Source organism: Camarhynchus parvulus, chromosome 1 (genome assembly GCF_901933205.1).
Source record: "Camarhynchus parvulus chromosome 1, STF_HiC, whole genome shotgun sequence".
Taxonomy (NCBI): Eukaryota; Metazoa; Chordata; class Aves; order Passeriformes; family Thraupidae; genus Camarhynchus; species Camarhynchus parvulus.
Genome location: NC_044571.1, coordinates 32,660,074 through 32,948,431, shown reverse-complemented (window position 1 = coordinate 32,948,431; position 288,358 = coordinate 32,660,074). Strand labels below are relative to the sequence as shown.

At 38.3% G+C, this 288,358-nt stretch overlaps 1 protein-coding gene across 1 annotated transcript; it reads right to left on the bottom strand.

Annotated features, from left to right (window-relative positions):
* Positions 1 to 108,723: 108,723 nt before the first annotated feature.
* On the bottom strand, positions 108,724 to 262,529 carry LOC115903085 (gamma-aminobutyric acid receptor subunit gamma-3-like). Its single transcript, XM_030947277.1, has 6 exons — positions 262,477 to 262,529; positions 241,792 to 242,012; positions 239,397 to 239,479; positions 151,094 to 151,231; positions 114,614 to 114,766; positions 108,724 to 108,790 (listed from the first exon to the last, which is right to left on the bottom strand). The coding sequence occupies exons 2-6, from the start codon at positions 241,944 to 241,946 to the stop codon at positions 108,747 to 108,749; spliced, it is 573 nt and encodes a 190-aa protein (XP_030803137.1). The 5' UTR covers positions 241,947 to 242,012; positions 262,477 to 262,529; the 3' UTR covers positions 108,724 to 108,746.
* Between the last annotated feature and the right edge of the window lie 25,829 nt (positions 262,530 to 288,358).

Sequence of the window (288,358 nt, the reverse complement as noted above, 5' to 3'; positions counted from 1 at the left end):
TTCTTTCTTTCTTCCTTTCTTTCTTTCTTTCTTCCTTCCTTCCTTCCTTCCTTCCTTCCTTCCTTCCTTCCTTCCTTCCTTCCTTCCTTCCTTCCTTCCTTCCTTCCTTCCTTCCTTCCTTCCTTCCTTCCTTCCTTCCTTCCTTCCTTCCTTCCTTCCTTCCTTCCTTCCTTCCTTCCTTCCTTCCTTCCTTCCTTCCTTCCTTCCTTCCTTCCTTCCTTCCTTCCTTCCTTCCTTCCTTCCTTCCTTCCTTCCTTCCTTCCTTCCTTCCTTCCTTCCTTCCTTCCTTCCTTCCTTCCTTCCTTCCTTCCTTCCTTCCTTCCTTCCTTCCTTCCTTCCCTCCTTCCTTCCTTCCTTCCCTCCTTCCCTCCTTCCCTCCTCCTCCCTCCTTCCCTCCTTCCCTCCTTCCCTCCTTCCTTCCTTCCTTCCTTCCTTCCTTCCTTCCTTCCTTCCTTCCTTCCTTCCTTCCTTCCTTCCTTCCTTCCTTCCTTCCTTCCTTCCTTCCTTCCTTCCTTCCTTCCTTCCTTCCTTCCTTCCTTCCTTCCTTCCTTCCTTCCTTCCTTCCTTCCTTCCTTCCTTCCTTCCTTCCTTCCTTCCTTCCTTCCTTCCGCCACTTCCTTCCGCCACTTCCTTCCGCCACTTCCTTCCGCCACTTCCTTCCGCCACTTCCTTCCTTCCTTCCTTCCTTCCTTCCTTCCTTCCTTCCTTCCTTCCTTCCTTCCTTCCTTCCTTCCTTCCTTCCTTCCTTCCTTCCTTCCTTCCTTCCTTCCTTCCTTCCTTCCTTCCTTCCTTCCTTCCTTCCTTCCTTCCTTCCTTCCTTCCTTCCTTCCTTCCTTCCTTCCTTCCTTCCTTTCTTCCTTTCTTTCTTCCTCCCTTCCTCCCTCCCTTCCTCCCTCCCTCCCTCCTTTCCTTTCCTTTCCTTTCCTTTCCTTTCCTTTCCTTTCCTTTCCTTTCCTTTCCTTTCCTTTCCTTTCCTTTCCTTTCCTTTCCTTTCCTTTCCTTTCCTTTCCTTTCCTTTCCTTTCCTTTCCTTTCCTTTCCTTTCCTTTCCTTTCCTTTCCTTTCCTTTCCTTTCCTTTCCTTTCCTTTTCCTTTCCTTTTCCTTTCCTTTTCCTTTCCTTTTCCTTTCCTTTTCCTTTCCTTTTCCTTTCCTTTTCCTTTCCTTTTCCTTTCCTTTTCCTTTCCTTTTCCTTTCCTTTTCCTTTCCTTTTCCTTTCCTTTCCTTTTCCTTCTTTCTCCCTCTTTCTCCCTTTCCCTCCTTCTTTCTTTTTTTCTCTCTCTTTCTCTGCTCTTGTTATTTTTTGTGCACTTTTGGAAGCTACTTTGAGTCATTCTGATACCTTCTCTTTGATTATTTTTGCATTGACAAATTTTCTGATGTATCAGAATTTTCAAATGCATCTCTGGAGACGTTGCTCATGGATTCATATTTTAGAAACTGATTCATTAAAGAATGTAAAAAGCATATTTTCTTGGCATACCTTGAGCAAAGCCTGTTACAGAAACCATTGATAGGCGTGATAAAAGGAGTATTTACCTTCATTTTAACTTGGACGTGCTTGAGAAGACGATTTTTGCCATTTCTGTGCATGCTACTCTATGGTCAGACAACCTGGTTGTGTCTGATTTGTAACAGAGGGTGGTATTAATAATGAATGGTGTTAAAAACTAAAAGTTAGTTCTGACACAGATTTATCAAGAGTTATAGTAGGAAGATAGGGCATACTATATATATATATAGTATGTATGTATTGATATACTAAAGTCATGTGTCAGGTGTTTCGAAAAAAGCCTTCAGTGGAAGGTTAAATATTTGAGAAGCCTACAGTGAATCATTCATTGCTAACTTGTGAAGTGGCAACATTAGGACGCTGTGGTTGAAGAACAGCTAAATGACAGTGATTAACAAAGATAACTCAACTCCATGCTATTGATAATAGATGGGTGCTTAGACAAAATGGGCAAAAATTATGTCTCTCTAAAATGATCAAGCTGATTTAATCTTGGGGAGTTTTTCTTTATAGTAAGGCTGAGGGATCTTGACAGATCATGCAGCAGGTGAGGAGGAGTCATGCAGAAGGATGGTCCTGTAATTCAGACAGCTTCAATGAGAAGCACTTAAACATTCTTAGACAGACTTGTGTACAGGTTAATAATCGATAAGAGCTTCTCATTAACTAATTACAATTATAGAAATAACTACATTATTATTGTGACTTCTCAAGGAGATGGCATGCTCTACTTCTGTGCCAAAGCTCCCCTAACTGGTGTGTGACACTTGGTCTGAAATGAGTACCTTCTCTGAAGATCTGGACTGGTGTGCAGGCCTTGTTCTGGCCTTTGAACTCCAAAGGCAGGGATTTTCTTTAAGGACAACTATAGTTTTGTTAAAACATCTAAAAAAATGTTTTAAATAGTTAATTTTAGAAACTTTTTTTCAACTAAATTAGGCTTCTTTGATTATAAAATTAAATAGATAATTGTGTTAGGGGAAGAATAATATTAGTAGCCAAAGAAAAATACATATTTTGATTTAGCTATACAGTAAAAAATATAACACATTATGTAAGGTTTTAATCTTCCTTCTGGTAGGTGTTTTGCAGTGGACCCTTACTCCCTCCTAGCACCCTCTCATTAAAAAAATCCCTCCATATTCACGGATGCTCAGCATTACTTTTGACCAAAGGGAGAGATCAAGGGCAGGCAGACAAAATCCATCCATCCATTCATCCGTCCATCCATCCATCCATCCGTCCGTCCGTCCGTCCGTCCGTCCATCCATCCATACATCACATGTCATATGTTGTGAACTAAGAATTATCACCTCAATTTTGTTTGGATTGTACAAGTAGGTTAGGCCAATTATTCTCCAATAATTATTATTTGTCTTTATTAAATAAACCCAGGAACGTTGTCCTGAAGCAGGATGTCCTTCAATGCAATCTGCTTTGACATAAGGCATTTGTTTAGTTTTTTGGGGAGCAAACATCTCACAATGGATTTTTGCTTTCTGGAAGAGTCAAAAGGTATCCACCTGTTTTTATTCTTTTAATGCCCTATCATGTGACAAATCCTCTTCCCTTCTGGTCGCTCCTCTTGGAAAACTATGAGTGGCCAAGTAACCTGGTTCCTTTAAATCCCTCTTCAGGCATACAAATTTGCATAACATTGTCCATGGTTGCGTAATTCGTGATGAGCTGCATCTGGATAGACGCTGTACTCCAAAATGGATTTAGATTAAACATATAATGTACAGTTTAGAATGTAGTGCTCACCTCTATTCATGGCTTTTAGGGCAAATGAGTTTGTCTCCTATACAGGCATTTTTTTCTATAATGACATTAGCACTTTGAGCATGTTTAAATGCAACTGAGACACTAAAACAACCTGTGTTGGCAGAGTGCAACACACTCTGGTTTACTTAAGGTATAAATCTATTATTTTCATATTTACAACAGTAAAAATATGTTCTATGTTTAGATACTGTTTAGATTTTGGATGGCTGAACTCACCCCTTGCCAGTGAGGTGAGCTGAAGAGACAATCTCTTTTTAAGTTGACAGTAATATACTTGTTGGTTTGTGTAAATTTACTTCACCCATCCCAGTGGTTCTAATGAAAATATATTACTGGATTATCTTTATTATTTACAGAAAAATCTGAATTTATATAATTCCTGTAAACCTTGTAAGTGCCAGCCTGCACTGTGCTCCCCTAGAGGAGCTGGCTAGATTCCCTGGTGCTGGGTGTGAGATGGGCATCATGAGATGATCTCAACCTGCTCATGGTCATTTCGCACCCATCTGTTTCTTGTGCCAGTGCCATCTTATTGTCTTCCTTATATGTCATTCTGTCTCTCTGATAAGCTTTCACCATTGTTCCTTCTGGCCTAAACTTCATCAAATCACGTCAATAATGTTTCTTACATCCTCTTCGATAACTTAGCCTTCATTTTCCTACTGTCTTAACATCTTCTTCTGTACCTTTTCCAATGTCAGTTTATATTTTCTAATCATAGCTGACAAGAAATGTATTTCATGAATTGTGTAGCCAGCACTGCAATAGCACTCATTTTTCCCTTACTCCTCAAACATCTTAAGACATATTTTCTCTTTATTATATGTAACCTTGCATTGATTGCACATAATAATGTGTTAGAGACTAGACTTTACAGAACTCTGTCTCTGACTCTCTTTCTACTACAGCCAATCTTTCTGTCAGAGATGGGACGAGGAGGTGTGAAACTCTCTTATATTTTGCAATATTTGTCACAGAATCACAGAGCAGGTAAGGTTGGAAGAGAACACAAGGAGCCATCTGGTCCAGCCTTCCCAGCTCAAGCAGGGTTGTCCTAGAGAACATGGCACAGGATTGCATCCAGACGGTTCCTGAATATCTTTATGTCTCTCTTGTGCTGGGGAGCCCAGAATTGGACACAGCACTCCAAATGTGACTTCACCAGAGCTGAGTAAAGAGGTAGAATCATCTCTCTTGACCTGCTGCCAATGATGTTCCTGGTGTTCCCCAAGACACCATTGGCATTCTTGGCCCCAAGGACACACTGCTGGCTCATGGACAGACTGTTGCCCACAAATTAGTAAGGAATGAATGATTAAGAAGAACTGCAACATATAGTTCCCTTGGAAAACATAAAGTTGTGGTGATAAAAGTAATAAAAAAATCTGTTCAGAAAAATGCATCTTAATATCTACCAAAAATCTCCCAGACGCTTGAAAGAAACTTGAATAATAATTGTAGGGAAAATGGGGAAAAGAGGGTGCAGTAAAAATGGTATAATGATCACTTGCTAATTTTGGTTAGTTATCCCATTGGCTTATTGACCCTTTGCATATTCCTCTGTGTTAATCACCATGCATTGTATGTCATAATAGCTAAGAAGACCACAATTTTCCTATGTTGCTGTTTTAGTAGGCTTTACCGGGTAATGTCTGAACTCTTTGAAAACCAGAAAAATCTTTCTGACAGAGGAGTTTTACATATATTTTTTTCTTGCCTGGTCAATTGTGTGTAGCCTTAGGAAGATAACACTACCTTAGCGAGTTGTATTATGACTTACACTTACAAGAAATATTATCTTCCATGTGGAGATTATCTGAGGTTCTGAGTGAAATTGATGGACAATGAAAAAAGTGTATCAGTCTTTCAATAAGACTATTTTGCTTTGATAGTTGGGGCTTTTCATTCAAAATTGTGCTGAATAACTGCAGTTTATTGTGCCCTGGAGACTCATTAAGGTTGTTTCAGTAGACACTGGTGTAAATCTGATATTTAAATCTACCCTCGACTTTAGAATAGTATTCTAATTTATTCAAAGTCCACAGTTTCCAGCTGTGTGCAGTTTGTAAGCTGGAAAATTCATAGTGTAAATATATTCAGCAAAAAGTATTTCATAATGGACTTTTCAAAAATGCTGTAATCCGGTAACAATAACTCCTTTTGAATGGTGAATCAATATGCAGATGGAACTTTGCACTAGGAGTGTATCTTTTTGTGTCTGTGAATTGAGAAACTTTAGTGAGAATATGTGCGCACTGCAAAGTTTTTCTAGGCCAAATTTGTCTTCTTCAAAAAGAATGGAAAACTTCGCCTTGATCCTGTGGCAGAAATTATAAACACAGAATAAGCAAGATTATACTTACAAAGCAGAAAGTTTCAAACTGTAAACCCTGTGATAATACATCTGCAACCTCTGACCCAGCGCTCTGCTCTGGTAACTTCCTCGCTCAAGCAGGACTTGCTGAGGGCTTGGCAGTGGTCTGAGGAGAGACTCAGCAAGGAAAAGTTGTTTTCTGGCTAACACTGAGAAGACAGTTCATGAGTTAAGGACTGGGCCTGCAAAGTAACCATTTATTGAATCCAGTGGTTTAGATGGATGCTGTTTGTGACTTTAGTGATTTAGTTTTCAGACATACCAATCTCTCCATCTCAAGGTATTTTCTGTAGTGTCTGCTGACCTGCTTGCTTAGTTTAACCTACATCTGTGTTAATATGGGACACTCAAATTCCCAGACCAGCTTAACATATGTGCACATGCCACATTAGAATGAGTGAATATCTGCACTCTGAGAATGCACCTTCCCTGAGTTTAAATCTAAAATGTCTTTAGTATTGATGGAAGAAAGCACTTTTGTGTTTTGTCACTTTTCTTGAATGCTTTTCTCTAGAGCTCTAGACAAGCCACTCTCTATGATCTTTTTCAGCTTGAGAAATTCTGCAAGGTTAATTTAAAAAATGATCCCACAAAGTTATTTTCTGGAATTCACACACACACTTCAATAACAACTGGACTTTCATTAACAACTGAAATAAATATGCTGATTTTTTTTTTGCATAAATCATCACCTTTTTTAATAAATAGTTGAAGAATGGAAGAAGAATGGAATGGTTGTGTTATCAGTAGAGACAAAAGGTGTGATGTGTCCCTCACTTTGTACCGAAACTACAGCATTAGTAATTAATAGTAATGCATGAAAAATACATACTGGTTTTAGAAATCAAAAGAACATAATGGTGCAAATGTTCCTAACTGAGGAATGTGATAATTGCTGTGATAGTTGTACTAATAACTTAATGCATTGGTAAGTTCCTACCAAATTTTCCCCCTTATTAGTTCTATGTGAAATATGAACACTTTTCTTCCCAAAATAAAGCCAAAAGATTCTAAATATGTTCTTTTGAAAAAAGAATTACACATTAAACTGGCCTGGAGGTAAAAAAATCTCAATAACCATCCTTGTTAATAAAGGGCTTTCTCTATATGAAGTGTTTCAGAAGAGTCATGCTATAGGCCAGACACGGATCATCTTTTATCCATAGCGTTGCCAAGCAACATTTCCTCGCATTCTTAAAATTAAAATTATTTCTCTTTCATTTTGCAGAGCAATAGGGTTGAAAGGCAGGGGGTACCTAAGGCCTTCAAGCAAAAAAAAAGGAGCTGGAACTTTGTGTGGTTACTTATTGAGCAACACATGAGCATTCCTGTTCTGCACAAAGATTCATTTACAGTGGCCAGGGCTGTAATGTGTGAGCAGGTGTGTATATCAGATGGAGCACACCAGTGTTTCAAATTACAAAATATGTTTTTGGGGGTTTTTGAGGGTTGTTTTTGGTTTGGTTTTTTTTTTTTTGTAATCATCAAATTTTTCTGTGCTAGAAGTTATCTATCATGTATCTCATGCTGAAAAGGGATTTACAGTGCTGACAACAAGTGACTAACAAAGCAAAGACATGAACAGCTGAACAAGAGCAGACAAAAACTCCTTCTCATCATCATAAGACACCAGCTGCAGTCCAGAGGATTGGCTCCTCCACAGCTACAGGAAAAAATCAACTAATGAAGTCCCTGGATGAGGGATGTACACACTTACTCCACTAGAACTTGAAGAGAGACATTTTCTTGTCTTGAGAGGATTACAGGTTTCGACAGGAGTTTGAGGGATTTGGGAGAGGTGGCATTAATATTTAGATGCTGCAAGTTGATCTCTTATGCATTTCTAGAGGCAAAAAACTGTAAAGAGATCCCAGAAATCCCCCAAATGCAGGGGTCAAGTTCAGCTATGGACTGAGACACTGAGTTTCAGGAACTGTAGTTGTCTGCAATTAACACAGATGCCTAAGCTCCTAGGATGGAGACAGTACAATGGGTCTACTCTAGCGACATATCCACCTCATCCTTAAAGGATGGTGCCGATGACAATGTTTTATCACCTGAACAGACATCTGAACAGACATCTTTAGGCATCTCTGTCTTTACTGTGGCCTTGTTATAGACAACTACATGAAGGTACAGATCACCACTGATGATAATGAGAACTTAGATGTTCGGCACACAGGTTGATATTTATGTCAGGATACCCGATGCTGTCTGGAACTTAGGCTTAATGCTCCCGACATGTGATAATTTACTTGTCTAAATATTGGCACCTACTTCTGTTTCAGCTCTTTGGAGGTATCCATCTGGCTGCTACATACCAACATACAGCTCTACGCCCACAGCTCTGCCACTTCCACAAACCTCACCTTCACATTTTGGACTCTGCATGATATCTCATGTGAAGCTGGATGTCTCTGTTCAGGCAGAGGTCTCCATGGCATTCAGTGCCTTGCTCCACCTGTATCCTTGCACCCATTCCCTAAGGGTCCAACCAATGCAATTCTAAAGCAAATTGTTGGATTCATCTCATCATGCCCAGAGGTTTCAGGTGTAGAAGAAGATTTCAGCTTCCAGACAGAGCTTTCTAGGACCATTTCAGACATCCAGTATTATCTGAAATTTCTGCTAATTTCTTCAGCTAGGTATAATGCAGGACCTACAGAAGGATAAATCTTGAAACAAGGTGAGATAATTTGGTAGATTTGAAATGGTAATAGGAAATGGTAACAGGAATAGGTATTGGTAATGGAAATGGTAATACTTTTTAGGTAACTGAATTTCATCCCAGATGTCTATATCTAGGCTGTCCACGTCATACTTCTTTTATACTCTGTAGAGGGAAACAGGCCCGTAGAGACATGATAAAAATATCAAATCCACATATAAATGTCTGCTCCACAAAGCTCAGATGTTGACATGCATTGTAATTGTCTAAAGGAAGGCAAAATTAAGGTGGCTGCAGTTTCCCACTCAGATTCACCTTAACTGTAAGGCAAGGATGTTACTAGGAAGTAAGGTTACATCTGCATTCTGTTTTCTGAGGAAGCACTGCTTAAGAAAAAAGACATACAAAGTGCATATTTATAACACCAATACCTACAACTTATTCAAACCTAGGTGTACTTTCATGTAAAGGTTTTTTAAAATGCAAAACATAGACTAAGAGCTTGCACAGGATGTTTCTAAATGCAGCTCTAGACCTATTTACTTTGATAAAGAGGAAAAAAGATGTCTGAAGAGATGATAATGTAAGAATCACCTATGGTTTTCATCACTATATAAATGTTACTGTTGAGCCAACTATGCACTGGAGAGGTTAATCACCTCTAAAACAGTGAGCTAATAAAGCTTAATAGTCTAAGATAGAGTGACATTTCTTATACTGACATTATGCCACTGTGTTGCCAGCACTGTTGGTAAAGGTGAAGATTATTCCTGATCTCATTCCTCTAAAGTTTATTTCTGTGGTGATGTTTAAGCAAGCGTCATTAGTGAGGCATGAGGTGAGAACAGTGTGAAGCAGTGTATTTTTACACAGTAGATGGCAGGATTTCTGGGTATGAAGGGATTGTCTTGCCTGAATGTTATATAATCATAGAATCTCCCAAGATTAAAAGGACACAAAAGAATCTTTAAATACAATTTCCTGCTCCTAGCAGGGCTGCCTAGAAGTAAACCATGCTAGTAAAAGCATCATCCAGACACTCTGACCTCTGGCGCTGTGACCACTTCCCTGTGGATCCTGTTGCCATGACAGACTACTCGAAAATTTTCTTACAAACAACACAGCCATATCTGAGATGGTTTTCCTCAGCAATTTTTCAGTTCTGTCTGTTTTCTGCAGAGCCACATAGAAAGCAATCTGAGCTTAACCCCTTTTCATTTGTGAACCTAAGCAGAACATTTCTATCCTGTCAGAAACTGTTAGATATAGAAGGGACTTCCATGACCTTCTCTGATTACAAGCTGGAGACCCTTATTGCATTTTGTTTCCCATCTAGCTGAGTGAGAGGAAAATTACAGATACAACCCAGCAGGGAATAAGATCCCAAAAGGGAAAAACAGTTGGAAAGGAGTGTTGGTGTGATAAAAGTTGAGAAACACCACTACAGTGCAGCTAATACAGTGCCCAGTAAAATTAGTATTTCTAAGAAAACCTCCATCCACTAAGAAAAAGAAAAATCTCTTTACATTGTTTTTTGTTCTCTGAAAAGAAGACCAATGAATGAGATGGTTTCTCTTACAATTATTTTGAAATATGTTCTCAGTCTGATTTATGATCTGCACCACATTCTTTGACTTGGGCTGGAACTCTGAGTCTTAATTAATGCCAGTACAACTTGTTTAGAAACATCCTGGAGCCAGCAAGCTCCCTTATATTTCATTTAAATATTCTTTCTTTTGCTCATTGTCCTATCTTGTCTTCATGACTTTAGGAAACATTTGGGTGCCCAGTAGAGATAATAAATTGTATGACATTTGCAAATGCCAGTTTAATAAACATCTCTGGAGATCCTGGGTATTATCATTGGCTTGCCTTAACATGAGAAGAATGAAAAGCAGCTGCTCTTTACCAATTACAGCCTATGAACAGAAATAAACTGATGGACAGCAGATATACTATTGTCCTGGCTGTCAGGTAATACAGCTTACCTAGATAGACAGTTTCCTTTTCCACCAAAATTACTGTAGGTAAATCTTACAGAGGTCATCTTTCTTCTCCAATTACTTCCAAGTACTGTAAGTTGTTTCCCTTGGCTTTTGTAAATCTCAATTTTCAATACTAGCATCTTGTTTGCAGTTAGGGTTTTTTTGTTGTTTATTTTCATTTAAAAAATGAAGCAGCAAGTTTTTTTCCCCCTAAACCTATTTTTCCTTGTTTTTTCTCATATCTCTCTGATGCATCAGAGCAAGATTTGACTTCTCCACCCCAGGCTTCTCAGGCTCTAAGAACAAGACTTAGCCTCTCTGTTTACATTAATTCCATTCCTTGGACTGCAAAGCTGATTCTAACTTCCCATAGTAAAACACAACAGACTGAAAAATCAAAGCTGTTCATCAGAATAAACACCATGTTGTACTATTTCTATTAGACAATATTGCAAATGAAAGACCTTTTACAGGACAGTTGCCTCTGAATGCCCAGAGAGGAAAGAGGAAGTGTTGAAATGCTGAGGGAAAAGCAATTTCCAGGGCTTCCTTCTGATGGAAATACTACAGTGTTGCTGGCTATGCTGGAAGAGGAATGTGAGAGGTAGCTTAAACTTTTGCAGTTTAACATTCAGGAATGTCTGCCAGTTGGTAGAGAAATAACCGTGAATGAAACACAGAGAGTGGAAATGTGAACAATCATGAAGGAACCTGACACTTGGTACAAGGGAGTAACAGAAATCGTAAGAACTAACACTGAAAAGCAAGCAAATTTAGGGAGATAATGCTTAAAAAATGGTCCAATAAAAGAAAGGATTATCTCAGATACTGCTCCCTTTCATGCTGCCACAGAAAAATTATTCTAATGAAGTCTCTGGTATCCTTTAAAAGCAAAAAAATTAACTATTATTATTATAATTCACTGAGAGAGAAATGGAGCAAAAAGGTTATGTGACCCAGCACAGCAGCAGAGGACATTGGCTGGGGGGATGGGACTATAACTTTTAATACTCGGGTTCCCAACCTTCTTATGTCTGAAAAACAAAACTGGGAGATTTTAAAAGAGGGTTGGAGATAGTCATAGGTATTTCCTAACAACTAAGTTAGAATGCCTACTCATGTTCTTTTTGCATAATTTCCTGCTGACAGCTGTGTTTCTGTTTAACCTGACACTCTTTTTGAGAATATATCAGTTACATAATGAAGAACAAAGAAGCAAGAGGAAGACACAGACCTTGCTTTTGCTCTTTTGCTAATCATAGTCTGTTAACTTCACAAAACTTCATCATACCATTCAGCTTCCCAGGTGAGACTGGATCTTGGAACAAGCAAGTTCAATGCTATTGATGTCAATGGCTTCGCAGACAAAAACCCTGTTGTGCTATTCCCCCTGTGTCTAGAATAATTTTTTTCAGGAGAAAATGTGTTGATAGGAATCAGGATAAATTTTATTACAATGGCTGTGGGTAAACACAGAAATTACACTTGTTAAAAAAGTAAAAACAATTGTCATATCATGTTAATTATACCAAACATTTTGTCTTTGAAAATGTCCGGCACTCCACTTCAGTGGTACAAACCAAATTTTGGGAAATAACCATCTTTTACAGGAGCCTGCTGTGAGTATACTGAGTCCAAATAGTAAATTCAGGGGGAGAATGCAAAATCTGTATTTTAGACTCCTGACTGTGATCTACAAACTGCCTCCCTAAAAACTCTTTTTGCTTTTATTTATCATCTAAGTTAGATGATGCAGGTTGTTTTTGGTTGGTTGGTTGGGTGGTTTAATTTGTTGCTTGTTTTTTGTTTTTTTAATATTTTCTTTATTTGACTGCACAGTTATTTTTCATTCTGTCTGTTAAGTGGGGTGTCCTGTTTCCATCATGTTCTAGACTTTGGGATTCTCTTGTGATATTCATTGATGAAAAGACAAAGCAGGAACACAGAGCACTGTAAGTTTTCCATAGTAGAAAAATCCATCAGTTCATGGAGATCAGAAATGTCTGGAATAGATAAAGTCTAAGCAGACTAATTTACATGTATGTTTTGTAGAATTTTGCCTCATTTCTCTTTAGAAAAGCAAACAACTTTATTTTGCCTCTGGAATGAATGTAATGATTATGCTCAAGAGTTGAAAAGACCGGGTGATTAAAATGCATCCAATTTCAATGTTGGTGGTTTTTTGTTTTGGTTTGGTTTGGGTTTTTTCGTTTGTTTGGTTGGGTTTTTTGTTGTTGTTTGTTTGTTTGGGTTTTTTGTGAAGAGCTGCATCTTACAGAGTTGGAATTGAAGAATCTGTCTGTAAAATAGGTTCAAGTGCTTTTTAACTTAAAAGGAGGAAAACCTCTGCAAATGACATCCCCCTGGAATTCAAAGAGGGAATAAGTCCTGGGAGTGTCCCTGGTACCCTCCCAAGAACATTACCTTTTGCATCCAGAAAACTCCCCAGAGTGGCAAGAAAAAGCATAATCATGGCTTATAAGAGTAACTGTTTGAGGTTTAAAACCCATGAAGCTTTAGAGTTTGCAATGGTTGGATAACACACACACTCCTGTAGGCACTGGGGAATATGGTGCACAACAGCCCAAGCTGGATGTGCACTGAATCAGATTTTACCTCCCCTTTTGGTTTTAGCATCTTGTGGATATAAATGCACCATTTAATTTTGGACCTGAGTAAAGAATTAATGATATGCCCTTTATGTGAGCTGCTAGCTCAAACAAAAATCTGCAGTAACACAGAGATACAGCTGTCAGATTAGAACCAGCTCCAGGCCTCATTCCATATCCCTGAAAGTCTTTTATTTGTGAAAAGCAGTAGGCAGGGTAGAGGTTGCTCATTTTGGTCCCCTCCCATCTTTTCAAGGCACAGTTTGAGCCATTAATGGATACAGGTCCTCAGTAGAAATAACCAAATGTCTCTACCCAACAGGACTTATGTATTCCTCTCCCCATCATCAGTGTCAGGATTCTTGGAAGAAACCTATAATCATTATTTTATAGCTCTTTATAAGCACCTTTTTTCATATCACCTTCACAGCCACCTAAATTTGCATTGAATTCCTATTCTACAGAAGAAAGACAGGCTACAGTTCAATGATACCTTGATCTTCTAGGTCCCATTTCATTTTCCTGCAACTTCCTCTTCACATCTCCCACAGAAAGCACTAATATTTCAAATACTGTTTTAGTATACTGTACTGTAATATGTTATGAGCTCAGATAAGAGGTATTAGCTCTTTGAATTTTTCTGTCTTGTGGAGAGGATCAGGGGACTTGCTTTGGCACTCTGGCACTTGTCAGCTTTTTAGGATTATTGGCATCAACACCCAGATTAGTAGTCCACACCTTTTGCCACAGACCATTTCATGTACTGCTCCTGTCAGAAAGTATTGTAATGCACAATACCCAGTCTTTTGCTCCTACTTTGCCTTTCTCCTTCCTTTTTTGACAAGGCACACAGTTTTCTATGTCTTCTGCCAGCCCACCACATTCCTCCCCCTTTCTGTGCTGTCATGTCTTCGCATTTCCCTTCTGCTCTACTCCTCTGCTCACTTTCCATGGTCATCTTTGTTCACTTCCCTGTCTCCCATCACTCCTTGTCTGCTATACCTTCCTATTTACTAAAAGAGGGATTTTGTGGGAAAGCTGAAATAGCTGTAGGCTTAGATATTTCCTTAAGTGATGCCTTGATACTGTGAGCCTACTGTTTGCCAACATTTGCAGTTTTCCAAGTCCCACAAACTGCCCCACTCCATACCCCCTAAATTCCCATATACGTTGAAGATTGTTTTTACGTATACACACTCTTATTTTTCACCCTTTTCTTTTTGGAATACAGTTTCATGTATTCAAATGTCTTCTTAACCAAAAGCAAGAAACATGCAAATTAAAAAACCAGTAGATTCTCATTTGATCACTTAGTAATAGGAGCAGGACATTAAGACAATGCCCACTATTACAAAAATTATAATATTTGGAAATCTGGCAATGTAGTTAAAGCATTGAGAAATGTAGCTATTTTTTCTTTTTTATTTTTTTTTATTTTCTTGTGAAAGTGGGATGAATATAATTGAAATATATATTTTAAATAAAGAGAAATCTAATCTGAGACATAAGGCTTAGCTCTGATTTCCCTGTGTGGATCTTGAAAGTGTCTTGAATAAATATTCCTGTGTAACCTGCTTTAGGTGACCCTGCCTTGGCAAAGGGGTTGGACTCTTCAGAGGTCCCTTCCAACCCCAACAATTTTGAGATCTGTGATTCTTGGAATATGAATTAACCACTGCTCCATTGCTATGTTAATGTGACATGCAGATAGAGCACTTCTTTGTGACATGGCAACACTTCTGTACAATCTCATATAATAATATTTTTTCTTATGAAAGCGACTTTGATGTTTGGATGCTATTTTTGTAACTATTCATCAGCTTTTCTTCATACTGATTACACTTAATACATACCAAAATTGTTTCCAGGCAAGTACTAATTAAAGCTATCTTTATGGACAAATAGGAGAGCAGAAAGAAAACCAGTCTGAGTATAGAGTTTTGCCTTTAACTCTTTCATACACATCTGGGAAATGTCTTCAGGGTTTAATGAGGAAAATTTGATAGCACTTGTCTATATTGCTTTGTTGTTGGAAGCACATTAATATGAACTGGTTCTTTTCTTATGATAGAATCAATATATGCTTTGCCATATCATTTGTTCACCATTTTACTTGTATAGTTTTTCCAGAACTTGTTTAGTTTATGCCTTTCAGCCTTTGAAGGGTACACATAAATATCACTGAATCATAGAACCACAAAATAAGCTGAAGGGACCCATCAGGATCATCAAGTCTAACTCCTGGCCCTGTACAGGACACCTCAATAGTCACACCATGTGCCTGAGAATATTGTCCAAATACCTCTTGAATTCTGTCAGGCTTGGTGCCCTGACCACCTCCCTGGGAGAGCTTGTTCCAGTGGCCAACCACCCTCTGGGTGAAAAATTTTACCTAATATTCTTCAACCTAAACTTCTCCTGACTCAGTTTTGTGTTGTTTCCTCAGGCCCTGTCTCTGGTCATGAGGGTGAAGAGATTGGTCCCTGCCTCTCCGCTTCCCCTCAGGAGGATGCTGAAGACCACAATGAGGTCTCCCCTCAGTCTCCTCTGGGCTGAACAGACCAAATGACCTCAGATACTCCTCACACAGCTTCTCCTCAAGGCCCTTCACCATGATAATGTCCCTCCTTTGAAACCTCTCTAATAGCTTAATGTCTTTTTAAAACGGTAGCACTCAAAACTGCACACAATATTCAAGGTGAGGCTGCCCCAGTGCAGAGCAGAGGGGACAATCCCCTCCTTTGCCCAGCTGGCCATGCTGTGCCTGATGCCCCTGGGACATGGGTGGCCTCCCTGGCTGCCAGGGCACTGCCGACTGATATTCAACCTGCCATCAACCAGGATCCCCAGGTACCTTTGCACCTGTTCTCCACCCCAGGTGCAGAATCCTGCATTTTCCCTTCTTGAACTTCATATGGTTGGTGATTGTCCATCTCTCTAATTTCTTGAGGTCTCTCTGCAGGGCCTCTCTGCCCTGGAGGGAGTCAACAACTGCTCCTGACAATTCAGTGTCCTCATCAATGAGCATGTCCTTAGGTCACGCTCAGTTCAACAGGTCTTAGACACGGGATATCTTGAATTAGGTAGGTGTAAAAGGATACCAAATGAGGGGTACTATTTGTCTCTTGTTTGTGATTCTGAGTGACATGAAATTCATATTGGCAATGGCTTTGCTACAAAGCTATGTTAGTGTGAGAAAAGTGATTTCAGCCATGGGAGCAGCCAGGTTTACACTGTGTATGTGTCTTCTTGATGCAATGGCTGCATTGATATGCATAAATTGCCTTGGACAATCAAATTTGCCTGAACAGGCCAGTCCCACAAGACTTGGACAGCCTAGAGATTTTTCAAGACACATTGTTACGGCTGACTCTGATTCTGTCTGCCTTTTATACTGTTGCTTGTGCTCAGATCAGTAAATAACTGGCAGTGGGCAGGTTGTTAATGCAAGTTTACAGGGAACCTTGAAATGAGACACCTGAATTTAAATGCTGCCAGTGTTTTAAGACTTGTGGGTATTTGCTAGAGATAAAATGGAAATACATGGAAAATATAAAACCTTTGCAATTACCCATTCTTCAGTGGAAAACAGTATTTATTTTGGTCTTTAGATCAGCCATAGGGCTAAACCCAAAATGAAGAAAAATCTTAAAAGAGCTTAGCCTTGACACAGAGTCTTTGAATCATGTTAAGGGTATACATGTGTTTAAGGATTTTATTACAATGAAATGACAGCATGTGGTAGGGTTGGACCAATATTTCTCCAGGCTACAAGTGTAAGACTCACCTTGTCAAGGACATAATATAAAAATGAAACCTTAACAAGTCTTTCTAAACAAATGAGATTAAACTGTTAAGTGGAAACAGAAACTAGTTGTATTTTGTATGTGCCAATGTGTTATGATCTGAGAGAAATATAAGAACATGCTAGGACTGTGTAAGGTAATATGAAACAGGCCATGGACATTGAATAATTTATTTAACTTAGAAAAAATGATGAAAGAATGGATGGTTCTAATTTAATTATATTTTTTGTTTGATGTGCCAATTATTGGTCCATGTAATTGAAGAAATAAACAATCAGCTGAAAGCCTTTAACATACTCAACATTACTCATATATCTGCCTTTTTGCTTTTTCCTCTACTATAGATAATGAATCTTTGGACTTTCTTTGGACAGACATATTCAGTGAAAAGAAATCGTTAAGATTTCTTTAATTTTTAGCCTGAAGTTCACATTCTCTTTCCAACAAAAATGAGTTAACTGAAGATATGTATGATTGTCTAATTAATAGCTTATTCTCTTCTTCATCCAATAAATTTGTCTTTTCTATTTGGGTCTATGTGAACAACTCTTATCTAAATGTTAATTTGTTTGGTTTGACGCAATTATCTGGAGAAAAATCAAAATAAATATAATCAATACATCTGATTCTGGCAATAGGCATGGGGCTAAATCCTTGAAGATATACAGAACTCTTGAATAATCCCCTTTTGCCAATATACTCTTTTTCTCAGATAAAATCACACTAACTCAGCCAAGATCTTGACACTTATGAAGTCTCTCAGCTCTTAAAAATAGGGCTTTGGTGAGATAAAATTTGTATGCAGAGCTTGTGCTGCCTCTGTGTACATAAACATATCTGTCTGGTAGGTTAAAAAGCTTGTGTTACTTTAATGTTTTTATTGTCTGGAGTTCAGATTGTCATGAGGACTTGTATAGAAACAGCCCTAGAGTAAGCCATATTATTTATTAACCAGACCTTAAAGTAAAACATCAAATACTACTCTGATGAGGCCAATGAAATTACAGCAGAAGAGTACTGGGATCCCCTTCTCTTTTATTATGTGTCTTTATATAGTCTATCAAATTTTCAGTGGCAAAACAAATAATTTACATTATTTCAGATGCAAATGCCTTAATTTGCATGTGTGACTGTAAATCTGAAGGCAGTTTATTTGCATCTTGACAGTTAACCTCATCTTTAAACAGTTTACTGAACTGTGTCTCCTGCAGAACTATGTCAGTATTTGCTGCCTTCTGAATATGTAGATGTTCTGTACATGTCCTGTAGTTGCTGAATAGATGGACACTGAATCATGGCAAATGAGTTATGTGAAATTGCAAAACCTCAGTACACACAACTCACTTAAACAGAAGAGGTCATTGAATCTTTTGTTGAGGTGATTATGGATTTCTGAGTGGGCACTGATTTAAATATTTGCCTCATTTGCTATAAAGATTATGAATTTACATAAATTGTAGCTGGTATCTCTTTGCTTACCTTTTGTACATTCTTTTTTAAAAGCTTCTCTATATTAACCATCAGTTATTTCAGAAAATAATTGCACCATCATTACACCCATATTAACACAAAACCTCAGTAAGAGAGCTCTGATGGCCTGCTGTCTTTGCCAATTGTGTTCACAGGCATTGTGGCTTTCAATATTTTTGAGATGTTTAAAAACAATACAGGCCAATATCTGTTTATCATTAAGTAACTGAGATGGCTGAAACAAATTTTTTAGTCCTTTTTAAAGTCATAGACGGCTGTAGGGTAAACAACCTGTAAATTCCTAGGTGCCCTGTTCTAACCAGGACAGGATTCATTTTTGTAGCAGCCAGGAGGAGGCATGGCCAGGACCCAGAGGTTATTCTATAACACCTCCTGTCATTTCCTGGAGATGGGAGAAGGGGTCCCCTCTAGGCTGGGGTAGTGTGGTGACAGTCTGATGTTGTATGCCTGTCTGCATGGAATAGTGGTGATTGCTAGAATATGGATTATTTGCCTCTCCTGCACACTTTTGCCATTAATATTGCTGCTAAATTTTCTTACCTCATTGCTCATTCCCGTTAACTATTCTAATCTCAACCTGTGACCTTTACCTTTTGTACCTCCAGTTTTCCTCTCAGGCCACCTGCAAGGGAAGGGAGAGGGAGATAAGAGAGTGAGCAAACAGGGAGTGTTTGGAGTAGTTTCAGTGGGAACACTAAATTGAAGAATACAATTCCTAAACAGAAACAATAAATTAAAAGGAAGACTCAGAACCTACAAGAGTAAACTACCTCATTTCTTTCCTATAATGTGCCACTTATCTTCAGCTGAGATGTTGAGAGGAATAATAATGAAACTAGTAAAAAAAAAGGCAATTTTGTTTGCAGGGTGTATTATCCTATTTTTCTTGCTGGCTTTCTGCAAAACAAGATTTTGCCAGTGAAAGAGCCACAGCAATTTGTCCTCTGACATTTCCTATTCTGGTCTCTCCTGGTCCTTAAGTACTAAAGCACTGTGCACATAGCTTTTAAAAAAGATATCATTTGACGCCTTTTATTGATGAATTTTCTTAAGTCTATTCCAAAAACTCTAGTGGAAACATGACTCTAAACTAGGTTGAATTAGGTTGATAGTTTAAATAAATCAGTATGAAGATGATTTATTTTTTAACTTTACATTTACCAGTGCAAAATTAATTATAATATTAGATTAAATATTTTAAAGTCGATTATAGGAATAATAATTTGGGAAATGACCTTTATTAGCTTAAAGCTACAACTCTAATGTATTTTGTCTCCAGATTATCCTTACATGAATGATTGCTTAATTCAATAATTTTCTGCATTAGTATGCCTGTCTGCTACCAGCCTGAATTCTGTGCAGGTTGCTTATATTTTCAAAAGAGTAATTATATTATTGATACCATTGTGAATAATCAAATGGCCCTACATTGTATACAGCACTTAATGGAAACAGATGCTATTCAAGCTAGCAAAAACGCTGAGACCTACAAGAGTGCACTGAGAGATAGAAAGCTGAATAGTTTATCCCTGCAAAGGAAAGGCTATTACCTTGAGAAATTACATCTCTGCTTCCACTCTCTCTACTGATGCAGCTCCTATTAAAATCAAAGGAAAGCGTCCTGTTGGCTTCAGTTAGAGCAGACTGGAGCTTTGTAATACCTGTGAGTCTCTGAAATAGAATAAATCTTCCTCTCTCATTACTTTAGTGCTGGCTGATTTGTAAGTCCTGAGCTGTACTGTCATATTCCATGTCATGCAATCCAAAATATCACCAAAGCACTTGTACTAGGTCCAAGCTAGTATCCAAGCTCAGCATCTCAAGAGAAGTTTGTGGTATGGGCAACATGCCAGATGGGGACACAGTGGATGGGACAAGATTTATGGTGCTTTTTAGTGTAATTCAAGGCACAACTTCCAAGAACTGGAGGCAGGAGACAGAATGAACCAAGGTAGGTCTAAGTAGCAAGTCCATTTTTGGTGAAATTAAAGAGATTAATCAAAATAAAAATAAGAACCAGATTGAGGATGAATTGTTGTTGATGAATGAGGGAAAAAAAAAAGAATTTGTTAGTATGTGTTCATATAAAGTAGTTCCAAGTTCCAATATCACACTTTAAATACACATTATAAGTTCAATCAGTTCCAGCTGGACTAAATCCATTTATTCTCACGTTTGCAAACCTAAACTGATGAGTAGTTTTTTGTTGAGCCATGTACTAAAAAGGAAACATGTTTAAGACAATAAGACTCACAGATTGCATAGAAGAAAAATAGAATATTGCAAGTTATTGATAGTTATCCAGAATAAGAAATAGCAAAATGAATCATTTTGGGGAGGAGTAATGATTACTACTCTCTAACCCATTGCAAAAACATGAAGCTAATTCAACACTGAATTTTAATTTCTTGAGAAAAGATAAGTGGAGTGGGAAATATAAATTATTCACTCAAATTTCTACATGCATATTCTTTCTGCACTGCATTCTTAGCTACTCTACAGTGTTTACTCTAAAAGGTGGAGTCTATTACATCTTCCTAAATGTCCCTCAAAACACCAACAGAACAGAAGGTTTCAACAAATTTGTCTATCCTGCTGGAAATACGTTTGATAAGAATAAATAGAAAGAACCAGGAACAGAGGAGATTGCCTCCTTTTGCAATGGGCAGAGAGTTAGAATCAATAAGAGGGAAAAAGTATTCACTGACAAAGTGGTCAGACATCAGAACAGGCTGACCAGGGAAGTGCTGGAATCACCATCCCTGGAAGTGTTCCAGAAGTGTGTGGATGTGTCACTTGAACAGATGTTTTAGAGTTAAACGTGGTGGTGCTGGGTTAGCAGTCAGACTCAATGATCTTAAAGGTCTTTTCCAAACTTAATGATTCTACAATTCCATGACAGAAGACTTTTTACTGTAAATTTTCTTTGTACTCAATTTTTAAAAAATTCATTATTTGAGGCAATGGAGCAATTTAATAAATTAGAATTCTTGTAAGAATAAGAGCTTCTTGGGCTTGAAACTTGACATATAGCAAATTTCAGAGATGTCTAATGTTGAATTCCCTTGTTTCTTCTGTATTTTCTACCAGGTAATATGAGTAACCTGAAGGTGCTCGATGCTCTTGTCTAGAGAACCTGAACATACAGACTTGGTATTTAGGTTGCCATAAATAAGTGGGAGGTTATATAAAAAAAACTTGATTATTTTGGCTCTCATTCTTAACTTTTCTGTGAAGGTAGCCCTTCACATTTTAATGCTATTGTTCACATTGTTTGTATTAAGATAAAATACATCAAAACTTAGAAAACAGGACTTGTGAGTCACTGCATCTGTTTTCTGATTTTTATATTCATTTTATGAACTTTATAAGTCTATAAATTGGAAACAATCTCTACAACAAAACAACAACAAAAGAACAAATGGATCACTCTTGTGGAAGTTTGTTAAGAAATAGGAGTGAATGCATAGTGTAGTCAATCAGAAAAATTATGCTAATTACTGTAAAGAGAACAGCTGTTCATACTCTTTAGATTATTAACACCTTCCAGCACGGAAGCATCCCATGCAATGCTAATCTTCCATGTGCAAACCACTGCTGCTCCTCCATAGAGAAGTGGATAATATATTCTTCTCTCTGACAGAACAATAGGTGAGAAACAGCAGGCAGAACAGAAGTTTTATGACTTTCAAGATTTTGTTAATGTCATTGGTGCTGCAAACTGTAAAATACATATGCTACCAGTAGAAAACCAATGTGTTTCTTATATAGCAAAAATCACATCCAGCCTTTTATACATAAATAAGCTACTAGATTGGGCCAGTTGTTACTTTTTTTCTCTTCGACTTTTTCTGGATAAAAATGGTAAACCCAAAATTATTTCTGAAGTGGCTTTGTGAAAATGTCGATTTTTTGCTTTATAAATCAAATTCATAACCAAATTATTATGGTGCTCACTCATTTTCTAGATTATCATTTCAGAATATTGATACCTTAAATGTTGTGTTCATGTTATAGAACAGGATAAAAAAATATATTATCATTCCCTACCAAGGAAAACTGCCCGTGATCTGGAAAAAGGCGGAACAGTGTTTTATCTACAAAAAATATGACTTGAATTGTAAAAAGATCGCACTCTAAATCCCTGTAATGTAGGATTTGAAAATAGAGTGAGAAGTCCAAGAAAAAAATACAAGCAAGTTACACAATTAGAAATTTCATGGGGTCTCTGATCTACTACACTTAGAGTTTAATTAAAGTGAATTGAGACACTTAAGAGTAGTAAAAGCCATGAAAATAAAGAGCAAACAAACCTGAAAACATCTAAACATCAAACCTGAAAACTGTGAAGGAAATGGGCTTGTCACATTATAAAGCTACCCCTTAGTGCTCCGTTGTGCTCTTCCTGTGAATGAATCACCAGACTAGCGAGGCACTCTGGGTCCCTGCTTTGGCAAAGCTGGGGGCAGGCACCTGCTGTTTTTGCTGATAACCAGCAAGATTAAGGGATTGTGACCCTCACAGGTTGTGTCCCCCATTCCCCTTCACTCCTTGCACTAAAAAGAATGTCCAAAATGGAGGTTTACCACATATTTCTCATATAGGCAAGTCCTACCTAATACCGTCCTGTCACATTGCTCTCTATCTGCTGTTCTCCCCCCTGCCCTCTTAGAGAACTGTTCAGGTACCTGTGTTATCCTCTATCATTTTGTTTGTCATGGGGCACCCCAAGAGCAGCTGTGCCAACAAAAATCAGGAGCAATATCTCTTGAAAATACTATGACTTTCTGAACAGATTGTTTTTCATTTATTTGCATTGGTCACAAACTCCCCCAGCTTCTCTGATACTTCTGGTCAGCCTACAGCTAAGGAACATCCTTGACAGGGTGAGTCACTCGATGAATCAGCTCTGCCCCACTTTGAAGCATTGAGGTGTATTTTGCATCACTCCAGCTGAGGTTTGAGGTCAAAGAACTGCCAAACCACAAATTATCCCCTCCCCGTATCAAGCATTCATGTACAGAGGGACACCATGATGTGTACCTATCTATCTTTTTTCTCCCTAGTTAGTACTCAGGCTTTGTTGTCTCAGAGAGATATTAAGTGCAACAGGCTATTTGCTTGTGTGCATAATAAGCTGTTCCACAGCTCATCTCAAGCAGGAAGCCACCTTACTTCACTGTTCACAGGAAACCAGGAAATGAAAAAGGATTTATTTCCTGATACCTTATTTTCTGAGATCTGGAAAAAAAAAGTCTTTACATTCTCTGTGGCATAATACAGGTATCAGACATAGACATGCTGATAGTTGGCAGCAGCATACTTGGGTTTGCAGATCTTTAAAGACACTTTTCATAGAGTACAAGAACTCTTGATCCCACTTGTAAGAAATCAGACAAGGAAGGCTCAGCCTGGCTAAGTCAAGACCTGCTCATCAGACTTAAGGCGGAGAAGGAAATGCTCAGGCAGGGGCACCAGGGACACACATCCTGGGAAGAGAATGAGCATGCTGCCTCTTTGTGTAGAAACGGAATCAGGAAGGCCAAGACACATCTGGAGCTAAACTTGGGAAGGATGTCAAGAATAACAGCTATGTCAGCCAGAAAGAGAAGGACAAAGAACGTGAACCCCTCTGCAATGAGCACCACTGGCAAACTGGTAACAATAGAGAAGGCTGAGGTACTCAACTCTTTTGCCTCAGTCTTCAATGGCAATCTCTCCTCCACGCCTCTCAAGTGGATGGACTGTGAGGCAGGGACTGGGAGAGGAAAGTCCCTCTCTCTGTAATACAAGATCATGTGCATGATGATGAGAAGAACCTGATTGTGTTTAAGTCTATGAGACATGGCAAGCTGCATCCCAGAGTCCTGAGGGAATTGGATGATGTAATTGCCAAACCGCTCTCCATGACATTTGAAGAGTTATGTCAGTCAGGTGAAGTCCCAGGGGACTGGAAACAGGCAAACACTACACCTATTTTAAAAAAGAGTAGAAAGGAGGGCCCTGGGAGCTACTGACCTGTCAGCCTCACCTCTGTGCCTTGGAAGGTCATGGAACAGACCCTCCAAGGAAAAGGAGCATGGAGAACAGGGAGATAATTCAAGACAACCAGCACAGCATCATCAAGAGACAGTCTTGTCTGACCAACCTAGTGATCTTCTATGATGAAGCGACTGAAACAGTGGGCCAGGCAATGGCTGTATGTCATGTACCTGTACTTTTGCAAGGCCTTTGACATGATGCCCTACAACAGCCTATTCTGTAAATTGGAAAGATATGGATTTGATGGGTGGACTGTTTAGTGGATGAGGAATTGTTTGGATGGTCACATCCAGAGGATAATGGTCGATGGCTCAATGTGTAGATGGGGATGGATGACAAGAGGTGTCCCTTTAGGGGCCTGTGCTGGGACCAGTACTGTTTAATATCTTCATCAATGACATAGGTAAAGGAACTGAGGGTACCCTCAGCTAATCTGCAGATGACACCAAGTTGAGGGGTGAGGCTGACACACCTGAAGGACAGGATGCCATCTAAAGGGACCTGTACAACCTTGGAGTGGGTCCATAGGAAAGTCATGAGGTTTAAAAACTTCAACTGTGGAGTTCTACACATGGGTTGGAAAAGCCATCAGTATCAACACAGGCTGGGGGATGAGCAAATCAGGAGCATCCCTGCCAAGAAAGACTTGGGGATGTTTTGTGGATGAGAGGCTGGACATGATCCAGCCACCTGCACTCACAGCCCAGAAAGCCAAACATGTCCTGGGCTGCATCCACAGCAGCATAGCCAGCAGGGTGAGGGAGGGGATTCTTCCCCTCTGCTCTGCCCTGGTGAGACCCCACCTGTAGTGCTGCATCCAGCTCTGGGGTCCTGAGCACAAGAAAGAAATAGAACTTTTGAAGCAAGTCCAGAGAAGGGCCACAAGAATGATTAGAGGAATGGAGGAATTTCCTTATGAAGAAAGGCTGAGAGAATTGGTGTTGTTCAGCCTGGAGAAGAGGAGACTTCACTGTGACCTTGTTGCATCCTTTCAGTACCTGAAAGGGGCTTATAAGAAAGATAGGGACAAACTTAGATAAGATAAAAGGAAGATATTTTTTACTGTGAGGATGCTGGAACATAGGAGCAGGTTGCCCAGTGAGGTGGCAGATACACCATCCCTGGAAATATTCAAGGCCTGGCTGGACAGGGGCTCTGAGAAACCTGACCTAATAGAAGGTGCCCCTGCTTATTGCAGGGAGGTTGTTCTGGGTGACCTCTTAAAAGTCCCTTCAAACCCAAATGGTTCTATGATTCTACAATTCTGGGCTGACTTTACCAAGCCAAGCTCCACTTCTGGGACATCCAAATCAACCCTAATATATATTTCCTGATATAAGGACCCAATCTGATAGACATTATTTTCACTGTTTCTTAAGTGTTTCTAGTGTAGATCCCTGAGCTTGCTCCCTGCGGATTCCTTTCAGACTATGGGTGCTTTTAGAGTAAATTAGTTCTGGAAAATAGAAGTGTTTAATTTAGGATGAAGTGAACCACAGAAGCAGTTCCACAGACTGTTCTCCACAGAGGAGAAAAGAGTAATTCACTGAGATGCAATGTCTGTATTGTATTAGATCAATACCATCTTTTGCATTTAACTTACAGTTTGCTTTGTTCTAATTTAGTTGAATATTAAAACACAGTGCAAGTGCATGAACTTGTAACTCTATTTTAGCAACATCCTGTGCATTAAAAGCATCTTTAATGAATAAAAACTTTCACCAAGGTAAAATTTTGTTAAGTAGTATCTTAAAATCCCCAGTCAATTTTTTTTATATATCCAAAGTGAAATTAGAAATCCTGCCTCCTCTGGTTTTACTTAAGGACAATTCTATGTTAGAAACCTCTGCAAGGTTTATTTTGTTCTAGACATCTGAAGTTCTCTTAGAAATAGTTTTAAATTAACCCAGTCTTAGGACCTTGCTTGGATATTAAAAATCTTCAAAATTCCATTTGCTTTCCTAGCTTCTGTGCCAAGGATTATGTGGTGCCTGATTTTCGAGTGTAGCTCTTCCTAGCAATTACTGTTTTAACTGAAGTGTAAAATTAGGCATCTCTAAAATTTGTATTTATTGATTACAGGAGTGAAAAGGAAAAGGGACAGATAGCTCTTGAAGAAATATTCATCTGTAAATATAATATATATATATGTGATGTGTGAACGAAATAATGTTTACTGTAGGGCAGTACACATCAGAAGGACAAAATAGTGTAATGCTTCTCATATTTCACATTTAGGATTTGGTGCAGAGAAAGCAGTTAAAATAGAAATGATTTTTGATACACACTTTGATACACACTAGGAATGTCTTTAACCGACACTAAATCTAGAAGCATATGAGGGATCTTTTCTACATACAGGAAAACACTATGGATAAGGCACCAATATAATTCAAGATTTTCCTTATAATTTAATCTATGGGGTTTTTGACATTTTTAGGTAAGTATCCAGATGCTTTCTAACAGATATGTATATATATATATTTCACTTTTAATGGTGGAAAATTGGCACATTTAATAGAAAAAAAATCTATATAAAAGTAAAAGGTTATATTTAAGGAAGCTATGTTATTATGTTATATACAACTTTCCTTTTTTGTGTTATCACTCAAGTAACAAATTGTACATATTTGATGTAAATGTTCGCATTTACATCACCCCAAAACAAAGGAAACATCCTAGCCTTCCATTCTTTTTTGTGAACTTTTGTTCTAGTGAAAACTTTCTTATTAAATGTTGTGGTTTGCATCTCAGGTGGTGGCTATACCAGAAGATTTGAACTGAAACAAAATCTTGACAAGAAATCTTGTGCAATAGAAGATGTGGGGAGCTCTGAATCAACATTTTGTCCATTTCCTTATCCAGCAGGAGCTGAAAAAAATATTCCCAGGTTAGCAAATGTTGGTATGTATTGCTTTTGTAACTCTACATTTTCTTTTACTTTTGTTTAGCTTGGGTTTCCCATTTATGTATATGGAGCCTGTTTTTCTGATGTGTATGATAACATTCTGTTATTCCATGGGAAATTGGCTAAATGTCTTGAGAAGCCTGGGATGGTTTCCAATATTTGATATAATTAGGAGCATCTCAAGTTATGGTGGTTTTTCACATCAGTGAAAAACAGGAAAAACATTTGCTTTTAGTGCTTATTTAATAACCAACTCTGGTAAATAGTGATGGAGCTTTTAAAATTATTTTCCCTTTCTTTTTTTTTTTTTTTTTTTTTTGCACTGCTCTTTTTTTTTTCTGTATTTTTCTCTGCTGCACAAGGACGTTGTAGATTTTCCTGAAGGAGACTGCCACAAACTAGCTTGAAAATGTCTTTCATAAAAATAATGTAATCTTCTGTCTGTGATTTCATTGGATTTGGATAATTTCTGGAGAAACTGGTCATCTACTTGAAGGAAGCGATCACTTTCACAGCACAACTAATGCTTCATTTACTTTGCTGATTCACAGAAGGTTCAAGCTAATCAGAAGAAGTGATTCATGAGGTATAGCTGAGAAAAGACATAATCTTCTATGGGAATATTAATTGCCATTTTGTAGCTTTTGCTCTTGTGTTTAAAACCTACAGGAGAAACTGATATCTCCCTGCAAACTTGCAGGATTCTGGGGGACACATAAGGAATAACTGTAAAGTTTTTGTGCCTAACTTCCTGCTTCATGGTTCTTCAGTCAGGCCAAAGCTAAATGTTACTATCCTCCCTTGACAAGTGAGAACGCAGAGTGACAGTCACTGTTGGTTTTGTATGAGGGATGACCTCTAATTCCTCAATCTAACACTATCCCCTTTGCTTCTTGTAGGAGGTCAGGAACCAGAAAGCCTCCTGCCTTCACTGAAGCCAACTTTAGGCAGAGCATTTATTGAAAGGTTCCATACATCCATATACCACATGTGCATTGACTCTGCATTCCACCTTCCAGGATAATTTACAGAGGCATAAAGGATGTGAAGGGTTTTTCCAGACCTTGGCAAAGACCACATCACATCCAGTCTTGACCCTGGGAGTTCTGAATGTGTCTGCAAACCTGAGGGAGCCCACCTGGCTACTCATTTTGCTATGCAGAGCTGCTTTTGAAGCAAGACTATGTAGGTTCATGGAAGATAGATTAGCTAAATCTCCTTGTTCACACAGAGCAGTCAAACAGGACTCTAGGGTAAAGCTTTTTCTTGTCTAGTTAATCAGATTCTGCTGCTCTAGCTAAGAGCATGAAGGAGCAAATTTCATCTGTATCCAGGCTAGGTCTGGATGTCTGGGTGACTACCTGGGTAGAAAACTGTTTGGATTGTCAGTGGTTAATGTGTTGTGGCCTGTGTGGATGTCCATGGTGAGTACTGCAGAGGTCTGTCCTGTTTTATGTCTTTACGATGTCTTGACAGAGGTGGTAGAATGCATTCCAGTCCAGTTTGCAGGTGACACAAAGTTGGGGTAACATCTGATAAGCTCAAGGGTAGGGCTGTCTTCTTGGTTGGAGGAAGGTGCCAGCAGAAACCTCATAAAACTAAGCAAGGACAAATGCCAAGAACACAGTTGGATCCGGTGTTCATTTTTTGCCTCCCCCAAATATGAAAGAGAAGGGTTAGCGGAGAACTCCAAGCATCATGGGGCTGGAGTTCTTGCCCCACATGGAGAGCTGATCCTATTCAGACTGGAGAAGGCATGGTTTCGGGAATATTTAACAGCTCCCCCAGCACCTACAAGGAGTCATTAAGGAGCTGGAACCACAATTCTCAAAGTGGTGCAAGGCAGAACAGCCATGGGCATAAGTTGAAACAAAATAAGAGAAAGTTCTTCCTGAGAGTACAGTCAGGCAGTGGAGAGGTTCCTCCAATAGGCTGAATGGTGACCTGTCCTGGAAGACCCAGTTGTGCTAAGTCCTTAGCTACCTGGTCTGATCTCACAGCTGACTGTGTTTTGGTAGGATTTAAACTACTTGGCATCCCAATGCCTCTTCCAACCTGAATTTTCCTATCAGTGTTATGACCTTTGTTCAGCAGCTTCCATTTCTGGGCTGTTTTTTAGCTGAGATTTCCTAGGCTGAAGCCTTTCCAGAATGTTTATAAAGGAATCAGTTTTGATTCAGGTTGTTTCTCACTATCCTTCTCTGTGAAAAAAAAAAAAAAGCCTCTTCTGTCATTGGATGAAGAAGAAAATGAGAAAGTAAAATCACTTGACTGTTAGGATTTGCAACATAGATTCCTACATCTGGATTTCTTGTCTGTGCTCACACTGTAACTGATAGAGAGAAATGTCATTTTTGGAATGACATTAATCTCATCTGAAGGCAGATGTCTAAAATACATTTTCTGAATCATGCATAAGTAATTTTTCTCCACTGGCTATATTGGGACTTCAGGTGAATAGCTGAGTTGTAGCTGCCTGTAATATAGTTGCCCACAGATTTAAATGAGATCATTCCTAACTAAAATGCCAGCAACTACCCACCACCCTTCCTATCTGCTCTGTGCACTGAGAGTTGTATGAAGGTGGAGACCAGCTACCTCCTGAGATCCTTTGTCTTTGAAGGTGGGTGCATCTGAAGCCCTGTGGGAATAATTCAAGGGTAGCATGAATCTGTGGGCAAAAATGGCTTTTTCCATTGTGCAGAAACCACAAAGGGTTGACAGAACTTCAGAAAAGGTTTGGTCTTGATAACAGAAATAATGATTCTTGTGTGTTTGTCTTCATGATGTGAATCTGTTAGAAATAGTCTAGCCTTTCTCCTGTTTTATATTCAGTAGATGACAGCACAAATATGAGGAAATTGGCATTGCAATTATGTACCTTAATCCTACCAGCTGAATGATAAACCCAAATTACTCCTGCTTGCCAAAGGATAAGGAGCTGGTAGCTGATCTACCTCACAGTTGAATGCATTGGGTTTGTGTGGAGCTCCTCTGAGTACTTTTGGTATATGAAAGAATTGTATGCCAGGGACCAGGGCTGCAAAGTTTCAGGAGGGGGAGAGGAAAGCAGTTTTAAGACTGAGGCCTGAATTAGCCTTTATATCTCTTATACACAGATACACACACCTGCAGGATACCTGGGTCATGGGAATTAAACATGTTATCAGTGTCTGATGGTTCTGGTGATTAATGTGCAGAGACCTCTCACATCTCAAAGCACCAGCACATTAATCTGATCCATTTAGGCAAGTGATGTCAGTTGTATAGAGTAATATTTTACAGAAGCCTAAATTTTGCAATTTTAGGACTGTGTTAATTTACTACCTAAGTACAGCAAGTTTAGAACAAAATTCATTTTGAATTTCTAAAAACTGTACAAGTTCCATTTCTGGTTAGAAGCTTTTCATAACTAGATTCAATCCTATAAGTCAGAGAAAAAATTCAATACTTTTGGTCATGTTCCCATTCAGTCAATGGTAAAATCATAATTTTGCTCTTTATGTTCCTTTCAGCAAGTAATGTATGACTCATGAATTTCCATTTTATTCCTTGATAATATTTTTCTGTCATTTCCTCCCCTCTCCCTGCTGTGTGGTTTTCTGTGAATGGTTTGTTCATTTCAAACCACAGCATTTGAAATCATTCTTGTCAAAGATACAAAGAGGATTTCCTCTTCCTAATTGACTGAGCATGTGAAAATCAGTATGATGTGTACCTGAGATGAAAAAATTATTAAAGATGTCAGGAGGTAAGCAAGGAATTTGGAACAGGTAGACATTGAACAAATTTAAACCTTTTTCTTTTCATGGTCAAAGTAAGATCACTAACAAAATTTCTGGCTCATTATTGATAGAACTTCAGTGTAATTTTTCATAAGATTCAATGAATTAATTATACATGAACATAATAAAAATAGAAGGCATAATTCTGATTCTGTTGATAAGGAAGATTTTTGTCATTGATTTCAATGAAATCAGGGTTTTACATGAGGTCTTTAAAACTTTCAAAATGCAAGCAAAGGAGCACCCATGCGGCACACATAGGAGGGAAAAATATCCTGTGGGTTGAATTAATTTAGTGGGTGTGTGTGTATAATTAAGGGTGCTGAATCTTGCAAAAGTAAATTATTTATTCACACAGTTTTGCGTAGGTAGAATTGGATTCTGAAGAAATATTTCAAACTGTTGTTTGTAAAGTGAAGATTGTGGAGCCCTGAACAGAGCTTGTTTTGATGCTTCTAATACAAGACACAAACTTTCATGGATTTGAGGAATGGAATGAAAATAATTAGCAGACGAAAGGTAATTAAATCTAAGGAGCAAAAGATGTAAAATGCAGTTACTGTGTCAAGTTCTCAAAAGCTGCACACAACTGGGATGTGTGTGCTGTTCCTTAAACTGCAAATATCAAAATAAATAATTGGCCTTGTGATCACAATGGCAAGTATCTGAAAAAGGCACAATTCTGCTTAGATTGAATGATATTGAAAATATATAGAAATTGCTTCTCAATATTTAAACAAGATGGCAGGGTTGCTTAAAAAGGTTGTATCTGAAAAGGAAACAAACTGAGAAGCTCATTTTGGGGAAACTTCCTGCTAGCAGAAAGTTTATTCATGCTAGAATAAAGGTTCTTCCTTCTCTATAGTGTCTTCCTAACTCAGCTTTCAATCATGTATTGAAGGGGAACACTTTAGATCAAAACCAGCAAAAAAGACACATTTCTCATATTTTAATTTGATTACAATTCTTAAAGTGCTGAAGAACTCTTTGTATAGGATAAGGGCTAATGATTTTAAACTAAAAGAGGTTGATTTAGATTAGTTTCCCAGAAAAGTGGTAGATGCTTCATTCCTGGAAACATCAAGGTCAGATTGGATAGGGCTCTGAGCAACCTGATCTAGTGAAAGATGTCCCTATTCTTTGCAGAGGGGTTGTACTAGATGACTTTGGAAGGTTTGCTCTACACCAAGCTTTTCTATGTTTCTATGAATTCCTGGCCTCAGAGCAGTGGGTTCTAAACTTAAGGTGGATTCAAAGATCAATAGAAAAACTTTAGGTGTAAGAGTCCATTGTGAGTAGTTCTGATTCAGCTAAAATAACTACAGATGGTGAGCCTGTTCTTGAAAAATATCTCTACTCTTTCTAAATATATAAAAATATATTGTTCTTTCCTTCTACTCTTCACTATGTGTTTGATACTGGACTAGACAGAACTTCAGTCTGACCCCACACAGCTCCTGCTGTGGTTAATCTCTTTGTGCTCTGCGTTGTTTCCTTTCCTCTTAGATTGAAAAAATGGAATGGTTTAGATTTTGGCTAATCCTGGGGATGTTTACAGTGTATCTTCCATGGGTTTTCCAGCAGACTTGTTCAAGTCTAATAGGAATTCCACCAGAACAAAAAAATTGATCTCTGAGCTGAATGATTTTATTCAGCAGATAACAACAATTACCTAAGTTTAAAGCCATGATTACTACTAATTTGGTACACAAGGAAAAAAAGGTCTCTACTTTCTATTGTTCTATGTAAAAACTAGTGTTTGCCACTACCTAGTATTTGCCTGTTCTGTACAGAGAAGAGCTCTAGACGTTCTTGAGTGCTAGGCTGGCACTGTGGGTGACCACAGGAAGGGGTGAGAGTTTCAGCATTTTCTTTCCATTACAACAGTCACTACAGAATAATGAAATAATTGTCTCTGCTTACACCTAGCTTCAGACTGCTGAAAGTAACAATAAAGTTGTACTGCACTTTTATCCAAATTTGAGATGATGCTAAACCAAGAATTTTCTTCAGCAGAACTGGAGTCCTGAGTTTTCGCCTCTTCTTTTTAAAGGAAGTCCCCACAGATTTTCTGTCACATTCCTCAATGAATTTATCTGATCCCTTTATCTGCCAACAGCAAATACCTCTGTAGAGACCAGCCAAGTCAAAATATTCGTCTGAACTTTTTAGCACAGGGCTAAGCACTGTTCTCTAAAAGACAAAATTAGATTCCTCATGGTCAGGTGTAAGTATCAAGGATGACGGAAATTCTTGTGCTTTGACACTAGATAGGCGTCTTCTGAACTAATCGCTCTAATATTTATTTCCCTTCCAGCTGATGAAGAGCAACAGGCAACTTTAATGCCTGATTAAGCTACTGTTTTAGGTAAGTCCAGGTCAGCAGCACAGTTTTTTCCTTTGACTAGGAGAAACTGGTCATCATAGCTCCCATATAGTTGCTTTAATGTGGTCAGATGAATTCAGTACCTTCCAGAAACAATTTCTGCCCTCCTTTCCACCTGTGGCCCAACAAGCAGAGCCATCTAACTTGCTTTGGAAAAGCCAGGTGGCTTTATGAAGCAAGCAGATGCAGTGATCCAAAAGCTTTGTCTTTTCATCAATTCAAAACAAAGACATGGCAGTAAAGGCACAAACACAGCCTTATATTGATGAAAATCACATCCATCCCAGCAGTGATAATCCCAGCTTTTTTTCCCTACCAAAACCGGAAAAAAAAAAAAGCTGGGAAAATTTGTTCATATATTGAAGCCTGTAACTGTTTCTTTCCCCATGAGATAAGTGATACTTTTTAATTAAAAGTTACGTGTTATTTTTGTACTTCTTCACTAGTAATTGATTCAATTTTTAAACAAAATTAATATTTTCAGAGAATCAAACTATGCAGTTATCCTGTGATTTTAGTACTGTATCTGCACCGAAAAATACAGTAATTATTAGAAGTTTCCCTTTTAGGGTGAATAAAAAGATTGACATGGGTAGGAAACCCATTAATTTGTTAATTTAAATACACACCCCCTCCCCAGCTGCCTGATTAATTTTGTCTGTAGTGTTCTGGACCTCCTGGAGTCAGAAGTAAAGGATCAGTGGGTAGAGGAGGTACAAGTGACTCCCATACCATTGTTTTTAGTATTTCACAAAATCCATCCATTCAAATGTAACAACAAACATAAAAATTTACTCAGCACAAGCAGAGCTCCAGCAGCACTGGGTTTCCTCCTCCTAACCCATGCCTACCAGGTCAGAGCAGGACACAGAGAAGCTGTTGGGCATTTCCAAATCCCACTGTATGCATTTGCAGCCATTTATGCTGATAGATAAGAAGAAATTAAATTTCCTCTGGATAAACACATATTTCATGGAAGCTGGAAATAATAGGCATAATTGGTGTTGTGAGCTTAAAGAACCCATTGTTCTACCTGTAACAAGGGCTTTTTGAACATCTTTTGCCTAGCAACCACAACGCTCTCAACTCCACACTGCTCTCTGAAAAGTCCCAGGGTGCATTCCTGTTTTTTCCTGATCCTTTTTATCACTAATCCAGCCAGCAGCATGGCAAAGGGCAGGTTTAACATCCTTTTCAAAATAAACCATTGATACCCTAAAATTAACTACTGAAGCTGCCTCTGCCAAGTAAAGGTAAAGAGATGAAAGACTGAGAGGAGGAACATGAGACAGAGTTGTGTCTTTGATCTTCTTTATGCACTCACATCAATTGCACGTGGATCAAGAGCACCACAATAACTGCACTGGCATATCCAGTTTGCCTACTGCAGTGTACCAGGACACCTTGTGGAGTCTGGTTTTCCTAGAGCAGTCCCCTCAAAGTCTGTGAGAGAACAAGACATTAGAAGAGAAACCATTACCCTGACATTCCTGTCTCTCTCTGTGAGGAGACACGCTCTGCTGACACCCTAAATACTATGAACAGCCAGAGGAAAACGTCTTCTTTATAGCACCAAAGACCATGTTGCTACGTGCAGTGTGTTTATTCCTCTGCAATTCTTCCCATCAGCCTTTGGAGATTGGGGGCCTTTGCTTTGTACCATTGAAGACTCACTATTTACCCCACCACACTACGTGCTGCTCATCAATGACATTTGCCACAGGGAGATGGCTCTGTGCCACCTTTTGCCACAAAATACCTGTCTAACGTCTCAGATATAGAGTGAGTAATAATTTGTACATTTGTGCTTTCAGAACTCCTCACCTAGTTCTTATTCAGCTGGCTTTCTCTGCGTTCTCCCAAGCAGCTGCTGTGTTCTCCATCTGCCTGCCTTCGTGCTGCTCCTTGCTGCTGCACTTGGCTTTGCTGATTCTCTCCTAAGATCTCTCATCCACGATCCCTGACTCCCCCTGAGCTGGCTGCAACTTCCAGCTACTGCTGTGGTTGTCCTGCAATGAGTTCTGTGAGGGGTGCCTGCTTCATCTGGAGGGATTCTCTCAAAAGAATAATTGTTTACCTCAAAACAGGCAAATGCCATTTTTCAGGCAGCAATCTCTCTAGGCATTAATATTTATCCAGGCTTTGGCACCATGTCAACAAGCTGTGTTGCTTGGTAGTATTTTCTCATTGTTTTGTAAAGCTAAATGGTTGAGCACTATCAGTTATCACTGAAATTTTTCATTTTAGATCAAGTGAAATTGGGAAGTTATAAATATTCCAAGTGCCATTTTCATTCCCCTTCAGTTGGACCATTAAATAGAAAAATGAATTATTTGCACCATCCTACTGAAGAAAATATTTTTTATTCTCCCTGCATTATCACCTGACACAAATAACATTTCCTTACTATTCTATATTTGGCCATGACATTATTTATGCACAGCTGGGGGAAAAAAAGTCACCTTCTTAATTATAAATATCTGCAAATATTAAAGGAAAGTTGGAAGAGAATAATTAAAAGCTCAAACAAGAAAAATTAGTGAGAAAAGCGGTGCTGCTTCTTTTAATGCAATACAAAGGCCTTGGTTTGGTAAGTAACTAATACACAATGAAGTATATTTTTCCCTCAAAGATACCACAGAAATAACTGCAAGTATTCAACTGGAACATGCAAAGGTTTGATAATGTGAACCATGGGGAATGAGAAGATAAGGTAAAACAATTCATAGCTCTTGTTCAGCAGTAGAAAGAGGAGCTGAAAAGGAGAGCAAAGAGGACTTATCTGGAGGATGTATATTAGGGCTTCCTGATATTCCTATGCTTGAAAAAAAAATGCAGACATAACTGTATAGCTGCAGCTCGTATGCAAGATGATAAAAGAAAAAAGGACTTATTTGGAAAGAACACTTGTCCCCCTTAAATGCCCTAAAATCTGAATTCCAAAGTCCCTTACATAGACAAAGATTAATTACATTAGATATTCTTATGTCTGAGACTGCAAAAATGACATTTGGGGGTTTAAACTTGTTTATGCATTTATAAATACCTAGTTTTCATTGTAGTGTTTTCAGGAATGGGCCTGAAGTCAATTTTAGTCATCTGTTTTACATTTCACATGGAAACAGCAAAGAAAAAAACTATCATGAAGTAGGAAAATATGTTTTTGAGAACACAGAAGTGGGCGCAGGGACTCCAAGGCAAAAAAAACCACCTGAAATTAATTCTGCAGTATTTTGCTTATGATCATATAGTCATAGAATGGCTTGGGTAGGAAGGGACCTTAAAGACCATCTAGTTCCAACTCTCCTACCATGGGCAAGGATCCATTCATGAGACCAGCTTGCTCAGGGTCCTGTCCAACCTGGCCTTGAATAACTCCAAGAAGGAAGTATCCCCAGCCTCTCTCAGCAACCTTCTCCAGTGCTTCACCACCCTCTAAGTAAAGAATTTCTTCCTAATATCTAAATTAAACCTAACTTCTTTCAGTTTAAAACTATTGCCCTATGTCTTGTCACTATCTGCCTGTCCAAAAAGTCCCTCTCCAGCCTTTTTCTGAAAACATCTCAAGGTACCTGCAGTCTTCTCCAAGCTGAACAACCCCAGCTCTCAGTCTGTCTTTTTAGGAGAGGTGCTCCCACCCTCTGACCATCTTCCTGGTCCTCCTCTGAACTTGCACTAACAGACCCACAGTATTTCAGGACGGGTCTCATGAGAATGGAGGGGGAGAATCCCTTGATTGCTAGCCTCTCCTCTTTTGACTGACTATAATTCCCAAAGAAAATTTTCCTTTAAACAGGAGAATAAAATGACACATTTTCATTGTCTAAATAAAATATGTGATATGTTACAGCATTATACATCCAGAGAAGGAGACTCCAGCGAACATTCTGCACTAACACCCAGGTGTCTGTCCTCCAGAAATTTCACTAGACAAATGTGGAATGTGCAGGGTAGGCTGAAGGGCATCCTCTCTGAACATATGCTGTGAGGACATTATATGAATTGGAGAGCAGCTGAAATAGGAGTTCATGTAAAACAGAAATCAGGAAGGCTGGCTTGTGTACAGCAGTGGGGGCATCTTAATTGCTAATTTAAAACAGGGCCAGATCTGCTCAGCCTGTGATGACTTAACATTTGACTGAGTTGTTATTGACTGCTGCTACTCACACCAGGGTCCCCATCATCATCAGAATGTCCTTTGCAGAGCTGCCCCTTATCCCTTAGTCACTCAGCCAGACTTCAGCCTAGATGGAGCATTTTGGAATTGACCCTGTTGCATTTCAGAACATTTTTAAGGGTTTTTTTCCAATTTTCAGGATCATTGCTGATCTCACCAAAGACTCTAGGCAATTTTGACTCTTAGAATTTGATTCAGTACTTCTTTCAGGGAAGGGAAATGTTTCTATTATCTTTAGAAAGAATGTAATCAGTTTCTTTATAACCAGTTTATCTCAGAGAAAGTTGACCAGGTCAGTTGACACTGTCAGAATAAATTTCCTTTAGCAAAATAATTGAGTTTTTCTACAAAATGCAGCTTGGAACAATAGCATCATTTATAGAGGGAAAGTTATTCTGGTGGACTGCTTAGCTCAGAATTAGTTCCTATCTTTCCCTTTGTTTTTTTTTTTTTTTGTGTTATACTCTTTGCTGATTAATTTAGTGGGTTTTGATATTTTATACATTTGCATTTACAGTCAGTATTTAATTGATTTTGCCATTAAAAATTCATAAAATTCTAAAGTTATTGATCAGTATAACATTTTTATAACAAATTAATTATAAATAAAGTATTACTAATAATTATTAATCAGATTGTGAACCATATGACACAAGCTGTGCTTTTTTCTGTTCTCTGTGTGTGCTCACGACAGTGGAATGTGGCAGTGCTTTGATATTTCTAGTCCAGCTACTTTAGGAACGAGTTGCATAGAGCTTTTGATACAAGTGTACATCTGAATACATTTTTCTTTCTCTACAGCTGGGACATTTATCTTAGCCTCACAGAGGGAAAACTTCAGATATGTCTGGTAAAATTCCAGGGCTGAATGAAATGATCAGCCTGTAAAACTGACCTCAAATCACAACCTGAATGTCACACAAAAGTTTTAGGGAGTGGAATTTCAATGTAACAAGCTATTTTTTAAAGGACTTAGGATTTTTAAATCCCTTTTGTTACTTCTGAGTTCTTCGTCTTGGCAATACTGCAGAGTGGAATTTTCCCATGAGAAATTCTACCTCTGTCAAATGGATTGAAGAAAAATTTTTAAAAGTTGTACTTAAAATCAGTGATGATAAGTGTTCTGAGCAGAAAGCCATAAACTTAAGCAAAATAAAAATAATAGAAAAATTCCCATTATACTTTCTAATTCATTTTTTTGTCACATTACATTGTTCCTTATTTCAGATCTACTGCTGTGATTTATAAAGTCATTTAAATGTGCCAAATACTAAAGTTTCCACTGTTTCTTAGTTGTTTTTCACTACCTTATCTGATAGGTGTCACTGAGGAAACAGGGACTTTCTCTTTGCACAGATTATTTGGAGAAATTCCCAAAAGACTGTTCAAAGGAAGAGCTTGGGGTGCAAACAGTTTGGCAAAGAGTGAAAGAGCCAAAGTCACAGTGTCAGCGTGTCCAGACTCTGGAAGTCCAAGCTCCTGTAAACATACCTTTCTCTCAGTTAACACCATGCAATTCTCAAAGCACACATGTATCTTTGCTCCCTGCAGTGTCCTTCTGATCTCTTCTTGTGTGATGAATGATGGCTAGACAAGGGTATGACACAATAGGTTCAGGAACTACATCTTCCAGGACAATTATTTTTAGGTGCCAAGGAAAGACATTCAGGACTCTGCAGTCACCTATGTTTCTATTTATAATCAGCACCTTTCTTCAGCCAAGCACTCCAGTTTAAAAGTCAATTGATGGTTGACACCACATAAAAATTTCCTCACCAGATCATTGCATCCTTAAAAGAGTGCATAATTTGTGTTTAGACAAGGGATCCAGTTAAATCATTTCTCCATCCAGGATTAGACTAGTCCTAGACTAGACTAGTCCTAAAATACCATCTAGCTGCAGCAACAGGATGTTAATCCTTTAAAAGCAATCACCTGTTTTGTGTACATTTTACACCCTTGCTTTTGTTACCCAGATAATTCCTCCATACAATAATAGCTAAGGGAAAAGTATATCAGGGCTGTGTTTACCTCTGTGCTTATGCAGAATTCCCCCTGAGACCCCTTTGCTTTTTGTACTAGAGCCACCCTTTATATTTTGCTGGGCCAGCACCAGGAAAACAGTAAGGACAGCGTCTGCTACAGTATGTTCACTGGTTTTAAAATCAGATTCAAGGCTGAGAGAAGCTGGATTTGGAATGTAGCAAAGGATTGCATTGTTCTCTGCTCTCTACATTCCTTCAAAGCTGAAGAAGCATTTATCTTGCTTCTCTACTTTGCAAACTGCTTTGGACAGCATCAAGTTCCTCTGGAGTCTGTCAAGCCCTCCTACCCTTTCATTAATTTTTGTGTTCATGATCTCTTGAAGGAGGCTTCACATACCCCTGAACAAGCAATAAGAGGTTATCTAGACCTCTGCAGAATTAATTTACTTTCCTTGCTGCTTTTTCCCCCCTTACTTCCCCCATTTATAATTACATTAATTATGGGAATGTAAAAGTATTCTGTCTCTTTGACATTAATTACCTGGGAGTGAGAATTAATGAACTTTGTAAAATGTTCAGTATTACATATTCATAAATGGCTAAGAATCCACATGGGTCACCACAATAGTGGTGGAAATTAAGTAATGACCACAGAAAACTTTCCTAGTAGTAGTCAAAAGGAAAAAACAAATAAGCAAGCCACTAAAAAACTCCCAAGAAAATAAAAAAGAAACATATTGATGTACAAAAAGCTATGCAAAATGACTTTGTAGATGAATTTTTTGTACACTGTAGTCAGTTCCCACCAGAATAGATAGCCCGTGAAGCTTTTTTTGGTTTGATTTGGGTTTTTTGTTATTTTAATGAAGCTTAATTTGTTAAAAATTTGCTCAGGTTTCTCACCAAGCTCTGAGTCTTTTTTTTCATATTTTCATTTCTATACAAAAGAGAAAATCTACCACTAAGCCAAACAACAGTAGCATGGCAAATCTCTCAGGGTTTGCACAGTTGTTTGGCCAGAGAGAAGACATTGAGACTACTGTAACTGGCTTATTATGACCAGAGCTGCAAACAGATAGATGCAATATTAGCAAAGTTGAAAAAAAAAAATAGTGCTGTAAGCATTAATATGACCAAGAATGCTGTGTAATTTCCCTAATTCTACCCTGTGTAGTCTACACTGCTCCTGGTGGGATGAAGTCTTCCAGTAGGGAGTCAGAAAACATTACAGGGGCCATTTTTTCCTGCATCTGCTTCTCACTTGCCAGTGGGGCACAGAGGAGAAGGTCAGAGCAGCACAGAACTGAAGACACTTGTAAACAGACCCTTGTAAAGACAGTGTGCAAACTCTCTAAATTCCAGCAACCACACATCAAGGGATTACTTCTCCATGGAAAGGTGATTGTGCTGGGACATGCTGAATGCCCTAGCACTGCCAGCCTGTGCAAGATACAGTCACACTGCATAGTGTATCCCATGGTGTGGATTAATTAGCTGGTGGTTTTAGTTGGTACTGAAGTAACCAGAAGTGTGTCAGAAGCCCAGACAACTGGGCTTCTATAGTTACAGTGAAACAGCATAGGGAAAGCGTCAATAAAAGTTCTGCAGGATCAGAAATGCAGCTTTTAAATAAAAATCTGAGTTCAATCTGAAATTCTCTGTAGCTATATTTTGAGACAAGACTTAATATGCAAAAATAGACTATGGATGTTATTAAAGCTATTCTCTAATTATATCAGGTAGCAAACCTAAATCCAGTTTTGATGACTACTATATCATCAGAAGGGAAATGTAGGATGACCTAGAATTCAACCACTTTGTGATTAGTAGTTTACTCTCAGCTGCATTTAAAATCCCTTTTAATATTGAGTGATTTATGTAGCTACTTCACAGTCTTCATTTGTTTCATGACAGCCATGCAATGTATTAGGGTAGTTTCGTTGCTCAGAGTTTTTAGATTTCGCAGAGGAAAAAAGGTCACAAGTAAATTGATGCCAAAGATGGAAAGTGAATCATGAATTTGGACCCTCAGACACACAAACTCCCAAGAAAACTGACTTTTTCTGCCTATAGTCATGTGGAGACACATATAGGGGCTTTAATACAATTGTACATGCATGTGGCCTTCCACAGGCTTGTGTTTTATGCTTGCAGATGGCTATGGACATAACTGTTTCCAGGACTAAAAATGTAATTCTTAGTGGACTCTATTCAAGTGCTAGCTCACTACATTACCACTGTCCTTCAGGTTCCTATGAAAGACTTTTCTACCTATATCTTCCTCTGCAAAGTACCTTGTAGTTAATGACTTATATTTCTGAAATTCTCCTTTTGGATGACTCATTCTGTAATTGATAGACATTTTTCATATTAAAAGTTCAGTAAAATTATGCTTGAACTTAAACATTGTTAGGTTGAAGTGTATGGTTTGGTTTAGCTGTACAGGTCAAGTACTCCAATGTGATTACTGAAAGTGCAAATGAGTCACTACTTGCTCTCCTATTGCTCATCACTGATTCCAGAATAACACTAGTTCTTTGTTGTGGGAAGGAAAAAAAGGGCTTTGAATTAACTTCTACACAAATGAAACTTTGATCTCAATTATATGCATGTGGCAGCAAGGATGAACATTAATTATGCACTGGAAGTTTTTGCCAGATTAGGCCTAGGATCTTTCCTAGGAGTACAAATCTACTTTTCTGTAATGGGTGGAGGCTTATTTGGTCCAAGCTTTCTAAAATGTCGAGTACCTCTATTTTTAACAGCCAACGTTAGCTAACACAAAGGAGCTCTATTTTAGATAGATTGTGCAAGGAACATATTTTTGAATATACACATCAAAATCAGTTTATTTCTTTCACACTGGGTGCCTAGAAATATCTTGAAACTTTTAAAAATTGATAGATACGTGCTTTTATTTTTCCAGCACTTAAGCAAAAAAAAGAAACAATTATAAACAGTCTAAAACAAAACTCAACACACAAGATTTTTTGTTTCTTCCCTAGTCTAAAAATGCTTATAGAGGTAAAGAATTTTCTCAAACAAAACAAAAATCTTTACATAGTCCATTTAAAAATCCGATTTTCAGTATTTGACCAAACTTCCTTCACCCAGGGCTACCGTTATGGCCATCTAGCAAATAGCATACTAAAGACATGATCAGCAAAACTATCAGTGTATTAGCAGAACAGACTATATGGAAGACATAGCTACAAGTGCAACCATTGCCTGTGCAGGTTAACCCAACCCATTCAAAATTCAACTCTTACAACCTAGAGACAAGAATCTTGACAATTTCTTCAGGTGATGATTTCTCTGGTTCACATTGGAGCAAAGAAAACACTGTAGGAAACCAACTCCTGAAAGCATATTTAAAATGTAACTTTAGTTACACATTGAAGAATAAGAATATTAGAAACGTAAATTGAAATCACTTTGAAAGAGAACATGTTTTTATTTATTGTTTTGTACTGAAGAATTATTCCTTGAATGTGTATCAGCAAAAAAACAACCAACCAATCAAGCAACCAAAAAACCCCAAAAAATAAAAACCCAAACCTTTGTAGCTTCATAAATCCTAGAATGCTGAGGTAACATACCAGAAATAGAAATAGCAAGGGCTTGATTTTTGACTCCAGTCCAATATATTCTTCCATAAAAAGTAACTTTAGGTAGAAAAACACACATTTGTAAACCTCTGGACTTGTGACCCAATTTAGTTAGCCTTGAGCTGCACTGATTTTTATGTCATTCCAGATCTGTTTTCTTAAAGAAGACCAATAATATACTCAAGAAGCAATGTGAACCTACAGAATACACTTCTCAAAGACAATAGCTTGTTTGGGAGTTTTCCCTGTGAAGATTTTGTGTGTTTTATGAGTTTATATCTGGCAGTTTAATAACTGTCCCATGTAAAAAAAAAATCATGGTGACTTTTAATTCATGACAGTAAAGAAGACCACCAGAGGGCACTTACTCAGTGAGATGTTATTTTTTTCTAAATTTAAGCCATAGTGAATTCCCACATCACCTATTCTGACCTGTAGTGTATCACAGGATATTCATCATTTACAGATTGACCTTCCAGTCACCATTACTTGAATGTATAAGCGTTTATGTGTACCTTTGCACAGTTCATAAGAATTCATATGGCAGGTGTTTTTCCTCATTTCAGCCCAGCATCTGTCTGATCAAGTCTGTCTCAGCATGATAAAACAGGCGAGTGCATATCATGTAGGCGGTGCAGGTACAGATGGCAGGGGAACGAAGATGGCAAGACACTGTGGTGCTGGAAGATGTTCCTTACAAATGACTGAACCAATCTCTAAGAAATCTCAACCCTCTCATACTCCATTTTCCTGTATCAATTGTGATGCAACTTGACAACTTAAAATTAATTAGGTGCACATAATAGTACTGTAAAGAAAAGAGTAATGGAGTGGGTCCAGCAGAGGACAATGAGGACGATAATTAGACTGGGGCCTGCTTCTTGTGAGCAAAGGTGAGGGAGTTGGGCCTGTTCAGCCTTGAGAAGAGATGACTGAGAGGTGACCTCATCAATGTGTATAAATTTAGGGGTGGGGGGGAATACCAAGAAGAGGGAGCCAGGCACTTCATGGTGGTGCCAGTCACCAGGACACAAGGCAAGGGGCAGAAGCTGATGCACAGGAAGGTCCACCTGAGTATGAGGAAGAACTTCTTCACTGTGTGGGTGACCAAGCACTGAAACAGATTGCCCAGAGAGGGTTTGGAGTCTCCCTCACTGGAGATATGCAAGAACTGTCTGGGCACAATCTATGCCATGTGCTCTAGGGTGTTCCTGTGTGAGCAGGAGGTTGGACCAGATGTCCCACTGTGGTCCCTCCCAACCTGCCCCATCCTGTGATTTTGTAATGAAAAGGACATTTCTGAGACCACAAGAGGCCTGAAATTTATCTTGTATAACCACCATACCCTGCCCTAATACACTACTAATTAAGCAATGAAGAAAGTGAAGATTGTATGCTTTGATTGACTTTTTCAGCTACTTTCACTCTTATTGTGTTTACTCAAAATAATTAAATAGCTGTATAAGACCACAGAACTGTGTCTTTATGCTCAAATGAACAAAGAGAAGCAACAATTGTTTAACTTGGCAACTATTGTGTGGCAATGATGAATGTGGAAACAAAGATGCCAGAAACAGGCACAAAAATGGAAGCTCTTTTTCCATCTATTTGCCTCTTCATTTAAAAGAGGTGGATATGGAAGCATAGCATCAACAGATGTTAACTGGATTGTCTTGAATAGGAACAGTATTACTTCATTCATGTGAGGGTTGCACCTTTGCTGCTCATGCAATATGGAGAGTATTAGCATCCCATCCTTGCAGAGTGGGGTTCCTGTGGGTTGTGCTGTGTACAAATGCATGAGGCTGGTTGCCTGTGCCAGGTTAGTCACGCAGCTGAGACAGAGGGATTGTTAGGGCTCACCCTACTTAGTCTCTGCACACAATGGGAATACCTAAAGCTCTCTGTAGCATGAACTGATATTCTCTGAGCTATCTAGGAAGGAGCCAGATTGAATCCAGATGCTGTGTACAGATTCTAGCTTGAGACAATCCATCTTGCTGACATGGATCCTGCACAACACCCTGTGATCTCTGTGTCAAAGCTCACTTGTGTCTGGCCAGCTTGGGGCAGACCCAGGCAGAGAAGCTGTGTCTGCCTGTGCTGTCCACATGTATATATATCCATCCTTCCACAAATATGAGAGAGAATATAAATGTATTGCCCTCTTACAGTAAAATGCATCCCTAGAGAGCACAGTTGAATGGGATGGTGGTACTGAGTACGACTGACTCCACTGAGTCTCCCTCAGGCCTTAGTTGTTTTCATAATTGCCTTTGGAAAGCAGCTGACAACCAAGGAGTGCATATCTGAGGGACACCACTTATTTATATCACTTGTCATCCCTCTTTTACCCTCAGAGACCTCTTCATTCATTATCTTCAGTCTTGCCTAGCACACAGCTTTGGAACCTCATCAATCCCAAAGACATGTTGTCCATAAACTGACAAAACAAAACCACTCAAGTAAAGACTGAGTTTAAAAAAATCTGCCTGCTGTGTAGCCCTAAATGCAAATATGAAATAACTGCAAAGATGAGCAACCTTTTATGCTCTCACCAGTGATACTCCAAAAATGTTTTTTTGCTCTCCTTGTGGGAGCACACAACAGTCCTGTGAGTCTAGTGGGGACCTGATACTTGTGTTAGCTGCAAAGGAAGGATTTCTGGATGAATTTTACAAAAGTTAAAGCACAGTTCTTCTTCAAACATAATTTTTTACTTTCACAAGTTTTAAGGTTTAAATAATGTCTTTTACAGTTTCAATTTCCTAATGCAAATATTCACCCAGATTTTGATTTTTGCCAGAAATTCAGAGGAGGATGAGGCTTAGAGGAGGGACTTGGTTGCCCAAACGTAGACATACATCTAGCATGACTTGAGATGCCCTTGGATATCTTGGACATCTAAGCTGGCAAATAATCCACAGGTCTGAACTCTTCTGGAGCAACAGTTCTAGAATATCTGAGAGCACATCAACTTGTATGATGTGTAACATTCACCTTCTTGCTGTCAGCATAAACCTTTGGATTCTCTAGATAATACCACAGGTAGTCAGTACTGATATCAGTATATGTATTCTAGATAGTTAAATCGATTGTGTTTGGGTTTTGGTGGGGGGTTTTGTTCTTTTGTTTGTTTGTTTCTTTTAATCATATAGAATATGCTTTTCTATGTTATTTTTGAATGCACATGTGATGGTGGAATTACGGGTGCCTTAAATCACTGCCTAGACTGTCTCCATGGTTAATTGTTACTTCCAAAGTGAGACTTAGGGTAGCACATCATTGCCTGTTTCAGAAGTCACATATGATGTTTGTCTTCATAGCTCCCTTGTATCCATTATTAGTTGTTCCTGTGTGTAGCTTTATCCCATAGCTAATCTCAGAGCAGGTTTTTGTTGCATGCACAATGTGCTGGAGAACTAGAAACTATCTAAAAATACTAGAACTAGTATTTTTATCTAGTGATGAAAGAAAAATCACCAAAAATTCTCCAGTCTATGTTATTGCACAGCAGTGGCCACATCAGCTACCCTGTACATATGAAGAAAAATCATAACCAGGCTATCAGAACACAGAAGTTCAGTTCACAGCCTGGAGATGGTGTGAAAAAGAAGATTGACTAAATCATTGGTGCTTTACTGCCCAAAAGTTCAGGAAGAAACAATCCTTCCTCCTTATCTTCCAAATGAACCAACCTATCAAATTATGAATAGATGAACATAAGATATAGGGGGAAAAGGCAAAATACAAATGAAGAATAAAGATTTTGGGAAAGTGAATTAGCTCAGAAGGAAGAGAGCAAGTTAAGCATCTGACTACTGCTCAATAGAAATGGAAATACATTAGCAAATGACAGATAAAAGGTCAAAGTTTTCAGGGTCTTTTTTTGCAACAGTCTTCATTGAAAAGATTAATTTTAGTCAGGTGGCTAGCTTAAAGCCACAAGCTAGATAACCCAAAAATTTACCATATATCATCTGAGTGACAGAAGGTCTTTCAAAACATAACTTAAGGCAGACATGGGACCACTTTTCAAGAAATTAGTTATAAAGAAAAAGGGAATAAAGTTTTCTCTGTATTTTATGAAGAAAAGGACAAAAAATCAAAAGTCTGTCAAGACTGGTATAAGGATAGCTGAACCTGCCTTGGGGAGTGATGGGGAATGGATTATCTAACTGCTTTCCAGTCCCATAGTGTGTGAACTACAGCTCTGTGTCTGTATCTATATCTATATTAAGTAAAACCAATATTTTATTTATTGTTGATGGTTCAATTCTTAAGTACCTTCATTTAAAAGCAAGTTTTTCAAGCATAGATAATTGACATATCTATGAAACATGCATATCTTCTTTTTTTTTATCTGTCTTAGAGAGTAAGTATATGAATTGAGGAATTGAGTAAGTCATCATTCCCTCATCTTATCTCAGCTGGACATGAGCAGAATCAGTGCAAGAACCTGAGTCAGGTCCTTAGAAAGGCTTCAATTATTTTGGATTGATTTCATTTTAAGGTATTACAGTCACACAGTGATTAATGGATCTAGTCATGGTACAATTTTTCAGTAGAGTTGTCACAGACAGTCCATTTTAAAAGGATTTTGTTGCTGATCGACCAAGAAAGAAATTAGTTATAACTGTTGACATTTCTACATATATTTGCCCACCAAAGCTTCCTACTGAAACAGAACAGTGTTACCAGACCTTTTGGGTATTTGGGACTGCATTCTTGCCCTCACACATTCCATTATGCCTCACTGATGTCAAAATGGGAACTTGAATTCACAATGTTTATATGTGCAGTTACTGAATATTAGGTATGGGAATTTTTCAGGATCTCCTGCTGGAGCACCACATGCGGCATTGGGAAGTTGACTGGCAGAGAAAGGGGTCTCTGCAGTCACTGAGACATGCTCTGGCCATTCCCACAGATAGTTCATTCCTGAAGCAGCACAAGCAGACAAAACCTTAATCATATTTAAAATTTTCAGGAATTGTTATTCAGTTTGTACTGATTCTCGGGATTGTCCTCACCCAAGTGCCCCCTTGGCCTTGTTGAACTCCATGAGATTTTTCACCTTGTGAATCCCCTGGAGGACTCAAGCCTGGTTTGTTCAGTATCTGTTTCAATGGTGGCTGCTCCACATAACTGGTATGCCAGTCAGTGGGAGAAGAAAAGGATGTTTGAGTAGCATGTGTGTTATTTGCTTGCAGCTTCTAATTACTCAAGAAAGCCTAAGATAGGAAAAGGATTGAAACTAAATCTTTGTTCTTTCAATTTCGAGTTAGCCTAAGTGGGGCTTATTTGCTGAACTCTTGACTTCTGAGAATGTAGCTGGTTATTTAGACTCTAAAGAAAAAACAGAAAGGGTATCTAAGAAGGTAATTTTTCTTATTTATCTTAGATTCCTCTCCTGTGTTGCAGTGATTTTCTATGTGAAAGTATCCACAGCTTAATATTGTGGGATGGCAGATGGCTGACCTTGAAAGCTAAAATTCTTGAGCCAGGCACACACAGTACCTGCTCATTTTTACTGATTTTTTTGTCGTTTTTTAGCCACAGCCTCAACTCCACAGTCTTGGTTTGACTTTTCCCCCCTTTTTATTTTTTATTTTTCTTCCAGTCCTTAAATATGTTTCCTATTCTAATATTCTCCCAAGATCTGCATTAACCTGGAATATCAGTTGGGTAAGTTCTGCGTGATAGTAGAAATAGCATTCCAGATGAATCATATCTGACATACATTAAAATGATGCAGAAACATATAACTAAATTATGACTAATACAGGAATGACACACTGTCTGACAACTCAGGCAAGCCTAAGTCACTATCTATAAATGGAGATGCTAGAGTCAGCTGAAAAGCAGTTAACTCTTTCAACCTGAAACAACAAAACCCATCTTGGTCTTTTTCAAGCTGGATATAGCACACTGTGGGGGTATGGTTGCCCTGGGTGTAGACTAGGAGAAGCATGGGCTCTTGGCCAGTGAGTACTGTAGGTACCTGCCTGCAGCACCAACTCAGCCTCTCCAAGGTGCCCACGGTACCCTGATCCCTGCCAAACATGGAGAAATTCTCAGGCTTTAATGTGGAGGCTGAACTGTGAGGTTCATAAATTCTTACTGGCCCTGCAAGGAGCAGGGCCATGGTGCTGTAGTGCTGTGCTAATTAGCCTTATCTGAATTAATTAACAGACTCATAAACTGAACTCAGTCAAGTGGTGCTTTTGCCTGCAAGTCCTGGAAGATGCTCATTCAGAACCATTCTGGGGTCTTTGCACAGAACACCATTAAGCCTTACAATAACATCCTTCAAGAGGCAGCAACCTGGTGCCAGTCTCTAACTTCCTTCAGTGCCACCAGAGCAATCTGCACTCAGGCAGCACAGTCCTGCAGAGTAGTGTGGTCACAGGCAATGGTGCCATGAGGATCAGGTGGGTCAGGAAGCATGGCAGTGCCAGCAGGAGCTGTTGGTACCGGGACAGCACCGGCACAGGCGCGGTGACTGAGGAGTGCCCGCAGCACAGCTGCCCCCAGCACCTGGCAGCACTGGAGACAAAAGCTGTGACTCTGCCCTTCTCTTTTATGCTGTGTGTTGATCTTGCTTGGCTCCAAAGGAAGCAGTTTTAGTGGCAGCAATGAGGTCTGCACTCTCTCAACTATTTTTAGCCCCTGAAAGTAAGAAATTAGTCTTTTCAAATATAGTCACAGAAGAGCTTTTCTTATAAAACTTGTAACTAAAAAGGAAAAAGATTAAGGATAGCATTAAGGTAAAAGCTGAACTTAATACCTTGTATCATCAAAGCCTTAACCATTTTCATTTTCTTCCTTTCCTCTGCTACCAGTAGGACTTTTCCAGGTTTTTAGTGGTAGTTGTGCTGTGGAATGAAGCAGAACAAAACCACTTTTCAAAACCCTGCACCATTTTCATGCCTGTTTGATGTTGTCTCTAGCTTTTGTGCTGTCTGTGCTGTGACTCTGGTCCCATTGCTTCTGTTGGAGTGGTAGTCCAAGAACACTTGCAAATCTTGGAGCTGAACCTGCAGCTCTCGAAGATGCTTTGCAGCTAAACACAGTTCCCTGTAGCCATGGACAAAGCAGCATGAGGAGGAGGAGTATTATCCCAGAGTTACTCAGAAAAAATGTTTATAGCAAAAAATGTAGATTTTCATTGTTCTCCCAAGCCAGTTCAGTCACCAAAATTTGCTGTGCTGTGGACTAAACTTTTTGAGATGACTTTGAAGTTTCTGCTCAAGAAATGAGGGACATCTTTGGATGCAATTGTATTAAATTGCAGAGAAATTTAATATGATGAGAAAGCATTCAAATAGGCATTGAATGTTCAGTTTGACAAGCAGCAGTCAGATTGGTTCAATTATAATCAAAGTTTGCAATGTGTTCTCTGAAGCACCACAGTGGTGCATGTGACTTTGGAAATTTATATTTGCTCTTTGGCGAGTAATTTTCTTCTTTATTTTCTGAAAATCAATGTTCATACCACCTCTCAGGGGGCACATCTTCACAGGGCAAGGACAGATGATGTTTTAATGGGTTCTGTGCAGCAAGTGTGGCAGAGCTTATTATTATTTTCTCTCAGGGTGCATTGGAAAGTAACACTTAATAAAAAGGACCCCAGGATGTCAACATCAAGTGGTACCTTTTTATTAAATACAAAGCATCTGTGGTTTACACAAATTGGGAAAAATGAAGCTCTCTCTTATAGTTTGTCTATTCCTTTTGAATCCATCACAGAAGACATTGCTTAAGGTCCTAAATACAGACAGACATTCAGATCCATCATGGGTGCCTGATGCAGTGCAGCATGTAATCTTCAAGTGCCAGGTATTCAGGACTCATGTAAAACAGGAGTATTGAGTGTGCTTGAATAAAACAGCCCTATCTGGGACTATATGCACTTTCTGTAGGAATTCAGGGATTTTTTTTTTTTTTTTTTTGATAAATGAGATCCACAGTCTCACTGGCATCTAACACATAGCCAAGATTTTTTAACATAAAGATAAATTAAGCTTTATGTTACATTCCAGCTCCAGACACCTAAAAAATGTAGGTGAACTTAGAGCATTCACCTTTTGAGTAAGATCTTTAATCTCTGCAGACAGCGGGGATAGAGATAATGCATGTGGAGAGCTGTTCAGTTCAGAAATGTGTCTTTAAATTTAGTGAGGCCAACAGGTCTCTGTAGTTCAATGAAGTGCGATTTTCTTCTAAGCTGAAATTAGTTGCTCACTTACAGATGTCCAGTGCCACTCTGGACAGCTCCGAGGCATCCTGCCTTTTCTCTAGATAATATTCCAGGATGTGTGTGACACTCATCAGTCCTGGGTCACACCTGCCTTTCAGCTCTCTCAGGTGCTCACCCCAGAGTACCAAATGTAGGCAAACATCTCAAGCTTCCTGTTGGCTACCACGATTGCTTACACAGCCAGGGCATAAATAATCTGCAAACTATTAGATAGTCAACTAACATCTTTTTAGGAACTATGGGAAATTCCACTGGGTCTCCAAATGTTGTCCCAAAGGCTCCACTCCTTCACCACCACCCACACACAGAGATTTTTCAGAGGCTGTAAGGTATACATACAGCACTAGTTTTCTATGCTTTATCAGCTGTATGATCCTGGTTCATGTGCTGTAGGATGACATGGTGGAAATCTAAATCTAGGGGTCTGAATTTCAATCTGAATCCCACCTGAAGTTGTGTTGGGCTTTTTGTATGTTTGTAGTTGTTGTTTGTATGTTTGTTTGTTTCAAAAGCTGGCTGACAGGAGTGCCAGTGCTGATCTTTTCTGAACAGAAGTGCTTCCTCCTCCCTTCTGTTTGGCTGCCATCTCTGATCCTCCCTATCCAGGTTCTGGAAGACAAAGTTTTCTATTTTGAAGAATTGAAGTGCTGTTCTCCCTGTTCTCCGTGTTCTGCTGATGCAGAGAGCTACTGCCAGAGGCTGCAGTAAAAAGCAAATTTTAGTTTCCACTGCTACAGACCTTGGATAGGTTGTACAGAGTGTACATCAGAGTACAGCACATGCTGACACTTCATGTGGGAGGCAGTAGTTGGTGGCTTGGGTTTTCCTCCCTCTTGAAGTATGATGACAGCTGGGAGCTGAGGAACCTGCTGGCTCTGCAGGTATTTTCTATGACTATACAAAATTCTCTGCTATAATGGTGATGTGGTCCATTGAATGTGTGACTTGGTGAGCTTCCACCTTATCCAGCTAATCCTCTAGAAGAGATCAGAAGGGTAGCTTGGAGCTGTTGTTTCAGTGTCTTTGCAGGCTCAGCTGAAAAAAAAAAAAAGGTGTTTGAAAGTATTCGAAGGATTTGGAGCACATTTTGAAACCTAATTTTCAAAATGAAGACTAGACTGCAGTGCAATCAATTCAGCCCAGGGGTGAGATATGCAACTGAGAGTTATTAAAAACTGCACTGTTTCAATTGATTGCAGGACATATTAGGACATTTTATAAACCTGTAAGTGTCTTCAGCAGTTTCAGACACTTTGTGAAGAGAAAAAGTTCTGCTTGGAACCACCAGCTCAGTAAGCCTGAAATACTTAATTCAAAGCATCTCAGACTCAGCATAGTTCCCATGATTTTTGTCCATGCCAGAGCTAAAGGTGCTCTGAGCATCAGGGTCAATGTCTCAGCACCCCACAAACATATCTGCTGTGGGCAGGAGAATGCTGAAATACCCTGCAACTGCTCTCATAAATCAATGTTACAGCTATTCTTAAGCAAACTGACAGGAATGTCATATTCAACACAGAACAGTTGCTGGCTCTGGGGAATTTATGCTTCATTTTAAATTTTTATAAAAAGTTGAGTTTAATCTGATTTGAATTAAGATCATATGCTGAAAATGTTCTTGTGCACTGAAACTTCTTTTTTATTGGCTGTTCTGTGACAAGAAATCGTAATGGGAAAGGGCATTCTGATTACAATTGAAATTAATGGTACCTCTGCTTTTACCAAGCCATGTCTGCAGTTACCAAGCTCTTAGAACCAGTGCGCATTCACTCGTTCAGACTGGGTAATCCCCTCCTGTTCATCCTATTAAGTCCTCCAGAGTGAGCCACAGGTAAAGTAATTAGCTCCTTTCCAATGGCACATCTAAAACCATGTATTGGAGAAATAGTGACCGAATATGCTTTTCATTAATTTTATTAAAAGTAATAAATAAGCATGAATCAATTCAAACAGGATACTTAAGCCTTCTCTAAGTACTTTCCAATCACTTAAAACTTCATAGGTACAGATACCAAATTATAGTCAAAATGAAATCATGTAAAAATTTATCAGAACCACTAGCAGTAAATCCTCAGATTAGTTAAAACCATCAAATGAACACTGCAAATAATCACTCCTAAAACCTAAATCAGGAATTTCAGGGAGATAACCATTCATTGAGTTCCAAAACATGATGTAGCCCAGCCATGGCATAAATCCTTAACTGGGTAAATATTCTAGCTTAAAAAGAAGACAGCATAAATCTAAAGTACAATCTCAGGAGTCAATTAATGCTTTTTTTTCTTGGAAGTTCACCACCAAATATACATGCTAATCAGCTTGCTCTTTCTCTCTTCCAGGGATTATAAATGTTACAACATGTTTTGATGAGCACATATTTCAGTGGTTTTGTCACAGATCCACCACTGAAAAAAACCCTAGGAAAATCACAATGTTTGTTTGGAAGGAAGGGTGTTCTAGTTTAGTATGGAAATATTCTCTGGTGCTTTCCTATGCTGCTACTGAATTTACATTATTTTTAATTATGGAATAAATACAACCAAGGATATAAGCAAGCCCAGAAGTTAGGGAGCAGCCTTTTCCTCCTCCTTCCATTGCTGTAACCACTGGACACAGATCTTTTTTGTCTATCAATGGGAATTCCCAAAATTCCATCATTTTTTGCTTGTTCAACAGCCACGTACCAATAGGTGGTGTCAGAGGGGCTCCTTCACCAAACTCCCGTTTGCTAGTGAAAGGGAGTGATGTGAATTACTCCATGGACTGGGAATTTTCAACTTTTCTGCTTTAAGAGGTGCATAACTGTGGAGGTGGGGCAAACACCACCTGCACATTCAGCTCAGGAACATTGCGGAGTGGGTTTTCAGCTCTGGGTTTTTAAAGGCACCACTGCTCTGGAGGCCCAAGCTCTGCAGTGCAGCAAAAATTTCTGACTTTTTCCAGGATGTAGAATTTAGCTGCAGATTTTGCCCTCAGTAACTTTAAAACATCAAAGTCTTTTACTGAATGTGGCTCAAGGTGGTTATAAATGAAAAGTTTACCAAAACTCTCAAAATTGTGATGACCATAGAAAGCTGTATAAGCAATACTTGAACTCTTGAATTTATAAATTTATGAATTTAAATGAAATGAATTTATATTTTAAGTGAAAAATAATTTTAAAGAAACAAAAGCTGCTCTAGGATAGGTTTTTTTCATGTCCTGGTGCACCACTCCAAACAAATTTTTCTCTCTGTAATGTTTCTCTCACCAAGACTTCTGTTGAAACTGCCCAAGACCCGCAGTCCTTGAAAGAAATACTTGGACTGAGAACAGAATGACTGGGTTCAGGTGGAAAATTTACATTGAACTGCTGTCACAAGAGAAGAATGCTCTAAATGCAAAGTGTGCCATCTTTGTGAATAATACCAGCAAAGGAAATAAACCTTAGTCCTACTATACCAACCTAGATGAATGACATCTGGCATTCTACAGATGTCAATTTAAACACACCTGATGGTTTGTTCCTGACATTTAAAAAAGAATTAGCAATCATAAGGCAAAGAAGATCATTTAGCATTTACCTGAAAGGTTAAGATGTATCTTAAATGTGAACTGCAAGTACTTATCTCAGAAAGATTTTTGATGGAAAGTGACTGGGAAAAAGTAGCAGACCGAGGCAGACCTTTCTGACTGCAAACATTACTTAATTTCACTAGACTTTCATGTCAGGCTTGATTCTAGTACTTATCCAATCACAGCTCTGAGTTGTCACTGCCGGAGTGCTGTTCTCAAACCACAGTTGTCTGAAGCAGAAGACAGATGGGGCAGATACCTCTGCAATGATGAGAGAAGTGGAAATGCTTTGCCAAAAACCAGCTTCTTCCCTGTCATGTGAGCTGGAGCATGTGCTAGCACAGATGGACAGAGTAGCAGCTGGAATGCCTTCAACTTCCCCAGAAGATGCTCTTTAACTACCAAATGTTGTGTAACAGTTCCTAGGTTTTAGCTGGTAGAGTGGTGCACCAGGACCTGACAGAAATCCACACTAGAGCTTCTTCAGGTAACCTCTCAGCTGTGTTATCCCTGCCATGATCTGCCCCTGAAGTGAAGCCCCATCTCACTGGATGCTTATGGATCCCCAAAGCAGCTGCAGCCCCCCGTGGCAGACACTTACTGAGCTGCTGCTCCTTATTCTTCTGTCAAAAAGGGCTACATGCAGAAGATGTTCCTACTCCTGGGCTTGCTTTAGGTGTAAGGACGTGGTGTTAATCCTTCTGGGTGGTATTTGATGCCTTGGAGGCAAATCTCCCAGATGCTAACTACAGCCATGTAATTTCTTTCTTGGGCCATTCTGCAACAGAGGCTTAGTAGTGATGCAGCTACCAGCTGAACCAAGATGCAGATTCAACAGCCAGGATTACCACAGCCTGTAAAATGAACATACTCTTTTTTCCTAGCTATGAGGCAAAGCAGTTTATATCTGTCAGATTTAACTGAGAGACTGGTGAAACCTGTTAGAAGAGCAATGATTCTGGGTGCCATCAGAATAAAAAGCAGGAATTTTGAGCAGTTTTACTGCAATGTTTAATGAACAGATTGTCCTAGGATTTAAAATGTTATTAATTAAGGACCTCAATTGCCATTAAACACTGTTTGCTTTGTTATTATAACCATTGCCTGTAAATGGTGTCATTGCTAAGAGTCATGTTCCATGCCACACTGAGTCAGAATATTTAGGATTAGAAATAAAACTAAGGAGTTCAACCTCCTCCACTGGTTAGAAAGAAAACACAGTTATTATTGTAACAATGGCAGCAACAAGAAAGGACTGCTAGTCAGGGTGGTTTTAAAAGTTTTTTTTCTGCAAGAAAAAATATTATGAAGACATTAATAGCTATTAGAAACTTTCATAATTCAATTTTATAGTAACACTTGGAGAGTTTTCTGCAGAAGGAGAGGTAGAAAATGTCAATTTGCTATTGCTCAGTGATTTTAAGCCACAGTTCCCTTACAACAAAATTTAGTTCTTAGCTGCACAAGTATAAGGAAGCATCTAGCCTTTAAATTGTATTTAAGTGAGTGTCCTCTGGAGATAAAACAGAAAGGAAGCTATAAAATCCAATCTTGATAATGGATTGCTAGACCAGTTGTTCTCCAACAAATTTTGAGGCCCCCATGATGTTGGCTATCTTTTGGACAGTTACTACCTGATTGCTATTTGGAGGTATACATATTTTCTCATACCAGAGCAGGTTTAAAGAAGTTAATAGCAGAAGTTGATTAACAGAAGTTAATAACATAAGTTGATTAACACTCACATTTGCACTGAAGTTGGAAATAATTTTAAACATTAGGAACATATCCTGCATTTGCGTATATCAGTCAAAGGTAAGAGAAGACAATGATATGGCTGAAGGAGTGAGTGTTGGCTAATATATAAGCCAAAGTAGTTAGATCCTACCAGAGCTGTGCAGAGATTCATCTTAAAAAGCATCAGGTGGCCAGGAGACGTATAAATTATTGCTGATCTGCAAACCTAGCATGTGGAGTTCCTGTGTCTCAAACCTATAATAGTTGTCTGTTCCTTGTGAACAGATCACAACAACCAGAACCCATGCAGTGCCTGCATTATTTCACTGATATAGTGTAATACTAAAAAAAATTGAGTGAATTTCTTTTTTATTTACCTTGAGAGGAACTCATGAAAAGTTTCCACACTAGAAGTCTTTGGGAAACACAATGAAGGCTCTAGCTCAGAATAAAATGTCAAGAGATGAGGCAGCAAATTTAAAAAAAAAAATTAAAAATTGCAAACTCTTCATGACATTCACCCAAGAGCTCTCAAAATGTTGAATATCTGAACTGGTGCACAACTTTAAGTTTACAATTGTTTCTGTATTACAACACCAGGCTGCTGTGGGACCACTTTTGGACAGGATTCCAGTTAGGTGGAATGAAATACTGATCAATAAGCCTATATGAGGAGGAAATTATATGTACTAATTACTTGGGAAAAATCACATAAATTTTGTATAGGCAAGTCCCATCTAACAGAGCTACTACATTGTGCTGAAAATGAAGAAGATGGACAAAATCTGTTTGCTGTGTATATATGATTTTACAAAAGAATTTGGACCAGATTCCTTTTTAAAAGCTCTTAAAGTTATCATAAAATAAGGGAACATGCCCTCATATTGATAAAGGGGAATAAATGCTCTGGATTCAAACGTAAGGAAGTAATCAGTTACAAAAGCTGTTCAGGGTGAAAAAAGTTAAGGGTAAAGCTAGTTAAAAAGATAATAAAAAGTGGCAGAAGACTCTAATGATATGGCATGGATGATAAAATAGCAGGTGAAAATCAGTACACATAAAAAATGATCAAAGCTTCCAGGAGAGCTGCTGTGTAGGCAGTAACTTAAATAGATACAGACTGCTCAGCCTGAAAGAGAGACAACTGACAAGAGGTATATGGTGCAGGTCTATAAAATATTCACTGGCATGGGTTGGGGGTATGGGAAACAATTCCAGTGTAAGAACTATATAGCCTTCAAGCAAGCCAGCAGGAGCCAAGCTCAGGAGTGAAGAGGAAGTGACTCTCCAGGTAAATGCATGGTTAGACCAAGGATTACAGTGAAGTGCTGAAGGTACTAGCTTATAGTTCTGTAATGAGTTATCAAATGAAATTATGGGAGAAGATCGCACAGAATGAGCTGAGATACAAAGACCCCACAATTCCTTGGGATGGTTCCTGCGCCACAGACTCCTGCAGGGTTGGAAGGCTGCCAGGAGTGAGAGGAGGGAGCCAAGCAGCAGTAAGTAGGCATTGTCCCATCTCAGGAGGTGCTGACCAGCCTGCATCATGCCAGGCAATGTGCATCAGTAATGAGTGATTAGAAGGTGTATATAATACCAATATATGGAGATGCAGATAAGTAGCTACAATGACATATTAATATGTTCAGATAATTTCAGAATTGCAAGCTGTTCTACCTTTACATCAGCCTTTGGTCTATTTGCAGTTTTTTGACCTCTGAATTTGTTTCCAGTGAGTCTAATACGGTAAAGAACCCTGTGTTTCTCAGACTGGCTTGAAATTCAGAATATGGTTTTATGTTTATATGTTTAATAGTTGACACAAGCTGGAATGAAGAGTGTTCATTTGAAATTAACAAAAATCAAGAGCCTTTGCTGAGTTAAAGACAGGCTGTTGTTTCCCTATAGATAATCACATTCAGAAAACCCTTGGTAAAGGCATTGTAAAGTTTGAAGATATTTCTCAGACATTACATTTTTATTAGATTTTGTCAATTCATTTTATTCATCAGAGACAAGAAATAAAATGTTTCTCCAATTGGTTGCTCCTATTCGCAAAAAAATAGTAACCTGTAAAGTATATAATGGAAATCTCTTTTTGCCTAGTTCTATCTGAGAGGAGAATCTTTGGGATTATCTATTAAAATCTTTGTTCCCCAATAGTACATCTTCTACTGGATTAGTTTCCAGTGATACCAAGAATGACATTTGCATTGTTTATCTGGTGAAAACACAGACCTAAGACTAAGAGATTTTCTGACCCAGGTTTTCATAGACATTCAGACTAAGTCTTCTGATGATTAAGGATATGGTAAAAGTTGCAGCAGCTCCCTGTTGTGACTGCCTGAATCCTCCTAACACTCATTTCCACAAAACAATTATTTTCACAGACTTTCTCCTCTCATCTTTAAATTTGGTAGAATCATTCAGCACATGTTTTAAATGTGTGTTCAGCTTGCTTTCACATACTTTTTTTGTGTTGCTATTGGTTATATTTCAGCTGCCTTTCACCATTTCTCTCTTTCCGTCACCAAAATGGTACCTTGTTATGTCCTTATCTAACAGTCTCTTCTAGCTCTTGAAATACTCATCATACACTCATGTGGTTTACCATTTTCTCCTTTTACCTAACTATTCTGACACCCTTTTGGCCAGTCATATTTAGACTTTTAAGATCTGTTTTCCGAATCAATGCTTTGCCTGTAAATGCAGCTAAAATTAGAATTTCATTCCTACTATAAAATGATGGCTCAACAAGAAGAAGAGGAAGTGCTAGAATTACAAATAAACACTACAGTATTTAATTAATCTACTACTCAGTTCCTGATGATTTTAAAAGAGCTAAACTAGTCTGGCACTGAATAACATATGTTCAACCACTGCACCCAGGCTCCAAAGACATTGCAGCTGCACTGTGAAAAATATAGTATGTGGGCTCTCCCCAGATGCAAATATAATGTAAATGCAAATTTATACAAATAGAGGCTATGTGCAGACTTCTGTGTGCAATCTTCTTTCCTCCAATTTCAATCAATGTGATTCTGTTGGATGAAAACCGTGAACAGAGGCGCCATTAAACAGAGAAAAGAGGGTCACCAGCATTTCTGACCTCCACAGCACCAACAAAGACAAAATGTGATGGCAGTAATTCTGGATGCCACAGGATTGCTGACTGCAGAGCCTTATGCCTCACAATAATCCTGAGATATACATCATCCCTTTGCAGCCTGAAGGAATTCCAGCTGCTCCAGCCACTAAGTCAGATTCATCAGGATCCCAATTTCAATGCCCCTATGCAAAAGGCATGGGGAATAAACAATATGGGGAATAAACAAGAGGAGTTATAGATGTGTAAGTCTGCAGGGCTGTGATCTTATTGGCATCATGGAGATGTGGTGGGATGGCTCCTATGACTGCAGAGCTGGAATAGAAGGATACAGGCTCTTTAGGAAGGACAGGTGGGAGACAAGAGAAGAGGGTGTCAGCCCCTGTGTCAGTGACCAGTGGGAATCCATGGAGCTCTGCCTGCAGATGATGGGGAAGACAAAAACTTATGGGTCAGGATTAAAGAGAGGGCAGGGACAGGTGACATTGCACTGGGGGTCTGCTACAGGCCACCAAACAAAGAAGACTGAGCAAATGAGGCCCTCTACAAACAGATGTGAGCAGCCTCATGTTCACAAGCTCTGATCCGTGTGGGGGACTTCCATGACACCAGTATCTGTAGGACAGACAACACAACATGGCATAAGCAATGCAGAAGTTTCATGGACTGTGTTGCTGATAACTTCCTTCTCTAAATGAGAGAAGAGACAATGAGAAGAGGTGCTGGAACTTGTGGTGTGGAATGTGAACTTCAAGCACAGCCTTGGCTTTAATGGCCATGAAATTGTGGAGCTCAAGATCCTTAGGGAAGCAAGGATGGTGCACAACAAGCCCACTAACCTGGACTTCAGAAGAGCAGATTTTGATCTCTTCAGAAAGCTGTTTGGTAGAGTGTTGTGGGATAAAGCCCTGGAGAGAAGAAAGGCCCAAGAAAGCTGGCTAATATTCAAGGATCACCTCCTCCAAGATCAGGAGCAATGCATCCCAACAAAGAGGTAGTCAGACAAAAGCTGGATGCAGAGCTGAATAAGGAGCTCCTGGAGAAACTCAAACACAAAAAGGAGGGCTACATGAGGTGGAAAAAAGGACAGGTATCCTGTGAGAAATAGAGATATTGTCCAAGCATCCAGGAATCAGGATAAGAAAGCCAAAGTACTGATAGAATTAAATCTGGCCAGGAATGTCAGAGGCAACAAGAAAGGCTTCTGTATTTACACTAGTAATAAAAGGAGAACTAGGCAAAATGTTGGCCCTTTCTGGAAGGAAATGGTGGACCTGACTCCCTGGGAAAGCTGAGAAGAAAACTGAGGTAATCAATGACTTTTTTTGCTTTCATCTTTGCTAACACGCATTCCCATTACTCAAGTTGCAGAGGGCAAAGGCAGGGACTGGGAGCATGAAGAACTCCCTGCTGTAGGAGAAGGTCTGGTCTGAGGCCATCTGAGGAGTGAGAAGATTCACATGTCCATTGGACCTGATGAGACGTACCTGTAGGTCTTGAGGGAACTAGCTGAGGAATGACTAAGCCATTATCCATCATATTTGACAAGTCATGGCAGCCTAGTGAAGTCCCCATGACTGGTTAAAGGGGAAACATAAGCCCCATTTTTTAAAAGGGAAGGAAGGAAGACCTGGGGAGCTACAGGCCAGTCAGTTTCACATTGGTGCCTGGCAATATCATGGAGCAGATCCTCAGCAGAGTTCTATGCTGAGGCAAACGGAAAATAAGATAGTGATTTGTGACAGCCAACATGGCTTCATTACATGCAAATGATGCCTGGTAGATTTGGTGGCCTCTGACAGAGTTACAGTGTTGGTGGAGAGCTGAAGAGCAACTGGTGTTATCTGCCTGGACTTTTGCAAAGCATTTGACACTGTTCAGCATAAAATTCTTGTCTCTAAACTGAGGAGACACATATTTGACAGATGAAGCACTCTGTGGGTAAGGAATTGGATGGATGGTCACCCTCAAAGAGCTGCTGTCAATGGCTAGATGTCCACGTGGAGAGCATTGACAAGTGATGTTCCTCTGGGCTTGGTATTGGGTACAATACCTTGGGTACAATACAATACCTTGAACACCTTTGTTGGTAACATGGACAACGGAACTGAGTGCAACCACAGCCTCACTGATCTCCAGACCCACTGGATGGATGGGATGCCGTGCAGATGGACTTGAATAGGTTTGGCAGGTGGGCCCTCATGGGGTTTAGTGAGAGCCAAGCGCAAGGTCCTGCATGTGCAATCACAGGTGCAAATACATCCTGGGCAGAGAGGGGACTGAGAACAACCCTGAGTAGAAGGCCCTGTGGTTGTTGGTGGACAAGAAGCTCAATATGAACCAGCAGTGTGCACTCACAGCCCAGAACGCCAACTGTGTCCTGGTTTGAGTCAAAAGCTGAGAGACCAGCAAAGCAAGGGAGGTGATCCTGCCCCTCTGCTCTCCTCTTGTGAGATGACGCCTGCAGTACTGTGTCCAGCTCTGGAGACTCCAAGATAGCGAGTTAAAGTCAGTCCAGAGGAGGGACACAAAAATAATCACAGGGCTGAAACATCTCTCCTCTGAAGATAGGCTGAAGTTGGGGCTCTGGGGTTCTGGGGAGATCTTATAGCACCTTCCAGTACCAAAAGGGGGGCTGCAAGAAGTCTGGAGAGGGATTTTGGCGAGGACAGATAATGATAAAACAAGGGGGAATGGTTTCCAAAGGTTTCGATTATGTATTAGGTTGAGATGATATATTAGGAAGAAATTATTTATTTGAGAGTGGTGAGGCAATGGAACAGTTTGCCAAGAGAAGTTATGGGTGCCCCATCTCTGGAAATGCTCAAGATGAGGTTGGATGGGGCTTTGAGCAACTTGATTTAGTGGAAAGTGGCCCTCCCATGATAGGTGGATTGGAACTAGATAATCTTTAAGGCACCTTCCAACCCAAATAATTCTGTGATTCTGTGAACATTCAGTCATGTATGATAAGACCTCTGGTACCTGGTTTTAAACTACCTCATTTTCCCCTTCTGACTTCTGTCTGATCAGATCTGTTAGCTAAGCACCTCATAACATTCTGTGAGTAAATTTTACATCTGTAAAGAATTACTGATTTCCCAGACACCTACTGGTTTCAACAGCTGGCCTCTATCAACTATATTGCATAGATGTGTGATCAGTGTCATTGTGATGAAAGTTGTAGTGTGACATGAAATGTCTCATAATGTGCAGATAAACCAGATTGGAAAGTGCATGAATTCTAACAGCATTAATAAAATAGGACAAAATTATTTGCTATTGACTGTTTTATTGATCATTTCTGCTCCAGTGATTTAGCTATAGAGTACACCAGAAGCTAATTATTTTCTTGTAGCACTTACAATGCTAATGACATATGGACTGCTTGCAAGAAAATTGGTTTTACAGACTGAAGTGATAGCACAATCGACAGGCACCAGTCCATTTAACTACCAGTTCCACAGAACATCACATTAACTTTAGTAAAAGTACGTGTACGTGCTTTTTGCTTTTTTTTCCCCCTATAAGCTGTTTTATGCTAAGACAATAACCTTGAAGTGTGAGTAATATGCTGGAGATTGTCCCACTGAGTACTGAAGAATTTTAAACTGCCTCAATTTGATTTTTGTCTTCATAGTCCTGGTTTTTCTGTTTCATATCCTTAAAAGACACATGTTTCTGAGAGGCTTCTTAGAAAAATACTCTTAAGGAAAAAAAACCCCAAACTTTAAACACACCTTAATTGAACAATATTGCAATATTTTTACAATTTGACTAAAAATTAGAAAGGTAAAATGGCATATGCTTTTCTGGGTTACCTGTGTTTGTCTTCTAGTGATCACCTCCCTGCTTGGACATCTCCTGTGTTTTAAAGAACAGTTAAAAACTCCAACTAGCTGGTTCTCAGCATTGCTGTAGTGTTTTCCCTAAACACTTGTCAAAACTGAGAAAGACTTTGTAATGCAGGTATTCAATAGTGTGACCATCCAAGGCAAGGATCTTATGGCTGCTCTACCTTTTCATAGGATTGAGGAATAAAAATGAAGAAATCTCAGCAAAGCCAAGGAAGTCTATTTTTTTTCCTCCATGGGTATATTAATTTCGGTTGCAAAACATGAGATTCCTTAAAGGGAGGATCTGACAGTCCTTATCATAAGAAAACACTTCACATCACCTTTCAGAAATCAGGATGTCACTAGGATTTCTGAATCTGGATAAAAGCTTCCTGCAATCAACACCTGCTCAGAGAAATCTCTTCTGGAAGGAAGCTAACAGAAAGGATGTCTTCACTATTTTGTTATCTCATAGACAGAAAAACAGATTTTGTGTATAGACTTACTTAGGATGTCTAGTCTGCTCTGCCAGGGGGAGTGTTAATAGTGCAACCAAATCCAAAAAACAAAGTCAATGAACGAAAAAAAACAAAAAAAAGCCCTGACATTAACTGCACAATAGCAAAATTATTGCTTTGAGCCTTTGGGGTTGAAAAGTGGCTGACCTTAATCATTCAGCCAAGAAACAGAAGGGGAAGGTGTAACATAAATTTAAAGAAAATAAAAATATCAATGGGCAATTTAGGATCAACTGAGCCTTGTTAAGACCCTCAAACCATCTGCAACAGCTTCTATATACAAGGAATGTTTTAAAATACTACATAATTATAGCAATATCCTCATTGTCTCTTGCTTAGAGGAAACAAAAAAAAATTACTGTTGGCAACAAGAAGAGGTGGCAGGTAGGTCTCATGGCAGAGTGACATCTCTGGAATATTTTTACTACTTCAAGCAACACAGTGTCAAAACAGCAAAATCATACTATTCTACCCCAAGAGCCAGTTGAGTGCTGCAATTTCCTGAGAACATAGCAGTCATGACAATAGGTTGCTCACTGCACATTTTGTCTCACAAAGTTTCTGTGATTAACTGTGTGGCACATCACGCTTTGATTCAGCCTTTTCAGGTAATGGAGATGTTCACTACACAACGTATATGGTGCTGTGAACACCATACCTTTGGCACCTCCCTAAAGCAGCCCTGCCACAGGGGAAGGCAGCTCACAAGGGAATTGTGCATCTCTGGGCATTTCACAGAACAAGTGAATTGAGTGGGCTAACTGTTTTGTCTCTCTTAACATACACTGAGGAAGCTTTCTATTTGGTTTCTGTGTTTTGGTGCAAGACATTCATACTGGAGGAAGGAGAGGGACCATGTATTGTTTCTTTAAGCTATAATAGAAGCATATAAAAGCTATTAAGAGGCAAAGTAAGCTGAAATGTTAAGACAGAGAGAGACAGACTGCAAACTCTGATTTAGGTAGATTCCTTAATTAGAAAAAAAATCTATGTTGATAAAGGTTTTTTGTCTCATTTTCCCATTAAAAATGTTGTATTATGGGAAGAGGCTTTTATCTCTGATTCCTCAGCCTGAGAAAGTGCTGAAATACTATTCAAGGTTGTGTTCAATATTTTTAAAAGAACAGGAAAAAAATCTTTCAGACCAATCTGCATCAGAACACCAGTGCATCCCTCTGAGGTATTTCTAGCTGTGAAAGACAACATATATTGTTATCATATTCATCTTTGGAAAAGACAGAATTCCTTTGTTATAAATTTAAAATTAGGTCATGCTGCAGATATTTCTAATGAACCACTTCTACCCACTCACATGACAGCACCTTCTAAGTCTATCAGTAGCTAAAGAACAGATGCCTCCTTTATATGTCCCTGTACAGCTGATTTAAATTAAACAATTAAGGGACAATTTTATGCAGCTTACAGAATGTTTTGTTGGTGAAAGAATAAATATTGCAATCACCATTTCAGACTGATGGTTTTTCCCAAGAAGACATTCATTTCCATCACTAAGGATCTGCATTGCAAAACTGCCTCAAGCTTTGTTTGACTGGCAACTTCAGTGGCTGGATCAAGAGCAAGGGGAAGAGAAAATTGTTGCAGGGAGAAAGCATGATTCTTGGGGGGTTTGAATTCCTGGACACTCGAAGACAAACTTAACTGCAGGAAAGAACTGTTCTTTCCAGGAGTTTGTGCTCAGCTTAATCACCCAAGTGCTACTGAGCTGGGGACTTCCGTGGTAGTGCAGGAGCAGTTGTGCAACAAACAAGCTTCCTTTCGATTCCATTCTGTCTTGGGGAGCACTGGAAATGAGAAGAATTGCATGAATTTCAGCTGGCTCCTGTCAGGGCTTGCTTGGTCCCCACCACACTGCCTGCCAGGCGGCAGGCAAGAGCCTGCTCCTCCTGGAAACCTCAGTGCTCTGTGCTGTCAGACAGGCAAATCCTCTTCTGGGAACAGCCTTTCACACTTGGCTTTTTGGTGCCTAGTCCTCATTGGAAAACCTATTACAGATAACAACAACAACAACAATAATAAGGAATTGGGAAAAAACTTACAGTCTGTTACCACTGGTTTTATCAAGCCCTTGATGTTGAGTCATACTCTCAATCATGGCATGCATTATTCATTTTGAACAGTTAATCTCTGAAGGCTACTGCCATTATCATCACAATTTTGGGGAGCTCTCTGTTCAAACCATTCTTGGACTAAATGAACTGTCCATAGAACTCAAACTGTGCTTGGTAGTATACCTGTTTTTTTTTTCCTTAAATGTCAAGTGGAGCTTTCCTGGAAGCTTGTGTTCTTTCAGCATCTGTCAAAAGATTAGACTGCTATCAGCTTAGATTTTTATCACTGAGGTTGATTATGTTGTGAAAATTTCAGCATCTGACTGCATGCTGCTTTTTAATAATTTGTACCACTTCAGTATCATGCACTTATATATGGTGAATTTCAGAAACTAATACACTTGTGGATGTTCCAGGCAAGCAGAATTTATACAAACTTGGAACAGGGCATTTCTGGTGAATATGGACATTTGCAATGGGAGATTTATCTAACTTTCTCTCACTGCCTTTCAAGTATCCTTGTTAGCATTTCTATTTTTGGAAGTATAAAATTGATTGGGGATATACTTATATATTGCATCATTAGGTGATAAATCTGATTCAAATACTGCTCAGTCATTCAAAAGATGACAATAAACATTATTCATTCAAGCAGTCCACTCTAGCAAACTCTACCAAATATTTCAGATTCTACTCCACTACAGTAAAATGAAGCACAATAATTTCAACTACTGTAATTGTTCTCCCTGGGATTTTTTTTGTGGGTATGAGAATAGCAGGCTGTCAATCTTACTACAGTTGGCAAAAGACGATTTCTGTTAGTGAATTTTTACATATTTGATGCCATGCCAGGATAGGATAAGTCATATCTCTCACAAAAAAACAAAATATAAGAATTTTAAAGTTCAAGAAGCATATTAAGAAATATAATATGAACATTAGCAACTCACTGTGGACCAGATTTTTATAGGTCTATGTGTTACGTTCTGAATATACAAATGTTGCATTTGCTTTCATGTCAGCGCCTTAAAACAGAAGACAAGCAACTGGTGGGAATTAATCAATATTAGCCACAGCATAACTAAGACCATTTAGAACAAATCTTGTGGGAAAAAAAAAAAACAAAATAGCTTTTCTTTTTCATTTTGCCCTAAAAATTTCATTATTACCCTTGTTGTAACATATTATAGATGCATGATAAAAATGCTGAAAACCTCTTATCTGGTGTCAGAGATTCCAATGGATATAGAATCAAGTTTTTATCTCTGAATCAATCAAGGGAGAACTTAGCAGTGTATGGATATTCTTACTCACTATTTCCTTTCCCCATTGAATTCTTTTTTTCTTTCAGACATATGAAGAATAATGTTATTTTTTTTTCTCATGAAGGTGAGGGAGAATAGGAGAAGGTGTGAGTGATAGTCTTTGTAGTTTGGGGAAATTCTGGAGCATATTTTGGAGCATTAATGACTCTAAATCAGCAAGAGCTCAGTATCACCTATAAATAATTAAAGCCACATCCCATCATTAGATCACTGGGTCTGACTTCTGAGTAGCACAGGCACTACACCTGAGAGACTTGAGAGGGGGGCCACTGCAAACCTCATGAAGTTCAACAAGGCCAAGTGCAAAGTCCTGCATGTGGCTGAGGACAAACCCAAGGACAAGGACAGGCTGGGCAGAGGATGGACTGAGAGCAGCCCTGAGGAGGAAGACTTGAAGCGTTGCTTAATGAGAAGCTTAGCATGATCCATCACTGCACTCAATGCCCAGAAAGTCAGCTGGGTCTGGGCTGCATTAAAAGCAACTTAGGATAACCCTGCTTGAGAAGGGAGGCTGAACCAGATAACCCACTGGGGTCCCTTCCAGCCCTACCCATTCTGTGATTCCATTATTTCCCTCTGAATTGTAGAGCTGGTATTCAGCTAAACCAAAGTTTCATCAGGCCTTCAAAAGATACTTTAAAAGAGGAAGACAGTGCTACCTCTCTCTTTGAAAGTTTTGTTCTGTATCTTCAACTTGAAGCTTTACACATCTACACCACTTCAGTTGGGTTTTTACATTTTTACTTCTTTCAGTCCTTTTTGCCCTGCTGTGTTTCAATGCACCAAGCAAAGATTTACCCCTTCTGTGATAGGATCTAGGGAGCAACTGCTTGGGCAGGGTGTGGGACTAGATGATCTCCAGATCCAGATACCTTCCAAACTCAGGCATTCTCTTATTCTGTGAAGTACTTCCATGTGGTAGGACTGGAAAAGGTTTTGTGGACCACAAAGTGAAACTCTACCAGCTCAGCCACAGTCACACAGATCTACAATCTGATCTCTGAGTCTTTCTTACAACTCAGGTGAATGTTTTTGGAGAGAGTCCATTGACTATAAACTTAGAATGGTGAGACAGTTACATGGCCAGTTGGAGATTATTTGCCACTGTACTTGACATTCATCTGCAAGGGAAAAGCTCACCCATGACTGCTGTTTGCTGAGCTCACTGCCATGGGACAGGCAGGGGTAGCAGCAGTTCTTCAAATAACTCTGGGAATGTGGAGCCACTTTTCATATGCTATGCCAAAGTGAATGCTTGGCTTACTAAATGCAACTTTTGATTGTTTGCAAGCTCACAGGACTAGGTGAGATTTTAGCATATGAGTTGTTCTCCAACAATTATACTGACCTGCAATTTCCTTTTTCCTAAATAAGAGAAGACTAAAGGTCAGTAGCAATATTTTTTCAATGAAAGTGTATATAGGGCCAGAGCAAGGGAGAAATGAAGGAACACTGAAAGGGAAAAAAGGAGTTAACATTTCATCTTTGGTTGAACTGTGAAATTTCTCTCTCCTTCAAAAATACAGGAGAAAATGGAAATAGGCAATAAAAATGTAAACCAGTCTAAATTAAAATAAATAAAGTTCCTGTCATCCTGCTTTTTGCTCAATATGACATGAGAGAATTCATATTTCTGTCTTAAGAGTCACAGATGTTTCTAAATCTCAGCAGGTTATTACTCACACAGTAAGTCAGCAAACATAAATGTGCAGAATATGATGGAGCATTATTTGCCACTTATTCATGCTAGCTTGAATAAGTGGCAAATAGGAACATCGGGAACATCACTTTGTTTCTGAGCTTATTCCTTGGACTCATCAGTCAAGAAGAATTAAAAAATGACTAAAATTTAAGTAATAAGTACAAGAAAAAAAATAGGTTTTTTATAGAAATTAGCTTGGTGTACATGCAGTTTTCAAAACCAACTGTATCCAAAACTGGTGGGCAAAGATACTTCTTCCCACAGAAGAGCTGAGCAGGAAAACACTATCAGAGTTAAATCTCACTGGTGTTTGACCTGTATGGCACCCATGTACGGTAGAGTTAATTCCTCTTAGCTATGTGTTAATTGTAAACATATAGATCTGAGATCCTTGATGCCCAATGGAGTGAAATCGGCACACTCTGAGGCACAAATGTCCAGAGCAGGTCTGGAGACACACATTTGGGTTCAAAGATTCACCCCTGAGCAATTCAGGCTTTCCTCCCTGTCTCATGTAGGAACTTAAGGTGACCAGATTAGAGACTTCAGATGATTCTCAGCCAAAACAATGTCACTCCTATTTTCCTTCAGAATTTATAGGATAGAAATTCCAGGATAAAACTTTTGCCTCCTATTATGCAATCTGACTGGAATAATGAAATAAAGTATTTGAGCGATGACAAGATGTAATTTAATGACTAATTACACAACTGCATGCACCTCCAGAAACTACATGGATTCCCATGAATTTACTTACTTTAATTTTGTAAGAACATAGACTTTTGTATAAGATGCTAATATGCTAGCTCCTGGGATGAAATTTTATTGTTCATTTTCAATTCATTCTCATGGACCAGAAAAACCCTACAGACTGCTTTTGCAGAACTGTTATCCAGCTGGTGTTATAACACAGCATAGCAAAACATAACAATGTGACACAACATATAACATAACATAACATAACATAACATAACATAACATAACATAACATAACATAACATAACATAACATAACATAACATAAAACACGGCATAACACAACATAACATAACCCAGCTCTTAGTACCTTTCAGCTATGCAACTCATAGTTTATTTGACCTGAAATTCTGCACTCTGAGGGAAAAAAAATTAATTGCAGTTGGAAGCCCAGGTAATACCCTACTTGAAGTGTGATAGGCTGGGACCAGAATAACAAATCCCCTTTGAATTTGAAATATGCCTTGTAAGCTAAAGGATAGACTATCACATTCTGTGGCACCGCAGGTATATAACAGAAGGAAATAAGTGTGTATTAATGCAGACATATGACAAAAATAGGAAAAATATTAAGGAAAAAACCCAGCTTACAAAGTACGTCCATTCCAAGCAGTTTGAAGCTTCTCAGAGTACCTAAAATGATTATCAAAAACCACCTCTGCAATATATGAAAATTATCTGCTATTGTGATTTCCCCACTTAAAATATTTCTGAATCAAAGAACACTGCAAGTAAGTCTAACAGAATGAGTGAAGAGAGCTGTATGATTCTTAAAATTCCTGCTGATCACAAAATCCCATATATTCTTTGTGCAGCAGTCTCTCTCTCCATGATGTACATCTTTCTTGGGAGAGAGTCAAGATGCAGATACCTGAACCATGACTCATGGACTTTGGCTCACGGGTTTGAAAGCTTTTGGGGATAGCAAAATAGACCCTGAGAACTGAAGGGCTAAACACAAAACTGCATTTGGGCCACTGCCAGTGCTTGTCATGGAAGCTTTTAATAAAAGACCAGGCCCATAAATCTCACCAAAGGACAGAAAAAATCACCTTTATCCAGCTGATCTAAGTTATTTCAAGTGGTTTCTTAAAGTAAATGAGGGAAGGGAAAATGGGAACCATGAGCACATAACCAATGCTTGGGTAACTCTTCAGCATGCACACATTTGCCAAAGTGATAAATCTGGGTAGCAAGCAGTGGAGCAGTCAGCAGCTGAGACAAAGACAGCCTGTCCTCTAATAGAAAAGCTCCACTGGATACATACACTTCTGTGCAGAAAAATGCAGTGATTTTTAGAACTCCTAAACAAAACTTCACCAAATTTCCTTAGGCTCTTGGCTACCTGCTGTACATCAAGCCTCCTGCAGATTCTGCTTCTTTCATTTCAAAGGATCAAGAAATTCACAGTGGCCACAGGCTTTTCATTCCTGTCAACTTGTAAAAATTTTCCAGTTCTTTCTCAGAGTCTAGTGATGGCCTTTTGACTCCACTAGCTGCTTTTCCTGCTTTACCTGCACTCATCTTCTGTTCAGTTTTCACTAGCAAATACCACTTCCTTAGTTTAGCCATCTTTGCATACAGTAATTATTCCTCGTGCCAACTACAGTTAAACAATTATGAAACTTTCCTGCAGTGGTGACAGAAATATTAGATGGAGAACTAATGTTCATCAGTAGTGAAACCTGAGCTCTGTTTAGTGTGCTCTTCTGGGGGACAGGCAATTAATCTCTCTGGACTCCAGGTAATGAGAAGACTTCTTGAGGTCATTTGAGCCTGTATCTGAAGTACAGACATGACCAGTAGGGAATCAAGAAAGTTACTCTCGTGATTGACAAGCTGTGCTATGCCTGACTTTTCCCTCAATCACCAGTAAGCCTGGCTCTGAATTTGTAGTGAGCTCCTGAAAGTGGAAAATCCCCATGAAATTCAGTGGTCAGTGTGCCCCACACAGTTTTAATCAGTCCTTGCCTCCTTCCACAGTCAATTGAGACACATTCAGAGGGCAGTTCCTCACAAACTTAAATAAGGAAACTTCACCTTGCAGGCATCAGCTCTCTGCACTGATTACAAAGAGGCTCTGAGCACCATAACAAGAGGTCAACTAGTTCTTAGATGGGTGAAATTAAGTATCAATATGAAATATTATCAGTGGAGATAAGAGATAAGAGGTAGTGCTTCATACTATGTAAATAAACACAGCAACAGGTTCTGCTAGAAAAAGTTTACAATTTCAAGGACATGGTTGAAGTAGTCAGTAATACAAATGGGTCTGAGTTGATATCAGAAAAATGGTTTGTGATTACAAAAATCCTGGGCTAGTGTCTTTCTAAGGTTATGCATTATCTTAATTACATGCAACACCGAAGATCATTTTTTCTTAGGAAATTTAAACACTTAATCTATTTGACATTCACATCAAACACATTTCAATGGCCAGATGCTTGGTGATACACACTTAGGGGAACATGCAGTTCTGAAAGTATAGAACTTTAAAGCAACTACATTCTGCAACACATCTTGGCCTTGTAATTTTTGCACAAGAGGAGAAAAAACCTAATCTCACCAGGACATCCACTCATGCACCCCTGTTGCCTCTCTAGCAGCCCTCAGACTGCAAATATGATTTAGAAACTGATTAGAAAAGCTGAGCAATATACTGGAGATGTTTGGAAAGAATTATTCTTTGGTATATCTAGAAATTAACAATTATTTCTTTGTCAATTTATGATAATTTATTCAGAAGAATCAGACATCTCTGTATAAAAAAAGGTGATAGGAATTACTGGTTTTAAAAACTAAAGAATTCAGAGTTAGGCCAGAATATCATGAGAAAAACAACTAATTCCAGTATAATTAGCTACTATGGAGAGTTAATTGCTATGTTATAATAATATTATTTCCATTATTCTATGTTTCAAAAAGGAAATTACAAAATATACAGCACAGTATTGCTGTGTTTCATAAATACATTCAGAAATTTTAAAGTATCAAAATTGAGATGGTTTTGTTGAAATTCCATTCACTGTTACAAATGCTATTTTCAAATAGATGAATATTCCATCTCACACATAACAGAAATAACAGAAAGAAACTTAAATTTGGAAGAAGGGAATTGCATTTTGAAAGTAATAGCCCAAAGTTTCTTATGGATCTAGAATGCAGACCTATGCCTTAACCCAAATTTTGACACAGAAAATATCTGTTTTTCTTGAGCACAGTAAAAAGCTTAATTCTGAAATGTGCACTCTTTTTTTTTTCACATGTTCATATCCTTTTGAAAATAACTCTCTGTTCCGAAGGTAAGAGATTTATTTTTCGTTCATAAAATTATTAATGCTAAATATAATATTTAAGCTTTCTGGAACCTACACATACTACACATACAGATTAGGGTTTCCTCACAACAATTCTCCTGTAGCCAGCATAAAAACTGACAAAAAGAAAACAGATTAAAAACCAGCCTCTGATACAATAATAAATAAAATATACTCTAAGGAGGAATAAACATTGGATATGCTTTTGCAAGGAGGACACAAAATAGAGGAGGAAGACAGCAAAAATAAAATGCAGGTCCTAATTTTAGTAGTTGACATATGGCATTGTTATAGCAGTTCTGTAAGTTCTGTTTAACAAAGGGTAAATTCACACAATCACAAGCCTTGAGTTATTACATATTCACAACATATCATTTCTCATCTGATATGGATGCTGTCCTGACACTGAAAATGTCATCACCTACACAAAGCAGCACAACACACTCATATGGAGCACTGTGAGCAAACCTTAAGTGTGCATACTCCTATGAAGAATTGTTGATTTTTAAAATTTTTTTCTTGGTCTAAATTTTTATAAAGTATCAGTCATAGTGTTGTGCTTATGTCTGTACAAAGCAACCAGGAGCACATGGTGAAGTGACCTGGTCTGACCTAATGGTTGTGTGTCCACCTAAATGATGTGTCAGGCTCTTGTTACAGGCAATGGAGGGAAATGAGTGCTCCTGCACTGTCACTGCTCTCCTTCTCAAGCAGATGTGTAAACAAGGCAGACACACCCCACCCCAGCAGGGCCCTTTTTCATATCACTAGCTCTAATGTGATGTGAGGGTGACTGGCTTAGAGATGTTGTCACTGTGGACATTCTGCAATTACCCCATCTTTGAAGTCAGAGCTATAACAAGTACTAACAAATACAGGAGAAGAAGCAACTCATGAACCTAAAAGGGTGTTTTGGAAAATGGATTTGTAAAATTGAAGAAATAAAAATGTACTAATAATGGTGATGACAATAGTTATTTTTATGAGCCTGGATCTTCCCAGGCATTTAAATGCCTGGGAAGATCCAAGCTCATAAAAATCCCCATTGTTGTTGACACTCAAGATAAAAATTGGAGTTTAAAGCAAGATGATCAGAGATTCCCCACCAAGGGTACAATGTGGAGCAGGCATCTATCTTGAAAAGTCTGAAATATCCTCACACTAAACGGCTGAGATGCATTTGAACTCCTGCTCTCTCTGGAGTGCAGGTACTTGACTGAGACCTTGGACAAAAGTGATTTTGTCAGTCTACTTGGGATCAGACCTCTGTACCTCAGTTAAGTCCTTGCCTACACATCTCTTTGAGCCAAGTTTGCTCGCCTCTTTGACGTCTTGATGGCAAGAATGCTGTGCTTTTGCCTACTTATGTGTTTTAAGACACTGATGGAAATATTTGCAAGGAAGGTGAGACACAACAGATGGATATTTCACAGCAGAGAAGAAGTGATACAAAAAGAGCAAAACCCCTCACTTGACAGAGATTGTTCTTATACTGCTTCTGCTTCTCATTGCAGACCTATTATGTTTAAAAAATAATGCAAGGAAAAGAGAGTTAAAACTGTGGGGGGAAAAATTGTAGCTCAAACTGTAGATGTCATAACTGAGAGTGGAATATCTGTGACTTCATGCATTAAATATTAATAGAAAATGAAAAATGCCTTCTGGAAAATTAAGTGACCTTAGAGGTAAAGTCGCGAGATGTCTATCTAATAGTTGCATTAGCACTTCATACTTTTACAGAAATAGACTTTATAGTCATGTAGCTCTTGGAAGAATATTTATTCTATATCTGCTTTATTTTTATTGAATAGATTTTTTTTTCGTAGAACAAGCAGAAGAGCAATATGATAAGATCTAGATAAACCAACCAGAAATATCTACATATTTTAACAGCAATGGAGAAAATTCCAGCTTCTTATATTTTATGCCTCATCCTTGTTAAGCTGCAGATTTCATTTACTCTCCACACAATGTTTTTCTTTTAATCTATAGACACTGACTGGATCAACCAAAGCATAGAAACTATGCTTTTAATAGGAAGTTCAATGGAACAAGATATAAGCATATAGTCACTCAGATGACTTTTTACAGTGTGCTTGTGTTTTTTTAAGATTCTCCAAAAAATTACAGTTTCAGAGTGTCTGGTGTAGCTGCCCAAATGTTGCTTTTGGAAAGGTCTTTGCATGAGATTTCACTGTAATTTCTTACAGAGGGGAGAAAGGGTCACATATTTGCTGTAATATCTTTATGGTCTAATCTGGGATGGGAGAGTTAGGGGTGGCATGAACTGGATCATTGTGTGTAAACACTTAAGACTAGAGAAAAAAAGCAACCAAGACTTGGTGAATTAAACCTGGGCTGTCATGGTTTTATATACTCCAGATTCAGTGGGGGATGGTGGGTCTAGTTCTGTTGATGTATATTTTCAAAGCTTTTGTATATAAGTAAATGCATGTGGTTTTGGTATTGATTTTGGAATGGGGCTCTGCACTGAGAGTTACAAATGCATGAGATGGTAATGGGGATTCATGTATCTCACACAGCTGGCAGCACTGCTGTTCCCATACCTGTGCCATACCACCTGCTGAAGGTTCACTATGCCCTGCATCTCTCTCTCTCTCTCTTCTCCCCACGCCCACGTCTCCAGGTGGTGCTGCCTCCATAAGGACCTTGCTTACAAAGGTAAAGGAAAGAGGAGTTTGCACTCATCCTTGTCGTCGGTTGGACACAAGGTTTTCGGGGTGAAGGAAGAGACGAAATGGGCTCCATGATCAGAAGGCTTGATTTATTATGTTATGATATATATATATATTATACTATACTAAAAAGAAAAGAAAAGAAGAGTTTCCAGAAGCTGCTAACTACCTAAGAATAGAAAGTAAAGAATGAACAACAAACCAGCTCTCTCTGACTGTGTCCGAGAGATCTCAGTTCTGGATTGGTCACCCACTCCAAACATCCAAACTGGGCCAATCCAGGCAGACCTGCCACATTCCACAGCAGCAGATAACCTATTGTTTATGTCTGGTTGCTGAACTTCTCAGCTTCAGCAGGAAAATCCTAAGAGAGGATTTTTCATAAAAGAAATGTCTGTGACACATCCTCACTCCCTTCTCTGGTCACAGCATTCCTCTTTCTTTCAAACAAAGCACCAGCAAGGAACAGCTGTGCATATAGAGCCCCAGCAAAAGTCAGTATTGGGGATGACATCCCCAGAGCAAGAGGACTTTCACTGGGAAGCAACCTCCTGGGAACAAATCCCAAAAACATTTTGTGATCAGACTGTATGGTATAGAAAAAGCAAAGTGAAGAGACCTTGGGTCCTCACCTGTGAATCTCTGTACTCACACTGATCCTCCATCCAAGGTGAAATAATAGTTTTACCTCAGGATGCTTTTCTTTGAAGTGTGTCTCACAAATGCTTTTGGCAGGATTGCTCATCATGATTATTCAGCATGTCATCCCAATCTTAGGTACCACAGGGAATGCATGAAATCTCAGGAGCTCACTGTGAATATATCTTTGCCTTCTAATTACACCTGCGAAAGTGAATAGCAAACTGTTCTAACTATGTCTTTGACTGGCTCAACTCAGTTTATCAGGACAGTGAAGCAGAACTATTGGATAGAAAGCCTAAACATCACTAGTTCCTTGACTGTCTGCTACAGGTTGTTATGTTAAGGATTTAGTACCGTGGTTTTTGCAGCAAAAAAATATCACTGTCCCTCAAAATGGGTCTGTCACAGGCACCTGTGCATGTTGCCAAAGAAGTGCTTGCAATTGTACCTTTTTCTTCTGCCAAATTATTGAGTATATAAATGCATAAATATATACATAGATATGACACTAGTCTGTCTTTTTAAAGACAGCAACAGTTCTAGTCGTTTATATGATACAATCAAGGGTCCAACAGATATAAAATGAAACTGTTACAAGTAGCTTCCAGTCAGAGAGGACTGAGCAGAATTATGATTACCTCTTTTGTTTTAGGAGGAATCCTTTTCAATTATTTGCAGCACAGATTGGCACTTATTTACATTGCAATGACAATCCACTGTGAGCTCCTTTTTAATATATTTATTGTAGCTCTGGGCTTGGTTTTCTCCATTACTGCTTTTCTAAACAGTAATTTCCAGTTTTCTATCTCTGCCAATTATTTTTTTCTCCATAAATATGCTACTTTACATTTATCTATTTAAAGTCTCATTTATTTTTATCTTCCTCTGCTGGCTTGTCAAATACTCTGCAACACTGCTATGCACTCTTTTGGATGGACATCAGCAATTCACAGCCATTATCATTAAACAAACTCCTTGTATCTTTCACCTTTTTTATTTTCTCTTCTGTTTATTTCCGTTGTATTATTTGCTTGGATTACAATTCCTCATCACATTCATAATGACTAAGTATTTAACTGCTGTTTCACTGCCAAGATCAACCAAGGCCAGCATTTTAATACATCTGAAAGTCACCGATAAGGGCCCTGAAACAGACATGAGATGCCAAGCTGGATTTGGATCTTTAGCTTCTCAAAGTGTAATGTTGTACAGAACTGATGTTTGATTGCAGTCCTCACTTTTTGAGACTGATTAAATATCTTACTCAAAACGAAAAAGAAAACCTCGTTTTAAAAAAGTTTCTGCGAGTTTCAAGGCAATTTTTTAATTTTCTATTTATGTCTCCTTATTTTGAGATTTCAGGCACAGAACTGTTGGGAAAACTGGTTTTGACCCAAAAGAAAAAAAAATACTTAGCATTGATCAATTTAGATTTTGTTACAGTTTAATTTTCAGGCTGTAGTTCAGAAAGGGGAGGAATTACCATGCCTCATGTTACAGATTGTATAGAAATTGGAAGATCACAACCATCATGAGGAACATGACATGTTGCCAATTCAGAATGGTCTGGGTTCTCCCTATCCATTAATATGCCTATTTTAGACCTGTCAAAACATTAAATTGTTATTAAGGAAATGTCAGATACATTAAATAAGTGATTCATAACCAGACTACAGCTTTGTGATTTTCTCTTCATTTCCAGATGTATGCACTACTATCAGATTAATGGGTTCAGCTATTAATAATTTGGAAAAATTGTAACAGGAAAAAGAAAATAAAATTACAAACGTTAAAAGCAGCTATTATTCTATATCTCAGAATCTGTCAAGTTTTTCTGTCTGTTTGTAAGACTTTTCTTGGTTAAAACCATATTCCTGGTGCCAAGGAATTACTTCAACAAAGTGAACCCAAATAAAATGCTGAATTTCAGAAAATAAAAAAAGGGCCTAAGGAAAAACTCCCAGAATGGTTTCTGGAAAAGACTGACCAAAGGCCCATGCATTGAAAACTGTATTTTGAGGAAAGTTTCTTGCAGATATTGAGGAGAGGAACTCTTTTCCCACAGCTGCTGTAGAGCTTACAGCTGTCTGTCAGACCATTATACAGGGAACATGCTGGTACTGAATGTGTTTCCTCATGCTTGGGCCATTGACAACGTGCTGGAAAGTGTCAGAAATCCCCGTGTGCCTGAAGGAGGAAAGAGAAGACACAGGGTACTGTGACCTCTCCCAATTTCTGCCTGGGCTTGCAGCAGGTGAAGAAAGCAGAAAGAGCATGGGAGGACAGTGGTGACTGAGGCAAAAAATGCAGCATGGGTTTCTCCACCAGACAAAGCCTCTTTGCAGTTGTACTTCCTCCTGCTTCTCCTCTCTGCCTCTGCTCAGGTGGCTCTCTGCTCTGCTCCTCCTCTAATGACTCAGTTTCCTGTGGCCAGGCAAAGGGGCCATTGCAGGGGTCCATGAGGTGCCCTAAGTGCTGTCAAGAGGAGGCAGGAGCCCCATGGCCAATGGGTTCAGGTCTTGTCATCCCCTAAGCAGAGCTTTACAAAGCAGTCCCTTGGTAACTGCTAAGTGGAAAAGAAATATTTGGCAACACAGGCAAACAAGGGAAAAAAAATCTGATGGCCTGGAGCTGAAAGGACACGTATCCAGAAAGCAAGTACAAAAAACTTCAGAGGATAATTATCCACAGACTCAGATGATAACAGTTCCATTGAACTGGATTATTCACACTATATTTAAATACAGATTTAGATTAATCTTCCACAGAGTAATGGTCTGCTCTGATTCTGTAATTTTATTTGTGAAGTTCAGGAAATTAATCTGTCCTTACTACATTATTGTGAGCTTAGTAGGTTAAATTTTATTTGAGTTTTTTTCCTACCCCTCAGGTACTTGGTCTCAAGGTCTTCCATCAATTTCTTGCAATTAGACCTAGACTTTACTACCCTGTATAAATAAATGCCATCAAAAAATTCTGTCACCCAGCTATGCATGTCTTTGACAAGCTCATAAAACAAGTTAGAATAGAATAGTCAGTGCCATACTTTGAGGAGCTTGAACACACTTTTCCCCTCCCCGTTGAAAAAAGAGTGTGGGCATAGTTCATTCAATTAAACAAGAGTTTTTCTCCTTTCTGATGGGAATTTAATCTTTGTTTAGAGGTAGGGGAAGGTCTGTTCTGCATCAGGCTTGTCAGGGAGTGATCTCTGTTTATGAGAGAGCAGTGGGGGATAGAACCTCCAGTCAGGACCATCATTACCCCAGGGCTGCTTGTGCCTCCCTTCTGGGAAGTGAGAGCAAGCCTCTTTGCCCTGCCCCCTGGCCATGGCATCAGATGGGATGGAACGGTGAGAGATCTTCCCACACAGCTCCAGGCTCCACTCTCTCTGGCCACTGCAAAAACTTAACCTTGTCCTTGGGTGAAACTAGGGCACAGGGATACCATTTCTCCAAGGCTGCAGGACTTGTTAGTGTTTGTCTGGACTCTTGCAGGAGCCAAAGGAATTGCTCTAGACCAGAGCAGGGTCACACTCTCCTAAGGACAGTCCTTGTTGACTCCCTTGACACATTCATGCACATGTACACAGACACACAGGTCCGGCTTTGGGTTCCTTCCAAGCCAAACCTCTCTATGATTTTATTGATTGTTCAGTTTACAGTGAGCAAAGGAGGAGAAACTGGAGGAGATTTCCGTGTACCTGGAAAATTCCCATGTTTTAAGGATAAGTAAGGCTCTGCTGAGCAGTGCATTTCGCCCTGAGGAAGGCTGAGTTCTTTGCTGCCAGCAGCAAACCTGATTTATTCAGTAATAACATTTCCCAGGGTAGAAATGGTGACTGTAAGACAATTCTTTCATATCAGGAGAAATATCATATTTGCCTTGTAATTTTTAATTCTAGTGGATCCCAGTACTTGAATGCAATCAGTTATGCAAGGAGAGCTGGTAAATTTTGATAGAAATAGACATATCTCTGTACAGAAGGAGAAAGTCATGAGATTCCTTTAAGCTAAAGGAAAGTAGATAGAGGAGTAACACAGAACATAGCAGGGAACTTCCTACTGGCTTAATATGCATGGCATGTCATTAAATACCTCACTCCTTAGTCAGCCAATAATACAGATGAAGTACTATGGAGTCCCTTTAGGATTGTGCCATTATTCTAGAGCCTTTCTGGAAAAAAAATATTATTGGGTCACGTTGCAAGAACAAAATGGGCAATACATATTTTAATTTTTTAGCTTTAGGTCAAGTAAGCAAAAAATATTCGAAAACTTTCTGTACTAACTCACTGACTCATTTTGCCACCCAACACTCACGTCAGTGCTAGGGCATTGTGTGGACATATGTGTTCATATGTGTGCTGGTTTTGGCTGGGGTAGAGTTAACTTTCTTCACAGTGGCTGGTATAGGGCTGTGTTTTGGATTTTTGCTGAACAGAGGGTTAATAACAAAGAGATGTTTTTGTTATTGCTGAGCAGGGCCTACACAGAGCCAGGGCCTTTTCTGCTTTTCCTACCCCCAGGGTGACAAGGAAGTTGGATGTGCATGGGAGATAGGAATAAGACACAGATGGACAAGTGACCAAACTGACCAAAAGCATATTCTGTACCATACAACATCATTCCCAGTATATAAACTGGGGGGGAAAGGATGAAGGGGGCAGGGGGCTGGTGTTTAGAATGAGGGTGCTTGTCTTCCCAAGTACGCATTACATGGGATGAGATCCTGCTCTCCTGAGGTGGCTGAACACCTGCCTGCCCATGGGAAGCAGTGAATTAATTCCTTGTTTTGCTTTGATTCTGTGCATAGCTTTTGCTTTCCCTAATAAACTGTCTTTATCTCAAATCACTAATTTTCTATCTTTTACCCTTCCAATTCTCCCCCTGATCCTGCTGGTGGGGGACAAGTTCCCAGATCACATGGTCATGCTTTCTCCAGTAGAGCTAGTTGTCACAAATTGCTATAGTTCTGCATTTCTAGTTGTAGTGGCACTCAAAAACAAAGGCAAGTATTTTAGAAAATTGGATGAAAGAGAAGCTAAGAACAAGGACTTGAAACAATGCAGCATTTACATAATGTATGCCAGAAACTTTTCCTTTATTAAAAAATGCTTTCCAGATAAATAACAGGCGCTCAAGACAGCCATTATTTTCCTCTGCAATCATCCTTTCATGTAATCTATAAAAGTATTCTCACAGGAATAATTACAAAGTATTCTGATGACTACTATTAACAATCAACTGAATTGCATTTCAGAATAGTTCCTCTCAGATTGTGACCATTTAAAAACTATTGTCAACATATGCCCAGAAGTTTGGAGAGGAAATACACTGAGTCTGCAAGGGAAGCACCAAAAAGGAAAGACTGAGCCAGATAATAGACTACTTGGAGGACAAGGAATTGGCAGGATGCTTGCATTTAAAAACTTGCAGTCAAATGTTCAGTGTCCAAGTGGAGACCAGCGGTGCCCTCAGGGGTAGGTTTTGGGACCAGCTCTGTTTAAAATCTTCGTCAGTGACATCAGTAGGGGGACTGAGTGCACCATCAGCAAGTCTGCTGGCAGCACCAAGCTGTGAGGTGTGATCAGCACATGGAAAGGGAGGGATGCCATCTAGAGAGACCTGGACAGGCTTGACAGGTCATCCCTGCTCTAGTAGAAAGGTGTCCCTGTCTATGGCAGGGGGGTTGAGACTAGATGGTCTTGAAGATTTTTTCCAATCCAAACCTGTCTATGGTTCTATGAGAATTAAAAACAGAGTTGCAAAGCTACATTTGTGAACAAAAGGATGAACAAAATGATAGAATTCAGGCTCATGGGGAAGTTTATAATTTTCCAAGCTTTATGAGAATAATCCTTGCAAAACCTCCTTAGAAGGAAAAAATAAGGTAGACTTTTCCAAACTACTTTTAAATTCTGGAAAAAGATAGAATAGTAGTTTAGGATAGAACAATAGTTTAAGTGACCTTGTTTAAGGTTATCAGCAATGATTATTTTGGGTTGCATTACAAAGCATTTAATACTGGATAGTTTTGCTAACCTCTGTCCTAGACTGTGAAAATATTGCTGTCAAAATCAATGCGTGGTTCTTCCTTTTGTTTTTTTTCCTGAATCTTTTCTTTTAGGAGTATTTTCATACCTGGAGACTGGCAGGAAGCAGAAGTGTAGAAGAAAGTCAGTTATTCATTGAAGCAGAGATATCTTATTTTGAACTATCATTTTATAGGCCCTTGAAAGAGATTTTAAAGAAAAACAACACAGATATAAAGTTTAATAAGAAGTCGAAAACCAAAGGTAAAACACTTAATCTCAACTTAAATAGCTTTTTATTGATAACCGATTTTTCAGGACAGGCAATGCAGTGGGTTAATTTATTTGTACTTAAATAAAGCACTTTGTCTGACAGTCACAGAAAATCCTTGATGGCAACAAAAGAAAATCCAAGGTTAGCAAAGTTGAATAAAACAGAATTATTGGGACAAAGGAAAGAAAAAGAAAAAGCAACTGAAAAAGGCTGTTTCTTAAGAATCAGACTTGAAATCGTCCCTGCTGTAGATGATAATATTTGACTTCTGGCAGGACCAGCCATCCATTTACAAGGAAGAGGAAGCCCCTGCCTGCATGGGCATAGGCTGCCAATTCCATTGATACTCTTTCCCACCTCTTTTCACGCTGCTTTGAGATTATTTTTTGTGCTATTTTTGAACACATTGTACCCACATGAACTCAGAATGCCCTCTGATTGGCTACCTATTTCTTTTGGAACAGGAGCTAATAATATGTATAAGTATATATGTATAATATATATGTATACATGTCAGAAATCTTCATATGACTGCATGAGGAGAAGAAGGACAGAAGGTTGTGCCCTGATCTCTTCCTGCTCCAGCTTGCACCAGGTAAAGAAAGCAGAATGGGCATAGGGGGACAGTGGAGTTTGAAGGAAAAAAACAAAAACTTCTGTAAAAGCCTGACATACAAACCACTTAGTTTGACTGATGGTCCACAGATTAATTTTTTATGTGTGAATAGTAGTGGGACAAAACCAGCTTTTTCCTAGCTGTGAGTCAGAAATCTTATCCCAAGCTCTCGGGGGCAGGGAAAATTAGCTTCCCAGGGTATCCCTGTGCACAGAGCCTCTGGCTCCTGTCCGGCACCCACAGTAAGGAAAAAGGGACATTAATGAGCCCTCCATGTCCTGAACCTTCTCTGGTAGAGCCTTTGAAGGGGTCTCTGGAGGGTAGAGCAAGCAGATTCCTCATGTGCTGGAGCAGTGCTGGCAGGAGGAAGATCGTGGTTCTGGTAGGAACACAACATCCTGCTCTTTCAGGGATGTGCTCTGGGAAAGGGGCAGGCATCTGCACACTGCTGGCTCTCATCCTGCAGATCCTCCTCAGTGGACCCTCTCTGAAGTTCCTGAGGCTCATGGGACTTATGCCTGGAGCTGAGGCAAAACTGTAATTTCCTTCACATTTTGACTGTTGAACATCTGTTTGCCTGTCTGGAGCAAACATCACAACTCCCATACACCTCTCATGGCCTGGGATGGTGTTCCGCCTCTCAGGGGCTTGCTCTGTCCCCAGCTTGCTGGCTGATGCTGGATTGCACACACACAACCTGCCCAGTCAAACCATCCCATGCAGTCCTCACCTCGCTTGTCATTGAGAAGTCAAAAAGACTGATCTCCATTAGAAATCAAATGAAATTTAATTATCAACAAAATGGATCATTCGGGTCTCAAATTAACCTGGCCATGTGAGATATTTTTGCAGACATCCCACCTTGGCACTCTAAAACATATTGAAATTCTTTAGCCAATCTCTTTTTTTTTCCTCCACTCTTCACACATTGCCTTGAATTGTGAGTAATAGAATTTCATACCATTAGACCAAAAGATTGAGTGGTCTTTAGTGAATTGGGAGTGGGCACTAGAAGAAAATACCCAATCAGTGATACTCTGTAATCAGCTTCTGGGAATATAAAGGAGAAAATGGCTAATTCAAGATGGATCATGTCTGACTTCGGAGATGGATGAGGGTGACGTGTTTGGTTGTAGTAAGTGTGATAATGATCAAGAATGTGTCTCCCTGTCCTGTGGCTTATCCCAATAAAGACTGTCCTCTGACACAAGTGACACTTCTGTGGCTACTTTACAATTGCCTCCTGCTAAAATATCCAAAGATTCTTCAGCCTTTTGACCACATTTCAGCAGGTAAGTAGTTAATTTTGATCCATGAACCATTAACCAGAAAATTTGCAACAGCTCTAGAGGCAATTATAGATGAAAAATGAAAGGCAAAATGACTGTTCATTTTAAACAATTTTGATACACTAAGGCTAACATTTCTCAGAATTACTTGCAATGTTGCTCAAATTTACATCACAATAAAGGTTTAAAATTCAGCTTGTCTAAGAAGCTGGACTGCTATTTTTACAGGTGTTTCTTTGGTATTAATTTCCATGTTATCCAAGCACTTTAGAGGAAGAGTTACGTGTGCTGTGAGATTGTTTGAAATGTGTCTCAAGATACTTATAGTGGCGTCTGTTCTCAGCATTGGACATTTCTGTTTAAATAAACGACAGAGCAAAACCCACGCAGCTCAAGTCTGAAAATAATTTACATCTAAAAGCTGTCTACTAGTTCCCCCATATAAATTACTTTTCTTTTTGTTCTTTTTTTTTTGCAAATTAATGTTATTATGTGTACAGATTGTTTAGGCCTAAAGGAACTACCAGATTTAACTTCTTGTTTAAGATTTCACCTTATTCTTTTTATTGCAGTCTGTGGTTAACATGAGAAAAGAAATGTGTGATGTTATCCCACTTCTTTAGCACTCAGAAGTAACAAAAGCAAGTTTCATCTGTGCTACTTAGAAGAGCCTTGTTACCATATTTCCTCACAGTTTTTATTGTACTGTTTCTCACAGTGCTTCTGAGATAAGGAAATAGCACTGTTTTCATTTTGCACGAGGGATTAAAGCAATTTGCTAAATATGCAGGTTTGCAACATCACAGCCATAATTCCACAAATAATTGAGTAATACAAAGGTCCAAAAGTGTGGTTCTGGAAGTACTATTCATGCAGTGACTTGGCTTACAAGGCCCTTTTATGATAGTTAGGAAAGGTTTTTGCATCTGAGCTGGTCTCCATGACACATGGGCTAGCCTACAAGAAAAGCCAGCGCCTTGGACTTTGTTATTTGGGGCCAAAGGCCACCCCATGGAACTGGAATACTGCAACTGAAACCTTTTTCTGTGCCCAAATCACTAGCTTCTCTTGCTGGTCTCAGTCAAATGCTCTAAATAGATCTTTTCTGAGGCTTAGAATATGCCACAGAATAACATGGCTCATTGCAGCTTTAACTTCAGTGGACTCAGGCATCCCCTATGTTCTGTATCATGTTTGTCAGTGATGTGGGCTCTCTGGGCACTGAATCTTGCTCTGGTTGTCTTGTTTCTATTTATATGAGGTGACAGAAGAAGGTATTTCTAGGGCATTTCATTGCAGTGTGAATGTCTGGGGCTAGATTCAGTTGCTCATACACATGTAGCTAATGCCATTTGAGACTCTCTGGGTTATCCAGGGTTTTTTTGGGTCTCACAATGTGACACAGGTCCTGCTGGAGACCTGTGCCTATCTGGAGGCAGCTGGAGGCAAGACCCATATTGGTACAGGGTGGTTACAAGTCAGCAAAGGATTTCTATGTTATTCCTGTGCAAAAGAGTAAAAACTTTAAAAGAGGCTTGTTCTTACTTATTTAGCACTGAAGGAAGTTAAATTCTCAACTAGATTTAGCCATCTGAAAGTGAGATCAATCTCACCCTGGATATGAGAGGTTTTATTGTAAAGTTAGGTTAACATTAACACTTTTTAAAAAATATCAGATAATTTGTTCTTCAAATGCTTCCTGCTCTAGGAATACTGAAGCACATAGATGTTTTGTAAGTCAGTTTCAGTATTCACAGCTATGAAAAACTAAGAGTTTAAAATTAACAAAAACCTCTCGAGGCTTACTGATCAGCAATATATGTAATTTTGCTGTGTTATTAGCTGTAATATGATTTTAGATGTAACATGCATACTTTTTACATATATTGTCCTTTCTGTGTTCGCATATTAAAACAGCAGGATTATAAAATATGTGACTAAATGTGTGATAATTTATGCAGTATTAAAAGCCCTTACATACTCATTAATATGTGAAATATTTCAATAATTTAAATGTTCTGTGGGATTAATGATGGGGCTAGAATAATTCTTCTAGTCTTAATGCAACATTTAAATAACACATAGTCCCAGAACTAGGATGCAACAAAGTAAAAACACCTTTCAGTTTAGTCAGAAAAATTGGTCCAATACTTTACAGAATAATGAAATTCCAATATTGAGTAACAAATCTGAAATTATCAAAGAGAAAGGAGATGCACTCTCAACACTATTACAACACTTGACACTGAAACATTCTCACTGAAATGCAAATGTATTGTTTTGAAAAATGTTCCCAAGCACTGAAGTACATACAATTTTTGTAGGGTTTATGCGAGAAGTAACCACTGTGTCTTCAAGTACATTATTTTCAAATGAATTCTGAAATTACTGAAGTGTTTGATTTGTATTTACCTACCATTTATAGAGCATGAGCTGAAAAACAACCGTGAAAATGCTCCATATAGCTCTAACAATCTGCTTTAAGTTTGACTTGTAGAACCTAAGCAGAAGGGCAGGAGTCCTGGGTGTTTTGTTGCCTCAGCCAACAAGCATATGATTGATGCTGCTACCTACCTGTCAGCTGACAGAAACAAGTACTTACACTCACTCACCTGAGTCCATCAGGTTAATTTCATGTAGTAATTGGACAAATTAGGAGAGGAGAGGAGAGGAGAGGAGAGGAGAGGAGAGGAGAGGAGAGGAGAGGAGACGAGAATTCACTCCATCCAGAAAACAGCATAACTATTTTTTATTTTTAATCTTTTAGGAGCACTACTTCAGCAAGGAGTGTTACTGTTTTCCAAAGAAAGGGATATAGCTCCTATTGTGTTTATTCCAGAGGACTGTAAATATAAGTGTTATGGTCTTCTCACATTATGAAAAAGGGGGAAACAAAAGTAGAAAACACCCCTACTGAAGCTGGCTGAGAAACAGTTACACTGGAGCTGGAAAAAAGGCCACCCTTTGGACAAGCAGGCTTTAAAAGGATAAATGAAAACACCAAGTTGCCTCTGGTGAGTCACACTGAACCAGCATTTAAACAACAACATCCATTGTCTGTTTCATACAAATTTCTGCAGCAATTATGTCCAGACAGAAGTGCAGCCATACACCCTGTTATCCTGGTAACAATGGACACATCCCCATTTGTGAACAGAGGCCAGACTCTGTCAAAGGACTGCTGGATGGTCTGTGAGAGAAGTATGAAAACCCATTCCAGCTAGGATTCATACTCATATGGCTCTGCCAGCTTGAAACTATTCTTCAGATTGTGCCAAGTACAGCATGAAACGCAAGTCAGAAAGGGAGGGTAGCTTACCTCTTGCTGCTGACCATGTGGATGTGAGAATCTATATGCTTTGGGGGTGTGCATGATGGTCACTTTGCCTCCATTCTTCTTTGGCAAGCATTTCCTTATCTGAGAGTATATGCACAGCACATGGACATACTCTGTTATCCATTGAGAATATCTTCCTGGAAAGTGGTCAGTTATTCAATGAGAGGGAAGGGTCTCTATGGGATTTCAGAAATACACACAGTTTAACCCAAAAGGACATCATTATGTTGTGGCAATAAGATCTTTCCTGCCATTGCAGTAACACCAGTCAGAAAAGCAAGACTTCAATGGCATGAATGAAGAATAAAGGCAAGAGGGATGCTGCTGCATATCCAAACACAAGGTTCTCAGCATATTTCTCCTAGTGTTTGTGTGATAGACAGATGATATATTAGTGAGATATTTAACATACTGCGCCATAGCCTTCTGTGTCTGTATTTTCAGCAATTACTTTAATATGGGCAGATATTTGGCAGGAACACTTCTGAATGACTGTATACCTCACGTTAGTCTTGATAGATGGAAAAAATTTGTGGCAGCATTTAGCAGAGCACAATATAAAATGATTAATGATGGAACTCCCAGGTGACAGTACAAAAATGGCAGAAACTGTGAAGTTGTTCCCCTGAGATTTCATATGTACTTCAGTATGCTGTATAATATGTAACTCTTCACCCTACTAGAGTGTTCCTCATGCAGAAGAGCTCATTACAAGTTCATTACAAATAACATCAAAAGCACAAGACTGTGTGTTCTCCAGATTAAAAGTATTTCCTGTTCCACATCACCTTGTTTTCCTAATTGCAATTGTCTTTTCATTCTCACACTGTGTAGAAATGGCTTGAGATCATCTAGAACACAATGGGAAAATGAGTTGGGGCACTTCATTGCTGTGCTACATAAAACTGACTGTGACTTTTCAAGACCACTGTGCTTTATACTTCTTTATATAGGTACCTTTGCGTATGGAACTGCTGCATGTTATGGTGAAATCTAGAAATATTTGAGCCAATTTTTTTCAGACAGCTTGAACTGGAAAGAGCCTAGAGCCCCCTGCAAAATGAGTGATCTCATGTACCACTCCATATTATCGGAGCAAGAAGTCTCCTTGTCCTTGTTCTAGTGCAGCAGCCTGCACAGTGACACCACAGAGCACAAAGTTCTCAATAAATATAGCAGATACTGTAGCCATATTTGTGTTGGTGTTTTCCCTTGAAGGAACAGAGACACACATTCAGCTCTGTTCCTTGTAACTGCACTATTTCTTACACATCTTTCTTATTCTATTGTTCTATGTTCCTCAGTGAAGCATCCATGTTTCTGCTGTTTGAGAGATAGCAGAGGATTAATCTTCCAGAACTGTAAATGTTTATGTCTGGGCTAGACTTCCTTTAGATTCCCTTTACAGTTGCTGAAAAATAAGTTAATTCTTTTTGAGTATGGTTTATATGATTGGAATTTCAGATGTCTTCTTTAAAATAAATTGAGCTTATCAGAAGTATCTGTGCCTCTCCATCAACTATAAAGAGAATTTAGATTACTAATTCCAGTGACAGAGTCTACAATATTTATAGCTATATTTGGACAGATGAACTTTGCTTTCTGTCATCATTTTTTTCCACTGATATTTGATCTGGCTGGGCTCTTGCACTGCAGAAATAGTGATTTATTTTTGCTGGACAGCCACCTGCAGTAAAAGTAACTCAAGCAGCACATTACTTGGAGGAGTCCTTTCTTTTTTTGTTCTCATGGATCTCTTCTTATGGAAAGAGTTTAGGGATTTCTTTTTTTGATGCAGGAGTGCTGAAGTGACAATGATACATCTGGGTATATTGAATAGGGAGCAAACCATGAAAATATAGATTACCTCCTAGAACTATTTGTATCTTGGATAGTCAACACTTTTAAACCTGCAGGTCCCTCTTTCTGCCTGGAGTGTATTGCTGTCTCCGTGCCACATGGCAGGGATGGGAGAAATGCAGTCCCAGCTGCCTGCACAGAACTGCAGCTGGCAGCAATCTTCTGTCCTGAGTGATGATGTGAGAAGTCTGACAGCTCCTCATGGATCACCCACGTGCCTACTGCCTGTAGTTTGAATTCTTCCTGGCTTTTGTATTTCTGGGAGTGCTGTCTCATGTAAGCAACTCTAAGTTGCATTCCAGTACCAAACATAGGTGCAGTGCAGATGAGTCCATGCTGGGAATTCAGCTCTCCTGAGGGTATAGCCTACATCAGCCTCTTTGCTCAGGGGTTGCCTTTCAGTGCCTCGTCTGAGATGCAGTGCCATGTGATGAGGTCCTACTGCCAAAAGCCCTCTGCCCTGTTATTTCCTATAGCTCTGGAGTGAACCATGTGTATCAACTCCTTCCTAGCAGCAGCTGCATGGCAGATGGTATTGAGATTTAATTTGCACAAAGCTAAGTGTTTCTGTTTTGGTAGGTTTCTCCATAGATGTGTGAAGATAATACTTTGTACTGAGATGATCTTTGTATGACCATCAGTTTCAATCTGGCTTTGCTTCTGCGCACATGCAGAACTAATGAGTTCAGTGCCTCTATTAAGCAAATGTATGTACACACATAACACAGACAGAGTGGCAACCTTTGAGCCAAAAGTACTCAGTAGAAATGTTCTCACTCACTCAAGGCCTTAACCTTATGCTAAGCATTCTGTATTCACCTATCCTTACCATTTCCCACTTGTGAATGGCTGGTTTTGTATGTGGCCAAAGGGGAAGATTTGTACAAGAACTTTGTAGAGTTGTAGAGTGTAAATGTACATGTCTTGTACATTTTTGGATATAACTGCATATTTTATGCAAAACATAAGCAGATAGAGGTAATTTTATTTGTGAATGCAACATATTAAAAGAGGATAAAATATATATTTGGTGTCCACCAGTTGCTGAAATGACTTTAGAAAATCTAGTACACCCTGCATTACAGTAAGGGCTAGAAATTTAATTAAATTCTTGTGAAGGGAGTTGTTTGCTTGTTTTTTCATGCACTGAAGTATCTTCACACATTATAGATTCAATGAACTGCACCTAGATCTTCTGTAACAGTGAACCTGTTACTCAATCATGCGTTTTCATGTTCAAGGTTAACACTTTTGCCTGTTTGAAGCTGGGATTTGTGTAGAGATGTAGTTTGTACATTGCCCACTAAAAGCCACTAGGGTTTTTCCTTCTTGCAACATAACATGGAGTTAGTACAATTTACCAATTTGCAAGGGAAAAATAAGATAGGGATGGTATCAGAATCTTATTTTAGGACACTGCATAATAAAGTTATTTTTTAATTTGACAAAACTGGGGCAGCAATATACATTAAAAATTCAATGTCATAAATGGCATGTTCAAACTGGAACTTTGCAGTCATAAAAAATCTGTTTCTCAAGATGGCATTGAGAGGTTTCACTAGCAAAACACAATATGATTCCCTACATGTCTTATGTACTATATACAAAGACAAATTGTTCAGAGAATAAACAATAGCAGCAATGCCAAAGCAGATATATGTTGGTTTTAGTTATGTCATTGTTCACTGTGTATCTAGTTGAATATTTATGAAAGAGGTAACTGGTGAAAAAATCCTTTTACAGAATTATAGAAATGTTGATCAGAATTTGGGAGGGTTTCTGAGGTCATGGAGTTAAACCTTATGCTGGAAGGGGACCACCACGAGCACTAGACCAGGATCTATCCAGCCAGATGTGTAAAGCCTCTTTGGCAGAAGCACCCTGAGCCCTCCCAGGCAGCCCCTTTCTTGCAGTACTGTAATGTGGAAAATCAATTCCTCATCTCCAGCCTAAGCATTCCAAGGTCAAGCACCCTGCTACCTTACAGCAATGCTGAGAGGAGGTTGAGAGTTTGGCTTTAATGTCTTTGTTTCTGTGTTTCAAGTAGTTGCAGTTTGCAAGTAGAACATCCCTTAGTCTCAGCTCCAAATGAATTCTATTCCTCTGCTTCTCACAGTTCATCTGCTCTGGGCCTTTGATCATCTTAGCAGCTGTCTAATAGGTTCCCTCTGGTTTTTCAGCATCCTTCTTGACCTTGTGGGTAGGGAGGACATGCCAAAACCTGTTGTTACTGTCCTGTAGTAACCAGAGCTGAGCATGGGGCAGTAATGAATTCCTTTGATCTGCGAGACAGAGCCATAACATAACTCATCACAGAGATGTGTGAGCTGTGCTCATTACCTTGCATTCAGCCTGGCCATTGCAGCACTTCTCACTGGCTCCTTGTGCTGCTCTGCTGGCTCATTACCAGCCTGCTTTGATGTGTGGCATCTGTCTGCTCTCCTACAGAGTGTGATGCTTTTTCTTACTGAACTCCAGTTTAGCCCTCAGCAGAAGTGCCAGGAGTGGACAGTGGCATGATTTATACTTCACTGGATGTGGAGATATTCAGTTGTCGATTGCACAGTCAATGTATAATAACGACAGCATGCATGTGGTATTAATCCTGTGAGTCCTTGGCTGATTCTCAGATAGATTCCCTGTATAATCAGTTAAGAAGCATTGCAACTTTCATTTACACTTCAGCTAGCCTGGATAGCGGGAAACAGGGGAATCAATGGGAATTTTTCATTTAACTTTTATAGTTGTCATTGCTTTGAGTGGACAGTTCTATCAAAAATAATGGTCAAAGCATTTGAACTGATATTGACCAACTTTTCTCTGGTAGAAAGTGCATGAATGTCATTAAAACAAGAGTATTTCATAGTAAAAAATACTGGAAACAGAATCTCTGGGGGTTAGGGAGGGGTAAGGTTTTGGCTGAATATGAACTTTGTTGATTCAATTTTTAATGGGTTTTGTGGTGTCTTGACCTACAGTTAAATGCATTAAAATCTACTATTTTCTGATAAAATCTATCCTTCATTAATGTATTCATGATTGCTTTCAGTGAGGATTCCTTTTGGATGAACTGTCACAGCCTCCACTCCTGTGTGTTTTACGGTCCCTTTCAAGCATTTCAGGTGACCATGACACTGAGCTGTACAGGACTCAGGGCTGTTTTCCCTCCTGGTCATTGCACATGCAGGACCATGGTACCAGTGCCCTGGCTGCTGTGAGGATACCTAACAGCAATGCTCAGACCTATCTGACCCAAAAAGTGCTGTTTATGTGTGGAGGGAAAGAACGGATGTTACAGGTAGAAGACCCCACACAGGATAGCAAGGACATCTTTGTTTACCTAGGAAGAGTGAAAGTTTGGGTTTTTTTTTTTGCTTTGCCTTATTTTTGTCATTTGATGGACTTTTGCTTCTACCTGCCAACAGGCAAGACACCAGGAGACTGCACCTCATCAATGAGTGTCTTTTTGGCTCTGCTATGATCCGTGACACTGTTAGACTAAGACTTTCTCTGTAAATATATTCCATCTTCCCACAACCTAGAATCTAAAGCCACTATGGTACATAAAAATGTATGTTTATGGCATGCACTGCTTGCTCAAGACTACAGAATGGACTAATGAAACGCCTGTTGGCCCAGAATTTCCTTAGATGAAAACTTTCTTTCTTTAAAGGCCAGTTCTGTTGCACTTTACAAGAATATAAGTTATTAAAAAAAAAAACAACTATGCAAATCAATAAAAAAAAAAACCAAAACCCCAAACCTGGAACACATTGCTGTATGAGAAATTTCAACATATACCAATTTTTTTGAATAACTAACACAGGTGCTTTCCATTTATAAACCAACTTTTAAAATGTGAGTTTTTTTACTATGGCAATTAAGTGACAGTGGTCTTCTAATATCAGTCAGTAGGAAAACGTCTACTCTGTTTCTTTCTTATTCTCTGGATAGCTCCCTGATGTTCAGCTTTGCTCATTTTCCATTTCACAAACCGAGTTTACTTTAACTAAAACTGCCAAGCAGTAATTCAGTTCTTAACTAGATTTGTGGTGGTGAGACAGAGGGTGACATAAAAAGGCAGAACTTATTGGCACAATTCATCATCATACTCTATTACACGCTTGCGCCTACCAGGCAGGAAATGTTATTAAATTGAGGGATGTGTCAGAGGCTCCAGAATTTGGCAGGATGAGCACCTTAAACCTCTGGAATGGCCAGTGTGCTTAACTCACATTCAGGCTCCCTGGAAGAATATAGCTGATGTTGCAGGATAAGTTCTGCAAAGGAGAAGAGCTGGCGTTTTCTTCACACTGTGACAATGGCAAGAGGAAACAACTAACGTACAGAAAACAGTCATGGCAACAATTATGCTTGCTAGTTGTCCAGGGGAGTGAGGCACAACCATATCTACCTGGTTACTGCATTTTGCTAACTGTAATAACAAGGGTCAGATGCTGTTGGGGAAGTACAGAATCTATGTTTATTTTTGAGTTGACAGGTCAGGTAAGTATTTAGCTGTTGTATTAGTACACAAATGGGGATAAAGCATTGCATGTCAAACTAATAAGAGAAAACAAGAAAAAAGATTTCTTAGTGAAAGTTTAATTGAATACTCTGGGTGTAATTGGTTTTTGTGAAATAAAATGTCGTTTGGAAAAACATGCCTTAGTGCTAGGAACATACAGAAAGTATAAATATAACAAGTTCAGATAGGGAATCTGTGGGATCATGAGAGATCTGGGAAATTTGTGCATTATCTTAGGCATTATCTGTGGCCCAGCTGTCAGCTCCAGTGTTAATGTAGAGTGGAATCCTAAAATGAAGTAGGCATTTCACAGTTGGAGTAGGTTGAGACTGACAATTCCATGGTCATGAATGTACAGAGGCAGGAATTAAATTACATTCAAAGAGCACAAATCAAGAAGACAGTCTTACTTAACAATGGGTGGCTGCTGAAAAATAAGTATTGTAAAAAGACAGAGTATCGTTTCACCAGTAAATTTCACTGAGTACTGAAAACATTGGGATTGGGAAAGTTTTGAAGCCAAATTTTATCACAATTTTAAAATTGTAGACTCTTTACATTCAAGCAGTTTATGAAAAAGACATAGCCTATTTCTTGATTTCTCTTTGAATTTTGTAGCATATTCTTCACAGTTTAAATTAGTCTCATGGATAAACTGCAGTCTCAAATATTTTTTGCAATTTAGTCAGCTCATGCTTACTGTTGAAAATATTTTTTAAAGACTCATTTGAAATTACTTTCAAGAACACCCTACACCCTATTATAAAGGTAACACACCATGCCTTTTCTCTTGAGGAAATTTTCAGAAATCTATATCTATTTTGTTGAGCTCTCGAGTTCCATAAGAAAAATACAACCATCAAACATGCACGCCATACTTGCATTTTCTGATAATGTGTATTTATTTGTATCCAGAAATACAAATGCTGGGATCAAAATACGAATATAAATAGTATTCTAGACGCACGGCCCTACTCCTTAACACAAAGTAAACAGGAATGGATGTGATCAAGAAGGGAAAGTCATTGTCTGAAGACTTGAGGAGATGAAGCACATGGGTGTTTGACTTTTCTGATTAGGTCAGTCTGGGGGATCACTGGGATGGCTATCTAACTTAGAATGACATACTGGTACTAGTGCTACCTGTATTATTCAAGGCACATTGGGCACATAATTGTACTTTCATTTCACTATGACATCACAAGCTGCACTGCTAGCAACGAAATCACACACCCCTAACAAAAAACTTAGGAAGGAAGGATAATTAGAAATCTAAAATTTTGTCTGTGTTCTATAAGAAAATTCAATTTGGCACATAGTTGGCAGTATTCATTTGATTACTAAAATTACACTCACTTAAAAAAAAAAATCATGTGTTGTCATGGTGGAAAAAATGTTTTGAGAGCAGTATACTGAGAGTTTAGACCAGGATTATGTGGGGGTTTGGTGATGGCCTGTGGTAGCCACAGGTTGGTCCATGATTTAAGGTTGGTATTGCAAGTGATTGTGGATGACAAAAAAGTCACAGGACTCCTGAATGACTGGAAAAGAGAATAAGGGAGTGTGGTACTGTAATCTCTGCACCAGCTTTCCCACTGTTGTTCAGAAGAAGTGTTTTGTGGGAGCTTATTCTGTGGTTTTTTTTTTTTTTTCTCTGCAGCACTCTGTCTGGCAGTGCTGTACTTCCCTGGGCTGCCTGTGTAATACTGTCAAATGCAATTATTTTACCAGCTTTCTATGAGTTCCACAGTTGCTTTCATTTTAAGGATCCCATGAGCTCTATAAGCATGGAATAGACTCTGTAGCATGCTCTATTTCACATTTGTCAGTAGTTTTAAAAATATGTCATCAGTATTGTTCTCTTCATCCATTTTATATTAATGTGCAATTTTAAAATTTTAGCATTTGCCTGTTTTGGCCCTCACTTTAAGTATGTAAATCACAAATCTCACATAAAGTACTTATGTTACAAATCTACACTCCACAAGTTTTGAATCCAAACAATGGATAATCAACTCTTACAGAATATCATCCAATGATCTTCCTGATTGCTGATTTGAACTTAAACCCCTCTTCTGATCAATGGTCTTAATTAATGTGGAAAGTTTTGGCTCAGACCTAGCAGGTCTGGTTTTTTTTAAACCTGTAATCCTAATACTGTCTCAGTAACAAGCCATCACCAGCTTCACTGTGGATATTTCATTCTTTGTATTTTAGAATATATAGTGTCAGTACAGCTTCCTGTCTCCCAAGCACTGCTGAAAGAAGTTATAGCAACTTTAAAGAGTATTAAGGGCTGTATCAAACACTAAAGGGAGCACCTGCATTCCCCTATAAGAAGCTCCACAGGCTGCCTTAGACCTCCAAGTCAAGTTATTGGGTGCTCCAATGACACCAGAGGCTGTTGTGTCTCCTATGACAAGAGCCATTCCTTGCCCAGATAAAAGAATACCCAGCAAGTTACTGGCTGGTATCAGTGCCCGCTTTGCCTTGTTCAGTCCTTGAGAAAGCTTTCCCCTAGACTTATGAATAAACACAACCACGTCTTCTGCTTGTCCTTTATAAACAGCAAATAATTAGAAGATCAAAATGAATGTTTCGATAGAAAGAAGAGAATTCTCAGGTGTCCATCTCTGAGGCACTGAATTTCAAAATTAATTTTATTCTCTAATTTCACATATTTTTTAGGAAAACCCTTGAGGAGTCCAGATGCATACAGACACCAGCTTGAGGACCCAAGACAAAAGAAGAAAAGCAAAAGAAAGTAAAGTGTGTAGAAAGCAATATATCATCACAGATGTTGGATATCTCACTTGAGGAATCTCAGCAGTAACTAACCAAGTGCTTGAAGTCAGTCACGATCCAAAGTCATTTAAAGAAAGAGCTGCTACGTAAACTAGATGGTCAGAACAATATTTATCCCAGTTCAGGACTTAGTCCTAGCTAGACAGGGTTGTAGGCCATCATATCTCTTTAAATTATCCACCAAATGTTCAGTGTAAAAAAAATTACTGTTTAACTTCTCAAAGCAATTCAGTTCAAGCTGAGTTTTTTTTTGTTGTTGAAACATAATTTCACTTTTGGTATAAAATATAGGTTTGGTTTTAGTATCTAAACCAAGCCTGTAAACCAAGTATCTAAACTAAGCCTAAATTATGAGGAAAGAACTCCTCCTAGATCCCAGGGGAAAAAGGTAATACTATTAAGGCCACTGAGTCTGGAAGAAAGGCCTTCATTTTTTCACATGTATACTAGAACCCTTCAAGAACAGAGTGTGATGAACCATACAAAGGTGGTGGGCACACAAGCATAGAATAAGACTAATAACACTATACTTTATCTCAGTAGGCAAGTGTAAGTTGAGCTAATTTTATGCTTGTGGAGGGAGGAAAAATCCAAAATTAACTGAGAGAAAAAGCCAAAAAACCTCTAAAAGAAAAAGAACCTCACCTTTCATCTGTGGAAGTACATTCTCAATCCATAGTCTGGTTTTTGCATATTTTAAACAGTCTTCTGGAAAGAGATCTGGATGAGCCTTGAGTTTAAGCTCTGCATCTCTTGGTGGAATGAAATTGCTGAGTGAAAAAGGAAGGATTCTGGTAAACTGCTGAAGTTCCACTGCAGCCTTTTGCTATATAGGAAATAAGAGACCTACAGACTGTTTAGGAAAATCAGGAAAATGCAGAGAAATGCTCAGTCTGTAGGTTGAAGACATTTAGAATATTGATCACACACTGTGGTGCTCAGGAAGAACTCCAGGAAGGTCACTGGTCCCACCTTCTAACTTTCAGATGAGAAATATGTTAAGGAATATCCTTTCATATTAATAAATGATAAAGGCACTGACATAAGAGGCACAAGAATTTCACTGTGAGCAAGAAGAAGATACCTTGAAAAAAAATCATCTGCTTGTGTAGATATCTAATATTATGAGATATGGCTTGCCTTTTCTTACTGCATTGTACGGAAACCAGGAAAGAGCAGCCAATGGAAAAAGTACAATTTGTTATGGACAGCTTTTACAAGTTTCAGTGGGCACTTTGTTTTACAGTTTAGAAGGTGACACCAACCCTCCAGGTGGTGAGGCTAATGAAATAGTCCCTGGAGGTGTTTAAAAAAAGACTGGATGTGGCACTTAGTGCTAGGTTTTAGTTGATGAGGTGGTGTTAGGTCATAGGCTGGGCTTGATGATTTACAAGATCTTTTCCAACCTATTTGATTCTGTGACTCTGTGAAATCTGTCCGTCTTAAAATATTGAATTTCTCTTCCCACAAGTCAGCAGTTCCAGAGCTACCTGGCATCCAGCCATGTAGGAGAGTCATTTTATTAGATATATGGTGAAATTTTGTATAAAAAGGAGGTAAACAGCCTTCCCTTCATGAAATGACCTAGTAAGAAGATAATTAATGGTGATAAATTCAAGAAATAACGTGAGATGCTAGACACCAAGACACATTAGAGCTGCAGAAGTGTTTAAGATAGCTATCTGTCTGAGTTATTTGGCAGTATGCCTGCAGTTCCAGAAATAATTTCCTATCAGTTAAAGGCTTATGTGTCACTGCTGTTCCAGCTGACGAATGTGCAAACCTCCAGGTGGATGATTTGGAATTAGCTGTGGGTTAAACTGAATAAGAGGACTGCAACAGATAAAAGCTGCACAGCAATAAAAATTAATTTCTTTTTCTTCTTTTAGCTTCACTACTCATCACTGTCTCTGTGAAGACAGTTCTGGCTTTAGTAATTTTTATCATTTTTATTGGTATGCACAAAATAGCAATACACAGTTGAGAGTTGATTAAGGAGAACATGAGAAAGAGAAGGTTATCAAAATGCCTGAGGTGTTTTAAACTACACCCCTATTTTTTAGTTTAGAAAGTTATATTAAGATTGTGTGGCAGTTCAGTTCCACATTACTGCTGGACATTGAGAGAGCAAAAACCGGCTACAAGTTTTTATACCTTTATTCTTGGAAGTGTGGCTGTAAAAAAGGAGCTGTCAATATGCTAAGCATCAGAGCCAGGAAAATGGAGAAGATTGAATTAAGCAGACCAATATTTTTTGCACATTCTTAGTTGCCTTGAAAATGCTGCCCACAATAAAGACAAATTATGCCCAAGAACTCTTAATTGAAGGGGAGAATAAGAGGACTGACTTTAAATAGTGCCGGGAAACAAAGGTGATTATTTAAAAAACTCTCACAATCCCTTCTGCAACTTTGATAAGGAACAAATGTAATGTGAAGATACTTGGTTTTGAGGTTTTACATAGCCAAATGTGTTCATTTCACTGCTCATTTGGTTTTTCCTTCCTCTGTTCTCTTCCTTGGAAGGGTAAAAAGAAGTAGTTGAATAAATGCAAGTCTCTAACATGAAATTATATGATAAGAACATGTTCTAGAATGCTAAAATACAGTTCTTACATTTCTCGTGGGACAGCACGCCAAAACGTTAACTTTTGCCAATTTGCAAAAGAAGCAAAAGAATATGTGAAGGTGAATGAGGATTTTCTTACTCCTACAGAAGGATATGGCACATAGATGTGTGCAGACCACAACGTCATTTTGAATGGTGCAGATCATAGAAAGCCTGTCTTCCCTGATCTCTAAGGTTTCTCAGTGGCTGCCAAAGCACAGAGCAGTAAAACAGTGAGAGTAAGCCAAGTTACTGGGAACAAGCAGAGGAGTGCATTCAGGAACCTGCCAGCCTGCATCCACTTGCCTTCCATAAAAAATCAATTTTTGATAACCCCAGAGCAGAAAAAATTACACAGTAGAATATGTCTTCTGCTCTCACTGTAAGAGCAGAAGGCAGTAGTGTCTGAAGCTTCTTTCTTGATTTAGGACAGTGGAAAAATTGGAATTATTTGCTTCCATCTTCTCTTTATGAAAAAGTCAGAAAAATTGGCAATATGAATGGACTTAGCAGAATCAGTCTTCCAAAGAAGGATCTGTTGGGATTGTCAGCTTTCAGCAGGGCTCATGAGCAGCCATGAGCAGAAGTGCAAGAAAATCATATGCTCATCCTCTAACATGGGAATGTTCCACTTCTCAGAAAGCACACACAGCATGGAACTATTAAATAAACATCACTTTACCTGTTCAAGATCTAATGGTGGAAGGCACCTGATTGTGCATCATTTGTCTCAATAATCACTGAAATCAATTGATTGTGCAGAGGGTTTGCAGGATCACCCCCCCTAAAGGAAAATGGTTTCCATTCTAGGAATATTTCTACTATTCTTGCAAAATATGGCTGAAGGTGACTATTAGAGTAGAATAATTAATAATTAGAGATCAGGATATCCAACTCAAATTTAATCACCTTCTTGCATTACTTAAAATATCACTGTCATCCTCAAATTAAGTCTATACCTCCAAGTGCAGGACACAGGTTTACAGAGCAGTTAATTTGCTAATTAGAGTTAGCAAAATTTCCAACATGTATTTTGAAATCAGAAGGTTATCATTGGTTTAGAAGACATCAGATTGGGCAGATCTTTCTAAAAATAAGGCTTTGATTCTGCCTCAAAATATTTCTTTTCTGTGCTTCTAATTTGAATGTTTTCAGTCCTTACAGAAGTAATTCCCCTCCACGACCTAAACACAACTATGTTTCAGATATTTGAGACAAGTTAAAAACAGAAGAAAGATTTTGAGAAATTAAAATTAACTTTTGGGTTAGTTTTTTTCCCCCTATTAAAACTCAGTGGAAGAACACAGCAACAGCAATGAGAGACAGTGATGTTTCAAAGAACATGACAGCATTTCTGTTCCTTTAGAAGTACTGTTGCATTAGCTTTTGCTTGTTTGCAGGGTTTTTCTTTTGAGGAAAAAGGAACTCCTTTCAAGTCACATCCACTATTCATTTTTTCAGCAACTACTGCCTGGAAGAGACACACATTTTTTGAGTTCATAAAAAAATTATCTCCAAAAGAGAAAAGAAATAGAATTGTTGTTTTAATTATCTTTTAACTTCAATCTTTTGTAACAATTTGTCATGCAAAGGGTAGTGAAAAGCTATTGCTATTTAATTCTGGATGTGTTTTGTTTGCTTAATAACAATTATGTAGACAGCCTGTAAAAGACATCACTTAGCTCAATACTGTAAAAGTAGTTTTTGAAAAAGTGGGTAGTTTAGAATTCAATGGTCAATACCTTGAAAAATACAAAATTGTTTTTTAGTGTAAAATATAGGTGAAAAATTTGGAAAAGAATGAAAAGAACCTCTTTCTACATGTGGCAGCTATTTCATGTTTAATCCAAGTGTCACAATTGAGTTCCTGTAATGCACTATTCAAGCCACAAATGTTCAGTCTTTAGCTCAGGCACAGGGAACAACTACTGCGAGTAAATATTGCAGTGTTTAATGTTATGAAAAGAAAAAAAAATCCTTTGGCACACATTTTTCAATTTTATAATACAACTTTGAGAGAAAAAATAAGAATGCATGAAAATACTTTTTTAACAGACTGAAATCTGAAGAAAGTCACATATTCCTGGTGCTATTATAATTTTTACTCATGGGCTATGCACTGTGAACTGCTACAATGACACAAACAAGAGGAATCTTGTCCTGCTTCAAGTATAGTACTTTAGAAATCAATGACCATCCTGTGTTTAATGAGTCGTAGAAAACACAGTTAAAAGCTTGAAAAACTGTAGAAGTTATGCCTACAGCTGCCTCACAGATAGGCAAGTCTTATTTATATCCAAATTATAGCTTTCTTCTCTGTCTGCCTTTTCACCTCTAAGTTAAAACCAATATGTGTGGGTAAGTGGCTAATTCAATGAATCTCAGACCTCTGCAGAAAGTCATGTCCACGTTTTGATCCTACCAGACATTTCTTAGTGTCTCTTGGTGGTTATTTCATATCAAGGAGATCATCAGTTTCCCAAAACCTGTGGTGTCAAGCAAATTTAAATACAAAAGAGCATTTTCATCAGCTTTGGCTTATTTTCTAGTGCCAGTGTACATTTCTCTGAGCCTTAGGGATATGGCAGCATTTTGAAGAAAGTATGAGAATGAAAAATAAAAATTACTTATTTAAACTTTGCCTGAATTGTGAATAGCTCCTATGGTAAGGGACAATAGTAGAGATTTTAATATACAATAATTATTCATAAACATCGCTTACACTACAAATTCAGCTGAACTTTGTAAGAACCTTTTTCTTAAAACAAATAGCAGTTAGGAGAGAACTCTTCCATGTTTTTCTTTTTCAAGAAATTACATGTTAAAATTCTTCATCAGGCTCTGTGATGGTAAAAGTTAATGTGGTCTTTTTAACTGGAGATGAAACTGACTGTGTCCTTCACTTTTTCTGCACTTTCAGCATCCGTCCGCAGTGAGAAAACACAGCAGTCTTCACTGCTACAGGCAACATTTAAAGATAGAGGTATCCAACCCAGTAGACCAGGTTAAACAGCAGAAAGGATGTAGGAAAAAAGACCCTAGAATAAGAGTCCAGTTCTAAGATGTCTATGTGAATCCGTCCTCTCCTCCATGAGCCTGATTTACACTCTTCATAACAACAGAAAAAGCTCTGACAGTCTTTACCATCCAGACATTCATAGACACATGCATCTTCAAAATCTTGCCAATACATGGCATTGTTCAACGTGATGACTGTAGTTGGTGGTCTCATATCAAGTACAGAATAATTCTGAGGAGAGAAAAAAAATTGTAACAGTTTGACAAGTTCCCCTGGATGGTGCAGATCAAAATTAATAACCACAGCAGAAAGCAATCATTTTTTCACACTTAGGAATTCACTTATCTGTCAGAAGATAATTTGCAAGTTGTTTTAAACACTTGCAGCTACTACATTCAAGATGGATTCTCAAAAATAAGGAAGCTATCCCCCCTCTCCATTTGATTATACAATGTCCTCCACTTCACACAGGTGCATTCACCGCCTCTTAACTTTACTATGATTTATAAGAACCTATATGGTCAGCAATAGATAGTGATCATTTCAGTACAGGATTTCAAAATGCCACCCTGAGGCATGTTCCCTTAGTGCTTATCACACTAACCATGCTCAGAAATAGGAACTTTGATGTCATGCATCCTCACAGCAGCATTCATGCTTATGGACCTTTCCTTCTTCAATGTACTCCCTATTTACACTTTGTCAGCTTTTCTGTCACATCATTTGCTTGGCATGCAAGATGCCTTCTCACAAGAGTTTCCCCTCTCATTAAACCACCCATTCCATGTGTCACCTCCTCCACTGACATCACTAGAAAAGGTCCCATCAGCTTTGCTGCCTCTCTGTACTGTCCTGACAAAGCAGACACAGCCCTGGCAGCCTGGTTTATCTACCTGAGGCCCTTCCTCTCCCTGGCACTGTGCCGAGCCTTAGCTTTGCCTGCAAGAATGTGCTGGCTGTGCCAGGAACAAGCTGGTCACAGCTGCTTGCATTTAGGAAAATGCTCTGGGCTCTTGCTTCCATACTATACAAACCACTCAACATTTCCTGCTGAAGGTGTTAGGGAGGTATCTGAAAACTTTCCTCCTGGATGTGAGAAACACTGGTGATATGATTGATGTGCCTCAGTGGAAATGTTTCCTTTTTATATTGACTTAATTTGCTTTCTACAAATCTTTTGGTTTGGCATGCTGTAGTATTACCCATCTCATTAAAAATGCTGGTCCCTGAGCTAAGAACTTGATGTGGCATCCCTCTACTTAGATGTTGGCACTGCCAACACAGACAACTACACCTGAACAACTGCCCTATGGAATCCAGTCAATTACTTCTAGACACAATTCATTTTATCGTAAGTAAATGCTAAAATGTCTCAGGTGCATTCTGTTGTGAACTGCAAGCAGAAGGCAGTTAAGAAGCAGATTATTGCAAATCTATTTGTTGTGAATGACTTTATCTCTGAGATTAGATGACAGAAATTACACCCTCATGGTCTTCTGTCTCTTTTGTAAAGTTTTGTGTGGCTTGTTTCAGAGACTTAAATGTGTTGCCATGTGAATAAGGTGTAAGATTATTGTACAAGCAATCCTTTTTGACTCTAGTGCTATGGAAAGAAAAGACTATGACTAGAGTATACACAGCATTCTGCTATACCACTGTGTCATATATTGAACATTTATTGCAGGTCTTTATGAACATTTCCAACACAGGGACTGAAATTTTCCATGCCTGTCTAAAATATTTATGTTAAAAAAAAAAAGACTCAGAAAGGTTTTGGTGAGTGATGATAAAAAAAGTGCTCTGCCTCTGCAAAGGAAACTTCCTCATCTCTGGGGTACTTTGTTGTTTTGTTATATCAACTATCTGCTCAGGACAGAAGATAAAATAATTGCCCTAATAATTCAGAGAGATTAACCTGGTTGTTTTAATCTCTGTCACGTAGGAGTTATCCTGAAGTGACAAGATACGAGGGGAAGGTGGATGGTCCCCCCATGTTCTATGTGTCCAGCTGAGCTGGGGTTGGGAGGAGAGTAGCGCAAACACCGTCATAGTCCCACCCACGAGGTCTGCCAGGGCAAGGCACTTCTCCAGGGCCTTGGACAAGGCAGTTTAGGTGCAGTGTTAAACATGCTTAATAATATTGTTTCTGACAAGGTATATGTGAGTTTTCTGGGAGGGAAATAAAAGGCTTGGGATTACCTGAACATGGATTTACTAAGATTAATAAATTTCACCTTTTAAGTGTCATCACTACAAAGCTGAAAAAGACAAAATGATATCTTGAGAGCCAGAGACATTGCTTATTTAAGCTCTAATTTGAAGGTTTCTTTGTATAGACAAAGGTCCTCAGTATAGACAAAGGTGCTCAGTAACTTAAGCTGAAAAAAAAACCGATGAGTAAAATACCTGAAAAGACTGAGTAAAAAACTTGAAAATGCTGCAGATGCTTTCCAAGCAGATCAGAATGACTAGTTCTACATAAAGGTTTTTAAACCCTAATGTCATTTTAATTATCTTTCCCTATAGCTTTTAATTGGAAAAAGGAAAATGCTGCTACCCATTCAGCATGCTCTGTTAACTTCATCTTCCAGAAAAGTCTGTCCAGTGAGTGACAGCAGTAGAAAGTGGATAGATATGATGCTTGCTGTAAACCACTAATTGCCAATAAGCCGACTTTCTAAGTTATATGTGGTCTTAAAATACATCAGAGAACTCATGTTTAAAAAAAAAAGTGTATATTATTATTTGTAAAACGATAGGCTAATAACATAGATATGGCAGTTGTAAATAAGAAACTTCATCATATCCAACCTAAGAAATGCAAACCCCAGTGTTTGAGTTCTGGCTCTGTCCTTATCTGATGGCAGACCATTCAACCAGCTGGTAAACTGGCTTCAGGCTTGCTGAATGCTTTATATTTGCATACACTACAGCAGGTATTCATACAACTTAGAGACACAATTTTGTGCTCTGTTTCAACTTTATTGCTACTGCACATATTCCTTTTTGTAGATAGAGTACAACTACCTGTGTTCAACTTGTGTGCCTAAATTATTCGAAAATCCACCTGAAAGCTTAATAAATGTTTTGCATATGCATAAATGAGCTTTCTTTTTTCTGTGAAACTTAGTTAAAACTCTATAGAAGTTTATGACATAACTTGTGCTTATTACTTTCTCATAAAATGTAGTGAGAAACTTCTGTATTATATAAAGCAGACACACAAAATTTCTGAGGTAAAAATAACACATAATATTCTATACTTGACCCTTCTCCCTCTCATATCACTTGATAAGTCCTTATAGAAAGAGGCAGCTATGTTCCTCTGCCACAGCTGAAAACAAACTGACCTTTTAACAAAAAAGCAAACCAATATTTTTAGTGAAGTCAGGGTAAAGCATAACATAGCAATACAGCTCTCTCAGGAATTAGCGCAAGTAAATGTCAACCATCTATTTGTGCCCCCAGTTCTCTCACTGAATAAAGTAACTTACTTACCATTACATGACCAAAACTTACATCAGGTAGCTTAAATAAAGATAACAAAAGAATTATTCAGAAGAAAACATACTTAGTGCTTCACATGCATTCTATATTCAATATATTCCTTGGACCAAGCCCTAAATGCATAAAATGCTCCATGCAGTGTGCTCTATATCTTCAGCATAATATTCTGTACACTTGAAAATGGCATGAAACTTCAACAGAATGCACATCTGGTTTTCATAAACTTAAAATCTTTATTCAACCCATTAAATTTATTTATTGATCAAACAATAGGTAAGTGAGCATTTTTTCTGGTGGTAATGTAAATCCCATCAATGTTGCATTCTTTCTCACACCTTCATTCATATGTCTGGAATTACATCCTACTAACAAAGATACTCATGACTTCTTAATTCAGTCTTTCTATAGGATGGTAATTTTAGTTTGATCACTAGCAAGTTCATTTTGGTCTCAAACTTTTCTTTTGGTACCAATCTTTTGCTTTTGTGAGCAATGCATTTTTGTAAGAAGCTATTTTAGGTTTAATGGAGTTGTCATTGACTTAGTCTGTGGCTTTCTAGACTTTCTCTAATCCCATATTTGTTTCAGCTTTTCCTTCATTAGTTCTTCATTCAATCATTTTCTATAGCTCTTCATTCAATCCCTTTTTACATCATGACCTATTATTCCCTAAATTTAGGCTTCTCTCTCCTCAATTTCCTTCTTCTCATTTTTCCTATTTGGCTTTGATTTCTGATTTCAAATGTCCTTATTTCCTCCATTACACACAATGGCATCTAACATCTCCAACTACTGATCATGAACAAATAATATTTATCGCTTGATCTTGAGTGGTCAACCCCCTTCCATATGTTTACACTGAGATTTTTTTCTCTATTTAACTGCCCCCTCTCATTCTCATAGTCACTTATGTAGTAGACCAGGCAATTCTTCCTGCAAGATTGTTTTTGTTGATTCTAAATAGATAGCTTTTATTTTTTTCTGAGTGTTACACTTAGAAGTTGGTTTTTGGCCAAAAATCAGCCATGCCTAAAACCTTTTTAAGTGACCTCCATTTTTGTCCTTAGGAACCTGCACCGTTGTGCACAGGGCTTAAACCAAATGCTGGTTCCCAGCAGAGACAATTAAATTCTGCTCATAAATATTTCTAGACCTGTTAAGCCATGAAATAGCAATGCATTTGAATATACATTGATGTGCATTTATTTGTATAACAAGCTATGCAATCTGTTTCAGTGGGAGACTTCATCAACTACCAGCTCAGTAATTGGAGGACAAAGGATGTGTAAGCAGGGTTGCTGCTCCATGGTGAGCAGGCTGCTTCTATTAGGAACAGACCTTAACCAGCAGGCACGTAACTGCTCCTACTGCTACTGTGGGTGACTTTTCCATCAGCTTTCAGGGCTGATCACACCACTGGGAAAATCTTGGAGGAGTGAAGTGCCATGGGATTACAGGCTACCATTAAATGATTATCTGCTCTCTGAGCTGCACGTGAAAAGAAATTTAAATGCTCCCATCTTACCGACTTTTTCTTCTTAGTACAGTTTGGTTTCCTGCAACTTGAGTAGTAGTTTAGGGTGGCATACTCCATCAGAGCAGCAAATACAAATAGAAAGCATACAGTCACAAACAAATCCATGGCAGTGACATAGGACACACGGGGCAATGACTTTCTTGCAATGGTACTCAAAGTCGTCATGGTCAATACTGTGGTGATGCCTGCAGAGAGAAACTTGAGTTAATTGTGTGCTACATCACTTCATATCACAGAAGAATCTTTGGAAATAAACATACAAAACAGAAATCCAGAGTGTACCCAAGTAATTAATTAATTTGTTAGTAGTAAGAAATAATGGAAAATAGTATCAGTAGGGACGTTATTTTGTAAACACAGATTTGCTCTGTTGTTTATTTTCATCTTTGCAAAAGTGGCATTCCTATGTGCCTCAATACGCTTTTCTTCACCTCTTCCTTTGTCCGATCCCAGTAAGGCTGAAGATGGGGGTGAGGGAGAGGGAGAGAATGAAGAAATTTTTGAAGAGAAGTATGAAGCAGAAAAGATACTAAACCCAGAAAAATAAAATCAAGAAAGTTAGTAATCAGTGCAGGAAAGATGTTCTATTCCACAGCAGTAGTGCTCTCAGGAAAAATCTTATGATCAAAAAAGAGGTGGGGGGAGAAAAAAAAATTCTGCTAAGATCTGACCATGAATTCTGAAAGTATGTCTTCACACCACTGCTTCCTTGGGAGTCCTCCAGTGCCATTTTCCTTCTGAGTAAGGGAAGTCAATGTTACTTACTCAGTCATAGTAAGACTCATACAAACTTCAGATGCAACATTAACAGAGCTAGCCTTTTTAATTCATACAAAGCATCACTTCTGAGACTGATTTAGTAACAGTGAACAAAATGGGATTAGTGTGAAATACCCAAAATGATAAAACCAGTGCTAAAATGAAATCTATGTCATGTAAGTTATTTGATTCCTAGTAATTCATACAATTTCTCTTCATTCCTGAGGAATAGCAGTCTTTTCATTCCCAACTTGTTATGAACTGCATGTCTTCTGATAGTAAAAAATCCAACTTCTTATTGGCTAGGGAAAAAAAATAAAGCTTTCCCACAAGTAAGTCTCACGAGAGAACCTTCTCAACAAACAGCATAGCCATAAGGTAATCTTTCTTTTTTTAATAGTTAAAATGATGTTTCACAATGGTTCATAGCGTTTGAAATGGCAAGGAATTATGGAAGTTATGCCTTATAGTTAAATAACTTCTCACTAAAAGCACTCTGGAGAGAAAGAAGTATCTGTGGATTACTTTTGACTACTTTCTCTTTATGAAAGATTGTCCATCTCTGACTTGTGAAGTTTGATATAAGCTACAGTGATTCACAAGAACAACCTTTTCCATTCAAGATAACAGGAAGTCTGCTGGGGTGCGGGAATCCAAAGCCCAGGCTAGCTCAGCACCAGCCAGCAGTCTGGCTTGACAGCAGCTGTGGCAGAGGGCATGGCTCCGGGACACAGACTGGCTCCAGCGAGCTGCTGCCTAAGGACGACCTCCCCACGTCAGAGGTGAGGAGGCTTCGCCCTTGGCCTAAGGCTAGAAGCCACTCCAGCTAAGCACCAAGAAATAAAGAAGTCCGACAGCTGTCCGCAGCAGGGAAGGGTTTTATTAGGAGAGGGTTATGGCTGCAGGCAACTGCTGAAGAGGGTGAGGACTACACAAGGTTTTAAGGGGTCCCAGAGGGGAGGCGTCACCCACCCCTGGGCAAAAGAGCATACAGAAAACCATGACTGACTTAACAGAACAACAAATGGGGGACGAGCTGGGGAGGGGAAAAAACTTCTGGTCTAATCACTCTCTGCTCTGAGTAGAAGGTTCTAGGGAAAAGGTGTGGGCAGAGAGTGACGGACATGGCAGTTACTAGGGAAACCTAGGAGGGGTTCGGGAGAAACTATGACAACAGATTGACATAAAAATGGATACAGGAGTGGTGGGAGTTGCCTAGACAACCGGTGATTGACAGATAACTGTGAGGGGAAAGGCGGGAAGGAAGCCGTAGGCAGAACCATTATAATAACAGAACAGGGGGAGACCGAATCTACCAACTGAATATAACATTAACATCAAAATACAGCTTGAATAATAAACTTACACAGATCATAACTAAGAACAGAAAAGTGGTCACACTGCAACAGAAGTCCATGGAAAAGCCAGAAGGCAAATTATTGCCTGTGTCTCAACCTTGAATAGTAATGATTAATCAAATTCCCTATATACCTATTACCCAGAAATAAAAAAACAGAAAGTTTCTGATAAAAATAACAAGTCAATAACCAAGATGAAAGCAATGCTGATAGGAAGTGTAAAGTGTGGACTTTGTGTGCACCTTGGACATCTAAAAGCCATTTCCTGAAATCTATGCCACCTCCCAGTATAAGCAGATAGGGTTGGCATGATCCAGCAACCTCTTCAGACCCCTCAACATCAATTCTGTACCCAGCTGATGCTTTAAAAAAGCTGCAAAGACTGTGTTTAGCCATTTATCACAGCAGCCAACAGCAGAGCTGCCCAAGTGCAGAAGGTGTGAACTGGCTGGCTTTGATTTGACCCTTACTAACTACAGGTCAATCACTTGCTGTATGGACTTGATCCGGGCCTTAGGAGTCACTCATTTCAGAAGAACCACATCCAGACCATGATATACCCTACAATATAAAATCAAGTTCTTCACTTCCTAATCCACGTTTAGACTTCTGACACAAAAGTGTCATTTTCTGAGCCACATGTACATGCTTTCAGGCATTTTACTATCTTAAAAAATTCCTCAAAACCTATAGAGTTCTCCCAGTACAAATACACAGAGTCCCATTTACTGAGACTCAAATGTAAGTTTTTGTTTCCCACGCATCATGTGATAGGACAGATTTTATTAAAATAAACCTGTATCCTACTCCATGCCTTAAGCCTGAATGTGAAACAGCAGCTCAGATCATGCTTGCAACTGCTTTATTGCTCACAATTTAAACAAGCACTGAGTTTTGGAAATGATGAAAATTCTATCTAGTGTATCAATTTTACATCTAGCAAACAGGCACAAATTTTAAAATGTTAAATGAGTTTATGGAGATACATACAGAGAGGAAAGAGAAAGAAGGTGCACCAGATGATACAGTTTTGTATTTCTGTACATTTACAAATCAGAATATATATATATGTGTGTTTATATATGTATGTATGTATATATGAATTAAATTCAGCACCATTATTTCCAAATATAATATGTAGTTTCCCTACCCTTAGTTCATTTCATCTCTCGTGCTAAGGAAATTCAGTTTGTTGAGTGGTTTCAAATGCATATGTCTTGCCAGATGAAATTGTGAAGTCTCTCACTTTGTGGAGTCCCGTATGGCAAAGTGAGCTTTGCATCTCTTATTAAAATTCACAGGGCTCATGAACTATCTATTTCAACCAAATTTTAGTATCAGCTAAGGACAGCTCTGAGGTAACCTGACTTCAAAATTTTCAGGTAGAAATGGTATGTGTAAGCTTACAAGTTGCTGTGTAAATACCATTTTGGGATGCTATATTCTTGCAGTAAATCCCTTACCAAAGATGCTATTTGATATAAAAAATTACTGACTGGAAGATCAAATCATGCAGATAAACATAATGCATGAAAGCATTCATTGGTCTAACAGTTATTTAAAATTATTACTGCTTGAAATCTGCTTACTGGACAGGCATATGCAAAGTGAGGTGGCAGGAGTTTCAGTGTTAGAAAATTTGGTCAGCAAGGCTAATTTTTTATTTTATTGAGGTTATGTTGGTGGGACACTAAAGGAAATGTCTTCTGCTTTCATGCATGCTATCACTTGTCCATAAAGTTGGTTCTCCATCTTTCTGGTCTGGCCCCTGTTTTGAGTACTTTCTTGGTTTTCTAGTGAATGAGGTAAAGATGAAATGGCAAGGAAAGCAATGTTAATTTTTTATTAAATATCATCTGTATCTTTTTTAGCATCAACACATTTCTGGCCTTGATACCCACAGTATCTTTTTAAACTGCAGTTCAATCCTGCTCTGTAGGAACTGCCTGGTCCTATTACATATTATATCCATTTTGAAAAGTACAGGGAAACTGAATGAAAGCTTCAGCTTAACAGAAAATAACCTGTTATTTTTCAGATCATAACTTCAGGGAAAAGTTGCCTCTTGACTTAGAACATTTTGAGATAATTTTGATTACTAGATACAAGCAGAAGCTGCAGAGAGACATTTCTTTCTCTTTGAATGAAGAGCAGAATAACTAAGGATCAAAAAACACAGTTCTCATCCAGCACTCAAATTTTACTTCCATTTTCCCACTGACTCTTTAGGTGGCCTGGAGTTAATCTTGTTGCCAGTCTGGGCCTTAGTACCTCAAAGTACATGTAAAAAGGGGATTAAAAAAGTTTTTAGAGAATACTTTAATGTCTCTGGACATCACTGCTGAAAGAATACTTACGGTCCCAAACCCAAAATATTTTTTCTCCCAGCACGGAAATGTATTAGCTGGCATTATTCAGAAAGGAATAAAACCTGTCCTTCAAGTAACTGTGAGTAGTTGACAATAACTTTGGAAATTATTCATTAATTTCAGAGAGATAAATATTTCCCTGGTGCTAGTCCTTTATATTAATGCAGATATACTTGGAGAAGGTTTGTTGCACAGAGTCTCTACAATTAATTTCAACTAATTAGTAGGACAATTTCAGCAGTTTGCCTTGTGCTGCATTACTCACAATTTTACCATGTGCCACTGTCTAGATGTTGATGTGTGCTGTTGCTCAGACAGATTTATAAGTTGCATTATACATGCAGGTCAACAACACAACGGGAGCATCTGCTTACTGCATCCTGGGAGTCAACAGGCCATTGTCAATTTGGGAGCAACAGGCTTCTGTGCACAAAAGAAGTGACCCATATATACTTGGCTTTACTTTTAGAAAAGTCATATTTTAGCCTATGAAATTAAATTCTCAGTCAGAGTTTTAGGAGTGAGTCATGACATCCATAGAGTAGAAGCTTGAAACAAATCATTTTTATGTTCTTACTCCACATTAATGACTTCAGTATCTGAATACATTTTTTCTCTGAACTTCCTGCTGGCTGAGGGGTGAGGTGGAGAGTCACACACTAGTGCTTAGTGATCTAAAATACTTCTGTATCTAATTATTTGGAAAAATGAGCTTTGTGGTGTGGGGAACCACCCTTAGGTACAGGATAGGAAAAATGCTTATGGCAAATCAATAACACAAAGTGTTAGATGTCTTTTGTCTATTTTTTCTTCTGCATTAAGAAGGATAATTCAGTTGGATGCTATGTGATTCTCCCCATGCATGGGGTTTCAGCCTCCCTTTTAAAAAAAGACGGAGAACAGTCAATCTTTCCTTATCTCCCCTGAGTCACCTAATTTAAGAAGAAAAGAGTTCAATTTAAGAATTCAGCAGAGAGTTATACTTAAGACCTATTGCTCAATTTTCTGGCTGTCAGAGGCAAGTCTACCCAGCCAGGAACAGGCAGTTGTAAGCTGCTCTGTCCTCACCTATGTATGGTCTTTTAGCTGTTCTGGAGGTGTTACTGGATAACAGAATAACTGTGAGTCTTTGTGTCCATCCTGTTGTTGGAGCTGTGGTGTACTGGCCCTTTGGCACTCACATGGAGGGAATGAGGACTGAATATTCCTTTCCTGTAAAATAACCTCAGAAAAATGGACCTACATAGTAACAAACTCCAGCAGGAGGATGCAATGAATCACTGGGGATGGCTGAAAATAGACATGCAAACTTTGACACGGGCTCCCCTTTTTACCTAGACTGGTAGTTTTCTGAATCATTTCATATTGGCAGACCTGGAAAAATCACAATCTGACCTAAGAAATTGTTTCTCCTTTGGTTCTGATGTTTACATATAATTGGCTGTTACATACCCCTATACCCTTGATGCTGTCAAAACCTGCAGGTCAGATGTTAAAAAAAATATCTAAGTCAACAATTCTAAGTGTACACTAAAGCACACTGCCAAAATACACATGCTGGTCCTGACAAAAATGAGTTTCTGGAAAACCTAAACCAGCATAAATATTCACAATCTATGAAAAATATCAATACACCCAGTGTGAAGCTTAACTTCAAGCATGCAAGCTAAAACACTTTGCTTGAGTTAATACTATTATATCCCACAGTTTTCTGTATATATAAGACATAATTGCCAGTGGGGGAGAGTTACAGAAGGGAAGGAAGCCAGCAGTGCAATTAATTAAGTCTTCAAAAATGTCACTAAAATATCATGGTGAGGACAAGGAGACAGACATTAATTCAAGAATTTTATGCAAAATAGGTGGCAGTGTCATCCAAAGGGTCATATTAGTTTACTTTTAATTATCCTGTTACAGGAAAAAAACCCAGTGGTCTCAGTAATAAGTAGATCTGGTTCTGCAAGACACAGTAGTGATAATCCAAAGGGTATACCTAGTGGTCTCTTTGAAAGGAAGCTGACATTTTCAAATAGTAGTGCAGGAACATCAGAAAAGGGAATTATTAACAACTTACCTAATGCTGTTCTTGCTGGTGTGGCATCTTTTTTGATCCAAAAGGATACCCAGGAAAGAACAACTGTTAATATACAGGGAATGTATGTTTGTATAGTGAAGTATCCCATTCTTCTACTTAAGTCGAAGTATATAGTCATGACTACATAATCACCTGCAATAATAGCACAAAAAAGAAATTCACATTGTAATGGGAAACAGATAGCTGTTCACTGACCTGCTAATATATTAACTTTCATAAAAACTGCATATGAAATATTTTTTAGAGTTTCAACAGCATCTGCACAGTAATTCTCCTGTGAAATGTAAGTAAATCTTGTCATTCTAATATCCTTAAATTTTAGGTCTCTGTGGAAATTATGTATTTGACAGGCAGAGTTTCTCAGCAATCACTCTGGATGAGTAAAGTTTTGAAAGGCAATTTGGATTTCCAGACATGGTATTTCTGGATATCGTCATGGCCATGAATGTGAAGGTACTGTCATTCACCAGATTCTGCAATCACTACACACAAAATCCTTCCTTCTGCAGGCTGTGTGTTCTGTTCCCTAATTTCAGGTTTGAGTGACTTCTGCTATCTTCTTTTGAGATATGAATCTGAAAATAGGATCTTTTTGGCAAATGTAACATGCACATGTGTATGCCTTTACAGAAGTCATTAACAGACACTAGAACTCAATGCTGGCATTTCAAAACAGTTGTGGCCATCTGTGGTATTTTCAGAAGGTCAGTCTGAACACAAGGTTTATTATTTTGTTGTATAGTAAAAATCATACATTCAAGAAATCAGTAAGAAGGTTAGTTTATCCCACAGTACATGATTTTTTCCCTGTATCTCTTCTGCTAATCCTTGTGATTCCACAGGGGATAATAATCTGTCCCTCCTCTCTCCTCAGTAGAGGCTACTGACCTTATCACCTCTGCCCTGCTAACAGCTCTCTCAGCCTTAGAGATGTTCACTTCAGTCTGAGACAGTCATGGTGAATAGCTGAACTGGGACTGATTTCTGTACTTCACTTGAAGTAGGTTGCTTCCATTTCAGATGTAAAGGAGAGCTTATATGCCAGAGAATTTCTATGTGGTTTTGTCAGACTACATCAGGTTTGGCCTAATAAATTTTATGGCTTCTTGTTACAAACCTTAACTTTCTAGAGTATGATATTTGCAGAAGGCATCATTTGCAATAGTTAAGTAACTCTGTCTTCTTCCAGCAAACCATCAGAAGAATGAAGAAATTGGAAATATATAAAGATTAATTCCCCGAGGAATGTACATACAACTCGCCCAAGCAGAAGCACAATGGGTTTATTAGTTGAGGCAAATTAAAGCTTAATCATCCAGTAACAGAGGAAATATAAACAAATACATTTCTTACAGTGGATAATTTGACTACAGCTAAATATTATATAAAAAATAAATTAACTCAGTAAGACTAACTTTCATCTAAAGCATCTCTGAATCCACCGTAAAAGCAATGAATTGCCATAAGTTAGAAACTTAAAGGTAAGTAAAAATCTGATGGTGGGAATTTGGGAATGTGTGAAAAGGAAAAGTTCCTATATTTAAAGTACATCCATTTGAGATAGATACATTTGGAAGAGGTTGACAAGCCTGTGAATGTTTCCATAATGCCTCTGTTAGACGAAAGCAAACATTTTCACAAGAATTGTGCCAGTGAAAACTGTGTGACCCCAAGAAACTGGAAAGTCATTTCAGAAGCTGTCCTTAAAGGGCTCACTCTGGATACAACTAGGAGATATTGCAGTGCATCATGACATTGTGAGCCTTGTGGCCAAGGGTTATTGTCATTCCACTAATCCCCAGCAGTCTTCTCTATGCAGGGAATGGCACCAGGGAATTGATGTGGGTTAGCAACCACAGCTTCTAACTGGTTGGCTCACTGTTTGGCTGGTTTGCCTGACTGAAGAACGACTTACACCACAGCAATGAAATAATTTCATAGAAACAGGTGTAAAGAGTCAGGTGGAGTGTAAACCAGCACTTCTACTGACATGAACAAACTGAAAAGCAGGGAAGAAATGTTAATGAGTCAAACATTGTCTACCAAGGTAGAAGAATGAGCAAAAAATGAAATCAAAGACTCTACAGGAAATGTGTCAAGCCTTTCCATTTCCTTTACTTAGTTCCTGTATCTAGAGCTGTGTGCTTATGGATAAGCTGCCTGAGAATAGGATAAAGTCAAGCACAATGTGCAGACCTCCACTGTGTATAACAATATATGATACACACAATTCCAGTACCCACACAGGTCACTGCTCCTCTCAGTAGTGTGGTCATGATACCCAGCCCAGCAACCAGGAGTAGGAGTAGATACTGCACTGTAAGATACTGGGAAAGTAATAAAGAGTCTCTGCTTCCAAGGCCTTTGATGAAAATAAACCTGATAAACATGAGAGTGGGAGAAAATTATGGCACATTAAATGACGTAGAGAGTCCATCATCACAATTAGTCATTAACTGATTTAGTGTCTTTCAGGCAGGATTAATTTCCTGTGATTTTAGACATATAGAAGGCAAATTCTGCAGATAACCTGCACACTGTGGCCTCCTTTCTACACTTAATGAAAAGAAATTGGTACTTTCAGTATATGGTTTGTCTTATCTGCTTTAGAAGCACATTTTAGAAGGTGAATGTATTCAAAACATTTCCATTTCTCTCCTGTAATTAAAAAACAAGAGCGTAGGGCTGAGATGTGGACAAAATCATTGTAGACACTTGCAGATTACACAAGGAATTGACCACATCCCTTGTTTCCATAGTGAGAGCCAAGCTGGGCTACTCCTGTGAGGATGCCAAAGTTATTTTATTTAAATATAATAACCTTGATATTTTAAAGGGTATTTTAGTTATTTTAGTTATTTTCTTTCTTTTCCCAGTCAAAATTGATGCCTTCATCCTTTAGGATACACACAACTCCTCTGCTTGTTCCTCTGTTTCCCTCCCTCCCTCCCTTCCTTCCCCCAGCTGAAAGCACCAGTGTTTCTCTCGGAGGCAAGCATACTTCTGTACAACATATACTGAATGAATTTCTTTAATAGCTATGGTAAATTAAAATGTTCAGCTAAATTACCACTTCATTTCTATCCTCAGCCAAGTAAACTTCTGTTGAGATTACTGGATTCTCATTACATTCAAGAGCCACATTACATAAAAGAGTACGTGTTGTGGTTACTCTCCCTATTGCACTACTCCAAACTGCATGCAGGTACTCCTGCTGATGATTATATTATTCTTCACATTATTCCTTCCAGAAGTAAACATCCTCTATGTATTTGAAAGCATTGCATGCACATTAAAGAAAAGTAGCCAAGGTATGTGTATTTTTTTCTCTATAGACACAAATAATCTGTGCAAAGAAACTCTCTTCTGAAAGACTCCTCTTTTCTGGGATACAATTCATTCTGTACATCCTGCAGTTATGCACAACCCAGAGGAGAGAAAACTTTCAAGATCTCTGCTCAGTGCCTCCTTGTACCTTTGGAAGCCCTCAGAGCTCCCACCTGCTGTTACTGCCACTGCTGGAAGGGCAGCTGGGGGTCATTGTGTGACAAAGTTCCGCAGTGCAGGAAAGATGGGAAAAATCTCCTTCCAAACTGCATGTCATTGAATCAGTGCACTTGGTTTGAAAGTAATCACACAGTGGTTGCCTAGCAAAGGACCACTGGAATACCTAATACCAATAAACTCCATTTTTAAACCCAGAGAGGAATTCTACCTTTTAATGACTTAAATAATATTCCCAGGTAGGCAAACTTACTTTGAACGAAATGAACAACCATCAATTCATTGAAATATTGAAAATTATCTGAGGCAAAATAGAGCGGGATCAGTTTTCTATAAAGGGAGCAAAACGTGCACCTTTAGGCAGCAAATCTGGAGTAATCGAAATAGTGTAGCAACGCTTCCCATGAAACCAAGATAACTGCTAGCTGTTACCCATAGGACTTATATTAGCCTAAGTTTCTAGTTTGAAAGTAGGACACTGTTTAGAACAATAATGATTTCCCATGTAATAACTGCTGTGGATTTTAATGAACAGTATTAGACTATAGCAAACTTTTTTTTACTTTTGAAGACTAAGGATCTGTTGGCCTGAATTGCTAGAATTTTGCCTATGTTGCACCGAGAATGGCTCCCTTGAAGGTAAAATGTTTGAGCAGAATGCAACTGGTTATTTTATTAAAAATAAATAAATTTAAAAGTATAAGAAATTATATACTGTAAATAATTTGTTTATTCAAACTATACTATACCATCTTATGTCCCATTTTCATTCGTCCTTCCATTATACTCTGAGGCTGACAATTAACTTAGAAAAAAGATAAAATTATTAACTTTACAAAGACTGAAGGTACAATGCATACACAAAGCAGATTCAGCATGTGAATGATGGTTATGTGCCAATTGTCCATCACTGGAACTGCAGAATAATGAGGAGTGGCAGAGTTTATCCATGTTACTGCAAGAGTTTGATTTCAGAAATAAAGCCTAGTCATTAAAATGAGGAGTCACACTGTGGGCCACAAGTACTACTTAGTTGATCAGCAAGACCACAGAGACTGAATCATATTCCTCATTATCTTAATAAAACAAATTTACTTAATAGCAAGCAAACTAACTTTCCAATCTTCAGTGGTTTTTACATTTTATTTTTTCATTTGGAAGCCAAGAGAAGACCTTATTTAATCTTGCCATTAACTATTCATGTCACCCTGAACCTGTTTTCTGATCTTTGCTTCCCAAAGCTCCATTTTTTATTTTCGACTGGATTTCTCTTCTTTCTTAGTAAGTTTAAAGTTTTCCAATCAGTATGTACAGAAGTTTCTGCAAAATGTTCACCAGAGAGGTTTGTTGGAAGAGATGAATGTGGAATTGGAAGCAAAACTATTGTGGCAGTGCTGGTGCCAGCTGGAAATGTGCAAGTTTCAGGTTCAAGACATGACTCCGGATTCTGCACTGGCTGGAAAGAATATCTCAGTTCAATGTCAGGCAGAAACACAGGCAGTGTTACAAAACCCAACCCTGCCTAATTTAGATAATGGGGATTGTTCAGCTTGGAAAAGAGAAGACTTCAGAAGACCTAACTGCAGCCTTCCAATATCTGAAGGGAGCCTACAAGAAAAATGGAGACTCCTTTCAAGAGCATGTAGTGACAGAACAAGTGGGAATGTACTCAAAATGAAAGAGAGCACTATTAGATTAGATATTAGAAAAAATTCTTTACTGTGAAGGTGATGAGGCACTGAAGCAGGTTGCCCAGTGAAGTTGTGGGTGCCCTGTCCCTGGAAGAGCTCAAGGCCAGGTTGGATGGAGCTCTGATCAGCCTGGTCTGGTGCAAGTCGTCCCTGCCCATGGCAATGAGGCTGGAACAAGAGGATCTTCAACACCTCTTACAACAAGCCATTCTGTTATTCTACATCTCTATGATTCAAAATCAGATAGAAGAGTCATTTGAGCTAGCTCTTTTCACATCCCAGGCCTTCATCCCACCTCAGAGATACACCTTGTGGAGGGTCAAGTTATCTCCTTACTAGAACTACCAAGAAGAAAAGAAAGATGGATTGTGATTACTTCAGTTACACTGCCTACAATTAATACTGCATCAGCCGGTCTGTCTTCAGAGCTGGTATCCCATCCTGACATGAGTTTATCTCCAGCCAGGTATAGAGCAAGTTTCAACTTTGGAAGATAAAAAAACTCTACAAAATGGTAGAAGAAAGAGCTTAATGTACTCATAGGTGGTTATGACTCCAAAACGAGCTACTATTAAGACAAAAAAGACATGGGTGAGAACAGGATTTTGCAGTTCTTATGCAGAAAAATATACATCAAATGAGAGTCATGAAAGTATCATTAAAAATACCTTTATCTTCTTCAGCATCATTATAAATAATAAAGATATGCTGAAGACTTATTGCAGGCTTATTCTGACTCCTCCAAAATGGGTTGGTCAACAAAGAGTTTTCCTTGGTGGGAAAAATTTTTGCTCCACAGTAGGGTAGAACAAATGCTTCCAAGACAAAAGGAAGAATAAAATGATCAAGGCCATGCTGTCACTTAAGGGTTAGTCTTAGATTCCCCCATGCTGCTTTGGCATTTAGTTATTCCAGTGACACCTGGATATTGTGCTTGGATGGGAGCTTGTGTACAGCAGAGAAAGATATTTACTCCTTATCTCAAGTAAGTGTTCTTGGAGTGGTAAAAGGCACTGCTACACTAATACATTTCTGCTTCAGCTGCACATTTAACCCCACAAAAAATGTGTACTGGGCTTCAGAGGTGTCATTTTTACATATATTGCCATAGCAGCAATGTGACTAGATGTCTAGTCATAGGCATGGATCTTAGGCCCTAGATCAAAAAAGCTTTCTTTGTCTCTAAGATCTCTGGTTTTGAGTTCATAATTGCCTTTGGCATTATCATGATGTGTCTGAGTGTGTGTGTGCATGTACTAGAGCAGTGTAGCCTAGATTTGGCTTTCAGCTCTTACATTTGAAAAGCAAATTTTCCAGAAATATATTCATACCGTGATGCCAAATCATTGCTAAAGTTTCCCATTATCATAGAAGAATACACAGTGGAAAAACAACCTCAAGACACCAACTAACCCTAATACCACTGCTTGTGCCTGTAGAAATCATGTTCAGTTATAAGTATACACATATGTATTAGCATGCAAAATAAAAATCAAATATTGTTAGATTAGAATGTGAAAAACAAAGACCAGATTCCAGGCTGTCTCAAGGAAAAAGAATTTTTAAAGTCAAGGTAGACCTTCCTAACCTGGCAGAACCACAGGATATTATGTTGGGTTTATTGCCTTGTGTAACATCAAGAATACAATAACAAGAAACATGTTTTTACTTGAGGCTATCAACTTTTTTATCACCATAAAATAATCTAATTTCTTCTGTTTGTTCTTCCTTCCTGAACCTTCATTTTCTTTGATGCAAATAGCACTTTCAAAATAGTTTTGTAAAGTGACAGTTTTGTTAAATGAATTTAAAAGCCTGTCTTTAAAAGTTAGTAACTATATTTTCAGCACATAAAGTTATTACATCCTCCGATTTTGGCATTTATTATTGAATCGGGAAAATAACTGGATTTGTTCAAAGTTCTAACTTCTTTATATTGATTTTTTCCCCACAATCATTGGAATACATATGTTTTATACTGGAACATCTCATGAAGTACTGAAATTAAATAAGCAAAAGACCCAATTTCTTAAGACTTAAATTAATTGTGTTCCAGAGTCATTTCAAACCTATTAGTCAGTATTTCTTGTGCCCTAAACAATTCTTTATATGCCATTGACAGCTGAAACTGCCAGTTTCAAAGGCAGTTGCTTTTCATTCCACTGCAATCATTGCACTCTCCATATCCCATATTTTCTGTTAAGGGATGGGATTTCTGTATGGGATACTTTGAATGTACTCAGGAGATGAACCAAGTTCCATGAATACAACTGACCTCCAGATTAAATTAAAACAACAGAAGGTTTGAAAAAAAATACTACTATTTTAGCATTTGGTGACATTATCAAGACTCTTTTATTTGCATAAATAAAATTTACATGTTTATATATTATGTAAGCTGTCCTGCCAAATACAGCTATTCTGTCTTTGCAGTCATAACTACTGTATATAAAGCTCTCCTCCCACTAAGCCATGTGGAGCTGTAGCATGTTATTCATCTATGAGGTGTTATGAGCTCCAGAATTGCTCTCAGGATGTTCAGGCCTATTAACTTTAGATATAATGACATTTTCATTTTGCAACATGAAGTATCATTTCATCTATTCTTTGAAACATGGAACCACTGAAAACAAAGGAATTTTAATTTGGCTGTTGTAAGGTATAAGTAATATCGTAAAATCCTTCAAAAAATGCAGTTTCATCCAGCCACATAATGGGAATAAAAATGTATAATATCACAAGCAGACTCTGATCCATGATTACCAGTCCAGTTCAATTTTTGCTTTATCAGTAGAAAAGTTACACACATAATCTCTATTTAAATTAATGTATCAATCTGAGACAAAATCAATATACAAATGCAGCACAGCATGGCATGATCCATTACTCACTATTCCTAAGAAGTCTTGCTATTTTCCATACATAGGTTTTCTTTTGTGTTTGAAGAATAGAAGCGAACAATAGCAGATGAAGTAAAAACAACAATAAATTACCATAGCTGCCAATGTCAGTGAAAGTAGATGAAGGATCAGAGTGAAAATGAATGTCTTTTATGTAGGAATCTTTTCCTGAGAGGGTTTATTGATGAGCTGTGCAATGCTTTTTGAACAGAATATTTTTCCACATTCCACAGAGCATCAAATACTGTAGCACATCTGAGGATACACAACATTAATGACTCTAGCTTTCACTTTGCTCTTAAAAAGCACTGAGAACCCCCAGTTTCATGACATCTGTCAATGCCAATCACTTCTCATTTATTTCTATTATTGAAATTCTTACTCCCAAGAGCTGTTGTTTGTGGGAGGAGGCCCATTTGTATTGCAGTTTGTTACACAGTCCCATAAGACTGGATTTGGTGGGTTTGTAATTCCCAAATGAGTTGAAATAGTTTTTAATTAGCCATCAAAAAATCCCATGTGAACATTTTCAAATAAAATGTTATCTTTTTCTTCCTCAGAATTTATTTTTACATTTGAAATAAAGAAAAACCCTGAACGAAAACCCGTTTTGCTTCACTTGATATTCTTTTTGCTTAAGAAAAATGTTCATGAGTTTAGCCTTATTCACAATCATTGTGACTGATTTATATTACTGTGACATCTTTTATATAATCATGGAATGGAGTAGCCTGTTTCTTTCTATCTGTCCTGACATCTACTCCACCTCAACTGTCCCTAACATGCTCTTGTGGATAGCTTTAAGCAGTATCTCACTGTTGGAAGCCCTTCCCTGCTGGCCATGCCGTGTTCTGAAGGAGACTATACTGATTATTTGGCTACATTTTCTGAATGGCATGAGCTTCTTCTGAAGAAAGCACGGCTGCAAACCCCAAAGTTATTGATAAAGTGGAACATCTTTTAGAAAGGTGTCCTATCTTTATTTTAAGAAATTCCAGCAGTAGAATTGCACTGCAAGCCTTGAAGTTCTTTCAATGCCTTGTTATTCTCACTGGGAAAAACAGGCAAGTCTGTTTTAACTGAGTGAGATTTTTAACTGAGACTTAGTCTGCAGTCATCTAGCATCAATTCAGACCCTGAGCCTTAGCATATCCTTACTAGACTGCTGAAGCATTTTTAGCCAGTTTTGTTTTTCTCATGCAAGCATTTAGGGATAACAATCTATTACCCTTTATCCATCAATATAAACACTTAGGGTCTCTTGACAAGAGGAATTATTTCCAGTCTCTGATAAGCCTTCTGTCTCTTTCATGGACTCCACAAATTTTCAAAATAATTCTTGAAGTGCAGGCATCAGAATTAGATCTTAATTTAATAGCAGTTGCATTAATATAACATATACAATATATGCTATATATAACAATATATTAACATTCTTCTTCTAGAAAATGATCCTTCTCTGAGTACATATGCAAAACCTGAGCTTGGTACTTTGGCTATACCTTCAAACAAGGAGTATATTTTGAAATAACTATTAATTCACAAGAACTATTACATAGCCTTTAGACCCGCAGCATCCAGAATGGCAGGTCCAATTCTGGAAAAGCAAAATCATTAGGCTTCAATCCTAAGTATCTGCTTCCAACCTGAATAAAGTTCTGAAGTACAGAAATACATATTGTCACTTTCATCCAGGCTGCAGAACTACCTGACTTGTACTATTGGCTACTATCGACCATTCTCCCCAGCTTTGTGCCACTTATAAGCTTAGCAAGTCTCAATGCTATTATTGCTTCTCTGTCATGAAAAGAAGCGTTAAGTAGCATCATGCCAAAAGATGTAGTATCTTAACAGAAAGTCCTGTTAAATAATGTTTTTTCTAGTTATGAAATAAATCTTTCCAAGTAGCCAAAATCTGGTAATTTATATGTGACACTGATTATCTTATCATTGTAGCTTCTTAATCAAAATGTCATACTGTGTGGGGGGATAGAATGTAAGAAAATAAAGATAGTGCAGAAGGTAATCTGGCCCCTGAGGAGTTGCAGCTGTACTAATCACCAAAGATTAGAAACAGGCCTGCTCTTAACAGGCCACAGCTGTGTCCAATGAGGTTGAGTGCTATAAAAAGAGTGGGTTAGCTGGTTGAGAAGGAAAGTGGAGTTTGTTGGTTGTGCTGTGAGGAGTCAGTGCTGTGAGGAGCTGCCTGTGAGAAATCACCAAGAAGGTATGGAACTTTTGCAATAAGATCACAACAATGCTGCATTGTGTGAGACATCTTACAAATGTATGTTATATCACTAGAAATATATAAGCTTAGAAGATGACACTGAGCTAGTTTGATAGGAGTTATTTTCTATGAATGAATGTTTATTGGTTATAATTATATTACCCCCTACATTTGTACGGCTCTGTTCTAGGATCAGCTGTTCTAGAACTTTGCTGAAGACCAATGCCAAGATTAAAAACCAGTAAATATCTTGTTAATTTTATTTAGATTTCTGAAACTTTTGGAAGGGGGGAATAATTATTTGCCCTCAAACCCTCCAGCCTTTGTCAGCTCTTTATTACTATCAAGTTATCAAAGGATATGTTAAGCAAAGAATGAATTAATGAAGAGATTGTGTTGGGAAAGTGACTGGTAACATCAGAACAGAACAGGATTGTTTTGGCTGGAAGGGATCTACAACAATCCAATTCCCTGACTACTTCAGGACTGAGCAGAAGTTAAAGCCTGTTTTTAAGGCTATTTTCTGAATAACGGCTAAACACTGACAGGCTTGGGGCACCAAACCACGTCTTTAGGAGGTCTGTTCCAGTGTTTATCACCCTCTCAGTAAAGAAAAGCTTGCTAATGTCCAATCTGAGCTTCCCCTGGCACAACTTTAAACCACTCCCATGTGTCCTATCACTAAACACAAGGAAGAAGAGCTCAACATGTCCCTCTCCACTTCCTGTCTTCAGAAAGTTGCTGAGAGCAATGAAATCACCCCCTTTGTCTCCTTCCCTCCAAACTAGACAAATCCAAGTCCCCATCTGGTCCTCACAAGACATGACTTCCAGCCCTGTCACCAGCTTTTCATGCCCTTCTCTGGATGCATTCAAGGACTTTCATATCTCTGTTACATTGCAATATTTGCTTTCACAACAAGTATTGATTACTTGCATTAAAAGAAAAGGAAGAGTTGGTTTATCTTTTATACTCTAACTTTCCAACTCACATCAAATTCCTGCATGCTGGAGACAATGCCATTTTAGTTAAGAAGTAGTAAAGGCAAAGGTTGAGAGTTTCCAAGGAATGCCAGTATGTGCAGAAGGAGCTTTCCAGCAGTCTTTCATATTAAACCACTGGTAATGGTATTTCTCACTTCACATTATAGCTAGATATGGGTTCTTTCTTACAAAGACATTTGGCGATCTGTAACAGATGCAAGCTTGTGTTCTGTGTGCTGCCTTATCTGATAGAATAAAGAAAAATATTGATCTGTATGCAGTCACTTATTCACTTCCAAGTCATTTGATGGCTGGAGAAAGATAATGCTACTTCTGACTGTTATTTTAGCTCCTTCTTTGCCTACTCAAGGCTTTCTTACTGGATTACTATCATTCTTTCTTGCATTCCAAGCAATAACTTTGTCTTCAAGTTTCCTTGATATCACCTTTTCAAATATATATTCATAATCAGGCCATGAGTATTGCCCTTATTAATTTCCTCAGTTTGCACCTCTGGTATAATGTAATGTTGGTTTTTATTTTCCCTTCCCATTCCCTAGTGCCTTTGTTCCCATGTGCTATCAATAAATTAATTTTGTGATTAAAAAAATGCTCCCTTTTTTCTGATTTCTGCTAGTCTTTTTTCTTTCTTGTACTGTTCTGGATTGTCTAGTCATTCCGCCTGCTACTTCTGAGCTCCTATGTGAGGAATAAAAACGCCAGCCTAAATCTCATCCAAATCCATCTACCTCTCATCTGTTGATCTCTATTTATGAATAATATTTTTCATTTCTGAACTCTGTGCTCAAACTTTCATTTGCTTTCATCAGAAGTTTTCTTTTAGTTCAACTGGAAATAAACTTGGCCTTAACCTGCCAATAATGTTAACTTAAAATTGTTAAAGTCACAAAATCAGCCCAAACCTCTTGATATCCCTCCCCTTGCTGTCTCCAGGGAATTGCTGTGTATATTAATTATTTCTCTTTATCCAATATTCTGCAGGAAATAAGTAAATTACAGATCAGTAACATGCACTGATTTTTAAGGGAGTCCTGCCAAATTAAATACTGTCAGAAAAACTACCAATGCTTTCTGTGTGGCAAAAGAAGAAATAGAGCAGTTTTCCCTAAATACCATTCAGTAACTCTTTTAAATAGGTCTCTTCACACTTGGGCAAGAGCCCACATCCTTTTACATCATTTCTGCGTGACCTGAAAAAGGACAAGTGACCACGAAGAACTGCAGAGAGGAGAAAGGACACCTAAAAAGGACTTCTAAAGAAAGGCATGAGCATGGTAAATGGTTCAGTGACACAAAGGTGATGTTTGAGTCACAATTCACAGTTGTAGAATAGAGCAACTGTAGTGAAGGATGATACCAATGTACATTGATGCCAGAAGTTAATTAGTTTTGCCAAACAAAACCAAAAGGTATTCTGTGTAGCAAAGCTGGACCAAACTTTGGCTTTCTTTTTCAACTCTGCTAACTTTTTAAAGAGCATATGGTAATGTCTTAGATTCTTACTTCATAGGTTCCAGTTTTCCTCAACTCAATTCATGCAATTACCTTAAAATGTATGAGTTTTGGAAGGGAGTGGAGTGGCCTTATTGTACTTCAATGGATGAATCACCACTAGATGCTTATTTACATGGGCCTGGTTGAAGAGGACTATGCATCAGGTATGTGCAAATTAAAAGAGAACCTAAGATAACTCTGGCTGTGACACTACAAAGTTGGAAAATTCAGAAACTTGAACCAACTGTTGGTAAGATGAGAGCGATTTGAGAATGGCTAAATATGCCATTTATTTTTTTTAACTATTTAATGCCTGTGCTGCTGTGGTGGTTGAAGTTCCAGTCAGCAGACAGAAGCAAAGACCAGAGCGTATGATTTAAAGATACTTTTTCTTTTCCCAAATCATGGAATGACAGAGTGGTTTGGATTGGAAGCAACCTGAAAGGCCATCTAGTTCCAGCCCTCCTGCCATGGGCAGGGACACCTTCCATTAGAACAAAGCCCATTCAACATGGCCTTTAACACTTCCAGGGATAGGGCATTCACAACTTCTTTTGGTAACCTGTTCCAGTGCTGACCATCCTCACAGTAAAGATTTTCTTCCTTATATCTAATCTAAACCTGCCCTCTTTAAATTTAAACCCACTCCCCGCTTGTCCTATCTCTACATGCCCTTGTAAAAAGTTCTCCAGCTTTCTTGTAGACCCTTTAGGTACTGGAAAGTGCTGTAAGATCTCTCTGGTGGCTTCTCTTCTTCATGCTGAACAACCTCAGCTCTCTCCACCTGTCTTTACAGAAGAGATGCTCCAGTCCTCTCATCAGCCCCACCGACTGCGTTGAAATCCTTCTTCCTCTCCTAAATGCAATGAGTCTTCCCTCTTGAGTCTGCAGAGTCATGAAGTGGTTCTGAAAGAGCATCTTTCTGTAAGGGCACCCTAACCTGTGCCTGTTGCTGGTCCTTGCCCCAGCAAGCATCCATTCTTCTGCATGTGGGGCTGTGTGTCCACTGCAGACTGTCCTTGGAACCAGCTGTCTAACTCCTTCTCAGCCTCCCTGATGTTACACAGCTCTGCTGCCTGTCCCTGCCCCAGAATGGTCCAGGCTCTACCCACAGAGTGAGTTACACACTGCTGCCCCTCCCCTCAGTAGCTCTGTGTGGGTGGAGGCATTGGCCAACACGGGGATAGATGAGGCAGACCCTTTGGGGTGGCCCCTGCCCTGTCTCCTGGCCCCACTCACACCTCATCAGCCACTCTTCTGTGAGTTGCCAGCTCCTGGCCAGTCTCAGGGATTCCCTGGGGTTTCCTTGGCTCAGGAAATCCCTCTCTATGCCAAGATCCCCTGCTCCACTGCAGAACATGCCTGCTCCAGAGCTGCTCACCTCAGGGAGTCGGGGAAAGATCGCATTTTAATGCATATTTGGTTGAAAGCACCAAGTGTCGTTCATCCATGTGAAAGGACTGTGTTAAAAATTTGAAGATCTCCACTGGTGGAATGGCTATGGAAAGGCTGGAGGCTGGCAGCTCATAATATTGTGTATCTCTGGTTGCACTGCTTGTTTTCAGCATGAACAGCCTTCCTTGCTGTGCCTCGCAGGCCTCGGACCTGTAACCATGCCCTGCCTACCCTGCCCTCATTAAACAACTGGATATGAACTCCAGCCTGGTGAACATTTTGTGTTGATGATAGCTTAAATATTTGGTAGCACTTTCAAAAGCTCTTCACTCCGCTGTGAATCAGATTTCTAAGTCGCTTATGGCATGTATTTACCAGGTAATTGGATGAACATGAGGGAGGCTTTAAGCTCTGCATGTTCTGGCACCAGCCCACACTGTTGCCATGGGAAGGCCTTGTTAACACTGATGGGTTTCCAGTCTCAGTGGGATCACTTTGGGATCACTGCTGCTGGGCATCTGCAGTATGCAGGTTCCCCACGACTCCGTCTGCTCCACAGGTTGACCAACAGACACTTTTGAGAGTTTTCTTCCATAAACACTAGTTTTAAATATGTAAACAGAATCTGTTAGCACTGGTAATCTTAAAGCAAGGACTACAGGACTTAGATTCCATATTTCACTCAAGTTACATCTTCTGAAGAAAAGCGTGGGAATGTTTCAATTTTTGGCGTATTTAGGACTGCAAAAATGAAGTGTTTGAAGTGGTACCTGAGGGCCAGCCAAAAAATTCCATTTACAGTGTTAATTTAAGCCTCTGATTTATATTTTTTTTCACAGACAGCAGTCTCTGCCCTGAGCTTTACTTCCATAGATGAATCTGAATGCAACATAGGGAGAAAATACCGCATGCACAAAATGGTAACAGCATAGAAATAACTAGCTGGGGAAGATATGATTCACACTTGTGAGAAGTAAACTCAGGAATTTAAAGGTTAGGGTCCCATTTAAATAACTAATATGCCTTTGAAACCTGACCACACACACAACAGCCTTTAACTACCTACTTTGCCTAAGAGCTATCTAGCAACTCTCTACTTTGAGAAAGAAGCATAAATGAGTTTTTCATATATCTTCCTGTCCTGGTTTTGACCAGGAGAAGTTAATGTTTGCAGTAGCTATGGTGACACAGCTGTGGATGTATCTAAGAGGTTATTTCTTACTGATTTAGGTCATTTCCCAGGGTGGGGGAAAACAGGGCAAGGAAGGGATGGCACCGGAAAAGGCAGGACAGGACAGGTGTGGACTCTCCCTTCTTTCAGAGGAGATGGGTGCTCTTTTCTGGTTGGGAAAAACGTGCTGGAAGGAGCAGTGGGGTGGTACCATCTGCAGTGACGTTGCATTGTGTCAGACTCGGTGAGCATTCTGCACATAAATCACTCTATTTTGCACATTTCTGTTATTAATATTGTTGTTGTTACTGCCCCTTATCTCAGTGCTTTCTCAGTAAATTGTTTTTATTTTAACCCACAACCTTTAGCTTTTTTTATCTCCCACTGGACAGGGGAGGGGAGTGAAAGGGAGCGCTTCTCCTGATCCATCACCCTCCTCAACAACAGTTCTATTTTAGAAACCAGCAGACTGGAGAATGAAGTACATTATTTGTACAAGTTGCTCACAGTTCTCAGCAAGACAATTAGCATTCATGATGCTTTGTATGTATCAACCTGAGGGGAAGAGTCAGCTCAAGGAGGAAGAGGAGTCTCAAATTTCACCCTGGGAAGGCAAAACCAAGTAACCAAGTGTTATGGCTGAATCTGTGTTGGCAGCACCTCCTTACTGAGCACTAGTTCTTGACATTTCAGTGATTTGCAACATATGAAATATTTAAGAAGGGCACTAGATTAGGCCAGGGTAGAGATTGGAACTGCATAAATAGATGCTCAAGCAGAGTGTGTATACAAGGAGTAAAGTTCCTGTGTACACTTGCTCCAATAAACATCATTTTGAGGAAAAAACTAAAACTGGCTCAGGACCAAACACTGGGTCTATCCTTTTTTCCCTTCCCTTCTTTTTGTATTTTTAACTCTACTTGGGTAAAAGGCTACTACGCTAAGCCCCTATGTAATTTAGCCCCTGAAATTAGGTTTCTCTGGCACTGTCAATAAGCTATGGGAAACACTGAGTCTTTTTACAGAAGTAAAATGTTACTGAGTTGCTAATTGACAGGTGTGACCTCCTTAAACTTTCATGAAATGAATAGGAGACACTGCTAAAACTGAAGTGCCTGGAAGAGCCTGAAAGAGCACTTGTGATGCAAGTAGGTTGCTTTTCCATTAATATTTAAGTGTCTTTTAGGACAAGGACCACAATATTGATACATAACAAACTGAAAATGGCAGTTCACCTATGAGCATCACCTCAAGTTTTATTATGTGTAGCTGCCTTTGGTTAGCATTTCCCTGAGATTTTTGGGATGCATGGGTCATCTGTGAGAGAAGAGAATTTTTTTTTCAAAAATACTGCTGTCTTGGAGAACTCTTTATTTGCAGAAATTTCAGAAATATTACTTTAAAAAGCAGAAGAGATTTACACCCTTGGTAGATTTCTTAGTACATTTTTTAACTTGATTTAATTTAAGATGTTATTTTTGACAAGTTTGAAATACAAGAATTGCTTTGTCTACTTTGGAAAAGGCACAATTAAATAACCACAATAAAGAAAAAAAAATCCCAAACCGAATCTCTTCTTATTCCGAAAATATCTCCAAAACAGTTCAATTATGAAACATCTAACCACTTCATTCTTCATTTTCTCCTTGAATCAACCTTCTATCTCATTTATTTCAGTTGGAGCTACCTACCCTCAGGCAGTCATCATTCTGTTTCATTATTTCTTTATTATGATTATTTTCCTACTTTGAGCAATGAGAGAGATACAATTTTGCTCCAACTCAACCTATCAGACACTTTTTTTTCACCTCTATCGCATTCCCTCTTAGCTTATGAATTACTTTGGAAATTATCACTTCAAAAGTTTTCTCTACATTGAACTTTAATGTTAGAAAAAGCAATTTGTTCTTTAAAATAATCATTAAACACAGTTTCTTGATTAAGCAAATGGGACCAATGAATAATGTTGTCACTTAAACACCAGGCAGGGCAATCTATACTCTAACAAGATAACATACATGTCTCCATCAGAAATGGCAAACATAATTAGTTCCCATGAGCACATGAAAATATATTCCTATTCTGGTAGTATCTTTTATGATATCCATGAATTACTAATTTTAAATGGTTTTAATCAAGGCCTGGACTATTTCATGCAGTAGACAATATTATAAAAAAATTCTTATGCAATTCCATAGACATGAAAATATATAAACTTAAAAGATAACTATTAGGACTGAAGCAATATATGAAGTTAGCAGCTGAAAACTGTAAAATTATAATTTGGTTAAGCTTGGTGTATATATACTGGTTCTTGCCCTCCCACCCTCTCAACCTTGAAAGTAATGAACTTCAGCAATAACTAATAATCTCAGTTCATGATTAGATGTCTATTCCATCTTTGAATGGATTTCTACATACCCCCATAATAATCCAGATTTTAGGAAACAAAAATGGTGAGTTGGAAGCCAGGAGAGCTGGGATGATTCCTTACTACAGACAACAAGGCAGTCCTGGATCTGGAGCATCTAATTCGTGCACCTTCTAATCTATCTGCAACATTTCTCATGTAGTGAAAGACTCAGTAACTTTGAGCAAAAACAGCTATAAATCTAAATCCGACATGATGCCTTTTCAGTTGCTGGCTGTTAGTCTTTTCCCTTGGAAATTTTTTCTTGAAGAAAACTATCATTCCCTTATCAGGTTCTGGCTGTGATTGGAAAGGGTAACTCTTTACATGAGTTTATGTTAAAACCAGCAGACTACAATGTTAAGAGCCGAAACCTTCTTTTTTGTTCCCTGTGTTCTGCAAGGGTCTTTTAGTGCAAAGCAGTATGTTTTTAATGCAGATTGCTGTGATTTTCCCTGCAGGAACCTAGCAAGTTGCACAAAGCTTGATGCTCTGCCAGCAGGGTATATTACATTTTCAGCAGCTCCTTCCAGATAAGTGAATGGAAAAAAACAAAATGGTCAAAGCTTTGTGGTTGTTGCATTTAGGAGGTTGTTTGTTCATTTCATTTCTTGATTTTCATCCAATGTTTTGCTAGATTCAATAGCCTCTATTGAATCTCTCCACTTCCTGACTGAAAAAAGGTTCCCCTGAATATTTTCTCTCCTTGCTTTATTTGCAGATCATCCTCCAGCCTTACTGATACTTGAGCTCAGTGACTGAGATCATTTAGCACCTAATTCCAGAAACTGAAAAAAAAACAGGTATTTTGCCATGAATTCATAAATGCATTGTTGACAGTGGAGGACTGAGAGCCTTGGACTCCCTTCCAGGCTCTGAACAGCAATATAATCTTTTCACCAAGCTTAATATATTCTGCCTCCTTCTAGAGCCTTTCCTTGTTCACAGGTCCAAGTTTCTAGCTGTTTGTGCAAATGGCTCCAGCACTAGTTCACCAGCTTCTCATCCTATTCCCAACCACTCGTTCCTGTTGTTTCCCTTCTTACCTGTGTCCAGTCTTTCCTACGCTGCATAGCTTCATTTCCTATGACAGAAGTTTTCTTACCCAGCCTTGCACAAACTCCTCTCTTTTTCATTTATCTCCTTTCATGACCTGCTTGCCTCTCCCTGGATATTAGTGCTCTTGTCCAACCAGTCCCAGGCCTCTGAGCTGAGCTTCCAGTTTCTCATCACTTCCCAGCTCTGTCTTCTCTTCAAGATTGTTTAATTATTTTATTAATGAACCATGAACAATAATAAGGCAAAATCACCAAATGAGGCACCAAATGAGGTTAATTCAGTCTCGAGAAGAACATGACCTGGAAGAGAGAAGGGCTTCTTTCTGTCTGGATTTACAGGACACTTTTACATTTCTCCTTCAGCATGATCTCCTGACCAGAGGGAGCCTGGACTAGGCCTACAAAGTCTTCAAATATAGAATAAGATAAGGCATTTTGCCTGGCAAGCTGTTGGTCTGGACTTACTAACCCTGAGGAGCAAGCTCTTCCTTGCATGCCTTGACTCACATGGTGGCCTCACACGGCTGGAGCAAGAACACTTTAAACTCAACTAGCCCTCTTCCTCAAAATTGTATATTTCAATGCAAAGCTATTTCCACAATTCAGTATTATTTCAATCTTTCTTGGTTTACCTATGGACTTCCATTGGTCCTGGCCTCAGAAAAGAAGCAATGGAGCATTAAAGAGAGTTCTTAACTGACCGAAACTGCTCAGAATTTAGGTACTAAAATGGATGGGCAGGAGACTGGATTGTAGTTTTACAAATGTTGGGCAGGCCTGTTTATGATTTATATTGTTGGATTACATAGTTAAAGAAAAGAGAATAGAGGACTATGTATCTTCTTGACACTTACCATTAAGTCAGTATTTCATGGAAATGTTTCCAGGTGCTTAAGCATTTGCACTATGAGATTATATCAACTATTAATGATGTTTGGGTGGCTGGACATGTTTGATTAATAAAGCTGCTGCTTTTTATTATTAATGCTGGGAGTCATCAGAGATCCTGTAATACTAATGACTGAGGCTGCATTTACATGGAATTGCAGAGGGAGAAAACTGTGTTTTATCATAGAGAAAAATAGTTCATGCTTAATTACACAGACACTATGATAAAGAGGTTTCTTCCTCCCCCCCCTTTTCTTTAGGCTTATTTATTTAGAACTAAACACAAATCTGAAGTTTTTGTATTGCAGCTGAAAAACTAAACCGTTTCCCTCTCTTTTCTTCCTTCAGTTGTGCAGATAATTTCATGTTCCCTTTCTGCAGTAAAAAAATTGCACAAATACACCTACTGTAGGAAATCAGTACTTTTAAATCCTATATAATTAGAATCTTCTCTTGCCATTTAATTAAGTCATGTAAACTTTGGTAAAATAATCTCAAATATTTCATAATGAGTGGCTGTTATTTTTACATCGCACTTAAACTGATGGAAGTTACCACACTAAATTCAAGGGAAGTCCAAACATCTAATCTGTTTATTTTTGGTTTCTTGATTCTGGTGCACTATAACATACACCTAACTCACAGATCACATTCCAGGGAGGTCCCTACAAGAGTTGTGAACACAGAAGACAATCTACCTCCTGAGTAGTTTACCAAACTACTGATTTGACAATATGAAAAGTTAGTAGTGTCAGAAGAAAAAAAAAGACAAAACCAAGAAAAAACCCAGCCAACCAAAAATAAAGAGGAGAACAGAAAACCTTTAAAAGTTCAGTTTTGTTTGGTTTTCTTTTTTTTCCTTTGGTAGAATGTGATTTAAATACCCAGTGTTATTTAACTGGAGGTTTCATAATATGAAGTGGTGGGGAACAGGGTAGGCAAGGGGAAAAATAAAGGACCCTGAGGAAAGCAAATCAAGTTGAAATATTGCAACTTTTATCTATTGTCAAACTGCGAATATTTTGAGTCAGTTCTGATTTGGCAGTAAACCCATGATCACAGTCCCCCAACAGAAGAGGCCTAGGGACCAGTAAGGTAAATAAGTCAAAGAGAGAGCCTTTCATGATGCATAATAACACCCTGAACCTTAACTGCCCACTAGGATGTCTTCTGATTGCTTTCAGGAAAAGTCTGGTACAAAAAATGATCACTAAAGCTAGAGCCAGTTTCCAGCTTTGTTGAATACTTGTATTTATGGGCAAGTCATTTCACCTTTGCTTCTCACTTTGTTGAACACTGAATCACCCTGTGCAAAATTTACTTTGTTCTGCTTTTGTGTCCCTTTTCCTTTTACAGCAGAAAGTCTCTCTAAGGTAGAGGGAATCAGGCTTATTGAATTTCTTTGTCCATGCCCATAGATTCTTTAGAGTTAATACAATCCTGTAATTTTGCATTTCCTCTAGTGCAAAATCCACTGAGCTGTTTTTCTTAACATAGAAAAATCTGTGAATCTAAAATATGCCCAAGATATTCTATGTGCTGTGGTTTGATAAATCATTATATTAACAGCTTTCTGTACTGTAGAATCAACCCAAGGCAGAGGGAAAAAAGCAGAAGAGAGACAGCCTTGAGACTGTGACTTCAAAACAGAAACAGTCTGATAGACTTCAGAGTTACTACAGGTGAATGTGCCACTGCCAGAGTGACACCCTTTATTTCCTGCACTGCATGAACATCTCATGAAACCATTAGCAACATCATTCATGCTTGCAGCTGAAGTGTTGATAGAAGTGTTTGGAGTTTCATGGTGGCCCATGTATGACCCAAGAGAGTATGATGGTCCAATGCACATGGATGCTGCACAGAGCAGGGAATTCTGTGGAGGTGGGAGTCAGTCTAGACAGAAAGGAAGTGAAATGCTACACTGCAATATAAGGGCCACCAGAAGAGGAAATTCAGGCAGGAAAATGTAATGATTTGCGAAGATCCATGCTGATCTTAAACCTTTATCTGTTGTAGCAGACAGACAAGGGGAATCTATTACCAGGTATGGAAAGAGATCTGTGTTTCTGAGTTTGAAGCTGGACTACCATAACTCTGCTGACTGCAGAGTAGGAGCAGACTATACCTGGAGAGACAACAGTCGCCTATATGATTAAAAAAGTGACATCAGTTATTCCTGTGATTCTTGGTTGGCATTTTCATGTGGATGATGGACATAAAGGGGAGGGTAGTCTGTTGAACCTGCTATTCCTGAAATGCTGAACACTAAGGTAATTTTTGATTGAACAACGATTAATTTTTGACTCGATTCCTGGGAACTTGCCCAATCTTTCCCATTGTCTTTGCTGTCACAAATATCTGCTAACTATCTGTGATTCCATTTTTCTCCTTAGAATAGTAGAATTAGATTTTTATAAACAGAAATCTTAGATTTTTATTGATTACTTTCTGTTGCATTACAGACCTATCTTTGCATTCTCATATACCTTGGCAATCATTCAATAAGAGTTTACTAATGATCTTTATTTGAGACCTTTCTCAGAGCCCTGGTTCTGCATTGCTCCAGCTGCCTGGATCTACCTGTGTGACTGTGTAGAAAAGCTGAAATACAGCCATAATGATGTGTTGCCATTGAGGGATATTGAATACTCCAGACCTCTGTCAAACCCACAGCTTGTGTCCTGGTCACTTTTGAAGGGTGGCAGGAGAGATTTGAGCCAGGAGAATGAGCATGGCTAATGCAGTATGACCCTTATAAGGTGATGGCGTCATGCCTCTGGGTAGGGAAAGAATGGCAATGTCTGTGCTAAACAGAAAGCACAACAGCCAAGAACAAGGCAGGAGGCAAAAGGTCAAGGAAGGTCTTATTCAAGCATGTGTTCAAAGGATAGTAAAAGCAAACTGGCATGGGAAGGACAGTAGCGCTAAGAGAAAATGGTCTTTGGGACAAAGAAGTGGGAAGGAAAAATAAAAACAAGCAAAGAGGTCTGAAAGCAAGGTGTGGAAAGGAAAGCTGCATTTGACATGTTTGAGTCAAACTGGCATGAAACTCAAAGCAGAGATTTTTGATTTTTGACATCTAAACCAGCATAGAGAGATTATAAGTGATTGCTTCTATTCAGTGTGTCTTAGGTAGTTTTGATCCAACACCAGGAGGCATAAACTATATTTTTTTGTTGAATCCCATCCCATGATAAAAGTTTTAAATTGTAATTAAGAAATGTGATGGTCTAAAGAACACTTAATCCTCCATTTGATTAATATAACATTCTAAGGATGTCCTTGAGTGTTGTCAAATGAATTTGCTGTTATTTATTTGGTATTTGTTGAATACTTTCAGTAAAACGTTTGTCAATCTTTTGTGATGCATCAAACACAATGGCACTGTCTGTACCTTTACTGGCTGTCAGCTTTCCTAAATAGGAGAATAAAAAATGTATTTCTGAACAAAGCAAAACCAAAGTAACAAAAACGTCAAACACAGATTTTAATGTACTGAAAGATTTATGAATCAAAAGCATGAGTTCAATGAAAAAACCTTCAACAATATTATTTTCATTATCTTACTCAATTCAACTCTGAAATTACTTATGTCCTTCTTTACTTACAGAAATTCAAGTAAGATAATATAAGGTGAAGGTGCTTTTTGAAATACATAATGCTAAAGTTACTTCATTTTCACTGCCTTTCACAGAAGCTTTTTGAAGAAAAGCTGAAAATCAAAATAGCATCTCACATCTACTCTATGGGATCAGCTTGGAGCATACAACAAGCAGACAAGAAATAAATTTTCTGTATTTTTTTTTCTGAATCAGTATGACTGCTAAGAAAACACTTCCAAATACCAATTACAGGGCTATACAAGAATCTTGCAGTCAAAGAGAGACTATCTCAAGAAAACTGTGGGCTGTGGTCTTCAAAATTCTATTTGTTTTCAGCAATTCATCCTTAAGGGTTCAAAGTTATGTTTACAGCATTCTTTAAGAAATTATTACTTCCATAATATGCAACACTTGAAATCACTTTTTTTTCTTGTAAATTTGTTAAAAACTTTAGGAAGAAGTGGAGAAAAATGGCATTATGTATAAATTTAGGAACTGCAAAAAAAAGTTCACAAGTTACCTTAGAATGCAATGCCTAATATGATATTAGTGGGATTGAAACTGTTTCAGGATGCTATCACTGGTTCAGTCTCAGATAAAGCTACAAGACTAAATTTTTTCCTCCAAACAACTGAGATTAGATGTCAGCAATTCTCGTATTTTATAAAAGATTGTGAGTATTGGGTAAAAAAAGGGCACATTGGCACTTCAATATCAGAGGCAGCTGGAAGTCACCAAAACCAGAAGCAATAAAAAATGTATTGTTTGCTATAATTCTTGGACTTCTCTGGAGTTCCCCTGTCCTAAGATTTATCTGCCATAAAAATGTCAAATTTTGAAAAAAAAAAAGAAATTGAATCCAATTATGGTGAAGTTTTATTTTAAATTGTGACAATGGGAAAACTTTGTATTATGCTTTAAGGATCATCCCTTCCTAGATGATTGGGTATTTATTAGCATCCTGCAATACTGTCCTCTGCACACCTCACCATGGATCTGATTTTGAAACACATGACGTTAGAGAATGGGATTAAGCACCATTTGCAATGGACTTTGGCCTGAAATGAATTCTGAGGCTGCAGCTGAGTTAAAAGAGCTTTTGTTATTTCAGATGACATGGCTAAACCTAAAATTTCAACACCTGTAAGTGACAGTGTAGAATGTCAACACCAAAACACTTTCCAGCTGCTTTATTTGCTGTTAGAGGATACTAAAGCTCAGCTCTGCCCCCTCACTAGTGCTGCCTGAGGGTGATGGAGGGAGCTTTCATCAGCCCAGTATTGACAGTACTCTTCAAGGATGCACTTCATTGCAAAGGGAATGATCTCACCACATGATAACAGTTTCCCTGCCTCAATGTTTCTGGTGACTTCAAGCAGTAAAGACAGTCCAAGTTTGTTCCTTAGAAGTTTTTTATGATGCCTGTCCCATGAGCAGGCACATTCTGGAGACAGCTTGAATTATAGAAAACATTAATTAATTCCATGAGTGTTAGCCAGCAGTGTTCTGAAATTCGGAGTTTGCTGAGAGGATCCTTGCAGACACTGTAGAAATCTATTCAAGGACTTGTTCTTTTTCAAACAGAATGCTCAAGATGTGTCCTTAGAAATAACTCTATTTAAATAAGAGAAAACTGCAACAAGATTTTTTCACATTGTAATGTGGTTCTCTCTTTATCTATTGTGTTAACACAGACAATATTTGCCACATTTTCTTCCTTTTGAATGAAGCAATTACAAAAGCAAACAGACATGTTCCCTCTCAGTGGAGGAACAGAAAAATAAGGATGAAATGGAGAATTTGGAATGGGAGTGTGTAAATTGGTATTACTAAACCAGACATTTTAATCAATGTCTTATATTAATAGACATATATTTTACAGTTTGGGTTTTTTTTCTGGAATGTATCCTTATTGAAAAAATTAACAAGACAGAGAAAAATTCAAACCAAAGTAGACCAAGACACATGCTAAAACTATGATTTGCATGCTTTGTTTCATCTTTGCTTAAAGATTTGCATTATTTTGTCAAGTGTCCAACTACAGTAGGAATGAGAATTTAAATTCTTTAACCTTTGAAATCTTTGTGCTTCATAGCAATCTGCATGCAGTGAACAAAGAATTAGGTGCACATTCTTTTTTCTCTTCTCTGTTTTTCTCTTCTGTGATACTTGTACTTCATTACTCTAAGACAATTTCTGTTTTGAATCAATATTACTGAAGGAATAATTTGGCACTATGTTTATAGCATGAAAAGGACATGCCTGAAGCTATGGATATGAAGAGCAGAAAGAGCTTCAGACTTTTTTTTCACTTTAACTGCTCCTACCTATAAGAGGTTTGCAATTAACTGTGATACTGACTTGAATTAGAATGTGGGTGGTGGTTCTGTACTTCTCAGATGAAAATCTGTATATTATACTTATCTAAAAATAAACTGCCCTCCTTTGATATAACACCATGCCCTGTTTTGTTTGGGGGTGGAGAGGGAAAGCTGGAGCAGGGTGTCCCCAGGTCCAAGACAGATTTGAAAGATTTGCACAACCTAAAGTGAACCTACTGCAGTTGCAGACACTTAAAACAACTAGAAGAGGAGTAGCTGTGGATTGTTTCTGGTAAAGAAAAATAATGTGTTCTAAATGTCTTGCATTGGGGAGCAACACACAGATGTTCAGAATAGCTAAATGTAGGCTTTTAAACATCAGTCTTTAGGGGTCATGTCAGAATGAAAAGTTTTCATTTTCCTCTCCACTGAGGATAAAGACAAGATTGTAATTTCTGAGAAAGGCCAAAAGGTTTTGAAAGAAAGCTTGGCAAGAAAATACCCTATTATCATGCAGAATTATCTTCTATAAGGATATTGCCTACTACTATAGTCATCCCTGTTTTATAGAACAATGTCGAAAGCACTAAACAGATTCACTTACAAGGCTCATTCAAGAAGGCAGTGTATTCAAGAGCATTTATCTTTCCAGAAGCACAAGGACATGGGCAGATCTTAATACAAATCACTTGAGCATTTTGAGATCCTTGTCCTAATGCCACTTCCTGTACTCTTGGGATTATAAATTTCCCTGCAATGGACCTCTGGTCCACACCTTCAGTTTGTCTCAAGCTATGATTAATTTTTTTCGATGTAATGAGCAAATTTTGGTGTCTTCTGCCAAAATTATTTTGTAAACACTGCAATGCACCATGACTGCTGCCAGGTGAGGGTTTTGTCACTGCCAAATAACCATACACAAGTGCCAAGAATTCACCTCTGGGTTTCTATGGGATGCTGTGGCAGCCCTTGTCATGGCAGGCTTACATTTCTGGAATGCTCTCAAGTTGTCTCATATCACCACTTCAGCTGCATTTGCTGGAAGGTTTGGAAACTTTCTGAAGGCTTATTCTTGTACTGTGCCATTTCCTTAGCTATCTGACAGCACAGCTCATATGTGCCAGACTTTCTGGCAGATAAAGGTAAGATGAATATTGGCTTCAGTAGAGTGGGTAAATCCAGCATCAGGCAACTAATCATAGAAGAGATTTTGGCTCTTGCCAGTGCAACTTTGAAGCAGAAGGTGTTGACTGAAATGGAGCTGTTATTATGAACAAGACCTGAATGTTGTGAATATTAGCTGCAGGAAAGGGTACTAAAGGAAAGAGCTTCCACAACCCCGTGAAAGAAATCTGGAAACATGACCCCGATGTGGAGTAAAGACTAAATTTAGAGAGATCTTGCTAGCAAGTAACTAGGCTGTGTTGCAATTTTTGTTAGTTTACGGGAAATTAAAATCTAAAAAGACATTTAGCACCTTTCTGCAGCATGTGAATAGCTCTTCTATACTCTCTGTGTCTTAAATTTTCATTAAGACTGTAGATTCAGAAGTGAATAAAATATATAATATCCTCTGCAATACTGTGAGTTTTAAATTAAGTACAATTTCTGCTTCTGAAAGACTTTTAGATAACATTTTAGTGACTGTGCAACCTTGGCCAAAGACCAAACCTTCACAGTCTGCATTAATATAAAGCTTTTGATTTAGCCAACCATAAATCACCAATACAGCAGTGTAATGACAGAGAAGTTGGAATCAAAGCCAGAGGTGCTGGAACAGCAAGTATAGAAGGCTGTTCTCAGCTGAATAAATGCAAACAGGTTCACAGTTCTTATGTAATATTTCCACCCCCATCACAGTGATATTAATAACAGAAATTGTACCATCAATCTGCAGTGCAGGTCAAGATATGTTTCACAATTTGAGTCAAAATATTCTGTCTACATTGTGCACCTAATTAGAAGTCAACCTATGGATCCAATTCTGTTTTGTATTTTGTATATTAGAGACACTTGTAAAGCCATTCTGGCTGCAGTCATGGTGTCTTTTCCCTGAAAATACTTCTCTCTCTCCCTACTGCTTTTGCCACCATGACAGCCCATTACTGCCTTTACAAACATAGCTCAGCAGATCAAGGGTTTTACTTGTAAAGGTCTGGGTATCTTAAAAACGGCAGTGTGGCTTCTTATTTGGCAGTGTCTTGGCCATACAATTGTCCTCAGAGATCAGACCTTGCTATGACTGCAGAGAGCAGCAAGTGAGGGAGCTGGGAATCTCAGAATGAATTCCTAAAAGCTATCAGCTTACCTCAGTGTCATCTAGGATGGACAGGAAAAATGCAAATGAAAAGTGACTGCTATCAGGAAGGCCTCTGTTGCTACGTAGAATTCACAACTCTGCTCTTTAGAAGTAAGGAACCAAAATCTTTTTCCTAGCAAAACAAGAAAGCAATTCCAGTCTTTTGGTTTTTACCTTGTGATCTCTGGTAAAAGCACCAGGACAGTGAGACCAAAGTCCCAAATGTCTCGAGTGTGTGACTTTGCTAGCTTTGTGCTAAATTCTCTAATGGGTTTACTTAGTGCTTCATACTGTTATTAAATATCCAATCATCTTTCAAGCCCATGGGGGAGTTCAGGCTAAAATCCCAAGGTCTGGCTTATTGTTACTGGAGAACAGAGTCAACCTTGTTGTCTACCTGTCCTGGTGAGCTATCCTAGAATGGAAATTCATGTAGCTCCAGCAGAAGGGAGCAGGAGATCAGGACTCCATGTACAGAGAGGATCAACAAATAAATATAGCATTGTCACTCGATGAGTGCATGGGGACACTAATTAAGAAACTTTAAAGTCAGACACATACAAACCACTCCAAAATATGGAACTATCAGATAAAAACATCAGCTGAAGGAAAACATAATAGAAAAAAGACTGTGTTTTTTTCCATACAGTATGGAAGTCTTTTAAAAAGGACAACTTGAGGTACTTTAACAAGGACAAATGGATGTCTTTTTAGGGAAAAATTGCTTCCTACTGAAATTTTCCCTTCAGAAAAAATGCAGGTGAAGACTTGCTCCCAAAGTCTTCTACTGTCTATTTTTTATTCTACTTTTGTCTTTATTACTAAGTAAAATTACTTCTTATTATTTCTTATCTCTCATCATTTGCTGCAGTAAGGACCTATACAAAGGACATTGCATTTGTCTCTGCGAGGCAAAGCATAAGAACGAAAACAGTTATATATCTGCAGTTCTACTCAATTTAAAAGTATGGAGAGGAGTAATATTCTCTCCGCTCCTCTTATTCTTGTTATCTTCTGCATTATTTGTGAAGAGGGAAGGTATTTTTAGAGCATGTTATACTTATCTCACTCGTATTATTAAGCTGAGCTTTCTCTAGTTTCTAGTGACTAAAAAATTACTCACATTAAACATACAGTTTCAGGCTTCTGCATTTCAGGATCTGATCCCAGGCCAGCACCAGGGAAGAGTTCCATTAACTTCAGCAGGCTATTGCTGCAGTTATAAATCACTCTCTTCAGAAGATGTCTTACTATGAGTTTTATGAGAGAGTTTTGTAACAAGATGGGCAAGTACTGGATTTTCAGGGCAAATAAATATTTTTTTATTCCCACAAATGTCTATCAAACTTCCAAACAACATAGGAAAATGCTTTAATAGACTAGAAGTATTGCAAGTAATGGTATATTTATTTATTTATTACATTTCTAATCTGAGTAGCTAATGGCAAAGTTATCAGACTATTACATGAATTATTGTTAAAATAAAACTGGAAACTTCTCTTAGAAAAGCTTCAAAATCTTCAAAATATTCATGCTGATTAATTGCTCTTTGACATGTGAATTAATATCTTTTAGAAGTCAATACTGTTGATTTCTCCTCTAAAAAGGGATTTGGTTTATTCCAAATACTGTATCAGAGATAAAAACTCTGTCAACAAAAAGATTATTGCTAAATCTTCTTATAACCAGCCTAATTTTCTGTTGGTATTTACAGTCAGAAAGTAAGTCCTGCAATACTCCCTCATTCCAGGATTTCTGCCGAGGCAAAAGACTTACAGTATTATTTTGTTCCTCTGAAAGCAGCCAAAGAATGAGAGAGTCAGCTCAAATCCAGGTGTTTATTTGGTGCTACACACAAAATACTCTTAAACTGTATGAACATTCTGGATTTTACAGTGTTTTTGGAGTCCCTTTCCCTCCACTCTCAATGAAAGTGGTATAGAATAACATCCACATCCTGACCATGACCCTCCTGGCCACTGCAAAAAATGAACCCTGTCCTTTCTTGAACCAGGACAGTGTGATACCCATGATGAAAGAGGCTAAGATCCTGCAATGCCACATAAGTGAAAAAAGACACTATTTGAAAATGGTGCATTGTATTTTTCTAAGTCTCCACCTGTCTGCTTCAGGATGCCATCTGGTTAAAGACAGTCTTGAAATACAGTAAGTGTAGTGTTTTCTTGAAGCAAATGAATTTAGCATTTGAGGAAAAAAAAATCCTCAAATTCACTTTTGTCCTGGGGAGAACAGAGATGACAAGAGCTCTCTGCTGTGTAATCAGGACTCAGTGGCACATTAAAAATGTTGATGAATTTCAAAACCCACAGGTTTTATAGATATTCATTAAATAAGTATCTTCAGATGAGTTAGCTGGCACATGGGGATGTGACTGAATCAGACCATTAAAAAGAAGTATGTATGGATGCAATTGCATTCAGTCTCTGTGGCATTTTGAGCATTTTTTCCACTCATTGGAAAAAAAGAGTGGACATTGACATATTGTCAAGACCATAAGGGCACCAACAAGCTCCAGTTGCATTGATAAGCACCTGACCACCCTTCTTTGCCACCCCTCTTGCAACCTCTTCCTCCAGCTAAGGGGTTCAGCTGCCTGCTGCTGGCACTGGCCTTTCCTTTTGGGCCTGATGGCTGGGATGGGTGCTGGTCCTGCCCTCTCAACACAGACCTATGGGTGCAGCCTAGCCCTGGACTGGCACTGGTCAATCTGGCTCGCCTTGTGTGGGTACTCCTTGTGGGCTCTCTGTGCCTACAGCTAAGTGATCTGGGAGCATGTGACAATAAAGAGTAAGCAAAGGGGACCATTTTGAAATGCTTTCTCAAGTCAGCTGTTCTTTGCACACCTGTTAGAAGAGAAAGTCATGAGCACCATTTCCTCTGGATAAATCTCTGGGAGTGTGATGACTTTTGACAAAGCCAAGGAGCATCAACTAATGTCACAGAATCAGAATCAAAGAATAGTTTGTGGTGCAAGGGACCTTAAAGATCATCTTAGTGTCATGTCTTGTACCATGGGCATGGACACCTTCCACAAGACCAGACTGCTCAAAGCTCCATTCAGTCTCACCTTGAACACTTCCGGGGTGAGACACACAAAGCTTCTCTGGAAAACCTGTTCCAGTGTCTATCCAGTAAATAATTTCTTCCTAATTTCTAATCTAAACTTACCGTCTTTCAGTTTGAAGCCATCTCCCCTTGTTGTTGTTGCTGTTACAAAGGCCAAGAAGTGACAGCACTTCAGGCCTTTGTTAAAAAGTCCCTCTCCACCTCTCCCTTTAGGCACTGCATGGCTGCTAGAAGGTCTCCCTGGAGCCTTCTCTTCTCCTGGCTGAACCCTCTCAGCCTGTCTTTTCAGGAGAGAAGCTCCAGCCCTTTGATCATCTTCATGACCCTCCTCTGGACTCACTCCAACATGTCCATGTCCTTATTATGCTGAGGGCCCCAGTGCTAGACCAAATATTCCATGTGGGGTCTCACTAGAGTGGAATAGAAGGGCAGAATCACTTCATTCAACATGCTGGTCTTTGATGGAGCCCAGGATACAGGTGGTGCTCTGTGCTGCAAGAACACATTTGACTTGATGGGGGGCTCTCCTAGGGAAATTTAGCATTCCTATAAAAACATGTCCCTTCCCTCCTCTGCAAGTTGCCATATATGTATATATGTAAACATACATGTATTTATGTATGTAGATATTTGCATTTTCTTGAAAGAAAAGTTTCCTTTATTTTGTTCCGTAGTAGCTTTGTACTTGTCATTTACTGAGTACTCTGCAAGAGAATATGTACTTTAATCTGTGTTGCTACTAGTATGGCCCAAAAGAGCTTTATCTAAATCTGTGACAACAGATACCAGCCTTGATTTGCAGTCCTGTGATACAGGGATGAGAGCATCATTTAAGCTGAAGTACTTTATGAAACAGCAATTTCAAAACATAAAGCATGATTTAGAAGTTGTATGAAAGGCAGACTCCACTAATCATCACCCATCCATGGTATGTGAACAAAGGTGTTCCTTCTTATGGCAGTTGTTATGGCTATTTATTGAGTTTGAGTATTAATGCTTGGGATAATTCAGAAAGCTCTATGAAATGGATCTTTCTGTCTGGTTTTATATATATATAATTTGCAGTATCAGCTATATTTTTAATAGGGTGCTTTTATTGGTATTTTCTATTTCTGATGAATTATCTTGAACTTATTTATGCAAAAAATCTCTCAGTCTAAAGGCATCTGAGAAGAAACAAAAACAACACTTGTATGGTGCAAAGAAGTTTTTAAGTTAATGAAAACAAGATTAAAGAGCTAGAGGGGTCTTTGTGTTTATCTAACAGTGTGAAAAAAATAAGTGGTTTTAAAAGAATAGACTTTCTGAGGAAGACAGAAAAATGCAGAAAAGTGCAAGCAACACTACAATTCACTCCATGAGCTCTAATTGTGGAATCCTCCATAATTTTGTTGTGGGTTTTTCTTGGTCTTTGTTTTTATTCCCCTCCTATGTCCCAGCCCATCATCACCCTCAAGCGTATATGGAATATCTAGAACTCAGAAACCTGAAGTTTACTACAAACACACACATAGTGCTTTTAAAGAGGACATTGTCCTCTTTCCTGTTGTCCTGGTCACCTTTCCATTGGCTGACTTGCAGTTTTAAAACCTGCACATTTTTTCTATACATGCAATTCGTCCTTTCTTTTCACAGGTGGCTCAGTACTCCCTCAACTTTAATTATCTTTGTCAGACTTATTTGACATTGTAGCAAGAGAAGTGCTCTTGTTACAGTATCTGAGTACCTTGCCAGATGGCAACAGGGAAATTTTTCAGTATTTGTGAATTAATTTGATGTCACCTGGCAGTGAGAGCTTTCTTAGGGTTCCAGATAAAGGTTCATGACCATACCACCAGCATAGTGACTTCTACTGATTGACGCAATAATCATTTGCAGTAGGTATTTAATTTATTTTTCGGGTTTATATCTTAGCATGAAATTAAAAAAAATACCCTCAGGAGAAAGATGTACACTTCTTCCAGGTGGCAATGAAGACTATTTTTGGCTCCCAGATTATTGTAAAAAAAGAGCAAAGTACAACACTGGTCAATAATTTAAGCCACTGCTGGTTCAGTGCAAAATATGACATTTTTCATATTACTTCGATTTCTGAAGTGCACTCTGTGACAGCTGGCTTCTTAATCATGTACCTCTGAAATTGTCATAGATTAACATAAAGGTTATTTAAATGTCTGAAAAAAGTTTGGAAAGACTGAAAAAAATCAAAAAGCAGAACACTTCCAAGTCTTAAATCTAATAATTATGTCATGAAAATGACTACCAAGAAAGGACTTAATGCAAATGAAGAACAGCAGCAAGTTGCTGCGTGGTCAGTGTGACCTCTCTTCACTACACCCAGAACATGGCTGAAGAGGAGCTAAAAAGAGACCCCCAAGCTGGACACAGTAAGGTGGCACTGCAGCAGCTCTCACATTATATAGATGTAATTTAGTGAGAAGCAATAGTGTCATAAACAAGTAGGAAGGTGTAAGCAAAAAAGAAGTTAGGGTTTTGAATCCATCTCTTGTTAGTGCAGGACTGGTCTCTGCAGTAGATCTTCTCATGCTATGCTTAGTCTGCTTTTAAACTCCCTCTGCAATAATAGTTTCCATCATTTCCCTTGGGAGGAAGAGATGATGTTTGGTACCTTTTTTTCAGAGAGCTGCTGGTGGTACCCAGCCTGCTTCCCTTCTCCTATCTCCACCTTATTAATAGGAATGATCCCTGTGCAGCACTCTGACCAATGCTGCTCTTCCTTTCTGTCCTGAGCCTGCAGAGGGGTGGTGGCTGCTGGGGCCATCATGGGCTGCCACAGGGCTCAGAGGGGCCCCAGGCTGACCAGAGCACAGGGCAGCAACTGCTCTCTCTGAGCAGCAGCAGAAATTCAGAGTGTCCTACACCCACAGCGTCCTAGGGGCAGCCTCAGGGCAGCCTCCCTCTCCAGCTGGCTTGAGTGCAAAAATGTCACAGATCTTCCATGTCAGAACTTGGCATTTATTTCTGACCACCTGCAGCCCCCTGTGGCACGGCTGTAAAGGAGATGCAACACCTGCAAAAATCAGCTGCCACCTCCCTTTATCACAGATTGTCCAAACAGTAGGAAACAGCAGTTTCACAGGTTTCCTAATTCTCAAACTTCTTGGCTCGGGCTTTACTTCAGTAAACAGGCATGTCCCAGAGCGCAGATGGCCCTTTATCCCATTTGTTCACATATATTTAGACACAACAGGTACTTACAGAATTTTGTCACAGACATATTGCACTGTGTTCTGCCCCCTTCCCTCTATTTTGGGACTCCTTACACTACAACATGAGGCATACTCAAAATTTTCCGATGTATTGGATTTTTCTTAAGTCCTGGCCCTGGTTTGCTATTGATAGTAAACATTGTTGACATTCAGTAAATCTGGCCTTTGAAATTACCTTAAAATATAGTCTATTTTCTGAAAACTCAGGTCCATATGCAAACTCAGGGGTTTATTCTTCACGTCTCTCATATGTTTGTTGACCTATCTTAGATATCTGGTGAAATGCACAACTCATTTTTCTAACCTAATAACTCCAGACGACAATCTGACACATACATTTTACATTGTTTCTTTCAAGTTAGCTTCCACAATCTCCTGACAGGGTTTTTAGGGTTTGTTTTGTTTTGTTTTGTTTTGCTTTGTTTTGTTTTGGGGGGGGGGGCAGCTTTCAGTATTTGAGTAAGCTTTAGTTTGTCACAACTTTCTGCCACTGTGGTGCCTCTAGGAGAATAGAAATATCCCATGGTTCCAGTAACTTGAGTTCAACACTGCTGTTGGATTTTGCACAAACATGGGTGAGTAGAAACAGCAAGAACAATTAAACAAAAATATTGTGCCAACTCACTCATCTTAATAAAAACCAGACACATGCTAAAATGAACACAGAAAATAGGTTTCTCTTTGCTCCATATTATCTATCCACTTATTTAAGTAAGACCTCTATAAATATGGTTTTGTCTTGGCAGAGTTAAATAGATTTGTTTATCAAGACACTGGTGTTAATATTAACTGTGTAATTCTTTTCCATGGAAACATAGAATGGCTTGGATTGGAAGGGACCTTGAAGATCATCTAGTTCCAACACCCCTGTTTCTTGGAGAAGGCTGAACAACACCTGCCTGCCCATGGGAAGCAGTGAATTAATTTCTTGTTTTGCTTTGCATGGGTGCACAGCTTGTTCTTTCCCTAGTCAACTATCTTTATCTTAACCCATGAGTTTTCTTGCTTTTATTCTTCCAATTCTTTCCCTCATACCACCAGGGAAAGTGAGTGAGCAGCTGCATGGTTAAGCTGCCAGCGGGGGTTAAACCACATACATAGGTATTTTAATGATTTAGTATTTTGTACTTGAGTCAATTTATGGGAAATTTGCATTCCTGAGTAACTTGCAAATTAAAAGACTTTGTATCCATAGCAAAAGAGAACTTTCACATGTGTGCTCCTTGCAACATTTTTTTCTGCTAAACCACCAGCTCAACATATTCACTAAAAATTTAGTGACTTTTCATTACAAAAATTCCAATCCAGTTCTAAGAATTCATTGCTGATGTTAGTGAGTGGGCCAGGACTAAACAGCAGTAATTCCACAGATTTCTAATTTTTTTTATCATTAATGTTTTGAAAATAATAGCTTAGCTTTGATTACCTTTTGGGAAAAAAAATAGATTTTTTCAAAAATTCACCACCTGTTAAGCAGAAGGTTGCTTCTAGCAGTTTCCCTCAGCAGCTGTGGGAAGACTTATCAAATCATGGCAATCATGGAGCTTACTGCAGTCATGTATAAAGTTTAGACATGGTGTGACCACAATTTATCCAGTTCAAATAATGTATTCCATTTAAAAATCTTTTTTTTTCCTCTATATTACTGTGCTATTATAAGAAACAGCAAAATTTCTGAAGAAATAGAATAGGCATCATTAGATTTTAATTGCAATCAATTGGTAAGGTCACTATCAAAGGCATTTATCAACTGAGAATGTCTTTAAAATATTAAGAAAAATATTAAACTGTTTTCTGAATGATTAAGAACAGAAAGTGTCTAATTTCACTAACCTACCATTGTGCTTAAAATCTTTCTCTTTAATTTATGGTGAAGACAGATTCAACACAGGAGTGGACTAATAAATGAGGAATCATACAGTAACTTCAAGTCTACAACAAATAGACATATCAAGCAAACATTTATTCCTCAGTTGTGAAGTCACTGGAAGAGTAGAGATTATCAAAAGTCAAGATAAAGTCAATATTTTTGAGGCCTGAACTTTACAGCTTCTAAAATGAACACTGGAACATTTTAAAATCAATTTGCGCTTGAATGAAAGCAAAACAGGGATAAATATTTTTAAATAATTTGAATTCCAGAAAAAGCACTACCATTTGTATCATTCTTACCTGCAGAAGTTTTCACAATTTCTGAAGTATTTCTGAGACCCATAAAGTCAAACTGATAGAGTCTCCACGATTTCTGGTCAGCAGCCTCCACTGAATTTTTCCTCCATCTGTAAATCATTTCCTCTTTAGGATAGCCATCTAGAAATTAATATATATATACATATGCATATGAATATATTGCATTTCATAAAAAATTCTGCAAAATATTGTCTGTTCACTGTTTCAGTGCTGTTTGGGAACACCTAAATTTCTGATCTGATGCTTTGTCAGTGAGTTAAGTGGCATCATTCTCCAGAGTTGTATGGCACACAAAAATAGAGACATAATGTACACAAAATACTGGCATTATACTATATTATTATATACAGTATATTATCATAATATTGGCAAACCTGTGATTTTTCACAATCATTGTTTTTTAACAATAGAAAAAATATGATTGGTTCTATCACAAACAGATCTCTTCAGAGGTGCAGTTGACTGTGCTAATTGGAGGTCCAGGCACAGAAGTGTGCAGCTTTGCATAACTCTGAAGAAGCCAAGCAAACCAACAGAATGCAAAAAATGGGGAGTCTCTCATCAGAAAATACGAACAATTGAAAAGGAGACATTGTTTTAAAAGCTGCAATAGTTCTAGTGGGGGGTGTGATACTGTACTTCTGAAAGAACCATTACAGTGCAAAAGAAAGCAAAATTTTAATGAGCTTGAGAATTTTAAAGTGATTATGCTACCACATCTCTTCTGAAGTCTGGGGTAATTAATGAGGCATCACCTGATCTCTACTGCTGAAATAGCTTCTGAAAGTCTTTATCAGTTTAGCACTCAGTGGTCATATTAATTCTTATGCCAATTTTTAATTTCCTCTTTGTTAGAGAATGTTATTTTCCAATCGATGCCCAACAAATCTTCAACCGGTCCATACCATAACAATAAACCATCTAGAAAACAACAGCCCACCCATGCTAGTTAAAATTAGATTGTTCTCTAATGCATAATACAATCAATTTTTATTCATCTCATTAATATAATAGCTGTAGATTACAAGGCAAATTAAAAGCCTAACAACAACAATAGATGGTTAATATAATTATCACATCATTAATTTATTTTTCCCCATTGAAAACCGATACATTTTTATATTTGCATTGCAAAACAACCTCTCTGGTCATGGAGCTATTTCCTTGATGTCTTCCTCCTGTGAGTGTCTTTTTAATCTTGTTTTAGGTTCCACCCTGCCGGGGTACTGCTGTAAGGTGTGCACAGCCTCATTTATCCCTCCCACTAACACAGCAAGAGGAGTACCCACAAGTCCCTTAGTTCTTATCTTAAAAAAATGACTAAAAAATCACTATGTGTTAATTTAAAATGTCACATTTGTATATTTCCCATCAATGTAAGCAAAGAAATAACCTGTGAAGGACCCACTGAGTAACAAACACTGTTCTCTGTGAGAACTCCTGCTGCCAAGTAGATTCTGCTGCCAATTCCGCTGTGCAAGTCTGTGAGATTGACCTAAAGGTTAATTTTTTTTGGCTAGCAGATTATGTCACAAGATGCAGCGATACAGTGAAAGAAGTCAAGCTTTGCAGAGCCTCCAAGACACAGCCCTGAATGATCTGAAATCTTCCCGAGTCTGGCTCCTGTTTGACTGAGCCCTCTGATCACATTTCTTCCTCTTCCAAGAAACAAAGAATAAGATGAGGAAATGGCCTCAAGCTGCACGAGGGTGGGGAGTGGTGGTGTTAAATTGAGTATTAGGGAACATAAGATGGAGTCCCTTTTCTCAGATAAATTTCACTATAATCATTGTAAGTAAAAATGTTTCAAATATCTTGCAAGCAAAAAAAAAAATAAATTAATACTTTATTTTTAAGTGATACAAAATAACATTTTTACATCTTCTCCCCAAATTTTGCTGAAAAAGTTGTGCCAGTCAGTCTTGAATTCAATTTCTTATTTGTTTTTTTTTCTTTTCATCCCATGACCACTCCACAAAAAAAAATCCATTTTTCTGTCAGTATGCCTGAAAGCTTGCTATCACATTAACCAAGGCATATCTGTTCATCCTGACAAGAACAACATGCAGTCAGGAACAAGTTCATGGACTCTCATCCTTCAAATTTTCCTGTATTTTTGACTAAGAAAGGTCAGATTCAGTTTCAAAGTATCTCTTTTCAGTATTATTCATCATCATTAAATCATAAGCAACTGACCTCAGGAGACCATTGTGACACTTCAATAGTTCCTTAATCCACAGTTGCTGAGATCTGCTCTTACAATGATTTGGTTGCTTACATCAAAAGAGAGAAGTACTAGAGATTCAATGGGTGTTGTTTCAACCTCTTAAGTAACTGCTATTATGTTCTGCTCTGGTGCCAGGTGACTGACTTCACTTTTCAATTATTTAAAAGAATAATAATTTTATGGAGGAGTGACACATCTCTTTGGACAGTATAGCACTCCTATAATTCATTTAACTTACAGAATAGACTGTTCATGATAGTTCTTTCGGTAATATTCAATATTTCTTGTACACAGCCTAATTGTTTCTAGGCCTTTAAAAATTTCATTTTAGCAAATATCAGAACTGGAGGCTTCAGTACTCCACAAGAAGATGCAATCTCTACTGTTCAGCTTCCTTTCATTTTCCCAGCATGACAATCGACAGTAAATTATCTTGAATTTTTAACTTTGTAGCTTCAAGTCATTCACTCTGAAAAAACTTCTGTCAAGTGTATTTACCCTTCCAAGTTGCTTTAGGTTATGTAAAAATATTCACACCGCAGTAGGGCAAGCCTCCAGGAGGCCCTGTAGGCTTTCCAGCAGGTGCCAGTAAGATGGCAAGGGTGATGGTACTGGAGAAAGACAACCAAGCGTGATCTGTGTTACAGCCATATGAGCTCTGGCAACCTGCAACTCAGGATCTTCTCAGCCAAAGCCTGTGTCAACAACTTAGTTTTCCCTCCCATCATTTTACTTGATTAAATTATCCTACTTTCTGTCCCAAAGGTTGTTTTGTAGGCAGTGCTACAACTTTTATATGCCATATCAGCAACTTTTAGAGACCACCCTGATCATCTGTTTTTTGTAAGATGGTACTACATGTTTGTGCAAAATCAAGTCAGAAGCAAATTTGATTCTTTAAGAGCTCAAGAGAAAGTATATGTGTAATGCCTTGTGTTTACTTTCACCAAACATACATAATGACTTTGCTTTTCCACTTATGCCATTTTGAAGGTGAAACAATTATGACAGAAAGGTAAATTGTCAGGAAAACCTCTGAGATTCTCTGCATTTTCCTGTATTTGCCCTTTATTATTGAAATACTTGGACTCATGTTACCAGATCTTCTCACATCACCACCGTATAATTTAGAAGCGGAAGGTTAAACATATTTAAATTTCATGTTCATACTGCTTTACTTTCCAGGGAGACTGACTTGTGCAGAAGGCTCCACCAAAGTGCTGAAAGAATGGTCAAGGCCAAAAATATCACCAGGCTGGGTAAGAGGCATATGCAGCCATAAGCTGGTTTTGAGAATTCTTATCAAATGGCCCTGAAGCATGACTGCTACAGGAATGAACACTGATGGAAAAATCTCCAACTTTTGTAATATGACCATTGATGCCTGTTTGTGCATACTGCCTCTAACCTTGATTTCCCCAGTGCTGTTATTGATCTGGACATCTTGGATCAGGGCCTGATATCTTTGTTTCACTTTATTTTGTGTGACAATGTGGTTATTTTGGAAGTGAGTAGAGCTGGAAAGACAGCTGAAAAGACATCATGTCAAAAAGGACACAGACCACTTGAAAAGGGAAAAAAAATTCCACAGAAAAGTATCCAAGCAATGAAAAGATAGAGAGGCATAGAAAAAATAAATAATGTCTTTCATCTCTTCAGACATACTTTACCCACTCTGTGAAATACATTTATGTCACTGCTGGTTCCCCACACTGTTCATTCACATGTAACACAGGCAGATCCAGCTTATAGCAGAAGGAATAAAAGAATTAGGCTCCTTCTTAGCCTTGCAAAAATTGGTGTGCTCAGAATATGCTTAATGAAAGCAGCAGCAAAGCTGAAAATGCGGGGGAAGCACGGAAGAAGGGATTGGCTCTGTTAAGTATCTGTCAGGAGCTGATGCTTGTGACAAGAGTATGTTTTTGAAAGATGTAGCTGGATTGTGGGAAGGTTTTGCTTTTCCATGGGTGTTAGAGACTCAAAGCCAGTGGGAAATGTGATCTCAAAGACGAGCTGCTGCCATCAGTTAGTAGCTGGAGGCTACATCACGGACATGGAGGGAGGGTTGTAGAGGCTGGTGAAGTGGTCAGGAGAGGGAGGATGCTCTATTCCAATTAGAGGCAAGGAATAAGCAGCCCTTTACACCATACAGCCAGAAACACTTTGCCTCCTTGAATGCTATCTTGTTAACTCTGCTTCAGGCTAATTGGGAGACCTCTGTCAGCACAGCCTGGGTCAGAAGAGGATAATGAACTCCACAAATGCACCTTTCTCTGGTACCATGTTGTGAATGACAAATCACATGCTTCCACAAAATCTGCCTGGGCTTTTTTTTTTTTTTTTCTTGTTAGCAGTCTTTAGAATTGCTTTGTTGGCAAGCAAACTGAATTTTAATCCAAACTTCTTGGTGTTTGGAGGAAGAGGTTTCTCAGTGATCTGTTCCTGTATCTGTATGGTGTTTGTTCTCAGAAGGCTTTTAAAGTAGGAGAATCCTGAAAGTTCCCCTATTAAAATTGGTATTATTACCTTAGATTTCATGATAGTAAGAACTTACTAAGCACAACTAGATGGCAGAAAAAGCAAAGTTGTAGTTCAATTAGTTTAAAAATTAAAAAAATTTAAAAATGGGGTATATAGACAACTCCTTATGTTTCACCAGGAGGAACCCTTCAGGGTAGAGTGAAGCAAAAGTAGGGAAAGTGAATGGAGACTTAATAATTTGCTTTACATCTATGGAAAACAATACTAATAGTTTAATGCATATTGACTTATTTCTGTCCCCTAATGAAGGGGAAGGGGAAGAAAAGGGAAAAGGGAAAAGGGAAAAGGGAAAAGGGAAAAGGGAAAAGGGAAAAGGGAAAAGGAAGGGGAGGGGAAGGGGAGGGGAGGAAAGGAAAGGAAAGGAAAGGAAAGGAAAGGAAAGGAAAGGAAAGGAAAGGAAAGGAAAGGAAAGGAAAGGAAAGGAAAGGAAAGGAAAGGAAAGGAAAGGAAAGGAAAGGAAAGGAAAGGAAAGGAAAGGAAAGGAAAGGAAAGGAAAGGAAAGGAACAGGAAAGGAACAGGAAAGGAACAGGAAAGGATGAGGTACTTGAAAAGCAGCTATGGTAATAACAATAATTAAAGAAAAATGTGTATGTTGTAAAGACAGCTTTTAATCCTGAAGTAATTTATTTCAGCAGTAGTAGATAATTGCACTTAGGTGATAACTACAGCAATTAGAAATGTTATTCTTTGCCCTGTTAGCTTGCATCAGTAATTGACACCTTATTAACAGTACATTAGCTCATGGAAAAAAATCAACCAACATCATCATGACTGCAGATTAATGGATCTAATACTGCCCTGAAGTTAAAGGATACATGTCCCATTGAAGATAGTTTTTCTACCTAAAAATTTGCCTTAATATAACTGTGATACAATTCTGATGAAGAACTAGAGGATCCAGTCACTATCACTAACAGTAATGCTTAATTATCCCTTACCTGGGACTAATTCTCTATTCGATAGATGTGTAGAACGCTGATGTGACTTACTGATAAATTGCATGGTAGCTTAGCTTTGGGGAGGAACTCGTGGCATCAATTCTTTTTTGGGCCTTCAAAATAGAAAGAAGGAAAAGAGAGGTGTTGCTGTCACAGAAATAGATCCCAAAACAAGGATTTTCTGTGAACCAGCTTTTGTAGGAAGTAATAATTTCCTTGCTACTCATAGACAAATGAAGAGAAGAGAAGAGAAGAGAAGAGAAGAGAAGAGAAGAGAAGAGAAGAGAAGAGAAGAGAAGAGAAGAGAAGAGAAGAGAAGAGAAGAGAAGAGAAGAGAAGAGAAGAGAAGAGAAGAGAAGAGAAGAGAAGAGAAGAGAAGGATGAAAATGAGAAGGGAAAGAAGGCTGAAAAAGATGACCATAATTGGACTCAAAAGAGAGAGGTTTCCTCCTGATGTCATTTTGAGATGTAGCTTTTCCATGTACTCACTATCTTCTAAAAAATAACAGATGCATCTCAAATAGGGGTGCTAAGATTTTGTCACACACAGCCCTAGCAGCAAAAACTCCCTGTTCCAAGTATGAGATCCTAAAGGATAGGCAGACTAGTTTGAAATTACATTAAGAAACTAAGGCAATCCTGTTGCATCATCACACCTTTATCCTTATGCTGGCCAAACAACTTCCATTTTGACTTATTTACAAGTAGTACCATGAGTGATTTGGTTTTGGAAAATGGTTATTTTTATCATATATTGTCCCTATAATTCCACCTTTCTATTGTTTTAAAAATGGCTTCATCTTTTCTGAAAAAAATCCACCAAAACTAAAACTGAAAAAACAGTCTCATCTTATAGCCTGTATTGATGTTTTTCTATGCATTTTTATCTATATACTTATTTTTAATGCTTGCTAACAGTTTCATTTGGAAGGCAATTTTCAGAAGCCTCATGTGCAACAATTGCTTGCATTGTTCTGGCCAGCAATTTCTTTCACAAATTAATTCACTGGTAACTAAAACACCTGCTAAATGTTCAGATTCTTCTGATTCAGACATATTTCATACCCATGCCTGACATCACTAACAGTAAATGGGCTGATCTCATGTCTAGTTTGTTGGATATAAATTGTATCTATCCTAAGGCTAGAATTCTGGCACAGATCAGAGTACTGAGGGCAAAGTTTGCTTAGTCATGTGCAGTCTTCTTCATGCTCTTTCTGGAATGGATACTTCACCTCAGCTTCCTGTTCCTTTATGAATGTAACAATGTGAAGATTTTGCCCTCAGTTTTCTGCAATACCAACCCCTTGCAGGGAAGAATGAAAGTCCAGAAAGCAGTTTTCCTAGCTCAAGTTGTCTTTGGATCTGAATGATTCTGGAATATGTATTTGTTCTACTACCCATGTATTTAAAAATCTCCTTCATATAAACAAATATGCAAATAAGAGACAGAATTTCAGTTTCTAGCTCCTTCTACTTATGTTTCATAGCTAACATAGCTATTTGATAATGAACTGGTGGTGCTTCACAAATGTGTGTCTTTACAGACAAAGAACATACTTTATTCATAATTAGGTACAGAAAACTTTTGATAATGTATTCCAAGTCTCACACATGTATTGGCTGCAAAACTGCAGATGGTGATTTTCAGTAAAAGGATGTTTTCAGAAATGTATGGCAAAGATGTGGCCTTTGAGAATCTGCTGGAATCCTGTGCTGCTGCTTTGTCCAGTCCTAGATCTTAGACACCACGGGCAGCTCTGCATAGAGATGGGAGGCTTCACCTGAGCACTTGCTGTGCTCCATAGGACTTAGGGTGAGATTCAAAGAGATGCTCATCTCATCTCATCTCATCTCATCTCATCTCATCTCATCTCATCTCATCTCATCTCATCTCAATCTCAATCTCAATCTCAATCTCAATCTCAATCTCATCATCTCACCGCATTCTCCCTTCTTTTACACATGCTCCACAACAACGTCTGAATGATGCTGAGAATTCAAGAACTATGTGCTGCTGCTGAAAGATCAGACTCACCAAAATAGGTACATTGAGTTCTCTAATGGAAAACAAACAGCTCAAAATGAATATTTTAGCAGCTAAAATATTGTGCTTGGCTGACTGCATGAGCTCAAGCGAGAAGAGAAAAAATAATTTCTTTTTCGTTTATAACTGACCACTGAAGAACCTCCAGCTGCAGGCAAGATTTTCTCATGATCATTGCAACATGAATTTTGTGCTGGATGTGAAAATTTTGAGGTGCTTCCCAGAATTTTTGCTAAGATGTGCAAAGTCTGAGTGACTGTCTACTGAAATAGTATCTCAGGTAGATATAGGTGATGTCAATCACTCACAATTTTCTGTACAGCAGCTGGCTCCTAATTCAGCCTTATGTAAAAGAGGAAGACAGCATTATTTCAATAAAGCAGATGAAAAATATTTTTATAAATCAGAGAAAGTCAAAGCTCCTAGCAAGAGAATTTAAAACCAAACCTATCAGGGCTTGCTTGGGACATTTTAGAAATCAGAGCTATAAAACAGTTGAAGTAGAACATGAATCTCAGTTTATTAAAGGAATATCTCTCAAATCTTCAATTCTTTGATCTGCTCACATCCTCTATAGCCAGAACACAATCTTCCTTTTCCATTTATTTCAAGTGCTCTTTTATTGAAGATGCTTACTGACAATGACCTTCTAAAGCAAGTACTTAAATTTCTTATGACTGGGATGGACTGCAGTGCCACCAAAAGATTCTGGTCAGCTGATTTCAAACACCCCAGCAGGAGCTGAATACCATTCTCTAAAGGCCTTTTAAGAATATTTTTTTTCTTACTGATTATAGAGGCCACCTCAAAATTAAGGGCAAAATAGCTGTGCAAGTTAAATGAAGTAAATTCCAAAGTTCTTTATCACAAATGTATGTGTTTTGGATTAAAAATAACCTAAAAATGTTCAGTATCAGCTTCGACTGTACTGGATATTACAAGATAAAATAATCCTGTCTTTACCCATTTAATTACAGTAATTAACTGAATCCTGCACGTAGGACTACTAAGATTTCTTTTAAGACTATCCTGATGGGAAAGATAACATTGTTTATTTCATGCATTGCTTTGTTAAGCAAAGTACTGAGAAAATGTGTTTTGGCTCATCTGAAAATATCTAATGAACAAGCAGAGATTCAGGTGAAGACTCAGACCTCAAACAAAGTAAAAAATACAGCCTTATATAGCTCAGGAAATGTAAAAAAGTACACCAGTGAAGTTTCTTAGTCCAGGCAGGTGGGGACAAATAGAGAGAACATAATTTAATTACAGGCTTTTTCCTCTCATTGAGAAGTAATCTATCTAAGCTTTTTATTTGAACACTTGATATGAATGGGGTTTTTAACACTGAGAACTCATTTTGTGTTTCTCACATGGGCCTGAGAGTATTTAAGGATTATTCTAAACATGCTTAATCCTTATCTTTCAAGTGCCACTCAATAATCAGTATGTGCATGTTAAGTATGAGTGCAGTTAAAAGAGCACCTATTGGCAGCATCTCTAAAGATGGATAGGAAGAATTTGTAAATAATAATTAATAATAATGTATAGATAGAAAAATTTGTATTCACAACTTGAAGGTAACTGTTAAAATGAAATAATTATAGCATCCTTGGGAGTATTGGCATCCACCTATTTTCCAGTGTCCAACTTGGGCTAGAAATACTCTACAATCTATCCACACTGGCCCCCATATAGAAATTTTCTATCCAATTTCATTTACAGAAATCATTGTAGCTAGATATTTAGCTCACATACTCCATATATTTTGTGACTAGCCTGACCTGTACATTTTCAGACCCATGAAAATGAAAATTCAGCTATGGATAATGTTTTTTCTAAATTGCCATGAAACCCATTACAAGCTTCACAGAAGCTGCATCAGCAAAGCCCATGGCTTTAAAAAAAACATCAGAAATATACTATTCTCAGTCAACACAGCATTAATGGAAGCAGGTTATGAATTAGACTTCCATACAAGTTTATTATGACTTTTATATAGATCTTCCCAGGAATGAATAGCAAAAGGTAAAACAACAGAACACTCCAAATTGAAAACACAGTTTTTCTTGAGTACTGCCATTTCATAGAATAAAATAATTTGCAGCATAAATTCAAAACTAAACAGAAAATTTCATTAAAACTGAGATTAAGCAGGATGAGCTTTTAAATGATATGTGGAATAGGGCTGTTGCTGTTGAAAAGAAAAAGCCTATACAAACTTTACTATCATTCTGTATGTAGATTTATTGTTATTTACACACCTTTATAGTCATTTGCACACACACTAAAAAATAACATTTATAGCTCTGTAAAGTAAAGCATCAAATCAATTTCTATTATTTTGGTAATATTTTGCTAGTTTTCTAGTTTTAGCTGTGTAGGACTTGTTTGCACCTTATTGGCAAAGCATGCAAGACTTGGCAACCAAAGAAAAATGTTAAAATACTTTTTCTGTCTCGTGCTCATAAAAAATGGAACTTTTTCAGTCCCTGAAAAAGTCATGGCTAAGATGTAATGTCCCTGATCATAATAACAGCTCATCAAAAATTATCTGATGGAATGAAATTTCAGATGAACAGAACATATTGTTGATTTTGGCATATTTATAGTCACACTCAAATTCATGAAAGCACTGTGCTTTTTTTTTCATTTAAACACCAGCAACAGTGTTATGATGAATTGGTAAATACATTCATACTGCATTCACTGAATTTTTCTTCTGTGGAAACATTTATCAACATCTTTGTCTGTCATTTACTTTCCAAGCATCTGGACTGTTGCTTCTCTGCTTATTGCCTCCCCCCCCCCCCACCTCAATATTTGTATCTCATTTGCTCCTGGAAACTGCTAATGGAAATTAGCTGATAGTGCTGTGTACTACATCAGTCCAAGTATCCTTCCTGTCCTTTTCTCACCTTTTGAGATGCATGTATTGGTTATACTGATCTTTCTCTGATGTGTCTGTGTATCTCAGTGCCTTAATCTCTTACCCAGGTGTGTTATTTCCAGCACATGAAATTCATTTTGGTTAGTTTTACTTTAGCTTAGCTAAAACTTCTGAGCAGTCATGACCTATTACAGTTGTCTCCAGATTCCCAGAGTGACCGTAAATCTCAGTATTTTACCGTACACAATAGGGTAAATACTGAGTCTCCTGAGAGTTTATTTCACAATTTCTGGTCCCAGACTCTAATCATGATCTAAATCTCCTCAGATGATCCATTAATTCTCTAAAATTGAAGAATTCTGGTGGAGGTAGAACTGAAGAAACCAGGTCACTGATCCTTTTTCCTGATAGAAAAAAGATATCAGCTGTGCTTCCCTCATGCATCTCAATTTTCATTGGGGTGCCCTATTTCTTAGCCCTTAGGTTCACGGATAGCTTTGCCTGTAGTTAACCAGTACGTATCAAGTTCTTCAATACCTTTTTTCAGAAACAGATAAAATGTGAAATAAGTCTACACACCTGCCATACGTAGTGTTGTGCTGCTTCATTTTCTGATAAGGATTTAGGGGCATTTGAATTTTGTATCAGCACAGAACACATCTGCCTGCAATAGCTCCGAATCCTCCTGAGCCTATGGCTCCCCCAAGTCCTTCCAGAGCATCAGGCTGCTGTCATCACACAAAATATTATGGCTACAAGGGTGGTCCAGGGTGCATGCCAGGAAGCCTAGCAGCTCTGTCCCAGACAAAGGTGCTTTTTGGCCCTTGGGTGATCGACAGTGAAACAGCCTGTTCTGTGGCAGTGAAAATGACAGTAATGCCAGGTTCACAAAGCAGTTGCCAGGGTCTGTTAGAATCATTTGTTCCTGAAAAATGTGCACCCATGTTTCTGAAAGAAAATATTATCTGTATATCCAGCTCATGGAAAGCCCTTTTTAAAAAATTTGCTTGGCATGTTTATATTAAGGAAGGAAAAAAAGAAAACAATACCAAACCACCATTATAAAATAGTGAGACTTTTTGTGCAAGATCCTATACGTGAAATTTTTTTGGGGAAGAATTTTTGGGACAGCTCAAATTTAATTTTCTTTCCAAGTACTTCATTGTTGTGTACTCTTCTTGTATCCCAGCCCTAGTCTGAATACTGTTCTGAAAAGTGCACAGCTATTCTAGGCCCTATATAAATCATACTGACGACTATTAAAAAAAAATCCCCAGACAGAAAATCAAAACATCAGCAGCTTTTGCTTCATGTGTCTCTTGGCCAAGTAACAGTAATTAAATCTTTTTTAGCTTGGTTTGCTCAGGAAATGAGGCTTATGTAATTACATTCATTGTCTATGTTTATATGCATGTTATCTGTCCTTGTTGCAATAAATTTTGCACCCATTCCCCAATTTTGTTGTAATTGGACAGAAGAAAGTAAGCCTCAGATATTATATATTCTTTAAAAAGGAGCTCCCAAATAGGGGAGACATTTTTGTTATAATGCCCCTCAAGGAGGAAAAGATTGCAGTCTTATTAAAGATCACAGAAAGGCCACTCATCCTCAAGTTATGTGTCCCTGGAATATCAATCTGCTTTTGTCCTGCAACCAGAAATGCTTCTGGACACTACACTACTCCAGTGGATGGAGAGGACTTTTCCCACAAAAAAAAAAAAAAAGGAGGGGAAGAGCATCTGCTCTTAAAAAGGCATGAGGGCTCATCCTAATGACATGCGCATTGTGGAGCTCAAAGTCTCTATTTTAAGTCTCGACAGGTCTCCTTGACATTATTAGTAATACACCATTTCCTTTGTGGTGCCTTGATCACATATTTCTCCAGCAGCACTACTTATTTCAGCATCCTTCCCAAAAGATCTTTTCCTTACTACCAGCCAGTGATTTAGCAGATGCCATATTTAATGGGCCTTAGACTGCAGGAATGGCTTTGCCCAAGGACACTGACTAGTGGAGGATTTCATCTTTAGGCTACCAGCAGGCAAAAATCTGTCAGCACAGAGGATTTCTGTCTGGACACAGCTTTCTGCTTCTCAGCCAGCACAGATTTTTCAATTGGAATGGCTGGCTTTGCCATGGCATGCTGTGGTTTTGTGCCAATTACATTCTTTTGAACATGACTGATAATGTGCCCCACATCACTTTTGATACCAGGTCTTCTCCAATCACATTACCTTAACCCTGTTAGGTTAGATAGGCCTTCTCTCTTTATTTTATATATTAGTCCTGGATTTTTTTTTATATCCTATAACCTTGCCTTTCTCTTAAAGCATTTCAGAAGAGGTAGATGTTTCAGTTACCTCCTTTTCTGCCATCTGTCTCCTTCTCTTGATGGGTAAAAACCCCAGTGCAAGTGATCTTCATTCTGTTTGCCTGTTCACTGAGGACAGGTTGCTTGAGATGCTAAAGGCAGCTGTAGGCGTGTCAGCAGGACAGGAAGCCCAGCTCCAAAACACACAGCCTGTGCTCCAGTGGAGACAGCCCTCACAGAACCACAGGGAAAATCCATTCAAATGCAAGTGTCAGATGGGTGGTCCAAGTCTTTAAGACTTTCATGAGCTTTCCAAGGCTCTGGATCAGGCAAAAGTGTCAGAAGAAACCTGCACTCTTCTGCCTCAAACAGAAGACTACTGCTGATTTTGTCTGTCCTAGCATTGCCTCTCCTTGCTTTCCAGGAGCAGGCTTCTAAAGCAAGGAAATAAAGATGAAATGAATCAATGCTCAAGTGAAAGAGGAAAACAGGTAGAGCCCTACAGCCCTAAGCTCTTTGACTTATACTAATGCATGAGTATGGGCACAGGGGGCTGCAATTTTCTCTTTAAAAGTGAACACCACTAAGAAAGGAACAGAATAAAATTTCAGCTGGAATCTAAATATGATGAAAACCTGTGAGCACCTATTAGATGATTTCTGGATCAAAAAATTGTAAAAAATTTGGAAAGTAAGAGCTCCTTTTCTTGAATGATAGGCCTGAAGCTGTTCTCCAGTCACTTCTAGTAACAATGAAAATATCCTCTCTCTGACAAAATGGGAGCAGCTTCACCACCCACAACACTATGTCTAGTTGTACTAAACTCCCTCTCCAAATTGTTCAGTTTCTTGTTTCCTTTGAAAGGGTTTAGCGAAGCACAGGGCTGCCTGCATAGAGTCCCCACACCTTTCAAAGAAAAGTCCCCGTACTTTGCACAGAAATTACAGAACCCGTGACAAATCCCACTCATTTCTGCAAAAATTCTCCCACAATAGCTAACTTGGCAGTCTAAATAAACACATGAACAGAATAACAACTGTCCTGGATTTTCAGCTGGCTTGGCAGAAGGAACTCTCAAAAGAAGGAAGTCACACAGCAAAGCAAACAATGGGGCAGCCTTCCATCAGTGGGGTAACCCTCATCTTGTCTTGTAGTGAAATGAGGGCTGAAGTTCACACTTGTTACCAGCAGCACAGACAGGCAAATTTGAATGGCATATGAAACCAGTTGCTCAACCTCAGAAAACATGGAGTTTTCTCCAGGAGACTTGGATCTAAAAGTATTTGTCTCCTGAAAGCACCACCTCCACTTCAATTTCTCTTTCTTATTTTTTCTCTGATCAATAGACATATATAACTTACAGTAAGTCACCCTCCAGTTCACCACCCCCATGTCTGGGTGCAAAGAATCAAGAAAAGTGACATGCTGGGGAAGGGGGTGAGAGAGAGAATTGTCTGTGCATTCTCTGGTGCAGTGGTGGAGAGAAGGTGGGATGCTCTCTATGCTTCTTGAGAGCATAAGTGTGGTGCCCAGTGTTTTAAGTGTTGACTCTTGCCTTTATAAAATTTCAGCCTCTTCCTCCCTTCCTGATTGCTCTATATACAGTGCCATTTGCTCTGCAGTGCTTCCTGTTGTGATACTTAACTATTTTGAGCCTCAAAGCCATTGTATTATTAAAAGAAAAGTATATATTTCTCATGTTTCCAGAGATGCTAATTAGCATGTCAGAGACACTAAATTAGCTGCAGTACTCTTCACTTCAGAACATGATGGCACATAAGAGGACACTATGCAAATTTTCTCCCTCTACATGAAAAGACAGACATAGCTTTCTTTCTTTTTTTTTTTTTTTTTTTTTTTTTTTTTCCTGGTATTGCAGATGCTTCAGGTGGCTGGAGACCCTTTAATTTGCTTCTCCTTAAAAAATGCTGTCCAGTGTCTGGAGAATTATTTTGGGCCTATAATGGCTACAGAGGATCTGAAGAGAGGGCATGTTTCCTTTATAACTGCACAGAATCCAAGAGAATTTTAAGAGTGAAAATTAACTTTTTCAGACCCAGCATCTTATAGTGAGCTGGCATCTATTGCTCATCTGTGTTATAATGAAGCCAAACAATACCCTTCAAAACTGGATACATTTTAAAACTGATTTATAACATATGGAAAGGTAGATGTTGATGCTGCTACATGGGCTGCCTATCAGGTTTGTTCACCTAGCTACTATATGTAAGTGTAATATGAAGTACATTTTAACTGTAACCCTAATGTTGACTGCTTACAGCAGAGTTTGTATAAAATGTGAGGAAATAAGGATTGAATTCCTTCCAGTTTGCCAAATACTGCTAGTTTTTAAATTAAAACTCCATTTAAAACAGTAAAAAGTGATCCAGTTCCCTCACCCTTTTGGTTGAGGACGCAGCCACACGCATTTCTGATTAAAATCTGCTGATTTTTGACACACCAGGTATGTTGGTGGGTGCTCCCTGTCCCTGGGGTGGAACACAGAAATGTGGCTATGCGGAGTTTGCTCCAGCTCTCTCTATTCCTTCTTCCCCACTTGTGCAGGCAGCTTGCCCAGGGAGCCTGACATCAATCTCAATTTGAATTACTATGGAAATCACTCAGCCTCCATTTCCAGGAGCTGCAATAGGTTTCCTACGTAGATACAGATGCTTGATGCAGGGGAAATCCACATGCCCATCAAAACTATACCATCATGATCATGATGATTGCTGAAATATAAAAAAACGCAGCTGAAGTCAAATGCTGTGCTAGCTGACATTTATAACAAGCACAGCATGAACACAGGCTTCTGAATTCCCTTCCACAGCTTTATGACATGAATGTCATAAAGCAGGATGGAAGATACACACCCTACCAAATCAGTATAGCAACAACAGAGTCCATAAACTACAATGGTTGACTTCTCTAATCATTGTTCTATATATTTATGTTCTTCAACTATAAATGATTCTTAATTTTTTTGCCTTAATTTGCATTCCTCTGGAAATAAATCTGGCCTAGTATGTTTTAAATAGGATACCACCTTAGTAAGTCTTCCAAATGTAGTGCTTTGCTAAAACAGATTGACACCTAGAATAGTATTCTTAGTTACAACAGTGCTCCTTTCTGTATTTTTTTAATCTTGTTTTGAACCACATGAGGTGGCAATGGAGATGCATGATGCTAAATTCAGAAATTCTTTACATTTGAAGGGATGATCATTACTTGCAGAACAGCTGGTTACAATGAGATGTCAGATATTGCTTGAAATAAATCACCTGGCGTTATGGCTTGGCGTGATTCAGGACATTAAAGTTTCCAGGTGATCTGAGGAGAATTCTTGTTTCCCTCTTGCAATCTGTAATTGGAATACCCACGTTTAAGAAGAAAACACATGTTTATAATGGAGAAGTATATATTTTTGGGGGCTATATAATATATGTAGCTCAAGGACTAATTTTGCTTGAGTTTTCTCATATGTAGTGATATGTGGTGTCTCACAAGATGTCTCATGTCTGGTTACTGATGAGATATACTCAAGACTGGGAGCCACGTGACAGAATGCCTGTTAGGAATGCCTGTAAAGGCAGGGCTAAAGTTGATTATCTGTGGGACAGAATGGCTTTTCTCCAATATGACATCAATCCTATTCAGCTCCAGTGTGTCTCTCCAAGTTTTCACATTCTTACTGTCCTTCCCCAAAGAACAGATCTCACTGAAGTGACATTGCTGTACAGCCACAGGGAGTTGTGCAACTATTCTGGCCTTTTCCTTTAGGAGACTGAGGTGTGCAGCAGACAAGTATCCTAATTCCTTTATCTCTCACACCTACCTTACAACTCAGTGATGATAATCTAAAACATCTCACTTTGCCAGGATCCTATTTGGTATCTGTGATTCCTTGCAATAACTAATAATTGATTGGTAGAACCTTGTCACCTCTTTGCTGCTGATCAGTGTAGGGCACATTGGATGGAAGACTGAGTTATTAAAACAGCTTCTCGGGGTCTAAATTAAAGCTGCAATAACTCTAGAAATTAATTGAAAGCCCTGCCATCCAAGGGGCTGCAGCATTCAGAAAATAAACTGTAATCAAGTGAAATTTTAGAACAAACAAGAATGGGAAAACCAGCCTGAAAATGTAATAAATCCATTAAGAAGTGCCTAAGCACCTGAAACAAGGTGTTCATCTCCAGCTGTCTTTTTTAAAAAAGTCTGAGAATAGGAAGAAGTGAGAGATAAAATATGGGTGTAGCTGGTTTCAGAAACTACATTTGTGTGAAGAGACATTGAAAAGTTTGGAACAGTTTATTTTAGGAAAAAAGACAAAAAGGTGTTGACAAAGGCTTTCAAAATAATGTATGATATCAAGAAGGTGGCATGAATGCTTCTAGATGTGCCTCCACAGACTAAAAAATGGAAAGAACTTGCTATTAAACTCAGAGGGTAGAAAATTAAAAAAGGTAGAATTATTTTTCAATGGACAATAAAATTTATGAGCCATTGATGGTTATTATCAACACTATCATTAAAAAGCCCTCCCAAAACATTAAACAAACCTACAGTTAAGACACTGGGATGTACACATTAAAAGTTTAAAAAATTAAATAGTATTTGGGAAAGACAGAAACTCTCATCTCCTTTCAGGACACCTCAAACTGTGCATAAGAGTGTTGGAAAAAAAGGTCTTAGAATCTTAGGACGAGTAATGGGGTCAACTACAGAGAGAGAAAGACGAAGAGACGCCACAGCTTCCTACAGGAAATCTGCCAACATTGATGTGTGCAAGGTCTTCTCCTCATCACAAGATTGCCTGTTTTGGCAGTGCATTTCAGCTTGAGGTTGAATAAAAAAGCAAAAATCAATAGGCTTGTCCTTCTATCACCTGGTTAGCCTCTGCTGGATCATTAATTTGGGGAACATAGAGTTGCTAGATCTAGCAGTGCTCACTAGCTCTGTAAATTATACAGACTGTGGGCTACCTTCCAAGGAGCAGGAATGCCCTGGCTCTCAGGACAGTTTAGGGGCACCTCAGCATAGAAGCCCAGAGCAAAGGGGCACAGGGATCCCTCGGGAAGCAATGGGCACTGGGACACAGGGGAATTGCAGTGTTTAACCCTTCTGAAGGGATTGCATTGCCCCAGCAATCCTGCCTGGCAGCCCAAGCCTTCTGAGGGGCAGAAGATTGCTGTAAATTTCCTTTGTGTATCAGTAGCAGCAACAATCAACAGATGTTTGCTGTCTTTCAGGACTCCGAAGGAGCAGTAATTTAAGGCAAAAGCAAGATAAAGAGCCAGCATAGATCAGCCTGTGATCTGACTGAAGTTCTGGTCCAATTCACACATGTGCAGGATCCAGAAACCTCACATACATAGCTTCCCAAATTATCAAAATAATTTAATTTTTGCTTGCAGTCTTTCACAGACACTTCAGATATGATCTGTTGCGAGAACATGATGCTGGACTAGATTTAGTGCCCAGTTTGATCTACCAATGTTTGTTTCTTTACCGACAGAGCTCTTACATAATTAAAATGCTCCATTTCCTCTATCCTTGCACGCTCATCAGGTGTGAGCCAGAACAATTTCCTTCCTTGCAATATTAAATAGAGTTAAAAGATGAGTCCTTTTTTACAAATAGCTTGGAAATATGTTCAGTCTTTTAATGTTCTTCACTCTTTGCTGATAATGCGTTTCTCTTCTGTATTTGGGAAACAAATATAGGCCCTTCTGTCTTCAGTCTTAGATGCTTCTACACCAGTGCTGATCTCTCTGCCCTGGATGCCATTCCAGCAGCTTTGTTGTAAAGCATTTCATTGCCTCAGGACCTTGTATTTGCAAGGTCAATTGCTGCTGAAATGATGATTACTCTACAGCTGCTATGTATAAAGAGGGTGACAATCACAGCGCCCTTGAGCATTGACTGTAGGAGGTGGCTACCATCCCATTTTTTGTGCCAGACAAAACTATAGTTAACCAGTGCACTGTTCACTGGTATGGTCCCTGAGAAGGAAAAACTGAATATCTGTCCTGTGATTTCATCTCTGGTATTAATATTAAACAAAAAATGTATCTTTAAAAAAAGATCTTTAGAACTAAATCTTTCAAACACAATGTTGATCCTGGCTTTTTCATTTACTTCTTCTTATATAATTCAAATAAAAAACTCCATACTGCACATTTTCATATTTGCAGCTGAAAAGCAAAACTGAATTCCTTATCTGCTATGGAAGAATGGAGTCTAATTTCTGCTTTATAAATATAAAACTACACAAAAGAAAGCAATAAGGTTTCGAAATTCCTCAAGGTTAAGTGCAATTCTTGACTGACACCCTCTCCTGTTCTGGAGACAGCGTAATGTCCACCACAAAGTGCCTTTCAGCCCTGGTTCATGGGAAGCCAGCCAGGGACTGAATCCCTCTTTTGGAAGCAGACTAGCAGGTAAAGCAACATGGAGGAGAAACGACCAGCTGCAGATCATCCCACAGGGCAAAAACAGAGTCAGAAAAAGTACTGAGAGCTCTGGTGCCATGAGCCACATCTGCTACATTGCACTGCTTACCCTAAAGGATTTCTGAATGCACTGCTGCATGCTCGAGATGACCCTTCAAAATGTTCATATTGTTAGGGTAAGCTTATTTTACAGTCCATACGTTATCCCAGTCTCTAGGCAGTAAAGCTCATAGCCTTGAATATATTGGTTTCTTTGGCCATTGTAAAATTTGCAAACAGTTCTGTCCATAAATGACCTGAAAATCAGCTTAATAGGCAAAGGCGAACAGCACCACCCTCATTCTCCTATCCTTCTATATGAATAGAACAGCAATTTTTTTGTGCTTAGGATATCTCAAAATGTAATGGATATCTCAGTCACAGAAACCTAGGCTTTTTCTAGCCTTTTCAATTATTAAATATGAGAAATTTACATAATGGCAGTACATAGTTGATTAAACTTCACTCAGAAATTTAAAAAAAATCCACTAGCAATCATCTTTCCTCAAATACACAGGAAAATTAGCATATATGGCTAAACTGAAGAAGTAAAGTAGATTTCTCTACAATTTGGCATTTCTTGCTGACTGATTTTTTCTAATTAAGCATTTTAAAAAAAGGAAGGTAAATTTTTCCTCATCAGATTTTTTTCCTACCTGTTTATTTAATAATCCACCCAAGTTATTAAGAAACAGGAGAGCCAAACCCAGATGCCATGTTCCACTATTCCTGGATGTGGGGCCACACTTCAAACAGCCAGTGTTTCACAGCTCCCTCCCTGCTGCTGCTTGGAGCACAAGGACTACAGCACCTGAGCAGGCCCAGGAACCTCCAAGATCCATCCAGGATATCATCCCAGACATCTAGCTAAATTGCCTTATTCATTCCAGAGTGCCTAAATACTTTGGTATAGAGCTCAATTTCTAATCCCATCAATGTGAAAGAGCCTTGAGACATGCCTGAGGGGTTGGTAAGCACTGCTAGCACTGGCGCTGTTCCCCAGCCAGGGGCTGGGGGTGTACACCATGGTTTCACCTACCAGAGATTAAGGAAAGGGCTCAGTTGCTGCTACTACCTTCTTGTGGGGTTAACTGTAAGACTTCCTCTCAGACATCCTTTTTCCTGAATGTTACCTGGGAAGAAAAAGTTAAATCTACACTTGGGTTCAGAAGGAGTGAAAACCAGAAAAGAAATAAGAGCCACTCTGCGAATTGCATGAGAGACTTTTCAATGTGTGGGATGCCTATGAAAGCAACTGGCATCTGGTCTACTTCTCCCTCTGTGACACCTTCAGTGCAAAAGGATACTGTAATAATGAAAAAGTATCGACAGCTTTTCCCCAGTAATGAATTAAAAGTTTGCAGAACACAGCAAGGAGCTTGGCACAACAACACTGCATTTTTTGAGAAACGTGGTTATTACAAAAGTACTAAATTATTTTTCAATCAAATATTTCATACACTGATACACATAAAGCAGCTGGAAAAAAAAATCAAATTTGAATTCTTTCTTTTATTCCTGGTGATAAATGGCTTCCTTCAGGTTCCAGGAGATAGATAAGTTTAAAGACAGGCTTTCATGTAGCCTTGATTTCTGCTATCCTCTCAACTAGGGCTCAGGAATGCCATATAGAAGATAAAATTTAATTTCCATGACAGAGCTGGATGACTCTGGGAATTGAAAATGCCACATAGGGCCATTTGCCTTTGTAAGTCACTGGTTCAAATGGAGGTCAATCTGTGACCAAACTTTGCTCCTCTGGTGGTGGTTGGGTATATGGTCCGTGACATGGATCAGCCCTTCACAGTTGCTTTCTGCATCCTTGCATCTGGCACAGTCCCAGCTATTTTATTTGCCAGATACTGCAGGACTGTGGGGACAGTGGTGGCAATCAGGAGGTCAATGACTTCTTTGTCATTGCTGGATTTTTGGTCTTCCATCTGATCAAGGTGGAGTTATTCACTTGGCAGCATAACAAAACTACACTGCTCATATTATACTATTTCTATGGCTGGCAGAGAATTTAACTCTCCACGGCTGTCAGCTGAACAGCTTCCAGTAAGACTAAAAATAAATTTAAAACCAGTGCCCTTTTCTCTTCCCCATACACAGTATATGTCCACACATACTAAAATCCCCAACCAAACCATGGCTAAAGATACTTCCTCTGTATACAAGCTGATCCTTGAAAGACTATAAATAATTTCAGTGAATTACAGATTATTTCCCACTGAACCGATATGGGAGGGGAAAAATAAGTCTGTTCTTTAAGAATTGGAAGGAAGAGATAGTGTTAAAAAGGCTTTTCTCAACTATACTGCTATTATTCTGGAAAAAACTGACCTTCACAAATTCTATAGTTTTACATTTTTATGCCATGGCACAGCATCATAATAAAGGCATGACAGTTGCAGAATCTGTACTGGAATTGCTATTCATAGGGGGAGAATAAAATGTAATATGTCTTTGAATGTGTCTTCTTGAGGAGGCAAAATGAGATTTGACTCTAAAAGGGAGAAACAGAAAAAGGATCATGAACATTCTCATCTCCCTCCACGTTCATCAGCCCTCACCTTGAGCTGAACCTGTCATCCTGCAGAGCTTGCTGCCCGCAGTTCCCATCTTACCAAGTCTATGCACAACACCTTGGTGTTGAAGGTTCTTACTACCTTAGGTGCTTTCCACATTCTATTTACGAGATCACCAAACCATAGCTCTCCGTGGTATTATAACTTTGCATAGACCATCATGAAGTCAAAATCTTGTTTCTGTGCACTTAAATTTACACTTTTCAATAGCAGTGGCTATATCAATGATTGGGTTTTTGTTTCTTTTGGACCAGATCAGCATTTCATTCTGCTTCTGTTATCTAATCAGCATGATACATTAGCTACAACAATGACATTAAAACTGTAGTTCTGGTAGTTGAAATTGCCTGATACAGAGCAATGTAATAATTCTCTATATCTCCTGCTGTCTACAGATACAAAACTCCTACTCTGTTTAGAAGAAAAAAATTGAGGGGCATTTGGTGTTTCTTTGGATAAACTTAATTTTACATAGAAATACCAAAACATTTAACAAAAATAGTTGGAAGTGATGTCACAGGTTTTAGAGAGATCAAACCTCCTATGGACTTCCTGAAGGAAAAAAACTGTAGTAAATAAGAAATACTTGGAAATTTACTACTGTCTATAGAAAACTGATGCTTGTTTTTTTGGGCTATGTTAATTAAAAATATTGCCACAGCAACTTCATTTAGGCTTAGGGTGTTGGTTTAAATGCAAAGCAAATATTCAGAATGTCCCTTAAAATAGTCAAGATTTAAAAAAACTTTATTTCATTAAAAGCTTTTTTAAAATAAAAAAATCAAGTAAACATACTGTCTTTCAATCCAATAATTTCGATTAGTCCATGTCCTAGATTAATTAAAAATAAAGATAAAAGAAAAAGTGGTTTTATGGTGAAGTATATGCATGTGTATAGTTCCCAAGAAGGACAAAATTCAGTATATCCCTAACTTTCAGTAGATGATGTCCCTGGAGTACCTCTAGGTTAATCAGAAGTCCAAAAGACTTTCTGACACATTTTTCTGGGTCACAAAGCAATATTTAGATGTAAGAGATTTTGCAAAGATTCAGCTGTGGAATAATTAAAGCTAGAACTTTCCCTTGGAAAAGGTAATACCAACTGCAGCAGGATGTGGTCTTTCCCAAAATACAGATCTCAGTGGAATCAGTTATTACTGAACTGATCACACTCATGATACTTTCCACATACAAACAGCTGCAAGTTCACTTATAAGAATAAATATGAATTATGCAAATAGATATAAATATTTGAGAAACATTTCAACATAATTTAATGTGTTATGATTAATAAATTATTCTTGATTATCATAAAACAGTCATCCTAATGACACGAACCAGTACATTTAATCAGCATTTCACAACAAAGGAGATAACATTTTGGAAATATACTACCAAAGATTTTCTTCCATGATTTTTCTAACAAAATCTGTTTGCTTCCTAGAGATTCAAACATGATTAACATATTTCTATTCAAATACAGCTTATATAACAATTAAATGTTAATGTCAATGCACATGCAAACTGGCAAGGTTGCAGCTGAAACATCAGATTTCTCACTTATTTGAATTTCAGGCATCCAGTCAGAAAGAAAAAGCGTAAGAAAAAGCTTAGCTGGCTATGTACCAAAAAAGGTGTGCAGTTATTTTTCTCCAAGTAAAGGTTCTCTTTTATGCACAATTAGCACAAAGTTTTCCTCAATTATTGCAAGAAGCATACTGATTAAAATATATGAACAAAAGAATTCTTTTTAAAAAGAAGAGCAATGTTGAAATGTAGGGAACCTCTTTTACATTAATCATCTTGTGTCCAGTTATTCAGTGATGTACTCAAAAATATGAGTCCTTAGTTCAACAGCTAATACCTTAATTCATGGTTCTAAATTCCCTATCAAATATTTTAATCTAATTTTGTTGACAAACATCCATTTTCATGGTCTGCTGCCCAAACAGCTCCACTTACTGATGTTCTTCTTGCTGAACTATCCAAAATTATAATGAATGTAAATAAATTCTGCACTGCTGATACAAATGTTGGGGCAAATTTGCTGCATAAGTGCAGGGTACCTTAAAGGACAGCAGCAAACTCAAAGAATAAAACTGATGCCTGTTGTGTAATCTGTGGTGATATTAATGCAGGCTAATTAATGTCTGTGGCTTAACACTGAATTTTACTAGGTAAATATATACCTTCCTTCACTCAAACTGTACACTTGGCCCCTTAATTCCAGGCCATATACATGATATAGATAGATATAAATATAGATGTAGATTAGATATAGCTATAGATCTGGACAACAAATTTGGAGTCTGGTGCTCCTGGAACATTGATTATTCACCCACACTGTTCCTGGAGAGCAGTAATTGGCCTTGGAAGTATTTCTCTTGATTAGAGCAGATTGACCAGACTAGCCTGTAGGGTCTTGACTGTTTGGATCTTAGCATGCATTTACCATTGCTCAGTATTGCCCTGCTATGGAAGGAGGAAGCTGTTATCAGGATTATGCCTTCCCTTGTTCTCTGTGGGTTTAGATTTTGAGCAGTACGGAGTGACGGCAGCACTGCCTGCTCTGCTACAGCCCATTAGGGACCAGCACCTCCATCCACCGTAAGCAGCACATGAAAAATTTTCACTGCATTTTTAGTGCAGCCGGTGGTTAATTACACTGATGTACTGGTCCATGAATTGCTCAAGGACATCTTGAACCTTTGAGAGTAAACAAATGATTATTCAGTGAATAAATTAATAGATTAATTGAATAAATATAATTAATTAACGGAATTAATAATTTTTCATTTAACATGTATATTCATCTTCAAAAGTATCTGGGCTCATGCAAATATTCCTCATTGCTGAAAACTTTAAAAGAGTTACATTCTGACTGAAGACAAAATGCATCAGTATTTTTTATTTGTTGGCAGGCATTATAATAACAAAGACTTACTTTCTGAAGAATAGAAAGCCACATAACATTAGGAAGTGATATTTAAATAAAGACTATAAAATAACTTTGTCCTCTGCGGGGACATACTACCAAAAAAACTTTCTGCCATTACCTTTCTGTGGTTTTTTGTTTGTTTGTTTTTCTTTGCGTGACTACACCTAAGAAAAGATAAGTTTGTCTTTTTTCAGCAATAGGGAACAGGTGGTGCAATGTGTTCAAAATTCAGTAAACATATTTTCATCTGGTGTAAAAAAGCATCCAAGAGCACTGCAGTTTCCCCAAAGCAGCCAGTGAATTTTTTACCTCACATAAATTTCTTGGCCTTCTTTAGGAATGTGTTAAAAAGCTATTTATTAGTGGAATCTGCAAATAAGCATTACTCAGTCCAATGAAACATTAATTATAAATACATCTTCTGCCAGATCTAAGTATTGGATGTTTATGAAATTTATTTGTGCATGTAGGGCAAAAACTGTAAAGCATAAAACTAGTCATTAACTTGAACAGTACTTCTCTCATGTATTTCATAACATTTTTCAATTAATTGAAGTTCCTTCTTATGAAGGGAATGATCTCTGTGGAATCTGATTCCTTCACCATCCACTTTTCTTCCCTTTATCTTCAGGGCTTGTATACTTCTTTTGCATTTTAAAATCCCCTTTTTCTTCAAAATATTTAGATGCTTATATAAATGCACGCATATAGTTATTCTATTTACTTTCAATGATTTTATAGTCTGAATGAATATTGTGACTTGAAAATTAGATTTTGTACATCAGAGCCACTGGCAGGTTGTGTTAGTTCATATAAAGCAAAATTCTGACTTAGATGGAGAATGGGGCTTTTTATCTAAAATAAAATTTTCCATTTTCCAATCGTTCAGAATTTAAGCTAATATTTAAACCCTGGGGAGAAAGAAAGTATCATTATGTCTATTTCTTTTTTTTATGGTTTTATGTTTTTTCCAAACTTCTGGTCTCCAGCTAGGATCATGAATACAAAAAGACACAGAAAAAGGCTGTTCTAACACCACCTGCTCAGCAGAAGAAATCAGCACTCACAGCACAAGCACAGCTGCTGTTGTAAGAGTTTCAGCCCAGGTTTCCAAATTGATAAGCTTGAGGTTTTGGGGACTCTCACTTTGTAAAAACTTGAAAATTTATAATAAAGCTCTCTGAATTAATACAGTCTGCATCTATACGGAGCCAGCCATATGCTGTCAGGGAATATGTAACTTGTACCTAACTTCTCAAATCAGGAATAATTTGGTCTGAATTTAATCTTGGCTCATTAGGTAAGTTTGAGCTAATGAGGCCAAGGAATTTCCAAAAGAAATGGAGGTAAGAAATATGTCCAAGTTTTCATTATTTTTATTTGGATCTTTACATATCTCCTGCTAGTTAGAGAGATTTCTTTTGTAATCCTCCAAAGCTGATGTCTGTCTGAATGAACTGTCTGCATGGAGAGTTAAGCTGTGAGAATGTTAGAAAGTTTTAAATAATGGAGGAGATGGGCATGGAAGAGCAGCAGGAGCCCCAGAGCCTTTCTTCAGGGATCACAGATAGACAAACTGTTCCCAGGGCATGAGCCCGAGGTGACAGTAATGGCCAGTGCTGGAAGTAATTTAGTTCCAAGAAAATTCAAAACCAATCAAGGGCAACACAACTTGACCAAAATGTCTCCATGTCTGGAGAGCGTCCAAGTGTCTGGACTCCTGTGATAAAGGCACAAACTGCATTGAATATTTTTCTAAAGTGAAATATTTCAAATAACAATGTTGCCTCACATCAGGTTCCTTTAGCCATTTCACACCCTAAACATGCACTGGTTCATAGGTGTCCATTCTGGCTCCCAATTGCTGCCACACACAGATGTAAGGCGCAGTGTGATCTGCAGGGCTGGAAGTCCATGAGTACCACCCCCACTAAATCTACCTCATGTTGCAGGACGTTTCATAGGCAGGGAGGCGAGGAAGTTCAGGGAGCTGTAGTGTTCCAATACAGGTATGTCCTTGTGAAGCTCTGTTTGAAAGACTACAACTCCCAGAATATTCCACTTTTTCATTAACTGCTGCAGAGACTTTTGTAAGATGACACCTGCTGCAGGAGAAAAAAAATTAAATAACTCCAGGAACCAACTGTTAGTGCGTAAGAAGAAATTAGGAAAGCATACTTCTAAAATGATATTCCAGAATCCATGTTGGGCTGGTTTTAGGTAGCTTGAGAAACCAAGATACAGAGGACTTCATACAAAGAGAAAAACAGCAATACAAAACCAGTTATTTCTACTTCATAGAATGTCCTTTTCAAAGTTCTGCCTTAACACGGAAAAGAGTGTTCTGGATCTGAACTGGAGTTGAACTCAAAAAAAAACATCTAGAAGGCAAAATTTGGGGCAGACATAAATACAGTCTGAATGGGAGAGCTCAGCAACTCTCTGGACTTGGGGATGTATGTCTCATCTAGGGAGCTAGTCAGTGACAGGAGCACCCCATGTCCCATGCAAAAGCGTATATAACATCTTTTTATTTCAACGCATTTTTATACATAATTTGGTCTTACCAAATCATTTATGCAGCACAGTTAACAGTGCACTTGAACAGCGACTAAAGAATTCCATAAACCTTCACTCCTGACCCCCAAATATTCCTACATGATCATTTTTGCAGCTGCAAACTTTTGCTTATTATTGTGAAAACAATTCACTGAGGATTAGCTTTCCAGCATATGCTGAAAGTGTCTGTATTTTTAAATTTCTTACCTAAAAATGAGTGCTCCCTGACAGCAGGAACACATCTAGACCACTTCCAATAATTATCTGGGCCCTAATATTCTGAAGACTGAATATAACCCATGCCACAACAGAGGACTTACACTCTAATACTTTTCTAAGTGCAACACCATCCCTTAGAGAAGTCTGGAAACAGCACAATAAATTGTAAGGTTATGAAATGTATTCTTTCAAACTGGGAATTCCTCTAACTTCATATTTATTCAGTATTTAACCTAGGACAGAGGTAACTTCTCAATATGCATGCCAGGCACACTGAGTTTTCTACAACTCTTAGTTTCACCAGTTCTTTGGATCAGGCCCAGAATTTCTGTGCGCATCCTGGAATTTAACACCCTCCTGAGGATGAAGTTCCTTTGTTTACTTTATTACAGAGCAACAGCTTCTGCTCTCCAGAATGCTGTAACCTGCAAAAAGTACATCAGTGGCACAGTGATAATGATAGTGGCCAACTGTCCTAGTTTCAGCCAAGGATATGAGGGGTGGGGCCTGGAGCAGGGTGTTTGTATCTAGGTCATTATTCTGTACCCTCTTCATTGCTGGCGGACAGAAATAAGGGATTTGCCCTTATGAGAAGAGGACATGGCTTCAGGTGGAGAAAAAGGCCGCATGCAGAGGGTTCCAAAGCCAGTTTTGTCCTTTCCCAGGGGAGAGGGTGGTGAGAGGAGCAGTGTGGTGGTGTTGATCCCAGCTGGAGGGTTTGACTGCCATTGTTTTTTTCATTGTCTTGGGCTTGAGGAAAAAAATTGTGAAGGGAGCAGTGGGGTGGTGCTGGCCACAGTCATGTCACAGACTCCATGGGGATTTTGCATGTAATCACCCTCTTTTATATGTTGCTGTTATTACTATTGCTGCTGTTACTGGTTTTGTTTTCATTTCTCATTGCTGTTTCCAGAAAATTGTTGTCTCAACCTGTCACTTCTGCCTTTTTTCTCTATCTTTCACCAGAGAGAGGGGTGAGGGGGAGAAGTGACTGCATGGGGCCAAACTTCCAGCTGAGCTTAGACCACAACACCAACCCATGAATTGTTTGTTTACTCTTGACTTCAATTGACCGAGAAAAATACCGACTCCACTAGATGACAAGATTATCATAACTACAGACATTCAGAGAATGACCATTTGCATTTTCAATTTGGAAGAACATCTGGAAAGTCAGAGAAGAAATACTGTATGGATTACCATGCTCCATACTTTATTGTAAATACTGTGGTATTCCAGGCTTTGTACTGAGGTCTTTAGCCTATGATTCAACTATGCTGTGAATGCCTGGCATGTAGTAAGGGACTCCTGCAATTGCAGAGAGGGCTTTGCAAGCATGCAAACGAGTGACTGTGCTTCTGCACATCACTTACAGGTCTGGTGTATCTTCCTCAATTGTATGAAAACCCCTCTTTCAATACTTTCTTCTACAGAGGAAATGATAATGAATAATTTCATCGTCTTCCTCCTCCCCTCATTAGGTTTGATACCTGTACCTTATGGAAGCAGAGAGGCAGCTATTCCCACTTCATCTTGAAAAGCCAGAGCTTTACCTTGATCTAGCCTTCACAATCTAAAAAAGCTTAATGCTTTTCATTTTTCATAAGTTCCTTTTCCCTGGAACTCACTTGGAATTGGTCTGGGTGAAAACTGAAGAGAAATCTCAGCTTTAACTCTTTCAGATGTGCTATCCTTTTAAAGCTAAGAGTCAGTGAAAACAAAAGAGGAACATTTAATATTTTAGCATTAAGGATTCCACCTTTTGATCTCACCACAAAGGAGATAACTCTGTGTGTGTGTGTGTGTGTGTGGGTGTGTGTTATAATGAGCTGGTGAAGGGCACGGATGGTTCAGGCCTTCGGACTGGAAAACCCAAGGAAGAATTATATAACAACAAGCAAACAGCAAGATATTAAAGTGGATCCTGAGCTCATCTATATGATGAAAGATTAACTTTTAATAACTTCTCTACACAAAATTTTACCAATACTGGAGGCATTTTAACCTTGTTGTGGCATACCTTCATTGTAAGCTCATATTTTCAGAAATAAATTCAAATGTAAATTACCTAGGACATCTTTAGTTCCCAGATATATTACACTAAGGATAGAAAATAACTTTGACATGAGTCTATGTGTCTGTTTTCAGAAAGGAATTAGCAACCTTTGCCTTTTAAAAATATGAAAGAAAATATATGATATTGTAAATTCTAGGATCCCAACATTAAATATTATTCAGATTCATTTGCCTCAATTTAGATATCCAAAACTGAGAGAACTAATCATCTCAGCTAATCATCTGAGACTATCCAGACAATATTTCTGTGTGTGCTTTTACAATGGGATTCAGCATATTCTAAGAATTTTCTTACATGCCTTATATGAATCACATTCTGGAGGTGTCTATTTTGCTCTATTTACAAGTGGGGAGACGGATTTCATCCTCAGAGTCCAAAAATTCAAAGATGGCAAAAAATTGTATGTTTCAATTACATTAGTTATTTTATTTTCATTCTAATTCTATCTGTTCTGTACACTCTCAAAACTTGAGGCAGTGTGGGATACAAAGCAATTTAGGTGTATTTTTGTAGCAATTTGGTGTACTCCAGACTCTGATGTATGTAAATAGTCTGGGGAAAATCAGAGCTGATAGCAAAACAAGGAGCAAACCAAGCTGATGGTATAATCACACCTACTAGTTCAGTATTACATTGCCCTGTAGTCCTGCACCAGTGGGATAAAAAAGGACATAAAGCCCCATCAGATGCCACCCATCAAGTGTATTTTTTGCAGGGGCTATGCATGACATGTCTGGTCTGAGAATTGCACAGAGCAGAAGTTTGATATGCTTAATTTGTTTCCTGCTTCTGTTTTTAATTAAAGGGAGAACAGAAGGGACAGAAGGTGTATGTTCTGTGTCACCTTTTGCAGTGAGTTTTCTGTTATCTCTTTGTTCCTGCTGCCCTTACTCCTTGGCTATTTATTTTGTTAACAAACAATCTGTCTGCAACTAGGGTTTTTTTAATTAGTATTATGTCTGATTTTAGTAGAAAAGCCAAAGAAAAATGATCCACATGTAGAATAAATCCCTCTTATACTCAGGTCTGCAATATATCAATTAATGCTCTATTTCAAATCACTTGCCTTCAGGCACTATAGCCATTGTAATGGGAGTAACAGTGTTGCTGTATAATGGGTAGAAGAAATGGCATTTGCAGTGTGGATGGCTTTACTTAATTTGGGTGACATATCCACGCATCCATTCCACCATACTCCAACCATCCATCCAACTACAGAGAGACACTGCTGCATAGATACGGATACCTGCATCAGCACTGATTTATATTTCTTTCTTTAAGCCAACCAGTCTACTTTTTTGTAAGAAATACATGTAATTTCTCACACTGCTGATTAGCTGACATTTGCATAGTACCCAATCTGTTACAATTAAATTACTTGCTACAGTGTGCAGAAACTGGAATGCTGTGCTAGAGAATGACAGTCAATACCTTTACTGCCAGAAAGGGGAATGTGAGATTTCCTGACTGCAGAGGAGAAGAGAGAGGATGAAGGGTTGGAAAAGGAAGAATGCTGGCAGAGGCTCACACTGGTGAAAGACTTTAACTTGATGTTAAGTTAAATTTAAACCATGTACAGTACCAAGAAAGAGTGCCTGATGGAAGGGGATGGCTTCGTGTTCACCAACTGAAATTTGTTTTCCACTCTTTATCAGATCAATAAGAAATCTGGTTTTCAGTCTCATGGCAGACATACTGTATGCAAAGAAGGTAGCTGTGGAGAGGCACCAATAAACCTGCCTGTTGTGAATGCTACAAATTCTCTTAACTCACACATACATCAGACATGGGTTTTAACACTTCATATTATTGAATACTATCCAGCAGCTGGAGCTTAAAATTCTCAGATACTAAAAATATGCCAATTTATTATATGTTTCTGATGAAGATGATTCCACAGGCCCCATTTGGTTGGGAATTACTAGTATCTAAGAAAGTTCACCTGATCACATTAGCTGCTCTTTGATGAGAATAAATATTCAGCCAAGTTTCGCACTGGAATGAACTGAGCCTACTCTTAAAATATCAGTCACAATCCTGTATACATTTTGATATAGAAGATTTCAAAGTAAGATTAAAAGTAGTGATTTCCTTCTTGTATTGCATTTCTTGGTGAATATGATCACGATCAAGGTCAATGAAATATCAAGCAAAGGGTTTCTAGGTCATGTACACTCATTTTCTCATTTTTTTTAATAAGCCAGAAGGATGGAAGAACACAAAACCACTTACAAAATGTAAAGATATGCTAAGATAAATGTGATAATGCTGAATTATCCACTTAAAGATGTTGAACTCCAAACTAAATCTAAACCCCAAGTTTTGTGAAGTTTGACTTTTAAAATCTGTTACAGATTTAATATTTTTATTTGATGAAAATGCCTAAATGTATGTGTCTGCAATAAACTGTCTTCTCATATAGGAAATACTGCAAATATATAGAAGATAAGAAGAATAATGTCACCTCCAGTGTTTCTATACATACATTTTTAATAGCATAAAAAAATGCTATTAAAAATCTTAATCTAAAAATGCTGTTGAATTTCTTAATCTAAAAATGCTATTAAAAATAGCATTTTTAGATTAAGAAATTTAATCTACTAGTATTCTACACAAAATATCCTGTAAGACCTATGACTGCACTATTTCTTCATTAACTGGTTTAGGCTTTTACACCAAGGGGAAAAAATGTCTCAGTTAAAGCTTTCTACACCTAATCACAGGTCCAGTTTTCTTCACAAAATTCATACAGAAATTTCTCTTGAACTGTTGTTCTTCTGGCTACTTTTTTTGATCAGTCCATCCAATGATGTTACAGTATTTTTGAGTTATTCTCTGCCATCTCTTGGTAACTGGTTTTAGGTAATTAGCCACCTCCATTCATGACATAAATACCAGATACGGGGTGTTTCAGGTAAATGACACTACTTTTAAAGGATGCTCAGATATTCATTGAACTGGGGATCTCGGTGGCAAAGAGGAAGGTGCACAGTGCACAAACCTGGTCATGGCAGTATTTTTGATAAAAAACATACTCCTTCAGCTGTATTCTGAGAAAGGAATATGAGACAAGTTTGACAAGCTCTTTCGTACGAACTGAGTTTCTTCAGTGAAGATGTGAATACAAACTGAAAACAGAAGGTTGAGCAGCCACTCCAAGGACTGCAGAGGTTTGGCTGTGGGTCTGTACACTGGTTTATAGAAGCATACCTCTTTGAAGCATCTGAACTTACTGTATAACAAGTTCCAGACTGCCTTGCTTTGTCTAAGGGTAGATCTGATTCTCTCCTTGTACACAGTTAGTTAGCTCTGACAGACAGCACTCCACTATGCCAAGACACAGTGAGCAGCACTTCTCATTAGTTTCAGCATGTGATGCTACTCTGCAAAAAGACCAGATAAGAAAAGGCCTTTATTGCTTAAGAGGTACAGTTCTCATGAGAATCTGACTCATTTCCATTGGTTTCACCGACAAATAATGTTTTAATAATGCATGGTCCCAACAGCACAGTAAAGCTCACACAGAAAGAAAAGATAGAGATGGATTTTTTTACCATGTGCAACAGAATAATTTGGCAATTTTGAACTCCGTTTCTCAATGATACTGAAAACCAGATTTTGTGAATGTTCCATTTCTGGAGAAATTGAGAAAGGCATGTGAAAAATATTTTTGATAGAATGCCAAAATGAAATTGGAAGATTTGAAATGGTAAGAAAATATACCCTAATTTCAAAGTTGTGTACTATTACTAACATCATTATATACTTCACGGCTTTTTTCGTTATTTTTTCTTTTTCTTCAACAAACATCCTGTTTTAAATCCTTTATCTATGATAATCCCTTATATTTATTTCTGTCTATATCTGTGATTTTAGTGGCCTGAGGAACTCAGTACATTCCCAGTGAGGAGGTTTATCAGTCTGCTCTCAACACTTTTGGCGACATTCATACCTGTACAGTCAATACTACATTGAAGTTGCAATAGGAACAAGAAGACAAGGGTTTTCTTTCAGCTTTATGTCGCATTCCTAACATCTCTTTGACAGCACAGAAGTAATTTCTACGGTAACTACTGTGCTGCTTTAGATAATAGAATGCAATAGTGAAGAGGCAATGTTTGTGATAAGACTGTATTTTCTCTTTCTCTTGTATCAAAAAACCCCAAAACTCCCAAATGGTTGACAAGGAAAAAAAACCACACCAAAACACCTTGGAATAACAGGGCCTTATCAGGAACTCTCCTGGAGCTTGAGATCAAATGTCATTTGTTTTCTGGTTTGTGAACTATGCATGCAAATACTTTTCACCTTCATCACACATAATGACATATATGGTATATATTATATCATATTGAAATACAAAAAAATCTCTTTTGCTAAATGAAAAAGAGTTTCATTCTTATATGGAAAATCTTCCATATTGGTGGCTGGGAATATTCCTTACTTAGAATATTCTGAAATTTTCTCACTTTAACTGCAGTGGAATTCTTTGGTGTTAAGAATGAAGACAATTACCTTGTTATTTAATTTGTTTAAATATTAATAGAGTAACCTGATTGCAGGCCATAAAGTGAAGACAAGAAATTGTGACTTCAAAGTCATATTCAGAGAGTTATAGAAACATTAATATTGGAAGGGATCTCAGGAGGTCCTTCAGTTCAAGTTCCATGTTCAAAGCCTTGCTAGCTTCAAAGTTAGATCAGGCTAGATCAGAACCAGCTGAGTTTGAAAAATCTCCAAGAACTGAGATTCCACAGCCTCTCCCATAGCACCTGTTCCTGTATTTAGCTACTCTGACAGGAGTTTTTTTCCCTTACATCTAGGTGGATTTTCCTTTGCTGAAACTTAGAATCATTGCTTTGGTCCTTTTGCTTTGTGTTTCTGAGAAGAGACTGTCCTTCCCCTTAGCCCTCCCTTTTCCAGGCTGAATGAACCCATCTTTCTCAGCTTCTCCCCAGCCACCTCAGTGGCCTTCAGTTGGACTTTTTCCAGTTTGCTGAGATCTGCCTTGTTTTGAGGTATCCAGAGCTGGCATCACCAGTGGGGAAGAGAAAGGAACTCTAAAACTCCTTAAGCTCTGGGGAAGACCAACCAAGCCCCTGTCTGGGGAAACTGCCAGCTGCACTGATCCCCATAGGATGCTCTGGAGTTAAACTGAACCAAACCCTATCGGAAGTGTTGTTGGGTTTAAAGCCTGCAAAGTCAGATAAACAAAACCATTGGAATGGAGATACAGGGTTCTCCCTGAAATTTCTTGGTGACTGACAATGCAAGATTTCTTGCCACCTTATAACTCCAGTCTCCAATACTGGATATCTGGTACTCAGATATATCTACTGGAGAATCAATGTAAGGGACCAGAAGACGTTTCACATTTACACCTCCCCATATCATCTCTACCCTGAGTATTGCCAACTTGAAACAGGGAAGTAGAAGGAGGTAGGATTTCTCTGCACCTATTTAAGTATAAAGAGTATTCACTTAAACTGCTATAATTAGATAGGCAGACATTGAGATAAAAACAATCCCAGCAATATTCACAAGACATTGTCTAAGCCCTTGTAATTTTGGGCTGTCTGAATCTTGCTACCTTTAGTGGTTATGTGCCTGTGCTACTCTAACCATGTTTTAGCTCTTTTTCAGGAATAACCAGAGCTGTGCTCCTTTTGCATCAAGACTCATTTTTCTTAAGTGGTAGGTACAACCTCCTTTTTATACCTCCTGTATATGCTGACTCTAGATGCACTTTTTCAACAAAATCTTCAATTACTCAGCTGTCAATGAGATTCAGCAAGGTTTCAATTTATTTTCTAAGAGCAGCTGGCGCAACTGTTTGCTGATTATCTGACTGCCATCCAACATAGATATCTTACACTTATATAGAGGGAGGTTTAAAATTACACAGATGACAGTTCCAGAACAAACTGAAGGTGTTATTTCTTCTTAACCAAAACATGGTTAAACTAGGTACAGGATGTTGTAGATATTAAAAGGTTTCATAGAGTTTAAACAGCCACAAGAAAAAGTCCAAAAGAAAAATGCATAAAAGCTATTAAACACAAAGATATCATCTTTATCTCAAGATATCCTTGGGCTGAAGATAAGGAATGGGAAAATGTACAGAAGAGAAAATACCATAACTTTTCCATTTTTATACCCTTCTCTGAGCATTTGGTCTTGGCTACAGTTAGAAACAGGCTACGGAGCTAGAAATTTGGACTGGTGCTATATGGCCCTTCCATGCCAGCTAAGTACAATACAGCAGCAAACCAGGAATAACAAAGCTGTATTTCTAGAGCTCAAAATATCTGGAAAGATATTCAAATCCCTGTGCATGCCCTATTTTATGACCAATCTTATCCATATCTTCTGTGTGTCATGAACAGAAAATCAGTGAAATTCAAGATTCTGCGCAGAATCTTTTATTCTGAATCAGCTTCCATCTTTTCAGAATTAATCACCTACATCAAGGGCCTATTTGTGCTGCTGGATGACATAGGTAAAACCTAAAAGCCCTGTAGAAACTCTCACTTTTGAGCAGGGTGTGTCAGCAATTACTGTGTGCTTGTTTTACTCATGAAGGTCTACAAATAGAAGATTCTTAAGGAACGACTCCGAGATGGCTATTGGTATTAGTAATAGTATCCACTATTACAGAGCTATAAAAGAAAGACATACTCAGTTTAGAAAAATGAATTAATTTCTTTGGTTATGGGGAATGTGGTCTGGAAATAGCGAAGCTTACCTAAAAAATCCCTAAGTTATGTGCTTGCAAGTGGCAATCCTTCCTTATATGTGTACTAAGGAATCACAAATTCCTTGAGTCTGGGTCAATCTTCACATCAAGTCTATCTTATTTTACAAGAGCAAGAAAGCTATTGCTGTGCTCCTGGGGATTATGTCTTTGAAATCTGTAGAGGTAGACTTGTTTCAGGTCAATTTTATTTTGCTTTTCCCTCCATTTCTTTCAAAACTTTGCTTTTAAAAAGCTCTCCTGGCTTCAGAAATCCCGATTTAATACCTAACTGCTGATGGACTAGACACTAATGCATTATTTATTATTTACATTCTTATTACATGCTAGCTTCAAATCCTACCTTTGTGGGTGTAAGTGCTTCATAAGGCATTGGCATTTCTATTTAATGAAAAGTAAAAGTCTACTTGCTAAAAACCCCCATAGTTCAGTGATTTGAGTGCCTATATTATGCAGGATCAGGAATCTCAATTGTGCGGATTCAACTGCAGCCTCCTGAAGTATTTCTGAGCTTTACACGCACTCTGGGGTTTAGCTGCTGTGTGACAAGAGGATGACTTGACTAAACTAAATTTAGGAATTTCTTGTACAAGCTGATCCTTTTTACAACAGACAATTCAGAAAAAAAAGACTTTTTCATAACCAACTAGAATCCTCAAGTCTATTTTGCTCTGACACTGTTCTCTCTGTCAATGCTGTTTGCTGTAGAAAGCCTTGAAATAAAGATTTTTTTCCTCTACTACCAAAAAAAAAAAAAGGACAACAACAAAAAATCAAACAGGACTAGGAGCAACAGCTGTTGGTGTTTTCTGAACACTTTCACAATTTTTTCCTTTAGGTTGATTTTAGTCTGGCCTACAGTCTAAGGGCACGTTCACAGCTGGCATGTGTCTCTGGTGTGCTGCTGGAACACAGGTCCCAGTTCATCTAAAAGGAATCTCATTTGTGAGCCCTGAGCCCGCTCCATGCTATGTCCAAAGCACAGAAAGGGGAGGCAAAAGGGAAAGCTCTGCTGGCCTGAACCAAAAGGCTGATGTAATACAGCCACAGATGTACCAAAGCAGGAGATGCTGGAGGATGTGTGCTGCCTTGCTCAGGTGCACAGTTTGCATAGGAGGGGTGGCCACCTTGGAAAACTGGCAAAGGCAGCTTGGCTCTTTCTGCTGCCTGTACATAGATGTGTCCTGTGGGCAGCAGAGTCTTTTCTCTCTTCTGGTTGTCCACTTTGAACATACTTTTATCAGGAATTTCAGGGAGTGAGACCTATGCCTGTGTACATTCTTGGGACCTTGAAATGCCCTGGTTTGCCAGTGGCTTCCTGTGACTATCTGTGCCAACAGAGCCTATTAAAATGTTTTAGTAAAAAAAGGATTTGTTCTACTGCATGCTTATTGGCATCACTGGGAGAAATTTCAAACAGGAGCTAGTATAACTGTGTTACAGTTCTTTTCAAAGAAAAGATTGGAAACTGTGTTTCCAATCTTTTCAGCAATTACTTGAATCATGGCATAAAAAAATACTTTCAAATTCTGTAAATTAGTTCAACTTTCAAAAGAACTGCAAACGCTCTAGATTAGATCACAGCTCAAATTATGTGGTTAAATTGGAGAGAGGGTCAGCAGAGTCAAAAAGCAATACGATGAAACTTGTTAAAAATACATGCATGAACTGTGTGGGAAAAGACATGAACACGATTCAAAACCAATGTTTACTTATTCCCAGTGCCACCCTTTCCGAGAAATACCAACAAGCTGAAGAGAATCCTTAGAAAAGTAGAGAGAAAACAGGTTCAAGAGGCATGAGTAAATTATGGATAAGTTTGATTCTTTAGCTCTGAAAAAAACTCAAAACAGTAAAGTTCTACTAAAAGTTGCACAGATTGTAGAATTTCCTCTTGAAGTTTTTTTTACAGCTGATCAAATAAGCCTCAGTTAAGGTTTACGTAAGTGTCCTTGAATCCATTTCAATGCAAAAGGTACTGGATTGCCTCTTGAAATTTTTGCATCTTTACATTTCTATTCTTTAATATTATGAAGCACCACTGCCTTTATAAAGAATGGAGACTTGAGGACTTTCAAAGCCTCCACACCATCAGAAGCACTCCTGTTCAGCAATGAAAAGATGATATTCCCAGTACATAAATACCTGGAGCTGTCAAAGTGTCTACAGAAGTAGGCATTAAAGCACATACCAGTTTTTTCTCCTCCTCAGAAGTTCACTCACAGAAATGGTAAAAGAAAAAAAATTCCTTTTAGATGCACATTTTGTTACTGTTAGTATTAGGTGATTCCAGGGAGAACAAAAGGCTCGTAATTTACAACACAATTCATAAGATGCTGAGTCAGAGGAGACTATTTGTTTGGAGAGTAGCTAATAGAGGCTTTCCACTAGCAGATCTGTGTCATTTGAATCAACTTAATTTCTGAAGTATTCTCTCAAAAATAGCTGGAGAAAAAAAATTACTCCTGTTTTTTTCTTGGAATCTTTTTTATTTTTACCTAGCATTTACTTAGCATTATTTGAGTATTAAAATAATAGGAAATTGCAATGGAAAAAAAATGTCAGGAAACCTGTGACTTTGTTAAAGAAAATATTTTTCCCTCTCTATCTCTGCAATGAAGCCTTTCTTTCCTGAACAAAATATCTTAGTAATAACTCCCATTTCATAAGAGATGTGAAGTAATCACAGCCAAGGCAAGGATGACTGATTGTTTGGTGCCACTCTAGTTGCTAATCTCTGGAGGGACATTCAGGCTATTAAACAGCTTGTCCCAGTCTGCCAGCATCCCTGCAGCCAGCTTACCAGGTTTTGTGTTTGCCAAAGTAAAAAATGCCTTACAGGGCTCTGGCAATCAGGCAGAGTTGCCATGGTAACTGGAAAAATGGTGGCAAAACATAAACAAAGCTCTAATAATACTTTAGGAATTATTTACCTTTTAATCTCCAGTATTCAGTGGTTCTGCAGGCTCATTTTTAACTATTTTGTGTCTCATAAACTACTGTTGATATGACTTGGCCTGCAAGGTCTCTTCCTGAGCTTTAGTGTCCTTAAGCAGATTTAATTTATAAACTTTCAAAAAAATTATATATCAGTACAGAAATTTTACTCAGTTTTGAGCCTCATTTGTGCATTTATTGTGATAATTTGATTTTAGAATCAGTTTAACCCTGCCAATTTTAATCACTGGAGCATAAAATTGAAATAATATAGAGCAGACCATCCTAAACAAGGCAAAATTTCTTAATCTGTCATTTTGATAGTTCCTGCTAACAGTCTTAATTTGCACTGTCTATTAACTTTAGAGGTTGGTGATGGAAATGACAGAGTACACCTTTACTTTTTGTTGTTCTATTATGTACCAGACTAGTTCATGATTTCCTGTGTTTGAATTTGTGGGGCACTTCTATTTCAAAACATATCTAGCACACAATATTTTGAAAGCAAACCTGGGAAACTCACCCACTACGATCACAAATACCCCTTGCAGAGATACCCTTGCTGCAAATTGTGTGGAATATCCCTACTTAAGAGCTAGATTTTCATTTTTCCCAAGGGAGATTATAAACAAAAGTCTAGTGACAACCACTGCAATCAAATGACAACTTTCTATAAACACAACTACATGACACAATTACTCTAAATGTTCCCTGTGAAAGTTCTTCACATACTGTGTGTTCCGGTTTTAGCTCCAAGAGCTCTGTAACACTTTATTAAAAAAAGACCTCAGAGACACTTCTTAAACAAGAACAGAGAATATTACTCCAGTAAATCAGGTTTCAAACTGTTTTGCAAAGCAGTTAGGCATTAATGAAATTGTTCCAAAGGTCACCAGGTTTAGTTCAATTTCCCACTAAGTGGAGATGAGAGCTCAGTGAGTAATTAATAGCAGATGATTGACTGAATTTCACCTTTCCACTGTAGTTACAAGCTCTTTCAGCAAGCCACCATAATCTCAAGGATGTTTTGAAATCATTGCCTTGCTTGTTTTCTAATGCTTCCTTCCCATGTGGTGTTTGGGCTGTCCCACCTCTTGGCGCTACACTGACAGACCCCACGGCACTTGGGGCCTGCCACGCTCCTTCTTCTCTCCTTGCACTGGAAATACAAGTCAGCAGCAGAACACACACTGTACCCAGCCAGAGTGCCACAGCTCATCAAACACCTGAAGCATGAGAACTAATCATAGAAAAGGGCTAAGAACTCACAGGGTATTTCTGAAAGTTTTTTATTAAATAGAGTAGGCCACAGGACGTGATGCATTTGTTCATTGCTTATTTTAGCAGGAAAAGGTTAAAGAAGAAGCCAGATAGTTGAGTGGGCTCGTCTGCAGCTTTAAAGTCTAAAAAAAGAGTGCTGTCACTGCATACACTGTAATCAATGTTTTTTAAAGCTAAGAGAGCAATTCAGCTGAATGATAAAACTGCTTACCACAGTGATTAAACAAAGAACATGCAGTATCTTAAGAGCATCAGCCCATCAAAAGAAACAATTCCAGGCATCAGCAAAGGTTCCAAAAGCCTTATGAGAGACTGGATAACCATAAACACAGTAAAAATGCTTCTTGAGAAGGAAAGGAGGTACAGCCTGTCTCCAGGCACCTACAATAAATCATCAGGAACGTCTAACTCCATGAGTCTGAGAGATGTCATTGCAACATAAACAAAGTAGATTTTCTTGTTTACACACTTCAAACTTTATGTATTGTTCATCTTGATTTCTTCCTATAACACCAAACTCAGTTTTGGTGTTATAACACATTTGCCTTTTTTTTTGAAAAGATTTTCACCACAGGTTACCTCTGATACAAAATACTGGCTGGATGTTTTGCCACGAAATTTTAGTGTTTTGCAGATTAAAAAAAGTTTATGCCCTTTAGACACATTGATATTTATTAATTGTACTCCTCAAACATGGAGTTCAGATACTACATTGGCTGTCCCTGGGATGATCATCATATTAAAGTTAATGGCAACTAGATTCTCCTCTCACCATTGAATGACATTTGCTTTGCTGTTTCAGTTCTGATGATACCAAGACATTTGGTTTACAACAGGCAATAAAGGGAATACAGCCAGCTCCTGATGGCAGATTAGCATCTCCCTGTTTGAAAGACCATTGGAATAACCACGAGGAAAGGAAATGTAAAACACAAAATGTAAAAAAAGGAAAGAAGAGTAATTTGTGAAAAAGGGCAGCAAGCTCCTTTTTCCTAACAAATGGTTTCTTCTTTCCAGTAGACTGCAACTCTTCTGTACTTTGGGAGAGTGTCTTCTGCTGGGGGAGTAGTTCCCTAGAGCTACCTATTTTTATATCATTGTTTTGATGTTTAATAACTCTTGATGTTTTTTCTCGATGTCTAGATGCATGGCTAAGCACTCTTTGAACCATTCATATTTTTAGTCTCCAGAACATCTGGGACAGAGTTTAAAAATCAAATTTTATAAAGGAAAGTCAACCTATCTGTTGAAAACCTGTCTCTCAATTGTTTCACTTGATGCTTCTGAGTTCTTACATTAAAAGAAACACAGAGTAATCATTTCTTTTCTCTGGGCCACTGATCATTTAATAGCTATACATTATCCATCCAAAACTGTCATGACAACTTTCCATAACTTTCTGTGATTTCTTTTTTAATAAGCCTGAATAATTTTGTAGCATCCACAAATTGTCTAACCTCATTATCCATCTCCCTTTCCAGGTAATTTATGGATCCATTAAACAGGAGATCTCCCTCTGAGACCCTATTGCTAACCCCTCCTCTTGTAAGACTTTACAATGATGTTTTCCTTTGTTTCCTACTTAGTCTCAACAACAGCCACATTTCTGGCTATGTTTCCTTGCACTCTATACTTCAGTTTATTTTCAGAATGTTTTCCAGTAAAACCTTCTAGAATGTTTTAAGTGAAAACATCCATCTTCTTTTCTGCTATTCGGCCTTGTGACTGACTGCAAGAGAAAATGAGAGTGGGAACTTGCAGTGGAGCAGTGTTTTATGTTTTATTTGCCTAAATCTTTTTTGCTAATTGTAGATATATAAGTGCTATGCTGAGAATGTTCAATGAGGTAAGGAAAACAGCCCATTGCCTATGTGAATAAGGAATGGATTTGGCATGTTAAAGAGTTGATTACCTAACACGACAAGGATTGAACAATACTGAGACAAATAAAAGTAGGAATATCTCTGATTAAAAATGATGTCTGATTCGTGTCTGTTTTTGTGTTTAAAAAACAACTTTGACAGCTGTGAGCTAGTTTTAGCCACAGGTACGTTTGTGCCCTTGTTTGCATTTGGAGTGTATTAAAGAAAAAAAATCAGCAGCAGCTGGGAGGAAGATGATTAATCACAGAGGGAGCTAAGCCTAACCCCCCTGTAGAACCAGCTTTCCCTTAATGCACAACCTTGTTCATGCTGAGCAGTATCTTGCTCTGCGAATCATCCCTCCAAGATTAATGCTGCCATTAGTTTCAGAAATGAAGCCCCACTGAAGACAGGGAGGTTTGCAAGGCACTTAATCAAAAGGCAATGGGATTATATGTTTCGCCGTCAAAGTACAATCAATCCTAGACTGTGAATGGCAATAATTTTTTATAAAATAGAAAATAAAGCTCACTACTAGTTTTGAATCATTTTGATGCTCCCATTACCACTTCTGTCCCTGATTTAGATTCAGCTTACAACACTGGGATCAGAAGTTAATTGGTGCAGAGCTGATTCAGAGGTGGATCAGACTGCCTTAACTCTGGGCATTAAAGGTGCAGGGCAGCTGATGAGGGGCACTAACAGTTTCAGCCATCTGAGTTTAACTTGCCACCACACTTTTGCCATGGCCCTCAGCATTCATCTAAGTTGTGCTAATGAACTTAGAAAAAACAGTTAATTATTCCCAGCTACCTTCACTGCAAAATTCCTCTTTTCAGTACACTCAGATTTCACCCCCCCCCCCTTTGTTTTAATTCTCTATATGTCTCAGCTCATCCCTTCATTTACTTTGGGAAAGCACCAGATTTTTACTCAAATATTCTGCAACTTCCTCATCAAGGTCTTAAAGTATGCACAACTGGAGTCAGCAGGGCTACTTAGCTTCTTAATACAAGCACATACTTAAGCACCTTGATGAACTCTCTGAATTTGTGGATAAACACTCTATATAAGGTCAGATCTCTGATTAAGCTGAGAACAGATTAAGCAGTTCACATCTGTGTTATAAAGACATACAAATGCAAGAGAAAACATTGGAGAACCCAGATATTTTCTTTGAAACTACTAATGAGGAATACAGCATTACTGAGACACAGAATAGGTGAGGACTTTATGGGGCTAGTGTTAGATTTTCCTACATTCTGTGATTGCCTTTCCCACTGATTTATGAACTCACAGATCAATTTCAATCAAATGTAAAAAGGCAAGAAAAAGGCTGAAACATATGAAATTTTTACAAGTTTCATGAGCCAGTAGAAACTACAGGTCCATGGCTGGCTGAATCCTGCAGACTCAGACAAAGTAAGACTGTGTCTCCCACTGTGAGCGTTCCTAGGTCTTGGGGCACAACCTGAAGCTCTTGCAGGTGTTGCAGACAAATGAAAAACTGTTGACAATGGGGTTTTATTAGGTCCTTGTCCCATTGGAACAGTTTGTTACCACAGGCGTCAGAACAGGCTGCACTAAAACAGCATGGGCATGTACAGGACTTGGCTTGCTAGTAACATTTCTTAGAGTGAGTGATGGAACTCTATTTAAATCCCTTGCTTTTTCATTAATATTTTCCCTAATTCATCACAGGGCTTTAGAGACAGCAAGATGATTTCTCCGAGCAGAAGCTGCTTCAGGAGTTTAGACACAAATTTTTCTATTCCAGCTGAAAGAAACCTGGCATTCAGTCCCTTTAGGCAGTTAGTCATGCTAGAAGAGCTACTCAAAAATGCCTTGTTTAAGGACTCTGGTTGTTCAACCTAGGCAGGATGCCAGGTGCCCACCAACTTGTTTTATCACTATTCTCAGCAGGACAGGAGAAGAGGAAAATAAAATGCAAAAAGCTGATGGGTTGAGATAAAGACAGTTTAATAAAATGAAATCAAAGGCCAGATGCAGAAGCAAAGGTAAACAAAATACTAATTTTCTACTTCCCATCAGTAGATGATGTCCAGCCACTTCCCAGGAAGCAGGGTTTCAGAAGAAAACACTGAATGACCCCCATCCTCCTCCTCCTTTCTCTTAGCTTTTTCTGCTGACAAGACATCACATGGCATGGAATATCTCTTTGGTCAGTTTTGGTCAGCTCTCCTGGCTATGTTCTCTCCCAAGATCTTGCCCACCCCCAGCCTCCTGGAAAGGAGGAAAGTTTGGGAGAGACCACTGATGCTGTGCAAGCACTGCTCAGCAGTAGCCAAAGCACTGGTGTGTTACCCACACCCCTCTATCTGACAGTACAAGGCACAACTCTGCAGGGTTTGCTTCGAAGAAAAGTAACTCTCCCTCAGCCATACCCAAGGAAAAGTATCCTGTAACTCTCCTGGGTGGCTGTGATTCTTTGTGGAGGAAGACAGAGCAATAACATTATGTCTAGTCTATGTTGATCACCTATCAGTGCTTTCTAATGCTCTATCCAGTTTAGTAGTAAGTGCTCTCTGCTTCAAATACAGTCACTTGCAGCTATTCTATATGACAAATATGCATAACAGCTGTAAATATTTTCTCTGAAAGCAAGTGCAACAGCTCATAGCTCAGGAAAAAAAACAACCAACCAAACAAACAAACAGCAAAAAACCAAAATCCAACAACAACAACAAAACCCCCTGTATATTGTAGCTTTTTAGCAAATTCTACTGTTCTGTCTTCACTGGTTATTCAACAATAATATCATACTTGGAAATCACCTCCTGTGATATGACCCCGTGGAACACTAATACAAGACATTAAAAAATATTTCTTCATTATCACACATCAGATCAACATCCTTGAGGGATTTTATAGAGACAAACAGCATTCAAACAATTGTCTATCATTAAATTACACCTAAAAGATGAATGTATTAGGAAGGAGACAAACTACACACATTCACTGTCTTCATAACCAGTCAGAGGATGCCTGTTGAGCCAGAATATCTACTTTATGATATATGTTATTTTATTTCAAAAATGGGATTATTCCACTTTTCCTAAAAAATGCCAGCTATCATGTATGCACCATGGGCAGATGGTAACCCCTCAGAAGACATATGTATGCACATATGCTTTAATATTTGTATTCACAAATGACTTTAATATTAAAACCACTCTAATCCAGAAATTGTATTCCTGCAGTCTGTGAACATCAGAATGTGTGATTGCTGAGGACTTCTAACCAAGGAAAACCCTACTGAGAAAGCTTTACAGATATTAATTATGCTTGCACATCACTGAGGGAGAGAGAAAATGAGCAATTCCTTTTACAGCCCATTTACAACACTCAAGCAGCTCCACTTATGACTCTGAATTTGAGACAAGTCAGGCTGTCAGGGCTCTATTGAAAATCTGTACTGGACAGTAGTGAGACTCCTTCCAGCACAAATTCCAGCAACAGAAAGGACAGAACACAAGACTCCATCAAAGTCCATAGGTCTAGCTATATAAAAGTTATCAGAGGAAATACAGAGAACATATTAGCAAAAAACATCGAATGAAGTTCTTAAAACTCTCTTCCTTAGTAGTTTCTTACTTGGCTGTTGCTTTTTTTCCCCCCCTATTCACACACTAATGTAAAGAGGAAAAAATGGGAAAAGTGGAAGAGGGTGGGACTGAAGGAAAACTGAAGGATCTCTTCCTTTATGAGGCAGAGCTTTCAGCTTTTAGCTGAAATACAAATAGGTCCATCACACTATAAGGTAACATCCCAGTGTACATACATGACATGCTGATAAGGAGAGCAACAGCTACTGATTCTGGAAGCAACAGTTTGCTATATGTGTAACTGGGCCATAAAGTACTTAAGGTCCACAAAAAATAAAATTCAAACTTGCTAAAACAATGGTAATTATATTCTCAATTTATTTTGAGATCAGAGTGGCTCAGGTATTTTATTACATTTTCTTCAGTACATACCTCAACAAATAAGCAACATGTGTTCATTCACCAGGCTGACACAATAATTAAAGGATCACAGGAGTACCTGACTGGCTTAGCAAAATGTCAGTCAGATATATTCAGGTAACATTCCTTAGGTAACAGATATGAAAATGAAGACTTGATTTAGTGTGCTGGGTTTTAGAGTAAGAACTCAAAACACACTACAGGCTTTTTTTCCATGTAAATTTTATCTAAGAGATGTTGCTTTCAATTTCAGGATGAAATAAATGATTTAGTTTTGATGTCTGATGAAATGTGAAAGGAAAAACTTCTTTCCCTTGCTTCCATTAAAACTAACATGAAGTCCTTAATACAGTAGGAAGGTTAGTATATTAGTTTTCCTCAGCAATCTTTCCACCAAGTCAGCAAGAACCATCACCAGCTAATAAATGATCCAAGGATAGTAACAGTAATCTCCAACTGAAAAATAAATACCAAGATAGGAGTCTTTTGGGAGGTGACAGAAAATAATTGAAAACAGAACTTCTCTATTTAAAATAAATTAAACTGTAATTTTTAGCCAAGTCTGTGTGGCTGAATCTGGGGGAGTGAGAAATCCAAACAACAAAAACCTATCACCCTTACTTACTAACAGTATATAAGAGAAATTATAACTGCACTCACTTATTCTGTCTTTCAGCTGAAATGTATAGTTGCTAACCTATGAGACAGATCCCATAAAGATGCTGGTGGGGGATTCTCAAACCAGGCTGGAGGTGATTCCCTGCAGTTGCTGCCTGTCCAAAAGGAGTTACACTCTGCCAGTGGGAAGGCACAGCATTGGAAGGAGAAAGATGGCGTCAGTGTCTTCTGAGAGTGAGGAACAATGGCTCTCTCACACTGTCCCATGGCACAAGGGACTAATCCCTGAAGGCTTCTTGCTGCCTTGTCTGTGAGCATCTCATGGGCTAACAGCTGAGTTCCTCAGCCTCATGACAATATTTATGTGTTTGATCATGGGATGCTTTCAGGTTTCCAGGTCTGTATTTGTGCTCCTGCAGGGTGAAATCTTCCTAGTAGGCCAAGATCTGACTGCTCACCAGCCCTGCCTACCCTCATTTTTCAGAGAGAAAAAAACCATGGCTATTGTGAGGGCTCCAACACGCTGTTGAGCAAGTTCTCTGGATTACTAAGCAACCAAAATCCTGGAGACACTGTAGCTTTCCCCACTGAGGAAGATTTGATGCAAGTGCCCAGTGAGAAAAGTATGCAAAAAACATAAAAGGAAATTTTTGAGGAGCTCATACATCATATCAGTATCAGCAAAATTTCTTCCTCAACCTCCTGAAAGTTGATTGACCAGAGCCTTTGATGTCTATGCATCTTCAGGGCAGCAGTAGAGAACTAAGCCTTCAGGAAGAAATTTAAAGTTCATTTTAGAAGCAGCACAGAAGCACAAGACCCAAATATACAGTTGTCAGTATTCAATATATCTGTGCTGGTACTGAGTGGATGGTCATGTTCTCTGCCTGCCCTCTGCCTCCCTCACCACCAAGAGCCAGATAATGCCTGTGTTATTAATTCTCCCTGTGTTCTTAAAAGAAAAATAAGCTTGGTTATATCTCCAACCCTATGTTCAAATCAATATTGGTAGTGGTTCTTAAAGTCCAGTTGACTATAAAGGCTGAGAGATAATGTTTGCTCTCTCCAAACTGCAAATACAAGGGAATGAAATGTGATTTTAGTGCTTTGACTATTCCTCTGCAAATAAAGTCACTCACTGAAATTGTGTGTTTGTGTTTATTTTCATAATACATCAGGTTTGCACATCCATAGTAACAGCAATGCTCTTCTTCCAGTTTGGTTCAGGTCACTACTGTGACTCTCAACAGATGTTTTTGTGCATCATGTTCCTGCAAATTGCTTTCAAAAAGAAGTTTTGCACTTCTTTGGGCAACAAATCAGAGAAGAAAAGCTGAGATGTACAATATAATGAGAATTGTTCATTTATTTCCCTAAGAATTCAATGTAAGAAATCCTTTAGATATTTTTAAAAATAAATAAAGTACTATAAACAATGTAATGCACCAAAATATTGATATTATACTTGCAGGTCTGTAAGTGAAAACTACAAGTTGTTCTAGAAATAAGTGACAGACCAATTTTGTTAGTTCCAATTATTATGCTGAATCATTGGAAATTTTTTCCTTTTTCTTAGTTTGCTCAAAGATAAGTCAGGAGTAATGAACCATAGCCTTTTCAGCATTCTTCATACCTGCTGCTTTCAAAGCATGCTATTTACCTGGGAACATTTGAGTAAAACCATACTACTCCATAAACAGCAGGTAGCCCTGAGACAATTGAGCTTTAATGCATGGCAGCAGGCTTGCACACCAGGAGCTCCCCTTGAGTAGGGACACCTCTCAAGGTTAGTCCCTGAGGCAGGAGAATCCTGATTCCGTAAGTGAATTTGGAATAAGGACACACTTGATTGCACATACAGAATCCTTTAGACATAAACCATTGACCAAATCTGGGACTGATCCCCTTCTAAGGAATTTAGAATGCATTTCTAAAAGGTGCTTTAATAAAGTGCTTTCCAAACCTCATGATTCAACAGGGAGGTTTCTCTGTCCATTTTGACCCTGTCCTCTATGCAGTAAATACTCCAGTATACCTTGCCAGCAAATCCTGTTAAACCACTGTCACCCTTTCCACTGTTATGTCACTGGCTTGTATCAATGGAATACGTTGTTGCTAATCTCTCGAGAGTGAAGTGTATGATTCCACCTGAGACAATCACACAACACAATCACTCTATGTAGTCTATATAATGTTGGTGGTCTGCAGCATGGGCACATATTTCCTACACTGATATGAAAAAAAAATCTTTCAGAAAATATTACTCGTATTTATAGGAGCAATAGTACAATATAGGAAATTAGAAAGATCAGAAAAAAAATGCAAAATACAGTGCACTACTGAAATTTGTAGGTATTTTTCATTGTACAACACCTTGTTCTCAGGTACTTAATCCAGACTCCATACTCCTGGGAGAATTATGTGCCTACCAATGCTGCCTAGCACTGAAATTGGCACAGCAAAGTAAAGTTATAATCCACAAACAAGAGAGCTACAAAGATTTAAAGCAGCACAAGCACTACGGAACTGCAGCTGAAACTTTAGCTCAGGCCTCCAAGCATGCCTCCTTGCTTCATGTGGGAGGAAGAGTTCAATATCCAGAGAACAGGGCAATTCAATGTGCAATGGCAAATTCTCCCTTTGAGACTGGTAGTGGAAAGATGGTTTTCCATCCAAACCAACACAGCTTATTCATAGCTGTTATCTTAGTTAGACACAATGATTAATTACACACAATGATGAGATGCAGTAATTAAATCCATTAATTAAATATTGTTGCTTACCCACTTTTCATTAGTGAGTTTCAGTCCTTCAAAATATCACTATAATTGAAATTATTTGTTTCACTTTAGTCATAAACAATGAAATTCACCAAAGAGCTAAGAATGGAAGTGCATCAATTCCATTCCTAATTTCCCAAAGCTTTTTCTTACCCTTTTGTAGTGCAAGAAATGCCTGAATTCATAAGGTGCTTCTTTGTTTGACTTTAATCCCCATTAGGAGGCTGACTGTGCCCAGAAGTTGGCTTGGAGTAAGAACACCTAGATTAGAGCCCAAAATCTCTGCAAGAGAATACCTTCCTTCTCATTTTCATGGGCTTATTCAGATCACACCAAAACAATACGAGCTCCAACTACCACATTCACATGGCATCTAAGTGAAGAGTAGAGAGAAGTGATATTCAATAATATTAGTTTATAAGATAAGATAAATTGGGAGAATATTCCTCCCTTAGTCTCTAGGGATCCAAATTCCCAAGACTGATTAACTGCAGGATTGCCCTGTGTTGCAAAGTTGGATAGATCAGTTGCAACGCCCTCTGGTAAGGACAGGTCAAATGTAACACAGGATTCACAAGATCAATCAAGAGCTGCTATCAGGGCCTCTGGTAAGGATTGTCTTGATCTTTGTTCCTACCTCTTCTTTAGTATTTTTCCACTGTCAGCATTCTATTGTGTGGGAGGATTTAAAGCCCTTGAAACTGAAGGAGGAATCAAACCCAGTGCTCACATCTCTAGGACAAAAGCTGTTACATTCCAGGGATGAAAATATTTTTGGCCTGTACCACTTGCACAAACCCTGTGTTAAGTTCTTCAGACCTAATTCAAGAGAGACTCCAGGGCAATGGTATCAGTTTTCTGAAGTCCTGGGTAAGATGCCTAAGGACTCAAAAGAAAAGCACTCTTTAAACATTTCTATCTCTATTTTGTCTAGCAGTTTCCAGCTCTGAGTATCAGCCTGTGGGGATCCTGTCAATCTGTACCAAACTACCCCTTTAGGGAATCAGACTGCCTGGACGTGCTCTGCATAAGATGCCTCACTTTAAACTTAAAAGTACATAATTTGATATAACACAGATTTGAGATGCCCTGTTAATGAATATGGAGGTATCTATGCAACAGAACACGGTGTCAATAAGAACTGAGAACATTCCTCTCTCCTAAAAATATTCTTGAAGGGGAATTAATGAAACTGTCCCTGAATTTTTATCTCCTTGAAATTCTCTGAGCAAAGCACCTAAGCCTTTCTCAGAGGCTCCTGTTCATAAGCAGAGGTTTCCCAGCACCTTCCTAAAAGGCAAAATGTGAAGCTTTCCCTAAGCCATGACACGTGAATTTTAAAGTCACAATTCAATCTCCATCCAACAAACAAGGGTACTCCTGGCTGGAAGTTTGTGGGTTACCTCTGTGCAGGAAGAAATACTTGGCCAGTTTCTTACTTCTTGTTTTATATTTGTCAGACCACAAGAACTCAAGGGATAAATGAAGCTTTAAATTACTAAACAGATTCACAAACTTAGCAAAACAGGGAATTCTCTTGATTCTGGAATGATTCCATGTAATATCATCATCTTTTGCTAGCAGGATGCCAACTGTGAAATGAGAGCTGGGGTGTAATTACAATAGTCATGACAGGAGAAGAAGCAACAACTGAAGAAGCAATAACAGCCATGACAAAGAGTGTGAAAACTCCAGAGAAAAATGCAAATAGTAAGCAAATGAAAACCCTACCACCACCTCAAAGCATCTCCCTGCCTCTGTCCTCTTCTTCCCACAAAAAAACATCCTGCACAACTCATCGTGAGATGTCTGGGGTTATACGAATTATCCAAAATAAAGATGTATCATTGTTCAGTATGTCTACTGCGCTGTGGCATATGTATAATCATGATCACAGCATTCTCTGGACCAACATGTTAAAAAATATAATTATGTCTAAGTAAAGTTAATGGGCTGGAAAATGGCTCAACAGCTTAAAATATCTAATGACTTTGAGAGCAGCTTAATTATAACTACATTAATTCTAGGCTCATGTATGTACTCATTTATTTTAACAGTCATGAAAAAATATTAGTCCCAGTACAGAATTTTTCTAGAAGAGCTTTTTAAAGTAATTTTCCTATTTCTTTCTAATCTACTTCCCTTTAAAAAAATCCTATGCTCCAACAGCACAAATAATCAGAAGTTTCAGCTGGTTTAATCACATAGCAGACACTGCAACGTGGCAAGATGCCCACCTTTGCAAAGCTCAGGAATTAAAATAGTTTTAGGAAAAGCAACGTGCCAATGTGCTGGTTCTCCAACTGAAGACAAAAAATGCAAGGCAGTAAAGGCTGAATCCTTCAAACACTTATCAGTGTTTGCTGCCAAAACAGGAGGTAGTGTTCTACACAAATCTATCATCCTGGCTTCAGGATGTGTTATTCAGTATTTTTACTAGGAGAAAAGAAATAAGCCGAAGTTAAACTTTCACATGAAATAAAATTCACACAAGACTGAACAAACTGGGGAAATGGTTTGAGGAAAATAGAACATAATTCAATTGGAAGCAACATAGATGTTAAACCTGTGATATTCAGCTCTGAGCTGCATGGTAAAACTGCATTTTTATGTGAAATTAAAAATGTGTAAAATAATTGGAGAAAGGAATAACAAGAACAGTCAGAAATGTGTGAGCTGGAACTGGCTATTTAGAGAAGCGCATGGAGGGCATAAGAAAGCTGGGTAATTTCAACTTTGTAAAAAACAGATATAGGGATAAAAAAATCCATCTCTTGTATGGGCAAAACTCCCACAAAATGACTTTAAATTGTACTAGAAGAATTCAGTCAGATATCACAATAGATGAAAAGAAAACCTAGTGGTGAGGTTTGAGTAATGACCAAGCCATGAGTACAACCCTCCTGGGCAGGCAGGTTCCAGTCACCACTGATGAAAACTAAAGAACAAGCTTGGGGTGTGTTCCTGGGATCATCAGAGCCCTGGCTGGGCTTGGTATTTGACCTCTCTCTTTTCATCAGTAACCACAAGCTGCTGTAAGTTTATACTTATTTTGGTTTTTGTCTAGAAGAAGGAAATACAACCTCCATCAAGGAGCTCTTGAGCAATGCCTTCAACTTTTATGGTGGTTCCCGACTCTGTACTGAGGTGCCTCGTTTACAGGAAGGGAGATTGCTCTTTGCCTGTTCGAAGTTTAAGAAATAAGTACTCAAAAAACAAACTAACTTTGAACAAAATAAACCAAGCGGGAAAAAAACCAAACCCATTATAATATAACGCGGGGGAACAAGTTGATGGATTGCTCTTGTCAGCTCTTTGTGGAAAGGCATAAGTTTAAGACAACTATAGGAACAGAAAATGAATTGGACTTCACACTCCAATGTACTGTGAAGCCTCATGAGTGCTATTTTTATTCTTCTGATATTGCCCTGAGACCATACACACTGGAGACAAACACCCCCTTTCTGAGGCCTACCTGGGTGCTGAGTCCAGCAGAAAGCCCTGATCAGACAGCTGTGTGAGAGCATTGCGTGGGTGCCCATCCTCTGGATGTGCAGACCTACTGAGGCATGACATGGCTCCTCTCTCCAGTACCAACACGTGGCTTTTCATCCTTCAAAACCATGACTAAACAGAATTTCATTTGTTCTTCCTTTCTGCACGCAGAAGGTGAGGTGACCACAACAGAGCCAGCCTCTCCATTGTCACCAATTTACTTGTAAACCTGGACTTGGAATGAAGGAACACACCAGCATTTAAAGCACAAACACTTATCCTGCTGTGAGGCACATCTTTCCTACACACCTGGGGGGCCAAAGCCCTTTTCAAGTCATGAGAAGCACACTTGAAGTGAATACTTGACACTTGCCCCCAGCTGACATCAGAGCTCACACACCACTCTGATGTAGTGCTGACATCAGTTTTAGATCAACACTTGAGAGACTGAATATAGCTCGTCAAACAAATATGAAAGCTAATAACTTTAAAGTAGGAAACCTCAATAGTCAATAATTTGTTTTTGCATATTTAATGTTTGGTGACCATATTTAAGTTAAGGATAATATGAACATTGTTGCCATGGAAATTTCATTTTGAAGTGCCCCAAAATGCTATGAATTAAATGATACCAAGAGGCCATGGTTCAGAGATAAGAACTCTTCTGGAATTTCCAGATGTTATTAAATAAAAATTCAAACCACCTCATTATGATTATTTTTTTGCAGTTCTTGTATCCACACCTGGAGAACCTGCAACACAAGAGCCCTTCAGACCAGCAGAGGTTGGGTAGCAACCACCCTACAGCATGCATGAAGTGCAGATCTGTGGGGGCTTTTGTTCAGAGATCCTTCCTTTCACTGTTCATTTATCTTCATCTAGTAATGCAGTATTTTTGCACTAGTTTATTAACTGAAAATGAATTAAAATATAGTAATAATGGTAAATAATAATGGCTAATAATAATAACAATAATAGAAAAAAACAAGTGATGCACAATGCAATTGGCTCACTGGCTTGGGAAGATCCCCCTTCCCAAGCCAGATCAGCTCCCCTTTCGGGTAACTCCTCCCAGTTTATATACTAGGCATGACATTCTATAGTGTGGAATATCCCTTTGGTCAGTTTGGGTCACCTGTCACAGTTAGGCTCCCTCCCAGTTTATTTTTTCTTTGTACTTCTCACTGGCAGAGCACAAGACAGGAAAAGGCTTAAGAGAAACATGAATTAGCAAAAAACCAAAACATAAGTGTGCTATCAACACCATTCTTATTCTAAATCCAAAACACAGCACAGTAACAGCTACTGAGGAGGAATTATCCTAGCTGAAACCTGGACAACAGTTCAGAACAAATCTGACTCCAGGCTGCTGACTTTAGGGGCCAGACACATTGGCAGGGCCTGTGGCTGTGTGCTGTAATGCCATGCAAACAGCTTTTGTAAACAATTTGCTGGGAACATCTCACATTTAACTTCTAATTTGCATTGAGCTGTATTTATGGGAAATTAATTTTTCAGTAAATAAGCAAGCATTTATAGTTGTTTAAATAAAAATGCCTCAAATACATTGTATGTAGGAAAAGCTGTACTAATATGTGTTCTAAACTGAAACATAATTATTAAAGAAATTTAAACATAATTGTTAAAGAAATTAAATATTATTTGTACTTATCTAATCTACCAATTTATGTCAGACCACCCTAGCCATGATTTTAGGTCAACTAATTCAAATCTTCTTGTATCACAAATTAAAATACTGCATCACTAGGTTAAAAACGCCTCTTTTTTCAGGTTCTATTCAGCTTGACTAGAAATTAATTGAAAAAGATAGGGAGAGAGATGAGAGGCTTTTTTCTGAAGTTATGGGAGCAGTTGTACCTGACAAGGGTTAAGTTTTAACCATCTGCAAAACTTCAACAAAACTAAATGTTCCCTATTCGTGGAACTAATGCCAGAATGATTCAATCTTCCAAACTCATCCTCACTGCTTAACTGCCAAAACATTTTTCTGCCTTCCAGTACACATAACAAGGACTGGCTGGCATAACCACTACTTAAATAGCTTTGAACATAGAAAGAAATAGAATGTTACAGGAAATAATAAATAAATAGATAGATAGATAAATAAATAAATAAATAAATAAATAAAGCATTTAAATCAAGCATATGCTATTTGTTTAGTTTGCCTACATATATTTATCTGCAATGGAGTACCAGAGAGACAATTGTAGAAAATGTCTGACTATGGGTATGCCCCAATTTCTTCCTCACAGAAAAAGCCTATTTTTCCACCTGTTCTCACACCCTGCTCCTGATTTATACCTCCCTGGCCAGGTGCATCTGCACCAGCACTCTGACCTGATCAGTGAGGTGAACCTGTATCTGTGAGCCAGCAGCAGGGGCTGTGAGATGTGGCTGAGAGGGAGAAGTGATGGCCAGCTTAGAAATTTGAGAGGGTGGAAATTCTTGCCATGATTTGGTCTGCTCAAGGTCTCATCACATGAAAGCATCATCCATCTCAGTGCAGGACATACATGCAGGCACATGAGCCAGCTGGCCTTAACATGTGTGGTGCAGGCACTGTGGCATGGCAGAAAACAGACCTGACTCTCAGAGTTAATAATTACATCCCTTTTTCAAGGACTGACTACTCACAATCCCAGCACTGCACATCCTAAAGTTCAACCATGATGAGTCTGCTCATCTGCATCTTCTATTTTCTCTCTAAGCTGCTAAGATACCTTGGCAAAGTGACTACCTTCATTTGTGTATTTATATATTTTTTTAAAATCTCAGCTCTGACTAGAAATGTGGGAGAGAACAAGCTGAAAGCAGCAGACCCTCAGGTACTGCCAAAAGTCATTCCTCAGATGAAGTCAGAGAGGCTTTATTAGATTTACATCTGGCTGGAGGCATTCCCTCTTGGGAACCTTAACATTTAACTTCCATCACCATACTGTGTACACTGGTAAAAGGCTTAATATTTTATTAATAGTATTTCAGAAAGTATCTTACCACACATGAAACAATCAGATGCTTTACTCCATCATCAGAACTACCTCTGGCACACAAGTGCATGCTCACATTCTTTGTCCATACCTCATTCTCACTGGCTGAGTTGGAAAGCCCTCTGGAGTAGGTAAGACAGGGAATCATTCACCAAGTTATTAGCCTAAGATGAAGTATTTGTGTGATAACACGCCTCTTACTGAAGTCAAGAGGAGCCATATGAACACAAGAGTGCAGAATTTAACCCATCCAGTTCTTACTTTTCTTGGGAGACAGCAACAACTGGCATGCAATCATGGTAGAAGAAACAGTTATATGAGAGGACTGTACTTTTTCAATACCTTGGCTTTTTATCTGACTCCTTCAGTCTTTCTGAGGCTTTTCCTTTGTCAAAGTTCTCCAAAAGAGAAGGCCTTTTAGAAGGGGAGCAGAAAGGACACTGCCTGTTTAGAACACCTTCTCTTATAAATGCATGAATAAAGCACAAGTCACCCTTGTCAGCTGGAAGGTTCTGGTGAAGTGGTGCGATGTTTTTCATTATTTGGAGTGAATAAAGGCCCTTTTGATGAGATGCCACCTGTCATTCTTTCTTAACCAGCAGGTAGCCATTCTGACAGCACTGTGACAACTGCATCCAGAACTTTTTCTTTTATATAATCACCAAAATTCAATATAAGCTATTCTCTGCTAAGATCTAAAATTCTTTCATCTTTTGTAGTAAGTTATGCTTGAATTACAGTTCATGAAAACTTGACACACACTTTTCAGCTATCCAGAAACACTCACTTTTCCGACTGCCATTTCTTTAACTATGTACAAAAGTTTTTGGGATTTTCAGTTTTTTTCCTTAGTTTGCTTCCCACCCTCTGCAGCTTAACTTTTTCAGTAGTCCAAAGAAGGTTGGTTTTTCAATTATAGGACATCTCTATATAAATTAAGGAATATACCCCCATCTCAATAGCAAACTAACATTTAAGTAATGAAACTTACTTAAAAAATGCAAGTGAGGCATTAATTAGAGTTATGAAAATAGTTTTATCTTTATTGTTCCTGATTATTGCAAAATTAATTTAGTAAATTCATTTACTGTTCCGATACTGGGATAAAAGGTTATGCTGTTCTTTTTGTAACATTTGTACACCAAGAAGGTTTGTTTTCAGCTCAAAACACTCTACTGTGTTGTGACACAGTGATGTACTACTATCTTAGCTCCTTGAAACCATCACTTGCATTAGTGAACTTCCAGTCCACATACAACAGGAGAAACTCTGTCACTTCACAACATGAGAGAAACCAAGGCAGCAGGAAAAAACCTGAACATCCTTGTTCTACAGCAAAGACATGTTTTTCTGTGATTAGACTACTTGTAAAAATTCAACCATCTTTCGCTGAGTTTTAATTGCTCAAGGCTCAGCTTCATGTAATGTTAATCTTTTCCACTTAGAACATGCCTAAAGCTTATTATAGTTCATCCTTTGGCACAGGAACTGAAATTAGTTACCTAATTATCTTTCTGCAAATTTGTGAATTAAGCATGGGTTGATGATTAGAACACTCAAAACTGTCATTAATCCATTTTTCTGTACCACTCTGTATGCCTGGGAAACTTGCAACTTTTCTAGTAATACATGTAAAACTCAAAAAGCTTCCTTTAAAAAACACAGTAGAATTGGCATTCTAGTTGTTTGAAAGATCCTTCTTTTGTTTGAAAGATCTTCAGAGGTAGCTGATGAAATACCAAAGAAGTCTTGGGCTGCACAAGTATTATGTTTAGTTGGAAAATCCACTATAGTGGTTGCTACATTCCTATCAGACAACATTGGAAATGCAGGGAAAAAAGAAAAGCTAAATCTAGGGATACATACCATATGATGGAGAACTAAAAAGGTTTATTCTTTAAATCAGAATTATTTTAATTCAGGGAAACACTAATTCACCTACAATAACGACATATATCTCAGCTGTAGAGATGAAGTTCTGTCAAAAAATCAAAGGTGTGATCAGTTGTGATCTGGTTTTACTGCTCTGCCACCTGCTTAGCTCATTGAGGATGGAAGGGCTTGATGTGAGCGGAGAAGAAACGTAGCCCAGGAATCAGATGGCAAAATTTAAGTTTCTATGCTATGCACAAAGATCACAAATTGGCGTTTTTTGTCCCAAGGCTAGATATGCTCAGAATAGTTCCACCACAAGACAGAAATCATGAGGTCAGTGATGGTATAACTCTGTAGCTTCAGGATCCTAGCGACAATACTAGCTGCTCTATGCAATTCCATGGACATGATAAAGCTACTGAATTCTCAAAAGATAAAAGCTTAAGGGTTATCTACAAATAATTTGACTGAAACATGTTTTTTTAAACCTCCATTTGCAAAGTTGAACAAATAACATGCTGTTTACCTTTGAATTTTAAGTCTCATGAAGAAATTAGGTTTCCAGTTTAGATTGGTTTAAATATTGCACAAACCCTTATCCAACCATTTGGACTGCATTTCACAGCCAGTGTAGAATCATGCTTGGAGTAGTCTTCTATATTTGTATATTTTTTGAAGATCATGCAGGAATTAAATACAAAGTGTTTTACATAAACCCAGTATATAATTGTATTTGCCATAACAAATATGGTCCAAATCATACCACCTGATCCCACAAAACGCTTAGTTACATAGAAAATCAGTTAGTTTTATCCTTGTTTATTTTATGTACTTATGCTTATTGTAATTCTCTTAATCTTTAAAATATTAACTTATGAGTTGGCACAGTTTCAATGGAATTTTTACAATAATTCAGGAAAAGTCTCTATATTAACTTTCTGTAAATATACACACTTAAATTGTCACAAAATTTGCTTAATAGTTTATAACCTGTGGCCAAATGGATGGATGATGTTCTGAATTTTTTTCTTATAATATATTCTTTGTTTACAAAATCACCACTTAAAATCCAATTTCCACAGCATTTAACAGCAGCTTCACTGTAAAAAAATATTCTGCTTCAAAGACATTGAAAATTTGCTAAATCTAAATAGATTATCTCTAACTCCTGGCAAAACATAATGCTTGCAGATGAAAAACAGCAATGTTGTTTTGTTCTATCACATTTGTAAATACACACACTTTTTAAATAGGGAATTACAAATTATTTTATACTACAAGTAATCTAGTTTTACTTCTGCCTCACTGCTAATAAGAGTTGATGGCACATATATGATGGGGCAGTGTTACAGCTGAAATAGTCATGATCCAAGTCCCCAGGCAGAAATCAAGACAAGAAATCTGTGCCTGATTCATTTTCACTCATCCAGGCATTCTTGCCAAGCACTCCCCCCTGTAACAATCATCACTCAGTGCAGCAAAGTTAATCTAAACAGGAGGTATTTTATCACTAAATATACCATTGGGGTAAATTTATCAAACACATCACTATTAACAAAGTTTTACATTTTATGTGCCTTGCTTGCAAATACTGGAGCTTATTTTCATTGAGGGTTATAATAATGTAATACAACATTGAATAAAATAAAACATTCTTTAAACATTTAACTTTCCAAAATAATCACTTTTTTCCTTTGAAACTGCTTCGTGTATGACATTTACACACATACTGATTCTTCTCTAGACATACAGTGACATATCCCTCTCTAAATTACCATGCAACTTCTTGTTCTTGCCTCTCTCTTTTTTTTCAGCCAATGTCAGGAATATCATGTGTTACACCTGAAATTTCCTCATAAACACTTCAGGATATAAGCTGAGGTCCCTTGGATGTAACATATGTATAACAACAGTCTAAAACTCAATTACTGTGTCATACTGAGCTATAAGGAATGCTTTATTTTGTCATTTTTAAAGTAATACCTTGGGATTGAAGAGATCAGGTGGCTTCCTACAATTTGGACTTATTTTTCAAAATATTATATGCTATGTAGAGTAAATATTCAAATCTTGGACGCTATACAGGTCTGTATTTATACAACAGCTTGAAAGAAATTTGCAATTTAACATTAGAAAATGTGTATTTTCCTTAGATCACATCCAATATACTCTAGTCACAGTTTTTTAAATGGAAAAGTTGCAGCGTTTCCAAAAGTGAAACACAATTATTTTGCTACCTTTTTGAAACAATGTAATGAAACATCTCACATGCTTACCTTATAAGACAGAATACTGTTGTACAAACAAACTTAAGAATCACATACTATGATATTCAATCAGTCAAACACACTAGAAAAATTCAGACTATTGATATACACTGAAAATTAACAGCAATTTTGTCTCCTCTCACTGCTATTAAATGTTCAATTCATCCAAGCTTCTAGGGTAATCTTTACGGCATCTGAATTCTTATAATTATGTTACTCAAAGAATGATCTGTCCTTTGCTAAAGCTTTCCATACACCTGCAACAGACCTAGGTCCGCCAAGTGCAGTATTATTTTATTTATCATGCTCCACTGCATTAGTCTATATGTAATTTTCTTAAAAACTGATAGGTTCTGAATTCATTTAATATGGCCTTCTGCTGAAAATTATTTAAGAAGCAGTCCAATGCTTGTTGCTAGACAAGTTATTGAAATAAAGACAATTTCATAGCTCAGCCATCTAACTCTTCCACAATGTGTGCTTGTTTATTAGTCTTCAGTTCTTTGAGACTGCTGTCCAAATCCATGAGCACATTGTGCTAATATGAGCAACATGAAGCTTGAGCCAACCAAAAAAAATACTTAGCTTAAAGTATTGTTATTAGGCAACAAAAGTCATTTATTTGACTCAGAGTGTTCTAATGGCCCACACACTCTCTTTTGAAAATAAGGTCAAAGTCCTGATGAATGCAGGTTCCTTCAAACATTACACACCCCGTAACATCCAGGGAAAGAAACTGAGCAGAGAAATGTAGTTTCTTCAGTTCCAGCAAATTTTTTTCTTCAATAAAGTAGTAAAGTAGTAAAGAGGAGATGGATACCACCAAATTATCAAGATTAAGTTCTGTTGAGAATTGCACATGAAAAACACTGAAAATAGTGCATAATGTGACTGAAGATTTGGTACAGTGCTTTCCACAGCATTCCACAGGGACCAGTATTATCCCAAGGGAATATGCCACTTTATAAGTAAATTTATGCAAATTCGATTGAAATTTATTTTTTTAGCAATAACTCTGCCTTTTTTTCATTCTGCAAGACAAAGGGTTTAATAAATATGGGTGGAGGTTAACAGATGGCTGATAACTCCTGGAATTGCTATCTCCACAATGCTTGATCAGTTGAAATACATTAAGATTATGATAGAAGTTTAGCTGACAACTATCCAGACATGCATCTACATTTGGCCATATGGTAAATTTAACACATGAAGGGTGGAGGAATGATTATTTATACCATCCAGCTAAAAATGTCTGATTTGTAGTCTCTCTAAGCAGCCTACATAGCTCAGGTGCTCTGAATCATCCTCTGGAAGAGCCAAATTCTCTCCATTGACAGCCTTGAGAGCCTTGTCTCAGATATTTGGTAGTGCAATCAGATTATGCAAATCTCCCCATTCTCCTCCTCCATCTGTCCCCCACACACATCTACACATATAGCTCAGCCCAAAGAGCTTTTAGAGAGGATGCAGTAATGGGGGAACAGCAGACTAATGCTGCCTAGAGCCCACAGGACACCTCAATGTTTACTGCTTCATCAACCTGTCACTGCTGCTAAAAGACACAGTACAGTTTAATAACTGAAAGGAAGGCAAGTTCACTCAGAGAAATGACATGAATAAAGACAATGCTTGGAGCAGAATACTTAAGGTGTCCTTCACTTCTGCCTTTTTATCCTGTGCATGAAAGTCTAGGACACAGAGCTGAATATCGTAAGGGTGAGAGTGTCACCATGATATTTTCTGAAAAATCCCTCCACCAGGATTTCTTCTCCTGGGAAGCTGAGAAGGCTCAGAAAAGAATGAAAACAATAATTATCTGATTGCTTGGGAATGTGGTCTGGAGATCGTTTACCAACAGGTGCATCTTTGATTGGTTCCATGTGAATTGTTTTTAATTAATGACCAATCCCAGTCCAGCTGTGTCAGACTCTGACAAGTCATCATGAGCTTTCATAATCATTCTTGTTTAGCCTTCTGATGTATCCTTTCCCTTTCTTTAGTATAGTTTTAGTATATAATTTCTTTTAATATAATATCATAAAATAATAAATCTGCCTTCTGAGAACATGGAATCAAATTCTCATCTCTCACCTCGTCCTGGGGACCTCACAACACCACAGTGAGAGTTACAATACTGGGGTAGGTACCACAGTCTTCGAAAGACTTTCTGAGATAAAGAGGTATGCATAAATTAGGCAAACAATTTTACAGAATTAGAAAATTACCTCTTCAAAATACTTATACAAAAGAGAGCACTAATCTCAAATTAATTTGACAGTGGCATTTTTGTATTTTTTTATTGCCCCATCTCAATGCCCAACATTTGAAAAAGCTCTTTTCTTCAAAATCCTATAAACCAAAATCTAGCCTTTAAAACATTGCAAAATATGACAATATGTGTGATTCCCAAATAATTCTCTCTAATAATTTTTCTCTTTGCAGCCTATCTTTGTAAATAATTCACATACAAACCTGCATTATCCCAACTTTATTACTGATTTCCCCAAGAATTCAAGTCATTGATGTTCTCACATATTCTTTAAATACCAGTTTCCAGAGGAAACCAATATTTCAAGCACATCAGTGAATGAGATTGGAAATATTCAGTTGGAAAATGTTTGTTATACCTGTATTATACTTTTCATAGTTTCAAAAAAATACAGTGTAACATGATGCTTCTAATTCCAATGAACAATACTTTCTTCCCTTAGTAAGTAGAGGCTGGAAAGACAAGCACTACCTGTCAAACCAATGGTTATTCTTGGAGAGGCTGAAATGCAGTAAAAAATTCATATATATGCATAAAAAGTAAACTGGGAGCTACTTATATTTCCCTCTTTTCTCACCCTGCTGCACAGCCGAGCCACAGTAACGACACCTGCCTCTGCCTGCATCCATGAGAAGGAAGCAGTGTGCTAAGGGACACAGCAAATCAGGGCCATCAGTACCCTCAGGTGGGATGTCATTAGGGGACAAACTACTGGAAGCACCTACTCTGAAATCTGACTTGCCTAAGATTCTGATCCAGGCTAAAATAAGACTTGGGATTTGCTCATGAAGATACATTCTGTGTGTGGTAATACCCGAACAACTGAAAATTTTCTGTCTGAGTATTTTTTCTGTCAGAAAAGACAGTATCAGCTAACCAAACTCCCCTGCAGGAACACACTGATTGCCACAGCAACACAAGCTGAAAAGTCAACCATGAATTTCCTTCAAAGGAAAAAAACGAGCTGTGTCAGTGGACTCTGCCTGTTGCACAGCATTGTAGGCCAATCTTTTGCTATGTTATCACAAGACGTGGGCACAAACTGAAATACAGGAAATTTCACTTTCATTAAAAAAAAAATAAAATCTTCACCATGGCCATGTTCACTATTCATGTTCTGTGGAGTCTCCATCTGCAGAGATATTTAAGGCACAACTGGACACAGTGCTGGCAGCCTGCTGAATCTGACCCTGGGCTGAGGGGGGGATAGGACCAGATGATCTTCTGAGATTCTTTCCAGAGTCAACCCTGCTGTGATTGCTCTCACCTATTGCCACCACACAGCCTAAGAGGTATAAAATGCCCTAGTAAAAACTACTATGTTAGTGGATACTGAAATGAAAATAAATAAATGAGAAATATAGTTTTATTAGAGCTATGAGAAATGGTTTGTTTACATTCAGAATAGATTACTTCCTATTACTAGTAGTAATACTTATGATGAGCTCTGTGTTTTCATTCTATCACACACTCTGATCTACTTTGCAGGTGGATGTTCCTCATTTTACCCCAGATTACATCCTCCAGGAAGCCAATGAACATATCTACTTTGAATCTCTCTTTCTAGATATCATGCTATGATTAAATAAAATATTACACTCAATATACAGCACTGGAGGACAAGAAGGAAAGCTATCATTTAATTAAAGGATTGATCGAGGATTTTATCTGACATATTACTGTTCCCTCACACTTGTGATTTGAAAAAAATCAGTCTATTGATCATTTATATCTCTGTGGCTGGGCTTAAAAAAGAGAAATTGTTAGGCATACTTTTATTAGTGTAACTAATAAGTATAGAGGACATTGTAAAAGGAGAGTGATCGTTGTGAAGAATCTCCACAAATAATCTTTCCATAGACTACTCTTGGAATACCCTTAATAACCCATTTTAATTAATCACTTGTTTTCCTTCTTGAAACTCTAGATGAGAGATGGGTTTGCAAAAAATATCTCTCAATTCAAAACATAGAGATATTCCAATTAACAGTAAAATCATCAGAAGAGATACATGTATTTATTTTTGATTGAGGTACAGCATTATATCATGGATATCCGTGCTCAGAATACAAAGGAGGAATTAATATCTCATTTTCTTCATATGTTGTTGGGAAAATTTTTTATTCTCTGTAGGTCATTTGAGAAATCACTGTCATTCTAGTATCTGTCACAGGTTACACTTGGTTTGAGAACACAAACACTTTGTTTTTCTCATACACAAGGTTTAAATTGAGCAAAATGGAGTTAAAGGGCTAATGTCATTAGAAAATACATGGTTTTCAAGTAACAATAACATCAGTAGCAACAATCTTGAAGGTTTTATTTAAATGAAACTGAAAGCAGGAAGCAATCCTAGAAGAGATGATTTTAGAAAATATGGGGAAAAATGTATATATTGGGGAAAAGTCTGAGAAATAGATGTCCTAAAGAAAGCTCACATAAGGTTTCTTCCACACACATGCCTTTTTGTTTTTCCTGCAAATCATAAAATTCAGTCATAAATACTTGAATTACACTTTTCTCCTGCTAATCTAAATTACAAGTCATCTATTTGTATAACCTGAAGAAGAAATACCAACAAATGGAAAAAATAATCACAAGATTCTATTGATTAAAATTTGTTCTAGATGTAGACAATATGATTTTCATTTTCCTCTAATGCTGTTCTTTTACTGTAAAGTCCTAAATCCTAACTATTTCAACTTATGTGCCTTGGTAGCAAAAAGGCCACTTAACACTGTGCTATCCAGAGATTACATTACACAGAGAGCCACAGGCAAAAAAAGCCCCTTGATAAGTAGTTGAATGGGAACAGGCTGACAGTGTTTCAATTTGGAGCAGGACTGCTTTTCCCTTATCTACAGGGTTATTAAAATCCACATGCTGATGTATTGAAATAACCTTTTAAAGAAGGTGACCTTGTGCCTAGAAAAATTTGACCTACTCGCACTGTTTCAGCAGAGTGTACAAACATCCAGTGACACAGAAGTGAGGACAGAACAGAGCTTCAAATCCCTTTCCATTCTTTTCCATTCTGCAAATCTGCCTGGCCTCTATTGAGCACAGCCAGGGTCAGACAGCACACAGTCACACAAGAGAAAGCATTTAGTTCACTCAGGCAAAAAGTGAATTTCCCAATCTGAAGCGTGTAGGTGCAGGTCGCGTATGGAATAGGGAACAAAAATCCCAATTCACTCCAGAAAATTCAATAGTCAAACTAAGTAGAACAAAGTTTTGTCTGCCATGCTCAATCCTGAGATTTCTTCCTGTGGCTGACGAAAGTCAGGATTTCTCCAGCCCCTCTGTGGATGCAGAATAGAGAGAACCTGACATCTTGCTGGTGGCAAGGGAGAGCAGGGTATTGCAGTAAGAGACATAGAGAAGGTTAAAAATAATCTAAACACCTCCTCCATTATCTAAGTTACTAAATCTGTAAAAGGTAGAGTTCAAAGAATGAGCAAAGAACCTTGATGACTTTGTGAAGTATTTTTCAGACCAGTATAACATTTTCTTTGCATTAAGTAGACATCCACTGTCTAATGAATTCTCCCTGAATTAGATCACAGCAAGACAAAGTGTTTGCCAGTTGTCCACATCTAGAAATCTGAGTAGATTAGTGTTGATTAAAATTACATTATATCATTTGAGAAGATCCTCTGCCCCCCAGAATATTTAAAAAATACATTTTTCACATACAGATTTTCTAAAATTGATACAAAATAATTCCCTTTCTGGATGAGCTGGAAAGAGCTAGACTAAACTGACTAAACTAATCTAAACATCTAGTTTTAAACAACTACCCCATTCTCACTGCCATTCTGGATAGTGCAATTTAGAGCTGTGACTAGCTAGCTAATGCCTAAGAAAGATGTAATAGGAATACTCATCTAATTTTAACATAGAAAAGTCAGAAGTCTTTTGAGACAGTATAATTAATACACAATTGAATACTGTTCAAACAACTCTAATGTAATCCGCATGAAGCTTTTTCAATAAAAAATACCCATTTACAGGGAGAGTATTTTCTATAAAATAAACATTAAGCTATTAGAGAGTATCCAAAGAGGGCCATGAGGATGGTGAAGGCTCTGGAGGGGAAACCTTATCAGGAGCTGCTGAGAACATGTGGTTTTTTCAGGCTGGAGAAGGGAAGACTGAGGGAAGACCTTACTGCAGTCTCCAAGATCCTCATGAGGGGAAGAGGAGGGGCAGATTCCAATCTCTCTCTGTGGTGACAGTGACAGGACCCGAAGGAATGGACTGAAGTTGAGTAAGGGGAAAATTAGGTTGGATACCAGAAGTTTTTTTACCCAGAGGGTTTTTGGGCGCAGGATCAGGGTCCCCAGAGAAGTGGTCACAGTACAGCTTGACAGGGTTCAAAAAGCATTTGGACAACACTCTCAGGCCTATGGCGTGACTTTTGGGGCAGGAGTCGGACATGATGATCCTGATGGGTCCCTTCCAACCAAGAATATCCTTTGATTCTTATTCTGTGACTAAATGCACATGCACACAGCCTGATGAAAGACTGCCTTACTTTAGTTTCTTCATCCACAAACCACCATAGCCTTAGTTGGTTTTAGCTGTCCCTGTGAGTCACAGATGGTTATCACCCCACCGCTTCTACAAGTAGACAAAAAGGCATTACTTTTCACTCCTCTCACACATCCCTAAAGAACCACATTACCTCTTTTATGCTCTCTGGTGCATGCATGTGTGTGGGAAGATGCTCTTCTAAAAGCAACACATCAACATCAGACCAGGACATAGTATTCTCCAAGGCTAGATTAAAGCCCCAGCATACAGCTGACATGAAACAATGTGAACAAAGCACTACTATTCAAGTGTTTTAATGACTGCATCCCATTAAACTAAATAAAATGCCAGCTATGAGGCAGCTAAAGAAAGAAAGATAATAATGAAATTAAATCAAAGAGTTGATTTCAATACAACGAGATTTGACATAATTAAAACGCCTCCTATGTGACTCTGTGACCAAGGTAGGCTTTTTCTTCCACAACTCCACCAATGCAGTGATTGTGAATGACCTTGAGTATTACCAGTTCAGAATCCAAGTTGAGAACACTGCAGAAAATGGTTTCTGTGTTAAAACAGTGCGGCCACAATGCATCCTTCTAAAGGTCAGGCCAATGTGTTGAGTTCATCAACTGTATGACTGATCCTAAGGAATCATTCAGAGAGCCCACTTTATCATGGGCTGTGTTAACTCTAAAGTTTGAAGAACAGTTGAAATACTGGTATTTCAGATTAGGTAAATGGCATTTGTCCAGATTGTGCTTCCTTACAACAGTCAGAGGAACAGACATAGATTTATTTTTATCTCGTTATACATTCATTTGGTATTTTGTTTTAAATAATGGAATGCATTGAAGACTCTCATTGAAAAACAATAATGGAAAATAAGTGAGTGATTATTTTAGGCTGAATAGAACACAAGTGAAATTCCAGGTGTCTGGTAAGTTAAATACCTGGTCCCTATACAAATTTTTACTTAAATCCTTAAGGTTTCTTTAAAGCAGAAAGAGAAACACTATTAGGCAGGAAGCAGTGATTTGAAGGAGGAAGATGACTGAAGAATCTCCTACTTCATGGAGAGCACAGATGAAGGTCTCCATGAGATGGAATACAATGAGAAAAACATTGTCTAAAAGTTAGGTGAAGTAATAGTTGCCAGACAGTACTTCCTCTGACTTGGGGACAGGGGAGGGGCTTTTTGCCCTGAATATACATGCAGAGACAACTTCTTTTCTATTTTCCATCATCTGGACTGGATTTTGAAGTGAGATTTGCCTCTATTTGCTACTCAGAAGAAAAATATCTAAATGCAAGTGCATATCTGCCAAGGTGATATATTGCTTATCAGTTCTTATTCATTGCTCCTGATTGAATTTGAGACAGAAAACTTATTGATGGGATAAAAATATCTTTTCTGCCACTCACACAGGAGATGAGAGAAAGAAAGTGATATTGAACACTGACATACACCATAAGTACAAGGATTAAATATGACTATATGGTGTTTGAGTGATTAGTATTACTCGGCCAGCTGCTTCTTGTTGAGTTTTGGCTTAGAGAAAATGAAATAACCTTCAATGTTATTTGGCATATGGAAAAACAAAGGCACAGGCACTTGGGTCACAACAAGACCAGGTAGTGCTACAGGCTTGTGGAAGAGTGTCTGGAAAGCTGCCTGACAGAACAGGACCTGGGAGCTGACACTGGCTGAACATGAGCCAGTGTGTGCCCAGGTGGCCAAGAAGGCCAATGGTTCACATAGTGGCCAGCAGGACCAGGGTAGTGACAGTCCCTGTGCTCAGCACTGGTGAGGCCACCCCTCAAATCCTGTGTCCAATTCTGGGCCCCTCACTGCAGGAAAGACACTGAGGCACTGTCCAGAGAAGGGCAATGAGCTGTCCAAGGGTCTGGAGCCCAGCTCTTATGAGGAGCAGCTGAGGGCTGTTTAGCCTGGAAATAAGTAGGCTTACTGCTCTCTACAGCTGCCTGAAAGGAGGCTGTGGACAGGTAGGGAGCGGTCTCTTTCCCCCAGTAACAAGCTACAAGACAAGAGGAAATGGCCTAAAGTTGTGCCAGTGATGGCTGCAATTAAGAAGGTTGCCTAATATCCTAACTGGATATTAAGAACATTTCTTCACTGAAAGGGTTGCTAAGTACTGGGCCAGGCTGCTCAGGGAAGTGGTTGAGTCACCATCCCTGGAGGTATTTAAAAGACATGCAGATGTGGCACGTGGGGACATGGTTTAATGATGGACTTGGCAGTGCTGGGTAAAAGGCTGGACTTGATCTTAGATGTCTTTTCCAACCTGAATGATTCTATGACTCTGAGCAAACACTGTGTTAGACATCTGAGCATTCTCTTTCTAAAATCAATTCAGACACACAAACTGATGTGGAAAATTCCCCAGAAAAACACCCCAAAAACATTAAAACCCCCACAAAAACCAATCAAAAAACTACTAAAAATAGAAAAAAAAAAAAAAAAAGAAGTGAAAGGTAACTACACCCTAGAGAAAAAAACCTAGGAAATACATCCAAGAATTTCATTATAGGGAAGATGAGTAACAGCTGTAGAGCACTTTAAGCCTATATTTAACATACACACAGGCAGCACCAGCTCTCTGATACCCACCTCATCACAGAAAAGCACCATATTCATAATGGAAAGGCAGTCAGTTCCTCCTCCATGGTAGCAGGTGGTAATTACTATGGAGACTGATGCTTCTATGCTTCTCAGATTTGCTTGCTATACTAATTTTGATTTTTGTGGGCAGAACATTTCACCTGTGGCAAGCATCAGGTCCAGAGGGAAACAGAGAAGGGAAGGCATAGCCAGAAGCATCCAGGCAGCAGCCTGAAAGTAATGCATGGTAATAACTGACCACAGGATAACTGAGAAAACAAAATATAATCAGATGCAAAGAAGAAAAAAAACAAAGAGCAAGAGATGGCAGTAAATGTATGACAGAAGACCCATGGAAAGTGAGAACAAAGGAAAAACTGGTGTTGTTGTGGTCCTATTGAGAACACAATAATGAGATCTTGAGGGAGAGTACATTCCCCTGGAGAAAAACAGGGAAAAAATTTCCCCCAGTCTTTTTGAGGGGCACCAATTTTTGTGAGTTTGTCTCATCTGTTTTTCTCCTAAAACCTCCTACCCTTTTTGTCTTGTCAGCAATTCTATGGCTTGTACAATTTTATAGAATTTTTCTCTCAGCAAAGAGGAAAAAATGTGTTATGCAGAATCTTCTCTGAACTATAAGCAAAAACTTCTGTGAATCTTGACATACTGTACTTACAAAACACCAAGTATTTCTCTCAATTTCTCTTTCAATGCTATCATTATTGAACTTGTAAAAAACAGAAATTTTTTTATAGCAATAACAGAATAAATTTTGAAGATTGTCCTTCCTGATTCCCTCCTTTACTCTCTTGTTTGGTTAATGAGGTGGAAGATAACATAACTGATAAAGAATGAATAGCTGAATGAATTTGTTGAATAGATATAGGGAATCTAATTTCAATACAAAGAATAAAAATAATAGTTGACGTAACCTTTTGATATACATTATTCATGCTAGCCAAGAAGAAATAAAAAAGCAATTTCTAGTTTTCAAATCCTCCTTTGAATACTGTGTTCTTTCATGGGAACTACTTGATTTGCAAATGAATGTAAATCTAGATAGCAAGATTACATTTACTCTTGCCACTTTCATAAAAAATCCCACTTCTTGCATTGCCCACTTTCTGTTTCACTATTAGTACTTGTCAAATATTTCATTCATATACTGACATTTTTAAATAACTTTGCTTGATTTTAGTTTGCTAATAAATGCTTTCTTTAACAAATTTGGAGATTTATGACTTCTTTCCCCTGCTGAGATTTTTTTTCAAATTATTTCATCTTTGTGTTCCCACTGACACATGGAATCTGATAATTCCTCAGCTATAGGAAATTATCCAGGATGTCCAGGTCCTTTTTGTTTGCAAAGCTGCTTTCTAAGCAGCCAACCCCCAGCAAGTAGCCCCCTGATAAAAGTGTTCATTCCACCCCAGGTACAGAATTTTGCTTTTCATTGTATTAAAATTCTTTTAAGGTTCCTGTTATCCCATTTCCACCACTGTATAAAATCCATTTGGTTTTAGTTTCCTAGTAGAGATGCAGCCTCAGTGCTTTGGAGGAACACATGCTTTGTGCTGATTCTGCATCTATTTATAAGATATTTCTACCCTGAAAGCACACAAATATTTTCACTCAAAGCCAGACCCCCAGATTTATTTCAGACCTTTAAATATTTAATGATGAACTTAAAAATGTAATTTCTTAACATTAGGAATCATTTGATATTCTACATCACATGCACAAAAGCAAAACTGGGAGCAATCCAGTCTTGGGCAACATAGAAGAAAAATAGTAATTGGGTGAGATGTTTTTCTCCCAGTGAAATATAAAATCACCCTTCCTAACAATTACAAAACGCGATACATTAGGGGAATAGAAATACCAAAGCCAGCGATTGAAGGAATACCGTGCTTTTCTGTTACTATCTGGAAACTCCAATCACATGCTGTGTAAAACCTCTCCTGATGGAGCTGCTATTTCACTTAAAAACCCAGGTCTTGGAATCAAGAATATGGATGTTCCCAGGTTGCCATTTTAAAATTAAATTTATAAGTCTCACATCTGCAGGAAGAGAACTGAAAATAACAGTGTGACTACAGAAATTCTATGGAATATGCCCTCTCATCTGATAGGTACCTGGCACAATTACACTTGGTGTTGGCAGCTCACGTTAAACAAATTAGTCAATGCTTAAGTCATCAAGAGGAAAGGTGCTGGGGCTTTGGTGACAATCCTACATGGATTCATCGATCAGCTGCTTTGGCATTCAAAGAATTTTAGCAGATGTCCCATGCCATACATCTAAGAAGACATCCACAGCACTAAACTTATTAAGATTCCCCTCGATGCCATCACAGCATGTGAATTTTATGTGTCTACAACCTGACAACCCCTGAGTTTGGGGGGTGCTTTTAACACAACATGACACCTCCTCCAACCTAATAACCTGAGGTCTTTCTGGCATTTAATGGTTAGTGTACAGACCTTGTAGATTTCTTACAGTACTGAAGTGCAACAGATGTCCAAACTAACACACTGACATAAACACAGCAAAGACATTAAAGATTTATTTACTTTTACGTATCCCCGGGTCATATTGAACCTGGTGCAAGGCTAAATGTATATGTGTTAGTGGGTTTACTTTCAGTTTATAAGATCACATAATTCACAACAGTGAATGAAAGAACAGGCAATAACTTAGAGTAGGGAAAAAAACCTTAAAAGTGACATCAAATTCTGATCTAGGTCAAAATCTACTCTACGTCTATCACCATCTCCAAAGTTTACCATTTATATAAGGAAAGTAATTTCAACTGTTAAATTTCTAGCTTTGTATTTAAAAAAAAATGTTATCCCAAACTCACTTTAAATGGACTTTTCAGTAAAAATTAAAGTCAAGTAATTGTGAAAAAAAACCCTCTTGATCAAGACAGTTCAGCAATATGCATTTCATATGTTACTATTCTAGAAATCTGATTGTGATAAATATATATCACACTAACAGTCATATAAAATAGTTCTTTCAATTTTAATAATCTTTCTAGTTGTAAAATTTCTGTAAGTTTGATAGTGAATATCTTAAAAACCTCCAAGGCTGTACAGAAATGTCCTATAGAGAGAATGGCTTAATAAAAAGGCCTTGAAAGTACTGACACTTCAATGAAGTACAAAAGTATTTTAGGTTACTTAACAAAGGTCTCTTCAAGTTTCCCAAGACCTTATATAGTTGGAAAAGTAATCTCAACCTGAGTTAAGAGGTGAGAAGAAATAGAATAAATAAATTAAATTGAATTAAACATGTTTTCAAAGAACATGCATAAATCTTCTTGAGAGATTTAACTGTCATTATGAATTTTCTATTAAGTTCTGACTATTACAGGTATTAGCTTTTCCTATGGTTTCAAAAGTGGTTTTGCCTTTTCTAGTTAATGGTGTTAAACTGAAGTCTATATTAAAATGATGATGCAAATTTGCAATTGCAGTCTGTCATTCAAGATAGTATTTGTGTGATGATTACTTTCCAGAATGTCAAAAGGTTTCATTCCGACCATCACTGAGAAGAGTGCACATCTCCCTGAGCAATATGTCAGTCTCACATTGTTATTACAGTTGTCCAGAAATTCTACAGAGGTAAAACCTCCAGAGAGAAACTTCTGCCATGCCCTGCCTCTCTTTATTGAAAGAACACCATGAAAATATATTTTACAGTATTTCAGCTCTTCTGCTCCAATTTCTGATTAAAGTGAAAAAAATACCAAAACAAAAGTAAATGATAAGAAAACTACTGGAAAGAAAAATACTGAGAGTTTTTTAGGGATAGCTGGTCAGATTTCAGCAAAGCACAGACATTTCAGATCATTACAGAATTATTGAAACTGATGTTTATGAAAAGAATTTAGAAAAACAAATTCACAGAAACGTTTAAAATTTTGTGATAGGTATGTATATGGCACTGTTTCATGGTTTTTTATGCTTGAATCTCGAACAGTCGTGTAACTACGTATTTTCTTTCTCTGTTTATTTTTTGGTCTTGGTCTAGCTTCTGTACCAGCTCTCTATGTTCTCAGTACTTTCTAAACACAAGTTTCCTGTGGACACCCTGAAATTCAGTCATAGTTCTTGATTTTTCTCTCTGGGGGTCCTACCTTGTATCACTGGTCTTTTTCGGATCTGTCTTTTCAAACATAGAAATTACTGTCCATTTTCCTCCTCTGTCAACATCTACACCACAAAAAGATTTTCTACTCCTTAAATATTTTTATTATTTTTTCCCAGGCTTCTTCTCTCAGCATTTTGATTCTGCCTCCTTAATTGTATATAATTTCTAGCTGAATGTCACTTGACACTTATCACACCCTGATCTTCCAAGCAAGATCTATTCTCTAGGTGTTACACTTATGGTTTTACAAGTGAACCTCAGCCTCTCAACTCCTTTCTGCTCTTTGACAAAGAATGAAGAAGCTGAAAAAAACATTTGTTCCTGCCAGACAGAGAAGGGCCACAGCCGGACAATATAGGAGTGCAAAGAAAAATTGTGTAGGTGGAGAAAGGAAATATTCATGGGTTGAAGAATGCAACAGGATGAAGTGAAAAAAGTATAGAGGGAGAGGAAAAAGAGAAAATGAGAAGAAAAGGAATGGGAGTGAGGGAGGGGAGGAAAAAAGAGAAGAAAAAAGGTAGAAAGGAAAAAAAGGAAAAGATTATAGAAGACAAGACAGACATAGTATGTTTCTGGAGAAAACTGCAAAAACAGATGATTCTGAAGGGACAGAGTAAAGGTGCAACTGATATTGTGTCTGACCTGTGACAAAAACCAGAAGTACTGTGTAATTTTAGCAGAGCAGAATGAGCTGCCACAGTGTCAGAGCCCTTGTGTATTGTTGTGGTGAATGCCAGCAGCCATCAGGTGGAAGAATTAGCTATGACAGGGACCCTGTATGCCAAGGACCTGAAAATCAGTTCCTGCACAGTGGGGAGACCTCTAGGGGAATAAAAGGATAAATTCTGTATCCTGCTTGGCTTTTGAACATATTGCCTGTTTGTTTCAGTTTCTGGAAGAAACCCAAAATATTGATCAACTAAAGTTTACCTTGTTTGCACATAATATACCAGTGATTACTGGTGGCAACCACCATTGTACAATAAAAAATACAGAAAAAACACTACCATTTCTAACAGGATAGATATTCAGCCATTAAAAAATATATATCTATATAAATAGGAAGTGGCAACAATTTTCAACTCTTTCCCAACTCCTCCCTGCTTTCTGGGAGTTCCTTAAGAAAGCCTATATTGAATTGATTGTCTTAAAACATTTTAAGGGAAAGGTGGTTTTCCCAAGTAGATATTTGTATTTCTGAATGTGAATGAATTGCTCTATAAAGAAAAATTTATATTTTAATATAAAATGTGTATTTTAAAATAAAAATTGTTTTGAATGAGAAAAAGATGTTATGATAGAGTCTGCCAGGTTGGAAGGGATATCAGGATGTCTCTAGTTCAACCTCCTGATAAAATTAAGGTTGAAATTAATCTAGACCAGGTGTCTCAGGGCTTCCTCCAGTTGCAGCTCAAAAACCTTCAAGGACAAAGATCTCACAATGTCTCTAGAAAATTCTCTCCAGTGCTTGATTGTCCTTGGTGATTTTGTGTTTCCATCTATCCACTCAGAACCTCCCTCACCTCAGGTGATGACCATTGCCATATTAATTCATGATGCACTTCAGTACAGTACCTGCTCATTAAAGACTACAAACATGCACTGGCCATTAATGTGCTTTGCACTTTGGCACATGCAGTTATGCAAGATACTGGAAGGAAGACACTCTTTGGTGGCTATGACAAATCATAGTGAACATGACTGTAGATGTAAATGAGACTGTTATTCTGGAATCACGATAACACCTCAGTTTTCCTGCTGAAACTCCCATACAAGTAGTGACCAGTTCCAGCAGGCTGATTTTGAAATCTTGGTAGTACCACAGACCAGGATTTTTGAATGTCAGTTCTGCTAAGCCTTTACATAACAAATGTTGCTATATTTTGCACATAAATCAATAGAAACAGGCAGTACAAATCTCCCAGACAACTTTGAGATTTGCAAGTTGCTGGGAACAGCCTTTTATCTTTCATTCTGAAGTCTCATGTTGGTTAGAAAAGCTCTAAAGATTTCAGGTATGGACTGGAGAAAGGTGTTGGGGACAAACAGAAAGAAAGGAAACCCAATGTTTTAAACCATTGGGATATCTCAGTTTTCTTTTAATCATAAGAGATATTTATCCAAGAGTTTGTGGTTGTCTTCTCTGACTGCCAGAGGCAAGCAGTGTTGTCTTACTGAAATACTGATTTTTCAGACAACTGCTGTGAACAAATACACCATTCAGACCTCAAAGTTCCCTTGTGTTGAAAGTCATCACTTGCAGACAAACTTCTTCATGCTCATTTGGTCTAGCAGCTTCATTTGAAGTCAATCAATACAGGAATAAAATACCTGTTGTTGGGGTGCATTTCCTGCTGCTTTTTCTTCCTTTTAACTTAGAAAGATCAACTTTCCAGAGTTAAAACATCAACAATAGTGAGTACCCTAAATGGCTACCATTTTTTCCCCTAAAGAAGTGGTATTTTTGCCCTCTTTCATAAAAATACATAGATAGCACTGTAATTGCAAAATAGCTACTATTCCTTTAGGTATACATTTTGAACTAAAATAAGCATATTGATTGCACTTTCTGCAGTCAAAAGATCAGACAGACAGAAATAATTTAAAAACTGTAAAATAGCTACTGTGTGATCAGGCCACGTACAAACAAAATGAAAAAAATCTATTGAGAATCTTTCCATTGTCCTTTCAAGGTGAGATTTGAAACGAAACATATTTAGGACTCAGGTGCTTCAGGCTGTGATATGGTGGATATGTCTTTCTGTTAATGACCAAAACATGGCAAAGTTAAAATGGATGTTCCTCAAAAAATTCACAGGAATAATCTCCTCTAAAATGAAAAAAAAAATTTCCTCGAAATTTCTTCATGAGCTCTGACATTCAACCTTCTTCAGTTCAAATGCCATGAGATGTGCAGATTATTCCACTGCAACCCTGAAGACAATATTTTTAAAGCACAATTATAGGAAATGTACACTCAAATGTCACATCAGTTAATGTAGTTAGAGGGAAGACTTATAAGCATAGGAGCATTGGAATATGGCCCTAATTAAATATTGACATATATTCCATTGAGAGAAGTTAAAGACCAGACTGTTTGTCCATTTTAGAGGATTCACACTAGGATTTGTTCTTTTCTTTCCTTCATCCTGTTTAATTCTACCTGGCTGCAAGTATATTGCTTGTCACCTTATTAGCTGAGAACATGCAAGTAATGAAAAGATTAAAAATTATTAAATATATTTTTTCACATCCTTTCTCATTCTTCCAGTTGTGTCTGTGAGTATGTGTAGAAGGATGGATGTCTGTGAGAGAAAGAAGAGCACAGATTATTTTCGTAGGTTTGTTCTTGCTATGCTGATTGCTTTCTTGTCAAGGGACAAAAGTAGAGCAGAAGATGGTGAGATCAGGAGTGATCTTTTTGTCCAATATGTCCACCTAAAAATGTCATATTAGCCTTTCACACACATTATTTGATTCTGCTCTAGTCAAAGAACAGTTTCAATTAGGAATTTAGATAGCTTTAATATATCCTGGGCATGGTATAGAATACCTTGATCTAGGGACCATGTCTAGGCATCTCATTCATTGTTTTGTTGCATAAGAGGCCCACAGAAAGCATGGAACAGCTCTGATGTGCTTTTCTAGTAAACTGTGTTGCTGAGGATGAAAATAGAAAGATATTGATGAAGGACCTAAATACTGTGAACTGCAATTCATTCCACTTCCTGATAATCAGATTTGTTTTAATAAAAGTCTTGTTTTTCAGTGATGGTTGTTTTCTAGAGAAGAAACACTGAAGCCAAATGAGGCTCCCAGAGTTTAAAAAAAAAGGCATTAACTGGGACCTTCCATGTACTGATGCACTCAGGGCTGGCCAAGCAGAAGAGACAGGTACAGCTGGCCTTGCTTCCCAGTGCTTACCAAGAGACATCAATGCAAGTGGAGCAAAAGCAACAGACTACATGAAACAAATAATCTGATTAAGGTGGCACAGCAACTGAGCGAGCTGGGAGAATTTCTGAGCTCCTGGATTCTCCTACCCCATTCTCCTACCCCATAAAGTCACACACCAAAGAAAGCCCTTTGGCTTTCCTGTGAAAGAAGCTAAGGTAGAAAAATCTAGAAAGGAAATTCAGTGTCCCCTGCACAAGCTGTTGATTTGGCAGATCACCTCAGAACAGCGTGAACTTTTTCGTCAATTTACATGCCTCTCTATATTTATTTTCTTAAAACTGATGGAAAGATTTTATGGAAAATCAGCTCTTCCTGAGTTTTAATAGATTAGCAGCAAAATTGCCAGAAGTCACATTATAAAAAATTAGGGAAAAATAAATTACTTTTTAATATGCATGGCTAACCAAATATTAAATCATAACATAATTTCCATTCCACAGAAATAATCTCTCTATTTAGATACACAAAATTGCAGGGTTTCTTAAAGTACCAACTAAAAATCTACGTCCTATGGGAGAACATAAAAATACTTATTTAAAAATTGATTTAAATATCATGACTTGATGTGTGTTCCCACTTTCCCCCCTTAAAACTTATCACTTGGTTTTTTTGTCTGTCTGAGGGGCTGTGTGATAGGAAAAGGCATAATCCCATCATATATTGTTTTGACAGAAAAATATGCTACCCAACTATGGAAGAGGATTAAAATGTTATTATCTGTCATACAGCATGCCCTTTACACAAAGTTAATCCCTTTGAAGGAGGCTGACCTGCACTTCATAGCAAGGGATATAGCCAGCCAAACTTCAGCAAGGTTCCTCTTAGAGAAACAGATGAGCAGGGCATTTCCCTGATGGTCCTCTAGCTCTGTGAGGAAAACAACATTCAAAGCTGCATGACTGCCTCACTCTCTTTTCCCAGCTCCATCAGCACTTAGGATATGCTTTTGCTTTTCCATGAATTTTTCAGTACCAGAAGCAAGAAAAAGATGGGAGGTTTTATTTTGTGTTTCCAGGCTGCCTTGTTTTTTCAGGTGGTGTTAAAAGTAAATAAATTGACAAGACAAGGCTAATGAGTTGAGGACTTGATGTGTTCATCTTATATTTTGACTCTGTTACAAGTAAACCTTTAATGGCTTCTACTAACTCCATTCTCATCTCTCAGCCAAGCCTGGCAAAGTAACAAGCATCGGCCGGGCTCTAGCCAAGATGAGTTTAATTTGAGAGTCAATATTCACTGGTTTTGTTACACTTCTGTGGAGTACTGCAGGTGTTCTGGCTGACCTTGGCAGCTCTGGTCTCTCTTCATTCTCCTTTTCTCTTCTTCTCAATTACTCGGTATTTGTTCTGGACCTGACACTGGTTTGTTACCTTTTGGTTCTCAGAATCCCAAAAGGTTTCTTTATACTTTGAAGAAATTCTGCAGCAATTCTTCATTTCTTATAAGAAGACCAGTAAGTTCAAACATACAGTTCTCATGGTTTGGAGATGCATTACTGTAATTTTTAATGTGGCCACTGAGATAACTATGGAAGACAGTAACACAATCAATTTTTTTTTCTGATCCACTCTTTAAAACCACTAAAGCAATTAGAAAATGACATGCTCTTTGTTTCTTTCAAAATATGAAATGTATTGTACTAGAGATCTAAAATAGCTAGAACCTTCTGGATTCAATCAAGCTTGTCTTCTGCCTTTGGAAATGTGCAAATTAGAGCAGGAGAACGGATATGTTGCAACTTTTATGTTGCTCAGCAGGGGCTACCTGGACTTGTAATTTCATATTTTATGTAATATTTTATGAGGTACATTTCAATTACATTAAGGGAGGCTACAAGGAATAAAAGCAGTTAATTATACCAGCATTTGCAGCACTCCAAAGAAAGGAATACCAAATAAGCTATGTTGTAACATCTGTGCACACACAGTGAAGCATGAATTGTGGAAGGTGTCCTTGGAAATTTCTTCAAGAATTAAGATAATTATGAAAGACCCTTGCCTGATTTCTTACACCTGGGGATCAAGACTTCTTGCAATCTATGGGAAGTGCCCTTAGACATCTGTCAGATCTGTCCCTGAGGGCTGTATCCCAGGGATTTCTACTGGTTCACAAGGTTGCCCTTATTGCCTTGGTCTCTAAATCTTACCCATAAGCTGTTGATCAAGTCAAGGCCATTCTCCAGAGACATTCTGTCCATTTCTTGGTGTGGTTGGGAACCCTTGCATCCCCTTCCTGTCCCGCCCCGTCCCTGCTGGACAGCATGTAGCCAATAAAAGTCATCGATGGCTACAGGTTGGGACAACATGGCTACATTTTCCAGTCATATAATTTTTACAGTGGGTCAAAATCAGTCATTCCTTATGCTAAAAAACATGTTGCAAAAGACTCTGACTGTCTCTTCCTGGTGCTCGAAATACCACAAACACGAGCTCTGTGTGTCAGATTCTACAAGTGTAGGGCTGCCAGGACTTCACAGCTTATGGACCAGCCCCTCCCTAACAATCAGATTAATCTGAAAACCAATTCTCAAAGACCTAAATAAGCAGCTAAAAACAACAGAAACCCAAAGTTCCTAATAGGTATTATATTACATTTGAGGGTTAAAACTATTTTCTTTCTGCCAGTGGCGCATTTGTCACGCTGTCAAATGTCTGGTTAAAAGAAAGATAAAAAGAACAGACTCAGATTGGCACATGATGAGATGCTTAAAGGGGTTTTAGCTTCAAATACACACTGAATATCTTAAGATCTGTGATGAAATCATGGGAACTAACAATGACTATCACATGGCAGAGATTCCAGGGCCTGTTGCTGATACATTCAGCTTTCAGATATGCAATCAGCCACGTCTTGCTTCAGCACTTTCTCTTATTTTCTACTGACATCATAAGCACAACTTAGCTACATATATTCTTGCCAAAAATAACTGGCTCTCAGGCATGCTTTTGCTTTTCTAAAATTTTTCTGAGGCTAATTTTTTTTTATTTTACTAATAGAAATGCAGAAAAATAAGACTGATTGCTTTGAAAGGCTAGACTGCACCTGGGATTTTTAAGACTTCCAGTCTCCTTGTATAAACGTAAGTAAGAGCTGGGGGGGTCCTATCCCAGAAATACAATCACTTATATTAAATTTCAGATCCAGGAATACCAGCACTTTTTTTGCTCTGAAGTGGGTTGCCTAGAGAGTTTGTTTCATAACGTGGGCATCCTGTCTTCCTCAGACTTTTGTGCAGGGCAAACGGAGATACCGAGGATCCTTGGAAGACTGCTGCAAAACTGGGGCAGATGCCAAGTTCCTGGAATAGCCTACCATCAATCCAGAGAGTCTCTGGAAGACTCTGCTGGCCCCAAGATATCATAAGTTAAGCATTTTAGGCTTCACTAATTAGCACTTACTGTAATTTTACTCTAGGGTCTCATTTTCACTGGAAGTAATGGCAGCTGCTCCCTCTCCAGAGGAGCCTTCAATCTTGTGGAGAAAAATTTCACTATAAAAGGAGAGAGACATTTGGTCTGCTACCAGTACAAAATCTTAGCTCTTTGTAAGGAACTGGAGCATGGGAATGAATTAACATGAATTAACCACGGCCCTCAGTTCTGCCTGATCACTAAGGAGGCAGCGGTCAACCCCTGACCCTGGGCGAGTTTCACTGCTTTTTTTTACCAAAGAAATATAATTTATGTACTAGTGGTTTTCAGATGCAATATCAATAGTACACTTTCACTACAACATGTTGCATAAATTTGGAGCCAGCATTAAACCATATAGCCATAAATGTTTAAAAAGGCGCCACTAATATACCTTGAACAATGAGACACAATGGTAACAGAAACAGTAGTGCCAAAATAATACTTAAAATTTGGCACAAATCTACCATAAATTTGATGTAGAAAGTATAATTTTAGTACTGAATGTACTAACATCATGGATGAATTTGAACACTTTCATAAAAATACATCATATTTGAGAAATTAGATAAAAGTTAGCAGAACTTGCAATAAAATTAACTTGTAATAATTATTATGAGTCTTGGCTTGGCTATAAAATAGAGTCATAAAAAACTAAAGATCCTTAATGCAGTGTCTCTTATATATTGAGAAATTTATTGAGTCACACACAGAAAAGTAGTAGTGAATTAGTCAGTAGTGAGTAGTCAAGGAATTGGATAAATATTCCAATATTGATTCCCCAGGAAACAGTACAATACTCCTTAGGAATCTAACTTATGTTAGGTAAAAAAAGAAACATCCTCAGGGAATTTTAAGGAAACCTAAGGAGAGTTAAAACTGAGCAATGCAGTAGTAGAATACATTCAGAAAAGCTACTGGAATGACGAAATGAAATTGCATAAGATTATCACCTATTTTAAATTCACTGTATCCTGGTGTCATTGTAGGTATAGGTACATCAGGAAAAAATGCTTAGAAACATTAATGCTCACAGGTTAACAAAGGCAAAGAGGATCCCTACCAAGCCATGCACACCTCATAAAACTTTGGGATGATCAAATTTTCCTTGAAGATTGTCTTGCACACTAGCCAAGCTATTTGAAAATAAAGTGTAATTAAAAGAGTTTAAGAGAGGGGAAATGAAATAAGACGATATGGGAATGCCTGTGTAAGAGAAGAATTAGCAGATGAATAGGAAGAGGGATGTGTCACAGATATGCTTCACATATTATGTTCATTAATTGGCATATATGACAAAAGTCATATGCTTAATACAGAGCTTGGGATGAAACTTGAAAGGACAAATATTCCATAAATATATTTGTTTTTTCTTCTTTATAAGACCTCTTTATATTGACTATTCTCTGAAAAAGACAGTCTTCTGAAGAGAAGGATGGATGCATACAAATATTTCCACCTTCCAAGAAGAGGAAAAAGTGGCAATAGCTAAAATATGCCCATCACAAGAACGGGTTCAAGAATTCCATTGGTGCCCTATGATCTGGCTCAGCCCATTACAGAAAGCACAGATGGAAATTCAGATCTGGATTAAAGCTCTTTCTGCACATTACAATGCCTTCCCAGCATCTTTAATGAAACTCCTCTTGAGATATGAACATTAAGCTGTGCTCCTTCTGGCCTGTTCTTCATCAGAAGTAAATTTCTGCCCTCAGACTGTATTAATGACTCTGCTGATGACAAAGGAGATGAAACAAAGCACAGCTCATTCCGCAAAACCAGCAATTACTTTTCAAGGCTAGAAGAAACATATTAAAATGGGTGATGACAGCTAGTTGTGTTAGAAATTAATGATACAAGGCTCAAAGTACTGATTGCATATCCATAAGAGGTTTCACGTTCAAAGGGGGAACATTTGATTGAACTGAGTTTATATTTAGAAAAATGGGATCTGTTCCTTTCAAGCACTATGTTAGATTTGGATAAATTTCTTTTAAAAGCATTGCACATTTCCTTCCATTTTTTTTCCTGCAATCCTTGCCATGCTTTTGTATGTCACTTTAAAAACCCCAAAACAACTCTAACATTTAAAAGGCAAAAAATATTTCATTTAAGTCCTGACTGAACAAACTGGACCATCAATAGCTGGATATCTTGCTTTCTCCTTTTTTAAAATAACTAAAAGTAATTGAATTCTGTGTGAAAGTTTATAAAAGTATTTTGGTGTTTGCAGTAAGAATGGCATTCTGGGCATGCCCACCTTTTCCTGTCTTGCAGCCATCCTCCAGTAATGGGCAGCTCAGGACACCAGACCTTCTCACTAGGGAGTAGGTCAGCAAAGGGTGCCATAATTCCTGTTGTCTAAGTCAAAGGTGCTTTGAAAAATGAACAAGTCTATCTGCAGTTTGATCAAAACAGCAGCAAGAAAAATAAACCAGTGAAAATCCATTAATCAATTTGGTCACCTGTTTTTTTTAATTCTGGCATCTTGCGCACTGCAGCTCAGTATCACTGCATCTGGTAAAGCCCCAGGCATGGCCTTACAGATTGTTTCAGACTTCAGGTATGCAGCTAGCACACATTCCCACCACAAACCTCCTTGGACATCATTAAAAAGTTAGTTGACCAGATGCTCAAAACAAGGTGTAATGGACTTGTCAGCTTCATTTTGTCATGGCTTTCATATGCTGCCACCTGAAGGAGTGCCAAGTCAATCTTGAGCACATGTATGGGGAGAGGAAGTTTCTGCTGGTCTGAAAAAAATGAAGACCTCAAACAATTAGCTGTTACACAGCTTTGGGTGCAAACATTCTCACATTATTTTACAGCATGCTTAGTCCTCCCAAATTAAGAAAATCCAGAACATTCAACAGTCTCATCAGTGACTGAAAAAGGAAAACTAAAACCATGTAAGCTAGCTAGAAAACAGTCACATGACAACTCTAATGCTGAAGAGTTCTTTCAAGTAGCTTAGCCATATAGCCCCTTTTTCCTGCTCTTTAATCTGTAATGCTCTTATCCCTCAGAATAAAAAAAGTAGTGGCTGTTAATACAGAGTGATCTTGTTATGCTTGATGGCTCCCAATGTACTGTTGTTCTAGTGCTGTGTTCAAACACTTGTGAGTTGTTACAATATTTGAGCACCCACAGTTCCCTGCAGAAGTTGTTTCACAATCAATGTGCTTAACTTTTCATTCCCAGTCTGCCTTTTGTTGTTTGTGTCTTATTTATTTCTTCTTGTGTTGGCATCATCCTTCAGACAGAACACCTCCTCTTCCTTCCTGAAGTTTATGTGAATCCTAACTACCTCAATAAACTAAATTTTATGGCAGCATCCTGTGAGTATTTCCAAAATGCTCAAATCAATGCTGAACAGAGATAACCAAGACAGTTTAATGTGCAATTTGAGTGCCAAAAGCAGCACAGCAGCCTCCCTTGGCTCAGGAGGATAAATTAACCCAAATGAAGAATGACAGTGACAGAATATTTTTACGTAGTCGCATATAGTACTTTAAAACCATATGAAGAGTGATCATATAGAGCAAAATCTATCCAAGACTGCTCCAGTGCCATGAAGTCACAGAGTTGATTCTTTCTTCACATTTACAGGGAAATGCACATTCATACCATGCCTTGCTCGTTAGGGAGAAATCCTGCTTGGCACACGTGGTTGATCAAACCAACCTGGTGCATGGAACAGACACAAATTGTCACATGGCACAGCAGCCCTGCATTTTGTTACTGGGATCAACTTCTCCATAAGCAGTGTGCTGAGTGCACATCTACACAAGAACAGCAACTACAGACACATACTGACCACAACGCCTGATATGCCAGATGAGTCACCCCATCATGTCACTCCACATACAAAACGTGCACAGGCTGGAGATTCAGATTATGTCAATACTTTTTAAGCCCTGTAAAAGAAACCAGAGAGCTCTAGGAACTTGTTCTTGAACAAGATTCTCCACAGAAAGGGGTAGGTGTAACTACTGTTAGCACACTGAGACGGGTCCTTTTTTAAGCCATTTTTTTCTCCTTATTCATCCTGGCAACCAGATGAAGTAGATCTCAGTATTCCCACTGAGGGAACATCAATTGTCCCCAGAGTAACAACAGGGTTAGGGTGCAAATTAGCTGGCACTAAAGGTAAATATTCTAGAAAAAATTTAAGATGAGTTTCATGTTTCTGAAATATCAAGGGAAACTTATATAAAAAGTCAGAAATTTCAAATATTAAACTTCATCTGTGTGTAGAGGTGCATGGAATATTTTCTAAAACTTGTGCTTCTTTGTGCCTGCCTACAGTGGAAACTAAAAAGATTTGTCTGTGTGCTGAGGAACAAAAAGAAGGGAAGAAGGGGGAAGCAGAGCTGAGCTGTGAATTCTACAAAGGTTATTATTTCATTCAAAGACATACATCTTGGAATCCCTAATCAGCTTGTCCCTTCAGAAACTTGTCATAGAAGGCAGTAATAAATCATTCATGCATTCACTCAGTCATTCACTTCCTGAGTCCCACTGAGTGCTGTCTAGCTAGAGACTGCTGTGAATGTACACAAGACTGAAAATACAAGTGAGTTACGTAACAAACTAATCATACAGGAAATGTCCTGTATGATGGCAATAGCAGCATTAAAACTGTTCAAGGAAAACAAAAAACGTAATTCAGTGTGAATCGAAAGAAATAAACCCTTGTAGTCAACATGACCAAAAAAAAGAAATAAACCCTTGTAGTCAACATAACCAAAAAAAATAAATAAACCCTTGTAGTCAACATGACCAAACAGGTTGACAAAACTATAAAATATTATTTTAACATTCCTCTACAGGATCCTCCATCTGGAAAGAAACTACAAAGAACGCACACAGAAACTGCAACACATTCATATTCTGCCTTATCCAATGTAATCTCCATCTCCATAGACAGTAGTACATGTCTGATGGAAACACATGTACATTCCAAGGTCATAAATGTTATAAGCTAATAGATAAAAATTAGGAGGAACATTTGCAATACAAAATGTATTTGGAACTATGCCGTGGAGCAGAGCCTGCTGAAGTACCCACTGATATCCTCTCTCTTTCAATAAAAACCATAGAGCATAACTTACTTCCATTTAGCAACTGTCTAGCTATTAGGGAATGCAAGGTTTGAAGTGACTTCCTGTTTACTGGAGTTCACTTTCTTTGACTATTGCTATCACAGGAACACTAGAATTTATGTGGTTTAATTAGTATCTTTGGACTTCAACCAAAATTTCAGTAGGTTTCCTTAAATCTCTGGAATTTGATTTTTAAGTTCACAAACCTTTCCCAGCTCTTCAACAAAACAACAGCAGATTGCCACAAGAGCAGTTTTATGTAGTAACTAAAGATAGCTGAGGTGCAAAGAGTTCAGTGATAAGTGTTCATGAGCAGGAAAGCTCCTTCAGGAGCTCTCTGCCTCTTGTTCAGTTGAATATGCATCTATTACACACACCTGAATTAAGCACACAACTGTGTACTTCTGCCCAGATTCACTTATACATACAAAAACCAAACATTGGCAACATAGTGGTAGAATTTTAGAGGAAAGGGAGATATTTATATGACAGATTTGTTAAAAAAGAAAATCCTGGATAAAAAGAAAAATACATCCTGGGCCAGAAATTCGAATCTGTTTTATGATTGTGGATCACTGTTTGTATAATATTTATAAACAGAAATATATACCATCACAATAGCACATTTATTATTAAAATATTCAATAGTGTTCTTCTTCTATCTCTTTAAAAGGGATTAGGGAGATAATCTTGTTTCTAAATAGATAGACAAAATGATACATTTTCCTTTCACTTTCTGAAGAACGCATATCTTGAGTCTTATAGATTGTCAAGATTAAAATGTTTTGTGGAGATCCTTTTAAAATATTTTTTAAACCCTTGCATTGTGTGGTTTTGGATTACAAAACTGTGCAGGTATTCCTGTGAACAGACAGCTCTGAAAGTTTTTTAAATGGATCAGTATGTAGATAACTTCTCAGAGTAATATTGGACCCCAGAATTAACTCACTTGACTTTTGTTTTCCATACATTTTCCCATGTATTTGTTTTGTCTTTTAGGAAGGTTTTAAATATGCCAGCAACACAACATACAACACAACATTGGGACTGCTGGCAAAGCTGAGCAATAAAAGGAAAATGAGACTTACAGTAGCTGCACCATTTACTTTTACTATGAAACAGAGAGGCATTACTAGGCTACGTGCTATAAACTCAGATGTTCAGAGGTTGCTGGGCATGTCCCCATGCTGTGCACCTCTGCCAGAAAACTGTGGTTTCAATTCTCATTTGCAATGTCAAGTGATTGTATAAATTAACATTGCATAGACTGGTAGGAATATCTGCTGAGTTTGTGACTATGGTATCAGCTAAAAAGTCTGATTCTGATAAAAATAATAGAGTTAATCTGCAGGAGACTTCATGTCATAAGTCCACTGATCAGAAGTGCAAGAGAGGATACCAAAAATTCCCTAAATATTTGAACAAACCTAAACTTCTTATACTGGTTATGGAACAATTGACCAACCTGACAGAAATCAGAATTAAACTCATGCCCCTGCATACACAGGAATAAGGCATGAAAGAAGCACTTACAGCTGGAGAATATCAGAGGACAGGAGTGTTCATCCATGGGGAAGTTGTGCAGCTGCAGCTGGCACTCAGCATTGATGGTAAGCCTGTGAAGAAACCAAGGGTCTGTTACTGTGTGCCAGTACAGGCAACAGCCAGAGGAGGAGGCAGGGAAACCTTAAGCATCATGCAAGAATAGATTTGATATCCATAAGTAAGGCCTGAAAGGAAAGAACCATATTTGCAGATTGTTCGGTGGCTATTTAAGCCTGATACAAAGCAACGATAATGATCTTAAATAATTTCAGACACATCATCAACACTTTCTGGATCCCAGGAAATCTGTGCATATGTGTTTCTCTAGATAATTCATCAGGTTCTGGGATGAAAACAACTGTTCTTTACAAAAATAACAGGAAATATGGCTCATGTTGTATGCAATTCCACAAAATCAGCTTCAGAGGGAAACTTATAAAAATATTCTCCACGTGTACTTATAGTGTGAACTTCAAATTCTTTCAATTTCTCCAGGCTGTCTCTCCAAAACCTAATAAATCTCCAAATGCTGTTCTTATCATACAGATGCAACAAACAGATCAGCAGAAACATCTTCATCCTCACTTTAAAGCTGCTTTTACATGACATCCCTAAAACAAAGTATGCTACAAACACAGCCAATTTTAAAATTATTGATAAAAATCAATAATCTTCAGTCTAATAGCCTACAAAGTGAATGTACTTACTCAGGGAAATTGAATTAAGTGCTAGTTTATTGTACAGTCTTTTAAAAAAACTCTACATAGTTTCATGACAGAATTAATACTTGTGGGCTATGTAGGTTTTTCCTTTTGGAAACTAAATAAAAAGATTAAAAACTCTATGGTGAAAGGTTTGTGTCCGAGGTATAGGATAGCACAGAGAAAAACTCTGTCTCAGAAAAGGTCACCTGTGAGGAATTTGATTATTGAATTAAATTGCATTTATTATTAAATGATTGCCCTGCCACTAGAAGATTTGCAGGGTTGCAACAGTGTTGCATTCACACCCTAAAAGGGGCAGGGAAGAAGATGGAGAGGTAAGGAGCATGACTGCACCTTGTACGCTTCCTCCTGTACACATAACACCCATCAACACCTGACAGCACTAGGGCATACAATAGCTACCTCTTCCATGTCATACCAATCCTGACACAGGTCAGATAAATTTGGTTTGAATTACACAGAGTTAACAATGATCATTCCAACAGCTTTTCCTGTGAAAAAAGGAGGTCGACCTGAGAGATCAAAAAGGACTCAAAACATCTTTCACAAACCAGAAATGCTCATTCCAATGGGTCAAGTATTAACTTTTAGCTGCTTTAGACAAATTTTGTAGTCCATTTGACAAATAGTTTCTTTAGTGAGAGGTATGTAAGTCTAACTACTGTTATGTAGATACTTGGCCTGAAATACTGAAACAGATCTTAATAGAAAAAAAACCAACCAAATAAATAATCAAAATCTCCTGAGGAAAAAAAAAACAATAACCCAACCAAGAGAATATTGGGGCTGACACCTTAATCTCCAAACTCTTTAGCTAAAGGCAACTGCAATAAACAAGAGCTCTTCACAGTACAGCAAGCCTAAGAAGGAAAGGGCACTAAAAATATCAGCAGCTTTTCCAGATGTTTATTTCCTTTCTTATTGTTTTCCAAAGACTTTGTATTGGAGCCCAAGAGCAGTTGCAAGTGTGATCAGCCCTCTCAGGTGCACCGAGAGGGCTGAACACAATCACAGAAGAAAACGTAGCGTGAAAGGCACATCTCTAGAACAGTTTCCCTTGTGGAACATGGCTTATGGCAAAACTCCCTTCTGAAAATCTCATCTCTTCCACAAGCAAACACATATTTTGATTCCACAGGCTTTTTAAAATGCAAATATATACAGTATTTCTAATACCATATAGTTGATTTTATCACAAAGATGAGAAAACTGTAAAAGCCTTTCCTCCAGCAATTCACCCTTGTGATGAGATGTGACAGACTATCTTTCAGCATGACTTATTTGAAGAATCAAGTATTGGCATTAGCATGAATCTAAAAATGCTTTATCCAACCCTGCATCTAACTCCGATCAAAAAGGCTTTTGACAGGTTTTATGGGACTACATATTCCCGATTTTATTACAAGCACTAAAAAGCCCAGCTTGTACAATTTAGACAGACTTATTTCCTAGTTCTCAAGGTTGCTTTCATAGAAAGACAAGACTTTGTTTTTTCAACTTGGCACTACTTATGCCTGAATAATTAAATATTTGCAATGTGTGGCCACATATGCATCAGGAAGAAAACAGCAGAGGAGAGCAAAGATATTGCTGAAAATTACTCTTACTACACCAGAGCTGGGAGAAGCTTTCAGCCCCGCACCTTGCCAAGCGCTCACCTGAGGGTGTACAAGATCTTGCCATCATTCCATATGCGGAGGAGCTGGTTGGGGGTGGTGATCCAGTGGGCCTCTGCTGTCTTTGAGTTACGAAATATCGTGTCTGGGATCCAGATCAAGCCAACCATGTTGCTGTTCAGAGTCAGTATCTTCATGGTGCTGTTGAAACGAAGACGGCTGTCTGTCCACGTCTGGGCAAAAAATATATCAATTTGATATTCCTGCAAAGAAAGCATGAGATATCAATTGAAATCAGTTCCACATTTCACACTATTTGGTGTTTGATTAGGTCTGTTCTGGTGTAGATCAACAGGGTATGTTCTGGCCAATGGAGCTATGTTTTCTTTTTGTACTGCCTTAGGAATATTTTTTTTCCATTTTTTCACCCTTTTATTTTTATATCTAGCTGCTTTAATGAAACACGCTAAACATCTCACTTCCATTAGTCCTGTGCCATAACAATTTCAGCATTAGCACATTCTTTTTCATTGTCTCTGAAATGTCACAGCTAGAAGGTATAATTTACAGAGACTTTGTCACAGAACCCATAAGAGACATGAAAGATGAACAGGACCAACAGACATAAGCTAGAGAATGGTAAATTCCCATGATTATTGCGATGCTTTTTAGGGAAGAGGTTGTGTAAATGCAATAAAATAATTTTCCCATTTGCTACCAATTATTCAGCCACGCTTTCTCAGGCCACACTGCAGTAGAATGAAAAGGCAGGTATGTGCTCCTTTTACAGACCCTGATTCTAAGAGCTGAACACTCATCCCTGAATGTGCTAATACCTTAATTTACATGAAATTTGTCCTTCCATTTACTCCATGTTTTACTATTCTGTTTCTGTAGGTAAGCCATCATAGTACATATAAATGCAGAAATTAAAGTACATGTGGACAGACAAAATTATACAGGTGAACATATAAACACAATGGCTTATGCATTTAAGACCCCGTGGAAGAAACTGTATTTTAATTTTGTATTTGAATTGTGAATTCAAGCCACCAGAGGCTGGGAAAGCTCATGCTTCATTTGCTTGCGTTCCTCTTCCTCTTTTCAAAGACTGAAAAATGAATAATAGACTGCTCTGTTTTTGAACGTCAGGGAAACATCCATCTGAGTCTGTCATGCAATACCCTCCCAATACCACAGGGCTGGCTGTGACAGGGCTGGCTGTGACAGGGATGACGTTTGCTGATGTGGCACAAAGTGTGTGCTCTACAACAGGGGCTAGTACAAGGCTTGGGAATAATCCAAAGGAAAACATCTCTTTAGGACCTCTGGTAGATGCACTCCTGGTATATCTGAACACAGGGTAATTAGGGCTATATGTAAAGTCTGAATTTGCTTTTATTTCACTTCTTTCTATTGTTTCAATACAGTAGTATTGGGTTTTTTCTTTATAGACAGTATATTTCTATATAGTTAGTCGAGCTTGCAGTCTGAATTGAGGACAGTGTTTTTGCTAAGAGCCACCTGTTTCTTCTGTGCTATTACATTTTTCGCAGGCCATCCCTTCAAAGCTGATGTTATAACACCAGGAAACCCAATTCAGTGGCACTATAATCCAAGCCCAAAACACACTCTGGGCCTCACATCTCTAGATGATAAAATGATCAAAAGGTGCATAAGTGCTGCTAGCAGGTATCCAAACACCAGGTAGTAGATCACCTCAGGAATTAAAGCCTAGGCACCCACGGCAGTAAGGACCATTTTCCTTCATAGCTCATCTCACTACTATTTCTCATTGTATTATTAGCTTTAGTTTTGCAGGGAAGATGACAGATTTGTCATCTGAAAAGACTTTTCTTTCATATGGATGACATCTCCACAGATCTGAAGCATGTAATGTAATGTACACAGTGTACCTCTGTTATTCAGAAAGAACATCCTTAATGCACCAGGTTTTAGATGTCACTGATGTTCTTTCTTTAAGTCAAGTGCATTTTAGCCTTTGAAAGTCTAATGACAAGTATTTGGCACATTCAGCTTCTGTAGAAAGGAATATGCCAGACATGTCTATGGGTTTCTCCAAATGCTGAGTGAGTAGAGCTGCTCTTCCTAGCCCACGTGTGAGAATTTGTATTTATAGAACCAAAGACCATTTGTATACAGCTGGCTGATGACAGTGCTGTCTTTTCACAGGATAAGTTTTTGCATGATGTTCACATTTGAGCTTATTTTATATAAATGCTTCATTTTGACTAAATTTAGAAGTAACCATATTTCTTTTCTAGTATATCATGCATATTTAATGATTTTTAGGATTTAAGGTATTCAGGATTTCTACCCTGCCATAAGAAAGGAAAGACCCTGGGCTCCTTAATACATTACCATGAGAAGGTACTGCAGCTACATCTGAGCAAAGTGGGCTCCAGGAGCAGTGTAAATGTAACATTGTGGTTTCTATTCCAGTAAACTACTCTGGCTAAATGGATTACATCAGCCTAGAAACAGGGTCATGCTAACACCACTGCCCAACTCCCGCTTTGCATCTTTGTTATTTATTGCTGCCGCCAATGATCATTATTCAAAATACCTGTAGAATGGGCCACTCCATTTGCCTTAATAAAAAAAAAATTCAACTCAAATTAAATGGTTCCCAGATCTTCTAGAGTTAATTAGTTCTGGAAAAAAACCTTCATTTTTTTTTGGCAAACTGAGATGATAAAAAACAAAGCAGCCTTTTTAAAAGAAAAGTCATTGAAGTTGGTTGAAGTTAGTTGCATTGAATTTTTAAACACTTTAACCCTATTTAAAAAAAAATTAAAGTATTTACAGTCCTCAGTCAGAATGTAAAAAATTACAAAACCAAATTTTTTCCAGGAAAAATAAACACACATTTCCATTTAATATCTGAATTGAGATTCTCACCATTAATCCCTTTTAGAAGTGAATGTTATATCAGTACATCCCTTAAATTAATCTTTGGAATTTCTTCAGTCTTTAACTAAGCAATAAGTCACTTTTGAAGTTGGCACTCAATTCTCCACTTCTAATGGTTCCAAGTGTATGCACATTTCAGAAAATTACCTCCATCTTCACTGACAACAGATACTCCATTCCCAGTGAAGGCAACAGCTCCCATACATTTTTTTGCACAGAGCTGGTACACTGATCTCCAGCACACAGCATCCAACAAGAAACTGCCAGAAAAAAGGTCTCTATGTTGGTTTTACAGACAGGTCAATATCATATGATAAAAGAAAGTAATACTCTTCACTTTCTAGCTAATACCTGCCATTTTAGATCTTTACAAAACTCAGTGATTGCACTTAGAGAGTTCAGGCAGGACACCAGGTTTCAGTGATGTGATGCCTCACATGAAACAACATCCTAGGACTAACAATATTCTTCATGTTCTGTTCTACCACTGCACCAGTAATTTTGTTAATAATCTTCCAATTCTTCCTTCTCCCTTTGTTTTTTTTCCTGGCAGCAACTACTGACTGCTACATTGAACACAGGAAGAAGTGAAAAACAGCAACATTTTAAACAAGACTTCTGCCCAGCAGCAAAAATGGTAAAACACATTCTACATGAAATACTGAGGTGATGTACAGAAAAGTGTTCTGTCACTAAGTTTTCTTGTCTTAATAGCACCCAGTTTGCCATGCTAGCTAAACAGACCCAAGATTTTCCTACTTTTACCACATATTCACACAGTGCCTGGATGCATTCACACTAGAGCAGCCAAACTTTGAAAAAGGCAGTCATTTCCCACTAAAACTTAATCAGTTTATTTGTATTTTGTTTGATTGTATGAAAATACAAAGCCTCATTTCAGGCAGCTACAGTGTACTTTTGTGTGAAATGTCTTTTTTTTTCTTTATTACTCCCCAATGTTGCATAGCTGCTTACGACCGAAGTATTTCTCATGGGTACTTTTTTTTGCAGATTAACCTTAAATGAACACATTATTTTATATATTTCATAATAAAGAGACAGATTTTTCTACTTGCAAGACTTCTCTTTGCAAGAAACACTCAGTATCATCTTAAAATTATAAGGGACATTTTGTCACAGAAAAACTCTGTATCACCTCCTATGAGGTTACCTTTGAAAATGGGATTGTAAATTGACACCTGACAATGCTCACATAGCTTCCGAAAGTAACTCCTAAAACCAAGAAAACATGCTGTGGTCCTTTTACCTACACAGTATGCAAGTAATTGTCTCATGTAGAACTTTTCTTCTCATTCAAATTTTATAAATTCTTTAAATCTGAAACATTGCCTGAGAGCAATGACTGAATGAGATGAGGAAAATTAGATGGTATTTTCCTGTTCTATGGTTATGTAGAGAACAAGAAACTAAAGACAATTTCACCTACTTAATTTTCACTGATTGTGGGCAGAAGCTATAACCCAGATTTAGCAACAGTGTTACCTGAAAATAGCTGCAGATAGTCAAAGCTCCAACTACTTGATTTTAGTTTGGTTTTTTTTTCACAGTTTCAAATATTCCTAATGTGGTTTCATTAGTACTTTGAAAATAAGAGTCAGCACTGAATTATTTGCCCTTCAACTGTGTAGGAATGATTAATGATTGTGAACACCTTGAAAATGCCATTGTCTAAGTCATCTGTAGTCACAGAGAAAAATGCATTCTTTTCAACCAAGTCTTCAATTGTTTTCTCAGTCAAAAGAATAGCTAACCTGCTGTTGGTAACACATGGAGCTTTTCTCCTATCACAATGTCTCATTTTAATTCTGAAAAATATGATGTAATAGGCTGTCACAGTCAGGTAATGGATGCATGGATGCCAATGACTACAGATAAATAGTGTTTTGTTGCTTCTGCTGCAGCCCTCTCATTTTTTCTGCATTTTCAAACTTCTTCACAACAACAGCAACAACAATGTCAAGAATCCTGTCCTTGGAAAAAATGCAAGAATTTCTTGCATGATACTTTTCAGGTTTTTACTACTGCCTACTAGACTCTTTTTTTTTTTTTTTTTTTCTTTTTTTTTTCATTTTAGAACCTGTGTCTGGATTGGCAATAGAGTGAGACTGTAAATCATTAAAGCTGCTACTGGCATTTGTGTGAGGCTGGTAATCAACTGAAAATAGCTGCATAATTAGGGTCCAGTTCATATTACAATAATTCTGTGCCCTCCCACACCCCTTGTATAACATGCCAGCACACCACAACACACCACAAACATTGTCTGTAGAAGCTTGGAACTAGTCTAATAAACTGTGCAAGGGATAAAGTCTTCTTTAGCTACCAAAAGGCTGGACTTCACCAAAGTAGGAATTCCCATTTGTTAGTCTAAAACTGTTCGGGAAATAAGTATTAAACTTCGCTTTTATATTTCAACCTAAACCATTCAATAAGAAGTATGCTTAAAAAATGAATAATGGTTGAGCCCGTTACGTGCAAACTGTCATAGAAATGTTAAGTATAATGTTTAAAAGGGAATATGGGAAGGGGCTGTTCAGGGAAACAGGAGAGACGTGGGAGCAAATCTCTAAAGACTGGGAATCCCCCCTTTACTGCACTCAGCTGTACACCAAAGGCGAACACACCCAGGAACCTTCTTTCTTTATGCCCCTGTCATGCTTGGCTTAGAAGTACAAAGGGAAGGGTTTGAGATACTGTGTTTTAGTAGAAAATGTCCCAAATACTAAAGCAATGCTCATGATGTCTATTTATTCTGCACTCTGATGCACTTGAGAACATTAAAAGTGAGCAATCTCTTCGGAGTTTGAAGGTGATTTTCAATAAAAGCATATTTTTTACAGCCCAGCTCACCACTAAAAGGAAAGGTCAATGATTGATTCACCTGCCTATTTAGTTGTGTAACAAATGAGTGAAAGAGGAAATGCTCCCTGAAATATGGAATGAGTGGTTCCCTCTTCCTGAACCAGTGCATTCACATGATATCAAAACACTTAGAGTAATTCTTCTGAGCATAGCCCACCTTCAGCTTCCCTGATTTATTGCATTTTACCCTGGGCTAGAATGAGGAGAGAATTGTCCTCTGTCCATATTATGAACAGACTTTTGATAATCTGAAAAGGTACCTTGATCATACCTATTTTTGGTATGGATGGAAATAAGTAGTTCCACAGCATCTGCCACACAATGTGTGCTGATTATTGATCAGACTGCACACTGTATAGACTGTGAAAAGTCAGGAACTACGGTGATTTCAGGAGACCTCTGTTGCATGGAAGGCTTAAAATGTTAAGCTTCAATGTAAACCTTAATAGTACTGCTTGACAGCTTCTGCTTAGTTTTGCACCCTATGTGCAATCTGCATTTTAATTTCAAGAACTGGTTAAAACCTCTCAGATATCCTGTGGAAAGGAACTGAAAGTTCTACTAGTGGAAACCTACACTCTCATTTTGTGGAAATAGTGCAGAAAGAAATAAATTATATTTGCTGTAGAAAACACAGTAAAATAGTGTATTTCATATGCAGGGTACATTCAAAACTCTTGTGGTATCAAGACCAACACAGGCCTTCTGTGAGGACAGTAATTCTCACCCATGTCCTGAAAATTTGCCTTGCTTTCAGCAGAGCTTGGGATGAGTGGAATAGCACCATTAGAGCTGCCTGTAACTTTTCCTGGACTATCTCTGCCAGGCTGGGGCTTTGTGTTTCCAGAGGCTGCCCAGGAGTTAAAAGGGATGTATTTACTTCACATGGCATACAACACTGGGTTTGTTGCCTAAGAGACAGCATAGCAGGGATCACCTTCCCATTCTCCACCAGTTTGCTTTGTTTCCACTCTCTGCTCTTGCTCCCTTTCTAGATCCTAATTCCTAATAGCCTCTATTATGAGTGGAAGAGTGGGCAACACATTCCCACTTTTGGATTTTTTTCTCTTCTTAATCTGAATTTATCTTTCCCATCAGCGTTAAGGCTGTACCTTCAAAAGATAGTCAAAAGAAGGAGATTAAAGATTAGTTTTACAGTAGTAATGAAATACATAAGTTTGAAAACTTTCCAAACTGTTTCATGTATAGAAAAGCTTTCAATAACTTGCTCTTTTTTTTCGAGAATTTGCTTTGGTACTTTCATACTGTTAAAAGCATCGTGGTTCCATGGGCAAAATACAATGAAAGAAGCAAATTCAAAACTGAGATTTTCACCACAGATATAAGGGCTATTCTGGTTAGCAACATGAAAATATTTCAGCAAGCAGCACCAATCATCTTCATAGCGGAATGCTTTGAGTAAAAGAAAACCAAAAAAACCCCACCCCAAACTATTCTCATGACTGACTCAGTAGGAATGTTGGAGCAAGGAGGATGGAAGCTCACCTTCTTCACTGTAGTATTGCCTCCTGCCTGCTTCAGAATGTTATTTCACTGATTTCCTGCTCTATAAAGAGGGAAAGACATCTAACTACACTCAAGAAACAAAGCATGAAAGTATCATATAGCACTTCCTTTCCCTGAGAAAACATTTGTCTGTCTCCCTCTGCCTATTTTGGCTCTTTGGAGGCTACCTTTAGCCCTTGTGTATTGCAGATAAATTCTTCCTTTCAGTTACAGGAAGAGCTGGAGATTTTTGTCTTGGCCCAAGCCTTGACATCTCTTTGAGACTTCACTCCACATTGATGGATTATCTCTTCTGCTTCAAACAATCATTTCACAGTCAGAAACGCAGCATGAAATTAGAAATAATGCATTTCAGAAAATCAGCTGTAGCTCTGTTCTCTCCCTTTTTGGTGGAAGACTTTTTAAATATTGCCACTTCCCATTTCTTTTTGGAGCCTTTTGTTGGCTTCTCTTGCTATTAAAGCATTCCCAAAGATATCCTGATTGCTGTGATCATGCCACAATTGCCTTTCCACAGCCTGTTTTCTTGGTGTGTCAGGGTTCATGTCCTGTTGCAGACTGTGCCTGATGAGAAGCTTTGCCTTCGATGAGACATAACTGTATATGCCTAAAATTGATCACATTTAGAAAAGAGCTGTCCAAAGCACGCAAAGAAGCGCAGGGGATGTACATGGCAGCATGCAAACTTTTCATCTCTGTTAGCTGGTGAGCACTGCTACTCAAATGCTAATCAGAGTAGTTCTTCCTAAGAAGATTGCTGCTGGAAGGAACAATATTTTTGGGATTGACATAGAAAATACAGTGCTCACTCTGACCTGTAATTTAAGGCTTTACTACTAAGACAGCAAGCTGGGATGGGGAGAGAGAGAGAGAGAGATTCCAAATGCATAATTGAAGAAACCAAGGTTGTAAACTTAAGATTTTAGCAACATAAATGCACAAGGACAAGCTTAACTCCTGTGGAAATAGTAAAGAAATGAAGATTAATAATCCCTGATCAGAAGAAACAAAGAAAGAGAAAATTAAGATACTGTGAATATATGTTAATGGCTGTACCTAATATAATAAAGTACATTATCAATGTCTCCTAGGAATGCTTGATATCTGAAAAATTTACAAAATCATAAAGGTACTTAATAGTATTTACATATTACAATAGAAGATTTACTGACTTTATAAACATAGTTTTTGAGGCATTACCTTACTCAAAACAGAAGTTAAACTATACTTTTCACAATAAATAAATGCATTCTCAAAGACTGCACACAAAAAGATTTTATGCTTATAATCTCTGTATTAAACAGGTTTTTTAACAGGAAAGAGTGCCTTTTAACCAAAGAAGTGAAAGAATATTTTGAAACATCTTTTATGCCATCAGAACCTAGGAAAGGAGAGGTTACCATGATGTTTTTACACTTACTGTCACTCTTAGCACAAGAACAGTTGTAAGGGAATGGGAGACAGGGCAGTCATGAAAAAGCAGACACTCAGAGTAGAGGGTCAGATACAGTGATGGTCTCACACACAATTCTGAGTGAGAGAAAAGATGGTAAGGAACACTTTTTAAGGAGGCAGATGGGAAGATCAGGTAGGTAGAAGTCCTGTTCTAGCTGTTCCCTTCCAGAGGCACTTTTAAGGTACCTCCCGAGGCCATGTTTTACCTTAAGAACCCACATACCACTCTACTACAGAACGCAAATGTCCCCAAAAGTCACACTCTTACAACACCATGGTTGGGAAACAAAAAAAAAATACAACCTCTTTTTCTCAGAAGCTGAGATATTGAGGGTGTTCGTATCTTCTCCAAGATGCAGGAAAGCTACAGCTCACCTGGGATATTTCACCATTTCAAACCATCCTGCCACGCATCACTGAACACTTTCAAGGGTCAAAATACATAAATACATACAATCCTGCATTTGCTCAAAACAAACACTAACTCACTGATTGCATCCCCACAGCTGAATAAAGAGAGACTACACACACAGCTCAAGCACCACACACCCAGTCATTCACCTCACTTTACTGCCAGCTGAATTCCTTGCACTGTTGCTCCCAAGGCAAATGTGCCACAGAGGCAGCTAAAACTAAAAAAAAAATGTAGACATACACCAGTTGGTGCCACTCAGTCTTGGGGACAAGTATTGGTCCCTGGACATCTTTGATTTAGTAGAACAGACATACCCAGGTCAAAAAGTCTGAATTTATTACAACATAAATAGGATCTAAAAGGAGAGTTTAAAATTCTGGATGACAGAAATTAGGGAAATAAATGAAGCCACAGCGAGCAGGGGAGTTATATCCTATATCCACAGGATGTGAATAGGTGTTACTCTAATTAAACAAAATGATGCACAAAAAAGCCAACTGTGCACAAAGTAGTAGAAAAAAGCTCATCTGTAAAAGCCCTAATTTGCATATGAGGGAAATGCAAATGTTTAACTGCTCTAAAAATAAGATGAGTGTTTTGCCACGTAGGCACAAGAGGATGGTCTGTAATGAGTCTGTGTACAAACCTTTCTTGCTCTTGGCCTCCAAAGGAGCCAGGGCAGCCCTGCACCCTCTGAACTGCTGGCTCAGGTGAAAGCAGAGCCTTCTCTGCTTCTGCACTGCTGGGAGCACACTTCCAGGGGAGGCTGAGACTTCATGTTCAAAATATGGAGCCCACAAGAGTGGGCTGGCTGCCCTAGTAGGCTGAGCCCAGCCTTCCCACACTTCCGAGCCTAGGAGCACTCCAGATCACAGCCCACCTCTTCAAAGGAATACACAGCAGGTAAATGTGTGCATGCTTCTCCTAGGCTTCACAACAGAAGCAAAGAGACTTTTTCATAGGATAAGTATCTGGGGGTTGATCCTTGCCTCAGCTTCTTTGATTTCTTTTTTTGGCCAACTCCAAGGCCCTGAGCTCCAGTGATCCAAACCATACCTCCTCCCAAATCTTCTTGTATTATGTGGTTTGACACCCAGAAATAGTTTTACCATGCCATAAAATCCATCTTTTCAAGCCAAATTCCATCCAATTCCTCCTTGATTTCAGTCCATTCTTTTTTGATGTGAGACTTATTCAAACACCTATTGACATTGGTAATTCTTCACTGTCCCTAGTCAGGGCACAAGGGACACCAGATGAAACAGCAGATGGCTGATTGCCATTCACTGGGCCCTGCAATGACCAAAATTTCAGGAGTTCAGGCTGTTCCTATCAGTTTTACATGAGCACATTCATCTTATATTCACAAACACCATCACTCACCAGTTGGGGAAATTTTAAAGGAAATTACCAGAAAATTACCAGAAAATATGATTAAGGGAAAAAAAAGAAAAAATTAAAAAACCCAAACAAGAAATTTTAAGATCTGTCTTGCAAAGCTTATAGGGGAAAATGAAATATAGCCCTGTAAAGATGTGTAAAACAAACTCACTCAAATCAGCATGTTTTCTAGTACTTCATGATTAATTCCTGATATTGGCACATAGCTTTTTACACTATATTAGAAGGAATAAAAAAGAATTCTGCCACAACTTGTGAACCATAAAAAGAGATAATTGTGGGTGTAGCTTGTGTGGGAAAAAATACTTTATATCCCAAGCAGATTCACTTTCTAACTAGTAATGAAATAGTTAATACAAATAGGTGACAACACAAGCACTCTTGATATGCTGTGCCCAAACCCTCCAGCACCAGGCAGGTAATTTTACATAAAGGCAGCTGCATCTCCAACCCAGGGGAGGAAGGCACTTCATCTGTTGCCATGGTAACACTGCCACTCCCCCCATCCCCCTTTGCTCCCCCACCCTCTACCAGTCCCCTCCCTGTTGCCACAGTAACCACTTGACATCAGTCCCACTCCTCCCAGCCCTGCATCCCCCCGGACACCCGCCCCTCCTTTAGCCATCAGCTGAGGGGACACACTGACATGGGCACCAGGCAGCTGGAAACTGAACCAGGGAGACACAGGGAAAGCCCCATTCCAGAGCCACAAGAGGTCGTGGAGGTTCTGTTTGGATGGACTTACACAGGGATGCGCTATAGGGGAAAGCCATGGGGTCAATATAATGTTTGTACACCATCATCTGTGCTCCAGGCACCCAGGCTGACCCTTTGATCAGAAATGTATGTCACTGGTAATTAATTCTAAAGCAGTCCTTTTCCTGGTATTTTTTCCTTTTATTATTTAATGACAGAAACAATAATATTGACCCAGTCACATTTCTCTGACCCACGTCTTTAGGTTTATTCAGTCAGCATTTTTTTCCTTTCTGAATACGGTCCTTAAATTGGGAGAGGTTTTATTACTACTTCTGTTTTATTTTTCTTTTCCCCAATTTCAGTTTAAGCAAGATGGAAAGACATGTTTTGCTTAGAGTCTCACAGTATTGCAGTATTTCTTTCTGAATCCTGCTAAAACTTCTCCAGCCTTTAACACTTTCCACTGCAAAGATACAGACCTGGTAAGCTTCCCAGCATAAGCTTTCTGAACCTTTCTTAACCACTTCAAACAGGCCCAGATTAGTAAAGCTTCTTACACTAGAAGAAAAGGACAAGTCTTTCATGGTCTATCCTTTTTTTGAATTGTAGCAGACAACTGGAAGTACAGCAAGAAGACATGTGAAAGTCCAAGGGCTGACAGTAATTTCCATTTTTACCAGATATCAATACAGACTCACACTTCTTCACCTGAACATCTCTAAACTTGTAGCAAGAGAGAAAAACTAAGATCTAATTCAACAAAAATTACCCTAGTACAGGAAGAAAGAGATGTCTTTTCCACGGCAACTTTCTATTTTACTGTTGTTCTCCAAAATAGATTTCATAATGCCCAGCTGTGAAGTGCTTCATGTAAAAATTTATAATATACATTTCAGCTGCTCTATGAAAGAAAAAAGTTATTATTGTAGTTTTGATACCAAAACACTAGTCCATTGTGAACAACATGAAAGAAGTGGACATGCTTTTTTGGTAATGAAATCCTCTGTAAATCCTTAGTTTTTCATTTCCTAGCATAAGAGTAAAAAGGAAAACAAAAGACTCAAAGTACAAACTGCTAGAAGCAGATTTTTCTCATTCTCAAAATGTGGAATGAAAGACATGAGAAAGATGGTTGAAATTGCTCTGGAGGAAGTAAATGAGTGAAAAATTAACTAAGGAATGTGAGAATTCTTGAAAGCAGCTATTGAACAACTGAATTTTTAATTATGCATTTTTTAAAAAGTGAACATCAGGCCCAGTTGATAAACACATACATGTGTCAGCTGCCATAACAGTGAACAAAGCTTGAGAAGCAAGCCTAACACAGTTTATATCTTTTTCCAAACTCATAAAGATGAATACTCATCAGAGCTGGAAACTGGCCACCTGCTGCAACTTTGCTGATTTGGTTCAGCAACCTTCATAATTAAGTAGCATTATCAGCCTGGGAGAAATAAGTGATCAAATATGAAACCAAAGCATTTTCTCTGCTGATCCTTTATTTGAGTTTCTTTTCATCTTTTTCTTATTACAATACACTGATGTAGGAGTGCATAACAGCAACCATAGGAACTTTTCTACCTGACATTAATGTTCTCTGATAATAAGCTGATACTAATTACTCTGCAAGTGAGAAAAAAACTTCTAATCCTACAAAATTAAAAAAATAAAAGCATCCAAGGGACAACTTTGGACAGTTGCCACTGGTCAATGCATCTAAAAATTAAAGAAAACTGAACATGATCATGTTTTAAAGAATGAAGACTAAATGTATAACTGATGCTTCTTTCCAAGCATGAAAATCTTTATCTAGATGAGGGTCAACAAAGGTACGCAGACATTCCTCAAAACATTTATTTACTCAAATCATATGAAACATAAGTTCAGGATAAAAACTCAGCAATGCTCTGACCAAAATGGTGAGGGGTGCTTCAAAAAACTTAAATGCCTAAAGGTATGTTATGGAGCAAACTCAGCAGATTTTGCTGCTGGATGGCAGCACATTGCACACCTTCTGTTGAAGATATATCATTGTGTCACCAGAAAAATGAGTTTCACAGATCCAGAAGATCAAGATAAAAATATTCCTTTGACTGCAATACACAGCTTCTTGCAAAGTTAGCCAAACAGCAGAACAAGAGTTTATGCACCTCACATTAGACAACTACTGTATGAAAAGGAAAAATATGCTAAATATCTTAGCATATGCATATCTTAGTTCTCCAATCCCTTTTAAGTCAAGCTCTGACTTCCATTCTCCCAGAGATATTTACGGCTATCCAAAAGTCAGTGCTCCAAAGCATGTTCTTTTCCATCAAATGTAATTTTTGTTAATTTAGGTACTCCAGAAGTCAGAATTGTGCTCATTATAAATACTGACATCTGAAAAAAAAAATCAGAGTTTTCCTGGTGTTTGTGTGTCAGTCAAGTGCATGAATTATGCTCCCAGAGAGGTCTGATTTATGCCCAAGCCTGTGGTGAATGCCACAGCTCTTTGGACCTCTCATTTAAATTTGGCAGGCATTGCAGTAGATCAGGAAATGTAGCAGGAAAAGAGCACATTTGCATCACAACTTGAATATGTCCATACTACTTTAGCAGTCAATTGTTTCTCATAACAAAAAAATGAAAAAAATAAAGCCATTCAAACCAGTTGAATAACTATATTTGATACTGCTCAATCACATTTTTATTGGGAAAACCGAAGAAATTAGAAATAAAGGCACAAAGCTGATGTGTCATTAAAATATATTTGTGTGGATGAGAATTCTGAAGTAGGTAAAAGATAACATAATTAAATGCCAAAGGCCCAAACTGATCCAGATGAATAGCAAGCAAACAGAAGTCAATGACCAAAGTGTAACACCTGCTGCCAGAGCCAGCATCTATGTAAGAAGTGTATTAATAATCTGAAGCATTATCTCCATTCCTATCAGAGACCCAAATATTTAATCTATTAATCACAACTCCTGCCAAAAATATTTTCATATATGCACCCAAGTGACATGTACTCCACACACCGTTGTATAAATAAGGTTCATAATGGACATTAGGAACTTCATGGACAACTCAGCATAAGGCTGCTCTAAATTATACACCCAGAAGGACAGTGCTAAAAGCCTCAAATTTATGAGTTAAATAACGTTCTCTTTAGATAAATTTATTAGAAAACGCAGATCTATTATGTGACTAAGAGTTTCTATATCAAAATCATTCTGGTATATTGTAGGTGAAGTTCCTAATCTCAACAGACATTATGGGATCTGACTTGTCTCATTATAGACATCTATTTTCAGTACATATACCAAAAGCAGTATCAGTGTCAAGTAAATGACTCAGACCAACTTTGTGATTGTTTTCATTCCAGTCAAAAAAGTACAGCCACTTCTAAGTATGAAGTTATGATGACAACATACTCTTATTTAACATTACAAAAAAATAAGTTTTGCAAAATTCCTGAAAGAAATTATTGCATCAAGAACACAAAAGTCACAACAAGGACAGCTTTGGATGAGAAATCATACCTTTATGTATGCTGAAAATTTGCCCAAACTGTGACCAAAAGAAAACAAACAGTAAACACACATCACAGTCTATATATTCTTGGTAAACAATTTCTAGATTTTTGGAGCTAAATTTCTCAAAGAATCTATCAAAATAGACAATTTTCTCTGCAGACAATATGCAAGACTTTCTTTGTAATCATTGCTCTGTATTGCTGAGGCCCTAGTGACAGAGCAAAAAGGAAATATCCTATCTCTTCCTACCCCCACATTCTTTTATTTCCATGTACAGTGAGTGGAGGACAGTTCTTTCAGATTACACCTTAGCAGAACCCAGCAAAACCTCATTGCAATCTTCCCAAAGAGGTGAATGAGAAAATGAGAAAAATAACTTGACCAGAAATTTCTATTAACTTCTGAGCTACACAGTTTTGCTGAGATCATTGCATGACAATATGCATGCCAGAGGATATTCTCTGCTCTATACTCTTTGCTATTTGCAGTGGAATATGGCATGATGAAATCACTGTGACTGTACATGCAAGTTTTCCAAAATACATGTGTTGTTGAAGGTAAATACTGACTTTTATAGCAAGAAAGCAATAAATCTGATAAATTAAACTGAGCAAAATACTGATGAATGAGTTCATGGTTCTGATAAATGTTAGGAAAAGAAGAACAAAGATAGGGTATGAAGAAGAGTTTGAGAAAAATTGTACCAGTTTTGGATTTAGACAGTCAAGAATTTCTATCAGAAAATGTACAAGTAAATTCTCCAAGTGGTGCTATTCCTTCTTTATGCTTTTGCAGTTTTTAATTCTACCCGATTTCAAACATTGTGCACATCACTGTAACCTAAACAGGAGCTAGAAAAATTGCAAAATTTATCTCAAGACAGCAGTTCAGGCTTGTCTCTCACTAGAGATCTTCCTTTTCATTTTATCAGTTGAAGATAAAACATGTTAGTATGACATTTTACACTATCACATTATCTGAGTTCGTATATTTGACGGTGTCACCTCTATGCTAACATCAAGCTCTGGCTCAAGCAAAAGCTAAAGTGCTGTTTCAGAGCTCTGTCTGGAAAAGAACATGTGCACACCTTCAAATCCCACTGCAATTTTCAGAAGTACAGTGCCCTTAAATGCCTCCAAAGTTTGCACAAACTCACACCTTGAGCTGCTAATGAAATGATGCAGAGATTGGCCAAGAGAAGAAGATGATGATGGCAGAAGAGAAGGAACCACCAGTGCCAAGGGACTGCCAGGTGTGACTGCAAAGCTCCTCTGGGTAATCCTTGATGAATTAAGGTGACTGGGAAAAGTGTCCAACAACTGGAGAAAAGCAAATGTCATTCCTACCACCAAGGTGAGCAGGAAAAAGGGGACTACAGCCTCACTTCTGTCCCTGAAAAGGTGATGTAGCAGCTAGTCCTGGAAGCTACTTCTAGGCATAGGAATGACATGTTTTTTGGATTTTCTGTCATTTTATGATTATCAACTAAGATTTGTGGATTTATGAATTTTCAGGAACAGTGTATCTTCCACTACAGAGCTGCTGTTTCATTTCTTATTGTCTTAGATTCCTAAAGGTTAAAGAGCATATTAGGTGTTGTATTTCCCCATGTCTGTGGAAAGCGAAGGGTCACATTTCACCTGATTAAAGAGTGACCACATCCTGAAAAACATTGCCAGTGTCATGGTAATTGTTTCCCTTTCTCTCACAGAAAATGTGTTTTTCCACCTCAAAATATTTCATTTCATGACAATCGGATATAAGTATAATAAGCAATATATATTTAAAACATCTTTTTTTTTTGGGTTTTTTTTTTTGCAGTACAGCTTTGCAAAAAATGCCACAAAACAACCAAAAACATCTCAGGTGTAACATCATCCCCTACATGCTCTGCGCAGCTCTTTGCTTTGGGACAGAGAGGTGATACAGGCATGTCAACTTAGTGAAATGTTTCATGCGTCAAAATTATTTTCCTCTATCTCTTGCCAAAAAGGATTTAAAATGTCAGTTCTGCTGAGATGGCAGCTTGGTATGAAATGAGGAAGACAGCCTAAGTGTTTTGGTTTCCTACATGTACCATATGTATTTTTGATGTAACAAGTACAATAATTTCAAAGAATTACATAATGATTTCTGACATTAGGATCTTCATATCAATCAGTACACTTAGAAAAAATAAATCACTATGGTAGGCATTAAAAACCTATTTAAAGTACAGAACACATGTCTCAGAATCAAACACGACTTTTTTTTTCTTAAAAACAATGCCACATTCTTTAGGCAGCGTCTACACCTGCCTTTGCAAAAGCAGTGTTACGCCTGAAATAGTTAATGTTTGATACATTTTCCTGCTGCCCCTTGTTAGGTTTACTCCAAGAATTCACTTCAGTGCCACAAATTAGAACTGCTCTGTTGCAGAAGTGCCAGCTAGGACAAGAATTTTGTTATCAGACTGATTAATGAATTATACAAAAGGTCTGCTTGTCCTGTAAAAGGCAGTCTCCCGAAGACCTTTCCAAATTATCAGTTATGGGAGCTCTGCACAGGTCCCTTTAAAAGAAGGGCAGAGGTTTTTAAATGGATCTCTCTAGAAAGATTTGGGAAAACATTATAACTCACTTCAAACCATATTTGGCACAATGGATGCAAGTTACCCAGTGGAAATTACTTCTCCTTTTCAATTAGGAGCTTTGAAATACTGCTCTGCACATGATTACTTTTTCAACAGCACTGCTATACTTGTAAAGTCTGTGGCTGAAGAGCATCTCACTGCAGAGTGCCTGAGCATCTGTTGCCAACTGTGCATGGCAGATGAAAGTTGAGAACAGAGATAATTACAAGATGACAGCATTATATCATTGCTTTTTTTTGTATAAGAGGTGAACAAAAATACCATCCACAAACACCACTGTAAAATATTTTTGTCACCAAAACCTCAATATCTGACCTTTTTTTCACATAAAATAATATCTTTGCTTATACTATCACAAGCTCTTCTCATATGTTCCAGAACAAAGGACTGCTTGTTCTTGTTTCCCCCACTGTACCAGGAAGACATAAATTAATCTGATTCAAATATGACACAGATTAATAGTGTCAGAGCAACATCAATTAAACTGTGTACCAGCTGCCCAGTTACATTCTTAGGTTGCCCTTTCTCCAAAATTTTACCAGAAGACTATTATTCAGTTAAAAAACCTAGAAAGCCAAAAATCTCCATCCCAACACAAAAAAAACCACCAAAAAAATCCCCAACCCTTCAGATTCCCTTTAACAAGGACTGCTTGAGTAAAAACTCTTAATCCACATCTTCTGCCCAGAGTGCTCAAATTCTCACAGAATATTCATTTATAGCTCTATTCATGAAGATGGACAGATTTTGCTGATATGATAGGAATAGAAAAATTACTGAAACTACTCATACCATAGAGCTAATTGATATTTTGTTTTGGCTGGAAATAGCATGAAAGTTGCAGGAAGAGATGTTGAACTACATACTATGACATTAAAACTATAATAGAGTTATGATTACTGCACTTGCAATTTGAATGCTGCCATTTAGCTACGCAAGTGCTCAACCAAGTCCCTGTTTATATTCTCCTAATATATTTCTAAAATAAGACACTGCTGTTTGATGCAAGCATCATTTTCCCTATGAGCCTCCTGGAAAATGTTGAATTGTAAATCTGTGAGCACTGTTTCCAGGCTTTGCTGCCTGCAGGTCCTACAGCAATAGTTCAATACCATTTAAGAGTCCCGCTTTTCAGAGTTTTGAGGCATCAACATATCCCATGAAAAGCAATTGCTTATAACTAACAAAAAATTTTAACATAATTTTGAAGACTAGAACATGCAACTGGCTGCATAAATATGGTGGCATTTGCCAAAATTTGTGCACCTGTTTATATTTTTGGTTTATTTAAACCAAACTGAAATAATATATGGAATAATTCAACTTTCTACAGGAAGCAGGTATTTCATGGTATTTCTTTAGAATCTTTACTCCATTAGAACACAGATATGAAGAGAAGTCTAGAAAGTATCCAGGAATTTTACTGGTTGGGTTATAGTTCTCAGCTAGACTAACAAATAGCACAGAACGCTATGCATTCAAAGGTGGCAAGTGTATTGCATTAAGTGACCCAGACAGCAAAACACTAAACACTGCTAGGGAGAGCCCCACCAAGGAAAAGAAAAGCAAATCACAAACCAGCAGCTCCCCCGCTCACCGAGGAATAGCAGCACTGTGGGAAAAGTGGGGGAATCAATGAAGCACTTTGACAGCCCTGAGGCCTGTTAAGTCCTGCTAGGTGTGGTAAAAGTCCACAACTCTCACTCATGATTGGGAACAGCTGAGTTCACTGCAGGAGTATTTCCTGCAGGAGAAAGCCCATGCAAGCTTCCTCCACTGCAGTACAGCAGCAGAGAGAAAAGGGCTTGAAGGAGAGTGTCCTTGTGTTACAGGAACCCTCAGTTACAGAAGAACAGAGCGGTCCTCATGGAAAATCTCTGACTGCAAACCACAATATCCCACTCTAAGTCCTTCTAAACAGAAAGCATCAGCCAGTGAGGTCAGTTGTACATTAATGTATAATACTGCCATTTGCCAGGCACACAGTGGTTACTAAGGAAGAAAACATCTTCCATTAAATATTTCACTGGAGTGTAATACCAAGCTTTCACTGTATTTGAAAAAGCTGCAGCAATAGGCATCAATATTGGGCTGAGTTACTCAGGCTTTATCCCCCACTTTAAACACTGACATCTCCTCAGAGCAGTATCCTGCTCCCTCTTAAATTCCTATGCTACATTTCTTTCTCATTTTTGATGTCTGATTAAATCAGCTTAAGGATTTATCCAATTCTGAATTATGACAGAGAGTATATTTTTAAGTATAAGCCATGACTTCATGAAGCTTGTTATCAGAGCTGGACTCACCTCCATGGAACAGTTTCATTAAGACTTATATCTTGGAACTGTTTATCTCTGTGAAGGAAGCACGTTGAATTAGGAAAATACATCAGGAGTAGCCTCAATGGTCTAATTCAGAACTATATTTCACATGTGCGTATGTCAGTGCTTCTGCTGTCAAATATCATTGTACAGTTAGCCAGACTTGGCCAAAAATTATATTATCCATTAATTTCAAACCTCTAGGTATTAAATACTGTATTCATCATGAATCAGTAAGAAAAAAAAACCTAAATAGCAGAATTGTTCACAAAGCAAAATATCCCAAAATATTGTTTTTACTTTCAGGATATAGTCTGTCCATAAAAATCTTATTTTGATAAATTAAAAATCTGTCAGATACACTGAAAACCTTGGTGATATTTCGGCTAAACTTCATTTTTTTAAAAAGTTATATTCCATCATAAGGTGTTGATTTAGTTGAATCATCATTTTCCAGTAGAACACTTCTATGAGAAAATTTTAGCCCTGGCCTTAGGAAGGAACTTATCAACATATTATTATTAACTTATTTGTTTGTGAAATGAAAACTTGCAAGTTTGCTTGCAGTCAAAGTAGAAACTGGGTGAGATTGACATCATCCATAAAACAGAAATATCACCCATTTATCCATCCAACCTCCTGCAATCACCGTGTCAAACTGCACATAGGCTGTACAGGCGGCGCCAGGACTTTTCAGCAGACAACACCTCCCTGCCATCCTGCCACAGCCTGGCTGAGAAAGCAATAATTCAAAAGCTTGGAATGTAAGTGTCAAGTAACCAGCTTTGTACTTCCATAGCAAAATCTGAATAATTACATTTGGTAAGCTGGTCCACACTGCGGAATATTTTCCTTCATTCTAACCACTCTAAGAGCAGAGAGGTATTGTCATCTTACTGCAGGAGTTCCATACTGCTGTCTCCTTACACAAAAGTTTCATACCTTGGTGTTTTCTCACGGGCATTTCCTCCAAGCGCTAACTCTTTCTTCTTCACAAAGCAACCAACTGACTCCAGCTCCCCTCTCACCCAGCAACCCACTCTTTCATAGCACTCTTCTTCTCATTGGTTACAGCTGTGGCCTGTTAAAGTCAGGCCTGTTCCTAATCTTTGATAATTGGCCCAGCTGCAACTCCTTAGGGGTAAGATTACTTTCTACACTATCTTTATTTTCTTATATTCTATCCCCCTACAGAGGGGCATTTTGGGGCACTAAATTGACCAGCTTCTAAGTATGCACCAGACTGTACCCTGCAGTTGAACACTATAGTAGTGCTATGTGCTGTGTTTTCATTTCCTCCTGAGAAAAACAGTTTAATTTACATAGGAAGATAACCAAATACATAACACTGGTCTTTAGGCTATAAAAGCATCATAACATGCTACAGAAGGCAAGCATTAGTAACCAATTAGTAATCAGCAGTTTTTAAAAATTTCTGCTAGGTTAAGCAATATGTTAAGTAAATGAACTACTGAAAAGATCTGGGCATGGTCCCCTTTAGTCACCCTCTCTCATCTCCTCAGACTGAGTGCTTCTCCTGCTAGGTCTGAGATTTTTTTTAACTGTAGAGCATGCCTAAACAACTTTTTAACAAGGCAGAACACTATTTTCTGCTATAGTGCCAACTAAAAAAGGGGAGCCAGTCAGCTCATTTTGTTTAAGAAAGAGGCAGTTGTTGCTTCTGCAAGGTAACATGCCTGCAAAAAGGAGGAGAGCAGATCCCCTCCACTCTAGGCTGCCACACGTTTCCTGTCTCAAGCCATGATGCAGGATTATGCTAGGCCAGAACAGAGCAGCCAGTGCCAGATCCAGCCCAGCTGGCTGGAGTGAATGCCTCTGCAGCTTCCTTGCTTTTCACCTTCTTCAAAGAAGGTGCTCCAAGGACAGTTCAGGAAAGTGTGTACTCACGTCTTGTCATGACAGCAATGAATCTCTCTGTATCTATACATGTGCACTGCTCTTTCTCCTTCATTAGAGTAGCACACACTGTTTGTTCATCCTATGGAGCCTCTCACAGTGAGCATCTGGAGTCCAAAGACAAACTGACAGTGAGTTCACTTTATGTGTCCATCTAATTTTAACCATCATTTACTTATATTGGCTTCTGCAAGGCTCTCAGTTATTAAAAATTCAAGTAAAGTCATATCATTGGTGCTTTAAAGAATATCATGGAGACATATCAGTTACACAAAGCAGTAATATTCAACTACATTTATTGCCTATAACCAGAAAAGCCATCAAGAATGAAAAAACTAGCTATATTTAAAAGTAATAAAAGCTACACTTTTGCCTATACTCTCTGAACAAACTTGAATGGGTTGGGGCTTATGACCAATTTAGAATAATTTACCATTCAGATAGTCTGCACTGGAACAATAAAAATCCCATTTGTTTAGATTTATTTTAACAGCAAGATGATCATAGACTAATCATATATGCATCTTTTTCCCTACTGCATAATAGATGTTTTCATTTAGGCAAAATTATAAGAATTTTAAATTCACTGGCCTTAATAGAATAGAAAGGTAAAACAAATTATTTTAATGAATAAAAAAAGCCTTTGGGCCACTGATAATTCAGACCTCTAGCAGAGAAAAGAGAGTAATATTATAACATAGATTACAATATTCAAGCAAGAAAACAGTCTAGTTTACTTTTACCCTACTGATTTATCTTTTATTTGAAGATCCACCAATATAATACTAAGCACCAGGACAGATTTTAAAGTTCAACACTTCTAAAAAGCTTATGTAAGTTGACAAAGCTCGGTAGAAATTACCTGAGTAGACCACCTGAAATGGTCTTACCTATTACTTTGTGAATTAGCAACTATTTATCCAATATTTATGTCAGAATGCAAGTGGTTACACATCACGCTCATTTGTAGGATCAAGAGGATTGATTCTATATGTATTTATTTAAATATCAGAATTTCCTAGGTTGCTTTTCATACACTGAAGTGGCTCCCTCAGCAAATGCCATGACTCAAATGACAGAGCAGTACAGGCAGTCGTTGTGAACAGCACCAGGCTGGCACTGACTGACAGCAGGAAGGGTGAGCAACCTGGGGACTGGCACTTGGCAGAACACAGAAAGCCTCATTCTGTAGGGAAGCCTCCTGCAGCAGCTTCACTGGAAGTAAAACAACACTTTCAAAACAGCAGAAGAAAGGCATTTATCAGAGTGATTGATTTTTGTTTAAAAGCTTGCACTCAGGAATTATATTCCCCCATACAGTCCTGCGAGACCATCTGCAGCAGTGTCGGGGAGGAGGGAGGAACATCTTTAGCAGGGCCCAGGCACAGCTGCCAGTAACTGCTCCTTGAGAGGGTCCATGGCCTCCAGGAGCAGCTCTGAACAGAGGAGGAAGCAACATCCCTGGCCCCTCAGCAGGGCTGCACAGGCACTTGCAGGCTCCAGCCACAGAGGACAGCCTGGATGACAGACCTGCCAGGAATACCTTAAAGATCTCTTAGCCCTGAACAGGTGGTGGCATGTCAGAAATTTTGAGCAGAGGCATATTTTACCTTAGATGCTTGCACAACTCAACCATTTCTCTCTGATTTTCGAGGAACACCACTTGATGATCACTTCTCCCCCTCATCTCTCATGGGTGAGCTCTATTAGTCATAATTATTTCTTTATTTGCATGTTTGCAAAACAAGTAACAGAAACAGTGAAGAGTAATGAGTCCTGATGTGCCAGCGGACATTAAAATAGCTAAACATAATAGATGAAATGCAATGTATCATTCTCTTTAATTAAACTCATGCAAAAGTAGATGCCTTTCTCTGCCCATTTCTTGCAGCTCAGAGTGCAGAATCAGCTGCCTAGCTAAATATGCACATTCTTGAATGGCTGCATCACCAGGTTCACCTGGTAAATGCAATCCTGGGAAGATGCTGATCTTTTTTTTAGTGCTACTGTTCATCAGTAACTGATGGATAATTACTGTGACTGGCTGAAGAACCTGCTTGCATGAATTTAGGAATTCTGTTAATTATGTAAATCACTCAATATTTAATGCCTCAGTGTGTAATGAATCAGCCATGAACTACCTAAGTCCTTTGTAATTTACTGCCCAATCTGTCTGAAAGATGAGGCCATAGATAATGGAAGAGAGAAGTTAACTGAAATATTTAGGGTTTGGATGAACTCTCCTGTCAGATTAAAAAAGAAAAAAAAAGGCACTTTGGTCCTTATCTGGGCATAGGAGTGGTAGATGTTGAAAAATTCCCAGAGAGGAAAGCAAAGTATACAAAGCAGGGGCTGACAGAAACAAAAGGAATTTCTGGGTAAGAAAGTAAGAAAAGGGACATGCTTTAACTGGTGGTTTGGCTGTGGGAACAGCTGAGAAAGAGAACATTACTGCAGAGAGGAGGAAGAAAGGGGTGATGTCCAGCAGGAGATGCCATTTGAAGAAAAGGATGTCAGGAGGGTGGAAGAGGACAGAGGGCTGTGAGTTTGTATCTGACTATGAAGACAGATTTGTGAGCTCAGGAGCTGTGCCACAACCAGAGCCACATCCAGCTCATTAGTGTCTGAGCTGAGAAGAGCTGCCACAGACCAGAAAAACAAAGAGCTCTGTTGCATTTAGACCAAGAAAAAATTAAGGAATACCCACAGATGCAGCACCTGTGGGCTCAAACACAAAAGCACAGTAAACATCATGGACCTCAGATGAGATATGAGGCCGGGCATCGCTCTCCTCATCAGCAAGAGCAAACGAGTTCAGTTACTAAATTAGAAGAATTTAATGTTCCGTGCAATTTAAATTCCTGTTTTTTCAGATCATTAACTGTTTTCTAGAGGACAGAAAACTCTGATTAAGCTCCATTTCTACACTGTAATATCAAGCTATTTTTGAGTGCATAAAGATGATTTTGAGAATACTGTCACTATAGAAACTAGTGCCAAAGGAAGTTGTTCTCTATTTTCCCACTAGGGAAAGGAAAGAAAATGCTCTTTATTAGCTGGTAGAAATGGATGTAGTTACATTTAAATATTTTTCCTCCTGGTCCTCTTTAACTACTTTTGTATTTGACAATAATACCTTCAGCTTCCATTATCTTTTGGGGAAAGGGAAAAAGGGATTTTCCCTTTTCCCCCTGCAGGCTGTTGTCCTGGTATGCTTGTGTGTGACTGTGTTTGTGTGTGATCCAAGTAACAGACACCACAAATAAAACCAACACAAAATCCTTTTAGATAGAAGCTGATATTGTCCAAACACCTTGTTAAATAACATGCAGTTTTGGACATGGGAATTCCCAAGATAATCTTCCTTCCACACAGCTCAAGTTTGTCCTCATGCATAATATACAAATGCAATCAAGATGAGTAATAGCTTAGGAGAAGAATAAAACTGAGGAAATCACATCTTAAAATATGATATTACTATGCATAGTATAGTAAAACTCAGATGTTCCAAGCCACTTGCCCCCACACTGTTTTGTGCCCCAATTGTGCTAGAATCTATATGTATACATCATAAATGTATTTCTTGCTTCTAAAAAAAATTGTTTCAGTATACAAGGACTTTGGAACAATCCCACACTTTGGGTATTCCATACTACATGTAAACACAAAAATCTTTTCTCCTTGCAGGAAAGCTGGTGTGTTTTGTGAAGAAGACATTTATGAACCATTTACACACAGATCTGAACACCCTGTTGGCCACTCCTGATGCTGCAGCTCTCTCAGATGTAACTCAGTGAATGGTCAGGAGGATGGTGTGAGAACAGGCAGGGGTGCCAGGTGACTCTGCACTGCAGGCTCTGGTGTGCCACCTGTGCAGCCAGTCCCCTGGGAAGGTGACTGTAACAGCCCAAAGGCAACACCCCACCACTTCTTCAACTCCAGCAAGTGCAATTGACTCACTCTGCAGCAAAGGCCAGCAGCACCTGTGTAACCCACAGGTGCTCAGCACTCAGCACCCCAGAGCCACACACCACACAATCCCAGCCTTGCTGAGGGAGTCAGAGTTCTAACCTAGGCATTAGTTGTGGCAAGGGAACAACCGAGGGGCAAATCCCCTCATTGAACCCACCCTGCACGTAGCTGCTGTTCTGTGAGCAGATCCCCTCCCAGCCCCTTGCATAACAGAGCACACAGATCCTGTGTGGATATGTGGGTATGTGGGCAGCTCTGTGCTGCAAGGGTTTTACTCCAAAAGCATTTGTCAAGGAGACATTCACTGAAAAGGCGTATTTGCCTTCTTTGGGAAATGTCTGTGAATGAATGAAGACTGATTGTAAGTGAACAGAATTTCAGTAACTCAGACTTCCTAAGACCAGCCTCCTCATTTTTTATACCAACAGTTTGTCTTTCCAGAGCAAGGAGTTCAACAAATGTAGAGCCACTCAAGCACTATACAAACATTAAAAAAAATGTCTAAGGCAATAAGAAGGAGGTGATGAACAGCAGGGAATGGTCTTGCCTCCTTCCAACAGACAGTCCTGGGTAATATTATCAAGAGAATTCAAAGCTGATCCATTTAATGCTGCAAGCTGACATGCTCAGTTTGACTTTGGTTTCTAAAATGCCTAGGTCAATAATAGTCCCTCAATCTTCTTAAAGTATTCCTGAGAGCATTTACAACACTTACAACTTAATTATGTGGTTTGGGTTTTTTTGGTGTTTGGGTTTGTTTTTTTTTTTAGTTATTATTTTACACGTTTCCTTTACATACAAGTTTCATGTAATAGAGTGCTAATACAGCACAAGGAAATAGTGCAGACAACTTGCTGCCAAAGTTGCTGCTACCACATAAATATGAACTGAGTAAAAAAGTCAGAGTTGACTTGACAGGGAGAAGAGATTAGGTTGTGAAATCATGCAGTAATATTATTTAATATAATACAGAAAACTGCATTGCACTGGTTGATATGTAGAAGAGCGACAAAAGCAGCTGCAGTGCTTTATGATAGACCTGAATCCATCCATACAAGAAATTAAATGACCTACTGAAATTTGATTGAAATCTCTTCTTTATTCACCACCAATATCATGTCAATAACACATACAGAATAAAAAAAACCACTATCCTGAGAATTACAGAGCCTTCTTAGCTCCATGAGAAAACTAGTGACGAAACACAACAATTTGGTCCTAATGGATCTTTTAAAAAAATTTTTTGAATATTTTTGTAAATAATATTTACCTCTGAAAGTAGCAATGCTTTGCTAGAAAAGAAATTTCTAAAGAAAATTTCATGTACAATTTCACAGGCAATGTTCCAAGCTCCTCCTATGATCTTATTCTGCTCCCACTGAGGCTGAATAAATAACTTGGTATACAATTTACACAAGTGGGAAAAAAAGAAAAGTGAGACTAAGTTAGGAAAAGTACACATAATTATTTCCAGTGGTATAAATGATTTTATACCCCTGGAAGGCATGAGACATCAAGATACTACCTGTGCAGTCTATACAGCCGGCCAGAGTTGAAAGACTTATTCCTGTGACTCTAGAACAAAAATATTTTATGATTATAGAATGCTGAATATGGAGTCTTTTACCACTCTAGACAACAATAGACTACTAAAAGCTAAATTTGTATGTCAAGAATGAAGTATTTTATGCTGTAAAATGATAACAAACACGCATAAATTAATGGCAACTGGACTCCAGTAGTTAAAGGACTACAACCTGGGATTTCCTACTTGTGTGCACCACAGCTCTTACAGACCATTTGTTCTTGCACAAATGAGTATGTTAACAAATGAATGTTACCCAAACCAATGACATTTTGTCCTGATTAGCACTTGTACCAAATAAAAAAATCCCCACTAGCATAATACTAATGCTGCACTTTTAAACAAAGGCTAAGGAAATCTGCAGGAAAACCATGTTTGTTCCTAAGCTGTGCTATTTTCAATTACCTGTTTGTGCTCACTGACATTTTCTTTCTGAAATTTGTTTTAATAGAGCCCAAAGTAGCAATTTAAAACTGTTATGCACAAATCTAAATAGAGCTGAAAATACCCCTAGGCGTTTACCAAGGAGGAGGCTTTTCAAAATCAAATGATACGCCTTTGGCAATCACAGCATCAACAGGTTGAACTCAATGAAAGAGGACAGTAGCAAATGATGGGCAAAGGATTGCACAGCTCCCTCCAACTGAAACTGTATTTGACCACGGGGCAACAGCAAGATATGGAAATAAATCTCCATCAAAATCAGGGATCATAAAAGGCAATCACATCAAGCTAGGCTGCATCACTTGGAAAGTACAATTACTGGAATACCTGGAAGTGAAAACAGTGTGGTATTCAGCAAAAGACTGAACAGAGAAAACACACATACTGGGTTCAAAGCTAAAAACTTCAGTGCTGTTTTGTTGAACAACAGGAATCTAATGCTGGTCCTTCTATGTCAGAAACTCAAAACATATACTGTCTCTCGGATTTTGCCTTATAGAAGGTATCAAGAATCTGCACTTGTGAAAGACCTCAGCTTCAAAAGAATAGTAGATGATGAATCACTTAATTGTACTCAGTCTTCTGGTAAAATATATACAGCAACAAGAGAAAAAAATATAAGAAATATTTTCATAATATTACAATTCTAAGCTTTCCAAGACTTAAGAAATATTATGAAATTGAAACTTACTGTTCAGGATAAAAATATTTGCAATTAGCCTCTTCTTTCAAATATGGATTTTTATTTCTAATTTTGTACTCTTTAACACAGTTCACAGGTTCAGCTTACTTTTGTTTCAGAATTTGTGTTTATTTTCTTCTTTTCTCACTCACAGAATCATAAGATATGCTGAGTTGGAAGGGACCCACCAGGATAATCAAGTCCAATGCCTGACCCCACCCAGGACACCCCAAGAATCACACCATGCGCCTGAGAGTGTTGTCCAAACACTCCATGAATTAAGACAGGCTTGGCACTGTGACCACTTCCCTGGGAAGCTGTTCCAGTGCACGGCCACACTCTGGGCAAAGAATCTTTTCGTAATATCCAACCTAACCTTACCAAAACAGATTCAGGCCATTGCCTCAGGCCCTGTCCCTGGTCAGCACAGAGAAGAGATCAATGTCTGCTCCTGCACTTCCTCTCATGAGGAAATTGTCGATTACAATGAGGTCTCCCTCCAATCATTGGGATTATCCAAAACATATAAAATGAGGAATGCTTCTTTTTGTCCAGAGGCAAAAGAAAACGGTCTCATAGAAATCTAGCAGAAATATTTTCATTTCTGTTTTTATTGACAGAAAGATTTTCTTTAGGCAAAGTGAATTGTTTTAATGTCTTCAGTGATTGGCAGGGTCTAGAGAAAGTGAAGACAGATCCTTCTCAGGGGACTACAGTGGGAGGACAAGAAGAAACAGGTACAAGTTATAGCAAGGAAGTTTCTAGTTAGATGTTGGAAAAAACATGATTGTCAAGCACTGGAAAAGCCTGAAAAGAGAGGTTACTGGAGCTATTAAAAATTTTAGTAGACAACAGTTTGAACAACCTGATGCAAGGTGTCCTTGCTTTTAATGGTGGATTGAACCTGTTAACCTCCAGAGGCCCTTTCCAGTCCATATAATAATACTACAGTATGAGGTTATTGGATACAAGCTAGGCACAACTATAACTGAAGCTGGCTTCTGAAGAAAGAAATTAAATGTATTTTCTTTAAAGGAAACAGCAGCAACATTTTTACATAGCTCACAACTTGTTTTCTAGTTTCCTTTGATATCAAATTCTGAATAAATTTACCATTTGTGACTACAGCAAAAACATGCAACTCCATAAAGTACTGTTCCTTCAAAATTCATTTAATTCGCTCCACTGTTTTGATTGTTATACCTTTGAAATAAGAACTAATTTTATTTATAAGCTACAGTTTTTTCAAACTAGCCAGTAAATTTCAAAGGAGTCAGAAACATCCATGTTGTGGTATTCATGAGAGATACTAGAAGACTTAAAAAAAAATTAGCTCCATGTATAATGTTTCTAATGTTTCTGCTTTGAATTCAGAGGTCTTTTTTTTTTACTAAAGTCAACTATGAAACAACATGAAAATCCTGCCTCCCACAGTGCAGTACTCCTTGCCCGTTCTATTAAATGTGTTCTTTGGAGTTGCAATTATAGAAATATCTACTTGGGAAATTAATTATTTGTATAAACTCACTATTTCTTGTTAGGATCCTTACAAGTCATGAAGTTCAGGGACCCAATATAAGATTTGACTGGCCTTCTTCAGGTCCTAACTAAGCATTTTTTCCAACCATGTCTGTCAGCTCAGGATAATGTAATGTGAATGTGTCCTCATGATTTTGGGATGCAGATCATCAGGTGTGAACAGAAGTGATGTATCCTGAATGCTCTGACTGATGAGACAGTACTGCCAATTACAAAGATGACTATTCCTGGTTCTGGAAGAACTGGAGGCCAGCTGCTTAAAGGGCTAAAAGGGAACATTCTCAGTGGAGGAAAGATCCTGAGGTAGGAGGACCCTGGAGATCAGCAAGGTGCATGGAAACAAACGGCAGAGATCCCCAGGGACCTGGTCTCCAACAGCTGAGTCAGGTCACCAACAGCTGGGCAGCTGCAGAGCAGGAACTGACACAACTTTCTGTCCCACCTTCCCAGAGCAGCAACCATCTCTCTGCTGGGAAGAGAAGCTGAGATTTGAGGAATACAGCACTGAGGGAAGTGCAAGAGGTTGCATGAGATAAACAAATATAATCTTGCTCGTTTTTAAACAATTCCCAGTATCCAGATCCTCTCTGGGATGTTTTGCACTCTGCCTCACTCATGACAGATCCCAAAAATAATAATGAATGTAGGCAGCCAGCAAAATGGAAGGTCTCTGTCTTGTCCTCAGTCATCTTGTTTGTCACTTCATGATGCCCTTCAGGCTACCAAGTGTCCATGAAGCCATGTAGCAAGACACAAGACTCTGTAGTGCACATGACAGCACAGATCACATTGCATCCAATGTAATGTCCAAGGCAATTCCCCAATTTCTCTAGGTGATCTGCACTCAATAATGAGGATGTTTACATTATGCGAGTAGAAACCACAACCACAGGAAAAAGGCTGCACCTCTTTTCTGAGATAAGTCACTGACATCAATTTTAGTGAGCAGTTGTCTTACAAAAGGAGAGCAAATGATCACCTGTGGCACTGTTTTATGACATGCAGAAAAACACCAACACTAAGCAAGAGTCAATAGGAAAAAATAAAGAAGAGGGGGAAAATACAAGAGGCAACACATTCAGAAGAATGAATAAGGGAAGATGGCACGTGGGATGTTCATCCTTCCATTTCCTAAAAGCAGGTTAGTCCAACTGTTACCTTTTCTGTCTGCCCCCTGGAAAGGGCAGACAGAGCTGAAAAAGATTCAGAAGTAATTGAACATGGTCTCTGTACCAGGGCTTCAGGATTTTTTCACATACCAAGACCAAATAATTTGAAGGTACAGTATAGAGAGAAAGAATTTGGCAAACATGATCACCTATATACTAATTAATATTACTCAGACTCAGAAATCAATGTTCTCTTTTCCTTCATTTTCCCCATTTGTGACAGAGTTTAACTGGCATGTAAATTAATCTAATGGAAAACAAACTGAATGGCTACTGTTGACCTTTCTGATTAATCAGATATTTCAGCCAATTAGATATATTACAACTTCACAATTTACTTCTTGACTTCTATGAAACAGCCTCCTCTCCTGAAGATATAGTTCTGGCATTTGCCACTAAGTGTCACTGTTCACATAGCCTCAAAACCCATATTATCATGCAAACAAAACTGGGCTTGGGGAAGACCACCTATAATTGGGTGGGTTTAGGTGTAGAAGCCTCATGGGTGATATTCTCATGTCATCAGAGTCATCTACTGACAGTGCCCCAAGCCAGGCCTGTTCCTGACCTAGTCTGGAGGCTGTGACACATCTCCTGTGACACAGCACTGAGAAAGGATCACAGCTGTTGGAGGAAAATACAAAGAGTAGATCCCAAGTGGTGAGCAACAAGGTTAATATGCAACACAAGAAACTTGAGGTGAGACACTTCAAATTCAGTAAAGAGCAGCTCCTCACACCCCCTCTCCATTGTAGACAACTGCAAGAACATTTCTAGCCTGTTTCAGAGGAAATGCAATCTCAGGTTAGCTGAAAACACCAGCCATCACCATCCTGCTAAATAGCAGGCCCCAGCTGAGCACTACTTTGGGTGAAGAACCCAGCACTTTGTTGAGACAAATAGGCTAATGCAGTTCATATACATTAGACAAATCTGCTCTGGAAGTTCAGTTAATTCCTAGAAATGAGATATAACCTATAGAAAAATTACATTAATGTTGTTCGACCATCCAATTTCAGAACTGGTAGTATGTGTGAACAAAAATCAGATTTACAAAGCAACAAAACCAGATACCACCATCAGTCAAGCTTCTGGGAAATATTCTCAGTGTTATTAGTCTCCCTTCTGTAGGACATGTGAAAGTGCATGGGCTACCTTCAAAATCCAAGATGGGAAGTTTTCTAAGCAGCAAGGTCCCAAGCACCCAAGGAATCCTCCATGGACTTATATGTGAGGGTAATGCTAATAAAGAACAGCCTGCTGTTAGCTTTCAAAGTTTACATGTGTTCATCGATAGAAATAAGTTAGGCAAAAAATCATCTTTGCCTTTTGGAAATCTGCTTTGAGTCACTTAATCTATGAAAAGTGTTTTCTTATCATCTAAAGCTAGTGACAGGCAGGGCACAACTTCAGCAGAGCTCAGAAAAATACTGGGAAGCAAAACTAGGAATTTGGATCACTTATAAGGATAGAAAAGGTGAAGAGAAGATTGTGGGTGGAATAGTTCAATGACAGAAATGTGGCTGCATTTTATTTTGAGACCTGGCTGCTTAGGATGAGCAAACAGCAACAGAATGTCAAAAAGGTTCAGGGAACTAAAAAGATTAGGAAGATTGGATGAAGGGAGCCCAAGTTTGTCCTGCTCCAAGGGAATGCCCAAAGGCTATGCTGTTGGCTGTTCCATGACTGACCTTGGGCACTCATGCTCTCCAAACTCAAGTGGAGCTGCACAGCATTGACTTAACTATGAATGTCTAATGGAAAGATTTCTCATTTATCACCCCAGTAATGGACTGATCACTGTGTAAAGATCAGTTCTTGGTTCTTTTAACCTTTTTCCGTTATATTTCTTCCTTCATCATTATATGTGGGTCCCCCTCAGCTTGAGCTCCCTCTTCATCATGTGAGGTGCTCCTCTACACAGCTCAGAGTTTGGGATTATGGCAGGTGGCAAGGTGTGAGGGTTTTCATTGCCACACAGGACAGGAGCTCTGCTACTGGACTGCAGCTGCCAAGGATTTTGGTATAACACGGGGTGATTTGATGCTTTCAGTTTTATACTAATGAGGTAAAAAAGTCATATTTAAAAAAACCCCAAACAACAGAACCCTCAAAAATGAACAAAAAAAAAAACCAAACCCCAAAACAAAACATAAAATTCTCCCTCACCTTTGCTGCCCCTCCAGTGAGATATGATAAGAAAAGAAACCTAGATAACTAGAAAAGCAAACATTTAGCAAATGCTTAGCAAATAGATATGATTTCATTAAATGTACTAAAGAACATGATGAGTAAAACATCTAGTCAGCTTCCAGACTGCTCTCTTGTCTGAGTAAGACTTTAAAAGTTATACAGTTTTGTGTTCAGGCAAATTACAGGAGGAACATTCTCCAATACAATCCTGTAGTGTGTGGGAAGACATTTTAGCTTGTGCAAGCTAATCAATCCCTCCTGTTGGCAGATTGAGCTGTCATTTAGTAGGTCAGAGAAACACTGAAATGCTATTCTGTAGTCAGAGGAGACATCTCTGAAACAGATTTTAAAATTTCTCAGGCCATTTTCTTCTGCTCTGTCAGCAGGCAGCTCTGATTTACAGACATGTCAGACCTGAACCAACTATTTCTACTGAGAAGAAAATTACTAGAGAAAAAGATGAAAACATATAACAAGTGATTTGGGTATTTGCTCATACAGGTGAAGAATAAATCAAGTTCAACTGCAAATGCTGGAATTAAGCATGAGGACAGATAATTGTTCAATAAGCTTTGTTTCTAAATCCTGACTCCATTCCCACAGACCCGAACTGAAAAGCAGAAGTCGTGGCTTTCCATCAACACACACAAAGCTGGAAGTGTGTTGCCTCTGCCATTTGTCCTGACAAATAGACACATCTTTCTTCAGCATAGCATCAGTAATATGTGCTCTATTAGTACCATTGGGATTGACAGAAATATTGACACTGCACTACAAAAAGAATGAACAGCAAAATGAAGCCCACTGCAGAATACAAGACTTACTTGGGATTATTGCTGGTTTTGAGGAAAAAAATAGAGATTTGGATATTTGCTGCCCATGAAGACTTTACATTCTGATGTCTTTTTCCAACAATTTCCAAATAGCCATACCAAATTTTTCATCAGGGATTTGGATTACTGTAAATTTACTGTCAGCAGTACTATGGTACCACTGACACAGCAGTGAATACAGCATCAGATGCCACAGCAGAAGGCAATCACAACAATTTACATACAAGTCTGTGTTCACTTCTACTGGCCCATCAGACATTTTAAGCAGAGGTAGCCGTCCTGCAAACACACAGGAATGTGGCCCCAGAGAAGAGTTCAATCCAGCAGCTATTGTTATTCATCTTGGAAAGTACAAGATCCCATTTGTTCCATACTCAGAGACATCCCTTCAGACACACAGACACATCTTCCTCACTAACTTAATATTTAGACAGGCATTAGAGTTGCAAGAATTATTTTTGGTTCCAATTATTCACTTTTTATGGTGGCTGGCAACTTTTGTCACATCATACACCAACTAACGAGCCCATAATTTTGATTAAAGCAGTAATTATCCGTATCTTGAGCCTACTAGGGGATTATTTTTATTCTGTCCAGTGTTGGCTGAGCTTTCTAGATATGCACTCATTATGATTTTTTACCCCTAACTTTAAATCTGTCTTTTTTTCTCTCTCTCTCATTTACCTGTTAGGTTTGTTCTTTTCCTTATCTTTGGATTTAAACCCGACCTTTCCTATTCTGTCACTATGTAAGATGAGTTCTTTGTCTTCATCTTACTGGATTTTCTTTCCAGAGCATTTGACATTTTGCAGTTCATGGTTTCTTTCAACAAATGAATGCCTTGAATGCCTTGAGTGATGAATATTAGCATAATTAATATTGGTAATGGCAGCTTTATAGTTTGGGATTTTTGTTTTGTTGGTTTTTTTTAGTTTGGGTAAATACTAGTTAAGGTGAAAAGAAATTTACCCTTCCAGCATGCTCTTCATTAAGGCCACAGGCACCTTGTTTTCCCCACTTGGTTTTAACCAATTTCAGACTCAGAAAAAAGTCCAACAGCTAGGACAAAGTATCAGATAACAATTCCAAAGTAAAGGATGATGGAACATGCTACTTGAAAAATTAAACAAAATAATAAATGTTAACCCAGCAGAGGAAAAGAAACATTAAAAAAAACCCAGAAATCCAAAAATTTGTATATTTTATATTAATTTGATCTCTCAAACCACAATACAATACAGAGTTATCCCAGCTGTTACCAAATCAGCTGGGTTTACAGGCATACCAGCTAGATTTGCTAAATCTAGATTGCTTCACTCAAAACAGTGATTCACAGTCATGTTTCTCATTCTTTATTTTTAGTAATGTCAATACCAAAACCTTGCACTGATTCAGAACAGCTTGCTGGAACCACTGGGTTGCCCAGGCTGTCTAGAACTGAGATCAGCTTTCTAAACTCTGCTGAGATATGGGTTTCATTTCAGGTTGCTGCAGTTTGAAATTTCTTGGGCCATTTGTTTGTTTGTTTGTTTTTTTCTTGTGCACATGAACACACTTGCAGAGCTTTAGGTTTGGGGGGTTTAAGTGCAACAATAAGTTGCACTTTAAGTTTTGTCTAGTGACAAAGATGAACAACAATGAAACATAAAGAGCCATGGTTCCTCTACTACAGAGAAAATGATGAAGGGAATGAAAAAGGAATATGCCAAAGTTCACCATACCACAAGAACTTTGAAAATTGGTAAAAATTTCTAACACATTTCCTGAGCAGCTGAAATTCAACATTTCACAGTGAATTTGGAAAAAGCTTTTTGGGCCCAGGAATATTTTGCTTACTATGGAATACCGATTAACATGTTCTACCAAAGGAAATCAGTGACAGCAGTTGTCAGGGAAAGCAGCGAAAAAGTCTGGAGGTAAAATTAAATAAAAGTGTATAACAGTATGGAAATTAGAGGGGGGAATGTGGTCACTGCTCCCTGGATGACGCAGTTGAATGAATGTCTGATTTTCCACACACAGTACAATCTAAGGGGACTCAGTGGAGGGTGAAGCAGAGTGGAGACATCTCAGCCAGGCTCTGTTAAAATCCTTGCAGAGGAGGGAGCCTGGTGACACCTTTTAGCTGATCTGAATGATTTCTGATGTAGAATGTACTTCTTGAAACTTCTTTGAAATTAAAATCAGGCGTTCAAGTAATTATTAGCCATTGAAAGGGATAGAGGAGAAAACTGGGAATATGAGTTGATAAACTTATGACTGAAAATTATTATCTTAAAATTGGGAAAAATCATCTTAAAAATGAGGCTGATGATCTTAAAGCTCTGCTCGCTGCAGCTGAGCACAGAGAAAACTGTTGCTGAAGAAACAACCTCCTATTTCAGATAGGTGGCTCTGCAACTCAGTACTTTATACAGACCCTGAGGCTTGGGATGGGGATATTTGATACGATAGTGATGATCATGAGACCTCAGAGAAGCCTGACTCTAAATCTGATGAGGGTAACAATGAGATCTTTACTACTGTGCACTCTATTCCCTAGTCTGTGACAGAGTTGGCAAAATTGCAGGAAGATTTATTCAAGGAAACCAGAAAACTCTGAAGTTGAAATTATGTTTATACAGACTCCTGATTCCTGTGGCAATAATGGAAATATAGAGGGTGATCCCTGTGCTTACAAACCAGGGGGAAATTATTCTTTATCTCCTTCAAATTTCTATTTGCATGAAACCAGGTGTCTTACAAAAACTCAGGTTGGATAGGGGAAGGCTACCTGAAAAACAACTCCATTTAATCCAATTCAAGTGGCTGATTCCCAAAGGCATTATGGCCATAAACCAGGCAAGACTGAAAAACAGCAAGTGTATACATAATATCCCATGCATTTGGATCCCAGTGGGTTCTTGTCAACAGTTAAAAACATTTCTAATAGATGGGGCAGCTCAACCTTGGATACTAACATAGTGAGATGACAAGACTGGGATGACAAAAAGTTAAAATCACTGGAGTAAACAGAGCAAGTGTTATCTGCTGCTAACGTTAATTTATGGCTCTTGGGTGAGAAGCAGATGTTGGCTACTCATTGCAATCAAAGATCACAAGGATAAATCAATCACAAAGGATTTGAGAAAATCTACTCTTTTATGTGACAGTGGTACATTGTATGTGCTGTTGAAATCGATTAGTCAAGTTTATGCTGCATACAGTTATCTAAAGCAACATTATTAGTTCTAAATCAGTCAGGTTATTAGGAGAAAGCTTTTAATATTCTAATATGTAAATCCTTATGTTTATTTTTATGAGTTCTTTACAGAGAAAGAAATTTTAAAAATCTATTTGTCCACTCACACACATGCACAAACACACACACTCCTTTTCTTCTGCCTGCTTTGTATCAACTTTGAGATATTAGAAAAAAAGAAACATTATGTGAAAAAAATCCAAAAGTCATACCCAAACCAATGAGCTTCAAGCCTAAGGCTCAGGTGGCCCCAAAACAATCTCTGGTTAGAAGACTAACAGATCAGATGTTCTGAAATAAACTTGCCCCAGTAATCAGACTTCAGTTCTAATCACTGCTTTCATAGCAGTGAATGAATATTCCAGTCCTATTCTCTTGGGAATTGCCTTTTGCAGGATATGCATTTTTAACCCACAACATTTTGCAACATAAATGCTAGGAGCCTCTCACAATGAACAAAAAATATAGGCTCAGGAGTCTAACATTCAAATTCTGTCAGTGCTTTGCATGCAGTCCTATTTGAAACATCTTTTTTAGCCCACAGTGATTTGTACTTTGAAAACTATTTTTCTTAACTAACAGAAATGCGATGTACTGTATTCCTGATTATTCTGAGAGATTGTTTTGGGAAAAGTATGTAACACCTCTTCAGCACGGAAGTCCAGCAGCAGAACAGGACAAGATCTTGTAGCATTTTTCCACTGCAGCAGAAGGAGGGTAACAATGAAATGAAAGAGAAAAGGATCAGCTACCTGAAGAGGAATTTCAGCTGCTCTTGATATAACATCATTTCCAGGTACCTAAAAAAAAACCTTGTGTGAAGTTATGCAGTCTTGACTAAACACGAGACGTAGCTACATTTCTGGATGACAACAGGTCTAAGTCTGGAATTATCCATGGATACCTCCCACATGCTATGTTATCAGTATTTTGTGTGAGAGCTTCCTTAGCCATCTGAGAAAATGGCTTTTAGTTGGCAATGGCTACACCTGATTTGCTGCTGGCAAAAAAGATATCAAGTTTGGTTTTGGCAGAGAGATTACTGCAACATTCCTGATGAAGACATGAAAAGGTATACTTGGTACAGGCTAAAAGCAGCTCCTGATCTGACTCAGACTATTTATGGATCCCTATTCCCTGTGCCAATCTGGGATACCAAAAATGGAAGAGGGCACTTATTTTTTAAATTGAGCCTGAGCTGATCATACAAATTAACTAGTGAATTATTACATACCAGATGAAATCATATCCAGGGTGAGTTAATTCCAGGAGAATGTCAAATACTAATGGATCTTATATTCCTCAACTATCCAGAGCTCTTCTTTGCTGGACAATGAGACTATTTGCTTGCCAACTGGACCTTAGAGAACTTCCTAAATATCATGGCACATCATGTATTCATGAGGCTCCTGAGCAATCTCTGCCTTACGTTATGATGGATGCTTCACTAAAGTGCAGCACGAAATCAAAGTGAGCAAACCCCACCTAAGGTGAATGCATGAGAGGTTGTTACAGTGCCCTCTATCATCTGGTCCCTAGCACTGGCCATACTGTTGTTGCACAAGATGAGATCTGGTTGCACATTATACCTTCACAGCTCCCAGTTTCCTTGGAAGGAAATCCAGCTGCATGTCAGGTTGACAGCTATGGTAAACTTCTGTAAGCTTCCCACTTGACTTGATTGGAGAAGGAGTCTACTGCAGAGTATATACCTCTCCCACAACACAGGCAGAAGTTGTCTTCTAAATGTTATGCACCACTAGTAAAATATTCTATTTTAACATACAAATCAGTGGGGAAGAAAAGGTATGGCTAAGACTTCTTGGTATGAGTGCTGCTCTTTTCTTGTGTACTTCTTGGGAGATGAAACATGGGAACTACTCAGGAGCTGTGTCTTTCCAGAAGAGGAGGTTTTCTAGGTAAATGCTGAGTCTGCTCAGGCTTCAATGATTTAATGGCTGCCTTTCCTTTGGACGGTGTGTCGCTGACCCTGTGCCCAAAACACAGAGGAAGTATCCGCTTAGAAAACCAGAGGAAACCTCAACAGTAGATAAGTCAATGTTATTCACCAGAATGACTGCCCCCTCAAAGAGCAGCTGAAGATTCAAGGACAAAGTTAAACAAAATAAAAAGGCAGCTTTGTTCAGTCCCATTGATCCAAAAGACAGCACTCACTAAACCTTAAAATCTATTTTGTGTCTCCTGCAGAAAGTCTGCTGTGAAAGAAATGGAGTTTTATAATAACTATTTGGAGCCTTAGGGGTTCAGAGCATCCTCTCATTCACATTACTGCTGCCTTACTACGCAAATGCATTTTCATGTGTACCCTAATCAGTTCATTTGCTGTTTGAATGCTATTTTTTGATGCCAGAAAGAAATATCTAAGTAGAACACTGTAAAAAGTTATCTTTTCATTGGGAATGATGAAAATCCTTCCACATAGATCTCAGACTCTATTATAAACTGCATCTGATAATGTGAAAGCTCGATCTCCTAGCAATACATTAGGAAAATTAGTTTTAAGCTCTACTTGCTCATAGGATTTAATATGGGGTTTTATTTTTTAAATCTGATATGTCAAAAGAGAGATGACAGGTAGTGCAAGGGACAAAGAAATTTCCTGCAGAAGGGAATTGAAAGGAACAATATCTGGAACTTAAAAGAAGGGGAGAAATGTGTGAATATTTCAAGAATAGCAGAAAAACATCATTATTATAAGCATGGGGAACATGAGAGGGAGCTGGACAGATGTCAGGTGGGAAAGAGGGAAAATTCCTCTGATCAAGGCATTTGCTCATGGGTGCAACAGAAAAAAAACCAAATGCTTAAACATTGTGGTGGAATGTAGTAGTCACTTAAAAAAATATTTTATTTGAGTTCTGTGTGATAAAGTTTAATTTAGATACCAGTTTATGGTATCTAAAGGCTTGGATTAGATATAAATGTTTTCTTTTGAGATGTATTTGGTTCACTTTGTTGAAAAAAGTGTCATTTCTCACTGATGTCCTGGCTATTACTTGAAGTCCTTAGTGGCTCCATTCATGGGTGTTATGCACTAAACCACCTTCCCTATGAGGAAAGGCTGAGAAATTTGGGGCTGTTCAGCCTGGAGAAGAGAATGTTGCATGGAAACCTCACAGCAACCTTCCAGTACCTGAAGGGGAAACAGAGAAACCAGTGAGGGAATTTTTGTCAGGAACTGTAGTGATAGGATCAGGAGTAAAATGGGTTCAACTAAAAGAGGAGAAATTTAGGTTGGATTTATGGAATAAATTCTTTACTGTGAGAGTGGTGAGGCACTGGAAAACATTGCCCAGGGAAGTTATGGACGCCCCATATGTGGAAGTGCTCAAGGCCAGGTTGGATGGGGCTTTGAGCAACCTGGTTCCAGCCACAGCAGGAGGCATTTGAACTAGATAATCTTTAAGATCCCATCAAACCCAAACTGTTCTATGATTCTGCAATTCCATGCCCGATAAATTGCAAATTACTGCAATTCTTACCCTATTCTCTGTACCAAAAAAAAAGTGAAGTGACATCTCTAGCTTTCTTATAAGGCAATACAGACTCCCTTAACTTCATCTGGAATGGCATTCTTTTAGCACTGACTTAAAATACATTCCTGTTTTGATAATTATGATCCAATGCTTTCTAATCCTTTCCTTCATACATCAGAAGACACCAGCAGTAAACAGTTTCCTGGCCCCACACAGGTGCACAGGACATTACACATCTGTGAGTTCAGTAATGCAAACTGCAGCACAACAATTCAACAGTTGCTCTGCTCAGTTTAACACAATAAAATATTTTTTAAGTGGAAATGGTTGCAGGATGCATAGTATCTACAATAAAGGAAACAATATGCAAAGTTGAAATTTAATTTGATGTCTGTGTCATCCTCTGAAAACCTTCTGTTGGATTTCATGTGTTATTCTGTTATTTCATGTGTTGGGGTAGGAGGCTGGAAAGAAGAATTAACATTCACCTCCTGCTTCTAATACACAAGGCAATGGAAAATAACATAAATGTAGACACAGCAATGCATAAAATATTTTCAGTGGTTAGGCTGCTGGACTTTGCATAAGGACGGGTGTGTGTACTAGTTACAAAGACATTGATCCAACCAGTAGAATGAAATACAGTACAGTTTGAATGCAAAACTACTGCTAGCCTAAGGTAAACACACTGTTTACCTCTGTAGTCACTGGAGTTCATCCTACCAAGCAGCTGTGGATCTATGTATGTTAGAAATGCAATTTAGGAACAATATCTGGAACTTATAAGTTATGTCTGGAAAGACATAACAGAGCTTTAAGATCTTGAAAAGGGTGACTTAGTTGGACTGGACAGTTTAAGGACTTGGATGGAGAGGCAGCTCTGAACTTCTGGAAGACAAAGAGCACATTGTTGGTTCTTGACTGAGATCAAGGTTAGGTGGTAATCAAGCAACTTAGACTAATAAAATATGTGGGGAGGTTGATCAACAAAATTTTATTTTATATCTAAAAATGGAAGTTGTTCCTGTTGTAACAAGTCTGTCAAGACAGCTTTTCAGCCAGTCTCATCAGGTGCTCTAGGGTGCAGCATCTCTGAAAAGGAGAGAGGAGGGTTCAGCTATCCTGCCTCATTTATAGCAGAGGGAAAGTTGGCAGAAATAAAAGACACCTGTCTGTCCTGTATATTCAGTCCAAAAAGACTTAAAACAGCATTTTTCTTAGGTAGGGACAGTAACATAAAAAGCGGTCAGGCAAAAGCAATAATTTAAAAAAAATTCCAATTCATGGAATGCCAAATTATACATGTTCAGAGAGTCAGACAGTAGTGGGCACTGCTGAAGAACAGATCAAAAGTTAAATATCATGCTTTCAAAAGCACAGAGGTTACAAGATCTAGTCCAATTTTTGAGTATATAGTATAATCTCAAATTTATGAGGTAAGTTAAATAGCAAGAACTGAATCCACTACTTGAGGTATTATTCCACTAACAAAAGGACTACATCTATTATATACATAAAAGCAGTGATATCTCCTTGCAAATATTCCAGCAGTTATGAGATGTCTTGGATAACTCATTGTATAGCTGCAGCCCCAGGCAGTTACACGATTGCATTCAAGCAGGGCCTGGCTGCAACAGGACAAGGGTTGATTTAGATATGAATAAGGAAGAAGATTTTTACCACAAGGATGCTGAAATACTGGAACAAGTTCCCCAGAGAGATCATGGATGCCCCATCCCTGGAAACATTTAAAATCAGATTGGAGGGGTCTCTGAGCAACCTGGTCTTGTTAAAAATGCCCCTGATCACTGCAAATGGGTTGGACTAGATGACATTTAAAGGTCCCTTCCAGCCCAAACTATTCTGTAATTCTATGATTTAAGAATTGTTAACAGTCATCAGACTGGCATGCGTGTTTAACAAATTCTTTTATTGTTCAACTGAAAATGCTTCTGTGTCCACAATCTTGCCCACCAGAGAAGGTTCTGAACCACAGTACCAGAAAGACTTATAGGAGAAAAACATTTCACAGATTTTAAGATTGAGCTTTTCTAGTTTATGAAATACATTAGGCCACATGGCTGGATACCAGGAGATGCTTCTACTTTAATCAAGACACCACACATATAAGTAAGAAAGAAAAAAAGCTACACTTTAAATAAGCAGAGTTCACCAACACTGCTAGTAATGCTAACTTTGAATAAGTTTTATTTTTTCAGTCAGAATCAGGCCTGATTCTAAAATATGCCAGAAATTAAACTTACAGAAATTAATTTAAAAAAAACCACCTTGGAGAGAGCTTTAACAAGTCGTCTTTTAAGTCAGAACAGATTGTAACTTGGTATAAAGATTTCATCTCTTATGGTTAAATAACCTGCAGCTGAGAAGAATGATTTTAATGTTCTTTTCATTTTCAGGATACATCCACCCATATTTGTAAATTTAATTATGTTGTTCAAAAGTAGACACTTTTCACTTTTCATTTCTATGTGCATGAAAGACATTTCCATGCAGCTTTTTCCTTTTTTCCCACAGCTATAGCTGAAGAGCAAGATAAAATGGCAACCAAGAGCCCATCATAATAGATATATTCTATTTTATACGGTGTTATAATTTACAATAAATATTTGGAGGTAGAGAATGCAAGTATATGAGAGAATATTCACATGATGCACATGAATTATCAATCATACTTTTCACAGATGGGATATTTCAGTTTTAAAAGAATAAAAAATAATCCTCTGTTTTAAATAGTGTATGTTCACTGAAGCTGTATAGGAAAATTCATAGAATGATGAAAAGAACTGCATAATAATAAGGTACACTATAACCCAAATTACACATTATCTAGACTGAGGAGAGCCTCAGGGATCTGAAGGCTGAATGGGAAGAAAGACTCCCACTTAGAAGTCAGGCAATAATGGAATACTAAAAAGATCATTCTCAGCACTCTTCAGGATGACACAGAAGAGATTTTACAAGAAGCCATGGCAGCATCCTCACCATCCACACTGCCTGTGGGCCAGATCCTCCAGGTGGGATGACAAACCAGCTGCTCTACCACCATACAGTCATCACTCCAGTCCCACCCTGGCTGCATCCAGCCCTTGAGAAAGCACAGAAATGCTGCTCAGCCATTTACAACCAGCAGTCAGTTTCCCAGGAGGGCTCAGATGCGTACAAAAGATCAGGGAAAGCATTAAGTGTCTGTGAAGGTTTATGCATAAATTCATATCAGTATTCAAGAAAAATTATTCATATTGCTAACTTAGAAGTTCTTATTATGTTTAGAAGTCATCCAGTTACAAAAAAACAAACTATATGGCTTAGCTGAGCAATCCCAGTGTGAATTACAAATCAAGAACAGTCTCATAAAGTTTGTGAGTAGTCTGTAGGGTGAAAAGGGTCATGTAAATGCCTATACTGAAAAATTCAACATAATCAACAACTTCACTAAGAAAACAGTGCCTAACTGTAGGCTACTCACACACAGAAAATAAAATCGGATTAAGTACTTTGTTTCTGGTCTTTTGCTGTTCTGCTAGTGTGAGGTAGAACTGCAGCATTGCCCAAAGCTGATACAGCCAGTTAGCTACATAAGCAGACAGAAAAAACATTTGGAACAGTATGACTACAGCTAATAGGAGTTAAGGATGCGTTTCTTCCCCTCTATTAAACTCTTTTGGGGTCGCATTTAAATAACTGTGTTCATTTTGTGGCTCCCCACTGAAGGAAAGGTATTGGAACACCGGAGAAAATCCAGCAGAAGACCCCAAGATGTTCATAGGCAGTAGCACATGAGATAAAGGGAGAGGCTGAGACAGCTGGGTCTCTTCACCCTTAAGACAAGACTCAAGCCAAGATTTTTACTATTGCCTGATAAGAAGGCAGAACCAGATTCATCCTGATGCTGCACAGCAAGAGGATAAGAGGCAAAGGACTGAAACTGGAACATAGAGAATTATGAATTGTGATTAGACAAAAAGGAAAGGAGAAGAAAAAAGGAAAAAAGAACTTTGAATGTGGTCAAATACTGGGAAAGGGGCCAGAGAGGTTGTGGATTCACAATCTGTGGAGGTGTTGAAGACCTGATGGACATGGCCCTGAGTAACTTGGTCTGACTTACCTTTGAGCAGAGGGTTGGACTAAATGACTGCTGGAGTTCCCTTCCAACCTAAATTATTCCATGGTTCTATGACCTTAAATACACACATATATAGAATAAAAAGCTAAACATTAACATAGAGAAGTTACTTACTCAAAAGATGAAATAATGAATCTGTTGTTGGGGAGCAGAAGATCGGCCATTACTGTTTGAAGTTATTCAGTGTGCCAAGCATGTAAAGACAGGTGACATTTAAGACTTTAGGACACACACTAAAAACCATGAAAATGAGTCAGAATTAGCAGGGCCTTTCAAAGGAGAAGAGCACAGGCTTGCCAAGCACAGCATTTTAACTGACTTGCTGCTTGTGGGCCTAAATTCTCCTCCAAAGTCAATCAAGAAGGGTTTTGATGGTATTTGAGAAATCTGCACTATAAACAAGTAATTAATCTCAGCCTGTTCTATATATTGGACCCACACAGATGACAACAAAGCCACTTCAAATCACACAAAAAAGTTTGAGAGTAGTTAATATTTTGTTCTGACTTATGTCAGCTAGACAGAAATTTATATGGGTAGCAATTTGGTCATTATTCGCAAAATGAAAAGCATAAGAGAAAACTCTCAAGTTCCCAATATGTACATCATTTTATTCCACAAACTTTCTGGGTAGAACAGTGAACCAATTGCAGACAGCTATAACTATCAATTTGAGAACTAAGTTTAATATTGACTGTCTTAGTGAGCAAAAATAAATAGTAAATCCCCATTTATTAATCCAGAAAAATAGTATTTTACTTCATCTTTTGTAATGTGAAGGAAATGAAAATACTTAAATAACATAGTAAGGAAAGGAAATTATAAATTATAGTTTTGTTAATAGTAACCATAAAGCCATTACATGCTGATCAGTAAAGTAAAAAAATATATTTTTAAAGGTTATTCCAAATGTCATAGAATTAAAGCATAATTAAAATCAATGTAAGACCAGAAAAGGAAGGTGTACGCCCCCCATCCCTGAAACAATACTGGCGAACTGGTAACAACAGAGGAGAAGGAGGATCAAATGCTCAAAAAAGGTTTTCCCTTGGTCTTCAATGAAAACTCTCTTCCCACCTCTTGAGTGGATGGACAGCCAGACAGGGACTGGGGGAGCAAAGTGTCTCTCACTGTAAGTAAAAATCAGATTTACAACCACTGGAAGAACCTGAATGTGCAGGGAACATAACATAATACTATGGGACTGTGGAGGACCAGGCACAAGCGTGTTTTTGTCTCAAACATTGTGACTGTTGTGACAGAAAAGTTGTGGTTGGAAGAGAGGGTCCTGCCGAGGCGGGGCGGTGCTGCTCTGAGCCAACTTCTGGTTCCACCTGGAGACCTGTGCTCAACATGTCCAGGTTGAGTCCCACCCTCCCACTCACCTCCTGGAGGTTTCAAAAGGGGCTGGCTGTGCATGTGCCAAAACATCTACTTTGCATAAGAAGTGTGCACCAGGTTAACTACAGAAGGAAGAGCATCAGTGCCCCTCCCCTGTCTTCTATTTTTTGTCTCTTTCTCTTTCTTGGTCAGATCCATCACAGGATCTAAGGACTGATGATATTATTTGTTCTCTTTCTTTCTTTTTCCCCTTTATTTCTCTTCTCC

What these genes read in the sequence shown, in the direction of transcription:
- LOC115903085 (XM_030947277.1), bottom strand. Translation starts at nt 241,946, where the DNA reads ATGAAGATACTGACTCTGAACAGCAACATGGTTGGCTTGATCTGGATC. An exon ending in AAGATCTTGTACACCCTCAG is followed by an intron (nt 239,480 to 241,791) that starts GTGAGCGCTTGG and finishes GTTTCTTCACAG; the next exon opens with GCTTACCATCAATGCTGAGT. An exon ending in ACCAGCAAGAACAGCATTAG is followed by an intron (nt 108,791 to 114,613) that starts GTAAGTTGTTAA and finishes TCCCTTACTCAG; the next exon opens with AAGGAAAATGGCACTGGAGG.